Source organism: Ursus arctos, unplaced genomic scaffold (genome assembly GCF_023065955.2).
Source record: "Ursus arctos isolate Adak ecotype North America unplaced genomic scaffold, UrsArc2.0 scaffold_17, whole genome shotgun sequence".
Lineage (NCBI taxonomy): Eukaryota > Metazoa > Chordata > Mammalia > Carnivora > Ursidae > Ursus > Ursus arctos.
In genome coordinates this window covers 21795741-22084098 of record NW_026622841.1, presented here as the reverse complement: position 1 = coordinate 22084098, position 288358 = coordinate 21795741, and the positions used below count along the sequence as shown (strand labels likewise).

Genomic DNA, 288358 nt, shown 5'->3' with positions numbered 1-288358 from the left:
AGATACAAATCCCTTATCAGATACATGATTTGCAAATTTTTTTTCCCATTCTGTGGGTTGTTTTAATCATCATGTTTTTATAGGGCTTTTCCCCCTTTCTGCTTACTGATATTTGCTTCTATGATTGGCTTAATAAGTTGTCAGCATGATAGTTTTAAGAATACAAACGTCCTCCTTTCTGTCAGCTATCATATTCACTCATTTGAGCACCTACTAGGTAGTGGGCTTAATCACCAGGGAGGCAATGATCAGCATGCAGTCTCATTCCTGCATTCATGGCACTTACAATGTATGGTGGGAGAAAGACCTTAGTCAACCATTAAGATACTATGTTACTGCTAAAAATTACCACTAAATCATTTACTTTTGCATCCGATTAGCTCATTTTCTACCATTCCAAGTGCCTCTTGCTGTTTATAACTTTGATCTAGCACATTTTCCCTTCTTTTAAAGGGCTTGGCTTTTAGTCTGCAGATTGAACCATTTTAAGAATGGTTACATGGATTGTGAAAGAAGGGGTACAAGGTAAACACTGCACAAAGGATCAGTGGTTTTGTCAAAATTGGCTTGAACACCAGGAGTTATCCAAATAGCCTCCATATGGTAAGCCAGAGAGGGAGACCGGAGAGGATCTGGAGAAAACATACTCTCTTGCACAAGTGACAATAATAAGCCACCTGTGTAGAGTAGAGAAGGACTATATTTCTTATCCAGTGAGGCTTTGTCTAATTACTTGTGCTAGGTAATTCTGATAGTCATTTTTTTACATTGGCTTCAGGTTACCCTTTAGTTCCATAAAATGTTGCAGTAAAAAGAGAGAATTCAAGAGTCTGAGTACTGAGACAGTTCAAATTGACATCAGATTTCTCATTTCTTCTAAGACAAATAGGGTAGAATCTTCTCTGATTTAGAAAGGTGGCAACTACTTGGGGTTATACTGCATGAATAGTATGTGAAATAGATGATGGTGAGGAGGAGGATGATAGTAATAATTCATTAGATCACTATTGCACTGGATTTTTCAAAGCATTTTCACATACATTGCTCTAGAATCTAACATGAACCAAACAAGATTGCTGGACTCCATTATCCATGTTCTTATAAACTTTGTAGTGAAGTATAATATATATGGAAGAAATGCACAGGATCCTAAGTCTATAGCTCCTTGGATCTTCATGTATTGAACACTCCATGTAAACAGCCCAAGGAACAGGTCAATCACCAACACCCTCAACGTAACAGATAATCACAGTCCTGATCTCTAATACGATAGCTTACTTTTGCCTGCTCTTAAACTACAACTATGTAAAATTATGTAGTATGTATTTGTGAGATTTTCCTTAATTCTTATCACTGTATAATATTCCAATATGTACCCTACAATTCATTTATCCATTCTAGTGACGTTTGAGTTGTTTTTGCTCATGCCTATTACAAATGGTAATGGTGTTATTGGGAACATATTTTACTTTATTTTTCCTGTTATATACCTATGAGTAAAATCACTGGGTTGTAATAGGGCCTATGCATGCTTTCAGATTTAGAATAAGCTACCAAACATTTTACAGAAGTGGCAAACACTATTTAACCTCTCACCAGCAGTATATGATGAGACTTTGGACTCACCCATGTCCTGGCCAAGCTTGATATTTTCTGTATTGTAAAGCCATTTTCATGGTTGATGATTCACATTTTGAAAATGGAGACCTAGAGGCACTGGCATAGGAAAGGTCTAGAGTGTAAGTCTACTGGCACAGTGTTCTTTACATTAAACCAAATAGCATAACATTTGTTTCACTTGGCAAATAAGGCTAAGATATTAATATAGAAGATGACAAAAATATCAAATTGTATATAAATACTTCTCTTTTCAACAGTGACATGCTAAGAGCTTGGAAGTTGTTCCAGTCCTTACAACAAAAAATATGGGTCAATCTGAAAATTCAGTGACTTTTCTTGGACTCATTGCAAAAGTGAGATCTCAGGGCACACTGAGATCTAGTGATGAACAAGTGAATCCAAAGAATTGGATTTGAGATCTGGTTACCTGGAGCCAAAGCCCCTAGGTACACTTAAATAGCAATTGTGATGACTGGCTGGAGGCTGAGTGTGAAATAGCATGAGTGAGAAACTCCTGCCTCCCGTCCCCCACCCCCAACACACAGTGTCAAGCTCTCCAGGGGAAAGGATTTTGAGTCAGATGCATGCTTTTTTTTATGCGATAGGACCAAATTCTCTTTACATTCAACCCTGGGTCTTAGGAAGGTAAGTTGGAGCATTCTGGTATAGTTAGCTCCTCTCAGTTTTCCACTAATCTGTACCTAGTTGCTCAAAACTGTGAAGACACGCTGCTAACTAGAGAGAATTTAACTTAAGACTCAGGATCCATTAACCTCAGAGCAGCCAGAGGAGAGGCTGTCCAAAGGACAAGGTTACTGTACTAGAAGTGCATCTCTCACTCAGAGCACCTTTCTGAAACAGGTCTCTAATAAGCGTAGCCATGGAAAAAGGCAATTACAGGCATTGCTCCTACAACTTATAATGCAAATTGGATTGAACACAATAGATTAATTAGAGAACATGGTTTGAATTTACATTATGCAGACAGCAATTGGTTATAATGTGATTGAGTTGAGGAACTAGCACCTTGGGAGCAGGGGGAAAAAAAAAAGGTCATTGGCAAGATGCATAAACACACACCTTTCCAGTGTCTGAGTGGCTGGCGGCTCAGTTGGCCTCCAGTTCTCTCGTCCTCTGGGGCATAGATCCTGAGGGGCTGGAGGTATGCCAGAATAATAGAGAACATAGTTGGTGAGTAGGGCTCTATATTTATAGATTACAGAAGAGAAGTAACTTGTGAGCTCAATTAAGCTCTCATAGCCACTTACAATTCTAGGTGTTCAGAGTCTTGGACTTAAGATCTATTATGTTGTATAGAATTTATAGGGATTCCAGATTTCCAGTGTCCAGGGACTTTGCAAATAAATGAAGAACCAAAAGCTACACCTGCCCAGTGACTCAGGGAGGCAGCAGGGGTTAGAAGTGGCTGGGGCCAAGAGGTGCAGTAGCACAAATTTCAACACATGTTGTGTCCCTCCCCCAAGCTTCCAGCTGCCCCTGTCAAGGAAATATGTACAACACTAAGAATGATTAAAGAAAGTTTTGCCTTAGGGAGTCTGGGTGGCTAAGTCGGTTAAGCATCGGACACTAGGTTTCTGCTTAGGTCATGATCTCGTGAGTCCTGAGATCCCTGCCTGTGGCTCTGCACTCAGTGAGGAGTATACCTGGAGATCCTCTTCCTCTGCCCCTCCCCCCCCCAAATAAATAAATCTTAAAAAAAAAAAAAAAAGTTTTGCTGGGTGCCTGGGTGGCTCAGTCGGTTAAGCATTTGCCTTCAGCACAGGTCATGATCTCAGGGTCCTGAAATTAAGCCCTGTGTCAGGTTCCCTGTTCAGTGGGGAGTCATCTTCTCCCTTTCCCCCTGTCTCTCCTCCTGCCTGTGCTCTCTTTCTCTCTCGATCAAATAAATAGTCTTGTAAAAAGGCAAACTTTTTTTTAATTTCCTAAAGGGCAGTATAAAATTTAATTCACAACTTTCTAAAAATAGATTAAAATTATGTTTATAGAAGAGAGGAGAATGGACTCTAACATCTCTTGGGAAATGTGTACAATTATGAAGTATAAGGTCCCATTAAGCGAACAAAGAGTGAAAGGCACTCATCTAATTGGACATCATATGGCTGTTACTACTCAGTGCTAGGCAGCAAATTAGTCTAAATACCAAAACAAAACATAAATGGCATTGTCTGGTCTTTTTCCTCTGAGAATTTGGTTATCACACAGGTCTGTGTTTGAGGTTCAAGAGTGGTTGTAGGAGTAGTTTGTGAAACTATTGGTGTGGCAGAGCTCTGGAGTACAGAAGAGGAGATGATGGATCACAGCATCATGGGCACCACTGGCATTTAAGACGCAAACAGGAGAAGCCCATAAAGGATGTGCTAAAGAAGAGGTCAGAAGAAAAAAACCAAAACCAAAAAAAAAAAAAAAAAAAAAAAAAAAAAAAAAAAATTACAGCATCTCAGAAGTAAAGGGAGGCAAGAGTTCCAAGAAAGGAATGATGGGGTCTATTAAATGCCACTGAGAAGTTATAGTGGTCTAGGTGGTTCCTTTTAAAAGGGGATCCTGAAACACAAACTAGCCACTCAGGCAGTTTATTTTGGGAAGGAATGCCAAGGAAGGAGGGTAGCCAGTATCCAGTGAACTGTCTGCCTCACCCCCACTGGACGAATGACTGTGGACCTTGAATTGACTGCCTGAGGATGGAGAGAAGGAGCAGTGACGTAGTAGCTCCCAGCCCCCGAAGGACTGGAAGGCCCTTGTATTTTCAAGTTTGCACGTAGTAGTAGTTCCCAGAACCTCCCTCTCAGAGAATGAGAGATTCATGGTGTAGGGGAAGCAGTGCTTTCCAGATACTGAGTTTCTACCTGCACATACCTGCGGGATGACCTGAAGCAATGTGGAGGGCTTAGTACAGATGATGTGAGACCGAGCACAAGAGGTGTCCAATGCAGAGGTGAAGTAAAAATCACAACTTGGCAGAAAATGGCAAATTAGCTTGAATAATACAGGAAACATTTTTAGCTTTAATAATCCAACAGTTTAGGACTTCACTTAACTTCAGGAGTAGGGGGATCCAGAGGCTCTTTTGATATTGTTCCCTTCTTGATACTTTTATTTCTCTTTGTATTGGCTCCATTCTCAGCAAGATCTCTCCAGAGTTGAAAAATGGCATCTGGAAGTTTCAAGTGTGTGGAATTTACAGGTCATACTCTCATGAGAAAAGGTACCTTTCTCTCTGCCGTCCTTAATACTAGCCCCTTAAAAAGAAGTGATTGGTCTCATTGAATCATATGCCCATTTGAGGTCCAGTTGCTGTATCCAAGGTAGTAAGGTGTGTCTGTGCCATTTGACTCAGCTGGGGCCTTTCAAACAAGACTACTTAATTGATAGACCCAACAGTAGGCACCACGAAGGGGTAGCTATAAGAAAAGCTGGGGAGACTACAAATGGAGCAGAAAAATGTATAATGCAAGCCCTGTATATGTAGTATGGGGAGGAAAGTGTTCAGGGAATTGTTAATTTTAAGTCAGTGAGTGACTTGAGAGTCCTATCTCTGTTACCTACCAGTTGTTGGATGTTTGAACAAATTACCTAATCTCTCTGAATCTCAGCTTCTAATGAAAGTGAGACTAGTTGGTTTCCTTCTTTTAAAAAAAAAATGTTTTTATTTTGGAATTTTCAACATTAACAACCATATAAAAAGCATCTAATTCCAAAACTCAGAACTGCCATAAACAGCATTCTTGTGGGTGTTACACTCATTAGAACTCTTTCTTCCTTTGAGGCACATGCTAAACTCACTGGTGAACTCTGCGTCAAAGCCAGGATTCACTCAGCCAGTATTTTCCATCATAATCCTCCAGCAGCATCAATTCACAAACCCCATTTATGTATCAAAAACAAGACAATAATCTATGCAACATTGACAGCATTGACAAGAGGGTGACATAAGCGTCATTTCATTTAACACATTCAATCAATTTAGTTACCCAGAAATAAAGCTCCGTCTTTTCACAAATGTGGATGCCCCTCGAATGCAAGGAACATGCATACATTATTTGGCATTGTTGCTCTTCACAAACTCTCTCACCAAAGCTGTGGGTTTGAGAGAGACATCTGGACAAGTTAAAAAAAAAAAGTGTCTTCTGTGTCCCTGAGTTTTGTTTTGCTTGTTCAGCCTTTTATGCCAGCACTACCATCAGTCCTACCAAAGGTTTCAGAAGTGCAGACACCTTTTGGTTCCATATCAGACTTGCATTCAGGGTTGATAGGGCTCCATGAAATACAGGGTGGTGGATAAAAATGGGATACCTGCTGTTAAAGACACAGCAAGTATAGTTTGATATCATATTCTTAATTGAGAAAGTATGTAGACAGAAGGAATTCTATGGCAGAATATTTATACCACCATGAAGTACTTCTTCCACAGAGTTTGAAAAAAGACTAACTGCAGAGATTACATGGAGGGTTTATATTGTATTTTATGATATGAAGACAGAAAATATTAAAAATACTGTATGTGCTATCATTTCCAAAGAAGAGATTTGCTAAAGAAAAAAATGTATCTAGTTTAAATTAAAATAAGAATAAAATTTTAACCAATAAGTTCTGCAAACATTAAAATAGTTTAATGTTACAAAGTATACCAGCAGAACTCTTCTGATGTCAAATCATACTGCATTTGTTTGGCTATCTACAAACAACATTTGACTTTTAGCCACTGAGTAGTTTGAAACCTTTTTTGTAACAAAACTTCAACATTTTTAAAAAAGATTTTGTTTATTTTAGAGATGGAGAGTGTGAGTAGGGGGAGGAGGAAAGGGAGAGAGAATCTCAAGCAGACTCCTTTTTGAGCACAGAGACCAGTCCCACAACCCTGAGATCATGACCTGAGCTGAAATCAAGAGTTGGATGCTTAACCAACTGAGCTACCCAGGTGTCCATAAACTTCAACATTTCTTTACATCTCTTTGTCTAAAGAATAATGTCCAAAATACTAATAAAAATACTTAACACTGAACACAGTAATTCTGAAAACGTTGGTACAAAAGCATTCTTATACTTACTATTAGTTTGAAAAACTTTGAATTTTCTGCAATGTGATCTAACTAGACCCTGGTCTACATTCCCCAGCAAGAAGCATTGTGGCCAGCACCTGCTTTAAACACTTGCCCAGTTTTGCTATCCTGTTAGCAGACTCAGAAATGGGTAGTAGTCAAGGGAAGGGCACACATAAAAGATAAAGATAGAAACACTGATAAGAGACAACAGAGCAAGGAGTGGGGCAGCCACGTGGTTCCCTCTCATTATATAGTAACCCCCTGGGTTGCTTTTTCCTGATTAGAGAAAAGCTCTTTCTGCTACCTTGCTGTGGTAAAGAAGTACAATTTCATCAAGACAGGCAACTTGTGTTCATTTTTCTTGTAGGCACATCATAGCTTAAGTCATTAACATTTCAAAGTTTCCTGTTTTACACAGAGCAGCATTGAGCTATTTTCAATCCATAAGCAGCCCAGGGCAAATCTTTATTCATCAGAATTCATTCATTCAATTTTTGTTGAATGCTGATTTTGTGCAAGGTGCAGGCAAGAATCCTTCAGGGATACAAAGATGAACAAAACATTATTCCTACCCTCAAGGAGTTTAGCATCTAACTCAAGAGATGAAATATGTACCAGGTATGTAAGTGTTGAATAAATGTTGGATAGTGTGGATTGAAAAAGGTAAAAAAACAAAAACAAAAAAACACAACCCACAAAAATTCCATAAAAGAGACATAAAAAGAAATGCTACTTAAGGTCATAAAAGGCAAAACTTAATTCTAGCTGTCAGGGAGAACAGTACAGATTGGGAAGGGCTCCGTTGTATAGCTGGCATTCTATACATTTGATTTCTTGAAAAGATACTTGGTGGGTGGCAACCATATGCAGGCACTGTGCTTGGCATTTAGGCTGGATCTTGAGAGAAGCTGAGTTTGGACATACAGCAAATAGGATCTGGGGTTTTGGGGTATAGTAGTTCGTGGTGTGTTGGAGCTAGCTCCTACTGGCTCATGAAAGCCAATTATTAAATGTTCAGGAATTTTGCAACCAGGTTGAGCAATGCTTGGTTGAAATCCTCATTGTGGGAGTTTGCCACATTGTGGGAAATCAGCAAACACTACTATTCAGGATCTCTGCCCCTCATCCTACCTAGAGCTACTTGTTAAACTTTTGCTGGCATAAACCGTAACCCACGAATTAGTCATGTGATTTCTTGCAGTTACCTTGCTGGTGTATCATTTTTCACATCTGTAAGAAGTTTGATACTTAAAGTGTTTTTCTTACTCTAAGTGCTATGATTTTTGGAGAAAGCGGAATGAAACCCAAAGGAAAGAGTTAATAAGGAACAGGGAATTTCTCCAGCCTGCCTGCTTCGTGTTGGGCAGGTGCTTGAGGAGAAGTGCTAATAAGCATTGATCTCTAGCCTGTTCTGAGGGGCTGCTGGAGTCCTGCTTCTCCATAGGAGTGCTGTTGTCCCCTATGAGATTTCCGAAGTGGCAGGATAGAGCCTGGAGCTGGAGAAATGGGGAGTCTTCCCTTTACCTCTTCTTGCTTTGGCTCTGTCGGATCCCAGGGCAAGTTATTTAACCTCTTGGTGCCTGGTGGTCTTCATGCTAATTAGGCTCACTCTCTCTTCCTCCTGCCCTTGTGTGGATGATATTTGGAAGATCTACACACCAAGTTCAGGTTGTCTATAAGTGTTAGCAAGCAAAGTATTGTGAGAGTATTAAATACTGTTGTCCTTTTCCCAGGAGAGGAAGAAGGTCTTGGAGATTTAGCCAACCTGTATAACAGCATCAAGTAGCCTAGTCTTAATTATATCTGGATGATGACTGCTACATTTTTCCTGCTGACTCTTCCTACTGACTCCTGCCAAGGGCCTTGACTACCTTTTTTTGAACATTTTAACCTAGATTCCCCATTTTCTTGTCAGTGAGTGAAAGCAGATCAGTATATGGGAAGATGTAGAGAGCAAAAGAGAGGAATGAGTTTCTTTTCTTTTTCCCTCACATGTACTAGTAGGTTTCAAGGCTATTATTTTCTTTTCCATCAAGTCATAGCTTCCGTTCCTCCATGAAGCTTCCCAGCAATTCAAGTGAATTCTGATTCCTCGGAATAGGCTCTGATTCGTTCACCAAAGCAACTCTGTCTCTGCCACAGACAGATACTCTGGGCATTCATGAAATTGGCAACTGTGACATTCAGAAAAGATTAGACTTGGAGTCAGCACTGGGTCCACATATCAGCTCTGCCATATACCGAGTGACATGGGTCAGGTCACCTCCTTTTATCTGTGCTTGAATTTCTCATCAGCAGAGTGAGTTTGTGTCAGCCCTGGCCTGTGTCCCTTTGTCCACAGTTTTATTTCTGACCTTCCCCTGCTCTGCTGTATATTGGGAGGGTTCACCCCATAGGAGGTCTGCTCAGCTGGCTTCTGCTCCAGGAGGCACTGGCAGAAGATAGAGAGGGTGGAGAGGAGAGAAGCAGGGAGGCTACTTTACCTATCCCTCATGTACTGTTTCTAAAGTAGCTGGTCTCTTTGTGATTCTGAGTGCCCCAAGCATCTCCATCTCCTCTTTACCCCTTTGTCCCTCTTGTCCCCCTGCTTTAGCCAATATTCGTGCCGCCTCAGTTTCCTGCTTCACATAGCCTTACTTATAAATATTGGAAGCAGTTTGTTTTCCTGACTAGATCCTGATTGGTGTAGAGCTGATATATTTGTTTTACAAAGTTCTTGTAAGATTTAAAGAAAATCCTGTACAGTATGTTATTAAGGTAAGTGCTGAATAAATGTCCTACTTATTACCAACCCTTCTTTTGCTTCTCAACATTTTTTTTTTTGCTCCTTGAAATTCTAAATATCCTTCAAAACTCAGTGTAGATGCTACTTCGTGAAGTTTTTCTCATCCCTGATCAAAGGATTTTTCTCTCATAGCCCTTTATGTAGGTATCTCTAACAGAATTTAGCGTATCTTGTCAAGTAGTTGATTATTTGTGAGTTTGCTTTCTCCTACTAATTTGTAAATTTCTTTTTTTTCTTTTCTCTCTTTTTAAAAAATTTTTTATTATGTTAGTCAACATACAGTACATTCTTAGTTTTTGATGTAATGTTCCATGATTCATTATTTGTGTATAACACCCAGTGCTCCATGCAATATGTGTCCTCCTCAATACCCATCACCAGCCTATCCCAGTCCCCCACCCCCCTTCCCTCTGAAGCCCTCAGTTTGTTTCCCAGAGTCCACAGTCTCTCGTTGTTCATTCCCCCTTCTGTTTACCCCCTTCATTCTTTTCCTTCCTTCTCCTACCAATCTTCCTGCTATTTCTTATGTTCCATAAATGAGTGAAACCATATGATAATTATCTTTCTCTGCTTGACTTATTTCACTTAGCATAATCTCCTCCAGTCCCATCCATGTTGCTGCAAATGTTGGGTAATCGTTCTTTCTGATAGCTGAGTAATATTCCATTGTATATATGGACCGCATCTTCTTAATCCAGTCATCTGTTGAAGGGCATCTCGGCTCCTTCCACAATTTAGCTATTGTGGACAATGCTGCTATGAACATTGGGGTGCATATGGCCCTTCTCTTCACTACGTCTGTATCTTTGGGGTAAATACCCAGTAGTGCAATGGCTGGATCATAGGGTAGCTCAATTTTTAACTTTTTCAGGGACCTCCACACTGTTTTCCTAAGTGACTGTACCAATTTACATGCCCACCAACAGTGTAAGAGAGATCTCCTTTCTCCACATCCTCTCCAACATTTGTTTCTTGCCTTGTGAATTTTTGCCATTCTAACTGGCATAAGGTGGTATCTCAGTGTGGTTTTGATTTGAATTTCCCTGATGGCTAATGATTTTGAACATTTTTTCATGTGTCTATTATCCATGTCTTCATTGGAAAAGTGTCTGTTCATATCTTCTGCCCATTTTTTGATTATTTTTTTCTCGTATATTGAGTTTGGGAAGTTCTTTGTAGATCTTGGATACCAGTCTTTTATCTGTAGTGTCATTTGCAAATATCTTCTCCCATTCTGTGGGCTGCCTCTTAGTTTTTTTGACCGTTTCCTTGGCTGTGCAGAAGCTTTTTATCTTGATGCAGTCCCACAAGTTCATTTTATCTTTTGTTTCTCTTGCCTTGGAGATGTGTCATGAAAAAGGTTGCTGTGGCCGATGTCATAGAGGTTGCTGCCTATGCTCTCCACTAGGATTTTGATGGATTCGTGTCCCACATCAAGGTCTCTCATCCATTTGGAGTTTATCTTTGTGTATGGTGTGAGAGAGTGGGCAAGTTTCATTCTTTTGCATGTAGCTGTCCAATTTTCCCAGCAGCATTTATTGAAGAGCTGTCTTTTTTCCACTGGATGTTTTTTCCTGCTTTATCAAAGATTAGTTGCCCAAAGAGCCGAGGGTCCATTTCTGGGTTCTCTATTCTGTTCCATTGGTCTATGTGTCTGTTTTTGTGCCAGTACCATGCTGTCTTTGTGATCACAGCTTTGTAGTGTAGCTTGAAATCCGGCATTGTGATGCCCCCAGCTTTGTTTTTCCTTTTCAACAATTCCTTGGTGATTTGGGGCGTTTTCTGGTTCCACACAAATTTAAGGGCTGTTTGTTCCAGTTCTTTGAAAAATGTCATTGTTATTTTGATTGGGATGACATTGAAAGCATTGATTGCTCTGGGTAGCATAGACATTTTAGCTATGTTTATTCTTCAGATCCATGAGCATAGAATATTTTTCCATCTTTTTGTGTTTTCAATGTCTTTCAAGAGTGATTTGTAGTTTCTAGAATATAGATCCTTTACCTCTCTGGTTAAGTTAATTCCGAGATAACGTATGATTTTTGGTGCTGTTGTAAATGGAATCAGTCCCCTAATTTCTCTTTCTTCAGTCTCATTGTTTGTGTATAGAAATGCAACTGATTTCAGAGCATCGATTTTTGTATCCTGCCACATTACTGAATTGCTCTATAACTTCTAGTAGTTTGGGGGTAGAGTCTTTGGGTTTTCCATGTAAAGTATCATGTCATCTGAGAAGAGAGACAGTTTGACTTCTTATTTGCCAATTTGAATACCTTTTATCCCTATTTGTCGTCTGATTGCTGTTGTAACGACTTCTAGTACTATGTTGAATAATAATGGTGAGAGTGGGCATCCTTGTCGTGTTCCTGATCTTAAGGGAAAGGCTTCCAGCTTTTCCCCATTGAGAATGCTATTCGCTGTAGGCTTTTCATAGATGGTTTTTATGAGATTGAGGAATGTACCCTCTATCCCTACACTCTGAAGGGTTTTAATCAGGAAAGGATGATGTATTTGTCAAATGCTTTTTCTGCATCAATTGAGAGGATCATATGGTTCTTGACTCTTTTCTTGTTGATGTGATCTATCAAACTGATCGATTTGCGAATGTTGAACCACCCTTGCATCCAAGGGATGAATCCCACTTGGTCGTGATGGATAATCCTTTTAAAGTAGTGTTGGATCCTATTAGCTAGGATCTTGTTGAGAATTTTGGCATCCATATTCATCAGGGATATCAGTCTGTAATTCTCCTTTTTGATGGGGTTTTTGCCTGGTTTGGGGATCAAGGTAATACTGGCCTCATAGTATGAGTTTGGTAGTTTTCCTTCTGTTTCTATTTTTTGAAACAGCTTCAGGAGAATAGGTATTATTTCTTCTTTGAATGTTTGGTAGAATTCCCCGGGGAATCTGTCAGGCCCTGGACTCTTGTTTTTGGGGAGCTTTTGATCACTGCTTCAATCTCTTCATAATTAATTGGTCTGTTTAAATAATCAAGTTCTTCCTGTTTCAGTCTTGGTAGTTTATAGGTTTCCAGGAAGGCATCCATTTCTTCCAGGTTGTTTAATTTATTGGCATAAAGTTGTGATAAAAGTTTCTAATGATCCTTCCTATTTCATTGGTGTTTGTCTTGGTCTCTCCCCTTTCATTCATACTTTTATTAATTTGGGTCCTTTCTCTATTCTTTTGACTAAGTCTTGCCAGTGGCTTATCGATCTTATTTATTCTTTCAGAGAACTGGCTTCTAGTTTTGTTGATCTGCTCTACTGTGCTCCTAGTTTCTAATTCATTGATCTCTGCTCTAATCTTGATCAACTGCCTTCTCGTGCTTGGGTTAGGCCTGTTCTTCTGTTCCAGCTCCAGCTTCTTGAGGTGAGAATATAAAAACTGCAGTTTAGGTTTTTCTATTCTTTCGAGTGAGGCTTGGATGGCTATGTATTTTCCCCTTAGGACTGACTTTGCAGTGTTCCACAGGTTTTGGACTGATGTTTTTTCATTCTACTTGTCTCCAAACATTGCTTAATCTCATTTTTAATTCCCTGGTTTACCCAATCATTGTTGAGCAGGATGGTTCTTAGTTTCCAAGTGTTTGAGTTTCTTCCAAATTTTTCCTTGTGATTGAGTTCCAGTTTCAAAGCATTGCGGTCTGAGAATATGCAGGGAATAATCTCAGTCTTTTGGATCGGTTGAGACCTGTTTTGTGACCCAGTATATGGTCTATTCTGGAGAAAGTTCCATGTGCATTCAAAAAGAATGAGTATTCTGTTGTTCTGGGGTGTAGTATTCAGTATATATCTATGAGGTCCATCTGGTCCAGTATGTCAATCAAAGCTCTTGCTTCTTTGTTGATTTTCTGCTTAGGTGATCTATTGCTGAGAGTAGAGTATTAAGGTCCCCTACTATTAACGTGTTATCATCTATATGTGTCTTTATTCTGGTTAAGAGTTGGCTTGTGTATCCAGCTGATCCCCTGTTGGGGGCATAAATATTTAAAATTGTTAGATCCTCTTGTTGGATACATCCTTTAAGAATAATATAGTATCCTTCTCTAACTACAGTATTTAGTTTAAAATCTAATCTGTCTGATATGAGAATTGCTACCCCAGCTTTCTTTTAAGGTCCATTGGCATGATAAATGGTTTTCCATCCCTTCACTTTCAGTCTGGATGTATCTTTAGGTTCAGAATGAGTCTCTTGTAGACAGCAAATGGATGGGTCGTGTCTTTTTATCCAATCTGCAACCCTGTATCATTTTATGGGAGCATTTAGGCCATTCACATTGAGAGTGATTATTGAGAGGTTAATGATGTTATGTTGCCTGTGAAGTCTTTGTTTTTATAGATTGTAAATTTCTGTTCTGTATCACTCTTGGGGCCTTTTTACTTTTATAGAACCCCCCCTTAATATCTCTTGTAGGGATGGCTTGGTGGTCACATATTCTTTCAGTTTCTGCTGGTCTTGGAAGGTCTTTATCTCTCCATCAATTCTGAATGACAGCCTTGTGGATAAAGGATCCTTGGCTGCATGTTCTTCTCAGTTAGAGCTTTGAAAATATCTTGCCAACCCTTCCTGGCCTGCCAGGTCTCTGTAGACAGGTCTGACATTATTCTGATATTCTTCCCTCTGTACATAAGGATTTTCTTCCCCCCTGGCCGCTTTCAAGACTGTATCCTTGGATCTAATATTTGTGAATTGCACTATGATGTGACGTGGTGTAAGTCTGTTCTCATTGATCTTGGGTGGGGTCCTCTCTGCCTCTTGGACACGAATGCTTGTTTCCTTTTCCAGATTAGGGAAGTTCTCAGCTACAATTTGTTCAAATATCTCTAGACTTCTCTCTTTCTCCACGCCCTCGGGGATGCCGATGATTCTGACATTGGAACATTTCATTGAGCCGGTAATCTCCTGTAATCTACATTCGTGAAATTGGATTTTTTTGAGCCAAGTTTCCTTTTTTACTTTCTCTTCTACCATCCCATCTTCTAATTCACTAATTCTTCCTTCTGCCCCATTTACCCTGGCCATCAGAGCATCTAGTTTGACTGCATTTGATTCATAGCATTTTTAATTTCTGCCAGATTCGCTCTCATTTCCACCCTTAGAGATTCTATATTCTCGTTAATATTTTTGTTAATATTTTTTTCAAGTCTACACATCATCTTGACCATTGTTACTCTGAACTCCATTTCTGAAATTTGGTTATATCCATATCTATCAGTTTTGTGGCAGAAGCCACAGTCTGTGTCCTTTCTTTGCTGAGGGTTCCTCCTCCTCGTCATTCTGCTAAGGAGAGGTTGCGAGGATGCACAGAGCCCAAATTATTGCCCAGGACCCAGGCAGTGTGCACTTGTTTTATAGGGACCTTAGGGATGTGGGCTTCTTGATTTTTCAGCCTGCCTTTTGGGGAGGGGCCTGCTGTGCTGATACTCAGGCAACCCTATTTGGGTAGAGTCTCCGTGTCCCCTGCAAGGGGGGATGGGGATGGGCACAATGTGAACCAGTATTTCCGAGCTTTTGTTCTCTGGCGGCTTTCCCTGGCAGTTTTCTGTGACGCTTCTGAGAGTCAGAGCAGCAGCGGCTATATCCTATCCTCTGTCTCAGAACAGAGAGATCATAGTACACTCTCCGCTGAGCTCTCCTGGCCACTCTTAACTCTGTTTCCGTCAGTGCTGCTAAAACCCCTCAGTGTCCTGGGATGTGCGCCCCACAGCCACTCTCCCAGCCCTCACTTCCAGGGCCGGCTGGTCTCTGTCCTTTGTGCTTCTAACACCGCCAGCTGCCCCTGGTTCCTGTGCGTGCTCCTGAGCTCCCTGTTTCAGTGTGGTTCGCACGCACTCCAGAGCGCTGGTTTTCTGTCTGGTTGCGCGTGCTCCTGAGCTCCCTATTTCAGTCAGGTTGCAGTGAGTGCTCCAGAGCTCTGGTTTTCAGTCTGGTAATGCGCGCATTCCTGGCCTCATGATCTCAGTCTGCTTTCCCGTGCAGGTGCCAGTCCGCGAGTCCTGCCTGCTCCCCTGTGTAGGTGGCTACTCTAATCTGTAAATTTCTTGCCCTCTCTTTCATCTTTGAATCTCTCCCAAATCTCTAAAACAGAAAAGGTGTTTAAAAATATTTGCTGGACTGAATTGGAGTAACTTTCATGTTACTTTTCTCTGCAGCTTGATTCTTGTAGTGTGAGGAGGCCATGGCAAACAGATAGTTGGGCTGACTCTGTAAGTCGGATGAATTTTTGACCAAGTTCATAATAATAAAAACTTTTTGACAAGTGCAAGTGTCCCATACTTTCTTGTCCCATACTTTATATTAGAAGCCCATCAGATATTACATTTATCCTAAATTCAATAGGTGTGCCATACGAAGGACATTCATATCAAAATGAATGAAATGTAAGAAAATGTTTTTGTGAGTGAATAATACAAAACCAGATGTTTGTGTTATGTGGGATCCAAGAACATATATATGAAACCATGTATTAATATCTAGAATTGTGCCTGTCACATTATAGGTGCTCAATAAATTTATCTTGAGTGCTTGCATATGTATGTGTGGGTAAGATTTCAGAGAAAATTATGTTTATAGGTATCCTCCAGAAACCATTCTCTTGTATGAATTGCAAATTGATTTTTCTTCTTCTTCTTCTTCTTCTTTTTTTTACTGTCTCATTTATTATTTTGTTTTTACTTTTAAAGGAAATCCACCCTCCAGCTATCTCTTTTATTTTCCTCCCCCCTTCCAAATATGTTATCCATTGTTTGGCCTCTGAAAAGCATCTTCAAAACATGATGTAGTTTGGATCATCTCTCAGATGTTAGTAGTAGAAAGGAAGGTGACAGTAGATACCAGTGTCATGGAATGAAGACTCTTCCTTTTCTTTTTCTTCATGCTTCCCACCCAGCTCTCCTCCCTACCCCTCCTGTGGCTCACCACCTCCATCCTTCTCCCCATCACTCTTAGCAGCCCTCCCTGCCCAAGCCACCCTGCAGTTGTGGTCTAGATGGAGGGAGCTGAGGGTGATTGATGAAGGAGCATTACAAATGAAGGGGGTCCTGCAGTTTAATGTACTAAAAAAAAAATCTCTTGATTTACAGATTAGCAAACCGGGGCCAAGGGTGAAGTGAACCTCTGAAGCTCACAAAAAAAGTTAGCAGAGGAGCCAGAATTTGGGTTCCTTGATTCCCAGTGGAATAGCAAGCATTGACAGCAATTTAATATTGCCCCTGGCAAGATGTGTGACCTGCAGGAATTGCCTACCCGGTGCTCTCTTGCCCTGCCCCAGCTCCTAGAATACAAAGAATCTCTGTGGTAGTCCGGTTATATAATGGCCACCCTAGTTTTTCTTACTGTGACCCTTCCAGCTTTAAAAATTTTTTCTTACCCTCATAGAGAAAATTCTCCCTATGAATTAAGGGTGCTATTAGCTCAGGCAGTATTTTTCTTAACCTCCCTAAGCCTTGGAGGGTTAAGTTAAATTTTCCTGGAGACACAAGCCAGGCTTCTGTCAGCTTGTTTCACCTTCCCTAGGGTCTCTGAGCCAGGGTTCCCTCCACAGACCATTCCTTTTCATTGAGTGTCCTTGCCAAGATTTATGATACAGTAAAGAGAAAAAGAGCCACGTCAACTGTCCTGTGAAAGAAAATGAGATTCTGCTAAATTTAAGGACACTTTAAATGAATAAAAAGATCAGCAGGTTAAATACTATGAAGTAGGATAATAGATTAATTTTAGAAAATACAGAAGTCATCTTAATTACAGGTACAACAGAGTAGAAGGCTGGATAAATCCCACATAGTTCTTTTATAAGTCATGACATAATTAAACGACTGTTCATTTTATAGATAAGAATATGTCTCAGACATAGACACTGTGTACTGGGAAATCATCCATTCTTATCCTGACACAGACTCATTCTTACCTAAAAAGAGCCAGGAATATTCACGCCAGCACTAACTCTGAGAAAAACCATGGGCTTTGGAAAGGAAAGAGATTTTTCCATTTAAAAACAAAAGCTCCTGGATGCTGGAGTGTATCAAGCTGTCCAAAGTAACCCACCCTCAGGTACGTTGGTGGAGTCAAACAACAAATTGGGAAAGTTCAGCCCACCCTTATAATATCCATCTCTTCCACCGTGCCCAATTCTGCAATATGGCTGGCTGATGACATTTTCTCAATTTTGTGAAGCACAGCCGCAGGACTATTTCCCTACTTCCCTTCATTCCATATTGCCAAGACCCTGAGGAAATTCCGGTATAATTACAAAAGGTCTTTATACAATTCTGTGCACACGAAATAAAGCACTATTCTTTGGGCATTTTAATACTTCCAGCTGGATATCTGCTATCGAACACCACCAAGATGTCTCATAGACCTCTCTTAACAACTGCTCTCCTCCTGGTTCACTCTTCTGGATTGCCCAGCACTTAACATTGGTATTATCATTGATTCCTCTCCTTGATTTTCATATCCAATTTGTCACCAAGCCCTGTGGGTTCTTCCTTGGTACTATTTTTCATAAGTCTCTTTCCTCTCTATGTCTATCATCACCACTTGGTATTTATCCCATTTCTTGACAGCACCACTGATTTTTAAAGTATGTTTTCCTCTCCTTTAGCATTTCCCTATTTCTTACTTATTAGGCTTTCTGATTCATTCAGCCCATGTTTGTTAAACCTATATTATGTATCAGATGAACAAAGTGAACAAAGATGAAAAAATAATGGATCTTCACCTCATGGGACTCAGGCTCCAGTGAGACAGAGACACAGGGACAGTGGAGGGTAATGGTAAAGAGTATAGTCAGAGTCACTAGATTCCAATCATGGCTCTGACCCTTCCAAGCCAAATGATTGGTAATTTGAGTGTTCCATGCCTTCAAAATAGAAATAGTAAGAGTACCTACTTAAGTTTGCAGTGAGGGTGGAATGAGATAATCCATGTAAACACTGACAGTAATTCTTGACCCATAAGAAATGACTGATAATAGTAGCCATTATTATAAAGCAATGGTCCCCAAACTTTCTTTGGTAATAGACCAGTTTGTTGTTATTCATTTAATTTCAAATACATCATGAGTCTATTTGTGGCCCCACTGAGCTTGGCTTACATGAAGCTTGTACAACATGCAACTCAACACTTGAGTTTGGCAATATGCAAACTGGTCTGTAATCTGGTCAATGAGATGAATCCATTGCGTGTGTTTGGTAGTGTCACATTGCTTGGGTGTCAGATAGTGTCATATCGTGGTCCCATCGCATTGTTCGTGGCCAGGACCATTCCCTGGACCGCCGGGATTGCGTAGCATTATAATAAAATATGGCTTTATCTTCATCATCTTTCTCATAAGTGAGTTTCCATGAGCTAAGCAAAATCCTTAATGTGGCATTTAGGAACCTTAGGGATGTTCAAAATCCCTTCAAACCTTATGTCTCAAGATTCCTTTTTCCAAACTTGAGACTCACGTCCAGGAGTTTTCCTATGGCTTCAGGGGCAAGGTACAGGGATGGAAGTGGAGGATACTTTTGTCTTCCTTAAAGACTTCGGACTATTTGAAGTTGTCTTCTTTATGACCCATCTTTTCTCAGGAGCCTGGTCTTGTCTCACTGGTTGCTACATACCTGATTCCGGCAACATTACCTAGCATATAATAAGTGTTAAATAAATATACATTGAATGAATAAGTGAATAAGATTCTGCTGCCAAACACATTTAAAATTCAACCTAGTAGACCTATTACTCAATGCTTTAAAGTTTAGAATTTCTCACTTTTAGCGAGAAGCAGCTCTTCTCTTTTCACCTAGAATGACATTTCTTCCCATCTGTCTTCATTGAAATTTTGGTTACCATTAATCCACTAAAATTCAACTGAATGGCTTTCTAACTTCCCATTACACTGTATGTTATCTGTATCACAGCACTTTTTCACATGTTTTATTATTTATGTTGTATGCCCTTTACTAAATTACAAGGTCACAGGGCACAGGAGCCTGGAATAATTCATATTTTCGTTTCCAGAAGTGTTTAACGCAGTTTTTCTAATAGGTAGTGGAAACCTAATGCTGAATTATGTGAATTATAGCTGAATTCCTCGGAATCTATTTATGCCTCAAGAACCAATTCAAGTTTTGCCTCCTTCATAGAGCTTTCATGAATATTCCCACCTGCAGCAGTGTATCTGTTTTGTAAATCCTTATAGACTTTTTAATGTTTATCCTTTAATTAGCATTTTAAAATTTCATTCATGATTTTATTTCCTTAACAAATGTTTATGGTTTGCCATTGTGTAGAGGGAATTGCTATAGATATCAGGGAAGATAATGAAGAATAAGCAAACCTCTGCCTTCAATAACTATGCAGTAGAATTTCCGTGTGCAGTTTCCGGTAGCGTGTGCATGTGTTGTGATTTTTCTCAACTTGAATACACACATATGTCCTGTGATCTTGAGGGCAGGGACATCATGGCCTTTCTACAATATAGCTTAGCCTGCAGGGCCTAGCAAATACTCAATGCAAATGGGATTAGTTGGCGCTCCAGACACATGTGGTGGTAAATCCACATGGCACAAGCTTATCATATCTTATTAGAAGGCACTTACCTGTCTTTTGTAGTGGAATGTGATAGCCATGTGACACTAATAGTATGGACCACGAATCCAGGTGAGGTCTGACAATGTTGATATCTTCACCTGTAGAGAAATTGTGTAATAACCCATGCTCCATAGACCACTTAAGTCTGGTGCCTTGAGAAATAATTAGATGCAAATAGAATGTGATAGGAAACATTTACCAGTCAGGAAGAGTAAAAACTTTGTTAATTTGAAAAGCAAGGGACCAGAAAAATGAGCTCTGAATTAATTGGGTTTGGATTATCTGATATTTTTATTAAGGGCATTTAGTCATTTAGGCAATAACAGCTGCTGTTTGAATTTTTCAGTGTTGGCCCTTTGAGGTTTCACTGTCAAGGCATGATTTCTTGTGGTAATATAACAAATGTGTTTAACTATTAACCTTTGCAGCTGGACATACATATCTAGCAATTTGACTGGATTTTCACCAGCCCATCCAAGTTTCCATCTATCAGGTTCTGTTTGATTTAATTCCTATTTTTACTGACTGCCACTGTGTATGACTTTCTCCAACTTAATTCTTCTCTGAGAGCAGAGAGAATTGATGGGTGTCTTCCCAGCAACCAGAAGAAAAGACCATCTGATGTCTACTACTATACCTTAAGTTGGCTGAGTGTTGAATTGCATGACTGGTCTATTTACATGATAAATACTGTAGATATCTATCTATTAGAAAGCCTGAAGGAATAATAAGTCCCTAAGGTGGGAAGCTCTTTGGGACTATTCTAAATCATTTTTGGAAGGTGATATTCATAATACACAAATCAAGGTTATTTGTGATGTTCTCTAAGTAGACAAAACAAAAAACCCATTAGGAGATATTCATGAGTCATTCTGAATTTGAAAACTTTGCTTTGACGGTTTTGCTAGTCAAGGAGAAGTGACGGCTCATTGGCAGAATTTAAGGTTTACTTACTCTGCTTAGCTAAATCTATCATCAGCCTGTAGTTTAGTAAGAAAGGAAAGATACCATCACATAAAAGGTAAGAACACATAAATAGATCCAGAACAATATACAATATACCATAAGTATCAAGTTATGATAGAGATAATGTCTGTCAGTATTTAGGGAAGGGATCCTGATTACATGTGAGGACCTACCTTACATGATAGAACCAAAGTTCAAATGTTGAACTTCACATATAATGGGTCTAAATACATGCTTACTGCATACAGATAAGCTCTCATAAGATGGCAAGGCTGATTTAACTATTGGCAGCTTTCCATTGTATTTAGTGATAGGCATCTACTTGTAACACTGGCAACATCGCTTCTGTTTTTCATTTAGGTTGCTGCAGAGCCTCGTAGTCTCTCAAAACTGGGAGGGAGTCTTTGGTACAGTCCTGTATTGTACAGATGTGGAGATGCGTGCCTCGGCCTCTGTCCCAGAGCCATGGGTTGTCTACCAGATTGGGTTCCTTGGCTTCCCTGAGTCCGAACTCCTGGGGTCTCCTTCGTCTTTCTCCATCACCAGTGCGCCATTCAACTTCATAGAAGAGAGGCATCCGTTCATGTTGTGGGCGGAGCAGAACGTAAACAAAGTGGACTCCTTTCCCTTTTTGGCAATGCCGTTTATTTTTCTTTCTTTTTACGTTTATTATTTTAGTAATAGAATGTATTTTTTAGAGCAGTTTTAGGTTCTCAACAAAATTGAGGGTAAGGTACAGAAATTTCCTATATGTTTCCTGTCCCCACACAGGCACGGTCTTCCCCGTTATCAACCTCCCTCACCAGAGTGGTGCATTTGTTATAATTGATGAACATATGTTGACATGTCATCGTCACCCAAAGTTCTTAGTTTACATTAGACTTTGCCTTTGGTGCTGTGCATTCTCTGTGTTTGGACAAATGTTTCATGGCATGTATCCACCTTCATGACATCATGCAAAGTATTTTTACTACCCTAAAAATCCTCTGTGCTCTGGCTATTCATCCCTCACTCCCAGCCCCTGGTCTTTTTTATTGTCTGTAGTTTTGCCTTCTCTTTTCTTTTGCTGTCTTTTTTCCTTCCTTCTCACAGAAGCTCTATTTGTGGCATAGATGAACATGGACACTCAGGGTAATTTGTATTAGCTTTGTGTTCAGTGAGTAAATGAACAGATATATTTTCATTAGCCTTTAGACTCACATAAGTACTAATTACCAAAAATACATTTTTGGCTCACAAGGAGGCCTAGATTTACAGGCTTCCCCTTAGAGTGGGCTGACTTCAGACTAATGACCTTGAGACGAAGGTCTCTGTAACTCAAACCCACTGAGCCATCCAATGCCTGGTTCTTTTTAATAGGTACAAATTATATTATTTATGGGATATGGAGGGGTCATTCAACTGACCTGGCTCCATCTCCTGAATCAGTTAGAGTTTGCTGCTGCTTTGAGAATTTTTGATCAGGTCAAGCTTCTTTTAAAATGTTAAATGGCACTGGTTGGAAAAAAAAAAAGTTTTAGAGCCTACAGTTTTAGGGTTGGAAGTGACTTTAGCTACCCAAGGACAAATGCAGTCTTCTGGTACCCTCAATGGCTGACTTGAATGACCTGTGTCTGGTTCTTGTTTCTGAACAACTTTCCCAGAGAAGTACATTGAGGAGCTTTGTGCATTATGCTCAGAGTGCTATGAAAAAAAATGTTCTCTTAACAAGGTCTTAGAATTCCAGTAGAAAAGTGCTTGACTAAGTATATTGAAGAATTCCCTGAAATGAAAACTTCAGAAAAAGGGCTTCAGTTGTATTTCTGCATGCAGAAGAAGATTGTAAAAGGAGAAGAAAAAATGAGAACAGAAGTCTAGGATAAGAGAAAGGCTGGTGTCTTAGTTTGTTCGGGCTGCTACAACAAAAATACTGTAGGTTGGATGGCTTATAATGAACAGAAATCTATTTCTCATCCTTCTGGAGACTGAGAAGTTTCAGAAAAAGGTGCCAGCAGATACGGTGACTGGTCAGGGCCAGTTTTCTGGTTCTTAGCCATCTTCTCTCTCTGTTCCCACATGACGGAAGGGGCCAGAGATCTCTATTGGGTCTCATTTATAAAGGCACTAATCCCATTCCTTAGGGCTCTACCCTCATGACCTAATTACCTACCAAAGGCCCTAACCTCCAGATACCATCACAATGAGGAATAGGTTTAAACATATGAGTTGGGTGGGGAGGGACACAAATATTCGGACTCCAACAGCAGGGTTAGAGATCAGTATCAAGAAGGGCTTCTATGGACTTATTTACATTGTGCTACTATGTGTGGTCACTGTAAATCCTTTACAGACATTAACTATCCTACCTTGACCAGAACACTATATGGTAAGTTATTAACATTAGCCCCGTTTTATAGATGAAGGAATGGACACAAAGAGAGGTTAGCCAACAGGGAAGTGGCAGAGCTGGGTTTTAAGCCAGGCAGGTATGCTGCACAGTCCAGGTGATATTCAGTGCTCTTCCCCTGCTCTCAGGGAACCACATTATAAAGCCAGGATTCAGGTTGGAAGAATTAATATTTGGTGACAGTACTAGCCAGTCAGTGAGGGAGGGATGGGACAGTCAAGGAGGGAGCTATAACTTCAGGAGACAGGGAGGCAGTGAGTTGAGCAACTTGCAGGCATCTCAGAAGCACAGTGCAGGCTCTCAAGCCAGACAGCATCCATTCAAACAGTCCACGGTTTACTGGGAGTCTGGAAGGCAGGCTTGAGCACCCTACTGCAGGGATATTTTTATCCTAGAACAAATATCCTCATTGCCTAGAAAGCTGCTTGCTATGTCTTGCTGATGGAGAATAGACTCGCGGACAGAAAAGCTCAGATCCCAGAGAACAGAGGAAGTAATTGTGTCCTTGACGGGAAGACGGAGGAGATTGCAAGGTCCTGACAATTAATTTAGAAACCCAGGATAGCACAAAAACATACACATAGACCAATGGAACAGAATAGAGAATCCAGAAATGGACCCTCGGCTCTTTGGGCAACTAATCTTTGATAAAGCAGGAAAAAACATCCGGTGGAAAAAAGACAGTCTCTTCAATAAATGCTGCTGGGAAAATTGGACAGCTACATGCAAAAGAATGAAACTTGCCCACTCTCTCACACCATACACAAAGATAAACTCTAAATGGATGAAAGACCTCAATGTGGGACAGGAATCCATCAAAATCCTAGAGGAGAGCATAGGCAGCAACCTCTATGACATCGGCCACAGCAACATTTTCATGATACATCTCCGAAGGCAAGAGAAACAAAAGATAAAATGAACTTGTGGGACTGCATCAAGATAAAAAGCTTCTGCACAGCCAAGGAAACAGTCAAAAAAAACTAAGAGGCAGCCCACGGAATGGGAGAAGATATTTGCAAATGATACTACATATAAAAGATTGGTATCCAAGATCTACAAAGAACTTCCCAAACTCAATACACAAGAAACAAATAAACAAATCATAAAATGGGCAGAAGATATGAACAGACACTTTTCCAATGAAGACATACAAATGGCTAACAGACATATGAAAAAATGTTCAAAATCATTAGCCATCAGGGAAATTCAAATCAAAACCACACTGAGATACCACCTTATGCCAGTTAGAATGGCAAAAATTCACAAGGCAAGAAACAACAATTGTTGGAGATGATGTGGAGAAAGGGGATCCCTCCTACATTGTTGGTGGGAATGCAAGTTAGTACAGTCACTTAGGAAAACAGTGTGGAGGTCCCTTAAAAAGTTAAAAATTGAGCTACCCTATGATCCAGCCATTGCACTACTGGGTATTTACCCCAAAGATACAGAAGGGCCATATGCACCCCAGTGTTCATAGCAGCATTGTCCACAATAGCTAAATTGTGGAAGGAGCCGAGATGCCCTTCAAGAGATGACTGGATTAAGAAGATGCGGTCCATATATACAATGGAATATTACTCAGCTATCAAAAAGAATGATTTCTCAACATTTGCTGCAACATGGACAGCACTAGAGGAGATAATGCTAAGTGAAATAAGTCAAGCAGAGAAAGACAATTATATGGTTTCTCTCATCTATGGAACATAAGAACTAGGAAGATTGGTAGGAGAAGAAAGGGATAAAGAAAGGGGGGTAATCAGAAGGGGGAATGAAGCATGAGAGACTATGGACTCTGAGAAACAAACTGAGGACTTCAGAGGGGAGGGGAGTGGGGGAATGGGATAGGCTGGTGATGGGTATTAAGGAGGGCACGTATTGCATGGTGCACTGGGTGTTATACACAACTAATGAATCATCGAACTTTACATCAGAAACCAGGGATGTACTGTATGGTGAATAATGTAATAAAAATATTATTATGAAAAAAAAAAAACCCAGGAAATGACATAATTGTTCCTTTCCCGTAGCTTTCCCAATGGGTATTTCAAATCTACTTTTCTCTCACATGTGTGCTTAGACGCTCTCACACACACACAGTGTAGGAAAAGTCTCCATAGAAAATGGATTTCTAGAGGCCTTTTTCCAGGGTACAAGGCCTCTGAAGTTACAATGCTCGGATTCTCAGGATTGCTTCTCATCTTCCAGAGCAGATTCTGTTCCACATGTCCAGGGCTTCTATCGTCTAGTGTTCCAAAGAAGCATGGCAGTGTGGCAGACTGCCCCTCAGGGGTACCCCCTCTCGATTCCTCTGCCCCCCATAGACTTCGCATAGCCTCACCTTCTGAGTCTGCCCAGCCTGTAAGCTGTTAGCAATTTTTGTGTGTCTGACCAAGCATATTTTTACTTCCATCCTGACCTCCCAGCGCTTCATCGGCTTTGCCCAGAGCAATGAGGTGTAGAAATGGCTGCAAAGAGATCCTGTTCTTCCCTGATGTTATCAGCATCTCTCACTCATGGCCTTGTCAGCTCACAGTAGCTGGTATCATCGGGCAAGCATTTCTTTCCTCTGCATTCCTTTGGTCATGCTACATGGCATTTAGACACAGCACAGGACTTGTGGGCAGAGCCACCAGTATGGATTCAGGTGTATGAGGGAGAGCTACCAACAGTCAGCTCTCCAGCCTCTTCCCTGGCCTGATTACTCTCACTTTACTGGGTTGTATCTTATGGCTCTGTGGTAAATGTAGCCGAGCTGATTTCATTTCCAAATAAATTCACCCGGTAAGCAAAATTTCCAAGTGATCATGTTACATGTATGTGTGGAATACAATATCAAATCTTTGCAGGGACTTAGTTGTTTTTTTATATGTAAAATTGGATTTGTTCATGGTAAACAGGAATCCTTTATACATTAGATTGTCCTTAAACCGTGCTACATTTCTTTGAAACTCTGCTGAAAATGAGAGAACATTTATTTCCCAGAAATTCATGCTACTTTAAATTTGGGAGTCGAGATCCAAAGAAATATTCTCAAGACTTGTCATAGGCTAAGTTTGGCAGAATTAAAACTTAAGTATGCTTGAAAAGTCATTTCTTTAGTTGATGCAGAAATGCAGCCTGAGAATCAGCACATTGTTCAGGCAATTTGTTGCAAGTCCTTTGAACAGTGCAGCTGAGCATTTCAGTCGCTTCTTGCCTCCTTCAGGTTTCTACCTTGTCTACAGCATGAAGAAATAGCTCTGCATTCAGAAATGTGCCAACCGCATAAAAATGTAGGGGACTTTTCTTAAGTTGGACAAAGTTTAACTTTCCCGAAATTTGTGATAACAATTAAGCTTCGAAAGAGAAAGAAAATGTTAGGAGTGACAGCTTAGAAAATGAGACCTATTAGATGGTGGTTATTTCACGCACACAAACTTCAGTGTGTTTGTGTTAGCATGTATCTTTCCTTCTTTTCTCTCCCACTGCATCTTTTTAAAAACAAAACCCAAAAACTAAGATGTGTCTGACTGGAGTGAACCCTAATTTCAAAAGCAGGCAACAGCTGAAGCTATTTGAAGTTAACGGTACCAAATCAGTCACTGATGTTAATCCAGATTTATCAGATTAAAGTGAAGTCTTGCCCTCTGGACAAATAGTTCTCAGAGGGAGTTCTCAAGATCAAGAGCATCAGTTGGGCTCCAAGCTAGACCAGACTCGGAAACTCTGAGGGTGGGGCTAAGCAATCCGTATGTAGCTCAGGTCCTCCAGGTGGTTTCTGATGCACTTCAACTTTGAGAAATTAGCTTCAGCTGTACATTGAAATCACCTGGTGAGGTTTTTATTTATTTTTTTAAGTATGCAGAATTTCCACTCCCCAGAAATTTTGAAGTAATTGGTCTGGAACCCAGCCTCTAGGGATTTTAAGAGCTCTCTAAGGGAATTTTAAAGTGCAGCAGGGTTGAGGCAACTGGAAAGTCATGCTGGCTAAGGTTTGAGAAGTTTCTCAGACTGTAATGTGCCTGAAACTTACCTGAGAATTCAGCTGAAATGCAGATAATATTTGGCAAGGCTGTGAGGGGGCCTCAGATCCTGCATTTCTAAGGGGCTCTCTAGTGATACCATTCTGTTGGCGAGGGAACCATAGTCTGTCTCAGTCTCAGGCCCAGAGGCATACTGCCCATTGGCTGCTCTACCATGGATGCTTGAAGCTAGTACAGGCCTCCTCCTTGTTGCTATTGCCAGCTGAGAGTCAGCTGTGTTAGTTCTCAAACAGGTCAACCTGTTTACAACAGGTGTAACTTACTGTAATTTCATTGAATATTTTGAAAACAAAATATCACTGTAAAAAGAAAGGTGTTTTATCTTTCCCTTATGTGACTCTGAAAAATAACTTGAGAACTTTTGAAAATCTCAAAGGTCAATTATTCTAGGGCAAAAATGGTCTGATTACGTGTGGGCAAGTCACTCAGTGTCGCCAAAATCTAGATAGATAGATAGATTCTGCACTCAGAATGCTTTGTGAGTGAATTTAAAGCTCGTAAGTAATCTCTGCACCCAACACGGGACTGGAACTCACAACCCTGAGATCAAGAGTTGCATACTCTACTCACTGAGCCAGCCAGGCAATCACCCTTGTCTGTGATTTTGAATTCTTGCTCACTTTAAAGAAACTGAACTGGAAATAACGAGGGTATGGCTTATGCAAGACAGTTGATATAAACTTCTAATCAGAGGACTAACACTCAAAAGTATTTCTACATCAAAAATTTTTCAGATAAATCAACATTTACCTGTTTCAGTTAGAATATTTGATACCTGTATGTATCATTTTAATGATTTCCTGCTTTAATGGACTTTTACTAGTTTTGGTTGTGACAGGTGAAGAGGTTACACTGTAATTTTGTTTTATAAGAGCATTACTAACAACGACCTTGTGGGGCACATTAGCTGCATACCAGGCACTAGGGAAGGTGTTTAGCATTTATCGTCGCAATCCTCATGAGAGTCCCGGGATGTCACATCAGTATTCTCATTTTAGAGCTGTGGAATGCACTTTGGTTTCTTCTATTCTCACATTTTTCTGGCATTCTAACACCCAGCACAGACTAACAAGTAGATGCCTTACAGTCTAGTGAATGTGTTTAATACAAAAGAAAGACTGAAATTACAGTGAGTAGTAAGTACATAATCATTACTTGATACGGAAGTGAATCTACTTATAACTAATACATAGTTAAGAATGCAAGAAATGAAGTGACCACAAGAGGTGAGAGGCAAAGGTCACAACTCCTCCTAATGTGGCCCTAAGCAAATTTCCTCATGACCTCCAACCCCAGTGCACTAGCACACATGCCCACTGACACAGAGGCCCAGGCGCGGTGGACTTCTTGATCTTCCCTCCATATTTCCACATCACCCTGACTTTGCTCATGCCATTCCCTTTGCCTTTTCTCACTTAGCAAACTTCAGTTTATCTTTAAGATTAAGTAGTGCCTCCTGTAGGAACACTTAACCAGATGAACCACTTTGGTGACTGTAAGTAGACAACTAGATAACAGAAGCTAGGTGAGGAGGCTGAATCTGGCAGGATGAGTTCACTCAGCACCTTCTGGCGTGCCTGTGGTGCACCAACCATGACCATGGATGACATTGCCTTGCCTTTATGGCACTTAATGCATTTGTTCCCATGTTCCCCTTTCCCACTGCCTTGCCTGCGCTGAGTTTTTTTCACACTTAGCTCAGGGCTTTGGTCTAGCTTCTGTCTTTTTGTATGTTCAGGTTCTCTGTTTAATTTCCCAAGATCAGCCTTGGACACACATAAACCAGTGTGCCAATTAGGAACTGATTGCACCCGACATCTATAGAACGAGGTAGATACTTAATTGAACTGGCTTGTCTTGATTTATCTGTGGTTTTTATTTCACATAGTATGTATATTCATATTCTGTTTAATTGTGATATGCTAACCTAAACTCTTCTGGAGCGCTTGTATAATGTGCGGTATTGTCTCAAATCTGAAAAATTTTTTAATTGAGGTTAATTGACATAAACATTAGTTTCGGGGCAACAACGTAATGATTCAATATTTGTGCTTATGTTGTGAAGTGATCACGGTAACTCCAGTTAACATCCATCACTGTACAGAGCTGTATGTTTGTTTTTAGTGATAAGAATTTCTAGATCTTTTAGCCACTTTCAAATATACGATACACTATTAACTATAGTCACCATACTATAGATTACATCTCCATGAGTTATTTTATCACTGTAAGTTTATACTTTTTGACTCTATTTACTCATTTCTCCCACCCCTTGCCCCCTTCAGTCTAGCAACCACCAATATCTCTGAGCTTGGTTTTTGTTGCTGTTTTTTTTTTTTTTTTTAAGATATATTTATTCTAGAGAGAAAGAGAGCAAGCACAAGTGGGAGGGGTACAGGGAAAGGAAGAGAGAATCTCAAGCAGACTCCACACTGAGCAATGTGGGGCTTGGTCTTATGACCCTAAGTTCATGACCTGTGTTGAAACCAAGAGTTGGACACTTAACCAACAGGGCCACCCAGGTGTCCCTCCCCCCCCACACTTTGTTACTATTTTTAAATTCCACATATAGGTGTGATCATATGGCATTTGTCTTTTCTGATTTATTTCACTTTACGTAATGGACTCAGGGTCCATCCATGTTCTCTTAAATGGTAAAATCTCATTCTTTTTTATGGCTGAATAGTATTCCATTGTGTATATACATACCACATCTTTATCCATTCATCCATAAATTTAGGTTATTTTCGTATCTGGGCTATTATAAATAATGCCACAGTGAATGCTGGGGTGCATATATCCTTTCAAATTAGTGTTGTTATTTTCTTCAGATCAGTACCCAGAAGTGGAATTGCTGGATCATATGGTAGTTCTATTTTTAAGTTTTTGAGGAAACTGCATATTATTTTCCACAGTGGCTATGCCAGTTTATCTTCCCACCAAGAGCGCACAAGGATTCCCTTTTCTCCACATCCTCACCAATACTTGTTATTTCTTTTCTTTTTTGATAATATCCATTCTAACAGGTGTGAGATGATGTCTCTTTGCTGTTTTGATTTGCAGTTACTTATGATTAGTGATGTTGATCATTTTTTCATGTGCCTGTTGGCCATCTGTATGTCGTCTCTGGAAAAAATGTCTCTGCCCATTTTTTCTGCTATTGAGTTGTATGAGTTATTCATATATTTTGAATATTAACCGCTTGTCAGATATATGATTTGCACATATTTTCTTCCATTTAGTATGTTGCCTTTTGATTTTTTTATGGTTTCCTTGGCTGTGAAGCTTTTTAATCTCCTGATTTTTATCTCTTCTCAGCCCTAAATTATTATGAAAAAGATTCTCTCCCTCCTTTGCTGCCCCTAAAACTGTTTCTCATGTGTCTATCATGTGTTTATCATGTGACTTTTATAGTTGTATATATGACAGTATCTCTTTATTCACACTTGCAGGGAAAAGAGTCATATGTATCTTTGTTTTCAAATATTGTCTTTTTCTTTTTATTGTAAAATACACATGATACAAAATTTATCATTTTCACCATTTTTTAAGTGGAAAATTCTGTGGCATTAAGTACATTCACAGTATCATGCAACCATCACCACCATGCATCTTCAGAACTTTATTATCCCAAACTGAAATTCTACACACATTGGAAAATGATTCCTTATTCTTCCCTTCCCCCAGCTCCTGGTAACTTCTGTTCTACTTCTGTCTCTATGAATTTGCCTATTTTAGGTATCTCATATGGAATCACACAGTATTTGTTTCTTTAACTTAGCATAATGTCCTTAAGTTTCATCCAAGTTGTAGCATACACTAGCATTTCATAATTTTTTTAAGGCTAAATAATGTTTCATCATATGGATATATGACATTTTGTCGATTCTTTGGCCTATGGATTTTGGGTTGTTTCCACCTTTTGGCTATTGTGAATAATGCTACTGTAAATTGATGTACAAATATTTTTTGAGTCCCTGATTTTAATTCTTTGGGTATCATTTTGTTATTAAGCTAGTGCCTAGCACAATGCTTAGTTCAGAAATTACTAAATGAAGGAATGATCTACTGAATAAGTGCTAATACCTTTTAAAGTTCTGTATTTCTATTTTTTCCAAATTCTCATCACTCCCCACATTTCCTCTTTCCCTTAAGGAAACCACCAATGAAAAGGAAACAAAACATTGAACACTTCCTTTAATTTTAATATAAATATTACATTTTTCTGATCTAAAATTTTCCAGAAGTTTTAAGTTTCTGTTGGGATGAGACAGAAGATTCCTTGGACTGAAAGCTCTCTGGAAGATAGATGACTGGAGGGACCCAGAATGAGGAGTCAGAGAATGATTGGAAGCTGCATCCCAACCAGAAGTCCAAACTTCTGGAAGCCAACTCCGTTGTTGGGTTGCACTAGGCCACACCAATTAAGCCAAGAACAGAGAGAGCCAGACATTTGTAACAACAGGATTTTGAGCAAGAGGATCTAAATCAACTGCCGTGAAAGGTGCCATGTGGCTCTGTGTTGGCTCTGGCCAAGCACAGCCTTGTGGTGTTCTAGCGAGTTCTGTTGACGGTCATATGCTTGCTCCTAGGATCACATCCTCCCATTGTGTAATCTGACCATCTGAAAGAAAAAATAAGATCATAGAACAGGTAGGAATTTGAGGTCTTTTAAAGCAGTGGTTCTTTACCAGGGCCATTTCTTACCCTTCTGCCCCCAGGGGACATTTGGCAATGTCTGGAAACCTGGGATAGTTTTGGTTGTTATAACTGGATGCAGGGTTGCTAATAGCATCTAGAAGTTGGAAGCCAAGGATGCTACTGAATAGCTTCTAATGCATAGGGACACGCCCCACAACAAAGAATTACCCATCTCAAAATATAAATAATGGCAAGGCTGAGAAACTCCTTCCAGAACAGTCCCCTCAAAGATAAAGTGAATGCATGGCACCATTGCCAGTCAGAACTCAGCTGGATTATCTTGACCCTTAGGTTGATGTTTATATTCCTAGTGTGGGTTTTGTAACTTACTGATTATTTCGAAAGTGCTTGCATGAACTTGAATAAAATGTGTTATTTTTTTTAAAAGGAACTCTGCATATAGCATTTCCTCTGTTGAATCTGTAAACTATACAACCCAATAATTGCTTTCTCCTCTACTTCCTCTGTAAGTATTCTTAGGAATAATACGTTGATTTTGCTTAAGTGCTTTGAGCTCTTTTTGAAAGAAGTGCTTAAAACTTCTCTAAATTATTTTTATCACCTCTATAAAATTTAAAAGCAAAATATCATTCCTTTTCAAAAGTAGGTCTTCCCCTGATTTTCTTAAATTATAACCTCTGATTAGCTATTGAAACTCCCTGATTACAGACTGACATTGTGTTATCCTGGGAATCCTACCAGTTAAATCTATGAACTAATTGATTGTAGCCTGACAAGACTGTGAACTATTGTAGTTTGGAACAGAGCTTCAGAATACTGTAAAAGATTTGCTGCTTAAGCTCTCCTTGTTTCAAATATGAGGTCAATGGTATGGCTTTATATATTGATTAATACTCAATTTGATTTATTAACTTACTAATTACTAAGAGGGCTTTCTAAGGATTTATCACCCTTCATGAAAAACTATCATACAGGAAGCAACCTTCAGGGGTCTTCATAGTTTCTTTGCTTGCCTTCAAGGAGGACCACAGCCTGATGAATTCCCTCTACCACCACTACCACTCCCCCATGAAAATTCTCCCACCTTCCAATTTAAGCCATTTTTTAAGTGACTTCCATCACAAGAGCTCATTATTCTCTCTAAATAAAGGAAGTGAGAAGCAAACAGAAGAACTGACTCATCTTGGAATTTAGTAAGAATGAACCACAAGTGACCTGTCTCCTAACCCCTGGTCTAAGAGAGACTATATAACTAATAGGGGTTAAATTGAAAGACATGTACATACTCAGGCAAGTTGATCCTAGGAGTCTCTGAGGGAAAATGGTCAATAAGGCCATCTTACCTCTGTCAACTGTAAAATGCACAGATCATTACCAGAGAGGGATTGTTCCTTCTTCATATAGCCCCTTGGGCCCGCTTAGATAAGGCTGCACCTCAGTGTGCTCCAGCGGCAGCTGCATATTTTACATTTAGTAGACCAGGAGTCACAATTGGGTGGGAAGGTTGGCACCCAGGGGATTTTTTTTTTTTTTGAAGTTATACTTGCATAACAAGCACGAGGTGTTATTTAGATCCTATGCTTGTCAGGGAATGGCTTGGGAAGGCCAATGATGATTATGGAGGGGCTAAGGACCATGAGCTGCCTTTTGGTTCAGCTACTTTGGTGCACATCTTTGAATTTGCAATTGCAAACTGTTGAAATGTGAGTGGGAGCAAACAGCAGGCAGCGGGTCACAGGGGTGGGATATTAGAAGCTATTCTCATTACAGGTAATTGTAAACTGTAGATGATTAATCCAGGGCCTTATGTATCATAACTGGTTGAGTGTTAGATTTCTCCCTCTTTTGTTGGCCTTTTTTTTTTTTTTCTTTTTTCTTTCTCCCAATTCCTTAACTTGGATGTTCCTCATGATTCTGGCTGTCTAGTGTCCTCTGTTCCATTTTCTTTACATTCACTTTTGGAGATGTCATTAATTAGGCTACAAAATCTCCTCTCTGGTCAGGTGACTGCAAATCTATATCCCTAGTCTTGCCCGTTTACACAGCCCCAGCCTGGAGTATCCAGCTGTTTACTGAGGACATCCACTTGCATATTCTCTTAGCATCTTAAACTCAAGGAGTTTTAAGCCATACTCACTGGTTTACCCTCCACGTCATTCCCCTTTCTGGCTTTTCTCATTTTCCCCCAGTGAGGAAAGCTGAAGCTTGAGACATCTTGTATTCTCTCATTTTCTTGGCTGTCCGAATCTAGTTTTATTGACCCTTTCCTTCCCAAGTCTATCAGTCGGATTCTTTCCCACTTCCATTTCCTGATTATGGCTCTCATCATTGATACTACGTCGGACTATAGCTTATGTGCTTGCCTGGGCTCAGCCTGTTTCATTTCATCCAATCTATCCGATGGCGATGAAGAAGTTCCTAAAATGACACTTTGGAGGAAGTCTTTTTAACTGAAATATAGTTGACATTCAATGTTGTATTAATTTCAGGTATATGGCATAGTTATTTGACAATTATATATATTATGCAATGTTCACAACGGTAAGTGTAGTAACCATTTGTCACCAAAGTTATTACAATGGACTACATTTCTTCTCTCCCTTACATTTACATGACTTTTTTTTTTTTTTTTTTTTACTGTAAATAACTCTTACTTCCCTTTACCTGTTTCACCCATATCCCGACCTAGCTCCCCACTGACAACACTAGTTCTCTGTATTGATGAGTCTGTTTCTGTTTTTGTTTTTTGGTTCATTTGTATTTTAGATTCCATATATAAGTGAGGTCATACAGTATTTGACTTTCTCTATCCAACTTATTTCATTTAGCATAATATACTGTAGGTCCATTTATATTACTGAAAATGACAAGATTTCATTCAGGGTTTTCTTTTTTCTTCAATAAATATTTATGGAATATTTATTAAGTGTCTCCTACATGCTTCCAGGCACCATGTTATGTGCTTGTTATGGAATGATAAATAAAAAAGGCAATATCTCTATTTTCATTGATTTTAGTGTAAGGAAGAGGCAGGCAATGAAATGTTAAAAAAAATATTTTAGAAGAGGCTGTGAAAGACAAAACAGAGTAGAATAATAGAGAATAAATAGGACCAAAGGTGGTGACATCTGAGGAGAGATCTGAGAGTTGAGAAGTACCCAGCTGTGATCTGGGGCCCCATTTCTTTCTATTAAATTGAGTGAAAGTTTCTTATCTAAAATAAAGTCATTATTTTTCAGAGTTTTTATTTGCTCTCTCTGTAAACCCCATATACCAATCCAAATAGTCCATATGCTATTATTGAATTCTGTTATATGCATTCCCATCTATAACTTCGGCAAACATTTCTTTTTGTAATCCATGTTAGCTAGAAACCATTTATTCTCTGGACTGTTATGGAATAATTATTATTGTTGTATTATTACTCATCTGCCATCTAGCGCTTACCTTCTACTCTAGTATACAGTAATTATTTGAGAGCATGCTTTGTATTCAAACAAACAAGTTCATGTTTCTGAAATTGTCCAACATCATCCCTTGCTCTGTAAAAGCACCCAGTGATCATTTGTTAGTTTAATACACATGCCATCTTTAAAAAGGATTCCACGGAGAATCATATCCAGTTACTGACACATGAATGGAATGTGTTCTGCTGTTCTTTAGATTCCTAGCACTTTGCATATTGTCTAGCACATAAGAGAAGTTCAATAAATATTTGTTGAACTAAAAGTCCAAGAATATCCAGGAAGTCAGCAGCAAGGAAGAGACTGGAACTCAGGTCTGCTAATCTCTGACTTTCCTCAAGTCCTGGTGTTTTCCAACCACCAAGCACCTCGACTCTAATCATCCCATTTCTTTTTGGTCTAGTTGTCACCATAATGTCAGTGCTAATTCTGTCATTGCAAGGAAATAAATGGATGCCAACATTTGTATTAACTTCCTTTTCATGTTGGCAATCCTTTGTCTCCTGAATATTACAAAATATTTGGGAGAGTTTTTCACCCTTTTCTGAAAATCATCATCATTTTCAGTCCTTCACAGTACTGGCTGTTTTACTGGCACAGTTAGCCCTTCTGGCCTATACCACTGTGTTCTTTCCTTTCTTCAAAGCCAAGCTAAATAAAAATACATTCCACAGATGCTGTTCTGAATGTGTGTGCCTTGGCACAGATAGTATATGGAAGCAAGATCCGAAAATAGGTAGCATCACATCAGCCTTTTGGAGTACTAATCATCAGTGGAGGTATCTCCAAAGGACTGAAACATGAGACCTTAAAACATGGGAAAGTTTAGTATAAAGCATTTCAGCAAGTAGAGTTATAGGAGGCGAAAATACTCTTTCCCCATGGAGGAAATACCTAACAACAAAAGCAGCAGCAACAATGGAAGGAGGAAAGGAAAGAGGGAGGGAAAGAAGGAAGGAGGGAAGCCTTTTATTTGATTCTCATGTATAGTAACTCAAGCATGAAAGACACTCCTCAGTTAAATTAGCCAAGATTGTAGTCCTCATTATTATGAGAGAAAATTGAGCCATTAAAATAATTATTCTAAAATGCATATGTTGATGATAATAAGATATGTTTTATTGCTTCTCTCTTTCAGGTTATTGAAATCCCTTAAGAACCATTATCTTATTAAGTCTTATTATATGGTTATAAGGTTGGGGTTGAGAAAATTATTCTTTTGCAGTCTAGGAGATAAGGATAGAGAGTTGTGTGAATTGCAGGCCACCCTGCAACAGAAATTAACAACAAATTACAGTGGATTTCAGAGCTATCCATTCTTGACTAATAAATTTCCCCATTGTAGTCCATCTTGACTCATGTGTGAGTTATTGGCTGACATGTTTGAATCTAAAATGCTTCATTTAGAAATTTTACATCTGTTTATTTCTTTGTTTCTCAGCATTAATATATATTAAAAAAAAAAACAACAACAGCAACAACAACCCAACAACAGCTAAAATATTTTGCCTCAAGTGAGCCAGAATCTGGCAAAGAAAAGTCCTGCTTGGTAGATTATTTCCCTTGCAAATCTTTAGTTCATCTTAAGAGGAACAATTCTTCCCCCCCCCCCCCCCCAAGGAGAATGTCCCCTTTAAATCTCAAAAGATAGTATGTTCTGACTTGTAAGCATTTCTACTTTCTGTTTACTGTGATTCTTATTTTTACCCTTTGAGAGGAGAGAAGCTGACAGAATTTGGTGGTTTGGACTGTTAGCATGTTTTGTGCCTTAATTTTCATTTCTCTTCATTATATTCTTATAAAAATATACATTATGTTTTCCTCATTTATGTTGGCTCCCTTTTCTCTTTGCCTAGTAGAAAGCTTTGCTAGGGGCGTCTGCCCCTGTGAAGTGGTTGAATTAATCCATTACATTCCGGTTTTATCTTTTCAGGGTTAGAGAGATGTTGATTTGACATCTAAAACTCTGTAAAGCCTTTGAGATCAGACCAGAATCTTTCCCATATCAAGTGAATTTTTTTTTTATTTTTTTTATCCATAGTCTCCTTTCCTTTTCTCTCTTGAGGCTATTAACATGGAGATAATATCTTTTATAGATAAAATCTCCCCTGGATATCACTGCCTCTTTCCTACCTGAAATCCTCATCTTTCATTTTTGATATCACAATCATTTTCAAAGTAACAACCTGACATATTGTAACTACTTGACATGCTTGAAAAAGATGGAATATATTTTTAGCTGTCTAATTTCATACAGCATTTGGAGAAATAGGCTTGCTATGTAGATAGTTTATTTCTACTCGCAATCGACTTAGAAGAGTAAGGAAAAGAAACTCTTTTTTGGCAAGAGGTTTTTCTAATCACTATGCAATTTTAAAACTTAATATTACAACCTTTTTATGAAAATTCACAATAGAACATACCCTCCAGTGTTCTTTGGAAATACAAGAAGGAATGCCAAAGACCTGTCAATGGGAGAGAAAATGAAAGATGAAGGATTTGAGGTTGTTGGACGAAAAAGGTAACAGTGCTTTCAGAGAATCGCAGCTCTTTCAAGCCTTCTTGTCCTTTTCACAATTCAGCTTTATCTGGCTGTTGTCCTAGACCTGCAGATACCATTTCTTCTGGGCAGTCCTCTGGCTTCCACATCCATATTTCTAACCAAAATACTTAATTTTTTTAAATTTAAATTCAATTTAGGTAACATATACTGTATCATTAGTTGTGGGGTAGAATTTAGTGATTCATCAGTTGCACGTAACACCCAGTGCTCATTACATCACATGCCCTCCTTAATGCCTATCATCCAGTTACCCCATCCCCCCAACTCACCTGCCCTCCAGCAAGCCTCCGTTTGTTTCTTAGAGTTGAGTCTCTTATGGTTTGTCTCCCTCTCTGTTTTCATCTTATTTTATTTTTCCTTCCCTTCCCTTATGTTCATCTGTGTTGTTTCTTAAATTCCACATATGAATGAAATCATATGGTATTTGTCTTTCTCTGACTGACAAACTACTTTCTAATACCTTCTCTCCTGTGTTCTCCTTTTGGGCTTCACCATGTCCTCCTGTGTTGATATTCTTTGTAAGTTTTGCTCAAAGTCAATGTCATTGCCAATGACACATTTGAAGATAACTTCCCCAGTTCTTTGATGAATGTCATTGGCAATACCAATAAAAGTTTGCTTCTTCTGTTTCCCAGTGTGGAAGAAGAGCAGATACCCAGATAATTACGCGGTTTTCTCAATCTCTGAATTATAGAATAAGGACCATGGGCTCCTAGAAGAACCATATTCCTCAGAAATATACCTGAATATATGAGGACTTCTCTGGTAGTCTGTGGATATTTTTGGTTACAGATAGTTATTCTCCCCTGAAATACAGTGTAGACCAGGCAATATATTTCCATGAAGGAATAAGATCATGCCCTTTGAGTTCACAGAGCCTCCTGGCACCATCGTTAAGAAACTTTCCAGTGTAGAAGAGTCACCTATACAGTGTGGCTAGAATGCCCTGTGTCTTTCAGTCTCTTGTCCTGGCTCCTGCTTCTCTCTGGTTATCAGTACTTCCCTTATCCAAAATGTTAGCAGAAACAAGAACACTGTGAGCCCCAAGCTTATATCCATTTCAGATTTTTTCTTTATTCTTAAAATATGTTTCAGTAATGGGATTCCCTCTTTTCTCATGTTTTCAATAGTGGTTATTTAAAGGAGCAAATTGAGACATCTTGGCTTTACTTCACTCATGACCATCTACATGGAGTTATACAGAGTCACTTTGAGAATTGGGGCCTCTGGATGAGCAGGCTACAAATATGCCTTCAGTGAAGGCACTGACAATATAACTCTGCTGAGGTCAGATTATAAAAGTAAAAGTGAGAGGCCCAAAGTGGAGCCAAGGTAATATATCTAAAGTCCGAGTAGTCCATGGGAGTGGCTTGAGAACATACAGGATAGAGCAGGAAAAACAGAACTATATAAAATAGAATATGGGCTGTCAAGGAAGAGAAACCTGCATTCGAATTCTCACTTCATGACTTACTGTGCAACTAACCTAGTCTCTGAATCCTTTCCATCTTAATTTTCTGGAAAACAATTTTTTTTAAACAAGTAGATTTTTGAACCAAATTGATTATCTCTAACATGTAGACTCTGTGTAGAGCCAAGGAGTTAATTTTAATCAATCCTTGGGTAATTCTAAGAGCTAGCCTTGCCTTTGAGAAACATGCTTGGGATGTCTCCACATATGCCTTTAGGAATCACTAACTTCACCTTTCTAAGCCTCATCTATAAAATGAACATAACAATAAGCTCTATACTATGGGGATATTATAAATATTAATCTAATATGAAATGCCTTGCACAATGTCTGCCATATGGAAGACGTGTAGTGATAGTTGGATTATAAAGGAACTGAGGCAAAAGGGTCTTCTGTAAAGGCTGATAGAATTGTTAGTCTGAGGCCTGGAAAACTTCTGAGCTAGCAACTGATGACTGTTTCTTGGTTTCTGCTTTGTTTTACTCAGAATTTAAGCAAATTATCATGGTTTAGGACCATAAAGTCAAGTTCTCTATTGCTTTAAAAAAAAAAAGTGTGTTTTCTGGGTAACTCTTCCCTTTATTTCCTTCAGATGCTATTTTTTTTTTAATTCACATATGAGAAATACAAATAACATCATCCATAGTCATGATACCCTTAAAGTAAAGCCTGCTATTTTTTTTTTAATTCACATATGAGAAATACAAATAACATCATCCATAGTCATGACACCCTTAAAGTAAAGCCTTTAGGTCTCAGTATCCCGTGTCCAAAGAAACTGATACTTACCATTGCATTCTACTTTCACCTTCACTTTGTGGTACTCCTAGTTCTTCCACTTTCTTCTCAGACTCAGACCCACATACTTGACAAGATTTTCAAAACCTGGAAGCAGACCACATCACCAAAAAATTACATGTTGTTGACCAAATTGTTACAAAAGTGCCCCAGCTATTTCATACTCTCTTTTCCTATGTGTGTGTCTGTGTGTGCTATTCCAATTTCCTGTACTTCTGGCCATTTCTTAGGAGCTTTTCATGAATGAGATGATTATCCAGGACCATCCTAGGTTCTCCCAACACAGGAGGGAACCGTTGGAACCATTTGGCTTGTTGAGGCTGAATTTTGTGCTCAGGGTGGCATCAGTAATCCTTGCTATGAGCTGGGAATTGGCTCTATATTTTATATGTTAGTTATATATCTATTGTTAGTCATTTATTACTTGATCTCCCCATTCCCTTAGATCCAGTTTTAACATGAATTTGCTGTAGAAGAGATTCAGTATCTGTGGATCCTCACCCAAGATAGGTGGATGGCTGGATCTAGTTCCTGAAGTTGTTCTGAGTTACTTGGCCTCTACAGTTTTCTAAAATTTCATAACAGCACAGCAGTTTTTCAAAGAATTGATACTGTTTTTAATTTTTAAAAAAATATTTTAATGAGAGAGAGTAAGGGGAGGGGCAGAGGAAGAGAATCTTCAAGCAGACTCCCCACTGAGTGCAGAGCCTGATGTGGGGCTCTATCTCATGACTTTGAGCTGAAACCAAGAGTTGGACACTTAACTGACTGTGCCACCCAGGTGCCCTGGTTTGATATCATTTTTAATGTAAGACCAGTGGATAGACCAGTGTGATTTTACACAAATGAATTTGGTATAAAATTAGAATTGAATATGGAGGTTGAGAATTCCATAATGTGACAAAGATGGATAACTTAGTAAGTATATTGTTTTTGGATCTTGAAAAGTCACTGAGGAAATGGAAAGGATCTTATTATACAGAAAATGACAATAGATCATTTCATTGGTACATAGATTGAAGTTACATTATTTTTCTAGATGGGAGGGGGAGAGGAAAGAAAATACTAGAAGGACCAAATCATTTTGAATATTTTACCAGAAACACTTCTTAAAATGTCTTATTATGTCATATCTCTGCATAAATTTCTTCAACAGATTGAGTTCAAACCCTAAAGCTAGGCCCAGTTTTCCATTCAAGTCTCAAGTTCTACTATCATGATATGCAGCATGAATCTTCCCTTTGAGCTAGACTTGGCCACTCACCATGCCCTGAACCCACTATACACTGTCTCTCCTCTAGAATTTTGCTCATTTGTTTCTTCCCAGTCTGTGAGATTTCTCCCCAAACTATCCCCAACCCACAGTGATTTCTTTCTTTTATGGGAGTTTGCAGAGGGTAATTACCATGAGTTTTACACTTCTCTTACATGTGAGTTTATTACCTCGGACTGCCAGTTACGTGTTGTAATAAGCTCTTTGAGGACAAAGGCTATTTATTTTCATCTTTCTATACCCCCATGGTACCTCATACATAATAATTCTCAACAAATACTTGTTTGATTACTCAAACCCTCTATTGTAATAAAAGAGAAGACCACCTGTGCTCATGTGTATTAACCTCAGGTCACGTTATTGTGGACCAAATTTCCTACTATTAGACATTATAGCATGGTTTTCAAGAGCATTTCTCTGTACTCCTGCTGTTATTTTGCAAAGCTATATTATCTCAACAAGAGTTAATCCAGTGATTCAGGCTATTATTTAAACAATCATTAATTGAACAGTGAAGTGTTCTGCTCACCTATGATTGTATAGGGAACTGTAAATATATGTGCAGTTCTGTAAATATCTCCACCAACGCTACCTTTCAAAATGGCTAATTATCACAAACATATGAAATGCAAATGCTATCTCTAGATGCTGTTCAAAAGGACTCATGCAGATACTATAATTCTATTAGAAATGTCAACTATGATTTCATTTGCTCAAATTTATAGTGCTTGACATGTTACTTTCCCAGTTACTTCCCTTGTGATTCTAGCTTGCCCTCTGAGATTCCAAGGATTGGACCTAGATTTTGATAACTAATCTCTACTTTGAACCCTAGCTGCTGACCCCTGACTTTTGTGAGCTGGAACCTCAGTCTTCTCATGACTGAGTTCCCATACCTATTATATTCGGTGCTTCAGAGTATTGGGTCCAACCACTAGCTATGTGACCTAGGAAAATTTTACCTTCTGTTTTCTTTTCTGTAAAATAGAGTTAATACCAAATTCACATGGTGGTTGTGAGAATTAAATAATGTAACATGTACAGTGCATGTTACATACATTCCATATATGTTCTCTTCCTGTTTTCTATTCCCATTATGCCTGTCTTTTAACCATTTGGTCTTGATGGGCTAGACTCCAACTTCATTCTCCCTTGCTGTCATTTTGCTCCTGATCCTAGATCAAACAGCAGGGACAGATGAGGCCATTGACCAAACATACCTGAAATGTGGTAAATCATGTCAAGTAGTGATTTAAAAAAATAATTCCTGTTATGCCACAGGTCAACAAGGTCATTTTGGAAAAGAAAGGGTACTTACTGTGACTAGAGCATAAGAATTAAGAGGGAAGGAAGAGAAAAGGTGAGGCTGGAAAGTTAAGCAACAATGAGATCTTTTAGCGCTTGGGGAATAGGGGGGCAGTGTAAGAAGTGCTCCTCAAGACTATGTCATTGACTTCTCTACTGCCTTCCTCCTTTGGAGCATTTATCCTTTCCTGATATGTCACATTCCATTTCTGTGATATGTCAGTTGACTCAGGCTTACTACAGGATTCCAGAAATGCATTCCTAACCTGCTTTATGTAGATTCCAAGAATTAGTCTTCTCACCATAAGCTTCTTCCCATCCTCCCAGCCACTGAGTCCCTGCCCTGAAACTTTCTATAGTTCAACATCTATTTATCCAAAAACCATTTATTTTTGAATTTCTACATACATTGTGCTGGAAATTCACAAAGAGAAAGATAACAGTTGTTGCCATTATGTAGCTTACATTTTATTTGGAAAATAATTATAGAAAAATCATATTCCCTGTTTTTTCCCCCACAGAATTTTTTAACCGTTCATTTTCACCTTCTTTGCTGCTTCTGCCTTATCTCCCCAGCCTTTATGTTTTGAAATGTCCCAAGACTTGCATATAGATCTCTTCATTGGCTCATAAATTTATATTTCCAGCTTGGATCTCTGCTCTGAATTCCAGGTTGGTAAATATGAGCCTTTCCTTGTCATCTCTTCTTAGAAGTTCTAATGAATATTTTCTGTATCATGCTTGTGGGGGCCTGGAAAAGATGTCCACAAATGCTTTGACAATTCCTGCCCCTAAGGGTAGTCTAAATCCCTTTTTCTTAAAAGTGAACTGACCTCAGTGACTTCTAATGAATATAATACAGTGGAAGTGATGCTGTATGACTTGTGAGACTTGTTTAGTAAAACTGATTAGGTTAGGGGCACCTGGGTAGTGCAGTCGTTAAGCGTCTGCCTTCGGCTCAGGGCATGATCCTGGCGTTCGGGGATCGAGTCCCACATGGGGCTCCTCCACTGGGAGCCTGCTTCTTCCTCTCCCGCTCCCCTGCTGTGTTCCTTCTCTCGCTGGCTGTCTCTCTGTCACGTAAATAAATAAAATCTTTAAAAAAAAAAAAAAAAAAGAAAAACTGATTAGGTTAATAAGCTTCTGCCTGTCTTCTTAAAACCCGTATCTGGGCAGTCCTGAGTTGACATGTTAGATATCTGGCTACCCTGAAGCTACCATATTATAGAGACTATGTGATGAGATCACACAAAGAGAGAGATGCCTGAGGATCCCCAGCTCTCTTAGGCCCCAGGTGTTTGAGTCTTCCCAGCATCAACTGCCAGACACATGAGAGAGCAAGCCTTCAGATGGTTCCAGGTTCCTGCTTTTAAGCCTTTCTAGCTGATGCCAAATGGGGCAGAGATGAGCTATTGCTCTTGACCCCTGCCCAAACCACAGTTTTGTGAGCAATATCAACGTTGTTGCTGTTAATAAGCCACTAAGTTTCGAGGTGGTGTGTTTTGCAATCACTTTAACCGAGAGAGTGTCCAAAATGAAGGTCCTGATAGTTTCCTTCACACCTGCTTATTGCTCAGTCTTTCTACCTCAATTAATACCAAGTCTGTTGTCCCGCATACTCAGGCCAAACTTTAGTCATTTTTTTCTCTTTCTTTCCTGTCCATCTGGTTAGTCAGACTATTCTATCCTCTCAATCTCCATAAAGAGCCAGATTTTTTTTTTAACCATTCCCACTGCCACCAAGACATAATTTTTTATATGAATTATGGCCATAGTCTCTTTGGGTAGATTTACTGTGTTAATATCCCCAATTATTTATCCACCCCCACCCATATCCATGCCTTTCACATGTGACTTTATGGGTGCTCTCACCTAGAGGTGGAAAAGAGTTTCCTTCTCTTTGATTATGACTTCAGCCATGTGATTTGCTTTGATGAATATGAGGCAAGCAGAGAAGTCTTGCTTATTGCTACTTTTTCTGTTGCTTCTCTTTGATTGCCTTAAGTACAAACCTGACTTTTGTCGCTGGAGAACAAAAGACATGTGGTAGAGTGTCAGGTCACTCCAGTGACCTAAACTGAGTCCGCTGTAGATCAACAAAGCTGTGTAGCCAACCTGCTGCTGACCAGAGACACAAATGAGCTTAATTATGACCAGCAAACCTGTCCTACAGGTTCATTAGCATTTACTTACTGTTTTAAGCAACTATGCTCTGCAGTTGATTGTTATGTGACTTTTTGGTGACAAAAGAGAAATTCTGCAGGAATTGATGCCAAGAGTGAGGTGTTAAAACCTATAATACATCATTGGCCTCATCTCTGAAAATGGCCAGAGGCTGGAAAAAATGTCAAAGAAATTGATATAGAAAACTGGAAAAATTGGAGCCATTTTATATAATTGTGAAATACTTGGGAAAGCAGCCTCCTGTGGTAACTTGGAAGATGGAACATGTAACTAATGATGTTTTGGATTTGCACAAAGAGATCTCCAGGCAAAATTGAGAGTGTCAGCTGGCTTTTACTAGCTGTATAAGATTTATTACTTTAAGGAAGAGGTGAACACTACAAAGAACTGGCTAGAAAATAGAATTTAAAGGGATTGTATATACTAACTTCCTAGACTAGTGCTTGGCACTCAGTAGGTACTCAAATATTTGTAGAAAGAATCATTTATTTACAATTTCAATAAGTATCATGAATAAGAAATATAGAGCTGCATGGCATTCTATAGCACGAAGGCAGTTATCCCCTTAACCCACTCCCAGGGGTATTTGAATTAGAATGGAGCCTTAATTCATCACCATTAAAACATAGTGGTGCCCTGACATGAACCTTCCTTGTAGTCTTCTCAGCTACTGTAGGTTAAGGCACCCTTCCTGAAGCCACTCACATAATGCTTCTTAGAAATCTATGTACATGATATTTGTGGCTCCTATAGTTCCATTTAGATCCTATTTCTCAGCCCTATCACCATGTCTGATTTATTTGATATCCTTCCAGGCAGACACTGGAACCCAGAAATAAAAAGAGAGTTCAAAATATTGCCTGACTAGCTCTTGATATAAGGGAATGATGTTCTTCCATTTTCCATGCTTCACAGCGTGGGTTTTCTAGCTAAAGACTGACCAAGGGCTTGTTTCCTACTCTGACCCTTAGGTTTAATTGTGAGCAGTTCTTCACCTGGATTTCGGCTATTTCCTTTTCCACTTTTTTTTTTATAAAAGATATATTTAATTATTTTAGAGGAGGTGGGGGAGGGCAGAGGGAGAGGGAGAGAAAAACTCAAGAAGCCTCTGCCCTAAGTGCAGAGCCCCAAGCAGGGCTCCAGCTCAGGGCCTGAGCCAAAACTAAGAGTTGGAAGCTTAACTGACTGAGCCACCCAGGCGCCCCTCCTTTTCCCATCTTAAGTACTTCCTTTTTCCCCCCCTCCTGTTTTTCTTCTTTGCCTTTTCAATTTACTAACATAATTTGAATTCTGTTCTTGTGTCCAAAATGCTGCTTCCTTCCTGACTGCTTGGTGCCATTTGTACTCTTGATGAGCTTGTCCTTTAGCAGGGGACAAGACATCATTAAGCAGCCCAGGGCCCAGGACTGAGTGACCCCCTGCCAGCGTCAGCTAATATGTCCCTCAGGTTGGTTTTCGTTCAACAGGAGATTCTCTGTCTGGTCCCTAGGGCCAAAAACAGAGAACTGTGAAATAAGTATTTTCCCATTTTTCAAATACATATTTGTTTAGGGAAGAATAATTTTAACAAGCTTAGTCTCTAGGGATGTAGTTTGAAAACCGCTTATTGTGTGGATTTTGCATTTGGCAGAAAGCTTTTGCAAGTGAACCTAAAGCTGGTAGAGTTCCACCTGCTAAGCAAGCTTCCCAGTCTGCAAAGGAAGCCCTGAGCTCCGAAGCATTTCTCCAGTTTATAAACAGTACTCTCAAAGCTCTAATTGCCATGATCCGTTCTGAAGCTTGCCTCACAACATCTGATTTCCCTATCAAGTAAAACCAAATATAAGTGTTGCTTGTCACCCTCTCAACCGATTTTCACTTCTCATGGGAACCACTCCTAGAGTCAGAGGTCAGTAGAGAGTCCCTGAATTTCAGGTGTTGAGGGTATATCCTCTAACTTTAACATGCAGAACTTCAATATTGCAAACAGCATGGCTCTCACATTTGGCTAGATGCTTGTCCCAAAAGCTGGTTTTGTTTTAAATCCTACCACTTCTTTCTCTCTGTTTCTAATATTTTCTTTTACAAAATCTCAAAGGTAATACTTGCATATGGCAAAAAACCCAAAACAACAACAACAAAACCTGCAAAATGAAAAGTAAATATCTCTCTTACCTCAGACCTTCAGTGCCTTCTTTGGAGACAAAATTCTATTACACCTTCCAGAAACTTAACATGCATATGCAAGCACATTGTCTTATTGTAACAGGATAAATGAGAGAAGATGGTTCCCACTATACTGTACCTTTATCCCTGTAAAGTCTTAACAGTCTTTCCATAATCAGTACATTGGGATTAACCTCCTACTCAATAATGGCTATTAAGTATCTCATTTCCTGTATGTAGCCTACTTCATTTAACCAACGGACAGTTATATTGTTTTAGTCTTTTGCACCTAGAAAAGTACAATGATAAAAATTTTTATATTTTCATATTTGTATACATGTGATACTATATGAGAAATCCTATCAGAAATTCCTAGTTTATGTCATATATGCATTTATCAGAAGGTTACAACAATTAATACTCCCCTCTCCCAAAATGTGTGAGACTACCAGGGTCCTTACAGGTTTGCAACACTGTATATTATTAGACTTTTTATATTTGCCAATATGATTGAAAATGGTATTTTGGCTTCAAAAATGTTTAGTTTGCATATCTATCCTTATTTATAATCTTATTTAATCTATAATTATTAGTTTTCTTATTGGTAAAATTTGAATGATAACACAAAGCCCAAAGTATTTTTGTGAGGTTTAAGCAAAGTAATACAAGTAAAGCACTTAGGACACTGCTTGGCACAATGTAAGGATTTGGAAATTTACTGCTTGTTATTATTTATTGTATACATAATATTTGCTGCGTGTCCTGAAAGATGTAAAAGTAGACTTGGACACTTAGACAAATTCTTGTTCTTGAATAGGACTTAAGATCATAAAAATATAAATTTACCATAAAGTAATATGTAAATTTAGCATGAGTTCAGTAAAACACTACCTTTTTTTCTTTTCTTTCTAGAAAAGTTAATTTCAAAGTTCATGTGGAAAAATAAACATGCCAAAATAGCTAGGAATAAAAACCTTGCGGGGGCAGGGGGTGGTGTTCCAGTAGATGTTAGAAATACAATAAATTAAATATGGTGTCAGAATGGATTAAAAAAAATCCATTTATATGTTGCCTACAAGAGACTCATTTTAGACCTCAAGACACAGGTGGATCAAAAGTGAGGGACTGGAGAGAGATTTATCATGCAAATGGATGTCAAAAGAAAGTCTGAGTAGCAATACTTATGTTGGACAAGCTAGACTTTTTTGTTCTTGTATTGTTTTTATCCTGCTTTGGTATCAGGGTAGTGCTGGCCTTGTGGAATGATTTTGAATGTGTTCCCTCTATTTCATTATTTGTAAGATTTTTATCAGAAAAAGATTGTCGTTTTTTTTAATGTTTGCAACCATGAAACCAATGAAACCATGTGGTGTTGGGCTTTTCTGTGCTGGGAGCTTTTTGATTCCAAATTTATCTTTCACTGTTGTTTCTGGTCTAAGAAGATTTCCTACTTCTTGGGTTCAAGATTCATTATTCAATTTTGGCAGCTTGTGCATTTTTAGGAATTATCTCTTTCTTCCCCCCCCCCAAATTACCTGATTTGTTAGTATACAATTGTTTATAGTAATCTGTTATCACACTCTGCATTTCTGTGGTATCTGTTGTATTGTTTTCTCTTCCATTTCTCATTTTGGTTTTTGAGTCGTCTTTTTTTTCTTAAGGTAGTTAGAGCATTGTCAGTTTTTTTTGAAAAAATTGTCAGTATTTTCAAAATGTTATGTTGTTTATTCTAGTGTCTATTTCTGAGTTTTCTTTCCTTCCTCTACTAAATTTCAGCTAAGTTTCTTTTTCTAGTTCCTTGTGGTGTGATGTTGTTTATTTGAACTTTTTTTCTTAATACAAGCATTTATAGCATAAATTTCACTCTAATGTCTACTTTTACTGCATCCCACAGGTTTTGGAATATTGTGGGTTTTTTTTTCTTTTGAGATATATTTTGATTTGCTGTTTGATTTCTTGGCTCTTTGTACAGTAGTGTGTTGTTTAGTATTTACATATTAAATATTTAATATTTACATTATAGATCTTCCAGGTTTGTTTATTGTTGATCTTTAGTTTTGTACCATCATTGTTAGAAAATACACTTGGTATGATTTTATTCTTCTTAAATTTTTAATATTTGTTATGTCTCTTTTAATGCGATTTAACTAGGGGATTCTTTGGTGTGTACTTGAAGAAAATGTGTATTCTATTTTCCTTGGATGGAATGTTTTATATGTATCTTTTAAAGCCATGCATTCTGAAGTATGCTTCAAGTAAAAAATGTTCTTGTTAGGGAAAAAGAAAAACTTTAACTGAGGGTACTCATTTAAGTAAAGCATATCAGAGGGGAGGTGGGTGGGGGTTGGGTGAAATGGGTGAAGGGGATTAAGAATACACTTATGATGAGCACTGAGTAATGATGTATAGAATTGTTGATTCACTATATTGTACACCTGAAACTAATATAACACTGTATGGTAACTATACTGAAATTTAAAAAACTTAATAAAAAAAGAAATGCAGTAAACTATAGTAAAAGTAATGATTTACCCATGATTAGAAAAATTAATTGAATAGACTACAGGGTCCAGAAAGAGAAACCTGTGCATATGGAAATTTGACATGTGATGAATGTAGCATTGAATGTAATTGGAGAAAATGTTGGCTATTGAATAAATTGTGCCAGGACAACTAGGCAGCCATTTAAGAAAAAAACATAAAGCTGGATCTGTACATCATATGTCAAATTTCAAATGGATCAGAGATCACAATGTAAAATGAAGCTTAAAACTGCTAGCAGAAAACATGGGTATATTTTATAACTTGACGTGCTTTTTTAAATATGATTCAAAATCCAGAAGCAAAATAAAAAGTGATGAGCTTTATTAAGTAAAACTTTATGCAGAAAAATGCCATCAGGGAAGTCAAAGGAAAATTTTTGCAACTTGTATCACAAAGTGTGCATAACTCTGCTACAAAAGGAACTCTAGAAAATTAAGAAGAAAAAGACTAAACCTGATAGAAGAATGGATACAAAGCATGAATAAGTAGTCCTTAAAAACATAAGAAGGCAAAAAGCTTTTAAACATATGGAAAAATTAAACTTTATGATGAATGAATAATTAGAACCACTCAAGGAGATACCATTAGACTGGCAGAAGTCCAAAAGCTTGACAAAACATTCTGTTGGTAAAACTATGAAGAAACAGGTACTCTAATACTTTGCTGAAAGGAATTCAAAATAGGGCAATTGCTCAGCCATTGCACTACTGGGTGTTTACCCCAAAGATACAGACATAGTGAAGAGAAGAGCCATATGCACCCCAATGTTCATAGCAGCAATGTCCACAATAGCTAAATCGTGGAAGGAGCCGAGATGCCCTTCAACAGATGACTGGATTAAGAAGTTGTGGTCCATATATACAATGGAATATTACTCAGCTATCAGAAAGAACGAATTCTCAACATTTGCTGCAACATGGACAGCACTGGAGGAGATAATGCTAAGTGAAATAAGTCAAGCAGAGAAAGACAAATATCATATGATTTCTCTCATCTATGGAACATAAGAACTAGGAAGATCGGTAGGGGAAGAAAGGGATAAAGAAAGGGGGGGTAATCAGAAGGGGGAATGAAACATGAGAGACGATGGACTATGAGAAACAAACTGAGGGCCTCAGAGGGGAGGGGGGTGGGGGAATGGGATAGACCGGTGATGGGTAGTAGGGAGGGCACGTATTGCATGGTGCACTGGGTGTGTTATACGCAACTAATGAATCATCGAGCCTTACATCGGAAACCGGGGATGTACTGTATGGTGACTAACATAATATAATAAAAAATCATTAAAAAAACCCAAAAAACAAAAAACAAAATAGGGCAACTGCTAAGGAGGTACATTTGGCATTGTATCACAAAATCGAGTATGCATTGTCTCTTTGATCCCCAAATCATACTTATTTAAGGGTATAATTTGTTTCAGGTGTACACATAATGATCAATATCTGTATATATTGCAGAATGATCCCTATAATAAAGCCTGGTTAATGGTTAACATCCATTGTCATACATAGTTACAGAATTTTTGTGTGTGTGATGAGAACTTTTAAAGTCTACTTTAGCAACTATATTTTTAGCAACTTTCAAAAACACAATACAGTATTAATTATAGTCACCAAGTTGGACATTACATCCCATGACTTATTTATAACTGGAATTTTGTACCTTTTGATCCCCTTCACCCATTTTGCTCGCCCTTTACCCTCACCTCTGACAACCACCAATCTGTTCTCTCCCTCTCAGCTTGGTTTTGTTTAGTTTTTTAGATTCCACATTGTGAGATCCTAAGGTATTTGTCTTTCTCTGTTCGATATACTTAATGTTTTCGTGGTCCATCGATGTTGTCACAAATGGCAAGGTTTCCTTTTTTCTGGCTGAATAATATTCGTGTGTGTGTCTGTGTGTATCATCATTTCTTTATCTGTCAGTGGACACAGGCTGCTTTCATGTCTTGGCCATTATAAATAATGCTTCAGTGAACAGGGGGTGTAGACATTTTTTTTGAGTTAGTGTTTTCATTTCCTTCAGATAAACACCCAGAAATGAAATTGCTAGATTATACAGCAATTCTATTTTTAATTTTGTGAGGAATCTCCATAATGTTTTCCATAGTGGCTGCACCAATTTATATTCTCATCAACATTTTCTCCACATCCTCACCAACACTGGTTATTTCTTGTCCTTTTGATAATAGCCATTCTAACCAGTGTGAGAAGATAGCTCACTGTGGTTTTGATTTGCATTTCCCTGATGATTAGTGATGTTGAACACTTTTCATGTACTTGTTGACCATCTGTATATCTCCATTGGAAAATGTTTATTCAGATCTTCTGCCTAGTTTTTAATGAGATTGATTTTGCTTTTGAGTTGTATGAGTTCTGTATATGTTTTAGAAATTAATCCCTTATCAGATATGTGGTTTATAAATATATTCTCTGATTTGGTAGATGGTATTTCAGTTTTGTTGATGATTTTCTTTGTTGTGCACAAGCTTTTTAGTTTGATATGGTCTCACTTGTTTATTTTCACATTTGTTGCCTTTGCTTTTGGTGGTAAATAAAAAAAAAAGAAAGAAATCATTGCCAAGACTGATGTCAAGGAGCTTACTGCCTGTGTTTTCAGTTCTATGGTTTCAGATCTTAGTTTGAGTCTTCAATCCATTTTGAGTTAGTTTCTGTGTATGGTGTTAAATAGTGTTAGATAGTGGTACATTTTCTTTATTGTGCATGTGACCATTGAGTTTTATCAGTAACATTTATTGACAGTTTCCTTTTCTCCACTGCATATTCTTGGTTCCTTTGTTGCAAATTAATTGATCATATCTATGTAGATGTATTTCCGGATTCTCTATTTTGTTCAGGTGATCTATGTGTTTTTATGTCAGTACCATACTCTTTCAGTTACTATAGCTTTCTAATATAATTTGAAATCTGGAAGCATCATGCCTCTAGCTTTGTTGTTCTTTCTCGGTATCACTTTGGTCATTGGGGTCTTTTGTGGTTCCATACAAATTTTAGGGTTGGTTGTTCTGTCTGTGAAAAATGCCATTGGAATTTTAATAGCGATTGCATTGAATCTGTAGACTGCTATGTGTACTATGGACATTTTAACAGAATTCTTCTAATCCATTAGCAAGGAATATCTTTCCATTTATTTGTATTCTTTTTCAACTTTTCATTAATGTCTTACTGTTTTCATTGTACAGGTCTTTTACCTCCTTGGCTAAATTTATTCCTAGTTATTTTATTCACTTGATGCAATTGTAAATGGGATTGTTTTCTTCATTTCTCAATGATAGCTTGTTATTATTGTGTAGAAATGCGGCTGTCTTCTGTGTGCTGGTTTTATATTCTGCAACTTCCCTAGATTTGTTTATTCTAGCAAGCTTTTGGTGGAGACTTTTGGGTTTTCTATATATAATATTATATCACCTGAAAATAGTAACAGTTTTACTTGTTCTTTCCTGATTTGGATGCATTTTTTTTTCTTGCCTAATTACTCTGGCCAAGACTTCTAGTACTGTGCTGAATAAAATTAGCAACAGTGGGTATCCTTGTCTTATTCCTGATATTAGAGGAAAACTATTCAGCTTTTCAGCTTTTCATCATTGAATATGATGTGAGCTGCAAGTTTTTGTCATATATGGCCTTTATTATGTTGAGATACATTCCCTCTATACACTTTTTTGAGGGTCTTTTTTTTGTATTCATAAGTGGATGTTGAATTTTGTCAAATGGTTTTTCTGCATTTATTGAAATGATCAAATGATCAAGGGCTTTCTATCCTTCATTTTGTTGATGTGGTGTATCACATTGATTTTGGTTGTGTTGAACCATCATTTACATCCCTGGAATAAATCATGGTGCATGGTTATTTAAATGTATTGTTGACTTTGGTTTGCTAACATTTTGATGGGAATTGTTACATCAATCCTCCTCTTCCTCCCTCCCCTTCCTTCTCCCTCCACTTCCCTTCCCCTTCGCCTTCCTCCTTCCCTTCCTCAATAGGGATTGCATTAAATGTGTAGATTGTTTTGGGTAGTATAGATATTTTAATAATATTTGTTCTTCCAATGCATAAGCATGAAATGTTTTTCCATTTCTTTGTGTCATCTTCAATTTCTTTCATCATTGTTCTGTAGTTTTCAGCATACAGATGTTTTACCTCTTTGGTTAGGTTTATTCCTTGGTATCTTACAGGTTTCAGTGCAATTGTAAATGGAATTGATTCCTTGATTTTCTGCTGCTTCATTTTTGGTATATAGAAACACAACAGATTTCTGTACATTGATTTTTGTATCCAGACTTTACTGAATTCATGTATCAATTCTAGCAATTCTTTGGTAGATTCTTTTGGGTCTTCTATATATAGTATCATGTCGTCTGCAAATAAGGAAAGTTTGACTTCTTCTTTGCCAATTTGGATAATTTTTCTTTTTGTTGTCTGATTGCTGATAGGACTTCCAGTACTGTTAAATAACAATGGTGAGAGTGGGCATCCCTGTCTTGTTTCTGACCATAGAGGAAAAGCTCTCAGCTTTTCCCTATTGAGGGTGTTATTAGCTGTGTTGTCTTTTCTATATGGCCTTTATGATATTGAGTTATGTTCCTTCTCACCCTACTATGTTGAGGTTTTTTATCATGAATGGATGTTGTTCTTTGTCAAATGCTTTGTCTCGATCTATGAAAAGGATCATATGGTTTTTATTCTTTCTTTTATTGTGATGTATCATGATGATTGATTTGTGAATATTGAACCATCCTTGAAGCCCAGGAATAAAATGACTTCATCGTGGTGAATGATTCTTTTAATGTATTGTTGGATTTGATTTGGTAGTAATTGATTGAGAATTTTTGCATCCATGTTCATCAGGGATATTGGCCTGTAGTTCTCTTTTTTTACTGGAGTCTTTGTCTGGTTTTGGTATCAGGGTAATGCTGGACTTATAGGATGAATTTGGAAATCTTCCTTCCATTTCTATTTTTTGGAATAGTTTGAGAAGAATAGGTATCAACTGTTCTTTAAATGTTTAGTAGAATTCCCCTGTGAAGGCTTCTGACCCTGGACTTTTGTTTGTTGGGATATTTTTGATTACTGATTCAATTTCTTTGCTGATAATCAGTCTGTTCAAATTTTCTGTTTCTTCCTGTTTCAGTTTTGGTAGTTTCTATGTTTCTAAGAATTTATCCATTTCTTCCAGATTGTCCAATTTGTTGGCATTTAATTTTTCATAATATTGTCTTATAACTGTTTGTATTTTGTGGTGTTAATTGTTATCTCTTCTCTCTCATTTGTGATTTTATTTATTTGGGTCATTTTTCTTTTTAATAATTCTGGCTAGGGTTTTATCAATTTTATTTATTCTTTCAAAAGAACCAGCTTCTGGTTTCATTGATCTGTTCTGTTGTTGTTGTGTTTAGTTTCTGTATCATTTATTTCTGCTCTAATCTTTATAATTTCCCTTCTTCTGCTAGCGTTAGGCTTTATTTGTTGTTCTTTTTCTAGCTCCTTTAGGTATAATGTTAGGTTGTTTATTTGATATTTTTCTTCTTGAGGTAGGCCTGTAGTACTATATATTTCCCCCTTATGATTGCCTTTGCTGCATCCCAAAGGTTTTAGACCACTGTGTTTTCATTTTTGTTTCCATGTATTTTTTTTAAATTTCTTCTTTGATTTCCTGATTGACCCATTCATTCTTTAGTAGCCTGTGCTTTAACCTCCAAGTATTTGTGGTCATTCCAAATTTTTTCTTGTGGTTGACTTCAGGTTTCAATAGTGTTGTGGTCAGAAAAGATGCATGGCATGATTTTAATCTTTTTATATTTGTTGAAGCCTGTTTTGTGACCTAGTATGTGATCTATTCTGGAGAATGTCTCATTTGAACTTGAATGTGTATTCTGCTGCTTTAGGATAAAATATTCTGAATATATCTATTAAGTCCATTTGGTCCAGTATATCATTCAAAGCCATTGTTTCCTTTATTTTCTGCCTAGATGATCTGTCCGTTGTCCTAAGTGGGGTATTAAAGTCCTCTACTATTATTTTATTATTACCAGTTTCTTTATGTTTGTTATTGTTTTATATTTGGGTGCTTACTCCCATGTTGGGGCATAAATATTTATAGTGGTTAGATCTACTTGTTGGAAAGTCCCCTTTATCATGATATGATGCCCTTCTTCATATCTTGTTACAGTCTTTGGCTTAAAATCTCCTTTGTCTGATAGAAATATTGCGACTCTAGCTTTCTTTCGATATCCATTTGCATGATAAATGTTTCTACATTCCCTTATTTTCAATATGCAGGTGTCTTTAGGGCTAAAGTGAGTTTCTTGTAGGCAGCATATAGTTGGGTCTTGCTTTTTGTTTTGTTTTTAATCCATTTTGACTCCGTATGTCTTTTGATTGGAGTTTTTAGTCCATTCATATTCAAAGTTATTATTGATAGATATGTATTGCCATTTTCTAACTTGTTGTTTCTGGAGATTTTTTCCGTTCCTTTTTAGTCTTTGTCACTTTTGGTCTTTCCAGTCAAAGAGTCCCCTTTAAAATTTATTGCAGAGCTGGTTTACTGGTCACAAACTCCTTTATTTTTTTTGTTTGTCTGGGAAACTGTTTTTCATATTCTGAACAAAAGCCTTGCTGGATAGGAGATTCTTGGCTGCAGATTTCTCCGATTCAGCATGTTGACTATATCATGTCGTGCTCTTTTGGCTTGTCAAGTATCTGTTGAGAGATCTGCAGCTGGCCTTATAGGTCTTCCTTTGTAAGTTAGGGACTTCTTTTGTCTTGTGCTTTTAGGATTTTTTCTTTATTACTGTATTTTGCAAATTTAATTATAATATGTCTTGGTGTTGGCCTGCTTTTGTCAATTTTGATGGGAGTTCTCTGTGCCTGCTGGATTTGGATGCCTATTTCCTTCCCCAGATTAGGGAAATTTTCAGCTATTATTTCCTGAAAAAAATTTCCTGACTCCTTTTCTCTCTCTTCTTCTGGGCCTCCTGTGATATGATTTTTATTACATTTGAAGGAGTCACTGAGTTCCCTAAGTCTGTTTTTGTGTTCTGTAATTCTTCTTTCTCTCTTTTGTGCAGCTTCATCATTTTCCGTTATTTTATCTTCTATATCACTCATTCATTCCTCTGCTGCTTCCATCATGGTGGTCATTGCCTCCAGTCTGTTTCAAATCTCAGTTATTGCATTTTTCATTTTTCACTGTTTTGTAACTCTTTGTAAGTGCCACTCTGAAGTCTTCCATTCTTTTCTAAAGCCCAGTGAGTATCCTTTTGATTGTTGCTTTAAATTCTCTATCAGGCGTATTACTTATCTCTATTTAGATCTTTGTGACTTTTCTTGTTTCATTTGGGATAAATTCCTCCTTCTTGGCATTTTGTCTAAGTCTCTGTCTTCTTTTGTGTGTTAGAAGGGCCTGTTACATTTCCTGCTCCTGAGAGTCATGGCTTTATGAAGAAGAGGTCATATGGTGTCCAGGGCCTGGTGCTTCAGGGAGTGCTATCTGGTGTGAGCTCATGCACTCTGTTGCTGTGTTATGAATGGCTGCTGTATCCCTCAGCTAAGTGGAGTTTCTCCTTGCCTGCAGTGGGCAGTGTTTGGACCTTGGCCTGAATGTGGCTAGTTTTAACTAGGTGCTATAGTCTGCTTGTTAAATAAGACCTGATGATACTTCCATTAGAACTGAAGCCTTGTAGAACTCTCTGGTCAGGAAACGTGGTGTGTGCAGGGGTTTCTGCTGGTCTTCTGAGGAGGAGCCTGCTGTGCTGGGTCTGAAGCATACCTGCCAGAGAAGGGTGGTACTGGCAGTGCATAGGGGGTTGGGACTTGGTTTAAGCAGGTCTAACAGCCAGTAATGCTGGGCTGTGTACTGAAGCGGGTTTATACTGAGGGGTGGGGGGAGGGAAATGGCATCAGCCAGCTCCCTTATCTGGACAGGGGTCTCCTGTTGTGCTTGCTGCTCTCCAGGAAGCACTTCTAGAAGAGCAAATAATCTCCCGTCATGCATCTCAGGTGTTTTTTCAGATTGCTGTTTTCATGCTGTCTGTCTCTAGGTTGCTTGCCTGCCTGGAGCAGTGTAGTGCTCTATCCCAGCCAAGTCTGCTGACTTTTAAAAACCACAAACTTTAGGGACCTGGGATGGGCAGGGGCCTGCTGGTCCTCTGGGGGAGGGTCTCACCACGCTAGAACTGAAGTAGGTTTCACTGAGAAGGGCAGTCACACCAGAGTGCAGAGGTGTGGGACTTCTGAGGGGCAAAGGAGGGAAATGGTGCCCACCAGGTTCTTTGTCCCAGGAGAGGCATCTCTGTCAACACTGCCTCTCACAGATGCACCCCAAGAGGAGCGCAACTTCTCTCCCCTGTGAGCCTTCGGTGTTCCTCAGATCATGCCCTCTTCTGCTACCTTCTCTGTAGGAGTAGGGCAGCACTCTCAGGGCTGTATCCCTGCCAAGCCCTCTGACCTTTTAAACTCCAGTCTTCAAGCTCCATTGGTTGGCAAAAAATCACGAAAATTAGCCTTTCTCATTTTCCCAGCCAGTGGCTTTGGGGAAGTGTTCTCCTTGTGCAAACTTCTGTGCATTCCTTGCTCTCTCTCCCCCTTTCTCTGCAACCAGGGCTGCCTCCCCTCTGCAGCACCTGCAGTCCATTTCTCCCCCCAAACCACATTTCCACACTTACCTTCCTTGATGTGGCCTCTTTTCTCTCTCTCGTGCAGTTTGTTCTGTCAGTCCTCAGGTCGATTTCTTCCGTATTCAGAATGATAGTTATCTAGTGTTCCAGGGATGAGACTATCCTAGGGTCCTCCAGCTTTGCCACCATCTTAGCTCCCTCCTCTGCTGGGAGGTTTTTTATTATTGATTCAACTTCATTACTAATAATTTGTATCTTCATTCAAACTTGGTAGGTTATGTTTCTGGGAATTCATTTCTTCTAGGATTTCAAATTTGTTGGTATATAATTGTTCATAGTAGTCTGTTATGATCCCTTGTATTTCTGTGGTATCAGTTGTAATGTCCCTCTCTCATTTCTGATTTCGAGTCCTCTTTTTTTGGGGGGGGGTCTAGCTAAAAGTTTGTCAATTTTCAAAAATCTGTCTCTTAGTTTTCCTAATCTAGTCTATTGTTTTTAAATCTCTATTTCATTTATCTTTGGTCTGATCTCCTTTCTTCTACTAACTTTGGACTTTGTTTATTCTTCTATTTCTTCCTTGAGGTGTGAAGTTGTTTATTTGACATTTTTTTTTTCCTGATGTAGGTAAGCATTTATCACTATGAACATCCCTCTTAGAATTGCTTTTGATGTATCTTATGTTTCAGTACATTGTATTTTCATTTGCATTTGTCTCATGATATTTTAATTTCTTCTTTGACCCAATGGTTGATCAGTAGGTTGTTTTAAATCTCTACATATTTGTGAATTTTCCAGTTATCTTCTTGTAACTGATTTCTAGTTTCATACCATTGTGGTTAGAAAATATGCTTGCTATGGTTTCAGTCTTTTTATATTTATTGAGATTTATTTCATGGCCTAACATATGACTTAACCTGGAAAATGTTGCATATGCACTTCAGAAGAATGCATATTCTGTTACTTTTGGAGGGAATGTTCTATATATGTCTGTTAAGTCTATCTGGTCTAACTTGTCATTTAAGGCCACTGTTTCCTTTATTATTTCCTGTCTGGATGGTCTGTCCATTGGTGAAAGTGGGGGTATTAAAAATCCCATACTGTTACTGTATTGCTATTTCTCTGTTTAGGTCTGTTCATATTTGCTTTATGTATTTAGCTGATCCCTAAATTCCATTTCTTTGAAATTGAGCCTATAGATACACCTCTACAAAAACAAGACAACAGCAACCATAGCCATCCACCACAAAAACATGCACAGAGTTATTATGTGGAGTTTTTTGGAATAGCATGGGATTGATAACTTCAATGGCCATCAAAAGGACGGGTTGATTAAATGACTGTAGATAAATATGATTGAATACTATACAGCCTTAAAAAAAAAAAAAGAATGGTAAAGAGCTCCAGGAGCTGATTTAAAATTCTAAGATATTTTGCTAAGTGAAAAAGGCAAGATTATATTTTTTTTCTATAGGAAAGAAAAAAAAGTGCATATTTATAGGAAAGGTATATGAGAAACAAAGGAACATGTTTACCTTCAAGGAATATGAAAAATAGAGTAGAAGGGCTGGTGATGAGTTTACCATTTTATGTAGTTTTGGCTTTTGAACCATGCAAAGTTTATATACTTTAAAAAAAAAAAAAAAAGCATACCCTAAAATTGAACCAAAATGTAACTAACAAACCTAAAGTAATATCAAATTGATAACATAGCCACTCAGAGAAAAGAGTGAGTTTAAATGATTTTTGAACCCAGTACCATGACTGTACATTATTCATGGGGAATATTCTAAAAACAAGCAAAAAGAATTGCATAGAAATCTTAAATTCACTCAGTAGGTTTATTATTAGTAGTAATGTGAATAGTAATATTTTATTAATGTTAATAGCACTTTTAGTAGTAGGCTATATTACTGTAGGATGAGGCAAATAAATAAATATACTAGTGTTATTATGAACCAAGATTTTTAGGGCAAAAGGATGTGATAATGAAATAAAAGTAGTTAAAACTCCTTTTTGTGGTAAATTTAATTAGAAATATAAATACAAACTCATAATTTTTCAAATATATTTTCCTTTACTCTGTCCACTGAAAAAGCTTAAAAGCAAAAGTATCCAGTAGCATGAGGGAATCAGCATGGACATCTTAGTTCTAAAACCAGTTCCCGTTAAAAGAAAAACAGAGTTCTTTGAAAATTTGACTGATTTCAGGGTGTTCTAGTTATCTACTTCTGTGCAATAAACCCCCCAAAACTTGGTGGTTTACAAAACAACAGCATCAGTATTGCTCATGGATCTGCAATTTAGGCAGAACTCAGCAGGGGTTGGGGCTCCTGGGTGCTCAGTTGGTTACGCGTCAGCCTTTGGCTCAGGTCATGATCTCAGGGTCCTGGGATTGAGCCCCGCATTGGGCTCTCCACTCAGTGGGGAGTCTGCTCCTCTCTCTCACTCCCTCTCTGTGCTCTTTCTCTCTCAAATAAATAAATAAAATCTTAAATTTCCCCTGCTGAGTTTTTTTTTTTTTTTTTTTTTTAATCTCTGAGTCACTCTGTTGGCTTGGGAAGCTTGTAGCCTGGATGCTAGACTCACTTGAAGGCTCACTCACATGTTTGGCGAGTGATGCTAGGAAGACACAGATAACTGGGGGATAAAATAGCTGAGTATCCTTGTACATCTCTTTATCTCCATGTCGTCTCTGCACCTTGGTGGCTTCTGGATAACTAGAATTCTTACGTGTTAGTCAAGACTCCCAAGGAGTAGGTTCAAAAAAGAGAAAGCCAAGAAATAAACTGTTTTTTTTTTTTTTTTTTTTTTTTAATGACCAAGTCTTGGGATCATCATTTCTATTTCATTCTGTCTGTTAGAAGTGAATCATTAAGGCCAGCTCATATTCAAGGGGTAGGGAGCTCAAATTTATCTTTTGATGGGAAGACATCGAAGAATTTGTGGATATGTTGTAAAACCACCACACATCTCCAGCGAAATACAGTGTAAGTTGGGACCTCTGTGAGTGTCAAAAATTAAGAAAGTACTGAAAGACAAATTTAATCTGCCAGCAGGGCACAAGAGCTTGCTTAAGCATGTACTTACCAAATTTGGGGCAATATAAGCATGACTGTAATTAATTGTAACATTTGAGTAAAAACCTCTGAGTCTATAGTAATACTCAAAAGATGGAGGAGCAAAAGCTACCTTTTTTAAAAGATAAATGCTAGCTAATACATATAAAAATTATAAAATTTGACTATCACTATTCAGGAAACTCCAGTGTAATAACTGGTTCAGGTAGGTGATAAACATGTATGTTTAAACCATTAGGTGAAAGTTGGGAAACAGTATTTATACATAGTGCCAAAGAATGAATTACTTACTATTTGCAAAGGAGGGAATTTTTCTTGATGTGGAGAGATCTGGTCACTGTTATTTTAACCAAGCAATCCAATTTGGCATTAGTAATGGTAAGCTACGTTGATCTTCTAAGATCTTTTAACACATGTTGTTATACCATGTAAGGTAGCAAACATCTGCTCTGACATATTCTTCCAATGATTAATCCAAATTCAATCAGGCCTCTAAGGTTTACAGAAAAGAAAGGCAGTGGAGAAACAAATTAAGAGAAATCAAAACAAAAAAGACAAATCCAGAATGTGAGATACCTGTTAAAAACAAAAACAAAAACCTGGTCTGGATTCTTCATAAAGCTGAGTGTTAGGAAAAAAAAAAAAAAAAGTTGGGGCTTTTAGTAAATCTGTTAAAAGTGATTAAAGGATCATAAAAAGCAAGTGGAATGTATTAACCTTGATAGGATCTTGGTTCAGTAACATAGCATAAAGGCAGGAAGAAAGGGGGAAAAAATAGCCATAACAGACGCTTTGGGAAAAATTGGGGACATTTGCATATGGACTAAATATTATACATGCCTAAAATCATGTTCAAAAAGCAATATATTGGACTGGACTAGATTTATAGGGCTAATTGTGTGATTTTCAAGTAGATGCTAAAGTCTGTCATCAAAGAATGACAAAAGTTTTTGAGCAATACTTACATTATTGAAATTAGTGTGATAGCCTCCAGGGTGATGATGTTGGATATAATTATATAAAACTATTTAACTAAAACTATACACAAACATATACACATAAAATAGCTAGAGCAATTTTTAAAAATTTCATTAAATTCATTCTATCTATTCAGAGAGATTAATAAAAAAGGGGTGGAAATTGATTACTGCCAGGATGAAGGAAGGTTATAGGGCCCTGGCAATCTGAGATTATCTGCCCCTCCATTTGCCACACTTATTCCTTTAGAGAAACCCTGTGTTTTAGTTTCTCTATCCCAAGTAATAAAGAAAATAAATTCCAAAAGGCACAAGAGTTGAAATCCAACCCAGGTGTCCATGTCCAATAATATGAGTTCACAAAGAATGAAATCCAAATGGCTCCTTCTTAATCTCCTCAGATTTCAGAAACTGGATCTCCTTGAGAGGAAGTCTAGTTTTGTCCTTGGAAGTAATCTTTATTTTAATATACTTCTATCGCTAGTCGCCTCCATGACTGGCTTGCTGTGTTTTAAATTGCCATATTTTATTAAATTTTTAAATATGCAGGATTCATGTCTGAATTCAATACTAGCATTACAGAAAAAGATAACAATACCCAATATCATTAAAAAAACTTAGAATTGTGTTTTTAGTATGGAGGAAGAAAGGCATATTTTCCAAAAGGGGAAGAATAAAAAACTTCATTTGGCCCAGATTAGTACGTAGAATTCTCTTCCTGGATGATAAAGTATTCATTCAAAAATTTCTGACAATGGGCATGAAGAACTCATTTGAAAACTGATTCAATAATACTTTTACTTTCTGCTTTTATCTAACTGTATTTTGAAGAAAAATAAGTTATGGTTTGGCACAGATAAGTTTTTATCTTTGTCTGATACGATCCATTTCCTTCCAGGATTACGCCATCCCTGTAAGCCTCCTATATGGCTCCAAGGGACTTATGAGATTCCGAGAATTTCTCTAATCCTAGACCTCTTGGCACTCTGGCCAAAATTTAATCATAGTTTCTATTCTGCTGTTCTGGGAGATGTCCTGATGGAGGTTCACATTAGCTAATCTGACAGCTATCAACTATCATGTATATTATATTGTTTGCTTATAAAGTATTTTCATATATATCATCTTATCTAATCCTTATGTTAGCAAGACCATGACTCATGAGTTTATTCTCTTTCTTACTTTATAGATAAAAGACACCATTGAAACAATAGTCTCTGCTTTTCTACTTCACCAACTGTAAACCTTATTATTATCTAAAGGAATTTCCTTTTGCAGAGCACCTGGAATAGTCCACGGCACATAGTACACTCCATAAATTATTGTTGATAAAGTCATGCTTTTCAGATTAGCGGACATGCACCCTAGGGAGGGTGCCCAGGGCAACAAACTTAATGCATATTTTTGAAGCATTAATTTTACTTCATGTTAAATAATTTCAAGTATTTTTTATTACAATGAATATGGATTAAATGTTAAACTTATACATATATATAAAGATACGAGACATGAAAAAGACTCTCAGCCTTGCAGCATGCTAATTTAATTTACATCCCAGGTCTTCTGAAGTACGGAATATATTGGAGTTATTTCTGCAGGAATATTGGAAAAACCCTGCAGTTGTGTTCTTTCTGCTTGTCCCTGGCTCTGGGGGACCCTGTTTAGGTGATGACAGGGACGATCTGACTCAGCCAGTCTTACAAGATACCTTCCTCTCCAACATAAATTCAATAGTTGTGCATTGATCCGGTTCTTGAGAGCTACTGATGAGATGATGAAGGGATTCGAGGAAGTGCTATCCCAGAATACCTATCAACCCTTAAATTTTCACCAGAATTATAAATTTTCAAAGAAAATTTCCAGAAAGAAATTATTTCAGTTCGCTGATTTTTTATAGATTAGGAAGCTGAGGATATACCAAGTGGAGTGATTTGCTTAAGGTCACATGCCAATATAAAAATAGAACTGAAATGGATTTTAGTTTCTTAGCCTCCTGGGTCAGTGTTATATCCTCTTTCTTTATTTGAAAACAAGTAAGCAATCATACTACCTAGGAGGGAGAGATCAAATGCACACACTAATAGCTGAAGCACAGAGAAGCTAGGGATAGAGGCCAGAAGCATACCAAGTGGGCTTATTGTATGAGGTCAGTTTATGGGAGTGGGACATGAAACATGGGGAGATGTCCCCAAAGCAGACCCTGCCCTAGCCTCGCCAACCCCCCCTCAGCAGCCTGTGGGTCCGGGATGGCCAGGAGGCAGCACTCCAAGGGGCTCTAGCTATCAATAACTGATGATAATGAAGAATAATGCTCAGAGGGTGAGGGCCATCCAGAAAAGTTGAGGGAGGAAAAGTAAATGGTCTACCACTTTAATATGGAGTGGCAACACCTCACCCCTGCCTCTGTGAAGTGCCCCAGGGCCTCAAACCCAATTCCTCCCTGGCTTCTTTGCAGACCTAAAGCAAACACACTGAGCACTGTTTACCACAAGCAGCCAATGATGCCCCAAGGAGCAGTATCCCTGCACTTGTAATGCTGTCAGCAGAGAAAATGCTGATGCGATATTTGAAACCGAGTTCACGGGAGAAAGCAACTGGGCTAGAAAAAGAATAGTCATAGCAGTGTTTTAATGTCGGTCCCTTTAAATATCCCTTAACAAGGGCAGTATGTCCTGGCATCACCCTGAGATCAGTGATTAGAACTGACATCTGAGAACCACAATCTCCAAGTTACCTTAAAGTGATAAAATAGCCCAAGGTGACCATGTATTCTGATTTTGGTTTCCGACTATTTGGATTGAGTTGATAGACTTTCATGGAAAATCTGCTATTATTAATAACAAGCACTTTACTCAGTGCCAGGTACTGTTCTTAAGTGTTTACTTTCATTAACTGATTTGATCCTCACTACCAACTTAGGAGATAAATACTGTTACCATTTTTATTATACAAATAAAAAGGCGAGACTCAGAGAATATAAATAACTTGCCCAAAGTTCTGTGGCTAGTCGGTGGTGGGACTGAGATTCCAGCTCTGAAGTGTGTGCTCTTAACCTGTACCCTCTAAGCAGGAGTCTAGGCAGCAGGGAATCGGGGAGGGGGGGGAACCACACAGAGTGTAATGGGAACCAGAGGCAAAGCTCCAAACCTAGGCAGGGGAGTCAGGAAAGAGCTTCTGTGCAAAGATGTTGAAGTAGTCCTGTGAATGAAGAGCAAGATTTAGGCTGAGGGTGAGGTGCTTCCTGCAGAGGGAGGGGCAAACACCCTGACCTGCAGAGGAAAGAGACTGGAGCATTTTCAGGTAAATGAGCCCATTTGAATAGGACTGGAGTGCAGAATTTAAAAAGGAAAATGTGAGGCTGAAAAAGGACGCAGGAGCAAACACCCAAGGGATCTTAAGGTGTCTTAACAAGTGGGGTGCAGGTGGGGGTCTGGATAGGCCATTCCCTTCTCATTTCTCTTTTTGGGATACATGGGCAGTGTTAGGTGACTTTGCCATCTTTCCTACCTGAGGTGTGGAGAAGGAATTGTTGACAAATGTGTTCGACATTGGTAAGGAATTTATCCGCATATTGGCATTCTAGACTTGTGTTCTCATCCCAGTGTAGCCTTTAAAAAAAACTTAGAGGGGAAAAATGTTTTCTCTGGCCACCCTCTTTTTCGTAATGGCTGTTTCTTCCTTGTCAGGATCACCTTCGTTTCCAGAATCTGCCTCAGCCATAGACACACACACAATAATAGTCACAGTGGATTAATTCTCAAATATGTACCCCAAGGAAGCAACAGAGCTTGATGTGGCTAAGACAGTAGACTACAGAAACAGACTAGCTCTGCCTTCTGACCTGGCTGTAGGACTTCCCAGCTGTAGAACTTTAGACAAACGCCTTCACTTCTCCACACCTTAGTTGTAAAGCAACATACGCACCTGCGTCTTAGGTATAAAGAGAGGATTCAATGGTTAATTGTATGTCAAGCACTCCGAACAGTACCTGGCACGTAACGAGTATTTAATAAACATTAGCTGTCATTGGTATTTGTCAAGGACAGAGATAGTGGTGTGAACAAAGCGCCACGGGAACGTAGTGAAAGGAGCAATTTATTGGAGTAGGGAAGTGTTCAGGAAATATACCACAGAAGATTGAACATTTTTCTAAGTCTTTTTTGGAGAAAAAACAGAGCCAACAACTGCTGAATTATTGAACTCTACATCTGAAACTAATGATGTGTATTATACGTTAGCTCATTGAATTTAAATAAAAAAAAATAAAATCCGAGAGTCAAAAAAACCCAAACAAAACAAAGCTAACACCATCCTCCCCCCCCCCCCCCCCGGCCACCACTGCCCCAGCATTAGAGCAAGTAATTCTTAGCTCTGGAGGAGCCATTTGTTGAAACCTTTTTGAAAGGTGGTCCTGTCCTGTTGATCACCATGTCAAGTTGCCTCTCATGCAGAAAGACACAGGACATCAATTATTTGAAACATGGTGTGTGTACCTATTTTAAGAAAATCTCACTTATACAAATCTACATTTGAACAATAAGCTACTGGCCACATTTTAGCAGAATTATTTACTTTATAAAATGATTTGTAGTAAGGTTATTTTTTTTTAAATAGGGGCCTCTCCTTGAATATTAATTTACAAAATCTTGATTTGTACTTTCCATTGAACTACAAAGACATTGGCTGTGGAAATTGAAATGCTCAGCTGTGTGGCTCTGGGCAGCTGACTCACATTTCTAATTCTTAAAACCGTAGGATATGTGATGTAGGTGTTACTATCCATGTTTTATAGTTTAAGAGAAATTTAGTTAGTTGTCTTAGTGTGCAAAACTAGAACATGAAAACATCTGGGTTAAAGACTACTTTCCAAGGCGCATGGTCTTCTCTTTATGATACACCTTCTGCAATAGGAATTGTTGTTTATATGTTATTATAATCTCTCCACTAAGAAAGCTACCAGTCTTTAAATCAGAAGAGGTTTTCAGGTTCTGATTTGTTTTTGACAGAGCTGACTTACCACTTTTGGCCATGTCTTTAGCTTCCCATTCCTGCCTAATTCAGCTTTCTAGCTCATTTAACACAATGCCAGTTTGATGATGGAATTCTCAGCTCTCCAAAATGTAAGATGGTGAGTAGAAATTTTACTCATAACCCAATCCTTTTAAGTCTAATTAAGCCTCTTTCAAGGCTCTGTCTAAATTTGGAATTGACAACTTCATTAGTTGTCCATGTAAAGGAGAGACTATGCTCTCCCTGACTAGGTTAGGACTAGGACTATAATCCCTTTTACATTGGCAGGAAAGAAAAAACTCTGAAGTATAAACTGCCTGATGGAGTAGGAGTTTCCCAGGATGCTCTTAGCTTTTCAGGATCACTTCCGGAGATCATATTTTCATTATTCAGTGGTTAAGTCCTTTTTGTGTGTGTGTGTGTGTGTGTGTGTGTGTGTGTGTGTGTGTGGTTGATATAGTTGACCCTTTTGCCTTGAATCCATCCAAGAGAGTATTACCTCCAGTGTTACCCCACAAGACATAAATTCCCAAGATTTTGTCCACCTGCATCTCTTCTTCCAGAAAACACATCACATATGTGATGAAAACATCACATATCCTACGGTTTTAAGAATTAGAAATGTGAGTCAGCTGCCTTCATCTGTGCAGCTGAGAGGGAGTTATTTCCATACTGCCTAACAGATTACCTAGATTAGTGTTGGATCCTTTCTGGCAAAATTTAGCTGTCAGATTCCATGTTTCCTTAAGGCAGCAGCCTACTGAAACACGGTGTGTGTAAGTGTTTGCCTGCATCCACATCTGTTACTGATTTGAGTGTAGCACAGTGAGTCGAGCGGTCTACTTGGACCTTAGCAACCCAGGGTTTCCAGGAAAGGATGAGGCTTCAGAAGCAGTACAGAACTCCCGATCTTCAAAGTAGTCTTTTTAATGGTGAAGTTCATGTGATAGCAAACACTTGATAGAGATGAACAAAAATGTCAAAACTAAAAGGGGCCTCAGAGTTTACCTAATTCATCTGTTTCCGTTTACTGATGATTTTACAGAGGTTCAGATAGATGAATTGCCACAGGTCACAGATGTAGTGAGAAAACCAGATTTCTGATATTAACCTATTGCTCTGTCCCCCAGAAGCTAGTTCACTTGCTAATTTAAAGTGGCTTATATATGCCATCATTTACTATGGTATTCTTAATGACACAAGTTGGAAACTACACTCAAGCATAGAACTAGTGAGAGGCATGGATTTATCAACACAGTTAAAGAGAGAGAAAAAGAGAGAGATATTACAGAGTGAGATGATATTCTAGAGCTGGAATGCTTCTTGTCTTTAAAACTTCTAATATGCATAGATTGGTTGTTTAGGGCCTTTTAATATGTAATTTCATGAATAGATTTTTGTTGAAAAGGATACCTAGGGGCAGTCGTTAAGTGTCTGCCTTCGGCTCAGGGCGTGATCCCGGTATTCTGGGATCGAGCCCCACATCAGGCTCCTCCGCTAGGAGCCTGCTTCTTCCTCTCCCACTCTCCCTACTTGTGTTCCCTCTCTCGCGGGCCGTCTCTCTCTCTCAAATAAATAAATAAAATCTTAAAAAAAAAAAAAAAAGAAAAGGATACCTAGAAATAAGAAAACTGGTAGGTGGACCTGAGTTCTGCTCCAAACATGTGGTGACCTCCAGGATTCCCAAGTTCTTTGGTAGCACCAAGCTTTTTCCCTTTCATTTTCTGCATGACTCTACCTGGTCATCCACATATTACACCCCACACAGAAAAAAAATCTACATATTTTAAGTCACCTCTAATTTCTTATCCCCCCCCCAAGTTCAGATTCATGTTTCTTGCAGGGAAGGGATAACAGTATCCTCCGTATTGGACATGCTAGCCATAAGACTGAGGTCCCTCAGCAGGTTGCCTTGTGTGCTGAGCGCCTTGCTCCTGTCCAGGGCTGAGATCTTTATATTTGTTTTGTCCTGCCCCGGTCAATGAAAAAATTGATCCAGTATCCCAATTCTCTTTGGCTTTGCTTCAGCTTGTTAGAGCTTTTAATATTTGCTTTTTTCCTAATTGCTACAGGCAGGGTAGGTTTTAACAAAATTGTAAGGTTGGAAAAGTTTATCTTTAACTCTGTCTCCCCTTCTGGGTTCTCTCTTCATTCCCGGCTTTCCCTATTACATCTTTTCAGGAACAGTAACTCTAATGAGGTATGACTTCATATTAGTTGATAAAGCATCAGTCATTCCTTCCATTCATCCAACAGTTTTTTTAAAGATTTTATTTATCTGAGAGAGAGAAAGAGCGTGCATGCATGAGCATCAGGGGAGGGGCCGAAGGAGAGGGAGAAGCAGACGCCCTGCTGAGCAGGGAGCCAGACATGGGGCTAGATCCCAGGGCCCTGAGATCATGATCTGAGCCAAAGGCAGACGCTTAGTGGACTGAGCCACCCAGATGCCCCGATCCAACAATTTCTTGTTGAATACGTGCTGTGTTCATGGCATTGGTTATTTGCTTAACACATTTATAATTTATCATAGGCTCATAACCTTTATACTACTACCTCCACAATTTTTGCCATATCACCTCAAAAATAACTTAATATTTTTCATTGAAATCAATTCACTGTCTACTTAAATTTATGTCAGAAATAGAGTTTGGAGTTTTTTGTTTAAGCACTAGCTTCTAACTTTGTCTTTTTACATCAAACCTAGCAGGTGCTTGAAAGGATGTAGCTCACATGAGCAAATGTGGACCTTCTAATAAAAAGTGATACAAACTGTGGAAATACCTCAGGAGGCTTTTAAAGTCTGTGTTTTCTTTTTAAGTGAAAGAAATGGCATCATGGAGCCCAGGAGATGGGTTGGGTGGGGCATCCCAGGCACCATTACTCCTCTCTCTCAGGTTGTCTTGGGAAGCCTGGTCTGGAAGTCATGATCTGGCAGCGTACTTCCTTGGCTGTAATGAGTTTAATTCCAGTATTCTCCAGTACAGAACCTGGCTGGCATTTATCAAGTTCCCAGAGCCCTAAAAAGAAGGGGGATGGAGTCAACGACTCCTCAGAGAGATTCCAAGTTTGGTTCCAAACCAGTAAAGTGAGTATCACAGTAAAATAAGTCAAATGAATGTTTTGGTTTCCCAGTACATATAAAAGTCACTATACTGTGGTCTGTTAGGTGTACAATAGCATTGTGTCTTAAAAGATATACATACCTTAATTAAAAATACTGTATTTCTAAAAAAAAATGCTAACCATCACCTGAGCTTTCAATGAGTCAGTCTTTTTGCTGGTGGAAGGTCTTGTCTCAGTGTTGATGGCTGCTGGGACTGATCAGGGAGGTCGTTGCTCATGGTTGGGGTAGCATGGCAATTTTTCTAAAGTAAGACAACAGTGAAGTTTACCACATCCGTTGACTCTCCTTTCACAAATGATTTCTCTGTAGCATGTAGTGCTGTTTGATAGTATTTTACCCAGAGTGGAACTTCTTTCAAAATTGGAGTCAATCTTCTCAACCCCTGTGACTGCTTTATCAACTAAGTTGATATAATCTTCGAAAGCTTTTGTTTTCATTTCAACAATCTTCATAGCATCTTCACCAGGTGAATGTCTCTGGGTAAAAGAGAGCCTGGGATGTTATTACAATTGACGTCATGGGTCCAGGAAAAGAGTGGAAGTGTTTAAATAGATTTTATCAATAGACAATCTACCTAAATAATATGGCTCTCCTCCCCACACATCACAGTTAGAAGAACAAGGCTAGGATTAGATTTCACCTTTCCCAGAGAGAGAGAGCTTATAATTTAAGGGTGCTGACCCTCTAAAGGGAATATTGATAATACAATTTTTAAAAAATCACAAAATATTTGAGTATGACAATACAAGGCAACAACAACAAAGATACATAATAAAGCAGAGCTAATGGAGCAGAAAGAACGGAAACTTTGAATAAGCATAATACATATCCTTAGGGAAATAAGGAAATTTATTGCAAACATGAAAAAAGGACAGATGTTTCTAAAGAACCAGTTAGAGATATTTGATGTGAAATGATGTAATTATTTCAATAAAGGATTAAATAGAAAGTTTAAGTAGCAGAATAGCTATAAAGAGTTAATTAATGGGCTGGAAAATTATATTGAGATTTTCCAGATTAAGGGGCTGGCATAAATAGGCAGAAGTATTTTCAAAAGTTTCAGAGAGATGGAAGATCAAATTAGAATGCAAATATTCGTTTAGTAGGATTTCCAGAGGAAATATTAAAAAGATTTTATAGGAAAGTAATCTTTGAAGAAAACGTATTTTCCAGAACTAAAAGAAGGCACATGACCTTAAATTAAAAATGGTTTTGGGGGTGAAACAGCACACAATAAACAAATGAGATAAAACCGCATATCCAGCCACATCAGAGTGAAATCTCACAGCAACCTTCCGGAGAGGAAAAACAAACCACCTATAAAGCCATAGGCATGAGACAGGATAAAAGATTTCTCAAAAGCAATGAGACAGTGAGATCATGTGTTGTTGGGGGGCAGGGGAAGGAGCTGATTCCAGATTATCCAGAAAATAGTACTTTAAATAATAGCATAAAACTAAAATCTTTTCACCCGAATGCCCATACACCTCATAAAAGTAACTTTTTTTAGAGCGCATTCTCTACTGAGAATATAAATTAGCCTGCAAGAAAACAATAATTATGGAAAGCAGGAATAAATAAGGGTAATAATATCATTTGTTTTAATAAGCAATAATTAAAAGAGAACATATATCCACAATACCTAATCTATAATTTAATGTCCTATCAAAACTGGCAAGGCAAATTGTAGAGAACAGTGAGAGCAAAGTCAAAGTTCTTACCTGTGAGAGAGGGAAACATAGGTATTAAAGATATTTAGACATTGGCCAGGAAAGGAGAACTGTAGGCTTTAATAAGTGAACCATAACCATCAGAAAAATGCAACCAAATGCATAAGTTTAAACAAATAATAGGGAATAGAAGGAAGGAAGGAAAAAAAGATTGACTTAAGTGATAAACATTGTACTTAAAGACAAACTAGAAAGTAGTAGAAATAAATCCTAATTCATTGGTACTATAATAAGTAAAAATGGAGGAAAGGCACAGATTTAAAAACATAGACTCAGATAAGATTTAAAAACATAGACTCAGATAAGATTTAAAAATCCAGTTTTGCTTTGGTTTTGTTTTTGTTTTTTTCACTTTAAACTAAAGATAAAGGGGCACCTGGATGGCTCAGTTGGTTAAGCATCACACTCTTGATTTTGGCTCAGGTCATGATCTCAAGGTCCAGGAATTGAGCCCTGCGTCGGGGTCCACACTCAGTGCAGAGTCTGCTTGGGATTCTCTTTCCCCTCCTTCCTGCTTTTTCTCTCTCTCTAAAATAAATAAAATCTTTAAAAAAACCCAAAAACTAAAGATAGAGTGGGATAAGGTCTAATAGATAAACATGAAACAAATCTGGGATAGTTATACTTTCATTATCAATCAAAATGGAATAAACATACACATGTGTATGTGCTTATGTGAGAGAAAACATCATGGAATAGAATTTGGCACAACGTAAGTGCTGTAGGAGAGCTAGTTGTCACTACTTTAATGTTTTTATTCTGAGACAAATTATAGACAAGTTTCCTATGCTGAGGTATCCCCAATAATTTGTGTAAATATTCTGCCCTTGAGAAGGCAGAACATCCCACTTTTAAGAGTGAAATCTCCTAGTGACTTCCTTTCAAAGAGTGCGGTATGGAGAAAGGGGAAAAGTGTAACTTCGCAGTGGAGAAACCTGACAGATACCAGCTACTTCATCGAGGTGGTCAACATGCATCTTAACAGATAAAGATGGCACCTCACCCCTGTGGCCTTCCTCCCCAGTATCCATAACTCCAGTTAAATCACAAGGAAAACATCAGACAACTCCCAACTGAGGAATGTTTTTGCAAAATAGCTGACCAGTACTTTTCAAAACTGGTCATAGTAACCCAAATTAATGACAGTCTGAAAAACTTCCACAGCCAAGAGAAGTCTGAGGGAGCTTGATGGCTACATGTGATGTGGAATTCTGAATAAGATCCTGGAATAACAACAACCACCAAACATTATATTAAAACTAAGGAAATCTGAATAATGTGTGGACTTAATAATAATGTATCAATTTTGCTTTGTCAATTGCAACAGATGAACCATACCAATGTAAGATGTTAATAATTAGGGATACTGAGAAACAAAACAAACTGAGGGCTTCAGAGGGGAGGGGCGTGGGGGAATGGGATAGACTGGTGATGGGTAGTAAGGAGGGCATGTATTGCATGGTGCACTGGGTGTTATACGCAACTAATGAATCATCGAACTTTACATCAGAAACCAGGGATGTGCTGTATGGTGACTAACATAATATAAAAAACATTAAAAAAATTAGGGATACTGATAGTGGGGTCTATTGGAACTCTCTTGTTTTCACAATTTTGCCATAAGTCTGAAACTTTTAAAATTGCTTTAAAAGTTTATTTAAAAAACTCTAGCTAGCAGATATTTTTAAAAAGTGTTGTGAGAGCAAAATCTATAAGAAACAGTAATTCTGTAAAACATAGGAGTAATTCTTGGATTAGATGCTGGTTTCTAGATATAACACTGAAAACACTAGCCACAAAAGAAAAAAAAATAGATTATAACAAAACAAACTTTTGTGCTGAAAACAACACATCAAGAAAGTGGGGGGGGGGGGGAAGCCCAGAGAATGGGAGAAAATATAGGCAAATGATTTTGATAACAGAGTTGCATCAAGAATATGTAAGGAACTAATAAAACTCAATAATTCAAAGACAGCCCAACTGAAAAATGGGCCCAGGATCTAAGGAGACATTTCTTTAAAGACTATGTATGTATCATTTGTCATTAGCGAAATGTAGGTCAAAAACTGCAGTAAGATACTACTTCATACCAACTGATGGCTAAAATGAAATGTCTAGCATGCAGAGAAATTGGAAGCCCATAAATTGTTGATGGGATTGTAAAATAGTGCAACTGCTTTGGAAAACAGTTTTTCCATTCCTCAAAAAGTTGAGCATGGAGTTACCTTATGATCCAGCTATTTTAACTCAAGGTATATACCCAGGGAAAATGAAAACCCATGTCCACACAAAAACTTGTTTATGGATGTTCATACCAGCATAATTCTCAAGAGCTAAAATGCAGAAACAACCCAACTGTCTGCCAACTGATGAATGAATCAACAAAATGCAGAACGCTCATACAATGGAATATTATTTGGCAATAAAAAATGAAATTCTGATACATGCTATAATATAGACAAACTTGGAAAACATCCTACGTGAAAGAAGCCAGACACAAAAGAAGACCTATTGTATGATTTCATTTACATAAAATGTCCTGGGTAGGAAAGTCCGTAGACACTTAAAATTGATTAGTGGTTGTTAGAGCCTGGAGGCGGGAGGGAATGAGGAGCAGCTGCTAATGGGTACAGGTTTCTTTTGAGGATAAGGAAATGTCCTACGGTAGAGTGGTGATGCTTGCACCACTCTGTGACTAAATTGAAAACCATAGCAGCGTGCTTGGGTAGCTCAGTTGGTTAAGTGACCAGCTCTTGATTTTGCCTCAGGTCATGATCTAGGGTCCTGGGATCGAGCCCCATGCCAGGCTCCGTGCTCAGAGGGAAGTCTGCTTTTCTCTCTCTGCCTTCCCCTCTGTTTATTATCGTTCTCTCTCTCAAATAAGGCGAAAATCTTAAACAAACAAACATGAAATTCTGCACTTTAAAAGAATGAATTTTATAGTATGTAATTCTATCTCAGTAGAGTTGTTATATTAAAAGGAAAATAAGCATTTAGAACATTTCAAGATCCGAATACCATACTTTATCAAGTAAACACAGAACACCTTTCTTCTTTGGGAAACATGAGCCATTCTTCAAAACCAATGATGTATCAGGCCATAGAGGAATTTCAATAAATTCAAAGAATCAGTACCATACACGTTGTGGTCTTTGACCACCATGCCATAAAACTAGAAATTAATAACAAAAGAACACATTTAATATTCCCATGTGAATGGGAACTATAATAATCATGCCTTTAAATAACTCATGGGTTTAAAAGGAAATCAAAAGTGAAATTGTAAACTATTATAGCCAAATAAAATGAAAACTGTGTATTGCAAAATGTGTGATGTGCTCCTAGAGAGCACCGAGAAGGAAATATATAGCCCTGACTGTAATTATCAGAAAACAAGAAGGGCTGTTGGAGATACATGAGGTTCAACTCAATAGGCCAGAAAAGTAGAAACCAAGCACATTTAAAGAAACAAAAAGAAATAATAAAAGTGAGCTGAAATCAATGAAGTATAGAACAGGAAAGCACGATAATTTTTTTTTAAAGTATGTTGTTTCAAAACCCAAATATAACATACCTATGGTGAAACAGGTCAAGGTGAAGAAAAGAAACCTGTAATAAGCAAGTTAAAACAACAACAACAACTGTGAAAATCTGTAAAAGTAGAAATATAAAGACAAAATAAAAGGAGCAATTGTATGCTGATTGGAAAACTGAGGTAAAGGAGTATGTTTCTAGAAAAACACAATGTCAAAATACAAGAAGATATAGAGAATCATGAAAGAACAATCACCATCAAAAAATTGAAATGGCAATAAAAGAACAAATGCACCTCCAGACACATACTTCCTCCTTCTCCAGCACATATTTTCTATCTCAGTTCTTAGGCTACTTGTTCTTCTCCCTCCAGTCCAGTTGCCAGATTGCTCCTTGATTGATCTTTTTAAATAGTAAATATGATCATCGCCCACCCTGCTTATAACACTGAACTGGCTTCCTACAGATTTAGGGTAAAGTTCATAGGCTTTGGCGTATTCTTTGACCCATCATTTTAAACTATAGTTCAGAAGTATAGGTTCTGTTTCTCCACGTTTTGATGCCTTTGTCCATATTTTTCTCTTCCATGGAATGCACATTTCAACCATTCCATCATCTCTCTGTTTCTTGTGTCTTAGAACCGAGTTCTAGTAGTATATTTTCCTGGACAAGAGAACTCCTCCCCCAGTCTAATTGAGCTTTATTCACTTTTCATTCTTGACGTAATCTACATACAAGCAAGTAGCCTTTGTTCTCATAAATGCAAGACCAGCAGCACTTGTCATAAAGAGAAAACAGATGAAAAACTAAGAAATTTTAAGACTATATTTTAAATAGGTACTGTGGCCTCTTCTTGATTCTTTGCATGAGATTTGTTCTCAGTTTATTAAAAAGAATATTACCTCCTGTTGGACAAGTTAAAAAATAAACAGTAAACCAAGATTTTTCTTTGGTGTTACAGAAGAATTGAAAGAGAATTATAAATGGAATAATTTCCTGAACTTGACTGGACATCATTTTATGTTCTGTGCATAAGTGTACAAAGATTTGAATAAGGTATGATTCTGCCCTAGAGGAATTTATGTAAAGTGCCAACTTGGCAATGGTATTTACATTCACATGTGGGGCTTTTAAGGACTAAAAATAAAACCCCAGACAAAATAAGGATCTGAACTTCCCCCAAAATCATGGGCAAATTTCACTATAGAGGGAACCTATTGAGGGCGAGTGGTGCCCTTTAATTTATACCTTGTAAATATGTAGTTGGTTGCTGGCTCCTGCATTTGATGGTGACTGTTGATTCATGATTGTGAATAGTGAGGTGTTCTCCAAAAGCACCATGTGAAAGTGAACTTGATATGGCAAGTTGAATACTGAACAGATACAAAGCAGTTGTTCTATCCAGGCAGGCATTGCCCTTATCTTCCTTCAGGACTCCACGCAGGTCTGAACACTTGCGGAAGAGGGCTGTCATTTCCAGTAAATGGGTATGTGTATACGTGTGCTTGTATAATTTAAGATATATAAAACTTCACGCATCACTTTTTAAATTCCTGTTTCTTCTGATGGTAAAAATAGTTTTAAAGAAATTGTTGAAATCCACCTGATCTTCAGCTCAAACACCTCCAAGTACTGTCTTTCAGGTGTGATTATTTTCATTTCAAGTTAGGGCAATTTCTTGTTATTATATGGAACATTGGTTTTTATAGAAGTGCCAGACCTTAATAAAATACACATTTTGGCAAAATATTTCCTTGCAATTAAGCGTCTCTATAATGTAAAAAGAAATTTAATTAAAACTCTATTTTTAAGCTACTAAGAAACTAAAAAAGTAAGTAGGCAAACATTAAAACAGAGTGCATGTCTTGACAAATTATAAAATCTCAAAGTTAAAATAACCATAGAAGTTATACACGTGGTGTGGTAGAAAGAGAAGGTGAATCATAATTGTGGAATAATCTCAATGTGTCATGTCCTTAATAATAAATTCTGACAAATGCATTCAGTCTTAAAACCACCACTGCAAATTACTCGGGAAATTTATCCATACTACTTCAGCCCAGACAAGAGAGATGTAGACCCATTTTTTCCACACCTCCCTGCTGTATACAAGTATAAATCCTTGTATATGGTATAAGAAATGAACAGGTGGTTTATTTTTAATTTTTTATTATGTTAGTCACCATACAGTACATCATAATTTTTTGATGTAGCATTCCACGATTCATTGTTTGCATATAACACCCAGTGCTCCATTCAATACGTGCCCTCCTTAATACCCATCACTGGCCTATCCCAATCCCCCACCCCCCTCCCCTCTGAAACCCTCAGTTTGTTTCCCAGAGTCCATAGTCTCGTATTAAAATAGACCATATCCTGGGCTGTGAAACAAACCTGAACAAATTAAAAATAGTTGAAAGCATACAGAATTTTTTCTTTGATCATAATGGAATCAAACTTAGAAATCAGTAGCATACTGTTTGATAACTCACAAAATTTTTCAGAGCTATATTGTTAGATTGTATGGGAAATTGTTATGCTTCCTCATTAACAGTGCATGAGCATTCCAGTTGCTCAGCCAGCACTTTGTGTTGCCAGATTTTATTTTTAAATTTTAGCCCCATTCTAGTAGTTGTGTAGTGTCCACTCTACCCCTCATGCTTACTAAAGTCTTTTAGAACCATGGAGTGATTATTGATATTAAAAAAATTGTGGCCAGACACCTAGTACCTAGTGCCTGCTTGCGAAAACTCAGAGTCCTTTGCGTGATGTTGAAAGCATTGTATCACTTGTCCTCAGATAATCAAAGAACTATGACTGCATCAGGTATCCTTCCTTTTTGCCTTCTTGCTGTTTTCCAAATTTCTGAAGCAATTTAATGCTTTAATGCACCAGCACTTTTTTTTGTTTGTTTGTTTAACAGTTATGCTGTTCTCTCAATTTGGGGCACCTGTCCTTACTTTCTGGTTCACAGACCTTTGCTTCATCTTTCAAGATTCAAAGAAAATTTGAATATTTCTCTATGTCATTTACCAGTGCTACCATTAGGTTTACTTGTTCCTTGCTTTGTTGTGAAGAAACTTTACGTGTGACCCCATTGAGTAATTTAACCTGTTGAGTTGCAGTTATCTGCTTTGGGAGGGATGCTCTTTTGCTTGACTCTGAGCAGTTCCTAAAGAAATAGGAGCTGCACCTCATTTTATTTTGTATCCTCTAGGATATAACATCAACATCATTTGTTAAACTGAATTTAATAATGTTGATTTTGTTATTTTGCAATATCCAGAAATGTTCTCTGAAATCTTAAATGTAAAAACTATTTTCAGTGCTGTTTATCAGTGTTGCAGGTTATCTGCTGACAGGGCATCTTCGGCACATGTTTCTTACTATTCTCCTTTACGTCTAAGCCAGTGTTTCATAATGAAGTTTATCCTAAGCTCTCTAGCATGAATCTACAGTCAGTTTTCTGCTACTTCCCATCAGCTAAAATTGTATTTTTGAGTTTGACTTTAAGGAGTTTGTATTATGAAATCAATAGGTATTTTGAAGGTGCTTTTTCAAACTACATGCATCTTCCTGGTCACCATCCCTACCTCATCACACCACACTATCTTGAGAATCACTGCTCTGAACCTGTGTTCCCAACATTAACAACTCCCAGATCTCATAGGAAATGTTCTGAGGATCCAATCTGAGATACTCCACATGAAAATTTAAACATGGTGGTCTTTACTTGGTGTCGCACGGATCAGAAGTACAAGTGCAGATGCCGTGATATATGGTAGCACTATTACATAAAATGGTTTATCCAGGTGGTAATCATGAATAAGAGTGCACTAATTTGGTTGACATTATCAACAAAATAAAACACCAAATTGAAAACGTAATCATAGGAAACTTACAACTCCCTCCCTCAAAAATATGTGAAAAGAGCCAAATTTGAGAAACACAATCCAAAATAATACTCTCTTCTTTTTTCCATGCTTTGAAAACTTAAGAATCCCTTACTGTGAAGTTTTTCTGTTCTAGAATTGCAAGACTAACTTAATTTCCTTCTTCAGTCTCTAGTGTAAATTGTTATTTTCTTTTCTAATGAAGAAGGACTTATAGATGGAAGAAAAGAGGGAGTTTATCATGCAAGGTATCTATTAGGGATCAGTAACCTTGGGAGGAAGGGGGATGTGGAACTGCCACACAGTTTCAACAGAGCCTTAGTTAACCAGAGAGGGTTTACTCCAGAGGTGGCCTCTGCTGGGCCGAGATGCCTGGGTCTTCACACCCTCATCTCACTCATTGATTTGGATGTGGGCTGATTCCAGAAGTGCTTGATTTTGGGTGAAGAGACTGCGCACCTGAAGCAAAACCTTCAGTAGCTGACAGCTGGAGACTGTCTGCTATTGGGTAGGGTGATAAGTGTTACCTTGAAGGGGGATCTGGGTGGCAGATCTCCAAGTCTATCACAATTAGCAAAAGTAGCTGATATTTGTTGTTTACCATGTGCCAGAATATTGCAGAAAGCCTTTTATGTACAACATCTCATTAATTCTCACCTTATCTCCCTGAAGTAGGTATTATTATTCTTCCTATTGTACAGATGAGACAGCAGGCAAAGAGGGGGTAATTGGCTTGTCCCAAGTCCTACAGTGAGTTTAAATGGTGGGGCTTAGATTGTATCTAGGTAGTCTGACTCCAGAGCTCAAGCATTTAACCACAATGGTATCCTGTGCAATCTACACTGTACTTAACGGCAATTCCTTGAAATTCAATAGTGTATATGTAATAAATAATTTTCTGTTAAGGAGAAAAGGAACGCCCATTGCCTCCCATCCTAAACAAATGTAGCAGTATGCAGAGCCTTTGTGTTTGTTTGTTTGTTTGTTTGTTTGTTTGTTTGAGGTGTATGTGGTATAGCCTGATATGAGAATTACCTGTTTGGTCTCCTGCAAATTCCATAGATTGATATATCACTGGCCAGCATTTGAGGTGAGTCAGGAGTTAGCCCCACCTGCCTGCCATGTTTGTGTTAATGGAACTTACCAATTGAAGTGCTGGGAAGCTGCAGGAAATCAGAGTATGGCCATCAGCATTTCTAGGCTGTCCAATTTATAACCTTCTAGGACTCAGATGAAAGTACAGCAGTCACAAAGTTGCTTTCAGCTCAGGAGCTTTTCAAGATAATAATTTACCTTTAGATTTCCATGGAGCTGTAGGTAACAGCATCAATTAGCACTGACAGATTCAGTGGTGAGCCTCATTTTTCCTCAGTTATCTTTTGATAGATCTCTATTAAATAACTAAATGAACTTTGAACAGGTATGATTTTTTAAAAAATTCCTTGGCCTTCACAATCTTAAAAGTTTATTGATAAGGTAATATATATGTATATTGTGTTTATTTTAAAGATTTCCAGTGATTTTCTGTGCATCATCTTTTTCTATGGATAACTCAAATAAAATAAAGATAGACTGTCCCAGTTATTACTAGAGGTGATAATTTGCAGTCTAAGTGTGTTGCCATGGATACCTAAGAACCCCCAAAGACTCAGGCCTGGGAGTCAGGGCTTAATCCTGAGGTGCTTTTCAATAGCACCAGCTGTCCGAAGCCTGAAAGGCGTGGCAAATTACACCATTATTAGAGTGAAATGGTATGGCTAAGCTAATTATTTGTGGGCTTTAGACACAGGTGTTCATAAAGGCTGAACGTGCACTCCTAATCAAGTCTGATTGGGCTAGAACAACAGCCCAGCATGGGACTATCAAAGAGTTGTTTATAGTGTCTTTCACTTAAATAATAAAAGAGGCCACTGTAGGCCTTCTGTTCAGTAGAGTTTTTAGTGTCGCTCTGAGTTCATCATTACAGGTAATCATATTTGGTTTTTCCCTTTGACTTAGTCCAGTCCTGGAGATCTGTTTTCTAATAATATTTTACTTGATAGTCACACAACAATTTGATGTACTTCAACTATCCCGTGACAGTTTCCAGTTAATGTTACTTCTAGTGAATGCAACTTAACTTTACAGGACTGAACATTAGAACTTTATCACAAATGTATACCTTAGCTATGACTTATTAAGAGAATGGTTAATTGCCCGGGTATTTTTATTTCATCACCTGTGACACTTCTCTAATAATACTGTGTTCATACTGTAGCAGCAAGTTGGTTGAAAATATGCTTTAAAAATTTTCCTCATTTAATAGTATTTGATTCACCTAATATCTGAGTAATCAGTTGCTAAAATGTATGTTTGATGGGAAAAGCTGTATGGATTTATCATAGCTTGATATTATACTGAGTATGATAAATTGCTCTGTAACAAAGCATACCTGAATTTCCCTATTTTTGCTCCTTCAAAGAATGAAAGGACTACTTCTTTGATGTGCATAGGGCATAAAGAAGTTTACATTCAATGGTTATAAAACAACTTACACATCTAACATTTAGCTTCCAAATAATGATGATGTATTAGATTCATTACTCTGAAATGACTTAGGAATCAGTTTGTCTGTTTTACTTGTCTGTGGTTAATACAGTGGTTGTGTATTTAGAAAGTGATCAAATTAGCTCTATGTGCCATAATCTTGGGATACCTGGTAGGTATTTTGCTTAAAAAAATTTTTGCTCTACATTCTCACAAATGCTTCTGAATTCATAACATGTGAAGACAGATTTCTTTTCATTATTTTTTTTTTGAAGATTTTATTTAGAGAGAGCACAAGTGTGTTGGGAGGAGGGGCAGAGGGAGAGGGAGAGAATCTCAAGTGGACTCCATGCTGAGTGTGGAGCCTGATGTAGGGTCGATCTCAGAACCCTGAGAGCATGATCTGAACCAAAATCAAGAGTAGGACACACAACCGACTGAGCCACCCAGGTATCCTGTGAAGACAGATTTTTTTGTGAGAAGGAGCCTTTGCTACCACAATTGGATGAAGATGTATTTACTCATTCTCTGGAGGCAGAGTGAACTATTAAGAAAGTCAGATGACCTCATAAATGTGTCTTTGTGCAGATAAATATGATGGAGCCTACAATGAGAATAGATACGTTTTGGATGAGTAAGAGCACAGAGTTGTGTCTCTGAGTTCATTCAGTTAGGGTAATCTTCCTCCCTGCTGTTCTTCTGTGTATAGGAGGAGAGTGGGAGTTGGTAGTTTCTGGAAATGATTATGTAGTCTTTAAAGACAGTGATGATTAGCTTTTATAATATCTTATGCAAAAGCACAAGACTTCCTACATACTGATGGGAAGCAAATATATTACCTCCCTCTCCAGATCAGTAAGTATTGTACACAGGAAAGAGTGCCATCAGAGGTGATTTAGAGGGACACTAGCAGAGGCCACATTGAGCTTGCAGTGGTTGTATGAATTATCACTCAGTTAAAATTCAATAGTTATCTACCAAACACCGTGCTTATTGCTTTTCTAGAAGGACTGGTCTTCGACCACAGTTCCTTCCAGAATTAGCTTTTCTTAAATCTTCTAATAAAATATTTTTTTTCTACTTTCATCCTTCATAGTCCAGAGATAGAACTAGTCAATCATTGTTGGGGAATATAATTCTATCTTTACTCTTTGTGACCCTGTGGAGAAAAAAATGCCTACTCATTTATTGCGAGAGTAACCTCTCTAGTGAAAGGGGATTTAAGATCTCTATGAAAAGAGGTTATTTGAGCTCATGTATCAATTAGGGGTGGCTATGATGTAGTGGCAAGCTCCCAGATTCTCAGGAGCTGAACACAAAAGTTTAATTCTGCCCATGTCTCGTGGTCCTATAAGGTAAGCAGGTGACGTTGCTTTTTAGTCATTACGGGTACAACCAATGGGTGCTGTATCTTGACGCCTGCTTCTCTAATCACCATAATACAGGGAAGGTGAATCATGAACTGGCTCTTAAAGTTTATGTGCTAGTGACACAAGATACTTCTGCTTACATTTTATAAGCCCAACAAATTATATGGCCAAGCTTAAATTCAAAGGCTAGTGTTCAGAAAGCAGAGAGTAGAGAAATATTTAGTGAGCAGAAATAACTACTATAGCATCCTCTAAATCACTTCTTGCAAGTAAATGCTTTACAGACTAGACCAGCTCAAGAATTACCTAATTAAATAGCATCTAATTATAATGGGAATTTATAGAAAGAAAATAGGACATTGTATCAAGATATCAGACATGCATCTACCCTTTCTTTTGTTTGAAATCATGCAAAATGATGGAAATAGAGAAAAAATTATATTTAGAAGAGGGAGAAAGGTTCTCATAAATTCTTTTTTTTAAAGATTTTATTTATTTGAGAGAGGGAGAGAGAGAGAGGGAATGAGAACGTGAGCAGGGGGAGGGAGAAGCAGACTCCCCACTGAGGAAGAAGCCCATGCAGGACTCCATCCCACGACCCTGGGATCATGACCTGAGCTGAAGGCAGACAGTCTGAGCCACCCAGGTACCCTTCTGATGGAAATTCTTAATCTTAAATATGTATTTTAGAAACAAAGATTAAAATTAAACCTTCAACTAAGGAAATGAGAAAGAAAATTATAAAACAAATACTTTTATACTTAATGGTGAAATATTAGAAAAATAGAACAATTCTAATAAAATCAGTAAAGTGGTAAGAATCCTATCGTTACTATAAGACATGCTGAAGGTCTTAACCAAAGTAATAAGATGTGAAAAAAGAAAATATTTTAGATATCAAGAAATAAGTTATCAACTGTATTAAAAATAATTTTAACAACAGAAATGATAGGAACAGACATTTGACAGGAGAATAAAATATAAGAACAGAAAGAGGACAGGTCCTGTGTTAAGGTTCTCCTGAGAAATAGAACCAATATCATGTGTCTGTCTCTCTACAGAGCGATTTATTTTAAGGAGTTGTTTCACATGATTGTGGAAGCTGGCAATTCAAAATCTGCAGGGTAGGTTGGCAGGCTGAAGAACCAGGGAAGAATTGATGTTGTAGTTCAAGTCTGAAGGCAGTCTGCCGATAGAATTTCATCTTCCTTAGGGAGGGTCAGTATTTTACTATTAAGGCCTTTAACTGATCAGATGAGGACCATCCACATTATTAAGTGTAATTAAATGTTATCAAAATTATGCATTCTCTTCTTTGAAAAATGACAGCAGTTATAAACTGGAAATTCACTTAAGAAATACCAAACCTCATCCACAAGCATAACTAGATTAAGTGAAACAGTAAGTTATGTTATACCAATTACATTTGGCAAAATTTACAACTTGGTGTAATATTTATTCTCTAAACTTTTTTCTTAATTGAGATATAATTGGCATGTAATGTTGTATTAGTTTAAGGTGTACAACATAATGATTTATGTTTATATTACAAATAATAACCACAATAAGTTTAGTTAACTTTATCACCGCACAGTCACAATTTTTTGCATGTGTGTGTGTGATGAGAACTTTTAAGATTTATCTCTTAACCTTTGAATATACAATATAGTATTGTTAACTATAGTTACCACGCTGTACATGACATCCCCAGGACTTACTCATCATATAACTGGAGGTTTGGACCTTTTGAGCACCTCACCCATTTCACCCACCCACCACACCCTGCCTTTGGCAACCACCAATCTCTGTATCCATGAGCTCAATTTTTGTTATATGTTGTGACAAGATTCCATACATAAATGAGACCATACAGTGTTTGCCTTTCTCTTTCTGACTTATTTCCCTTAACATAATCCCCTCAAGATTCATCCATGTTGTCACAAGTGGCAAGATTTCCTTCTTTTTATGGCTGAATAAAAATATATACCATGTTTTCTTTATTCATTTATCCACCAAAGGACACTTAGGTTATTTCTATGTTGGCTATTGTAAATAATGCTACAATGAACATGAGGGTACAGATATCTTTTCAAGATAGTGATATCATTTCCTTCAAATAAATATCCAGAAGTGGAATTGCTGGTTCATATGCTAGTTCTATTTTTAATTTTAAAAGGAATCTCCATACTGTTTTCCATAGTGCCTTCACCAATTTACGTTCTTATCAATAGTCCACAAAGGCCCCCTTTTCTCCACATTCTTGCCAACACTTGTTATTTCATGTCTTTTTAAAATAACTATTTTAACATGTTTTAGGAGATACTTTATTGTTGTTTTAATTTGCATTTCTCTAATGATTAGTGATGTCAAGTGCCTTTTCATGTGCACGTTGGCCATCTGTATGTCTTTTTGGAAAAATGTCTATTCAGATTCTCTGCCATTTCTAATAGCATTGATTTTTCCCCCTACTTGTTGAATGAGTTCTTTATGTATTTTAGATATTAGTCCCTTATCAGACACATGATTTACAAAATTTTTTCCATCCCATAGGTTATATTTTCATTTTGTTGGTGGTTTTCTTTGCTTTGTAGAAGGTTTTTGGTTTAAGGAAGTCCCACTTGTTTATTTTTGCTTTTGTTGCCTTTGCTTTTGGCATCAAATACAAAAAATCATTGCTGAGACTGATATCTAGGAACTTTCTCCCTATGTTTTCTTCTAGGATTTTTATGGTTTCAGTTATTGTTTCTATCTTTAATCCAGTTTGAGTTGATTTTTGTGTCTGGTATAAGATAGTGGTCCAGTTTCTTTCTCTTGCATATGGCTGTCCAGTTTTCATTGTACTGTTTAATGAAAAGATTGTTCATTATCCATTGTATATCCTTTGTCATAAACTAATTGACCATATTTGTGGGGGTTTATTTCTAGGCCTCCTATTCTGTTCCATTGATTGTGTCTCTGTTTTTATGCCGGTTTCCTGCTTTTTGATTATTGCACACTTGTAATATAGTTTAAAATCAGAGAGCATTTTACCTCCAGTTTTATTTTTCTTTCTCAAGATTATTTTGGCTAAATAGGGTCATTTGGGGTGCCTGGGTGGTTCAGTCGTTAAGCGTCTGCCTTCGGCTCAGGGTGTGATCCCGGCGTTCTGGGATGGAGCCCTCCCCTCTGCTGGGAGCCTGCTTCTTCCTCTCCCACTCCCCCTGCTTGTGTTCCCTCTCTTGCTGGCTGTCTCTCTCTCTGTCAAATAAATAAATAAAATCTTTAAAAAAAAATAGGGTCGTTTGTGGTTCCATACAAACTTATGGATTGTTTATTCTATTTCTGTGAAAAATACCATTGAAATTTTGATAGGGATTGCATTAAATCTGTAGATTGCTTTGGGTGGTATGGACAGTATTCAAGGGTAGTATGAACAGTATTCAGTGTGACAATGATATGAGGTTACTGATACTCAAATTCATTCTTGGGAATGGAAATGACACATTTTGGAAGGGAATTTTATAGAATCTATCAGTGTACATACCTTCAGACCCATTTATGTCAAATTCTAAGGATCATACACATGCGCACACACACACACACGTATGTTACAGAAGAAGCTCTTGCACATTTTCACAAAGACAGTCATTGCTTCATTATTTGTAATAATGAAAAACTGCATGTAATTTAAAGGTCCACCAACAGAAAAAGGTGTACATATAAAAGGTACATGTAATGAAAAATAAATCATAAGACAACATAGTATATGTGTAAAGCAAGAAAACGGATGGATGGATGATACAGATATAGACATAGATGATCGAGGTCAAAGCATGCTTGATAGTTAAAACGGCATGTTTTATTTAGCAGGAAAAAATTGTGGTATCTACATGGTTGGTCAGTTTGTTTTGGTTTGGTTTGGTTTGGTTTGGTTTTTTTAGAGGGAGGAAGGGGGTGGAGGGGTAGAGGGAGAAAGGGAATCTTAAGTAAGCTTCAAGCCCCAGCACAAAGCCCGATGGAGGGCTCAGTCTCACCACCTTGAGGTCGTGAGCTGGGCTGAAATCATGATTTGGTTGCTTAACTGACTGAGCCACCCAGGAGCCCCATGGTTGGTCTTTAATGACCTCTTTACCTTCCTCTTCTTCAAGTTTATCTTTACCTCCAGTAAGTCCTGCTTTGCATAAGAGTGTAATTGCTTCATAATATTTCTCCTTGAGAAATTCCCATTTTAATAGTAAGCGTGAGGGAAAGGATAAGAAATGTGTGTGCTCCAATGGTAGAATATTGGAAATTAGTGTTTAGATGTAGAGATAGATGGAGTAGGGAAAGGAAAGTAGAACCTTTTTTTTTTTAACCTTAATGAGCAAAGGAGCAGAACCTATAAAGAGCAAGGAACAGTTACCAGAGGGCCTCAGCAGCTATTCTGAGGGATGAAGATACTACCTACCTCTCAGGCATGCACAGAATGGCCACTGGGTGAGCTGGGTAGTTGTGGGGAATTACCATTTTTCAGCTCTCCATAAGGTCATGAAGATAATAAGGACCTGGATAAAAACAGCCAGCACCAATCAGGCTCCTCCGCTAGGAGCCTGCTTCTTCCTCTCCTACTCCCCCTGCTTGTGTTCCCTCTCTTGCTGGCTGTGTGTCTCTCTGTCAAAATAAATAAATAAAAATCTTTAAAAAAAAAAAAAAAAAAAAAACCCAGCCAGCACCAATATAGTGGTGACTTGGGGTCAGGTTCTGATTTAAACTTTGCACTTGTATTAACTCATTTAATCCTCACAAAATTCATTTGACAGAAATACTGTTTTGGGGCACCTGGGTGGCTCAATCGGTTAAGTGTCCAACACTTGATTTTGGCTCTGGTCATGTTCTCAGGGTTATGAGATTGAACCCTGAGTCGGGCTCTGTGCTCAGGACAGAGCCTGCTTGTTAAGATTCCCTCGCTTCCTTTCCCTCTGTCCTTCCCCCTGCTCATGCATGGGTACTCTCTCCGTCAATAAATAAATAGACAAATAAAATCTCAAAAAAGAAAAAAAATAATGTTTCTATAAATTTCACAGAGAAAGGGAAGCAAGATGACTGAAGCAAGCATGTAATGGATCAAGGACTTGAACCCAAGCATGCTAGTTCCAGAGTGTCTGCTTCTAGCCACTGGTGGAAGTGGGAAAGTCAAGGAAGCTTAGGGGCAGATTGAATCTTTCATTTAATAGCATCTTGCACCAAGGGTTATAAGTGAGATGGGTGGAGGTAAAATAAAGAAGTTAATTCTTGGGACAAGGAGTGGAATGGTCACTTATTGTTACCTGAAAACATAATTTCATGTTTCAGGACTTCTGGTGATGCTGCTTCTACTTCCTTGCATATTCCTTTTTTTAAGAAAATTCAATTTGGGTATTTTCTCTCTGTGATGACTTTCCTTATTTTGCCCCTTCCTCTACAGTTAATCACCCAGGCTCCATTATGTTACCAGCATCATTCTAGCCTTTAATTGACAAATATTAGTGCATTCATTGATTGACACATCTGTCTTCCCACTGGCCTCTGTTATCTGATCTCCTTGAAGGCAGTGGCTATACTGTTGAGTTAATCAGACTCTTCTTAATGGTGAGAAGCAGAACCATACTATGACTGGCTCATTTAATAGGGTGCGTTATACGAATACACAGGGAAGTAAGAAGAACAGAAATACTCCCCGTGGCCTCCTGAAATACTAGAATGTCTTTTAGGGCGTAGCCTCTCTTTTGCTCCGTTTATACTGGGCAAGCACTTAACTCCCTGATGATAGCCCTCTTAATTCTAATGACTCAGCTTTTCTCTTGCTCATTTTTTTTTTCTTTCCCTGCTGCAGACTCACTTTTTTTTTTTCTGTGCATCTTGTATGCAGATTTTCCAGGAGATGTAAATTAGCTACCATCAAGTTAATTGTTGACCATCCAGCCATTGTTGACCAGCATTCATGGACAGGGATACTTCAGAGATTATTGGCCAGACTATAGCTTGTCATAGTTGTGCCTATGTAATAAATCATGACCAAAGCATACCATAATTATGGTATATGATGCCATACCATGGTGATTCATGAGTAATGGACCACTTGTGGTCAGTTCCACCAAAGGAAGATTTAGCTAGGCAGGCATGAAGATCACCATATCCAGTGCAGTCATATGGCGATTTGCTCAAAAAAATCAAATACAGTGCCTTTTATATATCAGACACTCAGTATGTGTTGAATGAATATGAATGAAGATGTTTTGAAATGATAAAAAATACATCCAAGAAAGCAGGAAACCAAGGGGCTTCCTGAGTTCATTTGTTCCATCATTTAGCAATCGTTTATGAAATGTATATTAGGTATGATAAATATCAGTGTGTGTGGTGTGAGGAGCACAAAACTGAAGCAGATAAGATCACAGACTTGGAGAATTTTGGTCTAATGAAATACAATAACAAGTAAACCAACAATTACACTACAATATTGTAAGTGGTATAGAGGAATGTCAGTGTATCTTGGGTTTGAGAAGAAGGATCAGAAATAGTTGGCTTCCTGAAATCCCAAAAGAGAGGTGGTCGGGGTAAGGGAAAGTGAAATGTAAAGAATTTGGAAATCTGCTATAAAAGAGTTTACCACAAAATCATTGAGTCGTGGAGCTGACAGATTTTTTTTAAAAGTCTGCTTTTAATCAAATTACTGGTTTTAATTACTCTCCCTTGAACAATAGCTATGCATTAGGAAAACTCTCAAGTCAGCTGAAGGCTACCCAAGCACAATTATTGGAAAATGATCAAATGGCAGAATGTGAAGGATTAACTTGCGTTTTTGCCTCTTCCTTTTTTCAAGTTAGTTAATAGGACTGTGCTACTGAGCTCCCTCATGCTCTGTAGTTAGTGATCCATATGGATTTCAATGTATGTACTGTAGGGCATTTAGCTGAATTATCCAGATGCTCAAGTTTTCTGCTGCTTTTAATTTATCATTTCTAACTAGACAAGTCTTGGGAGGGATGTAGTATATGCATCTGAGGAACTTCCAATGCTTAGGGCTGTTTTTCAGTCCTTCTAATAGGACAGGTAAGATAACATCATCTTTGAGGGATGAAAAGTGAATGGAGCTGATAGTCCTTTGGGTGTGGCAAGGTTCTCCCTGTGTAGAAAGTTATTGTTTGTGCGGGGGTGGGGGTGGGGGAGAGGGATGTGAAGATACAAAATAGCTTCTAAAGCAGTGGGAAGAATGGGAAAGCATTCTAAAGGATGGTGAGGTATCTGGAGGCCATTTTGCATAACCAGACAAGGTGCTAAAAGTGTATAGCCAAAACAGCAGTTTGAGGGGAAGGGGGTGGAGGCATATCTGAAGAACTAGAGCATATAGTAGGGAGGAGATTGGTTCTGGAGTGATGAAGAAGGCAAAATCAGGATCAGAGGCCCAACAATTAGAGCTGTATGATAGTTGAATGGCTTGCCTTTATAATAGTGACCTTTGTGATCCTGGGAGCATCAGGAAGATGCCAGAGAAATCATTGGAATGAATCAGGAATGCTGTAGAAGAGATTCCTGCACTTGTGTCTGTAATGGCTGGGGGATAAGGGTGAGGATGGTGAGATCGTCTCTTAGGGCCCTTTCCAAGATTGTTTATTTAGGAGACAGTGAAAAGCTCTGTCTCTCAGTAGTGACTGTTCAGACTGCCTGATATATCCATATATAGTCATTCATTCGTGCACATCCAGACTTGTTTCAAAAATATTTACATGAGAAATGTCTACCCTTATTGCGTAGGGCATAGCCATCACCTCCTGGAGGCCCGGTTAAAATGCAAACACAATTATGATAACTCTTTAATGGTTTCATTTGACCCCTCACAACAACCTCAGTGAAAGAGGTAGATGAGATATTATCCCTATTTTGCAGACAAGGAAACTCGTTTTAGAAGGATTGTGTGATGTGGGGAATGAAAATAGGGCTCATTAAGAGATCACAAGACATTAAAGTGGATGGCTCAATTTTCTCATCCGTGGAGCTTGTGTTGGGAATCCTTATTAAGCTGCTGTGACCGGACACAGGAACACTTTTATGGGTATGAAGGACAAGAAGGGTCCTGAAGATCTAGAGCCCTGCTGGGCCAGCGCAAGAGCACTAAGTATTGATTACTGTCAGAAACAAATCTGTATGGGAAGTATTGAAAGTTTACTCTGTGGGAGTTTATTGTGCTAGTAATTTATAGCAATTTTCTCATTAAATATTTGCAACGACACTATGAGTATCAACTCCACTTTTAAATGAGAAACTTCAATTTAACAAAGGAAACCATTCTAAAAATTAAGACATGCTACGAATAAGATTTTTGAAACACTTATCACTATCCCGAATATACAAGGAATTGATAATCATTTAGAGGAAAATAAACAGCCCAGTAGAAAAGTGGGCATTTTAGATTCCTCCAGGAGAACCTGTTTGTTGAACAAATCTGAATGTATTAAAGCTGCCAGAGAGAATGTTACCTTTATAAAGTCTTAGTGGTACTGCAAAAGTACAAGGCTAGGAAAGGATATTTGTGGGGCTTTGAAGTCTGCACTTAATGGTTTTAGGTGGGTCTTTCATAGCATGAAAATGGTTGGACTTGGGCAATTTTTGATACCTACTAATTTAACTGCAGGGCATATAGGGCAAGAGTCTGGAAGACATGTCCTTTTGAGTAAACTCTTGTCCTAATGAGATAGTTCTTTTTCTAGGTAAGCAAACTCTTTGCTCAGATAACTTGATATGCCAGAAGTTCCTGAAGACACCCCCGCCACCCCAACCCTCCAATGGTGTATTCATTCTCCAGCCTCAGCTGGAAGAAAGATCATTATCCTCTGGGGACATGATTAATCCAGATCCATGCCATTGATTGAGGTGTTGTGATTGTGTGTCAAGTTTCTGGTGGTGACCACTTCTACTTTTATAAATAGTAGGCATTTCTGGGTTTTTTTGTTTGTTTGTTTGTTTTTTGTTTGGTTTTTTTTTTGGATGGTCATTGTTGGGTCAATTGAGAGGGTAGGGGCTGAGCATTTGAAACAGTGGAGATTTGAGCAACATAGGAAAAAACACTAAGAGAAAGCTGTGATTGGTTTGCAGTTCACCTGTAAACCATTAGTCAAGGCTGCTCAAATTAAACCAGATTTCATCTCCACTCTGAAAATCTGAAGCATACATAGAATTGCATATAGGAGTATTCGCTCGATTACTTCATTGCTTTCTTCTCCCACTATCCCCTGCCAACTGCTCTGTTTCACAATAACATAGGATGTTCCCCACTTGTTAGTTTTCTTGTAAGTTATGAAATGAAGAGACTTGAGAAGAAAGCAGCTCAGAAATCAGTCTCTTTGGTTAAGGATTTGCATCTCAAATTGAGAACCAATTTTTCTTCTTTTTAAATTGTTACCCAGAGAGCTAATTTGCTAAGAGGGCAAACAGTTGAGCCAAAATGGACCACGGATCATGTCAGGGACTGATACAAAGGCAAGCATCAGTTTGCTGAAGTAACAAACTCCTGTGCAGGCTGCAGGGAGAGACCAATAGGCTATTAGTTTAAACCACTGTGTTCAGAATTCTTATAGCTGGCAGTATTTTTTTTTTAATTTAAATTCAGTTAGCCAACATAGAGTGCATCATTAGTTTTTGATGTAGTATTCAATGATTCATCAGTTGCATATAACACCCAGTGCTCATCACATCACGTGCCCTCCTTAATGCCCATCACCCAGTTACCCCATCCCCCCACCTATCTCCCCTTCTGCAACCCTCAGTTTGTTTCCCAGAGTCAAGAGTCTCTCATGGTTTGTCTCCCTCCCTGATTTCTTTGCATTCAGTTTTCCATCCCTTCTGCTGTGATCCTCTAGTGCTTTTCCTTATATTCCACATATGAGTGAAACCATATGATAGTTGTCCTTCTCTGATTGACTTATTTCACGTAACATAATCCCCTCCAGTTCCATCCATGTCAATGCAAATGGTAGGTGTTCATCCTTCCTGATAACTGAGTAATATTCTATTGTGTATATGAGCCACATCTTCTTTATCCATTCATCTGTTGAAGGACATTTCGGCTCCTTTTACAGTTTGGCTATTGTGGACATTGCTGCTATGAACATTGGGGTGCAGGTGCCCCTTCTTTTCACTACATCTGTATCTTTAGGGTACATATATTCCTATGGTAAACCAACATCATGTGTCATACTTGACAGTGAAATAGGCAATACATTTTTATTCTAAGATAATCCAAGGATATCTACTATCATGTCTATAACTAATACAAATAAATAATATTTATTGAATATTGTAGGCCATGAACTGTACTAATGGCATCACATACTTACTCGTTTAACCTTCTCTTTGGCCATTTGAGGAAGAGACTATTAATAATCCCCAGTTTGAAGATGGAGAAAGTGAGTCAGAAAGAGGTTAAGGTAATTTACTCAAGCTGGTTATTAGTGAGCCAGGATTTGTACTCAGGTAATCTGGTTCCAGATTTTTTTCCCCTTCCAAGCTCTTTTTTTTTGGTTCCCCCTGCACTCAGGCCTTCCCTGAGCTGTGCCTTGGCGGCACAGTGATGCCTGGGGTCCTGAGATGTTCTGAGGGTCTACAGTGTCCTTTCACATCAGGTTCTCCATGCACTCCCAGGTGCCCAGGGTCTCATATGACCACAGCATGGCACATGGGCCACAGAGCAGTCACATGGCATGAAGCACACGATCCAAGCGAGCCCTTCCCCCGTGTAGGGTAGGTCATAGTGAGTGACTGCTTTTCCCACTCAGTCGCCTTGGCCCTGGGGGTCAATGATGGGATCCAGAAGCCGGGCAGTGCTTTGTCCTTGTCCTTGCTTGCAGGTCAGGTATCATCTGGGCTGTTCCCTGAGGCAGCCTTGGGCATGAAGGGGTTAAGGAGTGAGCCCGCAAGGGCCACCTTCTTCTCCATGAAGCCCCACACCTGCTCCTGTGCCCCTGCAGCAATTTCTGCCCCTCATGCCTGGCACTCCGCTGCTTCTCCTAAGCCTCCATCTACTGGGAATCTCAAACTTCTGATGCAAAATATGCTTTAGGATCGTCTCTTGCTCATACAGAAAACAGTGTGGGGGTGATGATGGGGTCATGGCAGAACTGCAGAAAGAGGCAGAAGCAATCTAAGCCCTTGACAGCATCCTGGTTTGGTCAAATATTCTGGATCCTGTAGACTGAGGAGTGGTGTCCTCCTGCTTCTCAAGTATAGACAGTCCCTGAGGTGCATTTCTTGCTGTCCTTCATTCCTTCCTGGCTTCTTCAGCTGGGCCTGTACACCAGAAAGGAACCAGAGAATTTTGTCTCATGTTAATTTAGTCAGAGCTCTTTTGATTGGTGTTTTCTTGCTTTTCTTCCTGAACCTATTACTGCTAACCTGTTTTTCACATTGAAAGTTGGTATTTTGTGTATGAGAAATTGTTTTTGCTTTTTATCCTGTTTGACAATCTTTCACTTGCAGTGTTTAGACAATTTACATTTAATGTCATTATTAGTATGGTTGGATTTAAATCTCCCATCTTGCTAGTTGTTTTCTCTTTGTCCTATCTGTTCTTGGATCCTTTTCCTCTCTTTTTCTGCCTTCTTTTGGGTTAATTGAATACTTTTTTAAGTACCATTGCTCATAAAAGCTCACTATGCATTCAGATGGACAAACTTTTGTCCTTATACAAGAATTGTTTTTCCAAATGCACAAATGATTTGCCTGGATAAAGTGAATTGCAAGAATTTCCTGAAGATAATAGGGAAGCTATTTATGAGGTCGCAGTCCTTCTGTAGGAGGCTCTTCTGGAGCAAACAGTATGCTGACTTAGGTCATCTCAACTCTCAGCCCATAGAGCTAAGTTTAATTTCTCCAGGGTAGGAGAATAGAAGTCTGGCATTGCTACACACTCGAATAACAGAGAGCGGTGAAAATTTATGTAGCAATAAGAATTAACATGAAAATGTTGAATCTCAAAAACAGTGAAAAGAGCAAGCTGTTAATGAATACATACAGTATGAAATAATTCATGTAAATTGAAGAACACCTATAAGTAGTAAAAGTACAAATAAAAAGAGGAATGATAAGTACAAAACTCAGTTCTTGCCCCTTCTCCCACAAAATAAAATAAGAGAAAGATGTGATTGATCAAGGAGTTGTCACAACGAGACTTCAGTAGTTCTGCCCACTTATTAAGGCAAGTGGACTGTTGATGGTTTTTCACTTTATACTTATTTAAACTCTATATTATACATATTCACATATTTTTAAAAAATATTAAGAAGGTAAAATGTTAAACTTGAGTAGTATTCAAATCATAATCTATCACCCTCTATCCCTTTTAGTCAAGTATCAGCTGGCATTCAGTAACCTCTAAATTGGGACATTCTCAAATTGCCTCCACACTCCAACCTTCGGTTTTATCTCTGCAAGATAAGGAGAAAGTCTTTATATGGCCTGTAAGGCTCCTTAAGAATTATATGAATTTATAACTATATTTGAACCTGTCAAATGCAGACTTCTTGGTTTCAGTTGATTATGTTCTAATTACTTATTTGTGATCCTAAGACTTCAATTAGGTAGAATCTTAAATAGGTTTGATAGAATTTTCGGGTTGATGGTAGGAATAAAGGTCAAGAAACACCTCTTTATTTTAGTGAGTGGGTGGAAATATGAACACGCTAACCTTTTTCTTCTTATAAAAAGTTTTTCCTGGATCTGAAGATTTTTCACGTGTGTAATTTTTGATGTTCTTCATGGAAGATTTGCCTTAGTAAGGATTACAGCTTTCAGGATACTGGAAACTGGATTAACTCTCCTCTCTCCTTCAATGTAGGAATTAATTAGTCTTTGATTTCTCTCTGTGTAGTTAACATTCATAGCTGACACAGGAACGAATTTTGCAAATATCTTTTTGGCAAACTGGGTTTTCCTGTGATTTTCTACCAGCATTTCACATCATGGAGATACTGTTACACCCATTAATCAAGGGCAGCCAGTGTGTTATGTGAAATCATGTAGACACAGCCGTAGGGACCTGGAAATAATTGCTAATGAACTTCAGTTGCTCTGCCGGAGCACACAGTCTCTGACATCCTGCCTCACCCTCCTTTTCCTTCTCGTTCCTCTTTAACCTAAAACCCCAACCAGACACTCTTAAGTCTTCTCTCATTTTTCTTGCCCTCAGAATGCTCAGACTACAGCCACCAGGTCCAGACTGCTCATTTCCTAACATTTGTACATGCTGGGTAAGGAAACTTAGAGGCAAAGCTATCACATCTGACTATAGCGTTTAAGTCCCCAAAGACGCAAAGGCTCCTGAAACCCTCTTCAGATGCTAATATTCACACAAAGTGCCTCTGGGCCCAGCTGGCCTTCACCTGCAGCCCTGACAGGCAGGAGCCTCCAGAATGAGGTCCTGGTTTCCATAAAAATAGGAAGGGCACACATGGTAAATGGCAGAGATCTAGTACAAGCTATAAAATTATTTAAAATTGGCTTCCAGTCAGTTAAAACTAATTGCTGTGAACACAAAGCCCAGCCAGGAGCCCCCTTTCTGTTTTCCTTTTTTGTAATTAGCTTGCGACAGTGTAGCTCGAATCTGCTGCTAATGTCCATACCTAAAATTAAATGATGCCACTAAATTTAAGATGTAGCCATTGTTAATATTCAAATATGCTTTAAGCACAGGAGAAACGTGTTACGTGGTAGTATGAAATATATTAATGGCTCATTTTATAATTGTTCTTGGATTTCTTTGATTTTATGGGGAGCACTTTGTTTAAATGTAGCTTGTTGTTACTGGTAGTCTTATGGTGGGTTTTCTGTTGCTGCTAGGTATAGTTCACAGACCATTCCTTCTTTGTGCTATAAAACAGATTTGTAAATGAAAAGTTACTTAATTCACCAACGTCTTCCAGGATATAGTAGGCTAACTACATACAAGGCAAGAGGACTCCTTCTTTCATGCCCTTTTGTATAATTAGTTTAGAGAATCCCTGTGTGATTCTTTTCCTGTCCACCCCTTTTCTTTTCATGTGGTGTACTTCACAGGCTATCACTGAGTAAAGCAGAGTGCTCCCCATAGCAGGTCTCAGAATTCTGTTCCTGCTTCTCCCAAGTTTGTAACTAATTCATGAGACCCTTTGTTTAAAGGAAATCTTAATTTAAAGCAGTAATTCCCTTCTTTAAGTTTAAAGACCATCTTTGACATTTAAAAAACTTATTCAAGATTTCAGACACCTCTGAGAATGGTTGAACATGTCTTAGCAAGACATTTATTAGGTTTACTGTGTGTAGTACATATATGTATGCATTCCGGCATTCTTCTCAAAATCTTTCTGACCTTTTCAGGAGCCCTCTTCTCTCTGTTAAGGAACTAAGAAAACTCAGGGAGTCAGAAGGCTAGAGTCCTGTATATATTCAGTCATATGTGCTGTTCTTGACATTTCATTTAACCTCCCCATGCTTGTTTCTTTGCTGTAAATTAAGGGTGGCTTATACCTGCCATATTTATTTATCTCAGTGTGAGGCAGGAGGGAAGGGAGATTCCGGAGACAAGTTGACTAAAGTAAAGCCATTTTGGTTTTGGGCTGACCCTTAACCTAAAAGTCAGCAGGTCATGAAAAGAATAACAAGATGTGACTTACGGAAGACCACAAGACCCCTCTCCAGCAGACAAGACGTTCTTAAAATTGCTCCTTGTGAGTAATTTCACAACCCTAAGACAATGGAAAAAATAACCACCCAGTGTAAATGATAAACTCAAATGGTAGGCCCCTCCCTATTTGGTTAGCTAATTTAAAAAACTTACAAAACCCTTCATTAGAGGCAAAGAAGAGACTGTTACTTTGTGAAGTAGCTCTTTTCTTGCGTCTATACTGAGTAAATCTGTGTCACTTTCTCTGAATGGCTTGCTCTTAAATTCTTTCTTGAGCAAAGCCAAGAACCTTCTTGGTGAGTGGCGTGACGCCCTCCGTCTTGGGGCCTTGTCCATATTGCGTCAGTAGGTTATAGTAAAAGTTTTATCCAGTAAGAATGGCCAAAAATTTGCTTTGAAAAGTATAAGGCCACTATAGGTATCTCCTGCTTTTCTGAAGATTGTGTTACTTACAGCATTTTGCTTTTACAAAAAGACCTCCATTAATATCTGTTTTCACTAATTGTAAGAAATTCAAAGAGGATGCAGCAAGCCTTGTTGAGGCACCCTGAGCAGAGAGAGTGGCACTCCCAAGCTCCTTCCCTAGGAACTGCACTGAGCATCAAGCCACCCTAGCTTTGAGCTGTGTCTGTGACCATCTTTACTTTATCTTGATTTGTTTTGCATCTTTTAGTAAGATGTGTCCTGAGGTATTAGAAAAGCCTAAAAGAGGTTATTTTTGAATCTGGGAATACTAAAAAAATTTTCCATATATATTAAGGGTAAATTGCTTTAATTTATGCCGTTTTGGCTTAGGAAGCTTTCACAGGAATTTTCTAAATTTAGATAGTGGAGGACACCTGTTTTCAGGGTACTATTATTTACATAAGGCTACACATTATGTACTTTAGATTTTTAAGAATTAGGTACTATATATATAAGGTAATATATATAAGATGTATATAGGATAAGATTATTTATATATATATATATATATATATATATATATATAAGTCTCAAAGCTTTCCTTACCTGGTTTTTTATGAGTACATATATATATTCATAAAATATATATATATAAATATATATATATTTTTCTTCTAAATTTCATTAGACCTCAGAAGAAAGAATTCAGACAAAAGGAAGCACCTTTTTTCTTTTTTCAATTTGCCCATAGTCAAAAACATAAATTTGAGCACATACTTCCTGCTAGGCATAGTGCTGTGTTCTCAGGATTCAGAAACAGTTACTTTTAAATCAGCAGACTAGATAATTCCTACACTAAATATTTCCCCTTTGCTTTCTCTCTCTTTCCTTCTCCTCCCTTTTTGTCCCCATTTCTCCCAGTTTTTCCCCTCAGGGAACAGCTTAACATTTATGAAATTATAAGTATTAAATTTGGCTACTTATTGTTTGTAGGTTTTATAAGTTCCAGGAATAATAATGCTCTCATTAATGTATTTACGCTTCAACTGTTTATTCTTTGGGGGTTTGTATCATCATCATCCACTAGAAGGAGGAAATCGTTACTTTGCATGTTAAAATGAAATTGTTCCCTTCTTAACATTGGTTTTACTAAGTAAATAAATAGAGAAATAAATGGAAAAGATCCATATCTTCCAGTAGATTCAGCTTATATGACTCTCTCTTAAATATCACCTAAAAATAATTTTGGCATTAATATCTACCTTAAACCAAAAATTTTACCTATACATATTTATGCTGCTTGCTTTAGCTATTAAGTATTAATCCAGTGTACCACTATTAGTGAGACCTCACTGTATGAAAAAAATGAGGGACCCTGTAAAGCAGTAGGTAGATTTTCTTGTCGGCTGGTTGGAAATTGAATGATATTTTACCATTGAAATTCCAAAGTTGCTTTATTTCATTTAAAATTGATCTCAAATTTGCTTCTTATGCCTCCAAGTACTAATAGCTCTTCAAAGGGCAGACTACAAAAGGAGGCTTTCTGCTTCTCTCTAATAATAAATTTGCCAGTGGTTTGGGGAAGAAATGGAATAATACTAGAGAGGTAAGTAGGTAGTGACTTAGCACTGGCACTAAAGACTAAATTATACCATAAACAAGTGTTTATGGATATGGAAAATATGGATACTGTTATTTGATTAGAGAGAGCAATTGGGCTATATCAGGATGCTTTGTGGCATACTTGTGCAAAGGATAAAACAACTTCATCAAATGAATGGTTAATTCTACTTCTAGGAGGCTAGACTCAATGTTCTTTTCCCTCTCCTCATGTGGAATACAACTAAAGCCCATGGACATTATTGTGGTGTAAGTCCTGAAATGAAGATAGCAATATTATCTGCCTTAACATTTGAAAACAGGAGGGGCTGAAAAGATTAACAGGGAGTTCCCCTGCTCTCACCAGATATAGTCTCCACCCAGCAGGAAAGGCTCCCCACCCGACTCATTCCCTATCAGCCAGACCAGCTGCTCTCCACCTGGCCCTCAACCTAATGGATTTCGCTTCCCTGCCGGCCTACAAAATTATTGAGACAAGCCAATCACATCCTCCCATGGGAGCCAGGGATCACCTATATCTGACTACTGCAAAGCCTGCCTCTCACAGGCTCAACTGATTCACTCTGTTCTCAAATGCATCTCCTTTGTGATCCTGTGTGGCTGTTGGCATCTAGGGATTTTAGGAGTCAAGGAATGCATGGTGGTGAGTTCCCTGGGTTTTCTTTCTGTCTGCTATATCTCAGACTTGGAACTGAAGAAGATAGCAACTTGGAAATACAATTGTTGGATGGTGGGGGGAAAAAAAAACAACAACCAAAGCCTATTCTCTATAGTCAAAGCAGCAGGAAAAGGAACAGACTAGAAAAAGAAAAATTAGACAGTAACCACAGTAGTACAGCCAAACATCACAGAAAATCTGTGGCTCCCACCCCCACACACAGCAGAAAATCTAAGTAGGAAACCTAGACTTCCATTTTTACCAGGCTGTAATGAGGCATACCAGTTTACTTGCCAAATCGGAGAAGGCTGATTAGGGAGTTGGGTCTAGTATTTGAGTGATAACCCCCCCCCCCACCTTCTTGTAGTATTAGTGGAAACCATGTGGTGACCTTGACCTTCCACCCCTTTTCATACAGCAGTAACTAAGGAAACCTCCCCCTTCTAACAAGGGTGGTATCAAGAGACTCCTGATGGGGACCCAGAACTCCAGTCCCCACCCAACAGTACAAGGTGCTTCTCCTGCCCTTATCCTGGTTATTAATGGACACCAAGTGGGGAACCTGGACTTCTGCCCACATTTGACAATAATATGGAAACACTCTTCCTTCCCTTCTGAAGTGATCTCAGTAAAGAAGCTAAAACAGAAGATTTAAATAAGAACCAGTCTCAAAACATAATAGCCCTGAAATCCAGGTTTCAATGAAAAATCATTGTAAAAAGGAATTGGGAAAATTTCAACCAAAGAAAAATAAGTTAATAGATGTCAACACTAATGTCAACACATGATTATAGCAATTGATACAGAAGAAGCATTTCATGGCATTCAGCATCCATTCATGATTATAAACTCTCATTAAACTAGGAATAGAAAGGAACTTCCTCCCCCTGATAGAGAACATCTACAAAAATCCCTAAAGTTAGTATTATAGCTAAGAGTGAAAAACTGAATGTTTTCTCCCTGAAATCAGACAAAAAGCAAGGTCATCTGCTCTCATTACTCATACAAATTAGTACTGAAAATTCCAGCCATTACAATAAGGAAAAACAATACAAAGTATAAAAATATTAAGGATAAATAGTACTGTACTTAATGACAGATGACCTATTCTGTGTAGAAAATACTACAAAAAGAACAGAAGCAACTTCTTAAACCAGTAAGTGAGTTCAGTAAGGTTACAGGATACAAGATAAACATATTAAAATTAACTTCTATATAATAGCAATGAACATGTGGATACTAAAATTAAAAATGTAAATCCATTTACAATTGTTAAAAAAAGTTTAGGTAAATCAAACAAAACATACATACATTTATACTCAAAAGTACAAATTGCTAATGAAAGAAATCAAAGAAGAGCTAAATAAATGGCAAGACATACAACATCCATAGATTAGAAAACTCAACAAAGACTGCAGTTCTTCCCAAATCGATACATAAGTTTAAAACAATTCCCTTGAAAATCCCACAAGATTTTGGGGGGGATATAGAGACAAAATATTCTAAAATTCTAAAACCCTCAACATCATACCTTATAAAAAATGAACTCAAAATGTATCATTAAATTAAATATAAAATGTAAAACTATGAAAGTTTTTTTAAATAGAAAATCTTTAGGATCTAAGGTGAAGCAGTATGTCTTGTGACTTGTCACCAAAGATACCACCCATAGGGAAAAAAAATTGTTGTATTGGACTTCATCAAATGAACAACTTGCTCTGTGAAACATTCTGTTAAAAGAATGAAGAGAAGATACAGGTTGTAAGAAAGTGTTTGCAAACCATTATCCAACAAAGGATGGATATCTAGAATAGAGAAATCTTAAACCTCATGGTAACCCAGTAATTCAAATAGAAAATAAGCAATAGACTTGAAGTGACATTTCCCAGAGAATGTGTGTACATGACAAATAAACACAAGAAAATACATTTAAGATGATTATCCATGAGGGAAATGCAAATTAAAACCGTAAGTAGATATTACTACCCATCTATCAAAATGAATCTAATAAAAAGGAGTGATAACACCAAATGCTAATGAGGACTTATACCTTACTGGGGGGGGGGGCATGTAAAATGGTGTAGCCACGTTGGAAAACAATTTGACAGTTTCTTAAACCAAACGTGATTACCAAATGACCTGGCAATTGCACTCCTGGATATTTATTCCAGAGATATGAAGAACTTACAAAGAACCCTGATAAATTCATACATAGCTTTTTTATTATAGCTGGAAACTGGAGAAAACCCAGTTGTCCTTCAGTGGATAAATAAAATGTGGTATACACATTTTACCACGAAATACTATTCAGTAACGAAAAGGAACACACTATTGATATACACAACTTGGATGAATCTCTAGAGAATCATGCTTGATCAAAAACTCCCAGAAGATTACACAAGGTATGATTCCATTTATGTAACTTTCTGGAAATGATGAAACTATTGAAGTAGAAGACAGATCAGTGATTGCTGGAGATGAAAGATGGGGTAGAGGAGAGTCTATGTAAAAAGCAATGAGGGAAGTGGATGTGGCTATAAGAAGGCAAGATGAATCTTTCTTGTGATGGGAATGTTTTCGATCTTAATTGCGTTAACGTCACTATCCTGGCTGTGATTCTGTACTATAGATTTGGAAGATGTTATTGAGAGCATCTAGATAAAAGGGACATGGAATCTCTTTATACTATTTTTTTCCCAACTGCATAGAAATAGACAATTATCTCCAAATTGGACATTTAAAATAATTATGCAAATCTGGCTGTATCCTTCTAGTTTGACCTGTAATTTTTATATACGCTACTATATGATTCCACAAAGGAGACCTTTAAAACTGCAGAATGGTCTTCACTGTGTCCTATTAGTCATCAGGTATAGAATTTCTTGATGATTCCAGTTTGTAGTTGTCTTGGGTAAATTTTTAAAATGCATGTCTTTTCTGGTTCCTTAAGGTCAATGCTGTCTTTCTCACAAATGGTATGCTCTTGATGCATATGACAGTCCTTTCATGGGACACCCCATATTAGAGAAAAGCCAGCAAAGTTCTCACAGGCTGGGCAGCCTTTCACCTTAGTGCCACTGGAATGAGTCTCAGTGGGAAGTAATGAGGTTCATTTGAAACTATCATTTAACAGTAATAATACAAAGAAAGCTCAGAGGAAGGGAACTTAACAGCCCATTCATCATATTAGTAAACCGCATTCACATTTAAAAGGGACCTCCTGTTTTTGCCCATTAAGTGCCCACAAGAGGTTCTGGTAGCTTTTGATTTATTACCTCACATTTTCAGCCTTCCCTTTCTTTAAATATGTAGCAAGTGCAAATTCCAGATCAATATGCATAATACTGAATTTAAGACAAGTGGCAAAAATCAAAGACAAAAATAGTCATGAGGCACAATCTTATCTTCTACTGGATGACAGTCTTACTAAAAGGCTAGTGATAACAAGGTTTAAGGTTTCCTCTTTTCTGTCTCTTCCACAGTTTAGCACCAAGAGTTTCAGCGTCAGTCCCACAGATAAGACCAAAAACATTGGGCACAGTAAGCCCCTATGATGCCATTTCATGCCTCTTGGTTTTGTTGATACTGCTTCCTTGCCCTAAATTACAATTATCCTTTCTTACCTGGGTAATTTGAAGTTATCCTTATTTCAGTTAAATTCTCTCCCATTGATCATTCATCTCTTCCTCTGGGAAGTCTGCCTTAACTGCTTGAGGATGGGGAAGATGTCTTCTTTATCTCTTCGTACTCCAGCTTTCATATTTTAGAGCATTTTACCACCCTGCGTGGAAATTATCTTCACTGGGCTACACACTTTGAAAAGAGGAGCTATGGTTTATCCATTTGTAGCCCCAGTACTTTACATAGTTGATGTTGGTAGAATTAAGGCAATGCAAAACATTTATATGGTCTACTTACCAGAAAAGTGGAAATAGATCTCACAAGTAAACGAGTTTATTGGATTTTTAGTGCTGTGAATTCACTGGGTAGCAACAGATGTAGTTTACTGGATGTTTTCCATGTCGGAGCCTCTTTCCAAATGAGGAGAGTGGCTACAAGATTTTAAGTGCCATGAAGACAGGAAGTCTGTTGCTTCTGCTTACAGAATTGGCCCTCAAACGATGTCTTTGCTCCCCACTTTGACAAAAATTAGTTCAAGTAGATCAGTGAGTCAAAGAATATGCATATTGATTTTTCTTGATACACACAAATTAAGTATCCTATAGAAAGATTTTAAGAATTTTTACATCCGCCAGATTTCATTTCTTATATAAATGTTGGTGTTGTTTTTAAAAAAATTATGGGTGAGAATCATAATATTTTCATTCATACTTAAGTAATAATATGACTTAGAGGTTAGTATGTATCTTAAGCTCAGACACACCTGGATTTGAAACCAAACACCATGATTTTATGCTGTGTGACCTTAGGAAGTTTATTTAATATTTCTAACCCTCATCTCAAAAGAAGGATTAATAAGTAGTATCATCTTGTAGCAAGTTGGGGAAACATTCAGATAATATATTAATTGCAAGCTCAATGCCTGATGCAATTGCTCAATAAGTATGAGATTTTAGTTTTAGAGGTATTAGTCTTACGCTGCCAGTGAGATTGAACATTTGACTATGTTTGCTAAAAAAAAAAAAAAGTGTGTTTGTTTTTGAGTATTATCTTTTCATTATCTTTATTCATTCATCTATTGGAGGTAAATTTCTCTTTATTAAAACTGAGTTATAAAAGTTTACCATACATAAAAATAGCAAATTTTTGTGACACATATTTTGAGTATTTTTACCTAATTTGTCCTATTGATTGTTATTGATAGTTTATTTTACTTTTATACCCAGAAAGGTGATAGTTTTGCTTTGCAGACATTTTGAGTTCTCTGCACTTCCCTGCCTCCTTTGAACTTAAGCAGAGTCCTATAACTTGCTTTGACCAATAACATGTGGCCAGTAGTGATCATGGGAACAATAGTGATTATGTCATTTTTGGGCAAATGCTTCAATAGCCAGTGCACAGTTTGGTCTTCCGTGTTGATACTGATAGCATGTGTCGAGACTGTGTCAGCCTGTATTCTCAAGGGACTAAAATGAATGGCACCCTCCCTCCCTACGAATCATGTAAACAAAATAAACTTTTGCTATGTTGAGCTACCGAGATTGGGGACTGATTATTACTACAGAATAATTCAGCCTATCCTTACCAATGCAAGGATATTTTTGTTTGGTGATTTTCTCCCCAGTTTTGTTGAGATATAATTGACATACTCATTGTGTAAGTTTAAGGCATACAGCATAATGGTTTGACTGAATATATTGTAAAATCATTGCCATAATAAATTTAGTTAGCATCCATTATCTCATATAGATACAATGAAAAGAGAAAAAGAAAAAAATGTCTTTGCAGTGAGAATTCTTAAGGTTTATTCTCTAAAAAAACTTGATATCGTACAGCAGTGTTAACTATAGTCACCATGCTATATGTTAAATCCCCCATACTTAATTATCTTGTAACTAGAAGTTTGTAGCTTTCTACCACCTTTCTCCAGTTCCTCCTTCCACCACCTTCCCCCTCTGGTAATCACTAATATGATCTCTTTTTCTATGACTTTTGTTTTCATTTTTTGTTTCTCTTTTAGATTCCACATGTACGTGAGATCATACAGTATTTGCTTTCTTTCACCTGCTTTACTTAGCATAATGCCCTCAAGGTCCATTCATGTTATTGCAAATGGCAGGATTTCCTCATTTTATATGGCTGAATAATATTCTTGTGTGTGTGTGTGTGTGTGTGTGTGTGTGTGTGTGTGTAGTTGACACTTGAACAACACAGATTTGAACTATGCAGATCCACTGATATGTGGATTTTCTATAGTAATGTACTGTAAATGTATTTTCTCTTATGATTTTCTTAATATTTTCTTTAGCTTTATTGTAAGAATACAGTATAGAATACATAAAACATACAAAATATGTTAATTGTGTTCTTGGTAAGGTTTCTTATCAACAGTAGGCTATTAGTAGTTTGGAGGGAGTAAAGTTATACACAGATTTTCAACTATGTGGAGGGTTGGCACCGCTAATCTCTCTGTTGTTCAAGAGTCCATTGTTCATACGATAGCTTCTTTATCCATTCATCCATCATTGGACATTTAATTAAGTGGTTCGTATATCTTAGATACTGTAAATAACACTGCTTTGAACATGGGGGTGCAGGTATCTTCTAAAATTAGTATTTTTATTTTCTTTGGATGTATTTGTAGAAGTGGAATTGCTGGATCATATGATAATTCTATTTTTAACTTTTTGAGGCTCGTCCATAATATTTTCCTTGGTGGTTATACTAATTTACAACTCTACCAATAGTATACACAAAGATTCCTTTTTCTACTTCCGTAGAAAGATGCCATTAGAATTTTGAAAGGGATTGAATTTGGATCTGTAGATGGCTTTTGGTAGTATTGATATTTTAAGAATACTCTTCTAACTCATGAACACAAGATACCTTTCTATTTATTTGTGTCATTGTCATTTTTTCTTTTTCTTTCTTTTCTTTTTTCTTTTCTTTTTTTTTTTTTTTTATCAGTGCCTTGTACTGTTTCGGAGTAGAGCTCTTTCATCTCCTTGATTAAGTTTAATCCTAAGTTTTTAAAAATTTCCAAGTTTTTTGTTTTGATGCGATTATGAGATCATTTGGTATAAAGAAACATTACTCATCTTTGTATGTTAATTTTGTAATCTACAATTTTATAACTTTAATGAATTTGATTAGATCTCACAAGATTTTGGTGGAATCTTTAGGATTTTCTGTATCATCATGTCATCCACAAATAGAATTTTATTTCCTCCTTTTTGATTCTGATTCCTTTTATTTCTTCTCTGATTGTTCTGACAAGGACTTCCAGTATTGTGTTGAATAGGAGTAATGAGAAGGTCAACCATGTCTTATTCCTGATTTTAGAGAAAAAGCTTTCAATCTTTCAATGTTGAGTATGATGTTAGCTTGGGCTTATCATATTTGGCCAATATGTTGAGGTACATTCCTTCTATACCTCATTTGTTAGGAATTTTCATCGTGAACAGATGATGAATTTGTGAAACGCCTTTTCCGGGTCTACTGAGATAATCATACAATTTTTCTCTCATTCTAGAAGTGTAATGTATTTCATTAATTGATTTACATATTTTGAGAGATTCTTGCATTCCAGGTATAAATCCCACTTGATCATGGTGAACAATCCTTTGAATGTGCTGCTGAATTTTATTGAGTGTTTTTAATGTATATTCATCAGGGATATTGGTCTTGAGTTTCTGGTAGTGTCTTTTTCTGGTTTTGGTATTGGGTGATACTGGCTTCATAAAAGGATTTTAGGTATGTTCCCTCCTATTTGATTTTTTGGAAAAGTTTGAGAAGGATTGATGTTAATTTAAGTGTTTGGTAAAATTCACCAGTGAATCCATCTGGTCTGGGCTTTTCTTTGTTGGGGGATTTTTGATTACTAGTTTAATCTTCTTGCTAGTAAATGATCTATACAGATTCTCTCTTTCATCCAGTCTTGGTAGTTGTACATTTCTAAGAATTTTTCCATTTCATTTAAGTTGTCCAGTTTTAGGATTCCTTATATTGCTGTGGTATTAGTTGTAACGTCTCTTTTTTAGTTATAATTTTGTTGATTTAGCTTCTCTTTCTTTTTTTCTTGTTTTCTCTAGCTAATGGTTTGTCAATTTTCTCTATCTTTGTAAAGAACTAAGTTTTAGTTTGGTAAATTTTTTCCTGTTTTCTATTTCATTTGTTTCTGCTCTAATCTTTAGCTATTTACTTTTTTCTGCTAAACTTTGGGTTTAGTTTGTTCTTTTTCTAGTTCCTTATAGCATAAAGGTAAGTTGTTTATGTAGGATCTATCTTTCTTCTCAATGTAGGCATTTATTGTTATGAACTTCCCTCTCAGAGCTGATTTTGCTGCATCCCATACATTTTGGTATGTTGCACTTCCATTTTTGTTTGTCTCAAGAGACTTTCTAATTTCCCATGTAAATGATTCTTTGATCCATTGGTTGTGACAGGAGAATGTTGTTTAATTTCCATGTATTTATGAATGTTGCAGTTTTCCTCTTGTTACTGTTTGTTTCATACCATTGTGGTTAAGAAGATACTTGGTATGATTTCAGGTTTCTTGAATTTGCTAAGATTTGTTTTGTGGGATGATATATGGTCTATCCTAGAAAATGTTCAGTGTGCACTTGAGAAAAATTTTCTCTGCTGTTGTTGGATAGAATGTTCTATATATATCTGTTAGGTTCATTTGGTCTATAGTGCTGTTCAAATCCCGTTTCCTTATTGATTCTCTGTCTGGATGACCTGTCATTGTTGAGTGGCAGGTATTAAAGTCCCCAACGATTATTGTATTGCTGTTTATTTCTCCTTTTAGCCTTAGTTTTTGTTTTATGTATTTAGCTGTTCCAATGTTGGGTGCATAAATATTTATAATTGTTATATCTTTTTGGTGTATTGACCCCTTTATTGTTATATAATGACCTTCTTTGTCTCTTTTTACTATTTTTAAAGTCTATTTTGCCTGATATAAGTATAGTATCTGTGTGTGTGTGTGTGTGTATGTGTGTGTGTGTGAAGGGTTACTCTTTGCTTGAAATATCTCTTTCCATCCTGTCATTTTGATGTTTTCTTTAAGGCTAAAGCGAGTCTTTTTTGTAGGTAGCATATCTTTGGATCATGTTTTCTTTTTAAATCTGTTCAGACTTTTGTGTCTTTTGATTGGAGAATTTAATCCATTTACATTTAAAGCAATTTTGGTAATTAAGGACTTAGTATTTCCATTTTGTTTGTTTTCTGTTTGTTTTGTAGAACCATTATTCCCTTTTTCTTATCCCACTGTGTTTGTGTGTGTGTGTTTTGATGTAGTATCAGTGTGTTTTAATTTGTTTATCATGCTCTTTTGTGTAATTACTTTTGTGTAATTTCTTTGTGTGTGTGTGTGTATGTGTGGTTACCATGAAGTTTACATAAAGTGTTTCAAAAATTAAGACAACTTACTTGAAACTAATAACCTGACTTCTATACAGTTCCTAATCTTTACACTTTTGCCTCTCCTCCCCCTCACATCTTGAGTGATTGATATTACAATTTACCTATTTTTTAATATTGTGTAAAAAAGATTGTTGTAGTTATGGTTATTTTTACTACCTTTGTTTTTTAACTTTTAAATTAGTTGTAATTGAATTATGCACCACCATTATCATATTACAGGTTCCAACTTTGACTATGTATTTACCATTATTAGGGAGTTTCCCATTACCTTCTAATGTTTTTTATGATGTTAATTAGTGTCCTTTTATTTTCATTCATAGGGCTCCCTTTAGCATTTTTTTGTAAGATCTAATAGTAATAAATTCTGTCAGCTTTTGTTTTTTATGGGGTTTTTAATCTACATTTCTGACAGACAGCTTCACCTGGTATAATATTCTTGCTAGGCAGTTTTTTTTTTCTCTCTTCTTTCAGTATTTGAGTATGTCATCTCTTCTGGGCTAAAAAGTTTGTGTTGAGAAATCTGCCAATTATCTTAAGGGAGTTCTCTTATATTTAGATTTTCTCTTTTCTCTTGCTGCTTTTAAAATTCTTTTTGTTTTTGAATTTGACAATTTAATTGAAATGTGTTTTGGGGTAGCTCTATTTGTGTTTAACCTCCTTAGGATCCTTTGGGTTTCCTGGACCTGGATGTCTATTTCTTTTGCCTGGTTTGAGAAGTTTTCAGCCATCATTTGCTTTAAGTATACTTTCTGTCCCTTTCCCTTCTCTTTTGTAATACCCATAATGTGAATATTATTTCTTTTCCTGTGTCCCATAATTCTTATAGGTTTTCTTCATTCTTTTTCACTTTTTCTTTTTGCTCCTCCAGATAATTTCAATTGTCTTGTCTTCTAGGTCACTGATTCTTTCTTCTGCATCAGAGTCTGCTTTTGAATCTCTCTATTGAATTCTTCAGTTAAGTTTTATTTTTCATCTCTAGGATTTTTGGTTCTTCTTTTTTTTAATGGTTTCTGGTTTGTTGAACTTCTTGTTTATGTATTTTCCTAATTTTGTTTAGTCACCTATCCATGTGTTCTTGTAGTTCATGAACTTATGTAAGAGCATTATTCTGATTTCTTTGACAATTGATAGATCAATTTTTAAAGAATCAGTTATTAGAGCTTTATTTCTTTGTGGTGTTATATTTACTTTTTGTTTTGTTTTGTTTTTTGTTTTTGTTTTTTCTGGTTCTCAGTTCCTCATGTTGGTATATGCACATTCAAGAAAGTGTTTTTTTTTCTTCCGGACTCTGCAGGTTCATTTTAGCAGAAACACTTTGTTACCAATCAGCTCAGATTCCATTTCTAGATTTGTTTGCTGGTAACATCCTTGGGCAGGTGGGTCCCAATATTGGAGTTGGTTTTGGGGCAATGCAATTGCTTGAGTTCTGAGGTTGGGGGTAGTGTGCCACTGGCTGAGACCAGCTGGATAGGACTACTAGCTTGGTTCCCTGTGCAAGTGAGGCTGTAGGATGGATGTCAAAGTTGTTTGGATTCTGTAGTCAGGCTTACTAGACAGTTGGGATTGGGTACTATACTCAGCAGTAGATGTGTCTTGAATTAGCTTCCCGTCTTGAGGTGGTGGCAGAAGGGGACCCAGGGTCTACATGACTCATTGTTTGTGAGCTCAAATCAGGCAAGTATGTGCACTGACTATCCTTGTGAGGTGAGGCCTTTGGTTTTTCTCCACAGATAGGGAAAACCATGGGCTGTGCTCTCTGTTCAAGTGCCACTGTAAACAGGGCTATTTGATGGGCTCCACAGCTTCCCACAAGGTCTGGTTAGGTTTTCTGGTTAGGTGGGCTAAAGGCTGTATTCAGCAATAAGTGGGGCTACAAATTAGTTTCACTGCCCAAGCACAGTAGGAGAGGCAGCTTCAAGGCTCTTAGTGCTCTTTGACTCAAGCTGACCTGTGCTCTAACTTTCCTGACTAAATAGGGCCACTGGCTTTAATCATGGGGCAGTCAGCTTTGCCTTCCCTGCCTTTAGGCTAAGGAGATGCTGGGTTATGCAGATTTCAGGTGTTCTCGCTAGTTATTTCTGTAAGGTGGAGCTTAGGCTATGACTCCACTTCAGGCAACTCCCAAATTTTCCTGAATTGGCTTTCTGGTCAGGAGGGGTTGGGAGCTACCATCTGCAGTGGTAGGTTTTGCCTGGGCATGGGCAGACCAGGCTCCAGGGCTGGCAGAACTCCTCGTTTGGTGACCCAAATTAGGCAGACCTGCATCCCCTGAATTCTTAGGTCTGATTGTGCTACCAACCTGACTCAACAGATGAGCAAATTGTTGGTTGGGACTATGAGGTCTCTGCAGAAGGCAATTTGGTTCACCAAGACCCTAGTGTTGGTCCTTGGAAGCCCTTCCCCCTTTTTCTATCTCAGACTCTCAGTGGTTGAGTCCCACAGATTCTCCTATGATCCCCATAGGGAAAAACCGGAGTTGGGGCTCCCATGAAGCAACATATAATGCTGGGAGGCTGGATGTCACCTGAGTCCACTGGAGGAACTGTAGGCTCAAGGGAAACCTCTTGCTGTGGTGTTGCTTCAGCATAGCAGAGGGGCAGTGCAGTCAGTGTGAAGCCATTCCTTTTACCCATTAATGTAGTCCCTATTGGTCTCTGTGGTGCAGGGGGTGGCTTACCTCCACTCCCAGCTCTAGCATTTTCTCAGGCGAGTTCTATCCATGAATAATTATTATTTGATCTTGTGAATGGGAGCAAAGTGAGGAAAGACCCATGTCACCATCTTGGTGTTGTCACTCCTGTGGTTATTATTATTTTTAAATGTCACATTTAGACATCTTTTCCTTAGAAGTACCTGCCTTTGACATTCTGTTATAAAAGTCCAGAAAGACCATTCTGTTGGGGTGTCCAAACATTGACTGAATGGCTTTTTGTGGTAATAAGTTACCTGTACATGAATAGTTTAAAGCAGAAGCTATGGCTGTGTGTCAGGAATGCTATATAGTTATTATATATTATATGAGTAAGCAGCATAATTGACCTTTAAGTTTCCTTCCAGCTGTTTGGATATTAAGTATAATGCATAGTTACTACTCTCAAAGAACTTGCAATGTACCTCAGTATATAAAGACAAGGTGGAATCTGGGCAAAAGATTCCTCCATCTTTTTCCAAATAATCAATGATAAATATGCAGAAAAAATAAGCCCTAATTTGTAGAATGTGGATTTCCAACTGTACGTTAAAGTTCTGCGCTTATCAGTATCTCATCAGTGACTCAATTTGTCTGAAACAGTGCAAAATAAAAAGTAATACCTTTTTATATAACTTGAGCAGATTTCTTACTGAGAACATATTTTGGTGGTGGTGGTGTTTGAGTTGTTATATAGCTGAACTAATAAGAAAGCTATAAGGGCTGTAGAGCCCTACTGGATCCACATAAGAGGATGATTTCAAAGCACCATTAGATAAAGAGAACAGTATTTCTCACCTGCTCTGACCATGGCAGCCCTTGAAGAAGCTGACACGGGGGGCTGGCAGCATCTGAGCTGCTAAAGGGTCTCACAGCAGCAGGTTTCTTTATTTCTCATGCCACCAAATGACTCCTTGAGAACAGGCTCTCCCATTCAAATGGGCTCCCAGAAGACATTTTCCACCTCTAATTGCTATCCCCCTCCTTTTATTCCTCATGGTTCTTGAGTTTTGGGGGAAGACTGAAAAAGTTTAAGGCTAACCAAAGATAATTCGAAGAATTGTATGAAAATTTTCTTCCAAACTGTGTATTTAGGTTCTTTGTAGAGAAGCACCAAAAGATGAGCTGTTAAGAAAACTGTAACATTAAAATTTGATTAGGGAGATTTCTGCTTTTGTCCATCTCATCTATACTTTTTAAAATGACTTTTTCCTTTCATCATTGTAACTTTCATGTTCCCGTTCATCTCAGCTTTTTCACCTTTGGCATCCAAGTGTAGGTGTCTGTTTCACAGAGAAGACATGTTGGAGAAAGCAGGAGGGAAGTGAAATTGAGTCCTTTGCCACCATTAATGTTACAAATATCTGAACTTGAGGCGTTTATAAAATTATCCTCTAACTTCTACCTTTTAACAGTGATGTTGGGTGGCTAATTTTGTGTACCAGTTTCAAAATCCTAGGAGGAAACATTCTGAAATACCTAACATTTTCTTCAAAATCTACCTTGATCTCCATTCTACATGCATTTTTAGAAATATAGGCATACACAAATTTGTATAATTCTTCCTGCCTTTCTCCTCCTCCATTTTCATTAACTTCTCACTGAGCCTAGCATCCCATCCCCCTGTCTGGACTCTTTTTATCTTCTTGAGAAATTAAACATCCTGTGTTGTGTTATGTTGTGAGGTATAATTCCTCACTGGTGAAGAGATCTGATGATGTAACTGCTTTGTAAACACCCTGTAAGTTCATCCTAACTTCTGGAGGTAGGTGATGCCACCATTTCTGAACAAAGTAAATCAGGTTGGTTATTGACTGGCATTTTCTGTTACTGGTTTAGAATTTAGCTTTCTAGGGTGTGTGTCTTAACTACATATATCTTCACTATAGTTTAGTAGTGTTTTATGTGGAAGAAAAATGACATATGTGAGTTTAGATAGCCTCCTTCTCACAGAAGTCCTCTAGATTCCTTTTTAACTACAGTGGTAAATGGTTTTAACTTTAAGACAATGTGCTTATTTTCCTATTTATTGTAGGAAATATGCTTACTTGTCATATGTGTGTTATAGGAAATCAAATTGGAGTTTGCATTAAAAATGATGGTAACTTCCCTTCTTATTCAACAAATATAAAAACAGATTCTCTTGAACTAAGGAAATAGCACCTTTCCCCCGCTTTCTTTAAATACAGTGAGTTACTCGAAATGTTGATTTTAACAGTAGAACTTTAAAGCTCTGTGAAGAATGTTGGCTTCACCCTCAATGTAATGATTTTTAAACTACTCTCCAATACTAATTGATTACAGTTTGCACTTCTTTGGAAGAAGAAAAGGGAGAAGAATATCTGATGGTTCTTGTAAGTTTGCATTCTGATTCAAAAGAGTAAAAAAAAAAAATAAGAAATACGTATATAATTGGTAATAAATTGGATAGCCCAGAAAATAAGAATAGTGGCTTTTCATTTATCTGTAATATCCCTAGAACTAAGATCATGTATACATTCATCCACTTGTATTTCTTTTTGAGAAATAATTGACATAAATCACTGTAGAGGTTTAAGGAATATGGCATAAGGTTTGATTTACATATAGTGTGAAATGATTGCCAGAAGTAGTTTCAGCTGACATCCATTTCTCATATAGATACAATAAAAAAGAAGTAATAATTTTTTTGTGATTAGAATTCTATTCTTTTTAAAAAGATTTTATTTATTTGAGAGAGAGCAGGAGCAGAGGGGAGGGACAGAGAGAAAAGGAGGTAGCAGACTCCCCAATGAGCAGGGAGCCAGATGTGAGGCTCAATCCCAGGACCCTGGGATCATGACCTGAGCTGAAGGCAGACTCTTAACCAAATGAGCCACGCAGGCACCTCTGTGATGGGAATTCTTAAGATTTACTCTTTCAATAATTTTCCTATATATCATACGGTAGTGTTAGCAGTAGTCATCACGTTGTATCTTATATTCCTAGTACTTATTTACCTTGTAAGTTTGTACCTTTTGACTATTGTCCTCCAATTTCCCTTCCTCCAGCCCTCTACCTCTGGTAATCACAAGTCCAATCTCCTTTTCTATGGGTTTGGATTTTTTTTTAAACGTTAAAGATTCACATATAAGTGAGGTCATACAGTATTTGTCTTTCTCTGTCTGACTTATTTCATATCCATCAGGATCAACCATGTTGTTGCAAATTGTAGAATTTCCTCATTTTTTATGGATTTACTCCATAAAATGGAATATATATTCCATTATATATATACACAAATACTGTATGTATGTACGTATATAAAATACATTTATACATACCACAACTTTTTTGTCCACTCATCCGTCAATGAACACTTTGATTGCTTCTCACCCAGTAGTCTCAGCTGTTGTAAATAATGCTGCTATGCACATGGGGATGCAGGCTTCTTTTCAATTTAATGTTTTTGTTTCCTTTGGATATATCTCTGGACGTGGAATTATAGGATCATATGGCAGTTCCATTTTTAATTTTATGAGAGATCTCTGGACTGTTTCCATAGTGGGTGCATTAATTCACAATCCCACTAACAGTACAAGGGTTCTCCTTCCCCACATCCATGCCATCATTTGTTATTTCTTGTCTTTTTGATCATGGCCATTCTAATGGGTTTGAGGTGATGTCTCATTGTGGCTTTGATTTGCATTTTCCTAATGATAAGTGATGTTCAGAATTTTTTAATATACCTGTTGGTCTTTTATATACGTTCTTTGGGTCCATTTTTTGTATTGGAGGGTTTTTTTTTTTTTTTAGTTTTTTGTTTGTTTTTGCTATTGAGTTTGCTAGTTCTTCATATATTTTGGATATTAACCCCTTATCAGATGTTTTGCAGATATATTTCCCCATTCCATATGTTGTCTTTTTACTTCATCGATGGTTTCTTTGCTATGCAGAAACTTTTTAGTTTGATGTAGTCCTATTTGTTTCTTTTTGATTTAGTTGCTTGTGCTATAGGTGTCCTATCCAAAAAATTATTACCAAGACCCATGTCAAAAAAAGCTTTATTCCTATATTTTCATCTGGGAGTTTCATGGTTCCAAGACTTACATTTAAGTTTTAATCCATTTCACATTAATTTTTGTGAGTGGTGTAAGATATGAATCCAGTTTCATTCTTTTACATGTAAATATCCAGTTTCCCAGCACCATTTATTGAAGAGACCATCTTTCCCCATTGAGTATTCTTGGCTTGCTTGTCAAATATTAGTTGACAGTATCTGCTTGAGTTTATTTCTGAGCTTCTGATTCTGTTCTCTTGGTCTATATGTTTTTATGCCAGTTCCATACTCTTTTAATTACTGTAGCTTTATAGTATAACTTGAAATCGGGAATTGTGATGCCTTCTGTCTCTTCTTTCTCAGCATTCCTTTGGCTGTTTGGGATCTTTTGTAGTTCCATATAAATTTTAGGATTGTTTTTTCTACTTCTGTAAAAAATTCTACTGGACTTTTTTTAGGGATTGTGTTGAATCTATAAATGGCTTTTGGTATTACTGATATTTTTAACAATATCAGTTCTTCCAATACATGAACCTAAAATAACTTTCCATTTATTATGTTGTCTTTGATTTATTTTATCGTGTCTTATAGTTTTTAGAGTAGGGATCTTTCACTTCCTTGGCTAAATTTATTCTTAGCTATTTCATTGTTTTTGATGCTATTGTATTTTTTGTCTGTGTTTTCATGGTTTCAATATACATGTTTAGATGTATACAAGCTTTAGTTTTAAATTATTTCCTTTATATTCTGAATCCCTCAAAGACAGGGATATTGTCTTTTGTGTTTTTAAACCTCATCCCATGCCTGTCTTAGCACAGTGCTGAGAGTGGTATCAATTTCTGTACATTTAATAAAGTTACAGCTAAATTTGTATTACTTGGACCTATGTTGAGGCTGGCAAAATATTTAATTTTTAACCACAATTAAGAGAAATAGATAAAAATCAATAAAACATTTTTTCCTATGCTAATTCTTTAAAAATTTTAGAGTATAGTTGGCACACAGTGTTACACTAGTTTCATGTAGGTGTACAATTTAGTGATTTGACAAGTTTATACATTATATTCATCACAAGTATAGCTACCATCTTTTCCATTACATTACTTTTACAATGTCATTGACTGTATTCCTTATGCTCTGCCTTTTATTCCCATGACTTATTCATTCCATAACTAGAAGCCTGTATCTCCCTCTCCCCTTCAGCCATTTTGCCCACCCCCTTAACCTTCTCCCCTCTTGCAGCCATCAGTTTGTTCTCTATATTTATAGGTCTGACCTTGCTTTTTGTTTTATCATTTTTTGTTTTTAGATTCCACTTATGAGTGGAATCATAAGGTATTTGTCTTTCTCAGTCTGACTTATTTCACTTAGCTTAATATCCGGTAGGCCTATCCATGTTGTCTCAAATAGCATGGTCTCATTCTTTTTTATCGGTGCATAATATTCCAGAGTGGTGTGTGTGTGTGTGTGTGTGTGTGTGTGTGTGTGTGTGTACGTACGTACACATGTGCACCACATTTTCCTTATTCATTTATGTATTGGTGGACACTTAGGTTGCAACATTTACTTAAAAAAACAAAACCAAACCACCTGCTTCATTTGGTTTCCTAGATGCTTGTTCATGGCCCAACAGTCTCCTTCACATACATCCAGTGTTCTGTACTCTAAGGAATTTATTCTCAAGATGAAGCCTTGTGGTATAGCCCTACACCTGAAATAAAGTTCTTATTTTGCTCTTGGGCTCTACTTCAACATGGAAATTATTTTTGAAAGATTACCTTAAAGTCAATTACGTTTATTTACTGAGCTCTAATTATTTACAAGTGATTGTGGTAGGTACTGGCAGAACACAAAAATAAGACATAGTCCTAGTCATTAAGGATTAGAGTTTAACTGGGAAACAAAATAGTCACAAATAAAGATTTAACTAACAATTTAAGTGCCAAATGAGGATGCTATGTGAGTTCAGGTAAAAAGATCATCAATGATACTGGTACTAATAAAGTTAGTAAACATTTATATAGCATATATTATGTTCAGGGCAGTACTCTGAATACTTCACATATATTAACCCACTTTAATTTTCAAGGTAAACCCATGTTGTAGGTACCTATTATTTGCATTTAAAGAGAAGAAAATGATACACAGTATCCATATAAGGTCACAAAACTGGCAACAAAACCTAGATTAGAACTCAGATTAGTAATAGTATAGAATATAATGGAAGCCACTAATATGAATTGGACACAAAAGATGTTAACCACCAAAAAGATAATTAGGAAGCTCTAGTTCATGTAAGTCAAAGTTTTGAAAGTAGAATATTCAAAACTAGTTCAGTCTTGCAAGATCTGTGATACTATCTAAGTATAAAATGAGCATGTAATTTATTTTTTCATGGGGCCATTTTTGAGAGTGAAAGGGTTTGCTAACTGGGTATGTTGTTTGGACAGCAGGCACAAACTGTGCCCTCATGCAAACTGAGACCCTTGGTTATCCTAGTTATACCCCTTGCTTATTCAAAACAAGGACCTTTATATCGTTAAATTGTTTCTGGCTATGGTAATTGTGTGATCAGGGCTGTCTAGCCCATATCAAGTTGTACAAAATGTGGAAGAGAAAAATAGCTTTAGCTCCGCTCTCAGAGTTTGGTTCGATTTCTGTATTTCGGTGCAATTATCTTTGACAGTCTGAGCTCCTGGACTTTGGTCTTTGCCTTCTTAGAGCTATTTTTCTTCTTTCACTGTTTTTGCATTAACAAACTTTATGGGCACAAACTCTGACCTGCTTGAACTTATGCAATCCACTTGATCATTTGGGGTATGTCAACAGCTGCAGAATCTGACCTACACACTGTTTGACTTATTGAACTTGTCAGACTCTTCCTGCAGAGCCAAAATTATATCATTCATGTAGTCCTAGCTACTCTTAGCTAGATCTGGCTCTTTACCACCTATCAAAATGATGACTTTTAAATATAGTGTAGTTATGGGACAGAAGTTGGAATGGATCCTACATGAAGTAAAGACATTTTCCTGTAGATGGGGAATAGGGATTGGATAGTGGGTTATTAATCGATTTTGGGCAGAAAAATGACAAGATGAAAGTAAAATAGATCTGTTGGGATATGTAGGATAGATCACAATGGGAGACTGAGGATAGAAAACCAGTCAGGTGGACATATAATTGTCCATAAATAAAGTAAAAGATGTTCTATGATGGCAGGAGTGTGAATCCAAGAAAAACGGGTTGAAGAAATATTACAAGAGGAGAATTTTCAGAACACAGTGACTTTCCAAAACCTGGAATGTGGCATAGAGTTCTTTGGGTTCAGTGAATCAGTGAATATTCTTGGTGACTTATTTTGTGTTAATTGGGTGAGGGAGAAAGTGTTAGTGTTTCTTCTTTGTTTTCTCAAAGAATATGTCCTATTAGAATGTGTCTTTATTTTTCGTTCATGTCTGTCAGCCACATTTCCCTTAGCTCATCTCCTCAAGAGCCAATGGGGCATTCAGCTTTTCATCTTCAAGATGTAAATCTCTGGTTGGAATTGGCTGACACAGGAACATGCATTAAGTAGTATCTTCATCAGGTTGGCTAAGAGGGAACTGTGTTCCCATAAATTTCCTTCTTTGTATGTTCCAGGTTAGGAATGGGAGAAATTTACATGATATTTGGAAGGTAGATGTGAAGCAACAGCCATTTTTTAATACTCTGAAGGTCAGTGCATGAACTATGACAGCTTGCACATGTTATAGCTGACCTGCTAGTTCACCTTATGAGCGCTGGGCAGCATGATAGGTGCCTATAGAAGCAAGACTTTGACTAAGAATATGGCATGGGATAACAAGTGAAAGTAAGGGATATAATGGGGTTAGTTGGTTGCTTTTAAGTGTGGTGGAGAACTTAGGTAAAGAATATTATGAGCTCAGGGCTTTAAATTCCCAGCTCAAAGGCTGGGAAGAAATCAGGACACTCTAAGTCTGCCCTGAAGGAAACCCTTCTTTCCTATAGCCTCATGGCTTATATTTCTGAATATTATATCCAAAGTCTACACTTGGCACATGGTTAAATTGCTAATCTCACAGAGTCTGTTATGTTAAAGTTAGGGCATTAGTTTGAAAGTAGTGGTATCCTGAAAACTGTGTTCCTATGTGCAGATTCCATTGAATCTGGGGATGTTGGACTCTTGAATTTTACTTTTATTTATTTTTTATACCTTTTACCAGTAGAAGCAACTTTTCTGTTTTCTATTCCTTTCTCAGAAAGATAGTATCCCCTTGCCTGAAGAACATGAAATGCACCCCATGTGCCTTCCAGAGGACTGTTGTTCTTCCTCAAGGCCACTACATAGGTGTTCCATTGCTTCTAGACCTATAACCAAACCCAAATCCAGACAATGACTAACAGGGTAAGGCACTAAGTATGACTTATGAAGAGGTGTGATATAGAAGAATTACAAAGTTTTGCCAATTTATACTGATGGTAACCTGGGGGAAAATATAGGAATATGTTCTAAATGTGTTGAGGAGAGTGGAAGGAATAAAATGTTGGGCTTGATGAATCTGCTGATATGGCTTACTAAACAGTAATTCTGGATTCAGTATGTCACCTTGAGTAACTGGGGGTCTTTCTAAAAGTCTGCTTGGTTGTTTGAAATTTGTACTCCAAAGTCTCCAATGAGCTTGAAGTGCCAAACTAAAACTAATGAAGTAGAAATGTCAGAACTTCCTTGGTATAGTGTAGAGGAAAATATCTAAAGGCTTAGTAAGTCAAATATGCTAAATACATTTCTCAAATAAACTCTGTTCATCTGTCCCCTAACGATGTTCCCCAAGAGGGTCCAGAAGACAATTTCTTCACCAAGGCTGTGATAAAAACATTTGTGAGGAGAATATCTTTTAAAGAGTTCTTTGATAGCTATTCTCTGAATTCCTGCCAGTAATAGGAATGAGCTTGGAAGAGGATCTTGAACTCAAAGTGAGAGTGCAGTTGGTCGGCACCTTGATTTCAGCCTGAGCAGAGAAGCCAGTCACCTTGAGTCAGACTTCTTGCCTACAGAACAGAGAGCTAATAAATAGACGTTATTTTAAGCTAATAATTTTGCAATAATGTGTTATGCAGCAATAGAAAATTAATACTAGTAGCAAAGGCCAAGCAGAGGCCATTAAAATTCCCTCTCTCTACCAAAATAGTTTGATGATAATGATACCACCACCAGCACATTGCTAAGGGAATTGCAGAATTATTGTCACTATGAAGAACTTGAAATATGCAGGAATGGTGATTCCCGACATAACTCCATTAAATTAACCTTTTTGGCCTATGAAGAAAACAGATGGATCTTGAAGAATGACAGAAGATTATCATGCATTTAATTAGATGATAACTCCAATCCACCTGTTGGTCCAGATGTGGTTTCATTGTTATGGCAAACTGACATGTCATTTTGTATGCAGTTATTTATCTGACAAATGGTTTTTCCACTGTACCTATTAGTAAAGACCTCCAGAAGTAATTTTCTTTCATCTGGAGAGTTCAGCAGTAGACACCTTTATTATTTTAACTCAAGGCTATATCCACTCTCCTACCCTATGTTATAATCTAATTCACAAGAACTTTCCTCACCTCTTCAGTTCATGGGGTATCACACTCTTCCCTTACACTGATTATATCATGGTAAGTGGATCTGATGAGCAGAAAGTAACACAATCTTTAGTTACCTGATTTAGACACTTGGTAGAAAATAAATTTCTCCCAAATTCATTGTCACCTAATATTCATTGTCCGTTGCTGTTACAACAAATTACCACAAACCTAGGGGGCTAAAAACAAAACAGATTTATTGTCTTATTATTGTATAAATCAGAAGTCCTATAATCAAGGTGTTGTTAGGGTTGTGTTTCTTTTAAAGACTCCAGGGCAGAATTTGTTTCTTTGCCTTTTCTATCTTCAAGAGATTGCCTGCGTTTATTGCCTTATGGCCCCTTGCTTATCCCCAGAGCCCGTAGCATAGCATCTTTTAAGCTCTCTGCCTTCCTCTCTCTCTCTCTCTTTTTCCTTCTCTCTCTCTCTCTGACCTTTGCTTCCTTTATAACATCATCTCTGACTTGAACACTCTGCCTCCCTCTTAAACACTTGTGATTATATTGAGTATGTCTGGATAATTCAGTATAATCTTCCTATCTGAAGTTAATCACATTTGCAAAGTCCTTTTGGACATGTGACATGCTCACAGGTTTGGGACATTAGGATGTGGACATTTTTGGGAGAACATTATTTTGTCTACTATATATCTCAATGAAATTTTTCAGAGTCCTTTGATATGAAGGAGTCAACCTTTTCAAAGTGAAGGGTGAGTTTTTACATCTGTCTCTTCCTACTACTAAGAAATATCCATAGTTATTGCATTTTGTAATTTGCGGGGAGCATGTATCTCATTTGAACATTACACTACAGCCATTTACTGAGTAATCTGAAAAGCTACCAGTTTTAAATTGGGTTCAGACAAGGAAGAGAAAGCTCTGTAATAGATCTAGTAGGCAGTGTAAGCTGCCCTGCCTCCTGGGCTATATGATCCAGTAGACCCAATAGTGCTTGAAGTGTCAGATAGGAATGCCTTTTGAAAGGCTCTCCTAAGCAATCACACTGCATATCCTCAGGATTTGGGAATATCACTATGCTAATCTCTGAAGATAATGATTATCATTTTGAGAAACTGCCTCTGGCCCCAGGAGAGACTGAATACTTGGCCATGGACTACCTAATTTCTATGAGACCTAAAATGCCCATTATTAAATGTGTATTCCCTATAATTCCATGCATAAATCTGGATATACATGGCAGTATTTTATGATAAAATGGAAGAGGAATCTATAATATAGGGTTTAAGCAGATTCTGAAGGCACAGGTACACTCATGAGTCTAGTGGCCCAAATGCCCATGTCTCATACTTATGCTGTATTTCTTCCTCCCCCTCAACATATACTTATGGTCTCACCAGGATTTCCATATGTAAAAAAAAAAAATGACAGTGGTGAAATAAAATTCATTCAGTGGGCATAACTTCAAGTGGTGTGCTTGGATTTTGCCCAGGAGGAGACATAGCCAGAGGTAATGGATCTTTACTGATTCATATAAAATACCAAATGGTTTGGCCAGATGGTCAGAAATTTGGAAGAAACATAATTGGGTATTGGTGACAAGGAAGTCTGGATAAAATTTGTGTTGATACACCTTCACAGATTAGTAGAATTTGTGAGATATTTGTATCATGTAATTGCTCATGAAGGAATAACTTCACCGAGGAGGATATTAATAATTGAATAGAAAAGATAATGTCTTCTATGGATATCAGTCAGTCTGTCGCCCTAGCTCCCTCTGTGTTTACCTCATGTGTTCATGAACAAAGTGGCCTGGCTGGAAGGATGAAAGTTATGCATGAACTCAGCAACATGCACTTTCATTCATCACAATTGATCTGGCTGCTTCCTATGCTGAGTACTTAACCTGCCAATGGCAGAGACTGATACTAAGCCCATGATAAGGTACCATTTTATCATATCCTCTTAAGAAACTCAATGAAAGAGTACTACAACCCTGCATAGGCAAGATTACTAATGGCCCAAACCATTCAGGAGTGAGGGTTTAGATTACCTTACCAAGCAAGGAACTGAAGGTAACTGAGATAGTTGCCGAGGGCGAAGGGAATGTGGAATGAGTAGTGGAAGGTAATTCTAAAAACATGTTGACCGTGTGACAACTCATAGAAATGAGAACTGTAATGGTGATGAGTAGATCTATCTTGTTTTGATGTGAACATACCTTCTATATTAACCAATTCAATTATTTTTCCTCCTTTCTCATTTTTTTTTACCATCTAACATAATATGTATTAATAATACTTAATTTTATATTAAAGGTGAGTAAGGGGTTATGTCATAGCCAGATAAGGAATGAACATTCTCAAAGATGGATAAAGGGCCTTGTATCCCCTTTGGTGGAAAGTATTAGCATGTCTTCAGTTTTATGAGAGACAGTTGCAAAAAGTTAGGTAAAGCACGGTTTTTCTAGTTTGTTTATTTGGAAGTTTTAAGTATGATTAAAAGAGGAGGATGTGGATGTCAAGGTAATAAGGATGAATTCTCGTGGCTATGTACTCTTTCAAATTAGTTAAGCTGAAATTACCTTTTCCACGATTCCATTCCGTGTACACTACTTGATTAAGGTTGGTCACAGGAGAAATTTGTTCAATATTTTGAAAGTGGAAATAAGGCAGCAACCATTTTTTGTGCTCTGGAGGTTATTGTAAGACACCAAGAACTATGGAGGCTCATGTATTTTGTTGCTGATCTGCTGGCTTACCTTATTAGTGTAGTGTTATCACCGAGGCCTGCAACTTGTCTAGTTCCTAGCATACGCCCTTTCCAGCCTCCCAGTGTTCTGGCCCAGGTTCGTGTGCAGATGCATAGTGAAGGACATCAGGCTCTCCTGAAGTGTATATATATCACCAAAGTAGGAGGCTATGAAATTTGGATGCATATTCTAGTTGGTCCACATGGAATCCAGTTTGTTCTTTTGAGTTTTAGTTTATGCTTGTTTTTCCCCATTTCTTTCCTGAGTACTGAGCTGGTTAGCCTACAGTGACTTCAACCCAAACCAGGCTCAGAGATGATAGAATTTTTATGTCCCTCAGAGTTTCTGCTTCTCTGATCAAATTCTGACTGCTATAGTTTACAGTGTTTTTTGTATGAATTAATAAAATATGACTGAAGAACTTTCAACTTTAAAGATAACACCTGTTTTAATTAGAGTCGAGAAATAAGAACATAGAGAATGTACTGGGGGAAGTGAATAAATTTGACACTCAGGAACATGGTTAGCCAGATGGAGAGGTCAAATAGTACATAGATGTGTACATGGAATTGAGGTTTAAGAATGTTGGGGTTCTTTAGGGCCAGTTTCAGGTCTGCATAAGGAATATCTCATTCCATGTTGGGTCATAAGGACTATGGAACCAATATGAAGAGGATATCACTGGCCAGAAATGGAGCAATTCAAGAAACAATAGTGAAGATGACCTCAAAGGATTAAAACATTTCAAGTATTTTAAAATCCATAAATAATTTTTAGAAATCTTTATTGGAGGATGCTTGGAAACCAGCTCATTACTTTGAAGACTGATAAATAAAAAAGAAATCAAGCATTTAATCCTGGCTTTCTTATGTAAACTGTACCAGTGGGTAACTTAATAATAGAATAGAAGAATACTTCATTTATGACAGTTTTTCTGCTAATAAAGTAGAAATGATATATTAAGAGCATTACCATTTTGTAGCCCCTAATGAATTAATAGGGGTAGGCATTCTTCACTAACAGCCACTGACATGACATTACATCCTGACATTACAAGAGGATGCATCCTAATGAAACGCACAATGCAGTCTATGAACATTCTGGCTAAAGGTAGTTCATATCAATTATTCCAACTATCAATTTATAGTAAATAATAATTTTTTTAAAATAAAATTTCCTATAAAGATTTTATTTATTTATTTGACAGAGAGAGACAGCCAGCGAGAGAGGGAACACAAGCAGGGGGAGTGGGAGAGGAAGAAGCAGGCTCCTAGCGGAGAAGCCTGATGTGGGGCTTGATCCAAGAATGCCAGGATCACGCCCTGAGCCAAAGGGAGATGCTTAATGACTGCACTACCCAGGCACCCCTAAAAATAAAATATTTTAATAAAATTTATAAAAGCAAATTATAAAAAGTTATAAAATATAAGAAATTATAAATAGTAAATTTATAAAAACCAAATAATAAAAAATAGAGAAACATGTAAAACTGTATAGAATGAATTCAATAAAGCTAAAAATCTGGGAAACTGTAGAACAAAGGAACCAGTTTCTTCAATGAAGGAACAGAGCTGGAGGGGAAACCTATAGATTAAAAGAGTGTAAAGTTAGCAAAATCATTGACTTGTTAACTTACCATGAGTACATATTATGGTGTATATATTATACCACTCTTAAGTTGGTTTGAAATATAAAGAGAAATTAAAAAATCATTAATCAATGACTAGATCTTATTTGGGTCTTGATTCCATCAAACATTAGCCAGTAACGGATATTTAACACACAATTAGAAATTTTTACCCTTTCAAGGTGTTTCATGATATTAACAAATCTTTAGTTTTATTCTGCATTATGTTGATACTGTAGTCCTCTGGTTTTAATGCTGAATATGTATTGTCTCCTGACTGCTTGCTCTGGATGCCATGTGTCAAGCTTTAACAAGATCTTACTTTATTTGTAGATAGATGCTTGCTTTAAATTAGTAGATTCTGAAATTGCTTTTCTTGCATGTCTAAAATAAAAGTATTGCATATATAAAAAAAAGAAACCTTCATGTTTTCAGATATATACTGAAAAATGAAATGCAAATAGTTTGATTTCTAACATTTAAAATGCATGTTCTGTAACTGTCTTTTGCAATTCCAGAATATCAAGGGAGAGCGGGTGAAAAAGGACATTGATCTTTAAAAGATTTTGGTAGGAAGGTTCCTTTTATGGGGCTTAAAGAAAGACTTCGCAGGGCTGCTCAGATTAGCCTGCAGTTTCACTATGACACCAGTAGGTGAAATGCAGTGAGTGATTCTTGCTGTGCTGGCTCAATTCTGTGTCCAGTAACCGCTGCCTCAGAGGTACTGTTCCCACTGGTTACTGGAAAGATCCACTGTTAGTTCAGAAAAGTATTTTTAAAATAATACACACATATCACTCCAAATAGAGACATAGATCAAATACACAGAGAAAATAAACTTATTTAAAGTCACCTTACTTCTTCTCTGAAGTGTTTTCCTAATTTGGGTAATTGCTAGGCTATTCAGAGTCACTTAAATTGCATGATTTTTTTTTTCAAAAAATTGTTTTAAATTGAATGCACATCTTAAGGGACATTTATTTCCTAGAAGCTTGAAAAAAATATTTTTTAATGTACTTAGTTGATGTATGATTGGAAGTGTATAACTGTTAATGAATTTATATCAAAGAAGTAGGTAATTTTATGATCATTAATAATGGTCCTAGCTATGCAGGCCAAGACAATGATATGGGTAATTGAATCTCATGCTTCAGAGCACAAAGTGATTGCCATGACGAAGTCAGGGAAAATGTCTTGCCCCATGTAGAGCATAATGCATTTGAGTACTTAGGTAGATGGAGATGAAGAGAGATCACCTTTTCCGGAGGCATGAGGGGTTTTATGCAGAAGAACATCTCATTGGATAAAGCGGTGGCATTGGTTCTGCATTAAAATGAATCATACTTTCTTTTCAACTTACATGTTATATAGGACTATGCGTAGGATCATGTCAAACCTATGGTTATAGGAGTGACAGCTCTTGTCTGGCACATTGAGCAGGCAAAGAAAACAGTCTTGAGATACATGGAAGGAAAAGGGAAGGAGAAAGGGGAGGAAAAGGAGGAAAGAAGGGAGAAGAGGAAAGGATGACAGGAGTCCATTTTTGAAGCTCCAGAACCAAAGACATCTGAGAAAAAGACTCTGAGACAAAAAGTGCTGGCACTGCCAAGTAGAGGCAAGAGCAAGACATTTGGTCATTCAAGAATGGACCACTAGTAAGCAAAACTTCAGTGTTCTCTTTGATCAGCGGCAGCTCCTAAAGAGCAACATCTTGCCTTTGATTCCTCATAGTAAGGAATGACAGTAATGCATGCACTACCCTAGCAGCTTTTCACTGAAAACGTGGCCATCCTTCTTAGCTCAATAGACAAAATGTTTACATACATTCTGTTCACTCAACAAATACTTTTTGAGCATGCACTGTGCTTATACGGTCCAGGAGGGGAAAAAGGCGGAAGGATCACGCCCAGTTTCCCTCCACACCTTGATGCATTTCTTTTCACAGGGAAGTGAGTAGGCCTTCAGTAACAAGCCCACTTTGGCTACAAACACAAAGCCATATTGTGATGATGATGATGTGATGTGATGATGATGTGATGATGACGATTGAGATGATCTTTTGCTCTTTACCTGCATATCTCCTATGTCTTATTTGTCTGTTGAATCTAAACGTGGAAGGGGGATAAATGGTACAGGAAATTCCCAATACTGAGTACTGGAGAAAGTAAAAATAATATCGTGTCCATTTTCCATTACTGTGCACCTTACAGTTTAGTTTTATAGATCACTTTTTTCCATGTTCCCATGAGGCGTTTCCTGGATCTCATCCCTCACTAGGTTTGCCTTAGGGGCTAAAACCTAGATTGAGTTAAAAAGGCGAATTGGATCTGAGATTCTCTTTGCTGCTGGTACTTTTCTCTATTGCAGCACTAAATACATTATATTAAAACTGGCTGCTTGATTTTCCTGTTTATCAGCACTGCTAGATTGTTGTCTCTGACCCTAAGGGACAAGTTTCCATATTTGTATTCTCAGCTTCTAACACACCGTCAAGGTACTTGGCCTTCAGAAATCATTTTCTGAGTTGAAATCAATTGCCTTCTGGAACTTACCTAAAGTCCTACTACCTATATATTTAACATAATATCTAGATTTCATATGCCTGGTATTCCATGCTATTCACCAGGAAGGGCTGGTAAATATGCTGGTGTCCTCACCATACCAGAGAATTACAAGAATTTCTCTTGTCTTTCTCTTGCTTAGGAGAGAAGGTTGAAGTGACACTTTATGGCTCAGACATCTCTGTGAGAATCATAAGCTGTTCTTAACTAGAAAGAGGAAAGGATGGCTCTTAGGTTTGGCCCATCAGGTTTCCAGCTATAGCTTCACCATACCAGAGAATTACAAGAATTTCTCTTGTCTTTCTCTTGCTTAGGAGAGAAGGTTGAAGTGACACTTTATGGCTCAGACATCTCTGTGAGAATCATAAGCTGTTCTTAACTAGAAAGAGGAAAGGATGGCTCTTAGGTTTGGCCCATCAGGTTTCCAGCTATAGCTTCCCTGTTGGTCTTGGCCCCCTTACGCTTACCTCCTGATCAAAGCATTGGCTTATCATAATATCTTCTTAACTGTATGTCCTGTCCTTTTTTTCTTCTCCAAGTGAAATGTGGCAAAAGGAGTTCTGGATTATGAGAGGCACGCTGAACTGTTGGATATTGATTAAATCATTTAATTCTTGAGGATTTGATTCTTCTTGAAGGAAATGAGATCAACTAGGGTTCTTCATCTCTGAAATGGAGTTGAAATAAGAGATTGCTTAGGATTCCTGTAAGATTTAAAAAAAAAAAAGAGTGAATTACTAAGATATTTTTTAAAATTTATTCAGTTCACATATGTCTCCCTTCTCTAAAGTCCTAAAGCAGTTAATATTCTGTACAACACAATTTCTCAATTGATTATATATATTGTCTGGTACTGTTCACTAATTGTTTCTTATATAAAAATCTTGTTTCTGTAAATAGATTGTGAGCTCCTTGGGTTTAGGAAACATGCCTTCTGCTTCCTCATATTCCCTACACATTGGCTCTTTCTAAATCTCTCTTTCTTTGCACTAAGGTAACTCCCCTGTCTCTTTGTTCTCTCCTTCAGTTCTAACGTGAAATGTTTAGAACTCTTCAAGCTTACAGCATTTTCTTAATACAGTAGGACACTTGGCTCTCATCTAAATCATGGGAATAAAGTATTATAATTATCACCATGTTTGTAAATGAGAAAGCTGAGTCTCAAATTTGAGATTTTTTTTCCCATTGTCTCTTTACTTAGTTAAGAGGTGGGACTGGGAGTGGAACTAGATTTTTTCCTTTAAAAATTGTGTTTTAACCATTTGTCTTGCATTATGGCCAAAGAAAATAAAAAACAAGGATAAGAAAAAGAAAGGAAAATAAGATCTAGAACATCAAGGAATTTTCACTATTAAGTTGTGACTAAGTGTGACTATTAGGTACCAGTGCTGTACAATACTTGCAGACAAGGGTTTTTGTTGAGCTGAAAGAATGTGAAAGGAATGTATGAGGCACCTAAGAGTATGTAGTGAAGTTGAGACAGCATTCCTACTTTTGAGGTGACACCTGTGGAAAGGACAATCGCATTTCAATCTGTAACCAATGCAGATGTGAATGTGTTATTTCCCTTATCTCATGACCTCAACGATGAGAAACACAATGAGTACCACACGAGCAGCAAAAGGGTTTCTCAGTGACAAGAATAACATAAAAATTACATGCCCTGAACATCATATACCTTTTTCATAAAGTGTTTTCAAAATCCTCAGAGCCTACCCGCTTGCATGTAGCTTTACTAACTTTACCATGGTCTTGATTATCTGGGGTTTCCCATCTCACAGAAGGATAGAAATAAACAAGATAGTAAAACTGTAAGAAGCACTGGGGGAAACAGTCATGGTGGTCAATCGCAAGAATTGATTGCACAACAGTAAAAGATAAGAGGAAAAAGCAATAGGATGGTAACTCAAAACTCCAGTAATTCAGGGACATTCACAAAAGGGGGCATCACTGTTAGAGCCCCATATATCTTCTGCGAGAGCTGAAGTTATTCACCCACTCATCTGTCCATCCATTAATTCACTAATTTAGCAAGTATTTGCATGCCAGGCATTGTTGAGGGTCTGCCATATGAAGATAGACAATCCATAGTCCTGGTTTCTGTTTTGCTCAGAGTCTACTTGGGGCAAGAAGCAAGTAGACCAAGAATTACAATAACGTTAGGGAAAATGGTAAGCAAAGAAATAGGAATGCAAATGCGTCAGGTGCGTTGTGAGCACAGAGAAGAGATCCCCAACCCAGCTGGTAGAGATGGGGAAAGGGAAGGAGGTAAGGAAACTGGTAAGAGAGTGTGTTGTCAGGTAAGGGAGCAAATCTTGCACTCCATTAGAGCCAAGATAACAAAGAGGATCCTCAAACCAAGCCCTATTAGCAACAGCTTCTAATCAGTGTTAAATAGCTAAAAAGGAACAAAAGTGGAAAGTGACATAGAAGATCCAGCTCTTCTCAGTATGCATCTGAATATTGTTTTGTGGGATTTGTCTTTGTGGCGTCTTTCAGCCAGGAGGAGGTAACCATGTTAATAAGGATATGTACCTTCTTTAAAGGCTCTCTCTGAACAGAATTGGCCACTTGGGTGGTCTCTAATAGTTCTGTCTCTATGTCTGAAATCCTAATGGTAATGATGCCTTAAAACACTGAAATCCTTTGTTCATCTTCATTATTATCTAGTAGGTTTAACACATTAACTTCAGAGTGGTAGTTAACAGAACCACTGATTTGATTTATCAGAACCCTGAGGTAATGAAATGGCTAGCAGGCATGCTTTGGTAGGGATATGTGTGTAAGTGGGGAGGGCATTACGAAAGGAAAGATAGTGATTCTTTATCAGGGATGCTGCTAGCTTCTGGTAGAATTTCTGAGCAAATATAAGGACTTGGGGGTGATTAGTAGGGAGTACTATAATAATGAAGACCCAGAAAGGAGAGAAAAGATGAAGGGTCAATATGAGCCGGGACACCACACATACGTTATGTGTATGCTTCTCCTTTCCAGGCAGGAGTCCAGATTTAATTCAGTGCATAGGAGCTGAGAGCACAGTCTCTACCTCCCTTAGCCTTTTACTATCATCATCATCGTCATCAAGAGTAAAAAGGGAGCAACAGAAACTCAACTCTACAACCCCGTCCAATACACATATTATCTCATATTAATTATCACAAGGAACCCTAGACCTCCTGGTCATCCCTTGTCTCCCAACTATAATTCTTATAAAGATGTGCACATGTCTGGATCTCTCACATATTCCTTTCCTTTTTTCTTTTTTTTAAGATTTATTTATTAGAGCATGCGTGAGTTGGGGGAGGGGCAGGGAGAGGCAGAGGAGACTCCTCACTAAGCACGGAGCCTGACACAAGGCTCGATCTCAAGACCCTGAGATCATGACCTGAGCCAAAACCAAGAGTTGGATACTCAACAGATTGAGCCACCCAGGTGCCCCCCACATCTTCTTTTAAGTCATTGCTTCAGTGTTACCTTTCAGTGGAGCATATCAGACAACTACCCCATTCCTCCTATCTGGCTCAAATTATTCTTTTTCTTTTTTTTCCATAGCACATATCACTGTCCATTATGTTATATGATTTATTGTGTTTATCGTTTATTATCTGACTCTTCCTTGCTAAAATGCCAACCCCAGCCTAGCAGGTATCATTGACTATTTTATTCACTGATGTATCACAAGCACCTAGCCTATTACCTGGCAAACAGTGGGACTCAGTGGATGTTTGTTGAAGTGATAATGAATGAATGAGAAAATAAACATGATAGACTTTAAGTTTTGCCTCATTTCATGCATCCCTGTGGTAGTGGGGCCTGTAACTTAGGTGTCTTTTGTAGTTTTCCTTAAGGTTTTGTGAGGACTATATTCACTCACATATTTATTATCAATTAAATGTGTTGCATTGTTCTGATGAATATTAATAGTTGAAAATAGAATTTTGCTAAGAGTAAACAAAATGAGCATATCTTCCCTCTCTGCCAAGAGAAACAATGTTAGTTATGTGTCTAGAGAAGATAGATTTACGTCTAGAAGAAAATTCCTCTTCTTCTGAATTTAAATCATTATACAGTAGCTTGGCAATTCCTTTATTTTATCATTCATTTACTACTTATTGAAAGCCCACTATGGGCTAAGCACTTTGTCTTTTGAGCAATCCTCAGCCTCAGGGTGCTGTTAGGATCTGGGCTAAGACTTGGGCAGAACAGATAAATGATTTTCTCCTGGGTGTGCGTTGGTGCCATTTATGATCAAAGAGATTTATTCCACAATAAACAAACAAAAGTAATGGCACGTGATAAAAAGATTACGTTCATAAGGCAAAAGTACTTCTTTTCCAAAGAGCAAGACAGTCTGGAATCTATAAGCCTAAATATAAAAGGGAAAATAACCACACTTTTTGTCCAAGTGGCATTTTTGAGAACTGCTGCTCTGCCAGAGGCCCCTAGAAGAAAACACTGTAATGCTTCCTCTTATGATGATTGGGTAGCCTGTAGCAGTTCTGCAAATTGTGAATTATTTTAAAGTATGATGCTTTAAATTTGATATTTTTGGAAGTGGTTAGGAAAGTCAAGTATACTGAAGACAACTGATTTTTAATTATATTTTATTTTTTAATATTGTAAGAACTACACCTTACCCCATCCACCCCACCTTTCTATGTGAACTTAATTTTTCCGTTTGAACTGCAGTTTCGTTGTCCAAAGAACTTAACATATAAAAATACTCTATTTTAAAGATGCAGAAGCACTAGTGAGTATAACTTCCCACTAAGGCTTTGGTTGAAACAGAAGAAGCACAAATAAAAGAGTTTCTGTGCCCCAAACAGAATGAGCCACTGTTCCTTGGGCAGATGTACCCACACAGGTTAACAATCCTAGCTGATCTGAGAAAAAAATTCCAGCTGCCATTGGTACCACCCCAGCTGGACATCAAGCCTATCAATCCTGGACATTGAACTGCTGCAAAGGAGCCTTCCCTGTTTCTCTGGCCAACACACCAGGGGCTGTTTTCAGCTTTTAGGTTTGAATCTCAGATTCATGTGAGAGTAAGATAGCTAGCGTGGCTGGCTAGAGTGCTTTCTTGTGTCATGCCCAATGATTTTCTGTGAACTGTCTCTGGGCTGAGGGCAAAGGAGAACTGCACAAGATCTCCTGTCAACAGTCTGACCTCTGGCTTCCCAAAACTCCTCAAAAGGCTGCACACTGGGCAAGGGCAGCAGCCAATGTGGTGGTGTCTCTTGGATGCTGATATTTGTTCCTTGTTTGGGAAAATGCGACACATTTTTCTAAAGCTGTAATCCTGAAAAAGGGTGGTACGCATGTATGTTGAGCAAAGGATGATTACATTTGCAACTGTGAACGAAATTATTGGAGCTTTCTTTGTGGATATGCAGTAGGAGGTTAAGCACTAATTATTAATCTAGGTCTGAAGCTACAAAGTCATTTCCCACAACTAGAGTTAGTCTACCCTTCAAGAAACAGGGAAAGAAAGAGAGGTAGCTGAAGTTTCTTTGGTTTTTTTTTTCCCACCTCATTTATTTTATATCACAACAACCTATTGTTGCTAATAACAGCTTGAAAGTGAAAGATTTGAACTTTACTTTGGCATTATTGTGTTCAGCATGCTGCAACAAAAAGATTTGCTTGCCTGAATCTTTGGTGGATATTTAGAATAAATCTCAGTTGTCGCAGTAACAGAAACAGAATGACCTGGTGATGAGAGCAAGTGCTTTGGAGTTGGATAGCCCTGGGTTCATTCCTGGTTCTGTCACATATGGTTGTGACCAAGTTCTTTGAATCTCAACCCCTAGCCATAACATGGGTAATATAATGTCTGCTGCATAAAATACTTGGGAGAAATATCTTTTCAAAAAGCATGAAAAAATGGAGAATGGTAACAAGCACTTAGGAAGCTGTCTGTGAAAGTAGTTTATATTTAATACAGAGTCAGTGATACAAATAATTCAAATAGTAAGTAATGTAAAATGACTTGTATTATTTTTATTTATCTTCTAAATCTGAATTTGACTTTTCTGGATAGGCTAATGACACTTTAAGAATGTGTGGAACACCTTTCTTTATTTTCCTTATGATACCCCCAGATGGTTTGATAAACACGCCCTCTAGAAAGCCAAAGAACCCTGACTTGCATCATTTGCTAATTTCTCTGATTTAAATATTTCCACTGTGGCAAACTTCAGGCTACCAGCATTTAAACAAACATCTCACAAAAGTTCCGAGTACTAACAACTGGCTCTTGTGAGCTTGTAGAAGTCAGCGGGCTTCTGCCTCAGGAGAACCTGAGGCTCAGCCACATTTATTTTCTTGCCAGTGTTCAAGCAATTCCTAAGAAGCAGGGTTAGAGTGGGAATTCAGATCTGCTTATCTAGTGCTTTTGCTCTTATTCTATTCTACCTGCCTAAAATTGTCTGGGATCACAAAGGTGGGCTGATAGAAAGTTAAAGGACTGGTTTCCACGTGGATTAGTAGTTTTACACAGTGTAAAAGTATTCCTTTCCCTACATATTTGCCAGTACTTGGTAATGTCAGATTTAAGGTTTGTTGTTAATCTTCACGAATAGAACTACAGCATATCGCTGCAGTTCACATAACTTCAGTAACTAATGAGAAAACAAAGTAGAATAAGCCCCCTTCCTGTTCAAGCATTAAGTAAGAAAAAATACATCTCTAAGCAGGGAATCAGTTTTAATTCAAAGTGAACTCTGAAGTAAGTCATTTAGACCTAAAAATACTTTTTGGTAAAGGCTCTATGTTGTAAATTGTTTCTATTTGCTGATAAGAAAAGCCAAGGTTACAGAATATTTATGACTCAGAGCACTAAACAAAGAACATACCTGATAAATAATCAGATTGAGACAAAGCAACATGGAAAACTTGGCTCTGCACAATTATGGTTGACAGATTTCTTATATGGGGATTTTTTTCTTTTCAACCAATGTAAAGAGCAAGAAAGATTCTCTTTTTGTTATTTCACTTCTTATTTATGCCGTGAAATTTTTTCTGAATTATGAAACATGCTTAAAATTTTGAAAAGTCATAGAGCATAACTGGCATAAGAGATAATATTTCATGAATACAATGTATTTATGTAGTTCATATACAACTAAAGTTACAAATCTCAACCATGTTATTTTCTAAAACTACAGAACACCGAAACAGTGCCTGGATTTTGAGATAACTTCCCTAATACATTCTCTTTTACAAAAAAAATTAATTATGGAGAAGGTGCTTTCAACGTTATCACAATTTAATATAAAATTTCCCTTAACTTTGAAGGTAGCAAGATTGGGCATATTTTCAAATGTTAGTGAATTTCGTTCATGTGAATTTTTTCAACATGTTGGTCTTTTCCATTAGAATGGCAGGAATTCTTTGTATATGCCAGATATTGTTTTTTATATACATCTCTAATATTCTTGCTTGTGTCTTCCTTTTATTTCTGTTTCTGGCAACTTTCCTTAAGAATATCCAAAAAAAGAACATTTATAAAAATTTACAGCTGGTATCATTCTTAATGGCAAAACACTGAATGCTTCCTCTTAAGGGTGGAAACAGGGCAAAGCTGTCTGCTCTCACTGCACTTATTAAACATCACATTTGAAGGCCTAGTCAATGCAGTAAAACAAAAAGAAATAAAATGCATACAGATTGAAATGAAAGAAGTAAAACTATATTTACAGACATGATTGCCTGTATAAAAAATACTATGGAATCCACAAAATACTATGGAATAAGTGATTTTAGGAATTTTTTATGCTACAAGATCAATATACATAAAAAATCAATTGTATTTCTGTATTTTAGCAATAAGTAACTGGAAACAAATTAAAACAACTGTACCATTTATAATAGCTTCAAAAAATGAAATATTTAGGGGCGCCGGGGTGGCTCAGTCGTTAAGCGTCTGCCTTCAGCGCAGGGCGTGATCCTGGCGTTCTGGGATCAAACTCTGTATCGGGCTCCTCCGCTGGGAGCCTGCTTCTTCCTCTCCCACTCGCCCTGCTTGTGTTCCCCCTCTTGCTGTCTGTCTGTCAAATAAATAAATAAAATCTAAAAAATATTTATATTAATTTGGCAAAATATGTGCAGTGCTTATCTACTGACAATAGCTAAATGCTGATATGAGAAACAAAGATGGCATGAATAAAATGAGACATGTTCTGTTTTTATGAAATTATAGTCTCACTATAGTAAAGATGCCAGTTTTTGTCAACTTGATCTATAATTATAATTCAAATCAATAGCCCAGTGGGATTTTTTTAAAGCATGGAAAGCTTTTTCTAAAATTTATATGGATAGATGAATAGATTAGAATAGCCGAAAGAAGTTTTAAAACTAATGAGGTTGGAAGACACACATTCCCAGATTTTAAGATTTATTATCTCAGGAATCAAGAAAGTGCCATCAGTGGTGAAAGTAATGAAACAAATCCATGGAACAGGATTGAAAGTACACAGATAAACCTATGCATGCATAATCAATTGATTTTAGATAGAGATACAAAATTCGACAGAGAAAAGCCATCTTTCAGAAAACAGTGATGGAACTGTTGGTGTTGGACATCTATTTCAAAAAGTAAACATTAATCTCACACCTTTACAAAAATTAACGTGAAATGAATCAAATACTAAAGTATAGAATTCAGATCTACAAAACTCTAAGAAAACTACAGAGATAATCTCTGTGACCTTAAGCTAAGCAGAGTTCTTAGAAAAAACTTTAAAAACATGGCCCATAAAAGAAAAATTATAATTTGGATTTATCAAAATAAAAAAATTGCTCTGCAAAAAACACTGTTAAGAGAATGAGAAGACAAACTACAGAGTGGGAGAAGTATTTTCAATCACATCTGACAAAGGGTTTTTACCCATAATATATAAGGAACTCTCAAAACTCGACAATAAGAAATCAGACAATTAGGGGTACCTGGGCGGCTCAGTCAGTTAAGTGTCCGACTCTTGATTTCGGCTCAGGTCATGATCTCAGGGTCATGAGATGGAGCCCTGCATCAGGTTCTGCGCTAAGCCTGGGGTCATCTTAAGATTCTCTCCATTGTCCCTCTGCCCCCTCCCACCCCACCTATACACACGCACTCTCTCTCAACAACAACAGCAAAATCAGACAACCAAAAAAAAAACAAAACAAAACAAACAAACAAACAAAAAAACCTGGGCAGAAGCTCTGAACAGATATTTCCCCAGAGAAGTTTCTCAGATGGCAAATATGCACAAGAAGACATGCTCTACATCATCAGTCATCAGAGAAAGCACATTAAAAACACAGTGCGAAACTGTAATATAAACCTATGAGAATGGCTTAAAAATAAAAGACAATATCAAGTGATTGCAGGGATGTGGAGCAACTGTAACTTTCATACATTGCTGCTGGTGGAGATGCAAAGTTGTACAGCTATTTCAGAAAATGATTTGGTAATTTCTTATAAAATTAAATACATACCTATGATCCTTCAATCCTACTCTTGAGTATATACCCTAGAGAAATGAAAATCTGTGTTTAAGTTCTAAAGCTTTGAGCCAGCATTATTTATAATCATCCCAATCTGGAAGCAACCTAACTGTCCTTCAGAGAGTGAAGGGATAAGAATCTGTGGCTCGTGTATAAAATGGAATACTCCTGTGCAATAAGAAGGAATGAACTTTCAGTACAACAACATGGGTAATTTCCAAGGCATTATGTTAAGTGAAGCAAGGTAGTCTCAAAAGGTTGTCTATTCTATTTTTATGGGATTCGTGAAAGAACAGTTGTAGGGACAGAAAGTGGGTCAGTGGATGCCAGGGTTTGGGGTGGGGAAGTGTTTGACTAAAAAAGAATAATAGCACGAGTGAGATTTTGGGGGTAATGAAACAGTTCTATATCCTTACTGTAATAGGATTTATGTGAATATATCCATGTCGTAACTCCTAGAACTGTACATCCCAGAGGAGTGAATTTTGTTAAATGAAAATTCAAAAATACCTTTATCCAGCATTTCTACATGTTTGTAGTAGTGAGCAGGGATTAGAACAGTTCATCATGCTCTCATAATAAGAAAATAAAACACAATAAAAGTTACTATATAAAGAAAGGACAATTACAATGATAGTACTTCAAGGTAAGACATTCTGTTTGAAAATGTGTTTTTAGTGAATAAAATCCACTGTATTCGAAACTTCAGATAGAATTAGACTTTGTCTGTTTTGCCAACCCTATAGTGACTGGCATAGAGCTTAGCAGTTACCAAGTTCTTAATAAGTACTTTCAATCACATCATTCAATAAACGGTATGAACCCTGACCTGTGGACAGTGGGCAATGGGCCAAAGACACGATACAGACCATGCAGAACTGGCTTAGACAATTTGTACCAAATACAACAGGAAAAAACCCAACACCAAATCTCTTGACTTTTATTTTTCTATTCTGTACTTCATGCTCTTCTTTAACTCCTCTTCCTCGTTGCTTAAAATTTAAAGTTTATCTCTTTCAAAGAGTTTTCCATGGCCTCTCCGCCTCATTGTTAAGAAAAATTGCATTTACCTATTGGTTCTCTCTGGGGGTATATGAATGTTGTGGTATAGAGTGATAAAAGGCACTGGATCTAAAATACTTGTTTTTGTTTTTAGTTAAGATATAATTGATATACATTAATTTCAGGTATGCAAAATAATGATTAAATATTTGTATAGGTTATAAAATGATCACTGTAGTAAGTCTAGTTGATATGCATCATCACACATAGTTTTTTTCTTCGTAGTTAGAACTTTGAAGATGTACTCTCTTAGTAATTTTCAAATATGCGATATAGCATTATTAACTATAATCACCATATTTTACATGACATCCCCATGACTTATTTATCTTATAACTGAAAGTTTGTACCTTTTGACCCCCTTCTCCCATTTTGCCCACCCCTAAACCTTGTCTCTGGCAACTACCAATCTGTTTTCTGAATTTGTAAGTTTGGGTGTTTTATTTATTTTTGATTCCACATGTAATGAGATCATACACTATTTGTCTTTCTCTGACTTATTTCACTTAGCACAAAGCCCTCAAGGCTCATCCAAGTTGTTGCAAATGGCAAGATGTCCTTTTTTATTGAAGTTGAATAACACTCCATTGTGTGTGTGTGTGTGGGTGTGTGTAAACACATTTTCTTTATTCATCCATTGATGGACATAGATGTTGCTTCTGTGTCTTAGCTATTGTGAACAATGATGCAGTGAACATAGGGGTGTGTATGTCTTTTCGAATTGGTGTTTTGTTTCCTTCAAATAGATGCCCAGAAGTGGGATTGGATTGCTAGATCATATGGTAGTTCTATTTCTGATTTTTCAAGGAATCTCCATACTGTTTTCCATAGTGTCTGTGCCAATTTACATTCCTACCAACAGGGCACAAGGGTTCCCTTTTCTCTGCATCTTTGCACTTGTTATTTCTTATCTTTTTGATAAGCACCGTTATGACAGGTATAAGGTGACGTCTCATTGTGGTTTTGATTTTGCTTTTCCCTGATGATTAGTGATGTTGAACACCTTTTCCATGTACCCATTGGCCATCTGTATGTCTTCTTTGGAAAAATGTCTATGAAGATCTGCCCAATTTTTAGTTCAGTTTTTTTTTCTGATGTATGAGTTCTTTATATATTTTACATATTAGCCCCATCAGACATGTGATGTGTATTTTCTCCCATTCAGTAGGTTGCCTTTTCATTTTGTTCAGAAGCACAGCTTTTGGTTTCACTTCACTTTGATTTTTTTCTTATTTGAATGCTGATAACTCGCGTTCTGATAGTGAAAGGAACCATATAGGCCATTGTATGATACACTTTGTAATCTAGTTATGTCTTATCCCTCTAAATTCATTGAAAACCCATGAGTGATAAGAACATAATCAAACACGTTGATCCTGTTCTTTTTTTAATTCTTCTCAGCACCTATAGTCTACTTAATGCACCTGGAGGGCACAGCTGATGTCACATCAGAGCTGTTGCTCTGTGAGATTCCCCAGGAACTCACTTCCAAGTTGGCAGGAAACTTGGTTTCGCTAAAGCTGAGGGGGTTGGTTATATAAGAGGAAAAGTTAAGGTGGCCTCATGTTGGCCCAGACTCTGATAGGATGCTATCAGAAATTTCCTGGGCAGCACCCAAGCCTCTGAAGTTACATCATCAACACAACCGAGGTATCTGGCAGGAACTCTTGTGCGATGTAGAACAAACCCTTCCTTTTATCACCCAGACTTTGTACAGGAATCTCAGTCCATCCATAGACAAACCCATTACTCCAAATTAAAAAAAAAAAGGTTTTAATCTAAAAGAGAAAAGATTAGATTGCAGTAGATCCCTTGCAAAGAAATGTATTAAATCATTAATGGAATTGACATTATTAATAGATTTCATTTCTTGTGAGGGAAGAGTAAAAGCAGAGTTTCCCCTAAATTTTGTTTTCTCCTTCAGACAGTGTTTCTAATAAAAAAGGCTCACTATCATCAAATTGATTTAATCACTGGATTTAAATGGTGCTTGACATTGAACCTAGTGATTATGACTTTGCTGTATTTATGTGTTTAGCGCATTTGCACGTGGCACGCTTATTAAACACAGCAAATAATTTGCAACAAAGTCTTCTGAGTCTTTGCAAGCTGAAAGAGGTCTAGAGCACTGTGTTTCTTCTGCCCTCTTGAGTGTCTCATTCTTTCTAAGGCTTAGAATATACAGGTTTACACGTGGGGTTTCCATTTACTTGAAGCAACATTACCTGACTCCCCCTTCCCCATCAAAACAGTAGTTTGGGGAATTTTAAGATATTCCGATTGGGAGAGAAGAAAGAAAAATTTATGTCCTGTTTCAGAAATAGAATAGCTCTGAGTTTGCTAAGGCTTCCATTAGCTGAGGAGAAAGAAGACTGCTGACAAGAAGTGTCTAGAGCACATGGTGCTTCTAACCATGGTCCCTGTTTAAATGCCACCTCTTCCACAAAGCCTTTCCTGGTGACACCAGCTTATATTGGAATTACATAGTACTAATGACCAGTCCTCTGTGATTTAACACTGACTTCCATTGTTTTAAAGTGGCTCTTTTAAAATTGTTTTTAATGACTTGTTTCTCTTGGGGCTGGGGGTATGCTACTCTTTTTTTGTGTCTCCGATAGCCCATGTTGTAGTGTAAGCACTCACTGGGTGCCCAATTTTCAAGTACATCACTTGTTCTCTGAAGAAAAATGATTGTCTATTGCCCAACATTGGCATATGCACAGATCGTATTAACTCCTCAAAATGTTAATTTCTTGACATTTGGAAAATAAATATACTCTCTCTAGCTCAACTGAGGTGCTGTCCTTCTGACCTCCAGCATTTTCACAGTTATTTTAAATAGAGTCTAACTGTCACTTTTGACTCCATGAAATAGTGTACTTCCACTGACCTTATTGGCTCTGCCTGGTTTTAATGGGGATATAAGCAACTGTCAAAGAGCCAATCATTTCAGTCCTTCACAGAATCAATATATCCAACAGCTGCCTTCCTCAGCTGACCGGCATTCACCTCCTCCAACACGATGAGGAGAGGGAAGGGAAGTCTGAGAGCCTTGTCAATGAGCAAGCATTGTGTTGGGTCTTTAGCGGACCTCTGACAAGCTCAGTACTTTACGTACCGCCTGCCTCTTCTCTCGCTCTACCTCCCTGTCCGGCAGCCATTCAGTTGAGGTTTTGGCAAGTCCATTCCAAATGTCAGCCCATTTCTGGCACTGTTTTCTCAGGAGGTGTCAGTGTCCTTCCTGGCGGTAGTCTCCTGAGGTTAAATAGCCCTGTAAGCAGCCTGCATTCCCCTCCTATACCCAAGGGGATCTCATTCTTTCCTGATGAAATGCTACTTTTGAGCTCCCTGAAGTCTTATGTTATTAACATGGAAGGTAACAGATGGGATTTAGTCTTATTTGGGAATTCTAGCAATGTCTGGTGTCATGCTCTGTATAGTGCTATGGATTGAATGTTCGCATCCTGTCAAAAGTCATATGTTGAAGCCTTGTCCTCAGTGTGATGGTGCTTAGAAGTGGGGTCTTTGGGAGATAATTGGGTTTGGGTAAGATCATGGATTTGGAGTCACCCTCCATGGTCCTTGGTGGGATTGGTGTCCTTATTAGAGGATGTGACCAGAGCTCTTTCTCCCTGCCATACACTATGAGGGCATCTCTCTCCAAACCAATGAGAGAGCCCTCACCTTGCAAACCAAGAAGTCAGCCCAGGAACTAAATGGGCCAGCACCTTAATTTGGACTGTCCAGCCTCCAGAACTGCAGGAAATAAATTTCTATTAGGCTACCCATCTATGATGTTTTTGTTATGGCAGCCTGAACTTAAGCTGTCTTGCTCCCTGGGATACCATTAGGTATAAGAGTTGAATAATTTAAGGTTCGGTTATCAGTGATTTCCTTTCTACTGATAAAGAAGCTTCTGATACTTCCTGCTCATCTTTGCCTTTCTATATGGATAATTGTCTCCTAAACTGTCCTGTCTAGATCTGATACCTGAAACTGGGGCAGCCATTGTGTGATCTTGATTGGAGCCAGCCCAGTGGCAAAACTGACCTAGCGTGAGCGTGTGAGTGATGTTCTAAAGAAAGAGTCCTTGATGATATCTCTGTGCTGTGGAGTCCATCAACCCTGCAGCTTACCATTCCTTTGAATCGCTTCATGTATGGGAAAAAGTAGTTTTTGTATTATTTATACTGTTTCGAGTTGAGATTTTTCTATGACTTGAAAGCATCACTGATGTAGCTGGTTAAGTGAAGAATAGTTATTAGAGCTTCTACTTTACCTACATCAAAAGGATCTTGTGTAACATGTTCTTTAAATAGTTATTGACTGGGCAATTAAGATCTAGGGAACAGTACCAGGCAGTGGTGATATGATGGCATATAAGATATTTCCCTGCCCTCATAAAGCTTATCCTCAGAAAGAGACAATATTAAAAAAATTATGCACATAATTATTTCTTTTCAATAATAAGTGCTGGGAAGGGAGAGTGGAAGGGGCAATCAAGATTATAGCTAGTAAAACTAATTTGGTGTATTTGGGAAGAATTCTCTGAAGATTTTTAAATCTAAGATCTGAAGAAGAAAGTGTGGACTCTGAAAACATTAGTGTGTCTGGGTAGAGACAGTATGGATGTATGGAGTCCCTACAGACAGGAAGAGTCAGCCTTAGTGAAATAAAGTGAGTAAGGAGGAGTGTGAATCATAGATGTATGCAAAGTACCTATTAAGTAATTGGCACTTGATGTCAGTTCAATAATAGAAGCTAATGCTGTTAATACAGTATTATAGGAATTGTGGGTTTTGCTTCACTAAGAATTATGGTATAAAGGTGAAAATCGTTTCTAGGATGTTTAGGTGATTAATGAATGTAACACTTATTGTCGATTAAGAAAGAGGAGACTGTCTGGGCGAAGCATTGTTACTCTTTGAAACACGTGTCATCCTAAACTAGGCAGATTCAGGGCCAGTGCTACAGCCATGGTCCTGCGCCAAATGGACAGTGGGTTAGACAGACTTATGGACCCACCTGCACCTCCTTGTCCTGTTTTTCTGGCCTTATTCTGCAGCATTGGCTCCACTGCACAGCCCAGTGATTGCATATCAGGACAGAGCAGTCTCATTGTTTTGTAAACTTACAATATAGACTATTTGTGATGTTGACATTAATACTTTCCTATCTCAAAAATACATCCTGCTTTCTAGAAGCTTGTGAGTCCCATATGTGATATAAAAAAATGTTCTGGTGGTAAGCAGAGAGCAGTAAGAAACCCAGAGGAGGGAGTAAAAAGGGATCTTATCAGTGGGAGAGGGGGAGGGTCATGTTTATCTTGGACATCTTTACATATTCAGAGCATTTTTAAAAAAAAGTTTTGTGCCAGTATCTATCATGCTATGTTTTTAGGTGCTGGCAGATACCAAAAATGTATAGTGATGAAGTGTTAATTTTTAATAAATCCTCAGGAATAAATGCAATAGCTCATCCATGAAGGATGACTGTGTTTCTTTCACTTATGAAGAGACCTTGATAATATATTAATGAGCAGCATAATGCTTACCCTTCAAGGGTGACATGCTTCATATATATGCAAAAGCCACATCACCCCACACTGAACTTTGGATAATGTCCAAATGTCCTCCCTCTATCCTGGTTGTGTGCCTCTCCTATCTGTTTGCTAGGTGCTTGCTCTGGCACAGCTTAGGCATAAATAATAGTGTCTGGAGGTTAAGGAATCTAACCATGTTCTGCTGATTGATCAATTAGTCAATTTCCATTGATTACCATAATGTTCTATTAATTCCATTATGATGTCTAAAGGGTTATCCGTAGCAATTAAACAAAAAGACACTTGATAGTTTTTTGGTAATTGAATTTGTAAATTTATTAGCTTTCAGTTGTTTACTTTTAATAAAAGTAATTAATATTTCATGTTACTCTTTTAAATGAGAAAATGCTTATGAGATCATTTTAATTAAGGAGCAGGTATTGATTTGAAATGAAATCCCTAAAAGCCATGAGTTTGTAATTGGATAATACCTCTGTTATCAAAGAGGGTGCATTCTGATTATATTTGTATTTCTCAGAAATCTTATTCCCCAGCACAGAAGGCATATGGATCTGTGCTTAGATGTCAGCTAAGGAAGAAAGCACTATGGTGTGAAGAGATCATTAAGTACCAACCGAAATAATGCCAACCATACCAGTAAACATGAAATAAAGGTGCTCGCAGGACAGACAGGGATTTGCTAAGATAAAAGCAGAGAAGATAAGAGAAGTGCTGGTCCTCAGGCAGTGGAGGGAGGAGAGGGATGTTGAGGAGGCATTAAGAAAGATGCAGTGGGAGCCCTGTGCTGGAAAACTTCGTTTGTAACAATGGGCAAAATTGTTCTGTCCAACGGAAGGAGGGGGCTAGGCCTAGATTTTAGAAATCTTCTAATGTGGAACATGGAAGAAATCTCTTATTTTGCTATAATTACTGAGTCCCAAAGACCCTTAAGAGTTCACGGGATAGAGAAGGGCCTATGACCCAGGCTGGTCAGAATCCCTTCATTAGGAAGGAATAAATGCAAGACAGAGTTGGGTCAACCAGTTGTGGAGTGAGCATCATATGCATGAGGCCAAAAGAAGGAAAAAAAGAAGCTTAGAGGACGGTTGTTTCAGGAAGTAAGGAAGTCAGGTGCAACCATAGAAGATTAGCTCCCAGGGACATAGACTCTTTCTGACTTGTTTGGTTTAGTATTCCCAGCACCTAGAACAGTACTCAGTGTGTTGCAAGTCCTCAAAAATAAATGTTAATGCAGAATGAATGAGGACCTATTGAAGAAAGAGGGCAGGGTGTTCAGGAGAAGGTCTGGCTTAGTACATTTGGGCTGATATAATAAAATACAACAGACTGCATTGGGGCAGGGCAGGAGCTTACAAACAACTTAAACTTATTTTTTACAGTTTTGGAGGCTAAAAGTCCAACATCAGGAGACAGACTGGCTAGGTTCTGGTGAAGACCCTCTTCCTGGTTGCAGATGGCTGTCTTCTCACTGTACCCTCCATGGTGGAAGGAGGAAAGAGAGCCCCCTAGGCCTCATCTATAAGGCACTAATCCAGAGCCCTCATGACAAATCACTTGTCAAAGGCTCCACCTCCTAATATCTTCCCCCTGGGGGGTCAGGCTTCCACATATGAGTTATGAGGGAACACATTCAGGCTATAGTAGGGTCCAAGTGAGTGTACAGATAATAAGTAACTTAAAGTGACTTACTTTTTTTTTTTTTTTATGATTTCTACAGTTGTCTTCAGTTTTCCCACTACTCAGAGTCTGCCTTAAGGGCAAGATTGTTTGGTTTCTACCTGGATCATTGCATGAAATCCACAATTAGAAAACATCTCAGGGCATGTATGCTGCTATTAATATTCTATGAATGAGCTTTAACCGACCAGCCAATAAGTATGAGTGACTGATAATCAGATAATTTTTTGTTTTTATAGTCATTAAGTATGTGGGAGAAAGTATAGAGAAAGAGAGCTTTGCAGTTTGAAATGGTCATTATTACAGGGGGTGGGGTATGCGGTAAAGACACGTGCTGTCAGAGTTCCCGATTTTGCATGTCTTTGTGTGGGATCATCACTATTTACTTTTACTATGAGGCCACATATATAAAAGCGATCCTAGCACATAGTTCAAGTGCTGTCTGTGACATTTTTATATTTTGCTGTAAAACAGTCTTATTCACAGTAAAATGATAACAATTATATGTGCATCTTAAAACACAATTTTTTAAATAAAAATTGTCCATCACTGATATTTCTTCCATTTTGTCAGGACAAAGTGGAGTTCTTATCAGACAAAACCTTCTCAGTGACACAGGGTAATTGCCTTGATCTTTTAAAGATCTTCCAAGCTGCAGATTTTTTTTTTTTTTTGGAATTTTATTGTAATTTGGATAAGTTAGGATACTAAGCACTAGAGAGAGAGTGTGGAAATTGGAACACACTAGGCTGTCATGACTTGAGTTCTAGTCCTGTTTCATTAAATATCTGGGTGACCGTGGCCAGACAATTTACCCTCCAGGCTTCACTTTTCTCCACCAGCTAACTTACAGAAAAACTGGATCATTATGTAGGTCACTTCCAGCTCTGACAACTGAGGGTAGGGTCTACGACAGTATTGACAGTGTTGCCCAATAGAAAAACATTTTGTGAGTCACAAATATAATTTTAACTTTGTAGTAGCCATGTAAAAAAAAATGAGAAAAGTGACATTAATTTTAATATATATTTAAATCAGTATACCAAATGTTACCATTTCAACAATCTAAAATTAACATTATTTCACATTCTTTTTATCACACTTAGAAATCCAATGTATATTTTGCACTTACAGCATTTCTTAGTAGCTGTTGTATTAGATAACACGAGTCTATGTTATTCAGCTAGAAAAAAATGTCCATTAGAGAGAAAGAAGATCTTCTTAACAACATATGCAACAGATAAGACAGTTTTCTTTTCATGGACTAATTAAAGAAGGAGCTAAATTATTAAAACATGAGTTTGACTGAGTTGTTTGTAGTCTGGTAGATTCTGCCACACGCTAGTGGGGGCTAGAATTTACTCTCTTTTGAGGCTCTCTTTTGCTTATCTGATGTCCCCTGATCCCCCGTTGTGGCTTGATCTCTGCCTTAGAGTTCTTGCTGCTTTTCTGTGGGTCTCTTCCTAGCACAGTCACTACTAGTTTCAAGGGGTCAGTGACTTCAGTGCAGAAGCAAGAAGCAATCTCTATTCCCCTTCCCCTGCCTCATCCCAAGAGTCTTCCTTGCCCATCTATTAATCCTTACTTACTCTCAGCAACAGCAACAAACATCTCTTGTGTGTATTACACTTCGCCAACAGTGTGGGCACACCTTGAATAAGTTAAACATGGTGGTAGGAAATTGAAGATGGGTTGATATGTAATACTGTTTTCAAAGTCAAAAAGAAAAGGAAAAGAGTTTCTTCATGTTGAGTTTGCCTGATAAAATGCAGAAACTCAATTTGAATTTCAGATAAATGACAGTTTTAGTATAAGTATATTCCAAATATATACTTATACTAAAAAATAATTATTTATCTGAAATTCAAATTTGACTGGGCATCCTTTGTGTTTTTTTTTTCTCTAAATCTTACAGTCCTTTCTCATGGATAGGTCAATTTCTGGTGTCATTTCTCCTCAAAATGTGAGCCTTTAGTCTTTCCAGTGTTAATCTCATACATTTCAAGAGAATCCTTTTTTTTTTTTTTCCTTAAGATTTGGTCCTCTGTCCAACAGTTCCTTCCACTAGTCTATGAATATAGCAATCTACTTCAGAAGATTTTCTAGAATCTAATATAATCACATAGTTGGGAGACCTACAGTGACACTTTTAGTGGGCTTATGGTTTTGCAGTCCAGTTCTCCTTGGGTAAGTTTTTCTCCCAGTGTGAGTTCAGTATATGGCTTCTTCTTTCTGCCATCTTATGGTCTCATGTCCTAGTCCTCTGAGAGAAGTCTTTGAAACACACACACACACACACACACACACACACACCAAGAACTTCCCAAACAATAATTCTGAAGGACCGTGTAGTCTATATCCATAATAACGAAGGAGAAAAAATGACTTCCTAAATTCAATGCTTCTCAAAAAATCTCACTTTTGAAACAAAAAAAGAACTTTCCTATTATTTTGTGGAACAATCTAGATTTTACTTTCTGGGTCTCTAGCTCTCATTTGCTCAGTGGTTAACCTGAACCTGAAAACAAAGTTTGCCTGGACCAGGCTCTTAATGGTGTCTTCTCTCTGAAAACTGTCGTCCTTCACAGCCATAGCTCACTCTCTCCACCTCCCTCACACACTCACACAAATATGGAGTAAGTGGAAATAGCTATCATTTTAAAGCAGCACCTTTTTCTTCCCTTTTGTCTTGGTCCCAGGGAGCTGTTGGTAATTTTATTCCCAAGTAGAAGGCCAAGGTCAGGTTAGATTGCCTCTGTATAGGACCCAGGACGAATTCCAGGCGAAGTTGAGGAACAAGGCAGGTACTTTTATCTTCCCCCTTAAACTCTTCTCATTCCTCTGTGTAGTTTCTATTACCTGCCTTTATGATCTCAGCTTCCGAACACCCTCCTCTGCCTCTTTATGATGAGTCCCTGACACATTACTTACATATAGTCAAAGTGTTAGCAAGATCAAGGTGTGTGACAGTTTGCAGACTTTGATAGCACGGTTATATCCCTCTCTTTGTCTTCTCTTCATCCTGATTGGTAAACCTCCTTGTGACCTGTTAAAACTCCTGAAAGCTGAAGTTGTGAGCTAGTGAGAGTTGTAACTCCTGAACCCCAGTGGTGGCCACCTTTCCACCATGCCATGGCTGACTCCTGACTCTAGCTGGCACTGTTACAGTACCCTGTCTATTTGGCTTTCCTGCATCTTCATCCAAATGGTTGACAGTGTGATTCTGACCCAGCTTCCAGGGCTTCCATCTAGCTTTAGACATTCTTGAAATGCAGAGCTTCCCCTTCCCCCTCTATGAGTTTTTTCTTTTTCCTTCAAGCAGGATATGTTCTCCTTCAACTATCATTTGCCAATAATTCTGTCAAGTTGCAGTGACATTCATGAACTTGTAAGGATTTCTTTGGGTTAAATGTCTCAGGTTTATCTTGTTTATTACCCATACATCTTTCATTGCTATAGACACTTTGAAGTTGCCAGATTTACCTTTTTAGTCTCTTCCCTGTTATTTCCTTTTATGAGTTACTTGGCATCTCTTACATTGTTTCTTTCTTTCTTTTTCTTCTTTTTTTCCCTACTTCATACCTAATAACCTCCAGGGCAGCATTTTATGGTGCAAGCTGGGTATTTCCCCTTTTTTCCCCTCAGGTTTCAGTTGAAATCTCTCTCTCTATCATGTTGGCACTTCTTAAAAACATATTCTTCTTGGGCCCCATGAGATGAACTCTATTCCTTGCCAGGAGCTTTTCATTTTGGTGTCATAAGTCATGATTTAAAAAAAAATACACAAAAAATATCCTTTTCTTTGACACCCTCTCTGTAGCCAACTGTTCACATCTCACAACTTCCAGTTGAGTCTAAAGTCACGACTTTTAACTGGAAAAAGAGATGGAAAAATGAGCTCTAGCCTTAAGCCCTTTTCTAGCCTAATAATTTGTAGAGATGACAGACACTTTTCCTATTTTTAGTAAGATAAGAGATAAAATTATCATTCATGTGTGGTATAAATCTGTTATAATAACTCAAAGAAGTTATGACATGAGTATATTAAGTGCAGTGTACATAACAATTGGTTATGAGGTGTAGGTTCTAGATGGATTGGACCTGAGGCTAGGGTATGCTGATATGTAGAGTGACTCAAATCCAGTCCCCGGCCAAATTTAGTCTAGTTCACTTATTTTTAAAGTTCAAGAAAGATAACTTAAACCTTACTGAAAATTTGGCTTAAATATTAAGAAAAACATTTGGTGGATATGAGGGGGTAATGGGCATGAAAGCTAGATTACAGGTGGGTGGGATGGTCGGATGAAACTCCACGGAGGAAAACTCAATTGAACAAAGAAAGTCTATGGGCTTGGAGGGGCCAGTCTAAACAACGAAGCTTGAATGTGGGAAGGGAATAGTGGTTTGTCATAAAGCATTAGGCAGAACAGAAATTATTAGCTCATCCCTCTTGGAGGCAGCTATGTACCCAGAGAAGATGGGGACTCTATGATGATACTAAAATAAGCCTGCATTTATGAGGGATAGGAATTCCGTGGGAGTTTATGAAGGGATACTTTTTGCCTCTTGGAGGAATGTGTCAGCACCTGAAATCCAGGGGTATCAGTGATGGAGAAGAACTATAAACAGCAATAGAAAAAAAAAAAAGTCTATGCTAATGACTTCATGAGAACAGATAGTTTCACTGCCATTAAAGCTCTAAGCAAAGCAGTGATGGACAGTATTTGAGATGGATGGAAAGGAGAGCTCCCAGAGCAGAAGGAAAGCAGAGGTGATAATGTTTTAAAATGTACTCGATATTTGTTTCAGTCGGGTATGGTAAGATGACAGAAACAAAGCCAACTGCCCTTGAAGAAAGAGTTCATTACTCAGTTGCCAAGAGGAGGGAACATACCACATTACAGTCACACAGGGAAGCACCATGGTTGGTTAGGCGGTAAAAGGAGCAAGGGGAAAGCATGGGCACAACCTTTATTACCATGGTATTGGGAAGTTGTTAGGTATAGACGTCCCCTATTGGGCAGCAAGTGAAGTACAAATGTTGGTGTTTGTGTTGGGAGGGTTTGTAGTAAGATTTTCATACACCTGTGAAAACCCAGGGGGCCGTGATGGGGTAAACATCTTGTTGTGTTAACATGAGTGATGACACTGGATGCCAAATCATCAACCACAGAATCTCAAGAATGACTATTATATGTGACAATGGTGCAAATTAAGTGTCTGACAAATCCTACTTTGGTGTCTTTGGAGAGAAACCAAGAAAGGAAGGGACTGGGAGGATATTGGTAAAGTGACCAACAGGAAAACCTTCCACTATTGAGAAAGAAAGCATTTTGGTTACACTTGGAAACATGTGAATTAACAGAGCCTTGATGAGGTCTTCCATTTAGTAAAGACACTTTACCAATTTGGAACTCCTGAGGGATCAGCATCTACATTTTGAAATTAGAAACATCCTGGCACTAACTCAGTAATATAAAAATGAAAGCATTTCTCCCCTGAAGACAAAGAAAGAACATGAAAGAAAAATGATTTCTCTGTAACCTGGTGAGCCTTCCAGGATATGCCAAAGGAGAAAGATAATTTTTTTTCTTCATTGCAGGGTTAGGTATTCTTGTAGGTAGTGGTATTATTTGAACATTCATAAATACTTTGAATCAGTATGAACTGGTATACAGTGAAGAATGAAATATGAATGAAAACGTTCTCAGGGTAAAGAATAAACATCATAGTACTGTCAATTATCTGTAAGGTAATGGAAGATGTTAATAAAATCCTATTAAAAAGGTCATCAATTTTTATGGGTATAAATAAGTTATTTATATAATTAGAATAGCAAACATCCAAGAATAGCCATAGAAATTCTGTTAAAGAAAACCAATATGGGAGTGCTATCGACTCAATATATCCTCCCAATTTGATATGTTGGAATCCTAATTCCCAATGCGATGGCATTAGGAGGTGGGTGGGAGGAGATTAGGTCATGGGCATGGAGCACTCATGAGTGAGATTAGTACCTTACAAGAGGAGACCTGGGAGAACTCCTTTACCCCTTCTACCTCGTGAGGACAGTGAGGAAGACTGCCATCCATAAACGAGGAGGTGGGTACACTCCAGAAACTGAATTAGTGCCTCGAGCTTAGACTATCCAGCCTCCAGAGCTGTGAGAAGTAAACTGCCCCTGCTTATTAACCAGCCAGTCTGTGGTATTTTGGTATGGCAGCTGGACAGATTAAGAGAGTGCTAGCTATATCAAATATTAAAGCATATTATAAAATCTGTATAATTGAAATGACATGGTTTTAGTCCAGGAGCAGATAAAAAGTGGATAGAACAAAAATTCTAGAATTAGAAAATATGCATTTGAAATTTTTATATATAATGTAGCGTTGCAAATCAATTGAGAAAATGTAAACATTTAAAAAAATTTTTTTAACGCCTAGAGAGATAGAACTTTATTTTTTTAATTATTATTAACATATATTATTTGTTTCAGGGATGCAGGTCTGTGATTTATCAGTCTTACATAATACACAGTACTTTTAATGCAAGATGTTGGGACAATTAGATAGCCGTTTGAAAAAGATAAGTTTGTTTCTCTCACATTATACATTAAGTTCCAAATGATACCATTATATAAATGCCAGGGGTGGGGAAACATGTTACCAAAAGAAAACATAAGCAGATGCCTTTATAATTTGGGAGTCGGAAGATTTGGGAAAGCCTTTCTACATATGATTTGCAGAGCTGCATTCTTTCTAGAGGATCTGGGGGGGGGATTCTGTTCCTTGTATTACTGTCTAGCTTTTAGAAGCTAGCCATATTCCCTGGCTCATTGCTCTGTCCTCTGATTTCCACTTCCAAGTTCACATCTTTTCCTCTGACTTCTGCTTTCCTTTTTCTCTTATAAAGACCCTTGTGATTAATTTGGATTATCTTCCCCATCCCAAGATCTTTAACTTAATCATACCTGCGAAGTCCTTTGTGCCATGCAAAGTAACATATTCACAGATTCTGAGAATTAGGACATAGACATCTTTGGAAGGCTGTTATTCTGCTTACTACAATCTTCCCTCTGGTCCCCAAAGATTCACATCCATCCCATATGCCAAATACATTCATTCCCTTCCAAGGTCACAGAAAGTTTCAAATCATTGTAGTGTCAACTCAAAGTCTTCACTTTCTTCTAAATCTTACCATCTTAAAGTCCTGAATCTCATCTAAATCAGGAAAGGGCGAGACTCTGAGTATAATCCATACGGGGGAAAAATTCCTCTCTGTGAACCTGAAAAACTAAAAAACCAAGTTATTTGCTTTCAAATTACAATGATGCGGCAGGCATAGGGATAGCAGTTTAGACTTTCTCTATAAAAAGGTAGAAAATGAAAGGCAAAAGGGAGTCATCAGTTACCACGCAATTTTGAAATCCAGCTGGGCAAAAACTTCATTAGGTCTGAAGGTCTAGGATTAATATTCTGTGGCTTATGGTTCTGGCCTCTGGGCGCAAGGTCCCACTCTTAGAATCATCTTCCTTTCATATGAAGGGTGGTACATATCTGCAGCTGAGTGGTTTTATCAGCCTGTTTCCTGCATTTAAGAATTCCAGAAAGGGATATAACAGCTTCATTTTGTTCTCTCTCCCTTTTGATTTAAGATGGTGGTATTTCTCTTCGTGTAAAATTCTCAAGAACCTTGGAGGCCTCCTGTGTAAAGTCATTAAATGAGAGGCTCCTCTGTAATGTGTTCTGGACAATCTTACCTGTATCTTGGCTTCTGCTGAGTTGACCGAGGGGATCTGTGGGTGACAGGCTTAACTACATATACATCTAATAACATGGATGGATCTCAAATGCATCATGGTAAGTAAAAGAAGCCAGATCCATTCATAGAACATTTTGAAAGAATGCGTGAAGAACAGATCAGTGGTTTCCCAAGATTGCTGGGGAGGAGGAGGTTTGACTGAATAAAGTAGCACAAGGGAATTTGGGGGAGGTGTTGATGAACGTTTCTGTATCTGATTGTTTTGGTATTTAAACAACTCTATGAATTTGTCAAAACTCACAGAATTAAATATAAGACAGAGTGAAATCTACTGTATATAAACGAAAAGTAAAAAATAAGGGGAATTCATATTAGATAACTCCACTTTCTTTTGAAAGTTCTAGAAAGAGAGAGAGTGAATATAAGAGGAAAATAAGCTTTTTGTCCTAGGAGAACATAATTTGTAATAATCCCTTCTCTCTCTGCCTGCTTTATGCTTTCCAAGGTGGGCAGATCCTGCATAGAGAATTTGGCACTCCTATTTGAAATTTCCTGCAATGAGCTCAGCTTCAGGCCTATCCTTCATCTCTGTTCAGCTTTAAAATAGAATGCATTTTTTTCATTGCTATTGAAATCAACATGTTGATGTATTTTTGTTTGTTTGTTTCAGGTTTTTATTTAAGTTCCAATTAATATATAGTGTAATATTAGTTTCAGAAGTAGAATTTAGAGATTCTTCATTTATGTATAACACCCAGTGGTCATCACAACAAGTGCCCTCAATACCCACCACCCATTTGTAAAAAATAAATAAAGTAGAATTCAACAAAGTTTAGGGTTAAACTCTCCATTTGAAATGTGCGGAGCATTTGCTGACCTTTAAATTCATTAATAATGGAATAATTTGAATACGATACTCTTAAGTTATTTAAGGATAAGATCTGGTTCTGCCTTACTTTGATTTTTTTCAAAGTTCTCATCATAATCCCCTGCTAATACTGCAGACCCTCAATATATCTGCACTGACTGGACATATCTGTCAACAAACATTCTCTCTTAGAAATGCAAATATCCTACGGGCTTTGAGAATTGTTGTTTTTTTCTTCATACTGTTTTATATTTTGTATGTTTTCCACAATAAGCGTGAATTACTTTTATAATTAGAAAAAAGCAATAAAGTTCTTTTGCAAATGCAAAACATCTGGGAGGGTTGTTTCAACCTTATTGCTTTTCTTGAAACGATTGAGTTCCCTTGCACAGAGAACGGAGTTTTGATTTGGGGAGAGTTCAGTAAGTCATTTGAGAACAAGGATTACTTTTGAGATGGGGCTTATGGCAGTCGGAGAACACCAGAGGTTTGATGAGAGGTAGGATGGAGTTGTAGAAAGGGAAGTGGAAGGAAGTGGTCTAAAATATATTTTGATATGTTCAGATCATTTTTTTCTGGCATCACTACATTATTAATAATAGGAGGAAGTAATTCTGCCTTTTTCTTGTCCCTCCAGACTGACTTGATTCTGTACCTTAGAAGGTAGGGATCCAAGAAACCTTATATTTTTTAGAACAGTGTTCCGTGAGTCTAGAACCTAAGGTCAGTTGGTGACAAAATTATTGAGGTTAACAGCAAAGTGAGAAAAATAAGAACAGTGTAGACATTGTTTTATAGACCGGCTTACTCATTTAAAAATTTTGGTATTACCTTTTCTCAAACTTTAATGTGAAAGTATTCTATAGGTTAGAATGATATTGATAATTCTCAGTTAATCTTTAAAGATTTTCCTAGTCCTCGAAATTTAAAATCTGGCTTTGCTGCACTAGACTATAAACTGCAAGATGGTAGGGAGTATGTCTTTGCCTTCACCTCCCCCAGCCCTGCAACTCTGTATCTAGTACTGTGTCCACTGCATCAAAGGTTGCTCATAAATGTCTGTTGACCCTCTGTGGTCAGTTAGATTAGGATCTAATTCCTTCGAATAACTCTTTAGGTAGTGCATACCAACTAGATAGAAATTTCCTTAACACTATGTGCACATGTTGCAGATAAAAAAATAAATAAATTTCATATCCCATTTGGTATAATTCTGACACTATATTTTTCAAATATGTATTTCTTAGTTTGTTAACTTCTGTGTAGTCTGACATTTTCCAAAAAGATGTAAGTTTCCCTGTGTCTAGTATAGCACCTGGCAAGTGTTTGAACCTTTTTTTTTTTTAATGAGTGAACGAGTGTTCTACTTCTCTGCCATCTGCATGGTGGCGGTGTCTTGGTTATATCACATCCTATGGTGGCAGACATATTTGGGATTCAGAAATCACTTTTCTAGCCTTCTTGCTGACCATTCCCCCCAACCCTATACCATCTGCTGCTGTGACACAGAACTCTCAGAGATGATGTCTGGGCTGGGTGTGAAAAGATAAGTCAAAATTTTCTAGGTGTAAGTATTGAGGGGTTGGAGGATGGAAGACAAGGGAATATTCTGAACAGAAGGAAGAGTGTATCAGATAGTTCCAGGTTCTCTTTGTCAATTTGTTCTCTCTGTCTGGAAATATTTTCTCTTTTCTAGGACTGCGACACCTCTAGACAAAAAATGAGTTGTGTAATTTTTTGCTTTCTCTTGGTCTGTTCTGTGGACTAAGCCCTTTCGAAGGCTAAGACCACTACTGATTTATTTTTGGCTTTGTAGAATTTTGCTCAAGAAGCACTCGGTGTGAGGTGCCTGGGTGGCTCAGTCGGTTAACTCTCATTTTGGCTGGGGTCATGATCTCATGGGTCATGGGATTGAGCCCGCTTCAGGTTCCCTGCTCAGCGGAGAGTCTCCTTGAAGATTCTGTCCCTCTGCCCCTTCCCCATACTCATGCATGCACCCAAGCTTTCTCTCTCAATCTCTCTTTCTCTCTCTCTCTCTCTCTCTCTCTCTCTCTCTCTCTCTCAAATCTTAAAAAGCACTCAGTGAGTCTTAATTGAGTGAAAGGTCAAGGTTCTGTAGTAACAAAATATTTCAGTTGAACTTTATACTTTTAAAAACTTATTGTCAGATTCATATAAAGTGTGAGGTAAGTAAAGGAGGTATTTACCCTCATTTTATTGGTAAAAGAAAAAAATCTGAGTCTTATGGACTGAATATTTGTGTCTCCTCAAAATTTTTATTTTGAAACCCTATGCCTCAGTGAGATGATATTAGGAGGTGTGGGGCCTTAGGGAGGTAATTAGGTTTAGATGAGGTCATAAGGGTGGAGCCCACAGAGGAGAATTGAATCCCTTAGGAGAAGAAGAAGGAGAAGGAGGGGGAGGAGGGCAACGATGACAACCAGAGTTTCCATTCTTCCCCATGTGTGGACACAGTGAGAAAGCAGCCATCTGCAAACCAGGAACAGAATCTGCCAGTGCCTTGATCTAGGACATCCCAGCCTCCAGAAATGTGGGGAATAAGTGTCTGTTGTTTTAAACACCTGTTCAGTGGCATTTTGATATGGTAGCCTAAATGGACTAACACTGAGATTTAAAGAATTAAGTGTAGTTCAAAATCCTATAGCCAAAGTGTGGTTAAGTCAGGTCTCCTGATCTCAACCCAGTGCTCTTAGTATTAATTAATTGATTGATTGATTCATTATTTTGTTCATTTCTTAAACAACTATCACATTCTTCTGACGTATTAAATTTGCAAACAGCAGATAGAGTGCCTCTGGAAAGATTAAGGAATATAGTTCTCAGAAGGACTGATGAGGAAGAGAGCAGTGATGTTTTGGGATATCTGGAACTGGATATGGGGAAGAACAGACTAGAAATAGAGCATCATTAAGAGCATAATGAAAGTGCATGAGTAGGGGCAGTTTATTTCCAGGAAAGTCATTTGAGGGAAAGAATGAGGTATAAAGAAAGAGATGAATCTAGTTCATAGTCTGGGTACAATTTCCCAGGTGACTGCTGAGTTAGAGGGTAGGCTCAACACAAGGGTCTGGGAACAGAGCTGATCTAGAGCTATGGAAGTGAGCAGAAATACTTTCTCAGAAGAGATCTTTCAGATACTGTTGCAGATGGAGTTCTGATAGTTTTCCCATGGACATATTTAGATACGTCATTGATCTGGGATAGCCTGTGTTTATTCTTCCCCTAAAGCTGAGAGGTAAAACAGTTTAGTTTTGAAGTTTCTTATGGCCCTGATTTTCCAGAATCAAATACCAACAGTGACTGAGACAAGATTTAGATTCAGTGAGTCAGGTCAGTGGATCTGAATGCAGATTACTGAATAGCTTTCCCATATTGGAAATTCATCACGGATTCAGAGTTTCCAACCCTGATGATCTTGAGCTAAAATGATTATTGTCACTTAGGACAATTATTTGCCTCATTTATGACATATTCTACTTTAAGACCTGGCTGTAAAATTTGTTTTTTAGAACATACTAAGTAAAAACTCTACTCTTGTTTTTGCTTGAGTTTGAAGGAAGGAACTAATAACAATGAGATAAATGCCAACATTGTGAGATCAAATTAAGTTTTATGACCAAAGAGAAATCTCTTTCCTCCCTTTTCCTTTTTTTTTTCTTGTAGCTAAAATCTCTGCAAATCTGGTTTTGTAGCCTCCATTATATTTGGTGTCTGTAATTCTGCCATAAACCATTCATCTGCTCCCAAACTCTAAACTCCATTTTGCTTTACTTGGAAATGGGGGTCTCTTAATGGTAGAATGGCTAACTGGGAGTCCCAGACAATGTGTACTAAACATGCATGCTTGGACTTCCACAATTTTTAATGCTCTGGAAGGACCTATAATTCCTCCGATGAGTCAACATCATGATCCAGTAATTGAAGCCCAGGGGCAGTATGCAATTAACGCTCACCCAGACCACCATGTCAAGCCTGGACAGAAAATGTTGTTACATGGCATAAGAATCCCATGACACATCAGAGTGATGAAAAAGGACCAATTACCATTAAGAACTCTTATCTCCTCAGAACTACTCAAATTGCTATGAATAGAGATGTTTTCCTTGCAAAGAATCTGTGATGGAAAATGAACATTTTTAGAAGTACCTAACCTTCTGGGTAGGCAGAGTTTGCCAAGTTTCTCTGTAATAGCTTTGCCATTTCCAGCCTCTTCCTGTTCCTCTTCAAGTGTACTTCCTTACTGGTGGAAAATCTTTTCCCTTGACTCTTAGTATTTGGTTGATGTGGGGTTGAGGTTTCCAGGACCGTTATCTGATCCTAGATAGATCCTTCACCCTAGTGTAGGAGAAACTTTTAAAGTAGCAATTGCCCAGGTTTGCCTATCCTTTCACTACCCCTGAGAATCCATTCTAGTGAATATTAGTACTGGGAATGTGTCATAATCTTTAGGTTTGTTTAGTTAGGAAGAAGGAGTGAGAACTCCACTTCTTCATATATGAAATAGGGAACACAGTTGTGATGGGAGAATTCAGAGAATGGCTTGGTATCATGGAAAAAGGAAGAGAGAGACAAATGAATGGAGGCATTCAAGTCTTTCTGAAAGCCTGCTAAAAACAGACACTTTGAAGACACTGTAATCACCAGTCCTCAAAGAGTTGAGCAGACTCCTGGGGAATGACTCTAGAGCAAGATCTAGGTCTTTCTGTCTTTTTTACTAATTATGCATCTGTTGGAATGATGAGAGCAGAGAAAGGTGTCAGGTCACAATTTGTTGTGTGGCTTGACCATGTAGCCTCACTCCTGTACTCCTTAGTTTCTTCCTCTGCAGAGTAAATGCAGATGATATCTAAGGAACCAACCCTCTGGCATTTTATTATCTGTTGTTCTGTGAGCATGCTGACTCTTCATATATGTAATATTCTTTTTTTCCTGCTCCATTTGCTAAGGAAAATGGAAATTAACCTCCAGGGAAAAATGAAATGGCCGTTTTAAATCCTAAAGGACCATATGTTCAACTTGATTCAAAGTAAGCATTTATTGAGTGTCTACTATGCATTAAGGACTCCAGTAGGGTTCAAAAGGAAAATAAGGCCCAATCTTTTTCTTTTTCTTTTTTTTTAAAAAAAGAACTAACAATCTAATTGTGGTAAAACAAAATACTTAAAGAAGAGTGTGAGGCTCTAATAAGATTCTGAACTAAATATAATCAAGCTATAAATTAGATCATCTAATAGAATATTTTTTTAGAGATTTATTAGGCATCCCTTAGGTTTATAGTAAAAGTCTTTCTTGACCCTATTTAGTCTTGTGTGCCAGTGTGTAGGTCAGAAATGGCAGGGATTCTGGGGAGGACAAGAATGGGTTTGCCTTGGGATGCTTGTGAGCACAGCAACTGAGCTTATGTTATTGGTAAAATCCACTTTAACTTTCTTTTGATTCATTCTCAATTCTGTATCTGCCTCCCCCACATCAGCTCCCAGTGAGGACATCTGTTGGAAATTTTGCACTGAAGACATACAGTAGCAACTTGATAACATAAATTCCATCATTGGGCCTCAAATCTATTCATCCAATTACAGGTTCAAAAAGCTCACACTATTGCTTACATGCTATTTATAGGATTGACATTTGCAATGTGCAGAGAAGAGAGAATGAGGTTGACTTATTTTTCTTAGAATTGCTATTAGTCCTTTAAGAAGTTTTATCTATGCTTATGCATTTCCATGAAGAAAAAAAGGCAAGTGGGAATCCCTTTCAAAATATAATTAATGAAATCCTCATGTCAGATGCTCAGACTAGAGCCAGGTTCTTTGAAAATGAACCAAGACAGGGGCGCCTGGGTGGCTCAGTCGATTAAGTGTCTGACTCTTGGTTTCCGCTCAGGTCATGATCCCAGGGTTGTGGGATCGAGCCCTGAATCAGCCTCAGTGCAGAGTCAGCTTGAGATTCTCCCCCCTCTCCCGCCTTCCCCTCTGTTCCTCCCTCTGCTCATGTGCTCGCTCTCGCTCACTCTCTCTCTCTTAAATAAATAAATAGATATAAATAATTAAATAAATGAAATCTTTTAAAAAAGAAAATGAACCAAGAGAATATAAAATTGTCTTTCTTCCTAAGTTACGGAGAAGGTCTCAGGTTGGGCTGGTCGTGTTTTTGTTGGAGGTGTGGAGTGGGTGCTAGTGCACACGATCACCTACTTCAGCAATATCCTGTGAAATAGCACTGTCTATGTCATGCACTACAGTAACGTTGGGTTTGCAGAAAACTCAAGAACTAAAAAATGTTTTGGGTCCTAGCTCTTCATGTATCCCTTAAAAAGTAGACTATACTTTGTTGAGCTAGAAGGAGCCACAGAGTTTTCATTGACGAGTATTGTAGAGAAGAATGGCAGTGACTTGTAAATTGGCATATTGCCTTAATTTCTCTTTCTCGAGTTCTCATTATTAGTTTTATAGAAATGCAGCTGATTTCTGTATGTTAATTTTGTATTCTGTGACTTTACTGAATTCTCATTATTCTAACAATTGTTGTTGTTCTAGTTTGGTGGAGTGTTTGGGGTTTTTGTATACAGGATCATTTCAGCTCTAATAATCCCAACTTCCTTTCCAGTTTGGATACCTTTTATTTATGTTTTTTTCTCACCTCATTGTTGGCTAGGACTTCTAATACTATGTTGAATAAAAGTGGGAAGAGTTGACATTTTTGGTTTTTGTTTCTAATCTTAGAGGAAAAGCTTTCATCTTTTCATAATTATGATTTTAGCTGTGGGTTTGTCATCAGTGGTCTTTATTATAATGAGGTACTTTCTATATCCAGTTGGTTGGGAGTTTTTATCATAAATGGATATTAAACTTGTCAAACACTTTTTCTGAATCTTTTGAAATAATCATATGATGTTTATCCTTCATTTTGGTTAGTGTGGTGTATTACACATTGATTTGGTGATATTTAACCATCATTGCATGCCTGGAATAAATCCCACTTGTTCATGATGTATGACCTTTTAAATGTATTATTGAATTCAGTTTGCTAATATTTTGTTGAGGATTTTTGCATCGTTATTCATCAGGGATATTGGCCTGTAATTTTATTTTTTTGTTGTGTCTTTGCCTTTGTCACGGTACTGCTGGTCTTGCAAAAAGAATTTGAAAGCATTTATTACTCCTCAATTGTTCAGAATAAATTTAAAAAGTTAGACGCTAACACTTCTTTAAATGCTGGGTTCGATTCAGCTGTGAAGCTGTTTGGTGTTGGGCTTCTGTTTTTGGGAGTTTTTAAATTACTTTTCCATTTCATTATTTAAAATAATCCATTCAGATTTTTTATTTTTTCATGACTCAGTCTTTTTTTTTTTTTTTTTTTATTCATTCAACAGAGATAGAGACAGCCAGCGAGAGAGGGAACAGAAGCAGGGGAGTAGGAGAGGAAGAAGCAGGCTCCTAGCGGAGGAGCCTGATGTGGGGCTCGATCCCAGAACGCCGGGATCACGCCCTGAGCCGAAGGCAGACACTTAACCTCTGTGCCACCCAGGCGCCCCTCATGACTCAGTCTTGGAATGTTGTGTGTTTCCAAAAATTTATCGATATCTTCTAGGTTTTGTAATTTGTTGATGTTTTTAGTAGTCTTTTATGATCCTTTGTATTTCTGTGTCACTTTTTCATTTCTAATTTCATTTAGTTGGGTCCTCTCCCTTTTTTTCTTGATGATTCAGGCTAGAGGTTATCAGTTTTATCTTCAAGGAACGAGCTTTCAGTTTCTTTCATCTTTTTTTTTTTTTTCCTATTTCATTTATTTCCATTCTAATCTTTATTATTTCCTTCCTTCTAACTTGGAACTTTGTTCTTCTGATTCCTTTAGATGTAACATTAGATTATTTATTTGGGATTTTTCTTGTATTTTGAGGTAGGCCTACATCACTATGAACTTCCCTCTTAAAACTGCTTTTGCTGCATAGATTTTATAAAGTTGTGTTTCCATTCTCATTTGCTTCCTCTTTGATTTCTATTTGACCTATTAGTGGTCTTGTAACAGGTTCTTTATACTCCACATATTTGTGTGTTTTCTTACTGTAATTGATTTCTGGTTTTATACATTTGTGGCTGGAAAAGATGCATGATACTATTTTATTCTTTTGAATGTATTGAAAGTTTTTTTGTGGCCTAACATGTGACCCGTTTTGGAGAATGTTCATGTATGTGCACTTGAAGAGAATGTGTATTTAGCAGTTTCTCGGTGGAATGTTCTGTTTCTATTAAGTCCATCTGATCTAATGCATCATTTAAGGCCAGTGTTTCCTTATTGATTTTCTGTCTAGATGATCTATTCATTAATGTAAGTGGAGTATTAAAGTACCCTACTATTATTGTATTGTTGTCAATTTCTCCCTTTATTTTGTTAATATATATATTTTTATATATAGGTGCTCCTGTGTTGGGTGTATAAATATTTATGAACGTTATGTCCCCTTCTTGATCCCTTTATCATTATGTAATGCCCTTCTTTGTCTTTTGTTACAGTTATGGTTTTAAAATACATTTTTTCTTATGTGAGTATAGATATTCCAACTTTCTTTTTATTTTTATATGCATGGAATACCTTTTTCCATTCCTTCACATTCAGTCTATATCTTTAGATCTGAAGTGAGTGTCTTATAGGCATCATATGGATGGGTCTTGTTTGTTTTTTTAATCCATTGAGCCACCCTATACCTTTTGATTGGAGCATTTAAATTCATTAAGTTCATTTTCATTAAAGTAGTTATTGGTAGGTATGCAATTACTGCCATTTTAATTGTTTTCTGGTTGCTTTTGTGGTTTTTCTCTGTTCCTTTCTTCTTCTCTTTGTCTCTTCCCTTATGGTTTGATGGTTTTTTGTACCGTTATATTTGGGTTCCTTTCTCATTATGTTTTGTGTATCTGTTGTAGGTTTTTGGTTTGTGGTTACCATGAGGTTTATATACATTGACATAGATAGATATATACATGCATTGTATATATTAATCAATTTAAGCTGATAGTTGCTTAAGTCTGAACACATTTTAAAAGCATTACAATTTTACTCTCCTCTTGCCACATTTTATGTTTCCAATGTCATATTTGATATGTTTTCATTTTGTGTATTCCTTAACTAATTATTGTAGTTATAGTTGATTTTACTATTTTTGTCTTTTAACCTTTATACTAACATTTTTAAGTGGCTGATCCACTGTTTTTTTATATATTTGCCTATAACTGTAAGATTTTTCCTTTCATATATTTTCTTCTACTTATAGCCTTTTCTTTTTCACTTAAAGAAGATGCTTTAACATTTTTTGTAAGCCTGGCTTAGAGGTGAACTCATTTAGTTTTTGCTTGTCTGGGAAAATCTGTATCTCTTCTTGAATTTTGAATGATGACCTTACTGTGTAGAGTATTCTTGGTTCTAAGTTTTTCTCTCTTCAGCACTTTATATATATCCTGCCATTCTTTTGTGGCCTGCAAAGTTTCTGCTGAAAAATCAGCTGATAGTCTTATGGGATTTCCTTTTATGTGACTTTTTTTTTTTTTCTTGTTGACTTTAAGATTCTCTGTCTTTAACTTTAGCCATTTTAATTATGATTATGTCTTGTTAGATCTCTTTATGTTCATTTTGTTTGGGACTCTGTGCTTACTGGACCTAGATGTCTGTTTCGTTCCCCAGGTAAGGGAATTTTTCAGCCATTATTTCTTTAATACCTATTCTGCCTTTTTTCTCTCTTCTTCTTCTGGGACCCTTAGAATCTGAATGTTAGTAACTTTTTGTATCAGAGGTCCCTTATATTATTCTCATTTTTAAAAATTACTTTTTTCTTTTTGCTCTTCTGATTGGGTGATTTCCGCCTCTGTCTTTCAGATTGCTGGTCCATTTTTTTCTGTATCATCTAATCTGCTCTTGATTCCTTTCATTTCAGTTATTGCATTCTTCAGCACTGGTTGGTACTTTGTTATATTTTTAAATTCTTTGTTGGGGTTCTGTGTTCCTCCATCCTTCTCCCGAGTTTGGTGAGCATCTTTATTACCGCTACTTTGAATTCTTTATCAGGTAAATTACTTATCTCTTTTTCATAAGACTTTTATCTGGGGTTTCATCTTGTTCTTTCATTTAGAACATATTCCTCTGTCTTTTCATTTTGTTTGACTTTCTGTGTGTGTTTTTATGAATTAGGCAGAATAGCTACCTCTTCTGGTCTGGAAGGAGTGGCCTTGTGTAGAAGTGTTTCCTGTGTAGACTGCATCTGCCTGGAGGTTTTGGCAGGCAGACGGGAGAGGGTGCAGACTGGGGTGGGAGGGTCCTGGGTGTGCTGTGTTGGGGCTGCCTTGACAAGGCAGCTGAAGTTGGAGCAGGCATGAGCCAGAGGTCCCTGGGTGCACCATGCTGGGACCTCCTTGGCAGGGTGCTGGAGCAGATGCAGGCCGAGAGGGTCCTGGGGTGCACCATGCTGGGACTGCCATAGCAGACGGCTGGAGCTGGAGTGGGCATAGGCTCACCTTGGCAGGATAGCTGGATCTGGAGTAGGAATAGGATGGTGGAGTGCCTGGGCATGCCACACTGAAGCTGCCTTGGTGGAGTGGCTGGAACTAGAACAAGTGTAGGGCATAGGGGCCTGGGTGTGCTGCACTGAGGCTTTCTTTGCAGGGCAGCTGGATGGGGTGCAGGCCAGGGAAGTCCCAGGATTACACTAGGGCTGCCTTGGGCTGGCTTGATTTGGTGCATGCAGGCTGGGCATATCAGTTTTGGATTCAAAGACTGCCAGTTTATTATCTGTTCTTTTGTGCATAATAAACTCTTACTAAATATTATTTCACTATTGTGGTTTTAATTTTTATTTCTGATTTTTTGACAACACACACCTGTATCCTCTTGAAATTCAGCTGCTTATATTTGACACTTCTGTCAGGGCTGTTTTACATGAATTTCTTTTTCACAGGAGATGACTCCAACTTACAGACATATAGAGAAGAAAGTCTATAAGTTGGACTAAGCCATTGCTGTTTTTTCTCTAAAACTTTAAGGGACAAAGAAAAGGTGGTCAGTAAATTTCTTGAGCTGAAAGAACAATTGCAGTCAAGGCAATTCCATGTGAGATATCGGCAATCCTGAATTGTGAGAGAGCAGGAAACATGGACATTGATGACTTGTGAATACATAGAGGGAGCCTAGCAAATACTGAGGTGCGGCAAACTGGTCAGTAATAGAGAGTAAGAGTTGGAAGATGATACTCTTGATTCAGTCCCTAACATTTTGATTCCCAACTTCAGGCTCTCTATGCTTACATTCAGGATAGTACTGTCAATCTTTATAGTAACCACATCCCATGACTTTGCTTTTGTGAGTTTGAGTATTCCAAAGAGTCTGATCACATGCCCAGAAAAGGGCACAGTGAGTTATGGGAACAGATTTAGAACTTAAAACTTAATTTACAAAGGGCCGCTACCTTTCAGGCCAGTGTTTTTACCCACTGAACCTTACTACCAGCTGCTCAACCACACGGCCTATAGGCTAATTTCCTTTTATCCAAGATTTTTAGGTGGTTTAATACTACATAGTGAGTTCATTTTTTCAATGAGAATTAAAAATCTTAAAAAAAATCAACAGAAAATTCTCATAAGGGAAGTGAATTATGTATAAGGATTTAGAGTTCAGACGTCTTATTTCCCTAAATAATAGGCTCATTTTTAGTAGTTCCAGAGTTGTTTTATTGTTGGTTTTTTGTTTGTTTTGTTTTGTTTTTTGTTTTTTGTTTTTCTTAGCACGGCTACATACCCTTATTCTATGGACTGCTTAGTGTATTATCTACAAATAATTCATTTAAACCTTTTATATTATCATAATCTTTTTTTAATTTTGGAAACCCATACTACTAAGTGAATAAAGCAGGTTACAAACCAGTATGTATAGTATGTTCCTGAAAGTCTTTTATAATTTCATAATTGCCTTTACTGATGTTCTTGTTTGTTTGTGTGTTCAAATTACCAGAGGCACTTACTTTCAGCCTGGAAAACTTCCTTCAGTATTTCTTATAGGGCAGGTTTGCTAACAAAATCTTCTCTCAATTTATGTATATCTGTGTGTCTTGATTTCATCTTACTTTTTGAAAATAATTTTGCTGGATATGAGATTTTTGGAGGAGAGTTTTTTTGTGTGTTTTGTTTTGTTGTATTGTGTTTTTCATTCAGCACTTAAATTCTCATCCCCCTGCCTCTGGCCGCCATTGTTTCCAATGAGAAGTCAGATGCTAATCTTACTGGGGTTCCTTTGTATAGGATGAATTTTTTCTTACTACTTTCACAATATTTTCTTTGCTTTCAGCATTTTAACTATGATTTTTACAGTACAGATCACTTTACATTTTATCTACTTGGAGTTTGTTGAACTTTTGGGTGTGTCAATGAATATGTTTCATATGGGAAGTTTTTAGCCATTATTTCTTCGAGTATTTTTTTTTTTTTCTTATTCTTTCCTCTTTTGGAACTCCCTGTACGTGTATATTGGTGCACAGAGTGATACCTCACATTTCTCTAGGGCTCTATTTCTTTATTCTTCATTGTTTTTTCTGTGTTTTTCAGGTAATATAACTCTGTCAATCTGTATTTAAGTTTTCTGATTCTCCTAGTTCAGATCTACTGTTTTCCCCTTGGGTAACTATTTTCATTTAGTTTTTGTACTTTCCAACTACAGAATTCCTGTTTAGTTCTTTTTTTGTAGATTTTTCTCTTCAGTGATTTTTTTCTATTCAGTGAGAAATTGTCATACCTTCCTTTTTCTTTTTTAAACTTTTTTTTTTTTTTAAAAACATGCTGTAACTCCTTTGAAAACTTAGTCTGCTGAATCTACCGTCTGGATGGACCCCTCTTAAAGTCTGTTTCTATTGCCTGGTTTTTCATTATGGGTAACAGTTTCCTATTTTTCTTCATGCCTTGTAATTTTTGTTGAGAACTAGACATTTTAGGTAATATGTTGTAGCATTTTGAACTATTGAATCCCCTCCCACCTTGGGCTTTTACAAATTTGTATTGCTTGCTTATTTGTTTAGTGAGTTGACTGGGACATTTTAGTGAAATTTGTTTCCTCCATACACAGTGTGGAGCCTTAGTGTTGCTCTTCTGAGGATTCAGCCTTGGCATTCACAGTCATTCTGGGACAGTGGTGTTAGCAACCCTCTCCTTGACTATCTCTTTCCCTGATATCTCTCCTAATCTGTCTGCCTTTGTTGGTATGACACCCAGCTATTACGATCCACTAATTTCTGACTGATTGCTCTATTGTTTATAGTAATGTTCTGGGGCATAAATTGCTCCATAGTCATATCTAGCTAAATTCAGTCATATTTTCAGGAATCGTTTTGAGACCAGTTCTCGAGATATATTTGGAACTCACAAAGATCCTTCTTAGCTGATTTCTTTTTCCCTGATTCTCTCTGGCAAACTGGTCTATGGTTTATGTTGTTGCTGTCATGAAGCTATCAACTTCTTAATTGTGTATTACCAAAATTCTTTTTTTTGGGGGGAGGGAGTGGGGGAGAACCCTTAGACTTGAACTTCCCCACAGTCTTTCTAAAATAATGCCAGGTATTTTTTTGGGAGACCTTCAAACCTCTTTATTCTTATGAATTTCTTCTCCCCTGATAAAATCTTTCGATTATTCCTCAGATCAGAGTTGGGACAGTGGCTACTTCTTGAGACATCCCTGCTTTAAAAGGAGGATGCTGAATTGGGACACTACATTCTAATCCTCTTGTTTTACCTTTCCTAGATGAGACTTCTATCCTGTGAATGAGCTGGGATAAAGGAAATTGAGACTTAAGTATGTTTTGCTTTCTGTACCTGTGGCAAAACTACCTGTGGTAGAACCATATGAGTGGTGGATGTGGAAGAGGAGGTCCCTGACCTCTCTGCCACACTTGCCAGGAACTTAGCCTCTGAAACCTGGAGCTAGAGGAAGATTGGTGAGATATTCTGACCACTGCCTCCTGGAGTGAAACAACACTATATACCTTGAGTGAGAGCTGAAGGATGACAAAGCCCTGTCTTCTTGGCTACCCATCCAGAGTAGAGCTTCTGTCATACTGAGTTGAATGGGAAGAGTGAGTGGGCTGTGGCTCACATGTAACAGAATCTAGTTGGTCTTAGCAAGATTTAATAGATTTCTGTGAATAAATGTTTTCAATTTATGATCCTTATGGACAATTTGTCTTAATTAGAACAATTTCAAGAGACTTTATTTTTAAATTTTTTTATTGAAGTCTAACTGACATACAATGTACATTAGTTTTGGGTGTACAATACAATGATTCAACAATTCCATACATTACTCAGTGCTCATTACATGTACTCTTTATCCCCTTTACCCACCTTTCTTCTGTATTTGAGTCTGTTTTTTTGTTGTTGTTTTCTTTGTTCATTTGTTTCTTCATCTATGAGTGAAATCCTATGGTATTTGTCTTTCTGTGACTTACTTCACTTAGCATTATACACTCTGGGTTCATCCATATTGTTGCAAATGTCAAGATCTTGTTCTTTTTTATGGCTCAGTTATATTCCATTACATACATATACACACACACATATAAACACGTATATGTACATAGATCTATATCTATATCTATATATCTTCTTTATCCTTTCATCTGTCAATGGACACTTCAGTTGCTTCCATATCTTGGCTACCACAAATAATGTTACAATAAACATAAGGATGCATATATCTTTTTCAATTAATGTTTTCATTTTCTTTGGGTGAATACCCAGTAGTGGCATTACTGGATTATATGGTAATTCTATTTTTAATTTTTTTAGGAATCTCCATACTGTTTTCAACAGTGACTGCACTGTGGAATTTGTATTCCCACCAACAGTGTATGAGGGTTCTTTTTTCTCTACATCCTTACCAACACTTCTTCCCTTTTTGATTCTATCATTCTGACAGGTGTGAAGTGATATCTCATTGTGGTTTTGATTTGCCTATCCCTGGTAGTTAGTGATGGTTGAGAATCTTCTCATGTGTGTTTTTGTTGGTCATCTGTATGTTTTCTTTGGGAAAATGTCCATTTAGGTCCTCTGCCCATATTTTTATCAGGTTTTTTGGGGTGTTGACCTGTATAAAATCTTTATATGTTTTGGATTTTAACCCTTTATTGGATATATCATTTTCAAATACAGTCTCCCATTCAGTAAATTGCCTTTTTGTTTTGTTTATTTATTTATTTTTGCAGTGCAAAAGCTTTTTATTTTGGTAGAATCCCGATAGTTAAGTTTTGCATTTTGTTTCCCTTTTCTGAAGTGATATATCTAGAAAAATGTTTCTACAGCTAATGTCAAGGAAATTACTGCCTGTTTCTTTTAGGAGTTTTATGGAAGTTTAAGTGGTCCAGTTCCATTCTTTTGCACATGGCTGTATGGTTTTCCCTGCACCATTAGTTGAAGAGACTGTCTTTTTCCCACTGTATATTCTTGCCTCTTTCATCATAGATTGACCATATAAGCATGGTTTTATTTCTGGGCTCTCTGTTTCATTTATCAATGCGTCTGTTTTTGTGCCAGTACCATATTGTTTTGATTGCTACAACTTTTAGTAAATCTTGAAATCTGGGATTGTGATACTTCCATCTTTGTACTTCTTTCTCAAAATTGCTTTAGCTATTTGGGGTGTTTTGTGGTTCCACAGTAGTTTTAGGATTATTTGTTCTAGTTCTGTGAAAAATGTTGTTGGTATTTTGATAAGGATTGAATTAAATCTATAGATTACTTTGGGTAGTATAGACATTTTAACAATATTCTTCCCATTCATGAGCATGGAATATCTTTCCATTTGCGTCATCCTTCAATTTCTTTTGTCATTGTTCTATAGTTTTCAGAGTATAGGTATTTCACTTCCTTGGTTAAGCTTATTCCTAGGTATTTTATTATTGGTGCAATTTTGAAAGACTTTAAATGGTTGCTTTTTAAAATTATTTTCATTAGTTGTGATTGTTTTACCAGAGAGTGGGACCGCAGAACTCTTACTGCCATTCTAGAAGTGGAGCTCCAATGAATAGATTATTAATATTTCATAATTTCACACAATTTTCTATAATTTCTATCATGACTATTACTTCCATTATCAGATACAATTTAAAAAGTCAAATATTTAAAGGAAAACCTTAGTGTTTTAAAAATAGGGGGAAATATTGTTTAGTATATTTTCAAAGGATTTCTTTTAATTACTAAAAAAGAATCAGTTATATTTGGAATTCCAATTACTTTCATATAAACAGATGCTGCCAATCATCTTGAGGGCACTTGAAAAGAGTTGATTCTCTTAAATATTCTAACTCTCCTTTTGCAATCAGTTCTTACACTGAGACTTTGTAGGTTATAGTCATGCCCCTGTCTAAAGTAGAATAATAATTCTCTCCCTTCTCTCTTGGCTGAGAATTCTTGAGGTCTCTGTAGTATTCCTGTTCGTCTTTGGACTTTGTGGTATTCATCATGATTTTTACTTGAAGTGAAATTTATTCAGAATTGATGTGTGTCAAACTGTGAACAATCTGAGATTTTACCCTGTGTACAAGCTAACAAGTTAGCGTACCACACTTTTCATGGATGCTGTCAGAAGACAAGATTCTTAGGTGGAAAAGAAAGGACAATTTACTAGTTACAGCAACAGCCATAGCCACATTATCATCATTTTGTTTTTGTTCCCTGAACCCCTTCCCACTGGCAACACCATGAGGGTTGGATGACTTTTGCATAGATGGTAGATTGCATTATGGGAGAGGAATCCTCAATTTAGAAAACCCAAATCTTGTATAATGGATAATAATTCTGCCTGAACTTTACACCCGAGAGAGACTTTATATTTATTATATATTATATTCTCTATCTATACACACACACATATATATAAATATCCATATATAGATGAGAGTAAATAAATCTGCCTTTTGCTGCAGAAGGAGACACTATTTTTATCTTCCAAGATTGTTTGCTATACAAATATCCTTGAAAAGATAGTCTAGAACATAGCTAGTCAGTAGTGCTTGTGCATTCAACATGTACATAAATGTGAGAGACTCATGGAAAATTGTCTCCCAACAGTGTGAATCATTTAGTTTCAACATTTTTGCAGTGACAGCCTAATCAAAAAGCAGTACCTGAAAATGGGAACTTCATTGGAAATAGTGTTTCGTTTAGGTGACATTTTCATATAACTGAAGTTGATACTTGCAGGTGCCAAAATTTCAAAGGATAAGTACTTGTGATTGAAACATTCCAAATATATAAAACAAATCATTGTGTCATCTTAAACAGGTGATAGAAACACACAGACATTTATTAGTATGAAGACACAAAATGGTAGTTATAACCTATTATATAATATCACCATTCTTTGGGAGATCTGACTGGTGCTTACATAAAAGGCTCCCCCAAAACAAATATGACAACACTCTAGAGTAGGAATTGGCTAACCATGTAGTCTAACTCAGTTGGTTAAGAACCAGTAGTTATTTAGGAATTAAACCCAGGAATTAAACTACTTCTAAGAGGAATTAAACCCAGGAATTAAACTACTTCTAAGAATGCTAGGATCTTATGCCTTGCCCTGGAGTGGTGAAAATGTCTTTACAATATATTAGCCAATTGACATCTTAAATATCACTAATTTGAATTAATGAAAACCCATTACTCATACCCACTAAGTTGAGTAAAACCCACTAATTTCACCAATAAAACTTGTTGTTAACATTTGACAGGCTAAATAACAAAACATCCACTATGGATCAGAATAGTTCAAAGTACTTATAGTGGCTGGGTCTTTTCATATTAAATGCTGGAATATGTATTCTTGATAAGGATAAAACATTGCCCTTGAAGTGTAGAGTAAACTCTCCAACCTAAACATGCATCCTTACTCTCTGTGCTGGCATATAGTGTAAGTTATAGACCTCGTGATAAGGAGTTACTGTTATTTCTACTCTACAGCTAAGGAAACAGAGGCACAGACTGGTTATGGAGCTTCCTTAGGGTCCCAAAGATAAGAAATGGCAGACCTAGTTCAGAGTCAGCATCCACTTCTGTTGAGTGCTATAATTTACTGCTGGGTTCTGCTGCACCTTTAATTTTTTTCCCCGTATGCTGTCTCTACCAAGTAGTCGATTTCCATTATTTACTTCTTTTATAGGTCTCCTTTTCATGCTTCTACTAGTTAGCAAATTAAAATTCTCTGGGAGCTGAAAATCCACATCTATGAGTTCTTTAAGCTTTTTGCTTTAAATAGCAGTCAGGACTGAATGAAAGAGTAGGGCCTGGATTTGATACTGGGACCTTGTGAAAGCTGCTTCCAGGATTCCTAAAGGCTGTGGAAATCTGTCCTCTCCATAAGTGGTTTGTGACTGTGTTTAATTTTAAGGTTAACAAAGGGGGATTGGGAGCAGGTGATGGCTGGGTTGCACTTGATGACTCCCACTCCATTTGGGAGCATGTTTCTGTGGTGACCGTCTGGTATTGTGTAAGGATGATTATTAATTCCGGCTATCAGCAGGGCCTGAGCCAGATTAATCTCCATATGGCAGAAAGGCACAAGAGATCTGAGTGTAACCATCGATATACACAGGTCTCAACCTTATCTACATGCTGGCATGGAGCGTGTCAGTTTCTAATTCTTCTTTGGGAATATATCATTTGATTCATGTGTGAAAGATCAGTGAGGGAGGAGTATAAATCCCACTTTTGTTCAGCCTCTGGGGCAGTTCGAGCCTGCTAATTTCTGCAGTATGCATGATGTATAACAAGAACAGCAACCTTTCAGATTTACAGTCTCTCCTTTGAGTCAAAATTAAGCAGGCAACCATTTATTAACATTTCAAAGACAAAGACCCATGTTCTGGTTAGCACTACAAGTTTAGAAAATTTTGATGAATGAAAAGCCTTTTAAATCTCTTTACCCAAGATGTTCATTTGTGAGCATGTGCAAACGTATGTGAGTGTTGGAGAGTGGTGTATTTAATCTGTTACCCCTGGTAGCCACAGGGTTGACTCTTTGACTTCTGGTCAAATGTCCCTTTATTGGCCAGGTCTTCCCTGACCACACTGTAAAACAAGACTCCTCCCCGTCCTATGCCACTGTCACTTCTCTTATGCCTTCTTGATGTACCTTTATAGAATTTATCACCACTCAGTACATACTTACATGCTGGCTGTCAGACCCTCTACTTAGAATAAGCTCAATGAGAGCAAGGACTTTGTTTCACTCATGATTACATCCTTAGAGCCTAGAAGAGTGCCTGGCACACAGTAGGGATTCAGTGAATGTTTGATAAAGGAAAATGAAATGTTTATAAAATTTCTTCTCTGCTTTCCTTTGGCAGTGGGGGAAAGGCAATTAATGTCATTTGACATTCAAAGTAAAGAACTTTAATTTGTACAGTGCTGTTGGCAAAAAATATTTCATTTAACTGCCATTAGCCCTTGTCCTGGAATGACCCCATGCTGTTGAATTGCAAATATTTTTGCTTTTACTTGGAAGAAGTAGTGAAATTGTGTGATAGCAACTAAATTTTTCTTCTTCTTTTCTTTAACCTGCAGTTTGCTATCTGTAGAATAACGAGATTATCCTTAATGGTAAAACACAATTAATAAGGATTTTGAGCCAGACAAGTTGGAGAAAGGCCAAAAACTAATAAAGGTAAGGGGAAAAAATAACACGGCCTCCTCAGATTAAGTAAATTGACTATAAAATGAGAAAAAAGTTTAGTTACCAGTGGCCCCAAAATAAAGCATTAGTAATGTTTATTACTAGAAATCTATGGAACTTAAAATTACTCTATTTTTCTTTAAAGCTTAATTTAACCAGTAGTCATAATAATATAGAAAACCTTTCAGGGAAGAAGGTCATTATGAAAAAGACAGGTGGGATTTGCTCAGTAATTCTTAGATACTGCTAATGTTACCAAATACTTATACTCTACAACATGCTGTTTTCCAGAGCCACCAGGCTTGATGAAACAATTCCTTTAAAGTCTCCAATAGAAAAGGCAACATTTTCTTTTTGCCAAACTTTGTAGCTGAGTTCTAAAATTCAGTAAGGATATGGGCTCCCCGCATGTTTCATACTTCATGGTATGGTGGAGTCCAAGATGAAGTAAATATTCAGATTGTCTACCGGCCACAGGAAGGCTTACACAGCTTGGGCCACATACACTTCAAGAGACCATTGTCAAAGGCTGTTTCTACATAGGATTCTCAGTTGGTCATCTTTACCCAAATTCATGATGTTTTACCTCTCACTTGTAAAGGTCTTCCCTCATCCCTCATGTCCCTCTCAGTCTTCAACCCACTGATATTCTCAGCCCAGCTCAGTTCTTCCTTTTTTGGGAAACCTTGCCTGGCTTCTCCAGCTTATGGGTCTCAGTGCTCACTGACATATAAAAATTCACTGAAGATGATGATGATAAATATTTCTTGAGGTCTTACAGTGTGCCAGGACTGCAGTTTATCATTATTATCTCACTTAATCCTCCCAATACCGTGTGAGGAAGATACTACCATTATCCACATTTTTGCAAATGAGGATTAGAAGGATTGGTTAATGTCTGAGACCATTTGCTATATAGAGGTGAGTTCTGCAGTCAAACCCAGGGAGTTTCCACTACACAGAACTTAATTCCATGCTGCTGCATAGTTATTTTCTCATGTCTCATATTTGTTTGCCAAACTAAATTGTAAGGTCCTTTAAGGCAAGAGACTGACTAACCCTATATTTCTTTCCTTTTTTTTTTTTTTTAAGATCTTATTTATTTATTTGACAGAGAGACAGCCAGCAAGAGAGGGAACACAAGCAGGGAGGGTGGGAGAGGAAGAGGCAGGCTCCCAGTGGAGCAGGTAGCCCGATGCAGGGCTCAATCCTAGGACCCTGGGATCATGACCTGAGCCATAGGCAGATGCTTAACTGACTGAGCCACCCAGGTGCCCCTCTTTTTTTTCTTTTTTTAAGATTTATCCATTTATCTTGGAGAGAGAGAGTTCAGGGGGGGAGAGGGAGAGAAACCCAAGCAGACTCTGCACTCAGTGCAGAGCCTGACACAGGGCTCGATCTTATGACCCTGAGATCGTGATCCTGATATCACAACCTGGGTGAAACCAAGAATTGGACACTTAACCAACTGGGCCACCCAGGTGCCCCACCCTGTATTTCTTTAGTACACTGCTCAAAGATTTTCATGATCGCCAAGTGGACTTAAGTAGAATAGTTGCTAATTCTTTGATATAGTAGTCTAAGACAATTTCCTCCTTCACAGTCCCAGAGAGATGACTATCATGTCTGGTTTATTGTTTCCCTTTTATTTTTTCTAGACAGTCTCTTGAGGCAGTTTCTTTACTAACAGAGATGAGTTGTTTGGTTTACCCAAATCAACATAAGGCAGCACTTTTTCTCAGTGACTTAATGGCTAGGCTAGCTAACGCTTGCCCCTTTATCCATTTCTCAGAGAAACTACTTAAGACATGCTATGAGATTGATCTTTGCTAATCCATTCATTGCTCTGCAATTAATTGTAGAATATTTGAGCCCACTCAAAATAACAGAGAGGAAAATCCAATTCACTCTCACCTTATTATAGGCAAGGAAACTGAGATTAGTTGACCATAGAAGGTACCATGCTTCCCAAAAACTGGCCCTCGGCTCCTTCCTCTGCACTATTACTGAGCCATTGCAAAAGCCATGAAGGATACTATGTGAGGGTTTGTCCCTGACTCTCCTGGATATGGAGTCTTATTCAAATATGAACAAAGTAAGGTCATAGGTAACAATCTTTTAAGAGATCAGAGAAGACAAAGGATACTCAGTGTGGATTTAGGATCATCAGGGGTAGCTTCTCAGGGGAAGGTATAATGGAGTTGGGAATTAAGGGCTGTGCAAGATTCTGACAAGAGGAAAAGATGGAAAAGTTTTGTGGACTAGAACAGTATAGAAGTGGTAACACCAAAGCCATACTCGGAAACTATGAGAATATTTGGCTGGAGGGAGGACCTCTTGGAATAGTGGGAAGAAAATTATCTCTGCCAGAGATCCATGCATCTGAAAAAAGCCTAAGAAATTTTACAAGTGGAAATTATGGAAGTTTTTGAGCATGAAGGGGATATGATAGATGTACTTCATGAAAATTTATCTAATTGTGGCTTGCAAATTCAACTTGAGTGGAAACTGGAAGCAGGCCAACCAACTTAGAGGCAACTTTAGATGCTTTAGGGCCTGATTACCTCAGAGCTCGCACACGTTGTAACGAAACCAGTTAGGACCTTATGACTCAAATGGTATTCAATTTTGGTCCAAACATTTTCCTAGTAAAAGGAAAGAGGGCTTTTTATGGGGGAGGTCTGTTAAACATGGAGATCCTCCACCCAGATTCCTCTTCAAGGAAGAACTTGATGGTTAACTGTGGGGAATAAGGTCATCAGGTAACCTGCAGTTCTCAGCATGGTCAGGATCTGTCTCAGGGGCTGAGAGCTACTCAGGGCATGCTTTCTGGTGGCTAAGCAAGGCAGGGTATAAAGTCTGGCCATTTCTGTATGATGCTAGACATCTTGATGAAAAATACTTGCTCCAGGGCTCCCAGATGAATGAGTTGCAACTTTGTGTACCTGTATTGAAGTTCAGTTTTTCCCTTTCCTCAAATTTGCTTCCAAATATCAGTGACTAAAAACAATGGATATTTAGTTTCTCACATAACACACATTCATAGTAGGTTTTCTGGGTGCTTTGCTTTTACTTTGCTTATGTTCTGGGACCCAGGATCTTGTTGGTCAAAGTTACAGTACCATGTACCTCTTCATTCAGTTATTCTCTTTGCTATATACATCAGGCTGATGGTCATGGCAGAAAGAAAAAGAATTCCAGAAGATCTTACATTCAGATTCTTTAGCCTGGAAATGGTACATGTGACTTCACACTTACTAGCTAGAAGTAGTCATGTAGATTCACCCAACTGCCTGGAAGTGTAGGGAGTGCAATCTTATCATGAGGCAAGAGGAGGAGGGACCTAGAAATATTTTTTTAAAGATTTTATTTATTTGTCAGAGAGTGAGCATGAGCACAAGCAGGGTTGTGGCAGGCCTAGGGAAAAGCAGGCTGCCCGCTGAGCAAGAAGACTGATGTGGAACTCGATCCCAGGACCGTAGGATCATGACCCGAGCTAAAGGCAGACGCTTAACCAACTGAGCCACCCAGGCATCTGGGGACCTAGAAATATTTGGTTAAGTCCACAAATGACAAAAATCTTTTCATTTCCATTTCCTTCTTGCTAATGACCTACTTTTATTATTTTCTTGGCCACCTCAGCTTAAAACCTGCCAGCATACCCACAGACTACTGAGGGTTTTTAAGAATCTCCAGGGATTGAGGATCATTGAGAAACTTCTCTCCTCTGCCTAAAATAGGGTTGTGTGTGTGTGTGTGTGTGTGTGTGTGTGTGTGAGAGAGAGAGAGAGAGAGAGAGAGAGATTTATAATATAAAGTGGGGTGGGGTTAAAGAAGCTATTTCCTTATAGAATTAAGTTAGGCATTTGCTTAGCAACACAAAATAGGGGGAGGTAGAGAGTTGGGCAGGGAGGAAAAGATGTAATGGAAATCCCATTTTGGTGTTCATTATAATGTCACTCCTATGGCAAAATTATCTTGTATCCCTGACAAAGATGAAAGGTTTTACTCCTGGTTATCAGCAACAGCTCCTCTCATTAACCATTCAGCTCACCACTTAGCCATTTATTCAAATGTATACGTAAAATTAAAAATAAATTAAAGAACTAATCCATAAAGGCACACTAGTATAAGCAGGTAAGAGGATGGGATGGGAGAAATGCTAGGAAAAACATTGAAAAATAATATTAAACCCATATTTCACAAGGCGCAGAAAAGAGATTTCTCATTAGCTCATCCATCTCATTATCTTCCCAGAAGATCTTTCAATATTCACTGCCACAAAGACAGTTTTTAAAGGTTCAGTTTTGTCTTGCTTAAATGTAAGTTCAGATATCTGGAGAAAAATGCATGTGTTCTAGAAATGTGTTTACCTTTACCTATAATGTTGACTCATGCTGGGGATTAGGAAAGTTTATTCTTCAAGAACCTGTGATCTAAACTCCGTAAACATCACAGAGGGTAGAATGATAGACAAAAATTTCTGAATTGCAATTAGAATGTTCTAGGTTGGAGAAATGAAAGCAATTCTTAACTGAAAAGATTATTGCACATTGGAGTAATTTGTGGTCAGTAATACCTACCATGTTTGGTGAACCTCTGCTTACTATATTCCTAATACGGGGTTGAATATTTAGGTACATTATTTCTAATCTTCACAGTGACCCCATGATGTAGATATGCATTAGTAGCCCAATGTCCAGTAAAAAAAAAAAAAAAAAAAGGCTCAGAAACACTGAATAACTTGCACGGGGTGGGGGAATAGCAGAAACCAGCTGCAAACCCAGGTGTTGGAGAACATCAACTATTTGTTGAAGTAGGTAGAACTTATTCTTTATAATATGATGGTGATGACGATCATGATAATGACAAAATAACAGTTACTGACACTGAACTATATGCGTGCCCTCCCATAAGCACTATTGGTGTGTTAACTCATTTGATCCTCAAAAAAAAATTCGAATGGAGTGCTAATACACCATTTCATAGATGAAGAAATTGATGTGAAACTAAGAGAAGTTAAGGTAGTAGTGGTAGTTGTTCAAAAGCTGCCTTGCCCCAACTTTGATTAATCTTTACTTATGGATGACATAGCATGAGGCAAATTTAGAAGACTATAGTGCCCAATACCCATCTTTCCTCCTAGCCATCCAATGCTGATACCATATCCCAAGGGTATTGTGAAGGGTGGTAGTGAAGCATGTGCACTCTGGAGTCAGACTGACTGGGTTCTAATCAAAGCTGAATAGGTTTGGGGAATAGTCCCTATATTGGTTTTCTGGACTGCCGTAACAAATCACCACAAACTAAGTGGCTTAAAACAATAGAAATTTAAATATCTTTAAATAAATAAAATAACTAATGCATAAGGGCACACTAGCATAGGTAGGTAAGGGGATGGGATGGGAGAAATGCTAGGAAAAAAATGAAAAATAATATTTTTTGTATTTGTGTATAATTCAGGAAGCCAGAAGTCTGAAATCAAGGAACCAGCAGGACTGTGCTCCCTCTGACAGTGTTAGGGAAGCACCTGTTGCAGGCCTCTCCTTTGTTTTGGTGGTTGCCAACAATCTTTGGTGTTCCTTGGCATTCCTTGGCTTGTAGATACATCACTCCAATCTGTCTCTGTCTTCACTTGGCATTCTCTGCGGGCATCTCTGTTTCCACATTTTCCTCTTCAAATGAGAACACCAACTATATTGGGCTTAAGGCCCACTCTAGTCACCTATGATCTGATCTTAACTTGATGACATCTTATAAAGACCCTATTGCCAAATAAGGTGACATTCACAGGTTCTGGGTGACATGAATTTTGAGGGGTATACTATTCAGCCCTGTATTGCCCTTAAAATTCTCTAAGTTTTATGGGTAAAATGGGGATAAAAGTGACTCTTGTGTCACAGAGCTGTCCTGAGACTTAATATATGTAAAGAAAATAAAGAATAGAGCTCCGCATAGAGCAAGTGTTATTTAAGAGTTAACTATTTTAATTACGTGACTAACTTCTACTTGAAACTTGAATGGGATAGGCTGGTGATGGGTAGTAAGGAGGGCACGTATTGCATGGTGCACTGGGTGTTATACGCAAGTAATGAATCATGGAACTTTACATCAAAAACTAGGGATGTACTGTATGGTGACTAACATAATAAATATTATTTAAAAAAAGAAACTTGATAGGATCAAGTTATGTTAAGCGCAGTCCTGTTAAAAATAGGTATGTGCATTTCCCCCCAACTCTTGTATTTTTCTGTAAATTAATAGAGCTGATGGCAAAAACTGGTGCTTACGGAACTTGGTTTCATTGCAGCAGGGCAGGCTTTCATTCTAATCAATGCAACAACAGAGTATGATCAATATACAACTCATTCTTTATACAGTGACATAAAAAATACTGGATTTCATTCTATACATTTTTGGAGGGAGAGTGTTCTCTTTTCCTTTCCTTTAGTTTATTATCATCCCTGTTTCCTCTGTCCATATTCTGCGTCTAGTGAGATACGTGCAGGATATCAAAGGGAACTTTCACAGGGCTTAAGCTTAAAAATTAGGAGATTCACACAGCAAACAAATAAATTCAGTCAACAACTGAATCCCCTGCTTTAAGTGCAGTGAGATTTCACTCTGGGGCTTGCTAGCCACCCAACCCTAAAACCATTGAAATAAGACAGTGTGTAGTGTGACAGTGTGTAGAGGTTTATATGGTTTAAGAATAAATCTAATCATCAGCTGTTGATTCTCTTAGTGTTTCTTAATCAGTCCAATGAATAATATCACTCAATTGAGTCAGTGTTTTATTTTCAATCATAGATTTAGAACTGGGGGGTTCCTTAGGGTAGCCAGGGCCACACCTTCATTTTACCAGTGAGAAAGTATATTTAACCACTTTGGTTTATAATAGGCTGTGACACAGGAAATATTTCCTTTCTCCCCTGGCCAACTGTCCCTCCACAATTCCATTCTGTTCTTAAAGCTCCCAGTTGTAGCACCTGAATATGCAGAAGTGATTTTCAAAAGCAAAAGTTGGGTTCAACATGAAAAAATGTTCAAAATCATTAGCCATCAAGGAAATTCAAATCAAAACCACACTGAGATACCATCTTACGCCAGTTAGAATGGCAAAAATAGACAAGGCAAGAGACAACAATTGTTGGAGAGGATGTGGAGAAAGGGGATCCCTCCTACATTGTTGGTGGGAATGCAAGTTGGTACAGCCACTCTGGAAAACAGTGTGGAGGTCCCTTAAAAAGTTAAAAATTGAGCTACCCTGTGATCCAGCCATTGCACTACTGGGTGTTTACCCCAAAGATACAGACGTAGTGAAGAGAAGGGCCATATGCACCCCAATGTTCATAGCAGCAATGTCCACAATAGCTAAATCGTGGAAGGAGCCGAGATGCCCTTCAACAGATGACTGGATTAAGAAGTTGTGGTCCATATATACAATGGAATATTACTCAGCTATCAGAAAGAACGAGTTCTCAACATTTGCTGCAACATGGACGGCACTGGAGGAGATAATGCTAAGTGAAATAAGTCAAGCAGAGAAAGACAACTATCATATGATTTCTCTCATCTATGGAACATAAGAACTAGGATGATCAGTAGGGGAAGAAAGGGATAAAGAAAGGGGGGGTAATCAAAGGGGGGAATGAAACATGAGAGACTATGGACTATGAGAAACAAACTGAGGGCCTCAGAGGGGAGGGGGGTGGGGGAATGGGATAGGCCGGTGATGGGTAGTAAGGAGGGCACGTATTGCATGGTGCACTGGGTGTTATACACAACTAATGAATCATCGAGCCTTACATTGGAAACCGGGGATGTACTGTATGGTGACTAACATAATATAATAAAAAATCATTAAAAAAAAAAGTTGGGTTCAACAGAAGGAGTAAGAGTCATAGAAAATGAAAACAAAAATGCTGCTTATTAGTTATTGTTGGAGGGAGCCAGAGGAGTTAAAGAAGTCAGACTCAATGGCACAGTGCAGTTTCTGAGCGTTTCGGGATACCTAAACCTTGCTGAGTTGCAGTTCTTTGGGGTTCACATCAATTCAAATTTTCAAGTTTAGAAAAATGGTTATGCAAGCTCTCATTTTGCTCAAGTTGGCTTTATTTTCAGTATTACTTTTGGCAGCACTTGCACAAATAATTTTAAAGATTAATTTTGCTTGGCCATATTTGAATTTTTAATGAGTGCATATTTTGATTGAATTCCCCTTAATCATAGGCATGCTTGGTGAAGGTTCTGATGTGCTCAGAAAGTTCTCGCTAGGAATTGCATCTGTGCTAGTCATTTCTAGGGTAAGTGAAGCATTCCATGTAGGCTCTCTCTCAAGAGTGGATATGGGGTGCCTGAGTGGCTCAGTTGGTTAGGTGTCCTACTTTTGATTTTGGCTCAGGTCATGATCTCAGGGTCATGGGCTTGAGTCCGCATCAGGCTCTGTGCTCAGCGCAGCGTCTGCTTGAGATTTTCTCCCTGTCCCTCTGTCTTTCCCCCTCACTCGCATGCTCTTCGCTTCTCTCTCTAAAAATAAAGAAAATCTTAAAAAAAAAAGTGTATTATGTGGTCATAACAAGTCAGAAAGGCTGTAAGAGAAAACATAATAGAGGATACCAAGAAAGACACTATAGTTCACCCTTGAAACATATTTGAACTATGCAGGTCCACTTATACCTGGGTTTTTGTTTTTTTTTTTTCAGTAAATACGGTACAGTACTATAAATGTAATTTCTCTTATGATTTTCTTAACATTTTATTTTCTGTAGCATACTTTATTATAGAATACGGTATATAAAACATATAACATACAGTTAATTGACTATGTTATTGATCAGGGGATAATCTGCACAAGGAATATTCTTTTATCCTCTGGAAGAAACTTTCTTATAAAGACTCATGAAGTAGATATATTTTTAAAAGTTGTGTGGTTAGCATGGTGTGGAGACTTGCTTTGCATATATTTTCTTTGGAAATTATAAATTCTGATGGCTCTGTATGTGCTTATCAGAATCAGAGGGGAAGCTGAGAAGCTGAGTCCCCTATATTCACCAGATCACATACATTTATCTTGTTTCAGTTTATGAGCACGACTTCGCTCACTGTAGACTGACCTTGCCCAGGATCCTTTCTGGTGAGCTTGTCTTGTCATTGCTATTCAGGTGGCGTCAACAAATCTCTGAAAGTCAAAAAGTGATGCCTCTGGTAGAGCCCCACCTCACAGCTGCAAAGGAGATTAGAGCTACCACAGCTTTGAAGAACAAAGTTGGGAGCCTAATGCAGTATAATTGCTAATCATCATCACTGTTGATTAGTCTATTGAAGGAGAGAGAATGAGTCAGCATCTGTCACTTACTGCTATCCAACAGGTGAGAATACTGTGTGTTGGCAGGAATGCTGTGGATTTCATGTGTCTGGATGGAGTGGAAATGACTCAGAGCCCAAATTAAGGAAGTAGAGCAGTCCAACATAGCAGCATTACCTCAGCTGGCTGGGTTCCCGAGCCAGCACAGGATACATAGTGTCAACTGACATTTGGATGAATGTCTGTTGAGCCCCTCTCTCTTGCCCTTTCACTCTTTCATTCTCTCTCATTAGCTTTATTGAAACACAATATACGTGCCATAAAAGTTGCCTGTTTTAAGTATGCAGTATAATGATTCTTAGGAAAATTTACAGAGTTGTGCAGCCATCAAGTCAAACCAGTTTAGAACATTTTCAGTGTCTCCCAAGGATCCCTCTTGTTTATTTGATCCCCCAAAGTACCCATTTCTACTTCTGGTCTCAAATAGCTACTAATCTACTTTCTATCTCTATGTGTGTGCCTTTTCTAAGCATTTCATATAAATGGCTTCTTTGCATTTGGCTTCTTTCACTTAGCATAATGTTTTTGAGGTCTACCTGTGATATAGCATGTATCAATAGTCTATTCCTTTTTATAAATGAATAGTATTCCATAGTGTGGATATATCATATTTTGTTTATCCATTCACCCACTGATAGACATTTGAATTTTTTCTGCTTTTTGGCTATTAAGCATAATGTTGCTATGAATATTTGCATACCTATTTGTGGCTTTCCACCCACCAGTTGGAGTCTCCCATAGTTGGGATTACTTATGTGCTAGACAATTTTTTATTAGGTCTTTGTGTTTAGAATTCTTCCAAATATGTGTGTGTACATGCATCATACACACACATATGAATCTACATAGGTACTCATATACTGCATAGACTTATGTGTTTCTCTGCTCTCTGAACTCATGAGGTATCATTCTAGGGTGCCCCTCACTTTCCTGGTGGTAAAACAGAAAAATAAATGCTTAAACTTCCCAGTGATGATGAACCAACGAGGATGACTGGGTGGGAAGAGCCTAGGGAAGCAGTATTCTGGGTCATTCTACTTGTTCTTTGCTAAAGTGGCTAGTCTTATATGGAGGAAACTATAAGGAAGAGAGGTGATGGGCAGAGGGAAGCAGGAAGAGGGGTCAGTCATTTCTCATGAGGATATGTAAAAGGAGGTAAAGGGAGAAAGTATGCAATATTAAGTGTATGTACACTAACTTTCAGATAATCTGGTAATTGTTTTATATTCCTCATTATATTTAATCTTCATATCCACCCTAGGAAATACCTAGAATTACATCTATTTAATATGTGAGAAAATTAGGGCAATGTAAGATTAACCAATATGTCTAAGGATACATTATTCGTAATAAAGATCAAATTTAAGCCTAAGTAATTGTGATTACATAATCCAAGCTTTGAATAGAAACCCGTAATTGTCTCTCCATACCATGAAGTGAGAGAACAGAAATGTATCCTGAAGTTCCCAGTCATCCAATAGTGTCCTTAAAGATACATTTGAATGTTAGATAATCACCTCCCTGGTTGCCTTTCCCCTGTGTAGCCAAGGAAAACACAAAGTTCAGCTCTGAACTTGCCCTGCATTTTCCACATTCTGAGAGGAACAAAGAATATTATATTAAGAGGTGGTACCTGGCCCAGAAGAGTGTGAAAATATGTGCCTGTGCCTGTGTGTGTGTGTGTGTGTGTGTGTGTGTAATGAAATCTATCATATTAGAAGAAAAACTGGAAATATAAACCAGAGACTTATTTGCTAACGCGGTTTAGGAATTTTTATCGGGGGGCTGCAATCATTGTAATACTAGCTAAAATTAATACAGTGCTTTATAAGCACAAAACAAACAGCCTTATAATCTCAGTGACTTAAAAAATAAAAGTTTATTTCTTATCATGTTATATATCCATTGCAGATAGGCAGGTATGTTTGCAAATCACCGTCTCTCAGAAACCCAGGCTGACAGAGATTTCTTTTAACACATGCATCCATAATTGTTGACAAAAAAAGAAAAGAAAAAAAGAACATGATGAATTAGGCCCTGGCTATCAAAGTTTCTGCCTTGACATGTGTAAAACGTTAAAACCTTATCAGCCAAAATAAGCCACATTGACCATAGCTAATTTCATGGATCGTGACAATGCAGTCCTATTGTGTGGCCAGAAATGGAGCAAGAACTGGAAATACTCGATAGTCACAGTGACTCCCATAGTCTATTTTTATTGCCACCAATGTTGGCTCACTCTCCTTTTTCTACGAAGAAGTTTGCAAAGGAGACCGCTCAGAAGTCTCATCTAGTTAGCCCAGCAAGTCCAGGATTTCTGGGTAATGTGCAGAGGGCTCTTTACTGAGGATCATGGATGTGTATTAGTCTCTCCATCAGGTTCAGATATGGCTTAGTTTGGGTGAGGCATATCTGAATTAATGATAAAAGTTATCTTTTCTGGTAAAATAGAGTCGTGGAAGAGAGACAAGATAAGCACACTAAATACTTCTGTGTAGGTAAAGGGAAGAAAGAAATATATACGGCAGTGGGGCGCCTGGGTGGCTCAGTCGTTAAGCCTCTGCCTTCGGCTCAGGGTGTTATCCTGGAGTCCTGGGATCGAGCCCCACATCGGGGGCTCCCTCCTCTGCTGGGAGCCTGCCTCTTCCTCTCCCACTCCCGCTGCTTGTGTTCCCTCTCTCGCTGGCTGTCTCTCTCTCTGTCAAATAAATAAGCTTTAAAATGTATATATACAGCAGTCTCTTGTCTGTAGCAATGTTAAATCTTACTGGGCAGGTACCACAAGGTGCTGCCATCCTGGACCTGCAAAATATCCCTTTTAAGTGCTGTTTACGCCCCCCCGGGGGGTCCCAACTTATTTTTCTCTGTGGCCCCTGACTCCAGTCTCGGAGGAAGTTTATCTTTCCCATCACCCGCCTTGGGCACAACTGAATTAGGCATTTGAGAATGTGCCTACTGTGGGTTGAACAGGCTTTTCAGCATACTTCCTGCCTTTAAAACATTGGGACCAAGGGCTTATTTTAAGTCTTGCGTTGCCACAGAGATTTTTTGCATGAACTCTTAAAAACTCAAAAGGAAAAAAAGGTAAGACTACAGTGGCAGCACTGAAGTTTTGAAATCTTCCTAAATCTGGTCACAGAAATGAGAACAATTAAGTCAACAAAACCAAGGACCCCAGAAAACTTCTACAGAATACTAGTTGACAAGGTACCATCATGCCAGTACAGAAGGGAGTGGGAACAGAGCACTGACAAGACTTGTGTCGTTATCAGCAACTATGCAAGAGTAGATGGAGGGACATCAGAGGGGATTAAGGCTGGAGGAGAGAAACCTCAGGGCATCATATAAGCACTCGCCTCCTTAAAAATGTCCCCAAATACTGTGAAGAGCTCCCTGGGACAGTATGAGCACAGAATCAAAATTAGGAGCTGGTTTTCAAATTAATAAGTCAACAAAAATGGGCTGCAGTAAGTTCAGGTGGAGCTGTAATAGTCTGGGCTCCATGAATTTTTTTTAAAAGCATCTTAATTGAGATGTGATTCACACAACATATAATTCACTCATTTAGAGTGTACAGTCCATGTTGTTTAATGTGTTCACAGAGTTGTGCAACCATTACTACAGTTTTAGAACATTTCATTCCAAAATGAATGCTCATATCCCATTTCTCTCTAACTTCCCAGCACTAGGAAACAAATCATCTACTTTCTGTCCTTATGGATTTGCCTCTTCTGGACATTTCATATGAATAGAATCATACAATATGTCATTCTTGTGACTGGTGTCTTTCGCTTAGCATGATGATTCTGAGATCCATTCATGTTGGAGCATATATAAATGTTTCATTCCTTTTATTGTGGAGTAATATTCCATCATATGGATATGGCATATTTTATCTATTCATCAGTTTATGGATATTTGGGTTGTTAGTGCTTTTGAGCTATTAATGAAATATCTGCTATGGATATTCACGTGCAGAATTTTGTGTGGACATATGTTTTCATTTATCTTGAATGTATCTGAAGAGTTGGGTTGCTGAGTAATATGGTACTACTAAGTTTAAACTTTTAAGGAACTACCAGACTGTTTTCCAAAATAGTTGTACCATTTTATATTCCCACTATTAATACATAGCATTCCAATTTCTCCACATGCTCACAAAAGTTTGTTGATTTTTTTTAAAGATTTTTTTATTTATTAATTTGACAGAGAGAGATAGCCAGCAAGAGAGGGAACACAAGCAGGGGGAGTGGGAGAGGAAGAAGCAGGCTCCCAGTAGAGGAGCCTGATGTGGGGCTCGATCCCAGAACGCTGGGATCACGCCCTGAGCTGAAGGCAGATGCTTAACGACTGCACCACCCAGGCGCCCCTGATTTCTCTTTTTTGCAGCCATTTTAGTGGGTCTGAAAGAGTATCTTGTGCTTTTGAGTTGCAGTTTCCTGGTGGCTGATGATATTTATGTGCTTATTGGCCATTTGTATATCTTCCTTGGAGAAATGTCTAGACAAGTCCATTGTCTTTTATTAATAGAATTACTTGTCTCGGGGCACGTGGGTGGCTCAGTCAGTTAAGCGTCTGCCTTCGGTTCAGGTCATGATCTCAGGGTCCTGGGATCGAGCCCCTCATCAGGATCTCCACTCAGTGGGGCATCTGCTTCTCCCTCTCACTCTTCCACTGTTCTCACTCTCTCACACAAATAAATAAAATCCTTTAAAAATAGAATTACTTGTCTTTTTATTACTGAGTTGTAGGAATTCTTTATACTATTCTAAATGGAAGTCCTTTATCAAATATATAAGTGGCAAGTGTTTTTCTTCCATTCTGTGGGTTATCTTTTCACTTTCTAGGTACTATCTCTTAAAGCACAAAAGGTTTTAATATTGATGAAGTCTAATTTCTTTTCTTTTTTTTTTTTTGTTACTTGTATGTTTGGTGTTACGTCTAGCAAACCATTGCTCAACCCATGGTAATTAGCCCTTCTATTTTCTTCTAAAGGTTTTATAGTAGTAACTCTTACATTAGGCCTGTGACCCATCTTGAGTTAATTTTTTATTATGTTATGAGGTAGGGGATCTGGATTTTCAAATTTGTTCTTTTGCACATAGCTATCCCATTGTACCAGTAGCATTTGTTGAAGAGACTGTACTTTCTTCGTTGAACTGTCTTAGCATTCTTACTAATATCAGTTTGCCACGAATGTAAGAGCTAATTTCTGAAATCTTAATTCTATTCCATTTAGGTATGTGTTTATTAGGAGAAACACACTGGCTTGATTACCAAAGCTTTGTAGTAAGTTTTGAATCTAGGACATGTGAATTATTCAGCATTGTATTTTTTCAGGTTTGCTTTGGCTATTCTGGGTGATCCTTGACATTTTCATATGCCATTTGAGAATCAATTTGTTAATTTTTACAAAAATCTCAGCTGGGATTTTATTAGAGATTCCACTGAATCCATAGATCAATTTAGGGAGTTTTGCCATTCTAACAAATGTTTAGTCTCTAATACAATAATATGAATAATTCTACTTATTTAGGTCTTCTTAAAATTCTCTGTGTTATTTTATAATTTTCAGAGTATTAGCTTTGCACTTTCTTTGTTAAATTTGTTTCTAAGTATTTTATTCCTTTTTATGCTATTGTAAATGGGATGTTTTATTAATCTCATTTTTGGATTTTTTTCTTAGTGTATAGAAATAAAATTGATGTTTTTATATTGATATGTCCCCTGTGACTTCACAAAAATTATTTATTAGTTTTAATAGTTTTTTAGTGTATTCCTGAATTTTCTATATAGAAGATGTTGCAATGACATGCAATTAGAGATAGTTTACATTTTCCTTTCCAATTGGGATGACTTTTATTTCTTTATTTTAAAAAAAATTCATTATTTTTTACTTAATTGCCCTTTCAAGCTATATCTGAATATAAAATGTGTCTCCTGCAGACAACACATAGCTGGATGTTGTTTTTCCCTTCATTTAAAAAATATCTGCCTTTATATTGGGTTATGTAATCCATTCACATTTAATATTATAAATACAGTTGAATTTATTTTTGCCATTTTCTCTTTCATATTAATTTGATGTGGTTTTTCGTTGCTGTTTATCAGTTCCTCTTTTACTGCTTTCACCTGCATGTAATGAATATTTTCTATTGTAACATTTTAATTGTTTTAATGAATTTTCAGTATATATGTATATATTCAGTTATTTTCTTCATTGTTGCTCCAGGGCTTATCATATATCTTAGGGCTTATCATATATCCAGGGCTTATCATATATCTTAAACTCCATCTGAGTTTACTTTAGATTTGTATCTTAATTCTAAGAGGTACAGAAACATTATTTTTATTATCTCTCTACTCTGTTCCTCTTTTTGTGCATGATTGATATACATATTACAGGTATATATGTTATAATTCCAAAATACATTGTTATAATTATTGCTACATCTAATTTAATATCTTTTTTAAAAAGGTGATAGAAGAGAGCATATGTATATATTATAGTATTATGTTAAACTTTTAATTTACTCTTTCTGGCTTTCTTATTTTTTCCTGTGGATTCACATTACAGTTTTGTGTCACTTCTTTATTCCAATACAGCTTTGCTTTCACCTACTTCCTTTATGAGGCTTTGTGAAGTATATTACATTTCTAAATGTTATTTTGGCCTATTGATACAATTATAATAATTTTATGCAATTACTTTTTATATCAGTTTAAAGAAGAAAAGAATCTTTTATAATTACATAATTACCTTTATGGATAATCTTTCCTTTTATAAGCAGTTTTGAATTTCTGTCTGGAGATGCTTTCTGCCTGAAAAAATTTGCCTTATTATATCTCTTCTAGGTGGATCTACTAGTAATGAATTCTCAGTTTTTATTTGTTTTGGGAGGTATTATATTCACCTTCATTTTTGGAAAGATAGTTTTGTTGGATATAAAATTCTTGTATGGAATACATCATCCTATTGTACTCTGATTCCATTGCTTTTAGTGAGAAGTCAGATGTTGATCTTAAGGGTTTTCTTATGTGTAATTGCTGTCTATAAAATTTTTGGCTTTGTCTTTCAGCATTTTTATTGCAGTGTGTGAGGGTGGATCTCTTTGCTTGATTTTTTTTTTTTTGCTTTGAATTTATTGAGCTTCATCAAGTTTGAGGATTTTTCTACCATTATATTTTTGAATATTTTTATGTTTCTTTATCTCTCTCTTCTCTTTCTGATACTACTTTTACATGTATGTTGGTATGTTTAATGGTGTTCCACATTTCTCTAAGGATCATTTTTTAAAATTACTTTTTCTCTCTGTTCTTCAGACTATATAATCTCTATTGATCTCTCCTCAAGTTGGCCTGAATGTTGAAATGTTGAATGTTGAAGCCATCTAGTGAATTTTTCATTTCAAATCCAGAATTTGTTTTTCTTTTATAATTTCTATTTACTGATTTTCTCTAGTTGGTGACACATTGTCATCTACTTTTACTTTATTTTTTTTGATTCTAGTATAGTTAGCATATAGTGTTGTATTAGTTTTAGATGTACAATATAGTAATTCAACAATTCTATACATTACTCAGTGCTCATCATCGTAAGTGTACTCTTAAACACTTTCACCTATTTCACCCATCCCCACTTATTTCACTCCAGCACCTCCCCTCTGGTAAGAGTCTGTTTTTTGGTTTGTATTTTTTCTTTGTTCATTTGTTTTGTTTCTTAAATTCTACATATGAATGAAGTCATATGGTATTTGTCTTTCTCTGACTAACTTATTTCGCTTAGCATTATACTCTCTAGATCCATTCATGCATTTATGTTGTTGCAAATATCATTCTTTTATATTCCATTGTATTTATATCTACTGCATCTTCCCTATGCATTCGTCTATCAATGGACACTTGGGTTGCTTCCAAATTTTGGCTATTGTAAATAATGCTGCAATAAACGTAAGGATGCATGTATCTTTCCACATTAGTGTTTTTGTATTCTTTGGGTAAATATCCAGTAGTAGAATTACTGGGTCATATAATAATTCTATTTGTAATTTTTTGAGGAACCACCATACTGTTTTCCAAGTGGCATTCTCACCAGCAGTGTGAGGGTTCCTTTTTTTCCACAACCTTGCCAACACTTGTTTCTTGCGTTTTTGATTTTAGCCATTCTGACATATAAGATGATATCTCATTGTAGTTTTGATTTGCATTTCCTTGATGATAGGTGATATTGAACATCTTTTTCATGTGTCTGTTGGCCATCTAGATGTCATTTTTGGAGAAATGTATCTTCATTTATTCTGCCCATTTTTAATTGGACTCTGCCTTTTTGGTGTGTTGAGTTGTATAAGTTCTTTACGTATTTTGGATACTAACCCTTTATGGGATGTATAATTTTTTCCCATTCAGTAGGTTGTGGTTTTGTTTTGTTGATGGTTTCCTTTGCTATACAGAAACTTTTTATTTTGATAGAGTCCCAATAAAGATGTTGCTGTGGCCAATGTCAGAGAAATTACTGCCTGTGCTCTCTTCTAGGATTTTTATAATTTCATGTCTCACATTTAGTTCTTTAATCCATTTTGGGTTTATTTTTGTGTATGGTGTAAGAAAGTGGTTCAGTTTTATTCCTTTGCATGTAGCTGTCCAGTGTTCTTAATATCATTTATTGAAGAGACCATCTTTGCCCCATTGCATATTCTTGCCTCCTTTGTTAAAGATTAATTGACCATATAAGTATGGGTTTATTTATGGGCTCTCTCTTCTGTTGATTTATGTGTCTATTTTCATGTCATTACCATGCTGTTTTGATTACTACAGCTTTGTAGTAAATCTTGAAATCTGGGATTGTGATACCTCCAGTTGTATTTTTCTTTCTCAAGATTGCTTTGGCTATTGGGGGTCTTTTGTGGTTCCATGCAAATTTTATTGCTATTTGTTCTAGTTCTCTGAAAAATGATGTTGATATTTTGATAGGGATTGTATTAAAACTGTAGATTGCTTTGGGTAGTATGGATTTTTTTAAACAATAATTATTCTTCTAATCCAGGAGCATGGAATATCTTTCCATTTGTGTTGTTTTCAGATATTTCATTGCTGTTTTATAGTTTTCAGAGTACACAGAAATGTAAAGGAATTCTGTATATTGATTTTGTATTCCGTGACTTTACTGAATTCACTTAACAGTTCTAGTATTTTTTTGGTGGAGTCTTTAGGGTTTTCTATATATAGCATCATGTCATCTGTAAATAGTGAAAATTTTACTTCTTTCTTACCAATTTGGATGCCTTTTCTTTTCCTTGTCTGATTGCTATGACTAAAAGTTCCAGTACTTGGTTGAATAAGAACGGTGCAAGTGGATATCTCTGTCCTGTTCCTGACCTTAGAAGGAAAATTCTTAGTTTTTCACCATTGAGTATGATATTATCTGTGGGTTTTTCATATAGGACCTTTATTATGTTGAGGTATGTTCTCTCTAAACCTGCTTTGTTGAGGTTTTTTATCATGAATGGATGTTGTACTTTGTCAAATGCTTTTTCTGTATCTGTTGAAATGATCACATGGTTTTATCTTTTCTCTTGTTTATGCAGTGTATCACATTGATTTGCAAATATTGAACCACTGTTGCATTGCAGGAATAAATCCCACTTGATCAAGGAGGATGATTTTTTAAGTATATTATTATATTCAGTTTGCTAATACTTTGTTGAGGATTTTTGCATCTATGTTCATCAGAGAGCTCTGTTTTGGTTATGTCTTTATCTGGTTTGGTAATGAGGTAATGCTGGCCTCATAGAATGAATTTGGGAGCTTCCTCTCCTCTTCTGTTTTTTGGAATAGTTTGAGAAGACTAGGTATTAAGTCTTTTTTGAATGTTTAGTAGAATTCACCTGTGAATCTGTCTGATCCTGGACTTTCATGTGTTGGGAGTTTTTAATTACTGATTCAATTTCATTGCTGGTAATTGGTTTGTTCAAATTTTCTATGTTTTCCTGATTCAGTTTTGGAAGGTTATATATTTCTAGGAATTTATCCATTTCTTCTAGTCCAATTTGTTGTAATTTTTCATAATATTCTTTTATAATCCTTTGTATTTCTATGGTGGCAGTTATTTCTCCTCTTTCATTTCTGATTTTGTTTGAGTCGTTTCTGTCTCTCTCTCTCTCTTCATTTTTTTTTCTTTTTATGACTCTGGCTAAAGTTTTATCAATTTTGTTGATCTTTTCAGAGAATCAGGTCCTGGTTTCATTTCTTTCTTTTCTTTCTTTTCTTTTCTTTCTTTCGTTTTTATTTCAGTTCTGCCCTAATCTTTATTATTTCCTTCCTTATACTGGTTTGGGGTTTTGTTTGTTCTTTTTATAGTCCTTTGGTTGTAAGGTTAGGTTATTTATTTGAGATTTTTCTTGCTTCTTGAGGTAGGCCTCTGTTCCTATAATCTTTCTTAGAACTGCCTCTGCAAGGTTATTTTGAGGACTAATTGATTTTTTTGCATGTAAAACTGTCAAAACAATGCCAGTTTGTAAGTTTAAGTGCCATATAAATGTTTTCCATTATTATTAATGAAGTAAATAGCATTTAATTTTAACCCAAGATATTGGGAAAAAATCTCAGGAAAAGATGATAAAAGGGAATGTATTAAGCATGGGATGAGGGATGGACAAAGAACTCTATCTTTTCTATTTTTATGTCCTTTCCTTCTGTGATAATTTGTAAAAACAATTATTATTTCATACTGTAGCAACCAACCTTGCACTTTTCTTCTCAGAGTTAGACAATACTGATTTCCCCACTGCATCTCTGTTTATCTCATGCATTTAAATGACCAGTGAATGGTAATCTAGGGGTTATTTTGAAAGATAGGCTTCCAGGCTTTTCAAAATTATACTGAATAAATCAAAGAGTTTGTCAATATGATTGGAATCATGCATTATAGCTCAGCATTTGTTATCTTGCTGTAGAGTCATAGCCAATGAGCACCATTCCTTGGCCACATTTTGGGGGACAGATATTGGTCCTTGTGATCTACTAAGGAGTGCCTGGGGAATTGGGCTTCCACTTCTCTATAATTTCCATTCCCTCAAAAATAACGGTAAAATTAATAATACCAATAGTGTAACCTGACATGAATGACTTATATTTTCTTAATGATATACAAAGTGTGATTAGAAGCATATTTAGAAAATTATTTTTACTGATTTTTGATATATAAGCAAACTCAATCTGCTTATTGTGAAAATACACTTTCAAGATGGGCCTCCTGCTCCCCTTCTATGTTAAGCTCCTTCTATATAGAAAATCTGGGGCTACCTGCTGGCTGAATACCTTGATGAATGATGACTCTGTAACGATTTGTAAGAAGAGGAAGTTAAGAGTCTGCTGGAGCCTTCTAGGAACTGGGATCTCTCTCTCCTCATATGTCTAATGTTCCTGCTGTACAAGTAACCTTTAGTTCAGACTTATAAATATCTACTTGTTTAAAGACAAGGACTTAGAATCATTCATTTTATTTTTATTTTTTCAATTTATTTATTTATTATTTTTTTAATAATAATTTTTTATTATGTTAGTCACCATACAGTATATCCTTAGTATTTGATGTAGTGTTCCATGATTGATTATTTGCATATAATGAATCATTTTATTTTTAATTAAACCTAAGAGAAATAAAAAAGCCATGTGGTCTGGAGGAAATAGAAAAATCTATATTGAGATTTGGTTCTATCTCTGAACAACTGGGGCATGAACTGGATAGGGTACCCTTAAAATATTTGTTTTATTACATTGGTGAATAGGTCAGTCCGATCTAAATTCAAGGCTATAGAGTGTAGGAGCAGGTACACTGGCATACGCCAGGGAGGGAAGAAAGGCTTGACTGGGCATGGGGACCTGGTCAAGCATATGTAAACAATTTTGACAACAACTTATCTTGCCCTTCGGAGAAGAGGCTCCAGGCAGGGATGTGTAGACTGATTATCAAGTTAAGAACCCAGTGACTGGGGAAATAAGAACCAATATCAGAGTGATACTGGCATTTTGGAGAGGAAATTGAATCATCCCTTTTTTATAAGACATTTCCTTGAGAAAAGGCTGACATGGTAACCAGTTACTAAACTACTGGATGGTTCTTGTATTTCCCTTTCTAGGGACAGAAAAGGGCCTAGGGCCTGGAATTGGGTCAGCCAGTGAGAGGAAGAGCTCAAGTGAAGCTTATTTCTAAGTTTGGAGACATTAGAAGAGCAGGAAACCAGACAGCCTTCACAGGAAGTTACTTCCCTGAATGTCTGTTTTCCTCCTGGAGCTTCCCTGAGAAGCAGTCTTAGGTCATGGGACTTATGATAATAATTACTGCAGAGAATGATGATGAGCGTTGGATTAGGACATCTAAGTAGAAAATGTGATACACAATAGGTGCTCAAAAATTAATATCACTTATTTTGAGCTCACTTGAAGGGTGCTCATAACTTAATTTTCTCAATATTTTCTTAATCTCTGTCATATTTTTTTCCTTGTTTTGTCTAAGCCACTTAACAAAGTAAAAATTTTCCCTCATAATTCAATAATCAGTACTTCATGGAAATTTAAAATTAACATATGTACTTACCCAAAAATTCAGCTTTTAAGATCCCCACCCCCACCCAATGATATAAGAAATGTATTTGCAAAAGTATCTACTTACTTGGAGAAAGATAGAACCGACTTAAACATTAGTTAGTAGGTGTAAGGTTAAATACATGATGGCACACTTACACAGTGAAATACCATGTCATCTCTAAAATGAACAGAGTACATTTCTATGAGTTGATATTAAAGTAGAGCTGAGATAAAAGGGTGGAAAAGAAAAAGGTCATTTGTTCTATGTTTGTATGCATAACTACTTTATAGAAGAATATGAAATACTCTTTATTTTTAAGTGTAGTACATGTAGGGAGTGGTATAACTATGTCAGTAGGTAGTGAAGACATTTAATTTTCACTCTATATTTTATTAATGTAATTGGACTTAAAAAGAGTTAAAAAACAGCTAATTTGATTTTTTTGATTCACAGATTCAAAAAATGAGAAATTTGGGTTGACTTGAGAGACAAATGCAATAATACTTTCTTTACTATATGTTTTACTTTTTTTCTTTAAGTAACTGAAATATTTCAGATACACAGAAAAGTATAGAAACAAAATAACAAAAGCTGTACAATCCCAGACATAATTATTACCATCTTAGCATTTTCCATCTTGGTTTCAAATCTTATTTATAAACGAACACACACATAAACATAACTGCTCTATTGGACATTCTGCTTTTACCTTTTCTGTGCTATTTCAGTTTCTCCTCTAGAATCACTATCCTAAAGTGGTGTACTTCTCTTCACCCATTTTTTTTTGACATTTAATCTTTACAACACTTTGTTGTAAGTATCATTATCACTCAGGCTTACAAGATGTAGTAACTGCTAGATACATAGTGAATGATGAAGCTTAAATTCAAACTCAGGGTAGTCTGGCTTAGCCTGTAGGTATATTTTACGAAGAAGTGATTATATTTTCTTGTAAGTGAATTTATCTTATCTGAATCTTACTGTTATGTTGCATTGTGTCTCCCCAAAAGATGTTTCATTTCTAATCCCCAGTACCTATGAATGTGACCTTATTTGGAAATAAGGTGTTCGTAGATGCAATCATGCTAAAATGAGGTCATACTTGATTAGGAAGAGCCCTAATTCAATATGACTGGTATCCTTATAAGAAGAGAAGAGACAGAGACAGGCATAGAGGGGAGAATGCCATGTGAAGATGGAGGCAGAGACTGGAGTGATGTAGTTACAGCCAACAGACACCAAGGATTGATGACGACCAGCAGAAGTTAAGGGAAAGGCATGAACAGATTCTTCCCTAAATCCTTGAGAGAGAACATAGTCCTGCTGACACCTTGATTTTAGATTCTTAGCCTCTTGAACTGCGACATGAAATAAGTTTCTATTGTTTTAAGCCATCCTAGTTTGCAATACTTTGTTACAGTAATCCTAGGAAACAGTACATTTTTCGTCAAACAAAGATGTGTTGAGCAATTTAGGAAGACAGAAATATGGATTCTTGAACCAAATTTCCTAGGTCCATATCCTGGTTCTCCTGCTAACTAATTGCAAGATTTGGGGGCAAGTTATTAACCTCTGTCTGCTTCAGTTATTGAAGATATTAAAAAGGACTTATAGTCTTTGCCTTTAATTTAAAAAATGAAAGGAATGAAGTAATAAAAATTAACACACATTTTAGCAGTATATAAAACAAGGAGACTATATAGATTATCAAACTAAAATGGAACACTAATAATGAATAAATTTAGCAAGACTGATCAATAAACAGAAAAGATGCAAGAATATTAGAAATGGAAAGAGACCCATAGCTATAGAATTTTTTAGATCTTAAGAGAAAGCTATTAACAGTATTATGAAAGTGCATTTACAAATGAAATAAGAACAAATATTTTCTAGAATATAGATGACTGTTATCAACCAAAGAAGAGCATCAAAAGTCTAAATACACCAAAAAAAAAAATTAGACATTGAATTGATAATCAAATTACTTTTCTGAAAGACTAGTTCCAGACATTTTTACAAACTCATTTCCCAACCCTTTGAAAAACAAGAATAATGATTGCAGAAAGAGGTAATTGTCTAGGATAACATTGATAACAAAATTGTCCAGGACAACACAATCAAGATAATAACATGCAATTTTACTTTTGAGCAATGATGCAGTTATTCTAAGTGAAATACAAACACATTACCTAAATATTACCTAATTACTAAGGGAATGATATGCCAGAAATGTGAGGATAGTTTAGCATGAAAAAATACAAAACATATCAGCAGAATGGTTTTCTGGAGAACATCTTAAGAGCATCTCAATAAATGAAGATATGACAACATTTTTTTAAAATGACCTTTATTAAAATGATGTATCAAAATCTTACTGAAAATACACTTAATGATTAAACTTCATAATCTTATTCATAAGCAATTTGTACATCTTCTATTAGCTTTATTACCTTATATTTATTGCTACATGGTGTGGAATCTTTTATTTCTTTGCATTTTCTAATTATTTTATAGCATATACAAACTGTTGATTTTTATATAAAGATCTTTTATTTACTCGTTTTGCTGAAATATCTTAGTTTGTTGACTATATAGAAAAAGGAACTTTAGCTCCCATTATAATACCTTTTATTTCTTTTTCTTATCTTATTGCATTAACTAGTGCTATTGATGACAAGGATACTCACTGAACTCATTTCTGGTCAACAATGTAGTATTAGTGGCAGTTTACAGCAGGTTCACTATGAATGACCAATGATCAAATAAAATAAAACTCTCAGTAATAATCAGAGTAATACAAATTAAAATAACAGAGATGCCATTTAACTCACATTAAATTGAAAAATATGACAGTTCCAAGTGTCATAAAGGTATAGAAAATCATAAAATCACAGTGACAGAAGTATAAATTTATACATTCACTGGAGCAGTTGTTCTCAAAGTGTGATTCCCCGGACCAACAGAATCAGTCACTTGGGAAGTTGTTAGAAAGACAAATTCTCAGGCCTCGTCCCAGGTCTGCTGAATCAGAAACTCTGGGCTTGGAGACCAGAAATCTGTGTTTTAATAAACCTTCCTTACCCTTGTCCCAACTATGATTTCAGAGTATGCTAAAGTTCCTGACTTAGAAGAACTGACAAAGAGGAAGGTATAAGACTTCTTAGTATAAACCCTAGAGGAACTCATGGATCTATGTAAGGAACATGAAGCAAAAAATTTAGACTACATTGTTTGTGGTAGTATAAAATTGAAAATTTATTGTAATTGACCTTCAATAGGAAAATGGATAAACTGCAATATAGTCAAAGGGATACTACATGGTTCTTGGAATGAAAGTGAGTAAATCTCACTCAGTTAAAAACAATTTTGAATGATAAAGCTATGTTATATAATGCTACTTATGAAAGTGAAAGCTTATTGAATGTTCAATGTATGCTAGGCACTATTAGAATTCTTTATGCATGTTCCCACATTTAATTCTCCGAGCCTCTGAGAGGAAATAGAATTTGATAGATATTTGCAAATGAGGGAAGTCTGGTACAGAGAAGTTAAGCAACATATCCAAGGTCACACAACTAATAGATGGCAGCATTTGGAGCCTGGGGTCTAAGCAACAGTGCCTCTCAGTAGGGAAAATGCATCATCGATCCTAAGTTGTAACAATGCAAAACAGGACCATATATTATTAATGAATAAAAACCAAATTCAGAAGTGAGGAGGCAAGGGAAAGAGGGTAGGTCCTGAGAAGGTTTAAGCTTGATTGGAAATGTTTCATTACTTAAACAAATATTGAACTAAATAGAGCAAGATATTAATATTTTATTTTAAAAAATGATCCATTTGATGCCCAAACTTTGTTTGCTTATAATGTTAAAAATGCTTAATATTTCTAATTAAAAATACCTCATCTCTCATTCCACAGAATCCTTCTCATTTAAGTTTTTAAAATTGGACTTTAAAGACATTTTTAATTTATTTAACAACCCAGAAAAATTCATGAAATAACTTTCAAATCATGCAGATTTATGACCTGAGACAAAGTTATTGAAAGAAATACATCCATGGGAAACCAGAAATAATTTTGTAAGTGATCTCCTCAGCAAGGTTAAACTATTATTAAATATTCTGGGGATAGAGAGAATGAGAGGGCTTCACTTAAAGGACAGTGACATTCTAAATTTATTTTACTCTTTGCAATTTAATTTAAAAATTAAGAATTTTATGTTTGCAGTATCCAACACAAAGGCAGTGTCTGGATTACTTCTTAGCGATATCAGCCATCCTTAGAAAATTGTTCAGAGCAAGAGATGACTCACTTTGTGTAGTTCCTAGACAGACCAGAGCAGATTTTAAACTATCTGCTATTATCACTAACTAATAGAGGCCAAGCTAGTCCCACCTTCACATCATCAGATCTTAAGCAACGTGTGTCCTGCCATCAGTCACAGTCAGATGTAGACAGAATAAGATGAACATCATCCGTTCTCCCTGTTGTGGTCATCCATCACAGCCTTGGGGGAATTCCATAGAGCCTAAGGAGGAATTGTAAGCAGTGTAGGAAATGAACCCAGAATGAGAACTAAGGAGATATGTGTGCTTGTCCCAAGTATGTTATAAAAATAATAGAATTTTAGGATGTTAGCATTAAAGGGACCTCATAGATCATCTTGCCCTGTGCCATCATTTTAAAGATGAGATTCAGAGTGAGGAAGTGACTTGGCCAATGCCATATCCAACCCATCATCAATTATTTATTGAGGAACAGATGAACTGAAGCAAGAGATGTGCTCATATACAAATCCTGGACTCAGAATCTTGGATATACTCTGGAACAGTGGGACTGTGTCTGGGGCCAATCAGTATCTCTCACTCTTATTTTAATTTTCAGTATATTAAATAGGGTTAAACAATGAGCCCCCTACCTCCACTCAGGTTTACCATGAGGTTAACAAAATAGAGGCATTTCCCCACTTACATCTGCTTTGCTTTTGGTCACACGTGTCACTTTTTATCCTTCTGTTTTATTAAGTCCACGTAATAAGATAAACTCTTGTTACCACCATCTCTTCAGAAGATCATAGGAAGCATTAAATCTAAATGTAGATGTCATCTAGTCCAAAGATTAAAATGTAAGGGGTAATTGGGGAGTGGTTTATCTTTTGTTTGATAGACTGTTGTGTTCCCTATTCAGCCACTCTACTGAAATTGTGTGTGTGTGCATGTGTGTATCAAGGGTGGACAAAGTAGAGGCAGGTGGGGAGGGAAAGATGCATAAAGCAAGGATGGACAATATGTCAGTTGTATAATCTGAACAGAAACCAGTTCTGACCAAATTGTTCATATAGAGATAAAAAATAGATTTGAATGTACTTAGCCTCTTTTACCCAAACGCAACTTCACTTATCATCATATATAATCCAGAGACAACTCACAGGCATCTTTCCTATGTCATACTGTAATGTGTGGTTCTTGAAAACATGGCTGATGCAAACTTTTAAGGATGCTAAATACCCATGTCAGTTGTCACTAGTAGAACTGAGCTCCCACTCAACATTTTCCACGTGACCCAGTCATCATGGGGCCTGACCAAGGTCTATACTTCTCAAACTGGGGATCTTACTCATGGTGTTTAACTGGGGCCAGAAAGCCCCATAATGAGTATTTGTGAAGTGTTAACTGTAACTGACAATTTAGGGAAGGAAGATAGTAAGTTATTTAACAAACAGTTTAAAAGATCTTCATGTCATATGGGCATGCCCTATGGTAGAATGCAAAACCTACATGCTTATAGGAAAAACAGTGACTAAAAGAAGTTTGCCATAGCATGTGCTTGAGGTAATCTCATAGGCCCTTGTGTCTGTGCTTTTGTCATCTGTGCTGTAAGGGAGAAGTGTCCCTAATCCCCTCACCTTACCATGTACCAGGCATTGGATGGGAGTTGTCCTCTGGGAGGAGCTGTGTCCCTAGTAAGACAGACATGGCTTTCTTGGGCTGAAGTCAAATGCGATAGAGGAACTCAGCTGTGCAGTTGTCAGCTATCAACTATCTGCTGTTGGAGTAATGAGTGCCTCAGTCCTGAGAGGAATCTGGGCTGCACACACCACAGATCCCCTACACCCTGTCTGCTAGCTGCTCCCCATACTTACCCTGTAACACAAATCTGTGGTGAGAATTAAAGGACTCACTCTGGGTGTGTTTTGCAAACACATGCCCCCTGAGAGGGCAGCTGATTCCAGTAAGAATCATCTAAGGTCTTCAAAGGCTGGATTAAATTCAGAAGCAAGTAAACGCAGGAAAAGCCTTTTTGTAGACCACCAAACCCCTGTCACCCTCAAACACATTATTTTTTTTTTTAATTTTAGTTAACATACAATACAATATTGGTTTCTGGAGTAGAATTGAGGATTCTTTACTTACATACAACAACCAGTGCTCATCACAAAAAGTGCCTTCCTTAATACCCTTCATCCATGTATCCCATTCCCTCCATCAACCCTCAGTTTGTTCTCTATTGTTGAGAGTCTCTTATGGTTTATTCCCCTCTCTCCCTTTTCTTTTTTAAAATTCAGTGAGGGAAATCATTTGGTATTTGTCTTTTTCTAACTGACTTATTTCACTTAGCATAATACATTCTAACTCCATCCATGTCATTCATTGCACATGGCAAGAGTTCATTCTATTTTTTTTTTTTAAGATTATTTTATTTCAGGGACAGAGAGTGTGTGAGCATGAGCAGGAAGGACAGAGGGAAAAGGAGGGAGAATCCCAAGCAGACTCCATACTGAGCCCGGAGCCTAATATGGGGTTTCATCCCATGACCCCAAGATCATGACCCGAGCCCAAACCAGGAGTCAGATGCTTAACTGACTGCACCACCCAGGTGCCCCAAAATTTCATTATTTTTGATGGCTGAGTAATATTACATTGTGTGTGTATGTGTGTGTGTGTGTGTATATATATACATATATACATATATATATGTATATATATACACACACCACATCTTCTTCATTCATCAGTCGATGGGCTCTCTCCATAGTATGGCTATTGTTGATAACACTGCTATAAACATCGGGGTGCATGTACCACTTCGAATCTGTATTTTTGTATCCTTTGGGTAAATACTTAGTAATCAGTTGCTGGGTCATAGGGTAGTTCTATCTTTAACTTTCTGAGGAAACTCCATACTGTTTTCCAGAGTGGCTGCACCAGTTTGCATTCCCACCAACAGTGCAAGAAGGTTCCCCTTTCCCCCTCATCCTCACCAACACCTGTTGTTTCTTGTGTTGTTAATTTTAGCCATTCTGACAGGTGTGTGAGGTGGTATCTCGTGGTTTTGATTTGTATTTCCCTGATGATGAGTGATATTGAGCATCTTCTGTTGTGTCTGTTAGCCATCTGGATGTCTTCTTTGGAAAAATATCTATTCATGTCTTCTGACCCTTTCTTAATTGGATTATTTGGTTTTTTTGGCTGTTGAGTTTGGATACTAATCATTTATCAGATATGACATTTGCAATTATCTTCTCCCATTCTGTAAGCTGCCTTTTAGTTTTGTTGATTGTTTCCTTCACTGTGCAGAAGATTTTTATCTTGAAGTCCCAATAGTTCATTTTTGCTTTTGTTTCCCTTGCCTCTTGCAACAGGTCTAGTAAGAAGTTGCTACGGCTGAGGTCAAAGAGGTTTCCACCTGTGTTCTCCTTTAGGATTTTTATGATTTCCTGCCTCACATTTCAACCTTTCATCCATTTGGAATTTATTTTTGTGTATGGTGTAAGAAAGTGGTCCAGTTTCATTCTTCTGCATATTGCTGTCCAGTTTTCCCAATACCATTTGTTGAAGAGACTGTCTTTTTTTTGCATTGGATGGTCTTTCCTGCTTTGTGGATTAGTTGACCATATAGTTCTGTGTCCAATTCTGGGTTCTCTATTCTGTTCCATCGATCTGTTTTTGTGCAAGTACCATACTGTCTTGATGACTACAACTTTGTAATATAGCTTGAAATCTGGAATCCCTGATGCCTCCAGTTTTTTCTTTTTCAGGATTGCTTTGGCTATTTAGAGTCTTTTGTGATTCCTTACAAATTTTAGGATTGTCAGACACATTATTTTTATTTCAGAGTGCCAGGATTTGTACTTAATGATTGGGATATTTGGGTGAGAAAATCCTTTCCCCTCTTTATGTATTCACCTCTGTGATAAAATGGTCATAAAATCGATCCTGGTAGTTAGAATTCATAATACCATTATATCATAATACCACTCTCCTAAAAATTTTCCAACCAAACAGTCTCTCTCTCTCTCTCTCTCTCTCTTTTTTTTTTTTTTAAGAATAGACACTTTCATCTGTTTTCTTCCAGGAAGAAGAAAGGAGGAAAATGTACTTTAAAATGCCTAAATGTAAAAGTCTAGTGTTTCAAGGTTAAAAGAACTTGAAGATATGTCTTCTTCCTTAATTTGGAAAGTTCAAAAACTTAAAATTTTAAAAAGCATAAAATGGGAGCGCCTGGGTGGCGCAGTCGTTAAGCATTTGCCTTTGGCTCAGGGCGTGATCCCGGTGTTCCGGGATCGAGCCCCACATCGGGCTCCTCTGCTTGGAGCCTGCTTCTTCCTCTCCTGCTCCCCTGCTGTGTTGTGTTCCCTCTCTCGCTGGCTGTCTCTCTGTCACATAAATCTTAAAAAAAATCTTAAAAAAAAAAAAAAAAGCATACAATGTCACTTAGGTATGTGGTCAGGTGTAATCCAAGCAGCTGATGCTCAGTGCTGGTATACATGCTGTCTTCATAGATGCCTCCTTACTTTTACTCTGCCTCATCCTAACTCTGGATTAATTTTTTTCTCTTTTTTCTACATACCTTATGGGACTATGGCAGCATAAGGAGGGGTAAGCTTAGAGATATATAACAAAGCAAACCCGGATATTACTAAGCAAAATAAAAGGTAGCTGATACAAAAAAAGATGGTGAGGTACTATGAACTAAGGGCAGAAAAAATTAGACACACCTGAAGTTCAGAGAAGAAAGGGAGGGAATGGGAGAGAAAAAAGAATAAGCCTTATAAAGCAACACAAAAGAAGGAAAGTTTTCCATTTATTTGGATTTGGTGTTATTCATGATTACAAGCAGATACCAAAAGCAATAATTTTCAGAAAAGTAATAGTAGAGGACAAATTTTGGAGGAAACACATGAAAATAAAAGTTATTAAAAGTAAACTATCACATGGATTCTGATTTACTTTTATCTAATTTCCGCTCTTAGAATTATCAGTTCCATATAATTTTTAGATTTTAAAATCATTTTCATCAACCAAAAACCATTGAATTATATTCAATAACCTGCAGCTCTGTTTCTAATTTTCGGAGAGAAATAATTAATGCTATCACCAGAATCTTCCTTCTTATTGTTCTTTCTGGCCCAAGCAGAGCCCATCATCAATTAGAGCCTGCATCAGTTAGCAACTGTTGTGAGAAAACAAAGCAAAAAAGATAAAACAAAACCCTAGAATCTGTGGTGGTGAATTATATAGTGTGTCAACTTACTTAGGTAGGCTTGAAGTATATATCCTATGTTTCCCTTTGTTGGGTGGTTCCCAGTCAGTGTGGGCAATAAGAGACATTTTGCTCAAGATGTGGAAGGTAGAGGGTAAACCACCTCTTTCGTGTGGTCAGAAGCTTGTTGTGGAACCTGAGGCAACACACCCACATTGCTGCTTATCTCCTGGATCCCATCATTGGAGTGAATAGCAACCGGCTGGTCTCTTCCTCTAGCTTTCCTGATTTCTGAGCCAGGTAAGTGCTCAGCTCTTCCTGCAGGGACACCCCTGTCTTCTAAGCTGGAGGTTTGGAGGGATGATCAACTGAGGCAAGTCCCAGTCCTCCCTGCTCACACTCACAGGTTCCATTCTATTTTTGCTTCCCCTGCTTCCCATTCATCTTCTTTTCCCAGGTTCCTGCTCTTTGGAAGCAGCACTAGATATATAAACGACAGCCTCACACAGAAAGTGTAGCCAGTTTTCACAGTTGCTCTAGGTCAGATCCCTAAAATTTTCCTCTTTTTCTTTCCTTTCGTTCTGCTTTTCATCTACTAGAATTTTTATTTGACCAAATCTTGTCTAATGCAGAATTTGGAACTAGAAATGGTTCTGGAGGAAAATGGGTGACAAGAAAATCTGAGAAAGTATGTGGTTAGACATGACTAAATGGGCAGAAAGTATATATAAATTTGTTTCCAATTCAAATGCTCACCAAAGAGCAATGAGGATCTTCATAATCAAGTGGGTAAGATGATTCATCCTGTGAACATCAGTCAGCCTATTTGCCTAGTTACCCATTCTTCCCATGGGCTCATGAAAAAGTGGCAATAATAGCAGGGATGATCATTCATTGGCTCAACAACATGGTTTTCCCACTTATCAGGGCCAACTGGCTGCATTCACTGCTGAGTATCCAATCTTCCAATAACAAATATCAACACTGAGTCCCGGTTGGGGTAGCATTCTCTGACTGGATAAACCAGACACCTGGTAGAAACTTGATTATATAGGACCAATTCCATCATGGAAGGGGCAGCACTTTGCTCACATTGGAATAGATACTCTGGATATGGATTTCTCTTCTCTGTTCATAATGCTTCTGCCAAAACCAACATCCCTGGATTTATGGAATATCTTATTCACTGTCATAGTATTTCAGACATGATTCTGACCAAGATGTTTATTTAAAAGCCAGTGAAGTATGGCATTGTGGCCATTCTCATGAAATTCACTGGTCTTACCATGGTCCCCGTAGCTCTGAAGCAGCTGGTTTTACAGATTGGTGGAATGGCTTTTGAGTCTCAGAAACATTTCCAGTGTTAGCTGGAGTGGCACCACCTGGCAGGGCTAGGAAATGTCACACAGGATGTTAATGTCCTACATCAGTGACTAATACATGGTACTATTTTTACTATAGACAAGATTCATGGATGTGATTATAAAGGAATGGCTATGTAAATGAATCTTTTCACTATGACCCCATTGTGCTAGATAAGTAAAAATTTCTGCTTCCCTCCCTGAAACTTTGGGCTCTGATGGTCTAGAAGGTAGTTCCCAAGCAGAGAATACTTTCACCAGAAGAGACAACAATGGTTCAGTCAAATAGGTAAAGTGGAATTTGAGACTGTCCACTGGATCCTTTGGGATCTTCATACCAGTAATCAATAGGCAAAGAAGAGTGATATTTGTACTGGCTGGGATAATTGATTCTGATTATCAAGGAGAGATTGAGTTGCTGCTTCACAGAGGAGGTAAACAAAGCTCTGTTTGGAATACAAATGGTATTACTGGAGTGCCACTTAGTATTCCCATGCCCTATGATTAAAGCCCCTGGAAAACAAAACAACCTAATACAGTCAGGGTCACTAATGGTATAGATTCTTTAGGAGCGAGGAACCATGGCCATCTAAGGTGCTTGCTTAAGGCAGTGGGAAGAAGGAATGGGTAATGGAAGAAAGTGGCTAAACAACAACAAAACTCAGCTAAGACTGTAGGACCAATTTCAGAAACATGAGAAGTTCGTGTAAATCTTGTCCAGGCTTGAGTTTTCTTATACGGGTATTCTCATGCATCTGTGATCAGCTGGAAGTTTGGCTGGGACATGAGGCTCTGCTCCACGTGACCATTCATCCTCCAGCCGGCTAGTTCTCTGTGGTTTCTTACAGCAGCAGAATTCCAAGTTGAGCAAGAGAGAGATGAGTAAAGTGTAGAGCCATACTATGATTTCAGCCAGCCTAGATTCAGAGCACGCAGGGACTACCAAGTTTCAATAAGAAAGGTATTGGTATAAGAAGGTCCTTCATTGTGGCTGTTAATTCATTTAGCATACCATGGAAACTTATACTTTATTGAGTACACTAGGATGTTGATAAATGTGTCATTGAGCAGAAAGTATGAAAAAAATTGTTAAAGCCTTAGTTTTTGACCCCACATATCACCTACTTAGAATTTGCTTCATTTTTTTCAGTTTGTTACTAAGAATTCAACCACATTTTTCCAGTGTTATCTTTGTATCTCTAATTTTAATACTTTTTGCACTTTGCTGCTTACCCCTAGTAAAGACAACAGGAGGTTCATTTGGGGTACCCCATGAACTATATCAGAGTCCTCAAGTTAACGTATTGTCTAAATAAATTTTGTGTGGATCTTGTGCAAACTGTAGCCTCTAAGACAAATCATCTAACCCTTTTTCCATTTATCTAATTTGAGCCATATGAATTCACCAACTTTCAACCTTTTTGAACTGTAAAAATGGCAGTTTCAGATAGTGCAAATAGTAGATTACTGAACATTTTTTTGCTTTTTCCCCTTTGGCGCAGTGTCCTCAAGATGTTTCCTGGCATTTAATACCACCTGGGACCTTCCATCTTTACATACTCCTTTCAGATGCAGTTCCCCTCTTGTCTGGCCTACTTAGTGGGCCAGCTCAGGCATTTAGGAAACTGAAACATCGCCATTAACTGCAGGATCAAAAGGCAAGAAGAGGAAGCTAGTAAGCAAAGAAGGCAGTGAAATCTCATTCTTTCTCCTGTGAAAATGTCAGTGACCCCGGGAGGTATACATTCATTTTCTTCTTTTATTGTGTTTGAACTATACTGGGGTAATAATAGTCTGGTATTTAAGGCAGTTTAAGATGAAAATTTTCCTGTTGAGTAGTTTCCATGTGTTCGTTAGTACCTTATAAAAATCTGTATTAATTTTTAAAATTGCATTTATAATTACAATTTGCTTAGAATTCAGAAAGTGAAATAGGTGAATAGGGATATGTGTGGAGGTAAGTTGCAGGAATGGGTGAGAAGGATAGGAATGGGGAGTTTGTATTTTCTTTTTTTTTCTTCTTCTTTTTTTTAAACTTCTCTCTCCTTAAAAATCATTATGTTTTTTAGTTAAGAGAGGCTGATATCTGGCATGTTCTATTTCTGTTGATATGTACAAAGCAATAGTATACATTTATAGTTTGCCATTATAAAAATAGACATGGAATCATAATGTGTGTGAGCTGGGGAAGAGATTTAATGGTATACCAGGTTTCTACCCATGTCTACTGGAGTTGTCATCCAACATTTTTTCCAAGGGGTACAATCATTCAGATAATACTTGATCCTTCTCAGGGTACTCCTGCAGTGTGAAGTAGTCTGTCCTATTTGATGCATTTCCAGTAATTAATAGTTGCTTAAATGAGCCAAAATCTGCTGTGAAATGTTTGTCTATTGATCCTAGTTTCTCCATTAGAAGACTATTTAGAAAAAAACAAATTGAATTTCATTTGCATAGCACAGAGTTAGGAATTGTGATTTTGTGTGAATGCTGTAAATTGGAAAAGACTGTAAGCAAATATGTGCTATTATAACTGTTTCATATGAAAAAAGTTAAGTATTTGAAATCAGCCATTAAGGCAATGAATTGAATAATTTATTCAAAAATGACCTAAGCTTCTTTGTATAATTAAATTCCTCAATTAGAGTAATATTATCCAAATGTTAGTTAGTTATATTTAATTGAAAGCATTTTAGAAGCTTTTTATAGAGGTATAGGTTGTATTTTACTTTTCCCAAGGATAAATCAAGGGATGGATATATGCTTTACAAGTAGATTCATAATGTTCAGTTAAATATTAATCTAACCTTTGTGTATTTTATATGATTTATTCTACAAAATGGGGTTTAGATACAAATATTTATAAATATTTTTATTAGAAGGAGAGATATCGGGAAATGATTCTTCAAACTCTTTTTTCTTTGTTATAAGTGGCTTATCCTACACTGCATATCTACTTGTCAAGTCATGGTTTTGTACTAACAATTACACTAATCAAGAAAAGAGTTAGATGAGGGGCGCCTGGGTGGCTCAGTCGTTAAGTGTCTGCCTTCAGCTCAGGGCATGATCCTGGCGCTCCGGAATCGAGTCCCACATCAGGCTCCTCCGCTGGGAGCCTGCTTCTTCCTCTTCCACTCCCCCTGCTTGTGTTCCTTCTCTCGCTGGCTGTCTCTCTCTGTCAAATAAATAAATAAAATCTTAAAAAAAAAAAAAAAAGAAAAGAGTTAGATGAGGAAATGATATTATATGATTTTATTATATATTCTTCTGGGGAGTTCATCTGCATATCAGTAGCTAGCATTCTGAGAGAGAGGTTTATTTTTTTCTTCAGTGCTTTACCCCACTTTCTCTTAAACTCATAATCACACTATAATGTCATTGATCCCAGGTTAGATGGAAAAATGAATGACTGAGACAAAGACTTAGTCATCAGTCCAAGGCCACACTACCAGTGACTGGTTGAGTGGCATTTGGTTAGATTTACTACTTTAGTATAAGATCATCTACCTGACTTTGCTCTCCATGTCATTCTGATGGGATTTCTTACAATGTTGGAATGCATTTTTTTGTTTCCTCAAAGCTCTTAAAGACAAAGTATCAACTTGATTTAGCTGACCCATGAGTGAAAGTCAACGTTTCCACTTTGGGTGTTTGCAGATAAGCCTCATTCCTTTGTTTGGACCAGGAATTCTGTCTAGAGCCCTAACCCTTAGCATAATTGTTTGTGGAATGCTTAGAGGTTCCAAGTGCCCTTGGCTGCTTTGGCTGCTCAGTGTTCTCACCCCCCCACCCCACCCCACAGCTGCCTTGCTTTTTAGTTTTATTTCTCTCTCCACCCTAATCTTGAAGAAAATACCTGGTGGGAATTAAGTCCTGGTATTTTTGCTCAGGTTTCTATTTGTTCCAACAGAATCTACTGCACTTATTTCCCTGAAAACCTTCAAGCCTGGACTGTCCTGTCCATGCTCCGAAATACCACCAGAGTGATCTTTAAATATTATAATTAGAACATTTCCTCTGCTTAACTACACATTTCCACCCCATGGAATTAGCTGTATATAACTTAGTATGTAAAATTAGTACCACAAGGTACTGAGAATCTGACTTTAGATGACCTTCTCAGAGGCATCTTCCCTGGGGAAGCCCTCCAGGGTGTCCTGCACACCAGCCATGCTAAACCCACCAAAGCTTCTGTTTTAGTTATTGTATTAGCTTCTTAAGGCTCCTATAACAAATTTCCACAGATTTGGTGATTTAACAGAAATGTATGTACTGATGATTGTGGTGGCCAGAGGTTCTAAATCAGTATCACTGGACCAAAATCAAGGAGTCAGAAGAGCCTCATTCTGTCTGGATATGAGGATCTGTTCTTTGCCTCTTCCAGCATCAGAGGGCTGCCAGCAGTCCTTGACTTGTGGCCCCATCACCCCTATCTCTGCCTTAATCACATTGTCTTCTTTTCTGTGCATGTCCAATTGCCCTCTGCTTCTCTCTTACAGAGATATTTGTAACTCCATTTAGGGTCCACCTGGATAATCCAAGATAATCTTTCCTCTTTCCCAATCTAAGATCCTTAATCACATCTGCAAAATCCCTGCCATAGGAGGTAACATTCACAGATTCTGAGGGAGAGGATGTAAAATTATCTTCGGGGGCCATCATTTGCCTACTGCAGCTATCTATAGCTAAGTAGCATATTGCCCCCAAAATCTAGCAGTTTAAAACAATAATATAGATTATCTCATCTTTTCAGTGGGCAGGAATATGGATGTGGCTTCAGTGGGGCCTCTGGGTCGGAGTCTCTCACAAGGCCACAGCTACCATAAGACTTGGTTTGGAAGGACCCACTTTCCTCATGGGGTTGTTTAATATTATTTCCTTGTGAGTAGTTGGACTGAGGCCTCAGTTCCTCATGAGCTGTTGGCTGGAAGCCTCTCTCAGCTCCTTGCTTTATGGACCTCTTTGTAGATCATCTCACATCATGGCAGCTTGCTTCATTAGAGTGAGACAGTGAGGACAGGGTGACTGAAAGTGCCTGTAAGAGGGTGTCCGCAAGGCAGAAGACAGAGGTATTTTACCTGATCGTGGAAGTCACATGCTATCACTTGCCTTGTTCCACTCATGGGATGAAAGTCATTAGGTCCACCCCACGCTCAAGGGGAGGGGATTACACAGGGGCGTGGATACTAGGGAGCAAGGGCCATTGGGAGCCTTGTCAGAACCTGCCTACCTCAGCTCTGCAAACTTAGTGTGCTCTTTCACTGCTGTGTGCCTTAGCGTATGTTTTCCCCTTGTGCTGGCCCAAGCTGTCTGCTTGGAGAATTCTTCCATAAGCTCCAGTGGCATTTCTACAGTGAAGTATGTTCAAGCAATATTTGGAATCCCACAACATTTTATTAACACCTTTGTGTCATCTATAGCTGTTCATGCATTTGACTCTCCCTTTAAGCTGGGGGTTCGTTGCGTTCAGGGGCTCTGCCATCTTCCTCCTTTGTACTCAGTACCTCTCTGGCAATGTCCAGCATAGAATTAGCACTCAGCAAATATTGTTCTGAATTATAGTTGTTTTCACAGTTGCATAATTTGGTGCTTATTTGATTGAAATGTCATTGAAGTTCATTATTCATAATTTTCCTTGAAAAATTTGACATAATCTACTGGGCTTTAGCAGTGTTTCTTCAACTTTATTGCATAAATTTCTTAAGAATTCTGTTAAAATGCAAATTCTTATTCTCTAAGCTTGAGCTGGAGCTCAAGATTCTGAAGTTCTAACATGTTTCAAGCTGATGCCCATGTTGCTTGCCCGAGGACCACACTGTGAATAGTAAAACATTAGAGAAATGGAAACAAGAATAATGTAAAAGAGGTTATAGGGAGGATATTTGAGTTCAAGTTAAAGAAAAGTTCCAAAAGTGAAATTGGTATAAAAAAAGGATAACTGTGTTGTGGGGTGTGTGGAGTGGGGATGTTATGTAGTGTGTCTGTGTGCGGGTGTGGGTATGAACTAATGAGTTCATTTTCCCCGGGTTCTCTCAGATGTGGGCTGGAAGTCCAGCTGCTGGGGATCGTGTGACTCCGGTAATGATTAGAATAAGTTGGGATTTTCTCAAAGTGATCCATAAGGTGCTCTTTTTTCTGTTTAGGTCCTAAAGGATATCCACGCAAGAAAAATCTAAAACATATCTAACTTTATTCATTTTACCTATTGAACTTCTGCATAAGATTTAAATTTTTAAAACAAATTTAGCTACTTAGAATGCATACTCACATACGAAATGCACACAAACACACACAGGAGACACACTACACCAGCAGAGTTTCTGATTCTATGAGCCCTGATCAGAGAACATAGTCAGCTATTAGAGGAGAGATTCCTTGATGCACAGCTTTTCAATTTGTTATATAGAGGTTATTCTCCAATCTCAAAACCTTCAATTAAATTGCAGTGAAAACTCATGATCTACCAAAAATGTCCAATTGCTAAACAGCTCAAAACCCCACTGAGTAAGCAAACTGACTCACAGAATCCATGGACCGTATGATAGTGTGCTTTGTTCCCAGGACAGACCCTCAGGCGTTCATTCTACGGCCTACTGGTTCTTGGAAGTAACTCCTATAGTTTTCCTCGTGGCCGCTCCCCTCTCTGGGCCTCTAGTTTCCTCGCAGGAGGGTAGTTCTACATCAGGGGTTGGCAAACTTTCTGTAAAGGGCCAAAGAATAAATATGTCATCCTTTGTGGGCCCTACAACCTCTGTCGTAGCTGTTCAGCTCTGGCATCGACAATATGTAATTGGGAGTGCAGCTGTGTTCCAGTCAGACTTTATAAAAACAGATAGCTAGATTTGGCCCGTGGGCCATACTTTGCTAACTAACCGCTGCTCTTACAGCTTCGCCGCACACTTGCCCAACTCAGAAGATTTGTGATTTAAAATTATATAGGATCTGGTAAGTTTTCACTAAGATATTAATAGATTATACTGGCTTGAAATACCTTTGCTTTTGAACAGGGAACAGTAAGTATCTTAACTCAAAGGGACAGAATGGTACAGAGGATTTTCAGGCATTGGGGTCAGGTAGCAGGCAGTGACAGGGTTATTTTTGATTCAAGGATCTTCGGAGGGCCCTGAAATTATGGCAGGTTGGAAGTTACTTGCCCTATCTAAATGTAAGGTCAACCTGGTGACTCAGAGGGAGCCATTAGCATTTGAGGGTCCCTGCTGAAGCCTTTCTGGGACGGCTTCCTTGCTAGGACAGCTGAGAAGCCACAAGGGGAAACAATGAGCCCTGTTGTTGGAACTGTAAAAAATGAACTGACGCAGGAGTTCTGCTCCATAGGGCCCCATACTGACTGCTATTCAATTGTAAATATCCCCTTTCTGCTGCTCTCCTGTAGGACAGAGAGTCCTTGCTATAGATTATGCTAAATATTCCCTCGAATCCAACTGCGGAAAGAGAGAGAGGACAATGCAGGCGGCAAAACCAACCCATTAACGTGCTGTACATCTGTCTCTGTCTCCTGACAACTCAAGGTGCTAAGACAGCCCACAGCTTTCCATTGAGACGCATGGACATGTTTATAGGTGTGGAGTGCATCTGTGTGTATGTGAATACGTTGCTATTTGATTCCTTCAGTGACACCTTTCTGAAGATGAGAGACCGACTTAGGCCATTTATTTCTTTCCTGCAGTGTTTTTCCTCTTTCACTTGGTCTTGTTCTGGTTTAGCTAATGCAGAGCCTTTCCCCTGAGAAGCTATTGAATAGCTGGGGAGATATTTCAGAGATGCTTACATTAATATTCATTTCCCATCTAGTGCCCATTGCTGTCACCAAGACCCTAGCTTGGATTCCTAACCAATTATTGCATTAACTCTTTCTAGCTGTGATCCTGTCATTTTTCAGTTTCCTAAGTGCATTTCTTACTCACGCTTGCTTTTTTGAACATTGAGATCCTGAAGTATGAACTATGACCTAGTCCTCTGGATTCTGCCTGTTTCTGAATCCATTCTCTGAACTTGATCTCCAGGCTTTTATGATTTCTACTAAGCTTTTGGAACTTTCCTTGCTGGGCACTGGATAGAGCAGGGCAGTTCAAAAAGTACATTTATATAGCTTCAGAATTTAAAGGGACCCTAGAAATCATTAATAACTCTCTAATTTAAGATGATGGCTGGGAGGGCAGAGATGTTGTCTGATTGGTCCGTGTCATCCAGATCTCTCCCAGATGTCAACCCCCTCCTGCTTCCCACTGTCTTCCTCCCTGGGTAGGTTCTCTCCTAATCCTGTGTTTGGGGAAAAGTGTTTGTGTTTCCTCATATCCCTCATGACTTGGTTCCAGCCTTAGGTTAAGAAATGAGTGGCTCTGAGAAATGCTGGGGTCTTCTAGGATTTTGTTAACATCATGCTCCCAACTCTTTAAAGTCCCATCAATTTAAGGATGTGTTTGTAGCATACATCTCCCAAATGTCCAGGTGAGATACAAGTGGTAATTTCTCAGCTCAGCATGATATAACTTAAAAATGGAACACAGCAGTGGGCATCCATGCTGTTAAAAAGCCTTCAGGCCTCCCGTCCTTGGAGGATTTTTCACTGTCTTTTTTTCAGTAAGCCCCAGTCTGCAGACATATTGGCCAGATATTTCCCAGTTTTATTACCAAGAGTCATTTCACATCACCCCTTCTAAGGCTTCTTTCAAGTGCCCTAATTCCTATTTACTGCTGTAGAGCCCTGTAGCTCTTTTTTTCTGTACCGTATACTCATTGATCAAAGTCCATATTCCACCCAGGTGTCAGCTTCTCTTCTGCCCCCCACCATCCTCCTCCCTGGGTGGTCCACTCCATTCTAGTGAATTTGGTGAGGAGATTTCTGTTTCCTCACATCCTGAATTTTTGTTCCCATAGTAGCCTTATCAAATCATTCTGATAAGCCAGGCTGTCCAACATAAAGTGAGGTCACTTGTGAGTTTAAGTATCTTTGTTTCCTTTCTCACTTTTCTTGTACCAAGAAAATGGGCAGAGGATTTAGACTAGGCTCAAATTTCAAACTTCCCCCATTTTTAAGTCAATTATTTAGAAAAATTTTCAAAAAATATGCTCATTGGCTTTGAGGGGAAGAAGGAAGAGAATCTTTGTTCCCCATTATGAGAGTGTAGGCTATGTCAGATATGCACTTAGGCATTCTTATAAGTTTTCTTCTCCTTAAGTGCTTCTCCAACTTTTTCTGACCAAAAACCAAGGTAGGCAGAGGGCTCATGAATCAGCTTAACCCATTTTCGCTTGCAGTTGCAGCAAAATGGTGTCTTCAGAGGAGCTGTGTTGTGGAGGGAGGGTGGAGTTTGGAGTCTCTGTTCTTGGATTTCAACCCTCACTCTGCAAATAACTTAGCTGCATGACTTTAGATAAATCATTTTACCTGTTTGGAATTCAATTTCCTGAAGGAATACTTTGGCAGCAAGAAACAGAAAAATGGAGCAATCATAGTTTTATCAAATAGAAGGTTACTCTCTCCTCTAAACAGGTATCTGACCATTGGCAGCCTCTGTTTTTGTTTCAGTAGCTTTTTAACATGGGGCCAACAACTCTGCTATTCTCCTGGCCTGGCCTTATTGTCTCAATATGCAAGCTGTGGCTCCCGGCCTTAGGTCTGTGTTTAGGGCAGGAAGAAGGGGAGGGAAACAGTCCTCTGCTTCTGAACCTTTCATCAGCGAAAGAAGAAGCCATCTCAGAAGCTCCCAGAAGACATTTACTCATTTGACAGAATCACGTGACTACCCCAGGTGCAAAGGGAGGCATAAGCACTTAGCTGTCCTAGTCTCTGTGGTGGAGGCAAGGAGAAGAAAGGGATTGTGATTATGTATTGAGTTAACCAACCCGCAGTGTCTACCACACCTTCCTCGTATATAAAAGGCAGAGGTTGTGCTGTAAATGATCTCAAAGACCTCTCCCAGCTCCAGCTGTTTGTGAATCTCTGAATGGGGAGAAAGAATTCAGTATGTGACATTGGTTTTATGTGTAGAGCAGCTCCTGGTTTCTATGCAAGTCCTCCCCCAGGGAAGCGTCCTCACATATTCTAGGTGCAGGTTGAAGGAGGAGTTGGAGAAAGAATTTGGAGGGAACATTGATCCTGCACCTCTCTGGGTTTCTCCAGACAGTAGTGCAGTCCTCACTTTGTAGGGCGGTGTCATTCCCAGAAGGAAACAGAGGAGGCCAATACCCACAAGATAATGCTGTTTTGGCAATTCTAGGAAGGGGGAAAAATGAAAACATCTATTCAGACGGAAATATTCCTGAGAGGTAACATACATGTTTGCATTACATGATGATTTTTCAGTTAAATTAATTGTAAAAATTTTAAAAAATTACTTTACACACATTAATGAGGTCATACAGACTTGTGGCAGAGGGTGAGGGGAGCGGGAATTGGAGGAAGGTGGTCAGAAGTTTCAAACATCCAGATATAGGGTAAATATGTCCTAAGAATGTGACATTCAACATGATTGGAGTTAACGCTGCTGCATGATATACGGGAAACTTGTTGAGAATAAATCCTATGAGTTTTCATCATAAGGAGAAAGTATTTTACCTGTTTGGTTGTTTTTTGTTTTTTCGTTTTTTTCCTTTTCATTGTATCTATGAGAAGATGAAGGTAAGCTGAATCTATTGCAGTAATCATCTCACAATGTATGTAAATCAAACCATCATGCTTACACCTTATGTGTATACAGTGGTGCATGCCAATTATTTCTTGATAAAACTGGGAAAACAATGTCCTTTGTCTTTACTTACATATCTAATTTTGCATGATTACAGTCTTACATGCATACCATTTTGTATCCTGATTTTTCCACTCACCATAATCAGGTAATTATTTTTGTTATTATTATTATTAATATTTGGCAGAGAGAGGTATAAGAGGAAGTAGAATGGGAATGACTGAATGAAAATGTCATAGAAGTCTGGAGAGAGAGGGATAGGGAAATCCTGGCATCCTTTTGAGAAACTTGGTTCCTTCACCTATGAGTCCAAGTTCTTTGTGTGATTACAAAGTTGGGGTCCTAACAAAGAAAAGTGGGTTATGGCTACTGGGGCAGTGAGATTCTCTTCAGGAATCCAAAATAGGCACCTGACAGCCAGCTACCTCTTGGCTCTTCTTAACCACTTGTAGGTAATAACTTTGACCTACCGAGCTCACCTCCCTTTGCTTTTGTGGAGAAAGCTGCTTTATAGTACTTCTTTAGAAGGGCATGTTTGCTTTCTATATCCTTTAAGCACATTCTGAGAGGAAAATATGCTTTCTGGGAAGGAATGGGTCCTCTAATACCAGGATCATACACAGAAAAGCTGCTGGGAGCCAGGCAGAGCATATAGTGTGTGATTTCCTCAGTGAGACATAACAGATAATGGTATATAGGTGTTAGCTGGAAAGTACCTAGACGTTGTCCTCGGATCTTCATTTGTTTAATGTTGTATAAACTTGTGAGTGTTTGAGTTTCTCTTCTGGTACACAAGGGTTGGGATCTTCATTTTTGAGTGTATGGGTTGTTCACAAACCATTGTGGTTTGCCCTATTTGAGATGTATTGCATTGATGACTCTGGTCTTTTTTTTTTTTTTCCTTCTGTTTCTGGACCTAGAATTGTGGAAGGCATAGAAGTGGTAAGTTAAATATTTCAGGAATCATTAATGTAGTTTGCCAGTGATGTTAAGTTTTCCTCCCTTTTGAGCACACAGGATTGCATTTCTTGGCTTCTTTGTGGTTCTTTGGGGCAGTATACCTAGTTTTTAAAAATGGGTTATAAGTGTTAAGTGATGAGTTTACATCCATGTTAAAAAATTCAATTATGTATTATATGCGTGAGAACTGTTAGAGCTTTCTTTTCCTCCAGTACAAGTAGCTAACAATGTTCGAGGTTGTTGCTTCTCCATTTGTTCACAAAGAGCAGAACCCTTGGGGAAACTGATAAAAGGAGTGAGAAATATACCTTTGTTGGTAAGCCATTTAAGTTTGGGAGATATTTGCTACTATTCCAAAATTTAGTGTATCCTGACTGTAAAGCCTTCTTCTAACCTGGAAAGAATTTGAGATCTTTTACCTCAGGCCATAAAGAAAAAGTGAAACTGTCAGGGGCATATCAGAAGTTTAAATATAGCATTTAAATAGAGATTTACTCAATAGAAAGGGAGTTGGACCTAGTTCTGTCTTCTCTTAGTGATTAGTTATGTAACTTGTGGCACATCACTTGATTATCCAGTGGTACCATCAGTTCTTTTAAGAAAGGTAGGATAACGTCATGTCTTTCCTTTTATTTATCCAGTTTTCAAGATAATGAATTGGTTCCCTGTCAGCTTCAGAAGGTGACCAATTACCTAGTTACCTACAATGAATCCATTGTAATTCTTACCCTTATTAAAGCTCAAATTATCTGTCCCATGTAGGCGTCTCTTTGAATTGGCTCCTGTGTACTTTTGGAATCACCCTGGTAGTCTTTGATATGTTCCATGTTCTCTGTGATGTCAATATATTCTAGGCCCAAAGCAAGGATCAGCCATTTATCTAAGAAGCTTCAGTTTCCTTTAATGGAATAGGGTTTTAAGACCAGAGTATGGACTTGCTATTGGTATTAGTTTGGTCACATTCTTCTAAATTTTTCATGGACGGAAGTAGGGGAAAAATATATAAATGATATGTTGTGAGTTCATACCGATATTTCCAATTAAAATTCAAGACGATAAGACTTTTACTTTACTTCCCTATTACTGTTGGGAAATAATTTTCCAGGGATCTCTTTTGTTCCTGAAAATGTTGAGAGCAGAGATACTGACCATCTTTGTTCTAGACTGTCTTCTGAAGGACCTTTGTATAGCACACAGCTTTAAAAGGTATAGATAATGTCTCTCTCTGGAACAAAGGGTGGATTTGTTTACTGTCCAGTATTAAAAAAATCTCCCTCCAGGACAAAGGCTAGTGTATCATCCAGGGTTCTTAAGAGAAAGAGAACAAATAGGATAGATATATTAAGAAAAAAAAAAATTAAGGAATTTGGCTTATGTGATTCTGGGGGCTGGCAAGTCCAAAATCCCTAGGGGAGGCCAGCAGCAGGCTGGAAACTCAGGCAGGAGGTGATGTTGCAGTCTTAAGGCAGAATTTGTTGTTCTCCAGTTTTTACTCTTTTACGACTGATTGAGTGAGGCCAACCCAAATTATAAAGGATGATCTCCTTTACTTACACTGAATTAATTATAGCTGTTACTTATATTTATAGAATACCTTCAGAGCAACACCTAAACTAGTATTTGAATAAATCATTGGAAAATGATCACCCAGTGCTATGGTTAGAAAACTAACCATCACTAGCAGGTTTGACTTGCAGACTACTGTAAAAGATGCAGTTTCCCAAACTCTAGATTACTCAGCTATGATGTAAACTTGCTGCATGTACAAGTATCTAGGCTATGCTGTGTCACTATTATGGGTTTTGAGGGGCAAAGAGAATTGATGTAAAGATAATGCTCATGCTTCTTGCTGTAGATAATAAAGTAATAAGTAGTGACTTATTTTGTCTCTGGTCCAAAGTGCATTCCATCAGCATCCATGATGCTGTGGTGGGCTTACCTGTTGGCTTTCAAGTAGGGCAAAATCTCAGACCCTTCACAGTTCTTGACAGTTATGTCTGTACCTTTTCCCTTTTACTGTGAGAATTTTGGTTCTCAAGAACATAAACACAGTGGATAACAGAATTAGAATATTCCATAATTACTTAGTTTGCTTTATCTCACCTTACCCACATTATTGTCTTAGAATAACAGTAGTAATGTCTTAGAAAAACAGTAGTAATGATACTATCGCTTATTATGATTACCAAGTATAGTTTCATTTCTTTTCTTTTCTTTTTTCTTTTCTTTTTTTGGCATATCTTTTGCATATCTTATCCCTAGTCGTCCTCTTATTTTCTTAAGGTCATACTAAGTCTACATTGTCAGATTGTATAGTCATGAAATTCTTCCTTCGTATCCTCATTTAGCCTTAGTTTTACAAGTAGCTATATGTGTAATACCACCAGTTCTCATGCTGGTGTTTCTCTAATAATTTTGGTTGTCTGTGGGTTTTTTCCTGTGGTAAATTCCTTAGGAAGGTCATCTGGGAACAGTATGACAACACGACATGAATTTTTGCATGCTGGTACAATCTGTGTCTTTTACACTTGAAGGTCAGTTTTGTTATAAAGTTTTCCACATTTTCTTTCCTTGTATGTCTAAAATCTATTACTCAGCATTCTTCTGACATAAGATATCTTTCAAAATATCTGATGATAATTTTATTTTCTTTCCCTTGTAAGTCACAGGACCTGTATATCTAGGCGACCAGAGGTTACTTTTTCTTTAAAGTCCAGGAAATTTATTAGGGTACATCTTGGTGATGATAGTCTTAGTTTTATGGTTTGCTCTTTCAGTATTTTAAATCTCTTTTCTTCTTCCATGAAATTTTTCATGAACTAAAGTTTTTAGTGTTTATTAGCGTTTATTTTTGTTTTCTTCAGAAAATGCTATTATTTATATGTTGGATCTTCTTTGCTTATTTTTAATAATTGTCCATTTCTTTCAAATTTTTGTTAACTTTCTGTTTGATTTTTGACATTTTCTTTCTTTCCACCTGCTGTTTTTTCTTAAGGCATTATTTGGTGTGGTCATTCTCTTTTGTTTTCCTTCTAGTTTAATCTTCCCCTCTATAATATATTTCTCTTTTTAATTTTTGAGTTTATACCTCATTTCTGAATTTCCTAATTCTGGTTTATGTTTTTTTATTATTTAATAATTTATTTTTATATATGTTAATTTTGAGTTATTTTTACAGATTTAATTCACCTCCCCTCCCTTTTGTTTGAGCATGCTTTGATGATTTCATTATATGCAGGGATGTTATTCTGTTTTTTTTTTTTTTCCTTCTTTTTTCACAGTAACTTTGTATGGAATTTGATCTCAAGATTTTCCAATGCTCAGATTAATGTATTTTAGTTTTCCTGAAATTTTAGAAGTATATTCAAATAGTTTTTTCACAAAACTTCTTTTGCTTTTGTTGAACATTCAAAAATATGATGAGTCACATTCTGAGATTTCCTGGTGCTATTATCTCTCCCCACTTTTATTTGAACATTTCCATTCCTTTCTCTATGTTGTCTCAGTCCTGTTCAGTCTTCATTCCTCACAGTAGGTTATTCTCCATGTGGGGCTAGTGGGTTTCATGAGTTTATAAGTGTTAGACTGCCCCAGCCCCTCAGTTCTTCCCAAGGGCCTCTCATACTCATTTCTGTTAGAGTCCTTAAATTTACTCACCACACTTTTCAGTGAAGCCCTCTTTCCTGTGTTGGGGTTTTCATATTCTCAGGTTCATCACATACTTGTTGGTTCCTTCTGCTTCCTCCCATACATATGCCAATAATATATAGATCTTGCACTGTCAGTCTTCTCTCCCTAAGTGAGCTCATGTTGGATACCTTATCACCCAGCTTTGTTAAAAATGTTGTACACAGGTTTTTAGTTTTTTTCTCTCGTTTCTCTATTTTTATGCAAGGATTCAAGAAGGCCAGAGACTGTGTGGCTACCACAACTGTTGTCTTTCCGGAATTAACCTTCCTATTTCTTTTTTATTAAAAAAAGTTATTTAACAATTACCCTAATGTAGATGATATAAAAGTGAACAGGGTGTTGCCCCCTATGTTGAAGAACTAGTGCAAAATTAAGAAAAAACTTTGAATGCTTTGTCATTGTTCCTTTTAGTTTTTTAACTTAAATTATTTTGTAAGCATGATATGCATATCGAAAAGTGCACATATCTTAAGATATTAAGAAGTCTCGATGACTTCTCAGAAACTGGACAAACCCATATAACCAATATCTACGTTAAAAAACAGAATATTCTCAGTATCCATCAGCTTTCCACTTGTCCCCTTCCTTTCCAGACCCTCTGACTTATAATAGTATAGGAGTAATCACTCTCCTGACTTCTAACAGTGTATATTAGCTTTGTTTGTTTTTTGTTCTTTATGTGAATGAAATGATATGATATGTGCTTTTTTGGTCTTTTTTTTTTTTTTTGCTCAACTTTATGCTTGTTATGATCATCATTATTGCTGTGTATAGGTGTAGTTTCATTTCTGTGTGAATATAACACAGTCCATTCTATGGATTATAAACAATTGCATACTGATTTGGGACTATTACAAATAATGGTGTTATGAACATTCTAGTGCATGTCTTCTGACAAATAAACATATGCATCTTTGTTAGGTATCTACCCAACTAAGGATGGAATTGCTGAGTCAGAAATTAAGCATATATTCAGTTTTAGTAGATACTTTGAAACTTTTTTCAAAGAGCTTTCAAAATTTTTATTCAGTGCTGTGGGTATGATCTGGGGAAAGCTACGACCAAGACTGACCTTTAAGAAAATAGTTCTGGGAATTCTTTGTAAGAATAGATTGGTGGGGCATCTGGGTGGCTCAACTGGTTAAGCAGACGACTCTTGGTGTTGGCTCAGGACATGATCTCAGGGTCCTGGGATCAAGTTCCACGTTGGGCTCCACACTCAGCAGGGAGTCTGCTGGAGATTCTCTCTCTCTCCCTCTGCTCCTCCCCCACTCCCCACTCAGGCTTATTCTTTCTAAAATAAATAAATCTTTAAAAGAAAAAGAGTGGATTGGATTGAAAGAGCAAGACAATGGAAATAAAGAAGACAGTAAGGGATTAGAATATATTAAATGGAATAGAGGTAAAGGTATGTGTCACTGTGTGCTCGTGGAATCTGCTAAACCTGTGTGAGGGAGAAAACATGACAGTTTGTATAGAAATTTGAGTGGGATGAGGATGTGGAGTTCAGATGGACTATGGCAATGCCGAAAGACCTCAGGGCCTACTTACATGCACCTCTATCCCTCTCCCTTAGCTCCTATTCCTACAAGTCTTGAGCTGATCCCACAGGTTTCCTGGAACCATGTAAATTAACAAATAAAAGACCATATATTTTTTACACTTAACTAGTAATGCAGTGATTTCAGTAATACAGGGTCCTAATAACATAAAACACCCATTGACAAGACTCTGCAATTACTGCCTTCCACTTCACACTACTATATCATTTTTATTTTATGTCACACACAAAAGTTCTTTAAAGGAGCTAATCGAGATTGACAGCGCCTGGCTGCCGCTCTTCCCTGTGAGGTAAACAAGTGAACACCCACTTCTTTATGCCTAGGCAGTGCTGCATCTACCTGGATCCCTGTGTTAAAAGCCCGAAGCTCTAAATTGCAATGGCCTGGTTGTCGTGCTTTTGCAGTCCGTCCTCCCTTATGAATAGGAAGGAAAGTGTTCCCTGATGGCCTGAAAAAGGGCATGTGACACCAGCAACTCCATATCCTGCAGAAATCTCATTTTTGGGCAGTGCTTTGTTATGTTCTACAGTTTTCTTCAGTCTTCAAGTACTGATGAAATTTGCATGTGAAAAGACTCTTTCCCTCTTATGGGCCCATCTGCTTCTGCTGTTAATTTTTCACCTGGAGCCGTAATTATAACTGACTCTAGGCAGAAATGCCTATGACGTCATTGTCAGGAGATCAGGAGTTCAGGTGGGAAATAAGGTGCTGGAGCAGATGGACATTCTCTGAGCAAAGATCTTCATGTTTTGTAAATATTCACTGCCTAATATGAGAATATAAGGAAATAGTGAAAACAGAAGGAAGGAAAATAGCTCCTAACTACACCGCTTCTATTTGTTTTTTGGTTTTCCTTTCTAAGTTACCGCCTGGTACCAGAACTATTGTGCCATGACTTGTAGGTATTGGAATCATACTTTTAGTAAGCTTGCCTTCCCTAGGACCCAGAAAAGACTTCAAGACCTACTTGGCTCTCAGGTTAACAGGAGGCTCTGGATCCCATGATATGAGCTTACCAGGAGTAGCCCATGCAACAGCTGGAAGATGCTCCTAGGAGGAAATCATCACAACATTTGTATAGTCCAGATCTCTTTCCACGTTAAAACCAGATTCATCATTCTTTTAGATTCAGCCCTACTCCTCTCTCATGATAACTCATGGGACCATTGTTACAGGGGAATAGAGGGGAAGATCTTCTATTTTAGTATGTCTGTGTGATTTGGAACTTCAGCCAATCAGCTGTCTAGGAAATTAAACTATGTACTCCTCATATGTGTGTGCTAAGAATGTATAAATTTCTTCACCAAAGATGGAAGACATACCTACCAAATAGAGTGAAAAAGAGGTTATAAGATGAAATGCAAAGTTATAATCAATACAGGAGGGAGATTAAGAATTCTAAGATAGTCTCCAGGCAGTAAAATACCCAACAGCTAGTTAAATCCCTCCCCTCTTCTTTTTAAAAATTACCCCCCCCAAAAGACCTTTCTTTTATGATTGTTCCACTGATTCCATTAGCTCTCATGTCATTACTTGATAGAGTAGGTCAGTTTATGCCAGAAGGTGTTAACATGGGGCATCTAATTAATTGAAAGGGCCTTGTTTTAGTCTGATTAAGCATCACATTTCCATTTACAAGGATCAAGTTATAAGCAGGTGTTTTTTTGTTTGTTTTCGCTAGTTGAGTGGAACTTGACACAGTCAACCAGCCTCACAGAAAATGTACAATTTATTGTCACCTTTGTGAAGATTCGGTGAGGGGAAAAACTTAAGGATCCTCTGTCAAAGAGGAATTACCTTTTTTTCCCCACTCCAGGCAAGGGTTGGTGCTTACTCTAATGGCAGAAATGGGCAGGCAAATATATCCAAACAACCTTCAAATCCTCAAGGAAACTGGGGTTCAGTTTCATCAGAGGAGATGAAGAGGAGGAGAAAATAGATTTCCACAAATGAGAGCAAATCCGCAATGACCAAATGAGCGACTGTTGCCTTCAGAACCTCCTTAGAAATGCTTCTCAGGTTTTCTCTCTTATGGAATCAGTTAACTATAGATTCGCCTCTTCTTAGTCAAGCTTAGGTCAGGATTGTCTATCAGATCAAGAGTGAATAGTCACCTTGGGGCTTCTCCCTACTCTCCTGAGCCGAAGTATCCTTTAGAGACGTTTAAAAAACTCAGGTGTGTGTTCCCATTTCTAATATAACATTGGTGTCTAAATTCTAACTCTTGTAATTCCATTAGGTTGCTTCAGGTGGTTTTATATTTAAGTACCACTGGCTTTCACTACTTATGAGGATAATCTCATGGTCAAAGATAAAACTTTTTGTTGTAAGATGGCGTTTCTTTGGGTAGTGCCGGGACCCCAAGCAGGAAGGGTTTGTTTCAGAGATCTCTTTCCAAGACAGTCTGGAAATAATGTGGGTCTACGTGAGCAGGTTCAGAGGATAGACAGATTTCATCAAACACATGGAAGGAGCACAGAAATAGGGTAAGACCATCTTTGAGAAAGAAATGAGACATTTTTTTTCATAGTGGTAACAACATTTCTTCACAAGAGCGCTCAGCTGGCAGTTAGTGAATGAAAACCTGAGTTATAGAGCCCAGGATCATATCTGTACAAAATAGAAGATAGAAAATGAAATACAAGTAAACTCATGATTTCAGGTATTTAAAACAAAGCCAGAGGGTAAAAATTTACAAAGTGCGAGTAAAAGATACATACTCACAATACTTATTTTCCACTGCCAGTCGTGGAAAAACAGCATTTTCCTGCCTGTAGGTTCTCTTACATCACCTAAAAGTCAGTTCACGCTGGTGACAGTTCACGGTTATAATGTGATTCTCCTCCTCTTATGCCCCCTTTAAGGTGTTGGAATAAAATAGTCAACATTTGAGGCTCGGAGTCGAAAAGGCTAGTCAGCTTGAATATACACTGACCTGAGACTTTCTTTTTACCATCGTTGCTTCTGAGAAGATGAGTGCATTGGTTTCACTGTCTTCATTTGGAAGCCTTCATTTAGAAGAAACGTCTCCAATTTCTTTTATCATCTGATATATGTATTAGAGCAGGGTTTGGCACACTACATCTCATTGGCCCAATCGCCTGGCTGGATGCTGTTGTAAGTCAGGTTTATTAGCACACAGCCACACCCATTTCTTTTCTCACTGTTGTCTGTGGTAGCTTTCATAGTATAATGGCAGTAATTGGCATGAAGATTTATGTCTTGCAAAGCCAAAAACATTTCTCTCTTCACAGAAAAAGACCCAGAGGAAACATCTCCAGTTTTTGTCGCTAGAGTCTGGGTGAATTTTTCCATGAAGTCTAGTCGGGAAGTCAAATATCTCCAGACGTCTTTGGATTATTCTCTGTGATACTGTAGAAAGATTAGGGTTTTGAGATAAAAAGATCTGAGTTCAAGTCTCAGCTCCAGCACCTATTTTTATGATTTATCACAAGTTTCAGAACTTCTCTCAACTTCCCCTGTAAAATGGGTTTGAAAATACGTGTTTCTGGGGCGCCTGGGAGGCTCAGTCATTAAGCATCTGCCTTCGGCTCAGGGTGTGATCCCGGCATTATGGGATTGAGCCCCACATCAGGCTCCTCTGCTGGGAACCTGCTTCTTCCTCTCCCACTCCCCTGCCTGTGTTCCCTCTCTCGCTGGCTGTCTCTCTCTCTGTCAAATAAATAAATAAAACCTTAAAAAAAAAAAATACCTGTTTTACAGGACTGTTGTGAGGACTAAAGTACCTGACAAATCCTGGGCACTTTACATAAATTATCATATTTTCCCTCGCATGTTGTCACACCTGTCACCTGTTAGTCTGTCATACCTATCTCCCTACTCCACATGATTTGAATTTTGGTAGACATTGTGTTCTTGCTGATTTTGTTATGTAATTCCTTAGTAAGGAGGCTGGAACCAATTCATATGAAAGGGGATTTAGTCACCTTTGTTCTGGAGAGATCCTGGGGATTTTAGCAGACTTACAAAGGATTGGCCCCAGTCATCATGTGCTAGGTACTGCCATGATTTATTTTCCAAAAATACAAATTAACTCTGTTCCTTTCCACCAAGAAAAAGAAATCAAATAGAGCGGTTCCTGATTCCAGCCTTTCTGCTTATTGAAAAGGAGAGATGTAAGCATCATTTTGACAAAGCCTTCTAACCAAATATTCTCTTTACCTTTTTGGCTGACATTTGAGTAGAAATCCAAGATGGGGAGAAAAGTATTTCTCTTGGATAACTGCATAATGATCCCAACCTAATGAACTTGACTTAGTAACTTCGTATTTTGCGAATAAGTGAGGATGTCCTAGAAATAGCTATAAGACTTTGCTCGTTTTATCGTTTTTGGTGGCCTTCATATGTTGCTTCAAAGTGCTTCAGGTGTCTTTTTGCAGAAAAGAAGGTGGGGCCCCAAGCATTGCTCCAGTGGAGAAGCTAACTTCATCCTGATATGAGCAATCCCAACTCCAGGTGATATAAGACAACTTGCTTATTCTCGCTGAACTTTTTCTTCAGTTTTCTATTAGATTCTCTAATTGGCTATTTGTACCACTTTCAGACATTGTGTACTATCATAGGATAAATAAATTTTTTAAATGTAACACGTATAGCCAGTCCACAATTAATGAAGGAGTCTCATTTGTCTTGAAGTTGGTTGTTTGGAATTCAAAATTTATTTTCCCACAGAAAAATATTATAAAGCACAGGCAGGTTATTAATTTAGATCATTTTGTTTCTTTAGAGAATGTGGATGAATATTAAAATCTGTTTAAAACTGTTTTCACAATGCTATTTCTCTATAGAACCCATTTAAATTTTCCAGTGTCACATACTGTGAGCATACCCATTCCCAGTATAACTCATCCCCTTTGCACCAGGTCAGAGTGGAGGGTAAGAGCAGCTGAGGTCCCAGGGGTAGGGTGACTAAAGAGAGGAAAGGAGGAGAGGAAGTGTTGGGGGGAAGGTTCAATCCCCAAGCCTTAGGCATCTTTTGTTTCTTAAGTGAAGGATGCTGAGTGTCCCCTGTGAGAGCAGGAAGAGTTAAGAAAGTTTCAGCAGTCTCTTTTGAGGCGAGGCTGTAGGAAGGGAAGTATTTGTGTAAAAGGAAGATTTATAATTAAGCATCATTAGTCTTCTGTTGATGTCCAAGTTCTGTGTCTTATTAGTCATTTATCTGCAGCTCCCAACACAATACCTAGCAAATAGTAGGCTTTTAATAAATACTGAATTGTCCAGGGAGATCATCCTTGGAAGGGTAAAAATAAGTCACTTTGGATAGGACCTAGCTAACATAATCCTGTTCAAATTTATATTTTACTCTCTAGAGGGTTGTAAGCTTACAAGTGTTTGCAAACATTTACATACTGTGGTATACAAAGAGTGGGGGCAGAAACTGTTGATGGAATAAAATTATGACTATAAGTTCTCTGGTAAGAGACTAGCTTAGAGAATCTGTTACCCCAACACAGTCATGATTCAGAACAGCCATCCAAGAAACAATAGTAGATGGGACAAGAGTTCACGTTTCAGAATCAAATGGAACTTGATTTAAATTATAGTTCTGTGTGACATGGTCAAGTTTCTTTTTTCTGAAAATAACCATTTATTTATGCATAAGATGGAAGTATTCTTAAGAAAGACTTCCACATTAGATTGTGGAAGATCAAATGAGATATAAGATGTAAAGTAACAACTGCATAGTAAGAACTTAAATAAATGCTAGCTGATAGAATTTCTCACTTTTAGAAAAGGTTATATGGAGATACAATGGGAGTCTTCCTATAGATGCTGAAAGTAGAGGTGCACCTGGGCCAGGAATCCATTTCCGATCCCTTCTGCCATATCTGAACTCTCTTGAATGCTGATCACAGCCATTTCAGCTAATCAGGGTGAGAGAGAGAACGAAGAGGCATGAGGAGTGATAATCACGTCTTCCCTGTGGGTTTGTGTCACCCACCATGGCTTCCACAGCCATTGTGCTTGTACTCCAGGCTGCTCTATTATTAGTTTTGGCTGCTGTTTCTCCTCCAGCTGCGTGTCCGTCAGCGTCCATTGCAGAATACCAATCTGTCCTCACATGGCACAAAAGCAATGTGGCAATCTATTAAAAAATATCCCCAGAACTCTAGGCTTCCTATAGTCTCGACCCCCACTGCTCAGAAAATGTCATTTCAAAAGTTTCCAAGGTCCCCTTTGTTACCTGCCTCTATCAGTTGTACTTGCAGCTTGTTGCTCTGAACTAATTAGTTCCACAGCTAACCCTTTGATAAAACATGGTGTCTTTTGATGGCATTGTTTCCTTAGCAGAGAGAAGTCAAGGCCAGGTATTTTGAATTTGAGGGATGATCGTTTCATTCATCCTGGAAATACATACCTGGGTCATCTTTCCACCCTTCCCTTCAAGTCATGGTCCCAAGTCAATATGTCAATACCTCACCTGTCACCCATACCACAGCCTTTTTCATTAACTGCATGGTGACGATGTCATGGCATGAACCTGCCCCATGTTTGCTTCTGATTTCTCTTCCCGCATCTCTGAATTGCCTCTTCATTAATCCAGATCTCATATGTTTTGGTGTCTGTCTAGCCATCTTAGCTGCCCCAGCCTCCACCCCTGGGAAATAGTAGAAGCACATATTTGTGACATGTGAAGATCAAATCTTTCAGGCTTCTTGCTTTCCTAGGGTATTTTCCATCCACACAGCACAATCCTGGGTTGGCTGCTCTGTGAAGTTTTCATGTTTTCAGAAGTGTTCACTCGTTTGGTTCTTAAATCATTAGTATGCTTATAAATTCCTCCTCCTCCTTCCTCCTGTCCTAACAGTCATCTGGAAGAATTGGACAGAAAGCAGTTAGTTGACAAACATTAACTGATTATGTTGTGATTACTGGGAGTCAGTTGCACTGAGAGGAGACCAGAGCAGAAGGAAAAGATGGAGAGGAACAGAATTAGGGAGCAGGCTGTGTACCAGAACTGTCCTGAGATCTTTATACACGTAAATACAGTTAATTCTTGTACTAACCATTTGAAGTAGGTACATGGATGAGAATAGCGTGTATATATAAAGAGTATGGACTATGGAGGCTGATTGCCTGAGTTCTAATCTCAGCTCCTCTACTAATTATGAGACCTTGAGAAAGTTACTTAACTCTTCTGTGTCTCAGTTTCCTCATTTCAAAATGAAGCTAATAATTCTTACTTTGTACAATTTTCCTAAGAATTAAATGTGTTAATACATATAAACTGTGTAGAACACATCTGGTATATAATTAGCATTCATTAAGAATTGGTTATTATAACAAGTATTTAATGGATTTAAAAATTGTATCCTCACCTGCAGAGCCTGGCCATGGCAATAGGATATTTCCACCAAGGACAGAGCAGCCTGACTATGGACAGTCACACCCCTTTGTCTAGGCAGAGACCCCTAAAGGTCACTGCCAGCTGCCCTTCTGGTGACTTGAGAGCAGGGCACTCTTGTACCACCGCCCCCCCCTTGTGCTTCAGGAATGCCAGTAGCTTCTCATACTTTGTTCAGTGGCAGATTTTGGCATATGTTTGAAGAGCATTTCAACCTTTCGCATATTATTACCATAAACTGTTAAATCCCTTCTGTTACTAGAAGCAAATTGGGAGCTAATTAAGCATAATCTTTCCAGAAAAAAAAAATCCTGTTTGGGCTTTTCAGAGTGGGACAGACTCTATTTCATAATTCCTTCCTGAGAATTCCCCACTCCCCATTTAGAACCCTTTCATTTATTTATTAACACAAGAAAAATACCCATGAAAGATCTCCTGGGTAGATGAACATACAGTTGAAAGAAAGTACAGTTTCTTATTAGAAGTCTTATCCATTCTGGTGCTCACCAGGCTACAAACTTCGGAGGACGAGGAGGATTCAGCCCATCTCTGAATTCCTGTTGCTCCTTGAATAATTAACACATGGTTCAGCCATTACTTGGTATGTAATTGTTCATGTGTTAAGATATCTGATTTTTAAATTATAAGTTCATTGAAGTTACAGATCATGCCATGTGTATTCTTCCTTATCATGTCTGGCAGTTACTGGGCTCATTCTTTACTTGACGAGTACATGCTTGCCCTCTTCAACCCCTATCTCATGAAAGTGCTTCAAGTTATCATTGTTCTGAAGATTCATATGTTTCACCTGGCTGCACCAGGAAGTCCACCTGTCACCTCTCCATTCTCGTCATACATGTGCTCCAGTTATATGAGCTTCCTCACTATCTTGAAAGTACTGGGAACATCCTTCTATCATATAGGGTGGTGCTTGTATGATAGGGTCTTCGCACATAGTATTCCCTCTGTCTTAGTCTTCCCCCTTTCTCTTTGTTCCTTTCATTATTGCCCTTTCTCCCACCAAGTTAATGTCTGTTTATCCTTCAGATAACTTCCTTAATGCCCTCACCTCCACTCCTAAGTACAGTTCTTTGAATTAGCAGTCAGATAATTATCTTTATGTCATTGCAGGTACTTCTCTATTTATAATTAAACTTTTATTAATGCACTTAATTGATTAATGCCATTCTCCTGACTAAGCTAGAAACTCCTTTAGGGGAGGAACTGTTTTGCTCATCATTGCATCTTCAGCATCTAACGAAGTACTTAGCACACCTGAGGTTTGCAATAAATACTTCTGAGTTAATTAATGCCTGACAAGTATTTGTTTTTCAGTGATTAAGGCCTTGGTTATTATTAGAAGACTTAGTAAAGTCTTCTCAACAAGGTTTGAGTTTAGGGTTTCATGATGGGGTTTAAATAGTTCCAGGTTGATCGTGTACTGTGAATGGCTCTGTCTTGTATGCAGTAGAGAGGCATATGAAGGATAGGAGTTAAACTAGAGGTCACTGCCTGGTAGGTCATTCTGGTCTAGTGTGTACATAAGCAGCAGTGTCAGGATAAGCTGACATGAATCGAGATAGCAAACTAGGAAAAGAATTGTGGAGTACTTGGGTGTTGAACAGAGAAGAAATCCAGATGATAGGCAAGAGATCTAGAATTCTTTTTAATTAACACATTTATTTATTATAGAAGTATGATGTGCTAGACATTAAGCACTATAGATCAGACCAATAATTGTTCCTTTTCTAGAGTCATGGGAGATGTGGGGGTATAATTAATCATAATGTGTTCTGGAAAAGCCTAGGATAAGAATGCTTTAAGAAAGCAAATCTGTGGGTTTAATAGAAAGCTTTTTGGAAAAAGTAACACCTGAGCTGATCCTTGAGGAATGGACAGGAGTTAGTGAAGTGGGAGAGCTAGGTTCTTGTCTCATGGAGTCAAAGAATGAATTTCATGGACAAAGGAGAGTGAGTAAAGCAATAGAGATTTATGAAGCAAGGATACAGAAAAACTCTCAGGAGTGAGAGGGTTCCTGACAAGGTTGCCAACGTGGGCCTCCACTGACAGTCTTTTATTTAGAACTGATCAGGGAGCTTGTGGCCTTATCATTCTTGTGATGTCTTGGCTTGAGTAAGGACTGGTGATAACATCTTTCATGGCTTACTTTTTTTAGGGTCTGGTTATTCTTTTTTGGCCTCAGGTAACTGTCATAAAAAAAGATACCCCCCCCCCCACACACACACCTAGGGCAGGGTGGTCTGGTTTGTTCCCTTATCTCTGGTTTCCTTATACCTCCTCATTTTGGGGATTTCTGTGAGCCTGATCCCGTAGCCCGTTACCTATCTCTCCCTTCCTAGCCTTGCCTGTCCCGTAGTCATTAGGGCATGAGTAGTAGACACAGAAGGAGATAGTGTAAGTAATGAGCATCATTGGGAAAGTGAACAAACTGAGAAGCGCTCAGAATATTTGAGGAACTAGAACCCTCTTATGGATGACTAGATTATGGAGGGTGGAGGGTTTAGTAAGCAAAAAGGACATGAACTAGATTGGAGTGAGATTTGAGAAGCCACTGGACAATGATTGGACACATCTGTGATCCAGTCTGTGCTTAGAAAGTGGCTTTGCCCTTAGAGTGGGAGTTGGACTGACATCAGGGAGATCGTTTAGGAAATACAAGTTTATGAAAGCGATACATAGTCATGATAGGACAGGGAAGTGGCATTCACATTTCAGGAGAGGAGATACACTTCAGGTGTATTGAAAGAAAAGGTCAGTATGATGTAGTTTTGGAATGTTGTGAGGCCCGGAGCTGATGGCCAAGAAAGAATTCTTGAGACATCTTTGTGCGTAAAGGTTATTTTTACTAAAGCACGGGGACTGGACCTGTGGGTAGAAAGAGCTGCTGCACTGGGGTTGTGAGGAATGGCTGATGGTATGCTTGGGAGCTGGGGGAAGTAAGGAAAAGGGAGGTGTCCAAAAGGACTTTCATATGCTAAAGAAGACTCTCAGGATTCTGGAGGCCAGGCTATTGCCCAGTTAGGGTTGTTGTTCTTTTAGTAAGGCATTAACATTAAGACAGTTGAGAGCTTTCTGGAGAAATGTTATATTCTTTTTATTATAAGTCCTTGTCAATAGGCTGCAGGTCCTAAAGAAACTTAACTTTTTTACATTTCCTTGTGCCTCTGTTTCCCACATCACTCATGGAAGGGAGGGTGACGTTAGGGCTCCAGGAAATTAAGTTATGGGTCTCTGAAAGTTAAGATATTGATAAGAATGCTTTTTCCTTGTAAATCACTAAGATGTTGGTAAACTGATGGAAACTCATGTCTGGCAGGACTGTGATCTCTGTTAGTTAACCATTTATTTTTTTCCTTCCCTTAGTTTTAGGGCAACCCTGGGTGCCTGAGGAATGTCACACATACCCAACCTGGGAGTTTATGTGGGGGGGGCTGTTGTGGAGTGTCAGCTTGTGTTTTGCCCTCAGCTTGCTATCTGCTCCCTCATCAAATAGTTTGGCCATGGTAAAAAAAAAAAAAAAAATGTTTCTGTCTTGGGCAGTTTGGTAAATGATGGTGCCATTTACCAAAAGAGGATACATTAGAGGGAATACAGGGTTTTTTTGTTTGGAGGTAGATAAATTTATTTTTAAATATGTTGAGGGATAATGAAATTTTGCTGCATAAATACCTATTTTCTCCCTTGTCTTAAGGACTGAATGTTCATGTTTCAGTTAGGCCTTTCCCAGCTTACTTGCAGCTGGGTGTGACCGTGTGATTAACTTCTGGCCAGTGGGATGTAAGTACACCTGTTGCGTACTCTTGCAGTAGGCGTTGTCCCTCTTCCTCATTTCTTCATTCCCACTGTTGGGAATGTGGGCATGTCGGCTGGAGTTCTCACAGCCGTCTTAGTCCATGTTAGAAGCTGCATGTTGGGGTTGGTGGAACAATGAGGTAGAGTGTGTTGAGGCCCTAATGATTATAGAACCACCTTTTCAGGCTTGGCTGCCAGTTTGTCATTCTGTGCATCCGTCAGCCTCTTTCTCCAGCCACCCCTGTTACCGTGCCGTGGGCTCATGAACACAGGGGCTATGGTGGCAGAGATGGAGGTGTACAGGGGCTTTAGCAACATGGACTTCTACCCAAAGGTCAGCCTGGCTATGGCCACTGCTGAGTGCTCAGCTCAGCAGCAGCAGAGGTCAACGCTGAGTTTCCAATATGGAACCGTTGCCTGGGACAGTCATTCAGCTACCTGGTGACAGATTGTTTACAGTGGACCACTTCCACCATAGGAGGGATTTTGTTCTTACTGGAATAGCCCCGCTGGTGGTAGATTTACTTCCCCCGCACACAGTGTTTCTACCAAAATTAACCTCACAGATTTACAGAATGACTTACCTGCCATCATGGTATTCCACACAGCATTGCTTCTGATCAAGTTGCTCACTTCACAAGGAGTGTGGCAAGGGGTCTTGCTCATGGAATTCACTGGTCTTACCATGTTCCTTACCAAAATTTAGTGCATTCTAGATTCCCACATGTCCCTGTGAGGCACAAAGGCCTGAATCCATAGGCTCGGTAAGCATGGTTATGATATGAATAAATGAAGACTTACATCAGTGCAGTCGTTCTTCAGAGGTATGATTATGTTGTCATTGATACCAATTCAAAGCCATTTAAAAATGCTTCTGAATGAAGAGTAGGTTTTACATTATGTATTTTTTCTCTGTATTAATGGAAGCAGTAAAACCTGCTAGCTTTAGATCCCAAGCTTTGAATCTAAGAGATGTGGATCAATCCTGATCTGCATAATCTTAGGAAAATTACTTAACATCCTTAAGACTCAGTTTTTCAGTTTATAAAATGGGAATTAAAGAGGCTGTTTATCATAAGGCTGTTTAAAGAGCAGGTATATGGAAAGTGCTTCCTGTGGTACTTAGTACATAGTAAGGATATAATAAACAATGATTATTACTGTTCTAGAAGTCAAATTACTGCCAGGGTGGGGATCCAAATCTTTTTGACATTAAAAAGTACATACCCAAAAGGAGGTATGTCCATTGATCCCTGAGTGTTTTCTCCAGGCCGTACCATCAGTTCTGTGTCTTCTTTGTTTTATACCTGCAGGGTAAAGCTAATGTAGTTAACTCCTCTGTGATGACTTGTTTCCCCTCCCAAGAAACCTTTGCATTGTAATATGGAGATTTTCAGTGCCTCAAAGTAAGTGACTGAAGGTGAGAACGGCAGGCTGCTGGCAGAGCCAGAGAATGAGGGACCTCTGGGCAGGGACCCCTTTCCTGGGGACTTCTACATCTCAGCAGCAAGGGTGGGAGGTGGCTCAGCCTGCCTCCAGGCAAGGCTGGCCTCATTCTATGGAAGAATAAATCTGTATGAAATCAACACCAGCTCCTATTGTTTTCAAGTTTTACTCTTTGCCTTTAGGGTACAGACACACAATGGGCATTCAGTAAATATTTGTTAAATGCATAGATTTAAGAGGGAGTGGAGGCTCAGATGGTGAGGGGTGGTGATTGAGAGGCTCATCTCAAGAGGTCCAGAAAATGAGAAAAGATCATTTGAGCTCAAAGATGGAGCAGGTAGCTGAGTCAGCATGATTTCCTTGCATTGTCTCTCATTGTCTTGCTCCTTTTCAGTTGACTCTTTCTCTTTCTTAATCTATGAAAAGAGCACAGTATCTCCCAGTGCAGAGTAAAAACTGGATAAAAGCAGTTCATCAGTATTGCTAATGAACATAGTGCCTAATATCCTGCTGATGGAATATTTGACCATAACATTTAAAATACAATGTTATAAAAAGAATTCTAGGTATGTAAATTGAAACGACCCTCAGATATCATCTAATATCGTTTTTTTCCTTTTTATTAGTAAAATACACCCTTTGAGAATCTGAAAATTTGACTTAAAGAGGAAGTTTCATAGACACACAGAAATCCACAAATCTCATTCTTAAATCTCTTAGGGAACTAGAGATCCAAGGTTAAGAACTTTTTTTTAAATTATGCTAAGAACTTTTGATGAAATCCAACCCCTTTATTTTATGGAAAAAGGAACTGAGACTCAAAGAAGTTAAACTCCAAGTCCAGAGCCACACAGTACTTGGAAGTTGGAGACTGGAATCCAGGGCTCAATACTACTGATGTAGGAAAGATATTAGGGTTTGAAGCCGACAGCCAAGAAAGAATTCTTGAGATGTCTTTGTTGCAAAAAGGTGGTTTTATTAAAGCATGGGGACAGGACCTGTGGGCAGAAGGAGCTGCACTGGGGTCATGAGGAGTGGCCCATTATATACTTTCAAGTTGGGAGGGGGTCAGGGATAGCCTAAGTCTCTAAGGAATTTTGAAAGCAAGGTTTCCAGGACCTCAAGGGGGGGTAGCTATTGTTGGGAAAATGTAATTTATTGCCGTCTAATAAAACCTTAGTCATGAGACCCTTCAGATGTATATCGGTGGGTCACATGCTTGAGGGATGATTGCCAACATGTATCTTGGTGGGTAGAGATAAAAGAAGTTTCCAAAGTAAATTTTATATGTTAAAGTAGACTTACAGGATGCTGGGGGTTGGGCCAAGATTACTTTTTGCCCTTAGCAAAGTATTAACATCGAGGCAGTTGAGTCCCTAGAGGAATGTCACGCTGCCTGTTTCAAGGACTTGTCAGTGGGCTGTGAGTAGTAGGAAGTTTAATAATTTTTCTTCTGCCTTTGTTTCCCACATCACTACTATCTCAAATTCTTGATAAATTCTAATGAAGCTTAACATCTTATTAAGCTAAAGGCAGTCTCCATTTCAGGTCAGCTTTTGTGAGGGAAGATAACAAAACATCCTTTCAATCACTTAGGTAGAGACTGTACAAAATAAAACAAAACCATCTCCTGCCGTTTTCAAGTTATCCACCCCCCACTTTGAAAGTCTTGTATTTCTTCATTTCAAAGCATGGATTTAAACTCAATTTACTCATCCTTGTGCCCTCAAGTGGAGTTCCAGCTTGTTTCCCTAGTGCCTTTAAGTTAATCTCTTTACCTAAAGCATCAGAGAGGAAGATTGCAGAAGGCTCCTTGGATGTCCCATTTTAGATCTAACACCCTTCGAAATAGGGAATTTATCGCTGTACTCTCAGAGATATGTTTGTCTGATGACCCAAAATGCTATGCAGTTTATACTTATGTTGTTCTCAAGCTCATTTTGGATGGTTAAAACTTAGATCAAGGTTTGGTTTGTTTGCTTGTTTTGTTTTTTTTAAGGTTTCTGAAGTCATAAGGACTGGGAAAGATTACATATTTCATAGAGTTCTTAAATGATTTCAGTTACTACTTAGGTGTTTAGTTATTTTTTATTCATTATATTTGCAACATCTGAAAAATGTAGCAAACATTAAGGTTTTGCAAGTATTTCATGATTTTCAAAATGTCATTTTTTATTTGCTTAAAGTAGTTTATTCATGGTGTTGAATAGGCATATTTTTCTTTGCTATGATAATTGATTTCTAGAGAATTTTGACCTGTGGTTTCATACTCAGGAAGTATTTATTGTGTACCTACGATGTATACAGCCCTGTGCTACACAAAGGACATGTACTTGTTTCTGCAGCTGTGAATGGGCAACATTTAAGTGCAGACTAGCATTCAAATAGTGCCAATATAAATATGCAAAAAAATGTGGTGGAGCTAATCTTGGGTCAACAAAGGGAAAATAGCCTATGTATTGCCTGGTGAGATGAGGTGTATAGTTTTTATTCTCATAGAAGCCATTATTGACTTGAGAGAAGACCCATCTACCCTTGCCCATTCCCCCCCCCCATCCCCTTGGATGCTAACTTGTCAACTTCACCGCAAAGAAGATAATGTTACCTTGAAGAACAGATTATGTTTGAAGGAAAGGCAACAGAAAGGGGAAGAATTGAAAGTGGTGCAAAGATCAACATTCTCATCAGTCTGGCTGACCAGCACCTACTAAGAGGACATGTGGGAGAGAAGGAAAGACAGATTTTCAGCTCTGGACTCTGAGGAGGGTTGGCCATGAGGACAACGGTGAATGTGTAGTTTGTAGTGTGCTTACTCTGTGCCAGGCAGGAATGGATTCAGATTTTGTGGTGCTTGAAGCTTATATGATTTGGGAGTTTCTAAGAAAAAAAAAAAAAAACAGCAAATACATAATTAAGTACAAAAATGATTATTTATTTAGAACGAGAAAAGAAATTACAACAAACCGTAAACATATAAAAGCAACAAATACTACAAAAATACAAATTTAGAAAAATAATGTAATTGAGTTTTTATTTATTACCATTCAGGCAAAACTCTGTAATCCTTCTTTAACTTTTTGGCTGTGTATTTTTGATCACCTATTTGGTTGAAGTGATTTTGCAATATTATTTTCTATAAAGAGAATAGCAAGATAACTCAGTCTTTCCTCAAGAATATTTTTCCTCTAAAATTTGTTTCTCATTGATAGTTCAGATTTGTTCTTTCAGTTTTACACATTGTTATGAATTTAGAATTGTTGCCAAACTTCCCAAAACCTCTGTTCGTTTGCAAATAAGGTATTAAAGATGTGCTTAGTGTTTGTAATACTGCTACAAGTTTGTACTACCACAGGAACTCTGATAAATTCTACTTAGCCCAATTCCCAACAAAAAGAAGGAAAATGTCTGAGGTATTTATAATTATATGCACTTTGCATTTTCTAGAATATTTTCACAAGATAAAATAGAACAATCCATCAAAAGCTAATGATGTACTGTATGGTAACTAACATATCATAATAAAAAAAAAACACAAAAAAAACCTTCTGTTTTGACTTGCTATCCAAGAGAATTAAATCGTCGACTTCCAGTTCACACATCTGATGATTGGTAGAACTTTCCTGTGTTTTAACCTTTATTTCTTTTTTATTATCTGTGAGCATCTGGTACTGAGAGCTGACCCTGCAACTTGGTGTCATGACCACAGCTGAGCTGGCTCCATGGAGGTTAGAACTCCTCTTGGAAGCCATTCCTGGACTGTGACATGTAGCAAATGCTTAATTATTTATCAAAGTGACTACAAATCATATTAATAGAGCCAATACACTTGAACCAAATATATCCCCAATTTGCCTTCTCCTAAAGGATCCTTTGTCACAAGGGAAAGCCTATTGCAAGGGGTAGAGTTTGCAGTGGAAAGAGACAGTGATCTTAACTGAGACATGATTAAAACAGTTAGCTTGAAAATTTTACAAAAATATAGATCTGTGTGAACATATTACTGAGCTTACTAGGCCTATTGGAAGGGACCTGAAGCTCAAGCTCCATTAGCTTCTCAACCAAGCCTCCTCTGATGATAGACATTCTAAAGTACCCGATCTTGGGGTGCCTGGGTAGCTCATTTGGTTAAGTGTCGATTTCAGCTCAGGTTATGATCTCTGGGTCAGGAGTTCAAGCCCCATGTTTGGCTCAGTGTTGGACATGGAGCCTGCTTGAGATTCTCTTTCCCTCTGTCCCTTCCCCCTCAAAAATTTAAAATAAAATAAAATAAAAGGACCAGATCTTTCAGCATCCCTATGTGCCAGGGCTCAGACCTTAATCCAATTTGTTCTTTTTTTTTTTTTCTTTTCAAAGTGTGGTGGTCCTGTTTATTCCCTCCCTTGATCTCAGCCGGCCTCCTGTTCTTAAATACAGTCTATACTCACACAATGCCCAGGTTCTTTTCTCCATGTTCTGGAGCTTCAGAATCCCATCTAAGTGTCTTCTCAGTATCTCTTGGGTGACTTGATCACCTGGATAACTAAGAGACCCCTCAAACCCAACATCATCACTGCAGCTGTAGTCTTGATCTGATTTCCTAAACCTTCTCCACCATAGACTTCTCAGTTCGTCACAACTTTATTTTTGTAATTGTTCACTCCAAGAATTTGAGAGTCACCCTGTCTATTAGGAAATCCTGACCTTTCAAAATATGTGCAGAACTTGACCACATCCTACCTTTCAGCTACTACCCTAGACATGTCTATCACCATCTTTAACCTGGATTGTATCAGAAGCCTCAAAGGCCTCTCTGCTGCTGCTTTGCTCCCCTGTGGTGGGTTTCAACACAACAGCCTTTTTTGTTTTTGTTTTTTCAAGTTTTATTTAAATTCCAGTTAGCTGGGATGCCTGGGTAGCTCAGTTGTTAAGCATCTGCCTTTGGCTCGGGTCATGATCCCAGAGTCCTGGGATGGAGCCCCACATCAGGCTCCCTGCTTAAAGGGGAGCTTGCTTCTCTCTCTGCCTCTGCCTGCTGCTCCCCTTAAATTGTGCTCTCTGTCAAATAAATGAATAAATAAATAAATAAATAAATAAAATCTTTAAAAAGAATAAATAAATTCCAGTTAGTTACATAGAGTGTAACATTAGTTTTAGGTGTAGAAACTAGTGACTCATTGTAAGTGCCCTCCTTAATACCCATCACCCATTTAACCCATCCCCCACCCACCTCCCCTCCAGTAACCCTCAGTCTGTTCTCTATAATTAAAGAGTCTATTTTCTGGTTTGCCTCTCTCTTTTTTTCCCTCCTATGTTCATCTGTTTTGTTTCTTAAGTTCCACATATGAGTGAAATCATATGGTATTTGTCTTTCTCTGACTGATCTCGCTTAGCATAATACCCTCTAGTTCCATCCATGTATCCATGTCATTGCAAATGGCAAGATTTCATGTTTTTATGGCTGAGTAATATTCCAGTGTGTGTGTGTGTGTGTGTGTGTGTGTATGTGTGTGTGTATCTCACGTCTTCTTGATTCATTCATCAGTTTATTGGACATTTGGGCTGTTTCCATAATTTGGCTATTGTGGACATTGCTGCTATAAACCTCAGGGTGCATGTATCCCTTCGGATCACTATGTTTGTATCCTTTGGGTAAATACTAGTAGTGTAATTTCTGGGTCATAGGGCAGCTCTATTTTTAACTTTTTGAGGACCCTCCATACTGTTTTCCACAGTGGCTGCACCAGTTTGCACTCCTACCAGCAGTGCATGAGGGCTCCTTTTTCTCCACATCCTCGCCAACACCTGTTGTTTCTTGTGTTGTTGATTTGAGCCCTTCTGACAGGCGTGAGGTAATATCTCAATGTGGTTTATATTTGCATTTCCCTGATGATGAGTACATTGTTGAGCATCTTTTCATGTGTCTGTCAGCCATCTGTACACCTTCTTTGGAAAAATGTCTCTTCCTGTCTTCTACCCATTTTTTTTTTTTTTTAAACTGGATAATTTGTTTTTTAGGTCTTGGGTTTTATAAGCCCTTTATATATTTTGGATACAACCCTTTATCCACAGCAGCCTTTAAAATGTAAATCAGGTCTTGTCATTCCTCTGTTCAACCCAATATCCTCCAAGAAACCAAAGGTCATAAAATGGCCTAGAAGGGTCTAGTGACCTGGCCTTACACTGTCAGACCTCAGACTATCTACTTCTTCCAGTGCAGGATCACACTTGCTTCCAAGAGGCTTGTTGAACACAGTAGGCGAGGGCCTCAGGGTGTTTATCAAGGGATTTACTTGATTAACTCCCTTCCTCCAAGTGTTTCCTCAGATGTTACCTCCTCAGTGAGACTGCCCTAGCCCCCTGTTTAATGCTACATTTGCCACTCTACACACCCAGCATTCCCCATCCCTTTTACCCTGCTCAATTCTGCATCACTGTAGTACTCATCATGTGCTCACAATGATATGTTTACAGATTGTGTTGATATATTCAGTCTTGCCCTTCTGCCAGAATGTAAACAACACAAGGATAGCCGTCTTTGTGGTTTTGAATGGTACGTCAAGCCTAGAAATTCATCTGATTCTCAACAAATAAATATACTCTGTAAGATAGGTGCAGGCATTTTTGTAGATTAATAAAAAACTGAAGTAGAGAAAACTTAAAAATGTCAACAAGATCACAAAAATAGTAGAGATGAAATTCAACCCTGATAGCCTCCAGAGCCTGCACCCTTAACAAGTGTGTGGTGTTGCTTCCTAGTGTATGGAGGAGAAGGGCCAAGAAGGGGTTGGGGAACCGAAGGGGCCCTGGACTTCTTGCTGTTTCTCTTCCCTGTTCACATGAGGTTGTTAACCTCTGAATTGAGCCCAAGTCTCAAAGATATATGTTCCAGGCTTAAAACAACTTCTTCAAAAAGTAAGCCGCGTATATATATGGAGTAGAGATAACTTAATTATTTTCACAAGGAAATAGTAGTGTTCTCCTTTTTTGAGTCCTATTGTGTCTTCTATTTGGCCCTGTTGCATGATTCAATTATCTTCACCAGAAGAAATGTGTGTGATACACAGGGCTATCATTCTATGCTAATGAGAGACTTGAAAACCACAACGGTATTCCCAAACACATTATTATTACAGCACATTGTATTGGAGGTCAAGATGATTTGCATAATGTAAGAATTACCTGAACTCAGGTGGAAAAACTGCTGCTGAGGGATGTCAGTACAAGTAGAGAGATGGCTTATACAATCTGGGTATTAGAAGCTATTTGTATAGTGTGGCTTTGATGTTTATTTGGGAAGTAAATTAGAATCTATGAAGATTATAACAATTCTTTACCATACTTTCATCGTTTCAATGGGAAATACAGATTAATGGAGAGGAATTTGCAGGTGTGCAGTGGGGCTGGGATGTACCATTTTTGAACCAATCATTCTGATAACCCACACAGCATTACACACAGACACACAGACACACACACACACACACACACACACACAGACACACACGCACACACACACATATGTTTTTGGACTTTTACAGGAAGTTTATATCTAGTCTGTCTGCATCTATTTTTCCTTCACCCAAGTCCTCTAGGACACTCACGCTAAGACTACGTTTCAAGAAACTACACCGGGTCATGGATCACATTACTCCTCTATTTAAAATCCTTCCATGCACACTTCACCTACTGTAGCAAGTGCAGCTTTCTCTGTGGCAATCAGTCTCAGTCTGGGTGAACTCACTCTTTCTTCAGTCCCCCCTTGGTACTTTCTATTCCCAAATAAGAGTGTATTCGAATCCAAACAGTCCATGCCTTGCCACCTGTCTGTACTTTCGGCTCCTGCTGAAACTCACTTTTCTCACTGGCTCTCTCTAGCCAAATTTCACCCACTTTTAAAGCCAGCTCAAATGTTGCCATTTTTGGAAAGACTTCCTAGACAAATCTCAATCCCTGCAAATCGGCAAACACATGCATACATACTCATATACTGTGGAAATAATAGTTTTCTCTTCTTTTTTTTCCACAGGACATTTTTCAGAACAGTCGTTCTACCTGTATTGCAGTGGTTTCTCTCTGTTGTACCATATTTGGAGTCTCCAAAAGTCTCTATGAACCGAATAATCCCCTTCGGTGCTTGTGGAGGTGAGTGAGCAGATTTCTGTGTGTCTAAACTTAGAATGCAGATTGTCATGTGCATTGACTGGGAGGAGCGCAAATCTGGTGACAGAAAATGGGAATGGAACGTTCTTGAGCATATCCTCACTCGGGTCAACAAACAGTTATGGTTTCTGTCAAGCATTGTGCTAGGCATTGGGATTAGCATGCTGAGCATACAGCCTCTGACATTTGTCCCCTTGGGGCTTACTGCACCAGAAGTAGTTGTGCTACAGTGAAGCTGTACTGATCACATCCGTTCCGGGGCGACATGCTAGTTCTTAAGCTACAGGAAGGAAGGATTTGTGTTTTATTCACTTTTGTATCGTTAACCTTAAAAGTAAAAGCTGCCAGTTATTTCACCAGCAAAGGATGGATTTATTCAGGAATAAAAAAGAATTGTACTTTTGGACCATCTGCGGCAAGACCATAGCAAGTCTGGAGAAAAAAGAAGAGGTACACTTTTTTAGGGACTAAGCGGGGGAAGCTGGGAACACTGTTGTGAACTGAAGTCGATTGGAGTAAACTCGGAGTTCAAAGTAGGGTGGCTGCTTCTTGACTGAGCTGGTGTTGGGAGGATGAGAGCGGTGTCTCTTCCTTCAGCTGGGTAGTAGTGTCCATGTTCATGGTCAGATTCCTAGAAGGTCACATCCTTTGGGTCTGCAATTGACTATCCGTGGTAAGTCACAAGAGCTCCCTCTCCTGAAACCTCCTGACTCCATTGTAATGAGGTTTTCTGTTATTAATTTTCACAGCGTCCCCTCTGTTGACTTTAATTACCCATAGTTAGAATGATAAAGACTTGTTTTGCATGAGGAGGTGTTCAGTCCGTAGCTGGTGAAAGAAGGAAGGAGGGAAGTAGGAAGGAAAAGGGAAAGAAAGAGTGAGAAAGAGGAAGAGAACGATGTCTCTTGGTTATTAAATCAAATCCAAGCTTCTGATCCTTATTGTAGAAATAAATCATGATCTTCTTTATGATCTTCTGTTCTTTTAAAAAAGATTCTACTCTCGGGTAGCAAACTCTTGGGACACTGGTATGAAAACCAGTAATAAGGGAAAAGAAGGAAATAAAACAAAATAAACCCAAATCCCTGGCAAACGGCCTAAGCATGATTAGACCATTAGAGAGGAGTGTTCCCTCATGATGTGACCCCTCAACCTGTCTTCTCCGCATTGGCCTTTTTTCTTAAGTGACTTTCAAAAACCGTTCTCTTGGGGTTTGCATGCCCAGGAAGCGCTGGGGATTAGATGGATGAAAACAGAATACATTTAACCGTACCATAATTATCTCTTGCCTTTTGTTTTCATTTCTGTGGGGCTCTAGAAAAGTCACTGCCCTTATTTAATGCTGTGCCATGCATGCAGAGTAATGTCTGACTCGCACCATGAAAATCCCTCTGCAGTTTGCAGCATTGAGGGATGGGGGATGGAAAGCAAGATGAAAAGAAGCTTGCAGTATTGATTGAGGCAACAACTGCAACAACAAAACCCTGGAGTCTCCCAGCAAGCAGAGAGGGAAGAGCAAGGTGGGACTGATTCAGAGGGATGAGAGCAACGCAGGAAGCGGGGTGCTGTGCTCTCCTCATTAGAGACTCAATCACCAGAGTTTCAGTGGAGAAAGCTCACCCCTCAGGCACAGACCTCCACTGCAGAGGGGAAACTAGCATTCTCCTTCCCCTTGTACTTCTTTGCCTGTCAGCTAAGAGCCAGGGAAGGGGGACGATTATTGAAGATTGGGGGAATTTCTTCCACATTCTTTATTATTCTGTTCTGTCTCAATCATCTCAATATTCAAAAAGTAGATTTAGAAGAAGCCTGGCATAAAGAAAAGAACAACCAAGCTGCTGAGGGCTGTTGAATTTTTAATCCCCTAACACTTTTCTCCCCCTTCTCTATTTATTATCTATTTTCAAAGCCCTGGAGTAAAGAGATTGTCGAAACCCCATTCATTGGCAGCCGTTCAAAAAGCTTCATCCTGTAGCATGACTAGGGGAAAACCAGGAATGAGTTCTTAGAACAAATTTCTAGGAATCAGTAATGATATCACAAGCTAAATGTTTTTTTATTGGGGTGAGGAATACCAGTAATGGGAATGATGGTTCACTGATGACGGCATAAGCAATTCTCTGACCCCAAATCCTGGGGCTCCTTATTCCTGTGATCTTGTACTAGTGCCCATGGCAGGGGAGCTCTGAAGACCCAGAGCATGGACCTGCTCTCCTCCAGGGGAGCAGTTTTTGTTTCCTTGCTCAGACTCAGCGAGTCTTCCCCTATGCTCTCCAGTGACCGGATTTGCCGCCCTTCCTCCAGTAGCTTAAGGCGTTTCTTCATAGGGGGAAGCGTCCAGGAGAAGTTCTGCACTGCCCTACCCAGGAGCCTTCTCCCTTTTCACCCACTGCTCCAGCCTGCCTCCTGAACACCCCAAGGTACGTGGAGAAGAAGCCTGTGAGTAGCTACACATTTTCCTTGGGTCTGTGGCTTGCAGGGTATTATGTTCTCATACTATTCCACATTCCGCTTTAGCAACTTGTTCCAACTTTTGGCTGGTTTCTCTTTAGCAGTGTGTACAGGGTCCAGCAGCAACAATGCCAGTTAAGCATGTGTTTGCGTCCTTCCTCTCCTTCCTGGGTGATGTTTGCCGTGAATTTAGCTTTGCAACCTCAGCACTCTGGTAGAATACAGACAGTTGTCAGTTTGCACATTGTATATATGTGTATCTGTATGTTCTGTGATTGTTTTTGGTAGATGAGATTGCTGCTCTTTTCAACTTCCTATGTTTTCAGTGGAAGGCAGAAGTCAACTGATGTGTTTACTGAACTCTGTTTCAAGGGTTGATATTTTAAAAGGGTGCTTTCAAATTGCAGTTCACCCAGAGGGGATTGCTTAGGGTGTTCCCTGGCCTGGAAGCTGTGGTAAAGGAACTAGAAACAAACTGAAGGTAAGAGTTTAAGGGGAAAGCTCTTCAAATATTCTGAAGGTAGCCATTTGGGACCAAGATTAGACTTAGTTGGTGTTATTCCAAAGGCCTGAAGTAATGAGGGGAGATTGCAGGGAAGCAGATTTCTGTTCAATGCAAGGGGCAAATGTCCTTATAAAGAGAGCTGTTAAAGCTGGGTAGATTGTTTTTTGAGGTCATGATTTCCTGCTCTGACAGTGGAAATAACAGAGTTGAGCTTGCATGAAAATTTGTCAGGATATTTTGAAAGATAGCTCTAGCATTCATTTATGAGTTTGGGAATAGGTGAACTCTGACATACTTTCAGTTCTTTCAGTAACAAGGAATAGACTCCTTTCAGTATCTCTTTTAAGTTCACTCAAAACTCCTGGTTAAGAACCCACTGACTTTCATAGTCCTTACTGATGTGGTTAAATGATGTTGTGGCTTCTTAAGGAAAAGAATGTACCCCCAGAGTTTTGAGCACTTATTAAACAGAGTTCTGATTTTGACTTGGTCCAAAACGAGTGCTACACATTACAGATAATTAGTGTTAAGGGGTCTTTTCTTTGCGGACTGGAGTCTTTATCAAAATATTCCCAAGTAAACATTACAATTGAGGACAAAATAATGATCATTTATGATCATACCGCAGCACAGGTCAGCATAGACTTGTGCAAGAGTGACTTTAGAGTTTTTGGGGGAGCCCACATTAAGGGATCTGAAAAGGTCAAAATCGTTTAGCTTTGAGGAAAGAAAAGGAAACAAGTGTATTAGACGAAGTGGGTCACGTGAATGCATACATCGTGTGAAGTAAGACACAGGTGGAATGCGTGGCTGGATAAAGAAGGGAGGTGTGCCACAGGAAATCAGCAGCTCTCACCGCTCCAGTCAGACCCTGGAACATCCAGCTGGGGGAAACGAGGCCATTTGGAGACAGGCCTCCAGGGAGCAGAGCTCCAGGTGGTGGCAGAGCAAGGGTGAGCAGCATGTCTTTGGTTTGCTAAGTGCTGTGTTGTGTACCATCTCATGATTTCCTTGCCAAGAGTGAAGCTGATTTGCTGGCATATTAGCATATATAAGCACAAATGGCTTCTGTGATATTCTATTTAGTCTTTGCCTCGGATGTATTCTATATTGAAAGAAGTAATAAAATTTCCTCTTTAAAATGTCATAAAGAGGACGTTTTGAGCCAGATCAAAACATACACAAAGGACTCCACCACACTGTTGTGAGCTGCAGAACTTAGCTCCAGCTGCATCTCAGTTCCCTTTTTTGCCCTCTTCCTCCTCTTCTGCATCTTCTCCCTTAGCATTCCTTCCCATCATAATCCTCCTCTTCTCCAGAGAGAGCCAACCCTAAATTCTTCTGTGCCTCCTGGCTGTTCACTGTTTACCATTTGGGAGTGATGCTGGTCTTACAAAGACTAATTTGCAGATATATAAGAGCAGAGAGGGGAGTAAGTGACAGATCTTTTAGTGGAAAAAACAAATTGTGCCTCTTCTAAGGATAAGGTTGATTCTCCTTAAAACATAGATTTGAAAATCTCTTGTGTTACACTTTGTTTCAGGGCATAGAACCCAGCAGTGTGGTTAGCTACTGTGTACCCAGTCCAGGCCCTTGTTTCTCCTCCTGCTACACTAGTTTTCTGCATTTTGGATATTTCTCTGCTCCCTGTGCATCCTCAGGAAAGATCCCCAGAAAGTCTCCTAAATGAAGCAGAGGAAAGACAATGGAAATTTATATAGTTTGCTAATTTTAGATCCTTGAGAGTTTTGATAACTGCCAACCAAAATCAGGTTGCTTCAGTGTAAGTAACTTGTCAGTAGATGATGTTTCCTATTTCCACGTTTTCTTGAAAATCAGAGTTGATTCTTACGCCTATATTTTTAATAAAGAATAATATTTTTAAATTGTTTCAACTCATTCTTGTCGGGTTTGGCCAGCAAACCCCGAGATGGCGAATGAAAGGATTACTCCCAACACCTTAGTAGGAGAAAGGAGAGGCCTGGGAACCAGACGCCTTAGTGGCTAAAGGCGTCGAGCCAACCTCTATCTCTGCTTTTATTATGAGTTTAATTAATACACCACGCGCAAGGCCAGGAGTTCTTGAAGTACCTGAGCACTACAGGTGCCTATATTTTAAACATCTTCCTAAATGACAACCTTGAGCCGCAGTAAGAATCTGGTTGCTTTCAGCCGGAAAACTTCATAGGAGGCCCAACGTTCTGGGCCTGGAAGGCCGGGCCTCCTTTGCCTTTCAATTAGTCTTTTCCAGAGAGGTATATATAAGTCAGGTCATATCTATCCAGGCACTGTGAATCCCCACAATCCTGTCTTTAGATTTTAACTATATTTATTTCATCATTAATTTACTTACCAAACATTTGTGGATTACCTACTATGTGCAAGGTATTGCATTACGTTCTTAGACACATAGAAAAAGAGTTAAAACAATAAATATTCTCATTGGAGCTCTAGTGTGCTAGGCAATGTGGAGATATAGAGGTGGCTTAAGATATGTTTCCTGCCTTAAAGATAGACCAGGAGAAGAATGAGACTGTATCCATAAGGGAATATAGGGTACACTGGCTGAGTGCTGGGAATTACAGGATACCTTGGGAGTCTAGGAGATTAAGAAGGAGACTGAGTTAAGTCTTACAGAATTAGGGAATGCAGTCAGGAGAGTGGGGGGGTGAAGGTTCAAATACAGTTGGTATTTGGTATGATGTGAGTATGATAGCATGTTTCTTTTATGTGCTGTGAACACCTATAAATGGAGGAAAATAAGCTGGAATTGAGTGCCTATTATCTGATCAGCATAATTTCAAAAGGCACAGGGCATATGTGAGTGGAACAAGGTATAGTCATTTTCATCAAGAGCTTACAAGTTTGTTGGGGTGCCGAGAATAATGTACATGAAACAATTAGAAAATAATTGCATAATAACAAGTGATGAGCTGCTAAATAGTGTGACTAATTCTAATGTGTTCTATGAATTACTGAGAGAGGAGACCAAGAAGCCTGGGAAATTATAGATGCCTTCACAGAAGTGGTGGGACTATCTGAGACATAGAAGCTTTGAATGGGGATGGTGAAAGCATGGATACAAGGGCATTTTTTGTAAAGTCAGGAGTATCAAAGATTTACCAGTGAAGTGCATTGTAAAATGTTGCTGGACCATTAGGCTGAGGACAGCCTCTGGATGACTTTGTAAGCCTGAAAGAGAACTGATGATACTGGAAACATGGAACCTTTGAAAAGTATTTATGGGCGTGATTTAGGATGGAAGCAAAATTTTAGAATAACTCTTTCCTGTAAGTAGGACCATAGGAAAACTAGACTCATGGAGTTGATTCATCAAGGTCTTGGAGTTACAGGAATTGCAAGGGTAGAATGACAGGCAGAAGAGAAATAATGGTAGTCTAAAAGCCCAGTGGAAGTTCTGTGGTGTCATGATCACCTTCTAATCTAGTCCTATTTATGTCACTAACCATGTGAGTGAATCATTGCTTGATTGTGCTAAGACCTTACATACTGCATTTAACAAACACTCCTGCTGACTAGTTTCCAATTAGGTTTAGCCAGTGCCAGACACAGGTAGAGAACTGGCATGAGTGGGTGGGGGAGAAGTGAGGATGTGTCTGTCTCTCATTTTTTCCTTTGTCTTTCCACCTTTTGGCAGATAGCAGTTTTTTGTTTCAGTTAATCTCTGGGTTAATTAATCATCCCCTGTTTGGTTTCTCAGCTTTTTTCCACTAGTGTAATCAATTCTATATATGACATTCTTGTTGTTTAAAATGCATAGAATATTCTATTTTCTGGCTGGACTCTGAGTGATATACTATGCAACCATGGATAAATCTGTCTGACCCTCGTTTTTCATATCTTAAACACTGAAAGTATGAACTGGTTGATTCGTAATGCTTTTTGTAAATAACTTATAAACTCAAAGCATCAGATATGTAAGATTCCATATTCTATGAATTTATTATTTTATAATTATTTTACCTGTGCAAAATCCTCCCATACGTATACGGTATTCTTTTGAACATCTGTTAAAATGAAATTTGGAAAGAATTATCCAATGATTGTAAAATTTTAAAATAGGGCAATTGACCCAACATCAGTAGCCTTTTTAAGGATCAAGTCTGATAATCTGCTTGGGGATGCATGGACAGTAGAGGAGCATATAGAAGGAAGATTTCTCATGGGAAAACCCAAAAAAGACAGCAAGAAATGTAAATGAATTTAACCTCAGCGATGAAGCATTTGGAGCAAAAAGGTCAACAGGCACAGAAAAAGAGAGGTGTCTTTTTTCTTAGCATTTGCTAACACCCACAGTGTCCCATCCTTCATCTGAATTTCCATCCCTTTAGTGACCAAGACCACCCTGTTGCCTTATAAGTGTCTACTTCAATCACATGACAGGCAATTTAGAATTTTTGTAATTATCTAAGGATTAGCTGTAGAGTAGGCTTTGCTAGTTTGCAATTGAATGCTCAATTTTAGAGCCATAATTGGAAAGATTTCCAGTAATTTGTGGTCATTGTATTTAGTAAAAGGAAGGGAGGTGATTTTTGTTACTTTATTCCTTTGTTAGCTCTTTATAATCCACACTTGGCAGAGGTGTGAGATAATCTCTGGCAGTATGTGTCTTGGACCAGATTTTTCTTTGTGACAACTGCAGAGGAGGTTGGAAGTATCCTCTCCAGCTCCTGTTTATCCTCTTTGGGAATTATTAGTCCTAGCTTCATAGTATAAGACAAAACCATATTTGTGTCAGTGATGACTCTGTGAAAGTAAGTTTTGCCCATAACTAACCAGTCCATATTTTTTTAGTCTGTGATTGAGTTATTAGCTAGTTGATGATTAAGTCAGTGCTAAATCATTAAAAATGGTGTGTGTTAAGTGATTACTTGATAATACAGTGTGTTTTGTACGGCTACTTGCAAAGGCATAGATTTTGCTTTCCTTGATTAAGATCAGAGTCATACTCTGATTCCTACATACAAAAAATATGAGATAGAATCCTCAACTCCTATTAGATGGTACTAACAAAACATTGACATGAAAATGAACATATGTGGATACGTATCTACTTGCACAGATTATGCTGTACAAATGCCCATCAGTAGTCCATGTTAATTCCGTGAGAATTTCATCCAGTTTAACACATTTGTATATCTGTTCTGATATGAACAATATTCTAGGCTCATTGGGAAATGCAAGGAAGGAAGAGCTGATAAGATGTTTCTCCTGTTTTCACTAAATTTGCAGACTAATTATAGATAGAATAAGAGCAAAAAATAAAACTTTTTTTCTGAGTTGATTTGTTTAATATGCCATGTTAATTTTCTCACTCTCCATTCAGTCCTATTTTTCCAGAGAAATATATTTCAGAAATAAAAATATAGAGAAATATGATATGTATGTTAACATACATGTTGATAATTAGTGCCTCATGGGTAACTGCTTTTCATTTAAACATCATAGCAGCTTCAGAAGTAATCCAATGAATTTTGAACAGAATAAAAAACAACGATACCATCTAATTCTTATAGAACACTGGCTTTATAAATCAATGGCACTAGAATTATGAGGCCTGAATTTTAGGCTTGGTTCTGCTATTATGTAATATTAACCTGTCTTTTGTTTGTATATTTATAAATTGTATGGGCCAGAATGGTGAATCTCCTGGCATGTCAGGTCACTAAAACCCTTCAGAACTGCACTGCTAGATTTTGATGAGTATGTGCATTTTATGTTAATACAAGTGGTATGAATTTGAGCTTGACAGGACTTTTGACACAGCCCACAGTGGAGGGTAATTTACTGTGAGTGAAAGACATGGTTCATTGTGAAGCCATAGTCCAAGGTAGAATTTGTGTTTATGGGAATGTGAGACTACTTTGCCTCTTCAGTATTTAAAATTGAATGCTTAGGGTGGTAAACAGTTTAATATAAATAGCTGACCAGTGATAAAGAGTAAGCAATAAAGAGCATAATAACCTTCAAAGATTCATTACTTTTTTCTAAGCTTGATTTTTAAAATTTCTGTTCAATTTCTAATCCTTTCAAGCATGTTTTCACAAATTCTAGCATTCTACTAACATAAAATGCCTGATAACTACTGTCATAGAGGATTTTCAAGGTCCTTTTAAGGCTCTCAAATTTGATGATACTCTATGTATCTAATACAGATCAAAATTTCCACTTCTGTCCAGGACATCCTTAAACAATAAAGATAAAGTTATTCTGAGACAATTAAAATCTAAGATTTAATTCCAGTATACCTACACTAAAAGAAATATTTAAAAAGGAAGGCCTTCAGGGAGAAAGAGTATGATACCAGGTGGAAATTTGAACCTGCACAAAGAAATAGAGTACAGCAAATGGTAGCTATGAGAATGAGGTATATATACTTTTTATTTTTAATCTTTTGAAAAGTTGAGTATTTAAAACCCCCAAAAATGTAACAATGTTTTCTGTGATTTATAATAGATGTCAGAGTAAAATGCATGTATCCTGCAGCACAAAACATAAAAGTACACTGTTAAAATATTTTAATATACCTGAAGTGGTAGAGTATTATTTGAAGTTAGACTTTGGTAAGTTAGAAGTGCCTTTTGGCAGAAGATATGAACAGACACTTTTCCAATGAAGACATACAAATGGCTAACAAAAACACGAAAAAAGTGTTCAAAATCATTAGCCATCAAGGAAATTCAAATCAAAACCACACTGAGATACCACCTTACGCCAGTTAGAAGGGCAAAAATAGACAAGGCAAGAAACAACAATTGCTGGAGAGGATGTGGAGAAAGGGGATCCCTCCTACATTGTTGGTGGGAATGCAAGTTGGTACAGCCACTCTGGAAAACAGTGTGGAGGTCCCTTAAAAAGTTAAAAATTGAGCTACCCTATGATCCAGCCATTGCACTACTGGGTGTTTACCCCAAAGATACAGACGTAGTGAAGAGAAGGGCCATATGCACCCCAATGTTCATAGCAGCAATGTCCACAATAGCTAAATCGTGGAAGGAGCCGAGATGCCCTTCAACAGATGACTGGATTAAGAAGTTGTGGTCCATATATACAATGAAATATTACTCAGCTATCAGAAAGAACGAGTTCTCAGCATTTGCTACAACATGGACGGCACTGGAGGAGATAATGCTAAGTGAAATAAGTCAAGCAGAGAAAGACAACTATCATATGATTTCTCTCATCTATGGAACATAAAAACTAGGAAGATCGGTAGGAGAAGAAAGGGATAAAGAAAGGGGGGTAATCAGAAGGGGGAATGAAGCATGAGAGACTATGGACTATGAGAAACAAACTGAGGGCCTCAGAGGGGAGGGGGTTGAGGGAATGGGATAGACCGGTGATGGGTAGTAAGGAGGGCACGTATTGCATGATGCACTGGGTGTTATATGCAACTAATGAATCATCGAGCCTTACATTGGAAACCGGGGATGTACTGTATGTGACTAACATAACATAATAAAAAAATCATTAAAAAAAAGTGCATTTTGTAAACCGTAGAACAACCACTAAAATAATGATTCCAATGTAGAATCATAAAAACAAACAAAAAACAAAACCCCACAACTTAAAAGAAGTCAGGAAAAAAGGAAAAGAGGGGGAGGGCAGATAGAACAAAGAGAAACTAGCAAAATCAGAAATTTAAATCCAGAGATATCAGTGATTAAATTAACTGTAGATAGCCAAAACCCCAAATAAAAGGCAAAGATTGTCAGATTAGATAGAAATGCAAGACAACTCTATACTATTAAAAGAAAACCTCCCACACTTTAAAGAGATAATTAAGTTAAATGTAAAAGGATAGAAAAAAAGATCTACTTCGTAAATGTTAAATAAAGAAGGTGAAGTGTCTGTTAATATCACTGAAGTAGGCTTCAGAATAAGGAATATTATTTGGGATAAAGAGGAATAATATACAAAGTATCAATGCATCAAAAATACATAACTGTCCTAAAGAGGTATGCATATGACAAAAATGCTTTAGAAATACTTCAAAACACATAAGGGAAAAAATCTGAAAGAAAATAAAATCCATGACTATAGTTGGAGACTTCAGTATTACTTTCTTAGTAGCTGAGGAAACAAATAGAAAATCATTAAGTATAAAAGACCTAAACAATATTGTCAAACAAATTTGATAAATGACCTTTATATGACACTCCATACAATAACAGAATACATCTTTTCAAATGCACAGGGAACATTCACCAAGATAGAACATATTCTGGACCATAACAAAAATCTCACCAATTTCAAAAAATCATATAAATATGGTTTATGCTTACAGTGAAGTCAAAATTGAACTATGAAACTAGTTCTCTAGAAACTAGAGAGAGTAATTTCAAAGAGAACAGAAAGAAGAAAATATGTAATCAGAAATCAATATTTTAAACTGAGTAAGAATTTTAAAATCAATGAAATCAAAAAGTTGTTCTTTGAAATGACTGACGAATTGATGAACCTCTAGTCAGATCAATCAAAAACAAAAAGTGGGGAGTTGGGAGATATAATTTATCAGTATCTGAAAAAGGAAATAATACAGATCCTACGGAAAGTTAAGAAGATACTATGAATAACTTTGTCAATAAAAATTGTGACAAAGATGAAATGGTTAAATTACTAGAAAGACACAAATTACCAAAGCTCATTCAAAAAGAAATAATTCTGTATCATAGAAATGTAATTAAAACTTTCCCACATAGAAAACTCTAGGCTCAGATGGCTTCACTACCAAATTAAGCCAAATAAGTCAGGGAAAAATAATACCAGTTTTATCCAAACTCTTCCAGAAAACAAAAGATAAGAAACATTTCTTAACTCCAAACCAGTCAAACACATTACAAGAATAGAAATCCACAGAACGGGGTGCCTGGGTGGCATAGTCAGTTGAACATCTGACTCTTGGTTTTGGCTCGGGTCATGGTCTCAGGTTTGTGAAATCGAGCCCTGCCTTAGGTTTCATGCTCAGCATGGAGTCTGGTTAAGGCTCTCTATCCCTCTTCCCCTCCCTCCTGCTCTCTGTCTCTCTCTCAAATAAAAAAAAAATAACCTTAAAAAAAAATCCACAGAACAACATCGCTCACAAGCCTAGATGCAAAAATCCTTTGCAATATTATCAATTAAAATTCAGCAATATATAAAAAAAAATATGCATTATGACCATGTGGTATTTATATCAGGAATACGAAGTTGGTTCAATTTTTGAAAATCAATGGATTTCATTTATATCAACAAAATAAATACACATGTACGCATGTGATCATCTCTATAGATGCTTAAAGAAATTGAAAAAATTTAACACCAATTTATGATAACTCTCAGCGGCATACAAATGTAAGGGAACTTTCTCACTCTCTCAAAGGATAGCCTAAAAACCACTTATGGCTGACACCCTACTGTATAGTGAAAGACTAAAAATTTTCGCTTTTAAGATTGAGAAAGGGAAAGATTCCTGCTATCTCCACTTCTGTTTAACATTTGCTGTAGTTTCTAGCTAGTGTAATAAGGTGAGGGAAAAAAAAATTAACAAAGGGCATGTGGAATATGTGGAGCTCTCATACATTGCGGTGCAAATTCAAAATGTATAGCCACTTTAGCAAATAGTTGGGTAATTTCTTACAAATTTAATCAAGAACTTACTATATAATCCAGATATACTCAACAGAAATGTAAATTTATATGTACATAGAACCTATATATGAATTTTGTAGCAGCCTTACCTGTAATTGCCCCAAACTAGAAGCAACTCAATATCTATCAATTGTGAATGGATAAGTTCTTGTATTGCATTTAATGAGCAAAGAGAGAGAGAGACAGAGAGAAACCAAGAAACAGACTCTTTACTCTGAGAACAAATTGATGGTTATCAGAAGGGAGGTGGGGTGGGAGGATGGGTGAAATAGGTGATGGGCATTAAGGAGTGCACTTGTCATGATGAATATTGAATAATGAATGGAATTGTTGAATCACTATATTGTACAGCTGAAACTAATACATGTTACCTATACTGGAATTAAAAAGAATAAGGTTATGCAGTCTAGCACATATTAAAACATAAATTCTGTAAATTTCTGGAAAAAAATTTTATTGCATCAATGCAATGGGTTACTTCTCAGCAACAACAACAAAAAGACTGAACTTTTTACACATTTAGCAAAACAGCTGAATCTCAAGGGTAGTATGCTGAGTAAAGAAACCAGAAACAGAAGGCAATATACAGTAGAATTCCATTTGTATGGCAGTCTTGAAAAGATGAATTCATAGGGACAGGTCATGGTTCCTGAGGTCTGGAGATAGGATGAGAGAATAGTTTACAAGGTTGCATGAATGGATTCTTTTTGGGTAATGAAACATTCTGCATCTTGATTTTGATGGAGGTTTAATGACTGTATTTTTGAAAACTCCTTGTAATCTATACTTAAAATGGTTGAATTTTATAGTATGTAAATTATTCCTAAATAAGCCTGACTTCAAAAATATACATCAGGGGTAATTGTTAAGAAAATGGTTAACAAAGGTAAAGTATTGCTACAGATGAAGTATACATAAATCATCACTTCTGTAGGCTGGGTAGGATTTGTAATATCTATTGAATTAGAATTGTCAAACTGGGTGGGTGAATAACATTCTAGAGGTCCTGCCTGAGTGTACTCTCAATAATAAACATAGCTTTGCTAATTTAAGGGTTCAACAATTGAAAAGTGCAAAAGTTTTTCTGAGGGCTTGTAGGTATAGTGATAAATTGAATATATGTGCTTACCTTTGCTATCTCTCAAAACCCTACTGAAATGACTGGATTTTAGGATTTTATTTATTTAAAAAATAGAAGAGAAAAATATGCTAAGACCAAGAAAATTACAGTGGACAATAGTAACATAGTGTAAATAACAAATCATATCTAAGAATAGACATAAGAGAGCAGAAACCTAAACTAATGGAATAGAAACCCTAGAAGATGAACCCAGAAAGACTCAGATGGCACAGGTACACCCGACATGGTCATGAAGATGGGAATAAAAACAGAAGGATTGGTAGACAGTCCATATGAAAAGTAGGTTAGTTGTTAATGTCCCCTCTTTGATCCCCCACAGATGGGCAAATTGTTTCTCCAGTAGACCTGAAGACTGGGCATTTGTTCCTTAGGTAAAGTAGAGGATTGTTGCATAGCAATAACACACTGAATAGTACATAAGTAGGCAGCTCCCAGAATGTGAACAGTTAGGGTTCTACCCTGCACTGAAGGGCAGTGCCCACTTTGACACTGTCACCATGCACGAGGCTGCACCCAGCTATAAAAGTCTACAGAGAATGGCAAAGTATAGCACAATAGCAATAACCAGGGATAGCCTCACGACCCTGATGCATGGCTTCAAAATTTACCAGCTGCTGCAGACTTGCGGAATGTATGGTCACAGAAAGACAGCCTTGAGTGAGATCAGACCATCAGTTCTTGGGTCTCTTCAGCTATGCTATCTTAGGATGAAGTAGTACCTCCTTCAGGCTGCAGAACTAGAACTCGGTCTCCGGTGTGGCTGTTCTCATGATTACCAGTTATTCATTATGGTTGAGAGAATGAAATACTTGGGCTTGGTTTGACACTTAGTTACCTCAGCTGAATTCTAACTTAGATACAGGATATTTATAAATCCCTTGAGTTAGTGTTGCAAGGAGGGTTAACTAAGGTCAATTTCTCAGGCATCCCTGAGCCTAGAGAAAAGGTCACAAACTAATGCTGGAGACAATTCTCTAAAGGTCTCTCAGGCTTCTGCATGTCTTGTTAGCAGAGGATCTGCCTGCCTTTGGTCCAAATTATTGTTTCAAGAATATTTAATGAACAGCCTTTGAAGATTGAGATAGTGTCTCTCTCTTCAGCAAAGGCAGACGTGTTTACTATCCAGTATAATAAAGATAATGTTTGCCTCCAAAACAAAAGTTTGCTGTGCTTCTTCCCCATTATAAAGGATTTTGGAATCCTTAAGCTCAGGGTCTCTCTCCTCTAACTTCATCCACAGTGTGTGCAGGTATCCATCTGATATGACCTCAGCAGTACTCAGAACCTCACCCTGTTTAGTCCTGGGACCTCAGAAACCATGCACCATAATCCGTTTGTTCTGATCTAGTACAAGATCATTAAGCCACATATTCATTCTACTGTTCTGTACTTTCTCTCCTCTGGGTCTTCCTGTCACGGTGGGCCTCCTTCCTCTGAGCCCCTAGGAGCTATGTTCAACTTCAAACGGAACTTCACTGTCTTCAAACTCCCTATCTTAGCATATGTAGTTTTTTCCCAAAGACCTTGTTTCCTTTTCAGTATTCTGTAAAGGAGACAGTTTGTGTTCTTACACCATATATACATTCAGATCTAGGGATGATCCTGGGATATTTTTAGCTACAGACCACAGTTTTTCTTTGGCTATGTAATAATCCTTCCTCCTCTGTAATATGTGTCACCTGGCTATACCATTGATTATCTAATGTACTCAGGATCATTTGAAAGCCCCCTAATTTATACTACTGAGTGCTTTATTTTTAGGTTCAGTCTTTCTGTCACCATCCCTGCCAGCATCTTTGGCAACCTCAGTATTCCTATGATTCGTAAACCCATCCAGTAGCCCGAACTTACCCATTTGAGGACCTCCATCCAGGCTCTAGATGCACAGGCTCTTCCTGGACAATTTTATACCTGGAGAAATGCAACACACTTGATACCATCTAAAAATGTAATGTTATGTTTGATGACAAAATTCTCCAGGGTTTTCCCTCTTTTTTTGGCTTTTAAAGTTTTAATTTTAATTCCTGTTAGTTAACATGCAGTGTTATATTATGTATAACACTGTATGTTACGTATGTATGTACACCTGTATACAGGTGTATAATACAGTAATTCAACAATTCCATACTTAACCTAGTGCTCATCAAGGTGAGTGCACTCCTTAATCCCCAAGGATTTTCCCTCTTTTATTTCTACTTCAACTATTCATAGATCTTGTTGAGACTTCTTTTCCTTCTACTTTATTTCAGTTATTATTGCGCTTTAATTTTTTCCTCTTCCCACATGGCCTCATAGTGCCTCTTGAAACATTCTTTGGATAGCATTTTCAGTGTCCTCTGGGCTACTAGACAGAGGAGACTCTCCTCTCTTTTGCCTTATGATATATTACTATTACAGTCATGGTCCATGTAACAGCTTTTTATGTGTTTCACTTGTCTTTTCTATAGGGATGTAAGCACTACCTGGCCTAGGGTGTCGTCTATTTTTTTTAAAATGTATTCTCCGCATGTAGAACAGTTCAGGACCCATACTCATGACTTCAAGGAATACTCAGTAAATGAAATGATGAAGCTATTCATAGACTGAAAGACTTTGGTTTATCCCAATAGTCGCTAGTCTGCAAACTGAAGTGCCAGAATGAGGTCAAAGATCTTTTCCTCATCAAAGTGAGTGAGCCTAGGAGGGAGTTCTAAAGAAAAGCGATCATCAGCTCTTAATTCAATGTATCAATCACAAGTACGTGATTTTTGTCTCCTTGGCTTGCTCCTTGAGAAAATTGAAGCAGTTCATTGAAGGTAAGTGACATGATGAATTTCACCTATTCTGCCAGCTACAGCTTACAGATTAGAAACCTCAGTCTAGTTGCAAATTTATTGCCTTGAGCCCTTAGCCATACATACCACTGAACCTGAAAATGTTTCTTCTTCCTGTTACCTTCATATTCCTAATTTGTAAAAAGTAGACAAACAAAACCACTCTTTTTCCCGCTAAATACATGTAAATCCTAAAAGTTTTAACCCCAAGCAAATATTCTTTACCAGTGGGTCAAGAATTAGAGGTCAGAAAAAGAGAACCAGATTTGAAATCTCAAGTCTTATCGCTTTCACTTTGAAGTGTGTTACTTTGGGCAAGTCTCTTATTTCTCTCAACTTTAGTCGCCTAAGTTGTAAATGGGAACATGACTTTAATATGGATTGTGAAGATTAAAAGATGAACAGTGTGCGGAGATAATTAGTAAACTGAAATACAAATATACAAATGTAAATTCTTTTTTATATATTTACCATTCATTTAGCATTTCACAACGGTGAAAACAGTATGTCAGTGCAACATACTTGAGTTACTTTGATATTACAGGAGATTTGGAAATGTTGTCCTCTGATGTCACAGTTGCACACACATAATTGCTCTGTGTGTGTGTGTATGAATGAATTCAGATGTGGGTTCCAAAAGATACATTGAAGGAAATAAAAGTTTATTTTCTCTCCTGATATTTATAAATTTTCCTCTTTTCACACATTGCAAAATTTGCCATTATGTCCTGCTTCCGTGGAACATGTCTATTCCTTCCTGTTTTCCGTGGAACGTCTTTTCCTTCCTGTTTTCCAATGTTTAAATATTTCAGAAACATAAACATCATGACAAAAGTAAAATACATAAACACTTCCTTATTTCTTGTCTTTATATGTACCTAACTTAAACTATAAAAAGTTGAAGAGATTTAAATAATATTTTGAGTTTACAGTAGATAAGATACAATTGATTTTAAAGACAACAGTCTGAAGAAGGAAATAAAATTTGAGGATGAACTGGCTAGCAAGTGATAGCCACAGCTGTGGCTCTGCTGGATTTAGAAGGGTAAATAGAAACCAGTTGTGATATATGCAACTGTGTGTCAGATTTGGATTTCAGGGGTGTGTGTGTGTGTGTGTGTGTGTGTGTGTGTGTGTGTGTGAAAGTTGGGTCAGGTGATTGATGATTTTTTCAACTTCAGGAAGTCTATGAGTATATTGCTTGTGGGAAAAGAGAAAATAAGGGATATTCCTGTGAGTCAAACAATATAAGAAAAAGCTCAAAGAAGAGGTAGGATTATACTTTTCATGAAGGGGCAAATCTGGATAAACCAATATGTTCTGTGCAGGCATGGTACGATGTGTTTTATGTAATACCATAGTTGACTCCTGAATATCCTTTCTCCCTCTTTTTTTGTTAGTAAAACCCTTGTTTTGTTTAAGGTGGTCATGTGCCCAGTTAAAGCATTCTTCTCCTTAGACTCTTTTGAGGCCAGAGATGACCAAATATCATGATGTGGCTAATGAAATATAAATAGAATTTGCTAGGTTAGGCTTCTTGGGTGGGGGGGGGGGCGGGGAAGCAGGTATGTGCCTTCATCATTTTCCCCTGTGACATGGTGGTCTTCTCCCTTTTAAAAGGAAAAATGAGTCAGTGCCTCCAGCGTAACATACATAAAGACAAGTAGACAAGTCAGGGATTTTTAAAAATGGAACACATGCACACCGTGAGCACCCAGATCAACAAACCATACCGTCAGCACCCAAAAAGCACCCCCCCATGCTTCCATCCAGTTACTACCTCCCTAAGAGTAATCATTACCCTGACTTTTTAAGAACATGAATTGATTTTATCCATTTTTGGACATAATATGAATGGAATCAAGCATTATGTATTCTTGTGTATCTGGCTTCTTCACTCAACATTATGTGTAGGAGATTTGCATTGCTTGTATTTATACGTGGTTCATTCTGATGGCTGTATAGTATTCCGTTGTGTGAACAAACCACATATTATTTACCTAGAAAAAAAAATCTTGATATCATGACAACAGAAGCCAGCAATGATGGCGGTGGAAGAACCCAGAAAATTCCAGGCTCAGAGTAACATGCTTAACTATCCACTCAGCTCAGACTCTCTGTCCCTACACGAGACAAACAGACCCCAGTGTTTGAAACCATGCAGAAAGGTTATTTGTTGGGTGCCACTGACCATAATGGCAGCTAAAACACATTTTGTATCACAGCAGTAAAATGCATGCCTTAAAGAGATGTCAAATAACTAAAATTGAAGTTCAGGGAGTTTAAGCAGGTAACTAATATGACATAGCTAGTGAAGTAATAGAGCTGGATCTTGAAATTTCTTTATTGTAGTATAATTAGCTATAGCATTATTAGTTTTAAATGTACAATATAGTGATTAAACAATTCTATACATTATTCAGTGCTTACCACTGTAAGTGTAGTCACCATCTGTCACCAATGTTATTACTATCTTATTGACTATATTCCCTGTGCTGTACTTTTCATCTCCATGATTTATTTACTTTGTAACTTGAAGTTTGTACCTCTTAATCCCCTTTATCTATTTCACTCATTCCACTATGCATCTTCTCTCTGGAAACTACCTGTTTCTTCTCTGTATTTGAGTCTTTTTTTTTTTTCCCCTCTCTCTTGTTTTCTTCATTTGTTTCTTATATTCTACATTTGAGTGAAATGATATGGTATTTATGTTTCTCTGACTTATTTCACTTAGCATACTGCCCTCTAGATATCTCCATGTTGTTGCAAATGGCAAGATCCCATTCTTATTTATGGCTAACTAATATTCCACTGTATATATGTACCACTTTTTCTAAATCTATTTATCTATTGATGGACACTTCGATTGCTTCCATATCTTGGCTACCACAAACAATGCTGCAGTAAACGTAGGGGTGAATATATCTTTTCAAATTAGTGTTTTTGTTTTCTTTGGGTAAACACCCAGTAGTGGATTACTGGATCATAGGGTATTTCTATTTTTAATTTCTTAGGGAACCTTCATATTTTTTCCCATAGCTGTACCAACTTACATTCCCTCCAGCAGTTCATGAGGGTTCCTTTTTTCCTCCACATCCTTGTCAGCACTTATTTCTTATCTTTTTGATTCTAGCCATTTAGAGAGGTAAAAGATCATATCTCACTGTGGTTTATATTTGCATTTCCCTGACTATTTGTGATGTGGAGCATCTTTTCATGTGTCTATTGGCCATCTGTCTGTATGTCTTTGAAGAAATGTCTCTTCAGGTACTCTGCCCATTTTTAATTGGATTGTTTCTTTGGTGTCGGTTTCTGTAAATTCTTTATTTTGGATATTAACCCCTCATCCAATATATTATTTGCAGATATCTTCTCCCATTCAGTAGGTACTTTTTGGTTTTGTTAATGGTTTCCTTCATTGTACAAAAGCTTTTTATTTTAGTGTAGTCTCAGTGGTATACTTGTGCTTTTGTTTCCTTGACTGAGAAGATCTATCTAGAAAAATGTTTTTATGGCCAATGCTAGAGAAATTACTGCCTATGTTTTTGTTTTTGTTTTCACTAGGAGTTTAATGGTTTCAGGTCTCTCATTTAGGTCTTTAATCCACTTTGAGTTTATTTTTGTGTATGCTATAAGAAAGATCCAGTTTTATTCTTTTGCATGTGACTGTCTAGCTTTCCCAGCACCATTTATTGAAGAGACTCTTTTCCCCATTGTATGTTCTTGCCTCCTTCATCATAGATTAATTGACCATATAATTGTGGGCTTATTTCTGGGATTTTTATTATGTTCCATTGATCTATGTGTCTATTTTTGTGCCAGTACTATACCGTTAGGATTTTAGTAGCTTTTTATAAGTCTTGAAATCTGGGATTGTGATATCTTCAGTTTTGTTTTTCTTTCTCAAGATTGCTTTGGCTATTCAAGATCTTTTGTGGTCCTATGCAAATTTTAGTGTTATTTGTTCTAGTTCTGTGAAATAGGTTGTTGGTATTTTTGAAAGGGATTGCATTAAATCTGTAGATTGCTTTGGGTAGTATGGTCATTTTAACAATATTCTTCTAATCCGTGAGCATGGGCTATCTTTTCATTTGTCTGTGTGTCCTCAGTTTCTTTTATCAATGTTTTATAATGTACAGGGTACAGGCCTTTCATCTCCATGGTTAAGCTTATTCTTAGGTATTTCATTCTTTCCCATGCAATTGTAAATGGGTTTGTTTCTTCATTTCTCTTCCTGCTGCTTTATTGTTAGCATATTTATGTCACAGATTTCTGTATATTTATTTTGTAACCTGTGACTTTACTGAATGCTTTCAACATTTCTAGTAGTATTTGGTGAAGTCTTAAGGTTTTATTTACGTAGTATCATGTCATCTACAAATAGCGACAGTTTTACTTCTTCCTTACCAGTTTGGATACCTTTCAACTCTTTGTCTTATGTGATTGCTGAAGCTAGGACTTCTAGTACTTTGTTGAATGAAAGTGGTGAGAGTGGACATCCTTGTCCCTGATCTGAGAGGAAAAGCTCTCAGTTTTTCACCATTGAGTATGATGTTAGCTGTGGGTTTTTCATGTATGGCCTTTATTATGTTGAGGTATGTCTCCTCTAAACCTAATTTGTTGAGAGTTTTTATCCTGAATGGAAGTTATACTTTGTCAATATGTTTTTTTACATCTGTTGAGACAATCATATGGTTTTTATCCTTTACTTGGTTAATGTGATATATCATGTTGGTTGATTTGCAAATATTGAACTACATTGGTATCCCTGGAATACCTCCCACTTGATCATGGTGAATGATTTTTTAATGTGTTTTTGAATTCAGTTTGCTAATATTTTGTTGAAGATTTTTATGTCTATGTTTATAATAGATATAATTGGCCTGTAGTTTTCTTTTTTTGTAGTGCTTTTGTCTGTTTTTGCTACCAGTGTAATTAGGGCCTTGTAGAATGAATTTGAAAGCTTTCCCTCTCTCCTGTTTTTTGGAAAAGTTTGAAAAGAATAGTTTGAAAAGAATGTTTACTCTTCCTTAAACATTTGGTAGAATTCATCATCTCGTCCTGGACTTTTGTCTTTTGGGAGTTTTTTGGTACTTGATTCAATTTTATTGCTAGTAATTGGTCTGTTCAAATTTTCTACTTCTTCCTGATTCAGTTTGGAAAGTTATTTGTTTCATGGAACTTACCAATTTCTCCTAGGTTGTCCAATTTGTTGACATACGATTTTTCATAATATTTTATTCTCTTTGTATTTCTGTGGTGTCAGTTGTTTCTCCTCTTTCATTTACGATTTTGAGTCTTCTCTTTTTCTTGATGAACCGGGCTAAAGCTTTATCAATTTTGTTGACCTTTTCAAAGAACTAGAAACTGGTTTCCTTGATCTTTTCTAATTTTTTGTCTATTTCATTTATTTCTGATATATATATAAACACACACATATACGCACACACACATATATATATATATTTAAAGAAAGCATCTTTTTTTAAAATTTTATTTAAATTCAAGTTAGTTAACATATAGTGTATTATTAGTTGCAGGGATAGAATTCAGTGATTCATCAGTTGCATATAACACCCAGTGCTCATTACATCAAGTGCCCTCCTTTATGTCCATCACCCAATTACCCTATCTACCCACCCATCCCCCAACCCTTTGTTCCCTGTAATTAAGTCTCTTATGGTTTGCCTCCCTCTGTGTTTTATCTTACTTTACTTTTCCTTCCTTTCCCCTATGTTCATCAGTTTTGTTTTTTTAAATTATACATATGAGTAAAATCATAAAGTATTTGTCTTTTTCTGACTGACTTATTTCACTTATCATAATCCACTCTAGTTCCATCTATATCATTGCAAATGGTAAGATTTCATTCTTTCATATGTATGTAACAGAATATTACTCACCCATCAGAAAGAATGAATATATGTAATACACACACACACGCATATATATCTCACATCTTCTTTGTCCATTCATATAATCTTCATTATTTTCTTCCTTCTACTGGCTTTTGGCATTACTCTTCTTTTTCTAACTCCTTTAAGTGTAAGGCTGAGTTGTTTGAGATTTTTCTTGCTTCTTGAGGTAGGCCTGTATTGTTGCAAAATACCCTCTTATAATTGCTTTTGCTGCATCCCAAAGACTGGACCATTGTATTTTCATTTGTCTCCATGTATTTTTTGGTTTTCTCTTTGATTTTTTGGTTGAACCATTCATTGTTTTGTAGTATGTTACAGCCTCCAGGTATTTGGGTTTTTTTTTCCATATTTTTTTCTTGTAATTGATTTCTAATTTCATACAGTTGTGGTCAGAAAAGATGGATGATAAAAGTTTTGAATTTATTGAGACTTGTTTTGTGACCTAACATGTAATTGATCCTGGAGAATGTTTATTGTGCTCTTAAAAAGAACGAGTATTCTGATTTATTGAGAAGGAATGTTCTCTTTATATCCATTACGTGCATCTTGTTTAATGTGTCATGCAAAGCCACTGTTAATGTGTTGATTTTCTGTTCAGATTTCTGGATTTCTGTCTGGATTTTCTGTCTATCCATTGATGTACATGGAGTGAAAAAGGCCCCTACTCTAATTATATTATTGTCAATTTTCTCCTTTAAATCTGTTATTTTTTTTGTTTTATATATTTAGTTGCTCCCGTTTTAGATGCATAGATATTTACAATTGTATCCTCTTGTTGGATTGTTTCAAATCCAATTGCTTCAGTCCAAACGATTTTTTTTTCAAATAAGTGTCCTTATTTGTCTCTTGTTAAAGTCTTTGTTTTAAGGTCTATTTTGTTCAATATAAGGATTGCTATCCCTGCTTTCTTTTTACTTCAATTTGCATGGTAAATATTTTTCCATCCCTTCATTTCCAATCTACATGTGTCTTTAGGTCTGAAGTGAGCCTCTTTTAGGCAGCATGAAGATAGATGGGTCCTGCTTTTTTATCCATTCAGTCACCCTGTGTCTTTTGATTGGAGTATTAAATACATTTATATTTATTTTGTTTTAATTTTTTTATTTTAAGTAGGCTACACACACAACAGGGGGCTTGAACTCACAACCCTGAGATTAATTAAGTCAAATACTCTACCAACTGGGCCAACCAGGTGCCTCTAGTCCATTAACATTTAAAGAAATTATTGGTAGGTATGTACTTATTGTTCTTTTGTTTCTTGTTTTCTGGTTGGTTTAGTAGTTCTTCTCTTTTCCTTTTTTCTTCTCTGGCCCTTTTTCCTTGTGATTTAATGGCTTTCTTTATTGTTATGCATGGATCCTTTCTCTTTCTTGTATATGTATCTATTACAGGTTTTTGAATTGTGGCTACTATTAGGATCATGTGTAACATCTTCTGGGTATAGAAGTCTATATTAAGTTGATGGTTGCTTAAGTTTAAGTGCATTCTAAAGGCAATAAATTTTTACTCTCCCAGCCCAACTTTTTATGTATATGATGTAATATTTTAAATCTTTTTATTTTGTGACTCCCTTGACCGATTTTCATAGATATAATTAATTTTACCGCTTTTGTGTTTTAATCTCTGTATTGGTTTTATAGGTAATTAATCTACCTTTATTATATGTTTGCATTTACCTATAAAATGTTTTCCTTTCGTAATTTTCTTCTTTGCCCTCAAAGAATTCCCTTTAACGTTTCTTGTAAGTCTTGTTTAGTAACAATGAACTTTATAAATTTGTGTTTGGGAAACTTTTTATCTCTCCTATTCTGAATGATAACCTTGGTGGGTAGAGTATTCTTAGTTGGAGATTTTTTTCTTTCAGCACTTTGAATATATCATGCCATTCCCTTCTGGCCTGCATTTTTTTTTTTTTTTTTCCTGAGAAATCAGCTGATGGCCCTACGAGGTTTCCCTTGTATATCACTCTTTTCTTATCTCTTGTTGCTCTTAAAATTCTCTCTTTATCATGACATTTTGCCATTTTAATTATTATGTCTTGTGTGAACCTCCTTGGGTAATTTTGTTATGGACTTTTTGTGTTTCCTGAATCTTGATGTCTATTTTCTTCCCCAGATTATGGAAATTTTCACCTGTCATCTTTTCAAATAAGTTTCGTGTCCTCCTCTCTCTCTCTCTCTTTCTCCTTCTTCTGGGATCCCTATAATGTGAATGTTATTGCACTTCATGATATTGCTACATTCCTTAACCAAGTCTCTTTTATTTACTCTTTTCCTTTTTGCTGTTCAGCTTGGTTGCTTTCCATTACTCTGTCTTCCAGATCACTGATCCATTCTTCTACATCCTCTAATCTGCTATTGATTCCCTCTAGTGTGTTTTTTTTCAGTTACTGAATTTTTCATCTCTGACTGGTTCTTTTTAATATTTTCTATCTTTTTGTTGAAAGTATCACTGAAATCCTCCACTCTTTTGTCAAGTCCAGTATTTTTATGACCATTTCTTTGAATCATTTATCTGGCATAGTGCTTATCTTCATTTCATTGAGCTTTTTTTGCTATGATTTTGTCCTGTTCTTTCAGGTGAGACATACTCTTCTATCTATTTTTGTCTAACTCTTTGTGTTTGTTTCTATGTGTTAGGAATGGACCTTGAATATTCAAGTACTCACTGCCATTCAGAGTACAGTAGATAGATACAGAGATAAGGATGCATGGCCAGAAAGTACTGATGACAAGGCTCTCTCTTCTCAAGGATGATTTAGAGAAGCAGAGAACACTACTTTTTCACTGATCACTGCTTTTCTTCAGTGATCCCTTTACTTGTCTGAAAAGCCTGACAGAAAAAGGCATTCCAGTTCCTGTGGCTAAAAGAAAGAGAGTCACTTGGCTCAGAAAATAGATATTAAAAGGGAAGTGCCTTTCTTCTTCCCTCTCCCTTCTCTTTTCCAGAAATGCAAGTAGATTGGAAAGATAGACTGGCCTGAGATAGATGAACAAAAGTAGACTAAGTGCCTAGGCAAAGTGAGTAAGATGGAGGTTTGTGACTTTGCTAGCAAAGTCTGAAAAAAAAAAAAGATCTAATTTGGACTAAAATTACACTTATCAATTCTCCAGGAGCTTGAAATTGATCACTTTAGCAAGTGATTCTGTATCACAGACTCAGAATAAACAAGATATCATCTCTCTCTCATACACACATACACACACACACACACACACACACACAAACAAAAGATTAAGAAGTAAATTCATATAAATTATATGGGCCATTAGGAATCTGCTTCACAGAACCATAGTATACAAATCCCAGGCCTGAGACTCACTGGTGTGGGATGCATAATTGAGCTCTAATACCACAACTGAAGGAGGGAAAAGGGGGCACAAGAATGCCTGTCTTTTCATATGCACTCCTTTAATGCACATCCATAGCATATCCAAGTTTGAGTTTTTGATAAATACTAAATGGTAAATATGGAGGGAATTGATTGTGATGGATGCATGGATGAATCTCCTAGGAGTGGAGATAGAAGTTTGTGAGTAATAAAGGTAGATGGGTGTATAAGTAGAGTGATTATAGATACCCGTAGTCATGGTGTAATTATTAATAGCTATTCCTTTTATTCTCAAAAGGTCTGCTTCGGACCATAAATAATATGACCACCATTTGTGTAAATAAACATACATATAAAAATAAGATATCACTTTGGATTTATTTTTTCAAAGGTATGTGTGGCAGACATAGAGTTGTGTTACTCAGATTCCCCTGAGAAAGGACATGTTCAGCTGTGAGGAATGTGACAAACTCTAGCTGTCAGACTTCTTTAGAGTCCGTCTCATGTTTTGAGAAGCCCTCAGCCACTGACTGAGCATGGCAGTGGTAGCTGAAGTCACACTCTTCTTAGAGTGGGCCTCAGCCAATAACTCAGCAAGCTGGTGGTACAGGGCCTAGTCGTTTCCGCCCAGCACAGTACTCCCCTGGCGGAAAACTCTTTGCCCCAAAGTCCCCATTCATCTCATTTGTCATGGGTGTGTTCTGATCTGACAAATCACCTACTTTTGGTCCTTTTCCATCCCAGGAATCTTCTGTATGCCTATCTTAGGGAACGTTCCCAGACAACCCAATCCTATAAACCATAATACTTTAAAAGATATATTTATTTATGGGCTGGAAATTGAGCAACATTAAACTATTTTAAAGAATTCAAGTTCAAATTAGATGTTATTAAATGAGGCACTGTTTAATGTTACAAGGTAACACAGTTAGTGGGTATCTAGTAAGAGACCAGCATAAAGGCCCATGGTGAAGGAAATCCTTTCTCAAGGAAAAAAGGCAAATTACAACTTGAAAAAACTTTGCTGAGGGAAAACTATCATAGAAATCCATGTTGTTCATGGGCAGACATGGACATGATCTTTTTCTCTTTTTCCTCTCTGCTGCAAGAGAGAAAGGAAGCATAAGGCTTGAGCAGGGAATTTATAAGGGCAAATATAACCTTTGGTTTGATGCGCAGTAAGCTGACAGTTAAAGGTGTATCATGCTAGATAAATGTCAAAAGCCAAATAAAAGCCTTAATAATAAGCTGTCCAGGGGCTAAAATCCAGAACCCTCAAGCATGAGAGAAGGATTAATTTTTAAAAACAAATTTTAACCCAAACTGAAACTGTCCAAGGTGGCTTAAATGTTGTGATAAACTCAGCGTTGAGGGGTCTGAGTGTGGAGAAAAAAGAAGGAACGGAGGACTAATCCAAGACAGAAAAGGTACCTGGTTGTACCAAGATTTTTTATTTACTTACATCTTACTCTAAAAAATAGCAACATGGAGCCAAACCAGTAAGTACTGTTATGGGCTGAATCCTGTGTGTGTCCCCTCCCCCCCACCCCAAATTCCTATGTTGATATCTGAATCCCTAATAACTCAGAACATCAGTATATTTGGAGATAGGGTCTTTAATAAGGCAATTAAGTTAAAATGAGGTCATTAGGATGGTTCCTAATCCAATTTGACCAGCATCCTTATAAAAAGAGGACATTAGGACACAGACACAGAGGGATGACCCGGTGAAGACACAGGAAAGAGACAGTCATTTCCAAGCTAGATGGGGACATGGGAATGGGGGGAGAAGCCCTGCATGGGAAAGTCATGAGTCAGGAAGTTCAATGAAGATATTTTATTTCCAGCAAGAATCAATTCTCTGTAATATTGGTTGAAACTGAAGCACAGGAAATTGAAAGAACATTCATATGGCCATGCCACAACCTAAAAATGGCACTCTGTCTTGCTTTCCAGCCAGTTTGTTTCTGTAGTCACCTTTCCTAGCACCTAAATTAAAAGGTACTTGAATGGTCTTAATGTTCATGAGTAAAGTCTATACAGAAAAATTTAACAGTGCTGTAAATATTTCCCAGATACTGGATCATTTTCTCCGAATGCTTATTTTGATTCCTGTAGGAGACAGTTTTCATCTCATTCTTTTCTTTGTTAGAATTAAATCTTTGTAAAGTGAAAACATTTTCCCCACTTGGAGGTGCTAGTGAGGGGTTTGCCAATCAATGTAAAAAAATAATCTACTTATATTGCCAGGGTCACAAAATCTTGTAAGAAGAAAGGCCCTCTGGGGTTTTGTTCATCCTGAAGAGAAAAGAAAATGAGCTGAATGGACTCAGGGGGTGGGGAGGGGTCTCCAGATTACTAATCTACCAGGCAGTGTTTAGGCAGGTGGACTTTCAGGAGGCCAGGACTCTCATTGAGAGATGCCAGAATTTAAGAGTTCAACTCTTGCTGAATTAATCTTCCCATAGTGGCAGCTCTTGTTTTCATCATTTTGGATTTGTTAGAGATGAGGCTCTATTGCAGCCCATTATTCAGACACCAACCAGGTTTTTGTCATACTTCCTGGCCTTGTGTACTGACATGACTTTATGGGGCAACTTGAAAAGCTAAGATGATTAAACCACCAAAGGCAGTGCATTCCTGGCTTTCAACTGGGCCCAGAAGTGCTTTGCTTACAGAGTTATCCTAACATAGGAAAGGCTTGGCCCACTGTCCTGTGAAGTGTCCAAATGCTTCTCAAGGGCTTATTGGCCAATGAAAAAGAACATGGGTCAGGATGAATTAGCCTTCTCCCATATGCTTTGCTGGGCTTACAGCATGATTTTTCTTTTGCTTACAGCAGAAGAAAGGGCTTTCAGAATTCAAATGCTCTTTTGCATCTATGACAGAGATCTAGGGTCAAGAATAATCAGAATTTCATATATTATAGAGCTAAAAAGCCTGGGCATCTCCTTCAGAGAATGGTTTGGATCCTTTATAGTCTGGAGAGCTGAAATAAATGATGATTTCCTTTAGAACACATACCCTATTCCTTTGTTGTTCTGGATTATCAAACACCACCAGTAGTAGGTAATGGGGTGTGTGCCATAAACTGGGCTAATAATGATATGGAATCACCCACGAAGAGATGTGAGATACAAGTTGAGCAAAACCTCCCATTGGAGGTTGAAAGATAGTCCTCAATTTCTTTTAGAACTTGATCCAAAATATATACATAAACTTAAAGGTATCAGCAACCATATATGTTAACACATGGAGAATGTCTGTGTGCAAAAGAGAAGTTGAGGCCAGTAGACGTGGGATATAAGAGTTAGTAATGGCATCTTTTTACACATACTTCAGATGAAAAGCTGTCCCCAAAAATGTGATTCAATAAGGGGAAACTTCTTCAGTGTAACTTTGTCAACTTCACATGTATAGCTAATATATCTGAATTTCAATCATAAGAACTGGCAGTGAAGAATTGCTTTTGTTATCCTTGTTATTGTTACTGCCTGTATGAAAGAAAAGTAGTTCTGACCAAAGTCTCCTGAAGTAAAATGAAATTTTGTTTTCATTGTGAGCAAGAAGGTAGGTGATAGCAGACTATCTTTTGCTGTGTTTTGAATATACATTTATGGTGTGTCTCTTTAAGCCAATGGGAATCAGATGTTTTAAATGTCAACAATAATAAAAATTGAGTAGGACCATGCTTTGCGTTATAACTAAATTTTAATTAAAACATCATAGGATGTTAGCACCTGAAGGGACCTTGAAGGTCACCTTGTACATTTAATCTCAACCATATGGGTGGTTGAAGAAGAAACACACATGTGTGCAGAGAAAAACCAAGGTGAATGGCATATCATTTATTATTGTACTGAAGTTTACAGTGAGTCAATTTATTTCTTATAGACTAGAACACATTCAGAGTTGGAAGTTCAACATTTTTTAAAAGATTTTATTTATTTGAGGAAGAGAGCATGCATGAGGGGAGGGGAGGGGGGGGGAGCAGGGAGAGGGAGAAGCAGACTTCCCGCTGAGCAGGGAGTCTGACAAGGGGTTGGATCCCAGGACCCTGAGATCATGACCTGAGCTGAAGGCAGACGTTTAACTGACCCAGGAGCCCCTGGAAGTTCAACATTTCTAAGACTGATTGTGAATTGGTCCCACATTCTTTACAGTGGGAGCACTCCTATGTTTACAGATCAAATAGAAGTGTGTGTCCCATCAGAGACCCATAAGAAAAACAAGATTCTCTTTGTGAACATGGGGCCGTAGATAGCTACATCCCAGACCAGAGTTTTCTTAACAACATACTCTGAGAGCTTAAGACAGTGCATGCATTGCTCCTAACTTGATACACAACCTCGGCCCACCCCAAACATTTCCTGTTTGAAGTCCCCAGCATCAGATGATATTCCTCCCTCGAGCGCCTATTTCCCTGACCAATGAAATATATCTAAAGGGAAATTTGCTGCTTTCTTCATAACATACTAGCTTCTTTCCCATCCCTGTATTAAGATCTTTTATAATCTCCTCAATGACAGAAAGCTCATATTAGTTTGTATACGCCCCATAACTGTGAGTAAAGGTTTTCTGAGCAGCAAGCACTAATTATTTTGCTTGTTAATTTAAAGAACTTTTTGTCTTAACCATGCTAACAATTAGGGGGAAAAAGATCATGAAAAAGAAGAATTTTTAAAGGTAACTAAATTCAGATAATTTGTCTTGAGCAATACAGCAGAATGAAGAATCTCAGTATTTTTGCTTAAAATCTGAGTCTCAACAATGTGCTCAAATAAAATGAGTGCTTTATATTAGGAAGGGAAAAGTTTACGTGGTTAAGCTTGTCAAAACTGTTGGAAATGTAAAAAAAAAAAGTAAAGTAGGACTTACAGGTGTAAAGTTTTTACATTAATAGCTATTTCAAATGTCACTGAAACAAATGATTTGTATAAGTATGATAACACACTTTCATAAGTGAGCACCTCATTAAGACAAGCAGAGCACCTCCTCAGCTGAGCTGAAAACAATTTTATCACCTATTTTATAGATTCATTCAAATGATTTTCAACCTTTCAGGGAAATTGTTTTGCATCAGAAAAAAAGAAAAGCTCAAAAACATTTCAATGAATCATTAACAATAGCTTTCTTGGTTCAAGTAGCAGACATATTTTCTATAAATAAAGTATGTCCAGAGACGATTTGTGTGTGTGTGTGTGTGTGTGTGTGTAATAGTAATTAGCTTTCAAGTAAAATAATCACATTTTACTAATTTTTACACATTTTATTAATTTTGCTTTATGTGAAAGTATCCCTGAACCACTGTTGTTTTAAACAGAATTAAATCACTTCTTCAAGGTTCAAAGATACCATGTTAACCAGGTAGGATAATCTTTTCTCCCCCAACCAAAATTATCTAGATAGTAGAAGTTTCATTCCTTTTATAAAGTCCCTGTTTGTCTCATTTTCCTGTATCAGTGTGATAGACCATTCAAAAGTCAACCAAACACTTGATAGACTTCCACATGGGGAGAAAGTGGAGAAATCACTACATCCAACCCTCTCCAAACACATAGATGATGTTCTTATGGTCTAGAGACCTGGTACAAAGACATGATAAAAAGGACAGAAGAAAGAGCAGCCACAAGATTGAACAGGCAAAGATGAGGAGGAAATTGGTTTGGAATCAGTGTTTCTCTTGCCACAAGTGATGCTCCTTTTAGGAGCTTAGTGAATTTGGACCAAGACTATTTTTCTTCACTCTGTGCTTGGCTGAGTATGAGGAAACTCCAGTGTCTGAAAACGAGGACTGACCAATTGATGCTATCCTGTCCACACTTGACTTTCAGATTTTGGCACATGGATCTGCACCAGTCATCTATATTGGAAACTATGATCTCTAATGTTTCATTTCTCTTATTTAAAAGACATTTGGATTCTCTACATTGCTGGGAAAGTTCATAGATGAAATCTTGAATTATTTAATCAAATATTTTCTTTTGTTTGTGTTTAGTAAGAGCTAGAGGCTTGAAGAGGAGGGAATGCAGATTCACATTGCATGTGTTAACCCTCTTGGCAGTTTCAGTGGCTCTCCCTTTTAGATTCTAGAATATGACCTCCAGGGTTGTGTTGCCTGGGTCCACACTGGCCCTGCCACGAGAGTTCACCTAAGCTTCAGTTTCCTCCTCTGTAAAATGAATATAGTATTGGTAACTATCTCAGGACTTGGGCAGACATTAAGGGAGATGATGTATATAAAGTACTAAGCACTATTCCTGGTAGATACTGAATACTCAAAGTTCTTGTGAATATTACTTTACATGGATGTCTTTGCTACTTACCTTGCCGTCCACTCTCTGACAGTTCTCTTTATCTACCCTTCCTAATAGGGTATCTGGGATAGATTCTAGAACATAAAAATGAATTTTAGGTAAAAACTTAAGACATTTGAATAAAATATGGCTTTAATTAATAATTATGTTCAATATTGTTCATTAGTTGTAACAAATGTTCCACAAAGATGAAAGATGTTAATAAGGAAAGTGGGTGTGGGTATGTGGGAACTCTGTATTATCCTTATAACTACAACTGTTCTAAAGTAACTGTGATGAATTTCAAGAGCTCATCTAAGGTAGTATGATTTATTGATGATTTAAAATTGAGATTGGCAAACATTTTTTGTTAAGGGTCAGATAGTAAATAACTTAGGCTTTGTGAGCTACATATGGTATCTGTCACATGTACTTCTTTGTCTGTAACCCTTTAGAAATATATAAAACATTCTTATTTGTAAGGTCATACAAAGAGAGTAAAATGTCAAAGACCATAGTTGCAGAACCCCTGATTTAAAATAATATATAGAGGAGGTACTTAGAATTTGTTGCATCAGTGCACCTGTAGATTTTTCTTAGTGTCCAGGTACCATCCCTTCTTTTTCATCATTATCAAATATACCATTCCTGGCTAATTTCATCTTTCCCAGGAGATAAAGTTAATAATGATGATGTTACCCACAGTGTCATGGCTCCTTAGAACCTGTTTTATTGAAATAACACAGAACTTCTTGCCTGTGTAGTTCCCTGCTACCATTTCCTCATGACACTGCATCATTTATTTAACCATCAATGAATACTGGCTTCTAATGATTCTCTTAAAGGTTGTTACTGTGCTTTTCTGATGATAACCTCAAATTTAAGTCTTTCTCAGAGTATACAGGAAAATGTGGACAATAATTAATTTTCTAGGCATACTAATTTTACTGCTCAGAATTTCATGGTATAAAGGTTGAATGACACATCTTCCAACCACTCCTTGCCTTGAACTCTAGGTTATCATCATTGCATCCCTAGAATATAATCTCTTTCAGTGTTGACTGCACCCTTGCCTTCCATTAACTGGTGGGGAGGAGAGGCATTATCCTTTTGCATAAGATATGGGAAAGATATTCCCATTTGCATAAGAATGTTCTTCCTTCATGCAGCATGGTTTAAGACCAATTTAGGAGAGCACAGTGCCGCTGTATTGATCATACATGAAAGAGGACATGGATTAAGATGGCCACTCGGTGTTGGGAAGCCGTAGTCTCAGAAGCCCTCAGGGGAGATGTGTGACCACTTCCAGGGGTCTTCCTCAATCATGGCACAAATCAGGCCACAACTTCCCTGGGTAATTTAAAACTGCCATAGCAAGGGAGGTGCTCACCATAAGGAACCTCTGCCATCATCCCATGAACTACTATCCTTACTCCCCACAGATGCTAAAGATCAGAGGCAGCCCTATGGTTGGAACATGGAGGATTGAGAGTAGGCCTAAGGATCTGTGGTAGATGGTCAGTAGCCCAGAGTCCTGAACTTGTTCAGGGTCCAGATTAAGAGTTGTGACAGTGCGATTCTGGAAGCTCAGCCTTACCCAGTACCCCAGAAGAACTTTCATACCAGCCAGCTAGAGTGATTTGCTCACACTTGTTGACTGGGCTCAACCATGGGGTCCTGGGATGACCACAGAAGCACAATTCAATCTTGGGGCATCTAGGTGACCCAGTGCACCACAAAGTTGGAGGTAGTGGATCAGAGAAATTTCTGAATCAGAAAAGTGTGGTCTGGGGATCCTGGCATTGCCAGCTCCAGCTGGCTCCAAGTCACCAGAAGGAGAATTAGAGAATTTCAACAAAGATTGTCAAAAATGCAGAGTCCTCTGAGTTGGGGGACCAGGGCAGAGACCTCTGTTTGTCTGGCCTGAGAGTGGTACTGCCTCTCCTTACTCAATTTCAAGAGACAGGCAGTGCCCCTATCCTGACCTAGACCTCCAGCCTGTCTCTAAAATTTCTGCCAGAACTGTGAGAAGCATCTTGAAAATCTGCATTCAAATTCTTTTTTTTTTTTTTTTTTGTCACTGTTGTAGGCTTTATGGATAGAGATGAAAAATGTTTCTGGAACTTTTAAACAAGTGTATGTATCATGCATCCTATCCCTTCAGGCCCCTGCTGTGTAATAACTAATTGGCAGAACTAACTCAGACTAAGATGTTAATCCTGATAATATCTTAATTCCAGATAATGCACTTTTATTTAACAAGATCTTCTTTTAATGCCTAACTCAAAGTTGTAACCTCTGACTATGCTCGTTGAAACATGTAGATTCACAATTAACCGGCCACAGAGCATTGCTGAGCTCCAGCTACTTATCAGGGATTATCATTTTAAATTTACCCTGCTGAATACATCTTAAATACTCAACTAAGAGAAGCAATATTTATTTAGGATTTGGGAGGTGGGGTGGATATCTATTCTTCCAGATACTCCAACATCTAGCCCTGAATTATATTAGATAATTAAGAAGCCATGTGCTTGGGTTGAATATTCTTTATGTACTTCACCCTTCCCAATCTCCAAATCCTGTGCTTAGAGTTGCTTTTATTGATTTGTGTTTTGATGTGATACCATTAAACGAACTTTAGCGTAGAGGAACCTAATTAAACTTGACACTGTGCTTCCTAAAAAGGTGTTGTTGAGAATGTTGTTCATCAAAATACACACTTGTGTGAGAACTTAGAATAGGAAAAAAATCGGTCTAATTTTTCTGAATAGCTGGATGGCTTTTGTAAACAATATATGGAAGCCTATGTATGTTTTCTTGTTTACTGCCAGAAAACTCACAACCAGGTTTCAGGTTCAATTCCAAAAAGACTTAGGGCGTGCGCTAAACTAACTTCAGATTCTATCTTATTTCTGTCCTATTTTTCCATCTCGTTTTGCTTTTTTTTATAACTATATCAACTTTATTTAATCCTCCTGTTATATTTGCATATTTTTTAAGTCAAATTTACATTCTTTTTGGGACAAGACTGGTTATAAGCAATTAAGAAGTTATGACCAAACTACTCTGGAGAGATTTTATGTTGTTGAGGAGTATGGGCTTCGAAATTATACAGGTTTGGATCCACTATTAGATCCGCTTCCTATGAGTTCTATGACCTTGGACAAGTTTCTTAATTTGGTATATCATATTTTAGAGGTGTCATAACTGCTGATTAATCCCATTGTCTTTGTTCCTAACGTTGTCTTCCCTATAGGTTTTCTGTGCATGTGATGTATTCTTTTTTTTTTTTTTAAAGATTTTATTTATTTATTTGACAGAGAGAGAGACAGCCAGCGAGAGAGGGAACACAAGCAGGGGGAGTGGGAGAGGAAGAAGCAGGCTCATAGCGGAAGAGCCTGATGTGGGGCTCGATCCCATAATGCCGGGATCACGCCCTGAGCCAAAGGCAGACGCTTAACCGCTGTGCCACCCAGGCGCCCCTCATGTGATGTATTCTAACACATGTCATATTATGGTAGCAAATGTGGTTAAGACAGTCTTAGATAATTTTCACTTAATGATGAATACCAACATGGAAAAAGATCTGGAGATCCAAATAAGAATTGTATTCTCTAGGAGAACTAGGAATGAGCTTTAAAATACCTTATTTATACTATGGTAAAGTATATGTCTCTAAGCCTTTAATTCTTTATTTCATACCAGAATTCATAATCTGCCCTGCCTCTTCAATTATATTACTGATTTTAGTGGTGTCAATCAGAAACACAGGACAAAGCACTTAATTTGTTTGCTGTCATCAATATTTCCCCCCATTAATACAAATAGGATTACTGCTCAGCAGTACACTATACATCAAAAGATAGAGTCTATCCTTGAAACAAACAAAAAAAATAATACATCAGAGTTTAACAAGTCTCTTCTATCTAATGAATGAATTTACAGTTTCAAAGAGTAGTAAACCTGTCAAAGGGAATTAAATGATATGTTGCACCAGGAGTAACTTCTGTGTCTGGCATTTGTGTTAGGTTGTTAGAGGAAAATAGAACATGTGAACCTTGATAATAAACCTGTCTTTGATATTATTGTTAAGCTTGACTCTTCTGGAGATTAAAGTGACAGGTAGTAAAATGTATCATGCAAACGTAAATGTGATATTTTTGTTCTATTTTAAGTTTCTCATGGAAAATGGTTTTGTGATTGGTCTTTGAACAGAACTTTATTTATAATCCTATTTGCAACTTGGAGATTTCACCTCAGAAGGCGAATGAGCATATTGCTGTGGCTTTTGTGATTCTGAAAATGTCACTGCTGTCATTTGTCAAATATGCCTGAAATCTGCCTTTTCAATAAGTGACATCTCCCACTCCTTTCAGGTGAAACTTTTTACACCTTTTGTTGTTATTTCTTTAAGAGAGACATCTAAATAAAAAAGATATTTGGATTCTGATTTTGACAACATGAATGATTAATTAAATTAAGTCACAGTTATTTCAAAGTAGCACAATTAGCACTGGACTTTTTTCATGTTTTTATCTTGGGATGCAATACCATTTCATTGCATTCATGAAATGGATTATATTTCTTCTTACATGGAAAAAAAATCATGAAGCAAAGTTGCCTTCCCAATGCAAGTAGATCGTTACCTACTCCTCCATGGTTGAGTCCTTCCTTTTTTTTTCTCCTAAGCCTTGGGAAATGTTTTCCTTTTGCTTTTGCTTACCTGCTAGAGTCTACATGATTGCACTTTCTCTCCTGTGGCTGGGAATTTACAATTCCTGCAGTCCTGTCTTCTGGCCAACCTGTCTGTCCTTTGGCCACTGGCTTAACTTCCCCACTTGTAGGTACATCATCTGTGAGATGTGGACTACACCTTCTCACATTCCGGGGGATGTTGTGAGGATTAATTAATGTTTGCAGTACACACTGAAGCTTAGAGCTGCAAAATGCTTTATAACTTCAAAATACCACTATGTTAATAGCAGGCTCACTTATGAGAAAGCTGCTAAATACAACCCTTCCCCACTCTGGAGTGCAGTGACCTTTCTATTTATCCCACTAATTCCATGGTATCTCCCAGAGGAGTATTCTGTGCTTCTCCAACCTGGATTCGCTTCTCATGTAATAAATGCGGCAAACCTGGAATGCATGCATGGAAAAAAAGAAGGAATTTATTTATTTAAGTAATGCTTGTTCACCTGGAACATACTAGCAGCTGGATTCCTGCTGAATCAAGAATCTATTTGTTCCGGCAGGTCACCCAATGTTGTTTATCAATTTTCATTCTCACTAACAGAATTAGGCTCCCAAACCATTTCTAATCAGTTTTCTCCCCTGCATTTTGGAGGCTTTAAATTGAAGGGATACATTTAACACAGTCATAGCCCATTACTTACCAGAGGAATGGTGGCCTCTCCTTTGTGTCAGAACCAAATTTTCTAAAAAGCATCTCTAACCCAAGACATCAACCCATGTGCAAATATCATCTATTCTTTGGGAATAGCAAAGTTTAAATGAGGTGTCTTGCAGTTTCCTGGGTATTATAATCATGTAAATATTATGTTTTAAAGATGTCTTTGTTATGAACTAGTTTAGTGATCAAACAGATGTAAGATATAAAATCTTAGTCATTACTTTAAAAGTTGTCTCTATTTCAAAAGAAGCCATTTCTTTTTACATTATTTTTCTAAAAATGAATATAGGTTCAACTAGACTTATTTTATATCTTTGACTTATTCCTCCTAGGGCCAATGAGTCAATGACTTACAACGTCATAATTGGTCTTGGTGGGCAGTGAGGTCCTCTGCACCAGAAATGGACAGTCAGGAGTTTATTTAGAAATAAAGAACAATAGAAAATATAGCCAAGTTCCCAGTACTGATTGGCATTCTACGAAGAAGCACGTAAGGATTTGAGTAAAACTGGGACCAAAGTCCTAAAAATACCTCAGTGGATGAGAGACAGTAGTTTAATGAATGTTGGTGAAAATTTAGATGTAGTCCAAATCTAGACATGATTGAAATCACCATAGATGCCAGTCTTTAGGTCATGCTGGGGACACCCAGAAGCAATATCCGGTCCTGTAATGACCGCAGCTCTCATCCTTCTACTCTACTCTGTATGTGAGAAGCACTATTATTAATTACCCTGATGACAAAACCAATCACATAGAAGATTATGGCAATCTCAAGGTTACAGAGAAAGTAAAGGGAGTAAAAGTCAAACCCAAATGGTCCAGGTCTGCATATAAGATCTTGAAGAAGCATAGGACCTACTGATTAAGAGCATGTATTGTAGAATCACAGTTCTGGTGTCTGTGTGATCTCGGGCAACTTACTTAGCCTCTCAGTGCCTCAGTTTCTTATATATGTATATGTGTATACATATACATATACATATATATATATACATATATATATACATATACATACATATACACATACGTATATACACATATACATATACATACATATACACATATACATATATATAAAAGATTAAAAGAGATATGTGTATATGTACATGTACACATATACATGTATATAAAAGGAGATTAAAATAGCACCCACCTCCTAAGGTTATCGAGATTAAATGAGGTAATACATATAAAACCTAAGAAGAGTTCTTGATACGTAGTTCAGTAAGCAATAAATATATAGTTATCGTTTAATTACGAAGGAACCAACAGTACAGAATAGGCAAATATTGTGGACCACAATAATTAAATAGGACTGTAATCCTTGAGGCATATATAGAACATGAGAAGTGTAAGGAAATGCCAGAAGCTGTATTTTGTTGTTATTTATTTTACACCCACAAAACCTGTGTGTTGGAGTTCCTTCTTCTGGAGATGGTGTTGGGATCTTGATGGTTTTATGGCTTTCTTGGTGTCAGAGTTTATACATTTATTTACTTTTCCTCCTGATACAAAACTAAAATGAAATTAAGTTTAAAAATTAGCTTCAATCTGCAACAGTAATGAGAATAGATGGGTGACCATCAGCGAATTAGAGATTTCATACATTTTTAGAAGATTAAAAATAGAAGAAGCAGTGCTAATGGAGGACATAGGAGCCCCAGTAAAAGCTGTCATGTCCAAAATGGTAGCCACTACATGTGTAGCTATTGGGCCCCTGAAGAGTGTCTTCATAAGTGTAAAATATGCATTAGTTTTTGAAGATTTAGTATGAAAAAGAATGCAGAATATCTCAATTTTTATACTGATTACATGTTGCAATGATATTTTTGATATATTAGATAAATTGTTACTAAAGTTAATTTTACCTTTTTAAACTTTTTATGTGGCTTTTAGAAAATTTTAAATTATACAAAAGGCTCGCATTTTTAACTTACATTGTATCTTTATTAGATAATTCTGCTCTTGTCTAGATGTGCAGAAGGGCTCTTGAAGAACCTCAAAGAAATTCTTATGTCCAAGGTACATGATGTGAAGAAGGGCAAAGATTGGAAGGAGTTCATAACTGGGAGATAAACTTGAAGTCTATACAAGGAAAAACTGGCTGTTTTCTTCTATTTCCCATTTCCCATCACCCTGTAAGCAGGTCAGTCAGAAATAGGTATGGATCCCAGGGTTGGTGGCAAGGAAGACACTTAAATTCTAAAAAAACAGTGTCAGGGTGTACTAGAGGAACTGGTATGGGACATAGGGATACACGAGAAATTTCTTCCCATCCTGGCTTTTAGAGTTTTCATAGTATAACTTCTACTTGACAGTCCATTCATCTCAAATCAAAGTCTGCCAATTTAGTGACCCTGCTGATGTACACAGTCAATTTTCCTAAGGAATAATTGTTTAAAATATAATTGAACAATCAAGGGTCACCAGATTTTTGAGAAAAATTTGCATAAATGAAGGAGAAAGGCTGAAATAGAGCAAAGTAACACCAATGGAAGCAGACACATTAGAGATCAAAAGAAAATAAATTAGAACAAAGCAATACTAATTAGTATCCTCAGAGAGATTGAAGAAGATATTTTGCCCATAAAAGTGGAAGTAGCTTATTTTAAATGAATATTTAGGTCTACCGTAGTTACCTAAAATGTAGCCTTTAGGAAAAACTAGGTGAAGGGTGTGTAGGACTTCTTCGTACTGTCGTTGCCACTTCTATAATATGAATTAATCTGTAGTGATTTCAAAATAAAGAGTTAAATAATGAAAAATCAATTTTAAATAACAGAGCTTCCAAAAATTGTAAGGAAGTATACTTCAACATAAATATTGTCATTGAAAGCTTTGAAGATAGAGTTGAGAAAATCAGATCATAAAATTGAAAGAAAAACATGAAATGTATCCGTGAAGAGAGTAATACTTTGTCAGACATTCAAATTATTTAGTCTCAGAATTATTTAGTCTTAATGTGAGCGTCATTCCTTGGTTTTCAGATTTTGGAGTTATCCTAAAAACAAATCACAAATCAGGAAGTAAAATTTTTAGCCACAAAGGGATAAAGTTATAGTGGCCATCATTATGACTGTCTTTTCTTTTATTTTCTTAAACTGTGGCCATATGGAGTTTTACCATCAGTCTCAGCTCTTCTTTGGTTAACTGATAATCTCTTTCTCTAACTCTCGATCTCTTTTCCTCCCTCCCTCTCTCTCTCAATCCTCAGATCCTCCATTCATTCAGTGGCTGTGAGACCTGAAGTTTTTGTCCCCTCTGGGAAGGTCTAGGTTTCATCACCTCTGTCCTGAGGTCTAGGGTAGTTGTGGGTGGCAATATGGTAGAGGGCATGGATATCTTTATTTTGGCTGGCTTTCTGTTTCAGCTCCTTTCCTTTGCATTATATATATTTGCATCAAACCATGCAGACCAAACTTGGGTAAAGAAATTGTCCAAGGATTCCAGACCAATTTATGCACTGATGTTTGGGGTCCGAGCTAATAATCAAGACTTCCCTTTGCCTTTCCATATTCTTGTTTCCTGAAGATTTGGTTTCCTTGTCCAAAAGAAGAGTGGTTCAGTCATGGTTAAATATGGGTATCTCTTGGTCTCTGACCCAGTGAAAGAATATAGTTTTTCAGTGTACTCAACCTATCCTTTCTGTCTTCCTTGGGTAACTAATGTCTGTAACTTCTGATTTACTGCTTCTAGACTTATTGTTGTTATTGCCTTGCCAGGAACTCTGTAAAACCCCACATGATTGGAAAAATATTACCCGTTTTTATTCCATTGGGCAAGAGGTGGAGGTGATGCCAAGGAGGTCTGGAGCTGCACTAATCTAATTGGTGACATAAAGGCAAATTACAAGTTCTTTAATATTGTCAGAAGAGACCTCCTGTCTGTCCAAGTCAGGATTCTGGTGTTCACAGATACCACCTTCTTGAGAAATGTGGCTATCCTCTTAGTTCTTAATTTTAGCCTGGTGGCTTTAAAAAGCCCAAGCCTAAGTCCCTGTGGTGTAACACCTCCCATTTCCAGTGTTCTTAGGAAATGAATGTACCTGTTGTGTCACGTAATATGAGAGACTGTATCATCTAATTGCCTCATTTTACAGACGAGGAAGCTGAGGCATATGTGTGCTGCATAGGTTTGTAAGGGCAAATCCCAACCAGTTGGCTCTACACTTGAAAGCACATATGTGTGTGTGTGTGTGTGTGTGTGTGTGTATACGTATTTCAAAATGGCAATACTTGTTTAAGAAAAAAAACTTAAAAATTCAGCAGTTCCTTAAAACACTATGTACTTGTAATTCTATTCTAAAAACTGGATAAGAAAAATTCTAATCTTGTCTTCCTTTGTTTCCCTAGATTAACCTGCCCCCCACTTAACAACAGAAAGGTCTTCTTCATTGGTTTTTCTTCTTTCTATAGAACAAGGGACCTCTCCAGAGCTCAATTTGTTTTCTCAAACCTTCTTTGTTTTAAACATGAGAATTTTCAGTGAACACCCTAAGAAATTCTGATTTGGGGTTTTGAGCCCAAGATTTTTGTAGTCATGTATTGCCAGATGCTTCTGATACAAAGTCCACAGAGCACACTTTAAACAACTTTGCATTGGACTGTGAGTTCTATCAAGACCTAAATCGACTCTTATTCACATAACCATAATATTATTACAAGTACAAATCAGTCATGTGGTCAGATAGGTGATTTAGTAACAGGGCAGAAAATGTTTTATCTGTAATGTGTATTGACACCCACATAGTAGACTTTCAATGAAAATTTATTGAAAAAAGATTAGTACTAGACTTTAACAACCAAACAGCAACTTCTTTGTCCAATCTGTTGTCTTGGGTGAATGAAGTACAGTTTATCATAGCCTTTGAAATATTGTCCCACAGTGATATTGGA

The 288358-nt window shown here is 37.7% G+C and overlaps 1 long non-coding RNA gene across 1 annotated transcript; it reads left to right on the top strand.

The window, feature by feature from the left end:
- Positions 1-77321: 77321 nt before the first annotated feature.
- Positions 77322-248358, top strand: LOC123000906 (uncharacterized). The gene is made up of 3 exons (XR_006409279.2): positions 77322-77398; positions 245805-245920; positions 248266-248358. It is a non-coding gene; the product is annotated as an uncharacterized LOC123000906 (long non-coding RNA).
- Positions 248359-288358: the final 40000 nt, after the last annotated feature.